Source organism: Dermacentor variabilis, chromosome 3 (assembly GCF_050947875.1).
Source record: "Dermacentor variabilis isolate Ectoservices chromosome 3, ASM5094787v1, whole genome shotgun sequence".
In the NCBI taxonomy this organism is placed as follows: domain Eukaryota; kingdom Metazoa; phylum Arthropoda; class Arachnida; order Ixodida; family Ixodidae; genus Dermacentor; species Dermacentor variabilis.
Window position 1 is genome coordinate 13656295 of NC_134570.1, and position 288358 is coordinate 13944652.

At 46.0% G+C, this 288358-nt stretch overlaps 6 protein-coding genes and 1 non-coding gene across 11 annotated transcripts; 3 read left to right on the forward strand and 4 right to left on the reverse strand.

Annotated features, from left to right (window-relative positions):
* Positions 1-4414: 4414 nt before the first annotated feature.
* On the reverse strand, positions 4415-42394 carry Nsun5 (Nop2/Sun-like domain containing protein 5). The gene is made up of 5 exons (XM_075684230.1): positions 42019-42394; positions 37591-37837; positions 37006-37277; positions 13428-13543; positions 4415-5588 (listed from the first exon to the last, which is right to left on the reverse strand). The coding sequence occupies exons 1-5, from the start codon at positions 42142-42144 to the stop codon at positions 5057-5059; spliced, it is 1293 nt and encodes a 430-aa protein (XP_075540345.1). The 5' UTR covers positions 42145-42394; the 3' UTR covers positions 4415-5056.
* On the reverse strand, positions 37274-37549 carry LOC142575159 (vacuolar ATPase assembly integral membrane protein VMA21-like). The gene has a single exon (XM_075684232.1). It carries the CDS (start codon positions 37527-37529, stop codon positions 37296-37298), a length of 234 nt encoding a protein of 77 aa, XP_075540347.1. The 5' UTR covers positions 37530-37549; the 3' UTR covers positions 37274-37295.
* A 19480-nt stretch (positions 42395-61874) lies between the features above and the next one.
* On the forward strand, positions 61875-195738 carry Vps11 (vacuolar protein sorting 11). 4 transcript variants are annotated; one of them, XM_075684227.1, is made up of 24 exons: positions 61875-62565; positions 62630-62698; positions 62744-62927; positions 63018-63068; positions 63376-63444; positions 78864-79181; positions 86388-86509; positions 87520-87581; positions 99486-99645; positions 117866-117940; positions 127264-127342; positions 127647-127793; positions 138248-138533; positions 139593-139768; positions 147409-147459; positions 147518-147606; positions 153133-153207; positions 153269-153356; positions 154950-155165; positions 160190-160269; positions 172112-172171; positions 174216-174282; positions 193505-193670; positions 195094-195738. In XM_075684227.1, the coding sequence occupies exons 2-23, from the start codon at positions 62670-62672 to the stop codon at positions 193643-193645; spliced, it is 2625 nt and encodes an 874-aa protein (XP_075540342.1). In that variant the 5' UTR covers positions 61875-62565; positions 62630-62669; the 3' UTR covers positions 193646-193670; positions 195094-195738. The 4 variants fall into 4 exon arrangements, with proteins under 4 accessions (XP_075540342.1, XP_075540341.1, XP_075540343.1 ...); XM_075684226.1 differs by having other exon boundaries at positions 62754-62927; XM_075684228.1 differs by lacking the exon at positions 153133-153207 and having other exon boundaries at positions 62754-62927.
* On the reverse strand, positions 154002-154076 carry TRNAS-GGA (transfer RNA serine (anticodon GGA)). Its single transcript has one exon. It is a non-coding gene; the product is annotated as a tRNA-Ser (tRNA).
* Positions 194947-200628, reverse strand: LOC142575158 (transmembrane protein 222). The gene is made up of 5 exons (XM_075684231.1): positions 200233-200628; positions 199649-199733; positions 199562-199593; positions 199413-199506; positions 194947-195291 (listed from the first exon to the last, which is right to left on the reverse strand). Exons 1-5 carry the CDS (start codon positions 200316-200318, stop codon positions 195157-195159), a joined length of 432 nt encoding a protein of 143 aa, XP_075540346.1. The 5' UTR covers positions 200319-200628; the 3' UTR covers positions 194947-195156.
* A 409-nt stretch (positions 200629-201037) lies between these two features.
* LOC142575160 (uncharacterized) lies at positions 201038-221554 on the forward strand. 2 transcript variants are annotated; one of them, XM_075684234.1, is made up of 4 exons: positions 201038-201239; positions 202348-202443; positions 204486-204848; positions 220829-221554. In XM_075684234.1, the coding sequence occupies exons 3-4, from the start codon at positions 204509-204511 to the stop codon at positions 221326-221328; spliced, it is 840 nt and encodes a 279-aa protein (XP_075540349.1). In that variant the 5' UTR covers positions 201038-201239; positions 202348-202443; positions 204486-204508; the 3' UTR covers positions 221329-221554. The 2 variants fall into 2 exon arrangements, with proteins under 2 accessions (XP_075540349.1, XP_075540348.1); XM_075684233.1 differs by lacking the exon at positions 202348-202443 and having other exon boundaries at positions 201039-201239.
* Positions 221555-225518: 3964 nt separating this feature from the next.
* LOC142573891 (uncharacterized) lies at positions 225519-228668 on the forward strand (the record flags this gene model as incomplete). Its single annotated transcript, XM_075683103.1, has 1 exon — positions 225519-228668. A coding segment is annotated over one exon (1221 nt), but the record flags the coding sequence as incomplete, so codon positions are not given.
* Between the last annotated feature and the right edge of the window lie 59690 nt (positions 228669-288358).

Genomic DNA, 288358 nt, shown 5'->3' on the forward strand with positions numbered 1-288358 from the left:
TCGCTGAATGTAACCTCACAGGCTGGCTCGTGCAGTGCTGATCCCTATAGACGCAACATACTGCAGGTTAATGTCAGCCACCCTATATGGTCTTCCAAATCAAAATATGCTCTTACCTTCCATTGCATTGGTAATATTTGATCAAAGGTGCCCATTTGTACAGATGAAGTGGGTGAAACAGGATTTTTTTTAACTAAAATATATTGCTTGTTCGCTCTTAAAGGGACCTTGAAACGATTTTGATGATTTTGTACAAACATGCGGGTTGTTAGAGTAGGTCCTTCAGATCATTAATTGACGCACCTAAGAGCTCTGCGTAAAGCATGTAATTCATTACAAGGTTTTAAAAATGTACATCGCTGCTGCTCGCAGCACATTGCTCGGCGGAATTTTCAGCCGCCCCTACCTATATGACGTAAATCACCAAATTGACATCAGTAGGGCGAGCTATCCGATTGGCTGCCCAGGGCGCGTCATCGATAATCTTTCCACCTTTATGGAGAACAAATGGTGTTCGTAACAGTTGGAATGTTAGTTAATTTGTTTCTATAAAAAACAAAGTAAGAGAAAGAGAATGCACAAGAACAATTTCTCACTACACTTAAGCATTGACCACCAAAGAGGGTAACTTCCGATTTTCCATAGCTCTCTTAATATGCGATGTTTCACACAAATTGAGGCGCGAATGATTAACTTTAGCTGCACTCTACGCGTCTACAAGATTTGTTCGAACCATTTCAGGGGCCCTTTAAAGGGACAGGCAACTGCTCATACCATGAATCGAGATAATCCTGCTGATGGAAAGATTGCCCGTCGTAGTGGCTAAAATGAGCTATGTTTTTCTCATTGAACGTGGATTTACATTTTTAATTCTTCAATAGTCGTGAAGACTGACCTTTGGCACCCCACGTGGCAAAAACATGAAGGTGCATAAAAGGCCTATAATGCGACCTTCCATTAGCATACACAGTTCCTGGTCTTTTTATTAGTATTGAAATGCAGCACTTTTTTCTGGTTTTTGTAAGTTCTTTTGTAACTTGCAACATGCAGACAGGCCTTCGTTTGTACTGAGTATAAGAGCCTCCGTTTTTGATGAGTTGACTTGGCTCATCTATTGACAAAACGATGACGACAGGGACCAGCCAGTCATGACGTAGGTGTGTACTTGGAGGTAAAACGTGGTACAAATATGAAAGGTCTGTACAAACAACACAAACTTATTGTACTAGCTTTTTATATTCAAAAGTGGTTGAAAAGGTCAAAATGTAGGTGGTTAACCACAGTTACACTCACTCCTCTGAAAGCAGAACGATTGGGGGCTTTCACAATTTGTGAGCCAGGCTATCGACATTGCTCTCATTTCTCAGCGTTGTCGCAGGACGAGGGACTCTTTTTACTTTTTTTTGACTGCTCAGATGGAAAAATTCTGCTTACTGAATATCCACGTGCTTTTGGAAGTAACCGCTGCAGGTGTAAACATTGCCAAGGGTGGGCATTGTGTTGTGCCATGAAAAACCAGGCCCTTAAAAATCGGTTGTCAGTCTCTTTAACAGATCTGACAATCATCCCAATGCCACAGCTTATGTATGAATTGATTGCACAGGGTAATGCATAATTATAAGCTGAATGGCAGCAGGCATGGAACAGCATAAGCGTCATAAGCTGGCAACCTGTGAAACATTGGAGCCATCGTTCTTTCTTTCATAATACATTACCTACACTTATAACGATACTACCGGTTTTAACAATATATGGGTTATAACAATGAGAAGCTGCTTCACCTTCAACTTTCGTATGTTTTCCGTGGTCAAATAACCTGCTTATTACAATGCCTTGACGCCGCATTATCAGTTATAACGATGAAGTCTGGCTGTTGGGTGTCTGAGCCGAAAGGTAGTGAAGTGCGAAATCCTTGAAAAGAAGGAAAGGAGAAATTCAAGCCGCTGCACGATGGGCCGCTGCTCCAACAGCCGCTGTGCGCTCATTTTCAAGCTCTCTCCCATCACCCTTCCATCCCTCCAAACACGGATGGGCTGCGCCCATAGCTCTACACCACCCCTCCTTCCAAAACACAAATGGACCGTGCCAATAGCACCGCAAGCACGTTAGGCAGATTGCTCGCATGTTACTCGCTGGCTGAGTGCAGTTCTGCGAATGGCTTAATCACTCGAATTCATTTTTGTTGGTTGTGTTGAAGCCGTTCCTGGCCATGCGGTTTCTCAACTTCGCTTGACTCGTTGCCGAAACATAAGATGGCTGATCCACCTGCACATCATCAGCAATGCACGACATGCACAAATGCCGGTGAAAAGAAAGAACACAGCTATAAATTTGGAAAAGTGCTTCTAACCGATGAGACGATCGTCGTGAACGTGCTTGCATTGGATAGCGACGGCGACGACTGCAGTGATGACGTGGTAGGGCAGGTTGCCTCAACATTGTCCTCACAGGAGGCCCGGCATGATTCGGTTCCTTTGGGGCTTTGTTTTCGCAAGGAACCTTCTGCTGCACTACGTGGAGCGCTTGGATGCCTTGGAGAAGGATGTTGGCAAGCTTTGCATAAAGCATGCATGGCTGATAGACATAGGGTGCAAGCCAGTGAGAGGTATGTGGCGAGATGCTTGTGGCAATCTCTCCTCAGCGTTTCTTCTGGATTTTTCAAGCTCACAGACTGCCAAGGCAGCCGTCTTGCATTGTTTAAAAGGCCTCTTTTGGCATCGCCAAAGTGATGTCTTGGCGGTGTTCGCATATCACTTGCCACCCGTGACACCTCTTAACAGTTGTCATAGCAGTGCCATTCTCTAACGCCGGCAGCCACGGCTTGTTACATGCGATCGGAGCGCCCAGGAACAGTTAAACGAGTGAACACAATCAGCAGCGAGGCGGAGGAAGGTGGTGGGGAGGGGCACGGGCCTCCCCACCATTTTCTCACATCAGCTCTGCCATCCCCCTATTTTGATTTTTGATGCAACCCGGTTATAACAATTATCGGTTATAACAATGGAATGTTCATGGCACTTGAATATACTACATTGTTTTAAGGGGCATGCAAAAGGCAAACAATTGTCTGACTGAGCCGTGCCACCAGTACGGTAGCAGCAGTATGGATGTACAGTCGAACCCGGCTATATCGAACTCGCAAAAAAACGCCTATCAGTTCGATATAGAGCATAATTCGATATAAGCCTGCTAAATAATTGGATGTCATAAAAGCACATACCATTTATATAATCCCTTTATTGATGAAACTAGCTTAGTTTCGCACGAAATAGTCCTGCATTTTCTTCTGCTTGGGCAATTTCGCTGCGTGCGAGGCACGCACTTCCCCACGTTGTCTAAGGAGTCGGAGCAGCTGAGGCCGCAACATTCCGCATTCGCGCAGAAGCACCGGACTAGTGCGAGCGCACCAATCACTTCGGAGGATGTGGGCCAAAGACGGTCGTTGCTTTCCTCGTAGTGCCCATTTTCACTTGTGCTCGGCACGATGTCGGCAATGTAGTCTTCGTTTCCGGGCTCTCCCGTGGTCGCGACACCATCATTTGCGCTCACAATCTCGTCCACCGTTGATTCGTCAACAGCTACCGGAAATTCTGACAGCTCGCTCCAAACTTCGGCAACAACGACAACGGCTTCGTCGCATTAATCAGAATTTACAGTCATCACCGAGCACGCGGAAGTCGGTACGGCTGAAGCTATTTTGGATGAACCACTCGTACACGGCCATGCGTACGCGTCGGGCGCCACGGGCACTACGGGCACCGGGTCGCGAGTTAGGCCGCTTTAGCCCTAATTTCCCCCTTCAAGATCGTGCCGAGAGTGCACCTCGGAATCTTGTACGTTGCGGGGACATCCGACTTGTCACCGCGTTCGACCCGGTTTATGATTTCGAGCTTCACGACGAAAGGCGAATTCTGCAGCTTCATCACGGCAACACTGCGGGAGAAGGCGCACACAATGAATCAGATAAGCAGCGAGACAACTCGCACTTTCGCCATCTTGCACGACGAGGGCACAAGAGCTTCTGATTGGCTGTCTGAGCAAGCGCTGCGGGCGGGCGGGCCAGGATCATTTTTTGTAGGGGGGTGTCGGCGGCTCCGAGGTAGCGCGGTCACGTAGGGAGAGCGGTTGGATGGAGCCGCGCCGCCGGATTTTCCCGTCACCGCGAGGGAAAGCCAACTTCCGGGGGCACTTTCCGCCGCTTGACGTTCGATATATCGGGAGTCGCTACTAGTTTTGTTCGATGTATGCGTAATTTTTGCTATATATACTCATTGTAACTATACCGTGTCCAGAAATTGTTCGATATATGGAATAATTCGATGTAAACGGGTTCGACTGTACCGTCAGGATTGCTCCAATACTAATGGTGGCTGGTGACATCATAGGCCCCATAAAATGATACAATAAGCCAAAGGCAGAAAACAATATCCTCACTTTATTTAATTCAAAAATGTGCTTAGTGACAGTTGAGGTGCCAGTGTTACAACGAAAACAAAGGACATCATCTTGAAACCATTTTGCAAAAACTCTTGTAAAGCTACACACAGGCAAGAAAAGGGGCTTAAAGGTGAAACTTTCAGTCCATTTGCTTCAAAAGTATGCTTCTGACAGTAAAGCTGCCCGTTTTTTTCCCTTATAGGGATAACAGACAATGGAGCAATAAAGTACACAGGCATGCCTCACTCAACGGCACAGCGACGTTGCCCCGTTAATATAAAACCAAAGTCAACATTTGTGGAAATACAGCTGAAAACCAGCCCAAGGTCATTTCTTCAAGCTCTATGCTTCTTTTTACGGATGGCAGCTGTCATGCACTACCTTAAGAAATAACTGGACAGCTTAGCCCTATTTGTAAAAAAATTCACATGCATTTCACCCAAATGCATCTGTAGTGGCACTTCCGGTAATAGTGAAAAAAAGTTTAAGTGAATTTTGGATGGTGAACAATACAAACTAACGACTCTATGCCAAGAGTGTAAAGGCTCAAAGTTTTCATATAATGTCCCTGCATAATGCAAGTAACAACTATGGGGCACAACCTGTGCTTCCTTATAACTCAGCATTGGGTAGCTTTTTCAAAGACGGCCAGGAAGAAGCCCCTGGTGAGCAAATTGTCTGGTCCAAGGCGCACACAGTGGCTGCCCTGTGAACCTAAGCCGCGAAAAGGTAGCTCAGGCAAAGCGTGGGCCAACACAAAACGTTCCTTAGCCCATGCCAGAGCTTCTGCCACCACATCCTCGTTTTCCTGTCTGAGCACAGAGCAGGTTGAATAGACCACACGCCTGCAGTGGGGAAAACGCAGGGCATGTTTTAGCAGCATGCTCTGCACAGAGCTTAGCCGCCGCAGCCGCTCTTTGCCTTCGGCACTTTCAGGGTCCAGGTCTGGGCCTGGTCGGTCACAGAGGCCTGTACCAGAGCATGATGGGTCTACCATGATAAACTCGGCAGAACTCTGAGGTTCTGTATGTGGGTCAATCTCCAAGAAGTCAGTCTCCTGCACCCAGCAGATGGACTTGAAGCCGCCATTTTTCACCAGCTGTTGCATTGCTTCTACCCTCTCCCCACTCCTGTCCACAGCCAAGATCCTCCTGAAAAGACAGTGAGCATGAGGCTCAAGCCATCAGCTCAGGCATACCAATAGCGCAACAAATTTAGACACTATGAAGTACTATTTTCAACAGTTTTGGAAGGACCAGAAGAATGCATAGCATGAAAGAGAACAAGAAACCAACAGACATTCAACCGTGAGGCTTTTTCTTTCGAGGAACCTGTATGGGTTTCCTTTGTAGCAATTTGCTATGTTTGGGTCGATGTATCATTTTCGCTTTTATAACTACTTCTCTCCACCTTGTGGGTTTCCACAGAACAATTACATCAAACAGACCGAGTTCAGAAAGAAAGACGATAAACACAATTTAGCTCTGAGGCTGCCAATTCATGATAGAAATTAAAGCATCTTTAGGTGAGCTGTTATAATTTAGAGCTCAATGGTTTTATGGGCCAGCAGGTGAGTGGAGACACCACTGCGCATGTGTGGTACGCTGAGGTGGCTAGCATATTTACGGAGCAGGCCACTCGCTCACTGGTATCCTCTCCCCAGTGGAGTGTGCGCACAGAGCAGAGTTTTTGTGAAACAAATATGGTGACCACCCTCACAAACAGCAGCATGTCGTTGGCGTCATTTTAAAATGCGGCGCTGGCTCGCCTGCAGGCGAAAAAGCCTCGGAGTTGTTTCACCACTGAAGAGGACCTCTGTATCCTGCGAGAGGATTCAGCAATAAAGCCATTTGGCAACAATTTGAAGTGGACGACCACAATCGAGAACCTGAAGCGAGCGTACTGTTTTTTTTTCATAGTAACTCCAACCTTGTACAACAGGTGGTGCAGCAAAGTGCTCTGCTCGACTGAGCGAGGGATCGCTGAGCTAAAGCTCTTCCTTTCATGAGGCACTCTTCCACATTTACAGTATGTACAAGAATGATGCAGAAGTATTCGCTCCCAATCTATTTTCCAAGTGTCTGTCTCCTCTTTTTAACCTTTCCGTCAACCTGGTCCCTTTGCCTTCCCCCAATCCAGCATAAGGAGATGGATGACATGTCATGCCAATCCATAGGTTGATCCAAAACACATGCACATCACTGTGCACGAACAGTGATAAGGGAAAGCACAATGACCCCGTCTCCAGCACAGACATGGCACTTTGGGCTGATGTCAGGTGATGTGAAGGAATGTCTCCCTCTTTGCAGAGCCCCTGTTGGTATAGGAGGTGGTTCTGACTAGGTCACATTGGCTTGTTCGCCATTGTCACATCCTCCGTGAGCAACTGGTTTTGTGGGTTAAATGGCCTATCACAACAGCGGTGATAGATGATGATGATGATGATGTGTGTGGTTTAGTGGCGCAAGGGCCAGATATGGCCAAAGAGCGCCATGTCCGTGTTAATTTGTTTGCAGTGAAATCATGAGTACTATGAAGTTGGTGTGCCGTGGCTGTAGAGGGGCCTTAAAAAATGGTAGCGCTAAAGTGCGTAAAATCTGTATAAGATTATGGCGATGACTTATGAAGTGTACTATGAACAATAAGACAATTAAAAAAAATGATAAGATGTCTAAAGATATATCAGGTTATATAAGATATGCTAGAGCACTAATGCCTCCTTAGAGCCCTTGAAACACAAGGGCCTGGAGGCATGTGCTATTTAAAACAATTATCGCAGCGGCATCCTCTGGAGCGAGGATGCTCTACGAATTTAATGGGCTTATGACGTGTAGAACTACATCTTTTAAGAAGTCGAGGACTGCCTTGGTATTAAAAAGCGGTTCATGACCAAGAAACATAGCCGGGTGCAGGGGGATGTAATAACGGTATGCTAGCGGAAAATGTTTCTTTCTTTCAGGTTCGGCTTTCCGACACTCCAAGAGGACATGGAGGACGGTCAGCCTCTCACCGCATCTACCACAGGTTGGAGGATCGTTTCCCGTGAGTAAAAAGTTGTGGGTCCCAAATGTGTGTCCTATTCTGAGGCGACAGAATAGGACTTCTGTTCGCCGAGATTTTGTTGGGGAGGGCCAAAAACCTAACCGGGGCTTTATAACGTGCAGTTTGTTATTTGTTTGCGCGTCCCACGTGCACTGCCAGTGACTTCGCAGTTTATTTCCTACGAAAGGCCTCAGGTCTGTGACAGGCACATCAGCGGTAGGGTTAACAGCTTGCGATGTGATTGACGTGGCCATCTCGTCCGCGAGAACGTTACCTTCGATTCCCCTATGGCCAGGGACCCAGCATATTATGATATTCTGGTTAGATGAGTACGCTTTACATAATGCCGAATACAGTTCATTGAATACGGGATTTTTATGTTTGTAGAGTGACGCTTAGAGAGTCTGTATAGATCGCTGCTTTTGAAAGTTTTGATCTTCTTATATGCTTCACGGCAGAGAGTAATGCGTAGGCCTCGGCCGTAAAGATGCTTGTTTCGGGATGCAGTACATCGGATTCCGAGAAGGATGGGCCGACTGCTGCATAGGATACCCCGGCATTTGACTTCGAAGCGTCTGTGTAGAACGCTGCACAGGAATGCTTGTGCTGGAGTTCTAGGAAATGCATTCTGATTTCGATCTCTGGTGCGTGTTTTGTTATTTCTAAAAAGGATATGTCACATTCTATGACCTGCCACTCCCAAGGCGGTAACAACTTGGTTGGATGCATTAGGCGAAGCTCGAGAAGTGGGACATGTATCTCATCACTAAGCTCCCTCACTCGAAGCGAGAAAGGCTTTCTTACAGAAGGACGATTATGGAATAGTGTAGTGCAGGTCATATCGTTAACAGTGTTATAACATGGATGTTGATGATTGGAGTGTATTTTTAGGAAATATGTAAGGCTGATGTAAGTTCTCTGTAGATGGAGCGACCATTCATTTGATTCCGCGTATAAGCTTTCAATCGGGCTTGTTCTGAAAGCACCAGTGGCTAAGCGGATACCTAGATGGTGGATAGGATCTAGGATCTTTAGTGCGCTCAGAGCGGCAGAGTTATATACGACGGCACCATAGTCCAATCGTGATCGAATTAGGCTCTTATAAACATTCATCAGACACTTCCTGTCGCTACCCCATGTTGAGTGGGATAGAATTTTAAGTAGGTTCATTGTCCTTAGACATTTTTCTTTAAGATATTTAATGTGCTGTATAAAAGTAAGCTTGGAGTCTAGTATAATACCTAAAAATTTGTGTTCTTTGTTTATGGGTATTTGATGTCCACACAGTTGAACACACGGATCTGGAACCAGGCCTCTCTTTCTAGTAAAAAGAACACAAGTGCTTTTGTGGGGGTTGATCTTAAATCCGTTTTCGTCAGCCCACTTGGAAACCTTGTTCAGGCCCTGCTGTACCTGTCTCTCGCATACTGCGAGGTTGCAGGATTTAAAGCCTATTTGTATATCGTCGACGTATACGGAATAAAAAATGGCCGGTGGCAGTGAAGCACGTAGTGTGTTCATCTTAACAATAAAAAGAGTGCAGCTGAGCACACCTCCCTGGGGTACACCAGTTTCCTGCGTAAAAGGACGTGACAGTGCATTACCGACTTTTACTCGGAAGCTACGATTGGACAAATAGCTTTCTATTAGGGCGAGCATATTGCCACGGATGCCCATTCCCGACAAGTCTCTCAAGATTCCGTAGCGCCACGTTGTGTCGTACGCCTTCTCCATATCTAGGAACACGGATAGGAAATATTGCTTATGTAGAAAGGCGTCGCGAATGTTTCCCTTAATGCGCACAAGGTGATCAATTGTGGACTGCCCTTCCCTGAAGCCACACTGAAAGGGATCAAGCATTTGGTTTAATTCCAGGAAATGTATGAGCCGCCGATTAACCATTTTCTCAAACAGCTTACATATGCAACTTGTGAGGGCTATCGGGCGGTAACTTGACGCCAACGAAGGATCTTTACCTTGCTTCAGAATGGGAATCACAATCGCTTCTCTCCATGCAAGTGGAAGATACCCAGCAGCCCAAATAGTGTTAAAAAGTGCAAGTAAAGTCAGTTGTGTATCAGTGTGTACGTTCTTAATTATGTCGTACATAATTCTGTCAGGTCCTGGTGCAGAGCTCTTGCATGTGATCAAAGCAGCTCTTAGCTCGGCAATGCTAAAGGGACGGTTGTAAGGCTCATTCTCTCGACCTTTTCTTGTTAATGGCTTACGTTCTTCTGTTTCTTTGTATTTGAGAAAGGATTGTGTATAACTTGTTGGACTTGTTACGCTCTCAAAATATTCCCCAAGTGAGTCTGCCTGGTCTTGCAGTGTATCTCCCTGCGTGTTTACCAGGGGGAGTGAATGTGTTTGCCGCCCTCTAATCCTATTTACTCTGTTCCAGGCTTTGGCCTCATCCCTGAACGAGTTAATACTTGATACAAACTTGTGCCAGCTTTCTCTTCTGGCCTGTTGGCGGGTTCGCCTGCCTTGGGACTTTACTTTTTTAAAGTTCATAAGATTCTCTGCAGTGGGAGAAGCGCGTAGCAACCCCCACGCCTTGTTCCGATTCTTACGGGCGATCCTACATTCGCTGTTCTACCACGGCACACGTCGTTTGCATGCCAGACCACTCACTTCGGATATGCATTTTGATGCGGCATCTATTATGAATGATGTAAGATATTCCACAGCCGCATCAATTTCTAAAGAAGACATGTCGGCCCATGAGATGTTAGTGAGAGTTCGAAATTTCTCCCAGTCGGCTGTATCTATCTTCCACCTAGGAGCTCGTGGAGGAAGTTCATTTTCTTTAGATGTTCTTAGCAATATCGGGAAGTGATCGCTCCCGTAAGGGTTTCTCGTAACTTCCCATTCGAGTTCGAGCAGTAAAGAGGCGGAAACTATACTAAGATCTATTGACGAAAAGGTTCTGTTCGCAAGAGAGTAATATGTGGGTTCTTTCTTATTTAGAAGGCACGCTCCAGAAGAGAAAAGGAACTGTTCAACGAGACGACCTCGCGCATCGATACGAGAGTCTCCCCACAGGCTGCTGTGCGCATTGAGATCGCCAAGAACAACATAGGGTTCTGGTAACTGATCTATCAAGGACTGAAATTCATGTTTGTTTAGTTGGTAATGCGGGGGTATGTAAAGCGAGCAAATGGTGATGAGTTTGTTTAGTAGGACAGCTCGAACCGCCACTGCTTCAAGGGGCGTTTGTAGCTGTAAAAGTTGACACGCTATACTTCTGTGAGTGACTATGGCAACACCGCCCGATGATGCTACGGCATCATCGCGATCTTTGCGAAAAGTTAGATACTGTCGAAGAAAGTTTGTGTGTTTGTTTTTTAAGTGTGTTTCCTGTAAACACAGCACTTTTGGATTGTGTTTTTGTATAAGTTCCTGCACATCATCAAGGTTTCTGAGAAGACCTCTGACATTCCATTGTATGATTTCTGTATCCATATTTAAAGAAAAATTGGTGCTGTGTTTACGGAAACGGAGGTGATGCCTTAGGTTACAGAGCTCTTTCGAGGCCCTGTAACGGGAGTTCTACCCTTTCTGGAGCGTTCGAGGGAGCCTCGCCGCTCCTTAGGCGCTTGGCGCGCCGTGAGGACAGGTGTAGTGTCCATTGCCTCTTGTGAGGCGCCGGACACATGCTCTTGCGAGCGAGAAGTTACCAGGGAATTTCCCGCCTTGGGGGGCAAGACCCCTGCGCCCACCAGCCCGGAGGTCGATGGGGCACCCTGCGGGATTTGGCTGCGCCGGCTGTTGCCAGCGCTGGAAGGGGCTGGGGAAGTTGGGGCAGCCTCGGCTGCGCCCACGTTCGGGGTTGATGGTCCCCTCTGCTGTGTTGACGGAGCAGCGCGAGCTGCAACCGTCGCGGGGGCAGATGGCGTAACTGCCGACTCACTGTGTGTGGGTCGGACAGCCGCCGGAGGCCGTTGTGACGCTGCCCCCTTACGCGCCACATCGGCAAAGCTGCTCTTAGACAGGTATGACACCCGCCTACGTGCCTCCTTGAAAGATATGTTTTCTTTGACTTTGATTGTCACAATTTCCTTTTCTCTTTTCCAGGACGGGCAGGACCGCGAGTATGCGGCATGCTCGCCATCACAGTTTACACAATGTGGAGTGTTCTGGCATGTTTCGGAGGAATGTTCATTGTCACTGCACTTAGCACATGTCAGCCGGCCTCGACAGTTCTGTGAACTGTGGCCGAACCTTTGGCACTTAAAGCATCTAAGAGGATTGGGCACGTATGGCCTAACACGAAGTTTGACATAACCGGCCTCGGACTCGGGGAGGACACTTGAACCGAAAGTGAGTATCAGGTGTTTAGTCTTGATCTCTTTTCCATCTCGCCTCATCTTAATTCGCTTAACATTTATGACATTCTGTTCGCTAAAGCCCTCCAAGAGTTCAGCTTCAGTGAGCTCCAGCATGTCATCGTCCGAGACAACGCCGCGGGTGGTGTTCATCGTACCGTGCGGAGTTACTGTTATTTGGGTCTCCCCAAATGAGACAAGTTTCGGCAGTTTCTCATACTGTTTCTTATCGTGGAGCTCCAAGAGAAGATCACCACTTGTCATTCTCGACGCCTTATATCCTGTTCCAAAAACTTCAGTTAAAGACTTCGAAACAAGGAACGGTGAAATGTTACGCACTAGTTTGTCTGGGTTTTCTGAGTGTATCACATGATATTTAGGAAAGTTCTGGACTTGTCGTCCGAAAAACTGAAAGAGATCTTCGGTGCGCCCTCGTTTGTGAGGGCGGTCAGGGAGTTTAGGAAAAGCGTTTTCCATGAGTACAGTAGGGTTTTCGGCCGCGATGCCGACCACCCACCATGGAGCCCAACAGGGGGACGTGACAGGAGTTCCTGCTAGAGAAACCCTGCCAACGCCAACCGTACATCGCTGCTATAACCAAATACAGCATAACCAAGGCTGGCTAGCTACACAAGGTTAACCCTTGCCGCCGGGAAACTAGGAAGTGAGTAGAAGAGATGAGAAGACAGGAAAGATGAAAAAGGCGAGACAGAAAGACGAAGATTGGAGAGGAGGACAGGAAAAGGCGACTGCCGATTTCCCCCGGGTGGGTCAGTCCGGGGGTGCCGTCTACGTGAAGCAAAGGCCAAAGAGGCGTGTTGCCTCCGCCGGGGGGCCTTGAAGGTCCGAACACCCGGCATCGGCTCAACCCCCAGGATTCCCCTTTCCCCGGACACGGCTAGGCCGCGCACGGCTACACGCGGGAGGGTCCAACCCCCGTGTGCTCGGGTACGTGGTGTCGCAACACACCAAACGCCTGCTGACGCAGACGCCCCTGCGAGCAACAGCGGTGATAGCTCTGAATGCGGCATGTGACAGCCCGCGAGGAGATTTGCTGGTGCTGGAATAGGAAACTGAGTGCATGCAAGCGTTTCTACATGATGAGGGCAGGCAAGTGCTGCTGGGAAGCTGCTGTGGCGAGCAACTACTGTACTCAATTGCTTGCACCTCGTGCATTTTCTTGTTTGCATGGGATCTAGTTGCCGGGAAATGCATCATACGATCGCATTTGGCAATGTATGGAATGTTGGTGCTGAAAATTTGTGTTTTCTGGGAATGTAACAACCAAGAAAAAGAAAAGTGTAACTGTATTTGGTTGTTTTTGTGTTCTCAATTGTGAATGCGAGCGCTGGGAAATTGTACGACGATGGATCGTATCGAAGAGGTTCTACTGCATTAGTTGCTTTTTCAAATTATGTGGGAATATATTCATTGAAAGGGATCACACTTACTCCAATATAATCTCAGTTTTAAGAAAAGGTGTAGTGGGGCCCCTTCTTGGCTGCTATTTGTCATGCAGAGCTTTGACTATTGACTACATGCACCCTCCCTTTTCCTGAAATATGGCACATAACAGAGCACAAAATTCAGGTATGAGAGTGAAAGGTTCCAAGTGCTCACCCTGTGTTATTCATAAGCGCTGCTGCATACGAGGTCTTCATGCCCGGGGCTGCACAGGCATCCAGTAGTACTGCACCTGGCTGGGGATCCAAGGCAATCACTGCCATACCCGACGCCTGCAAAAGCATCACAGGTGAATGAGTTCCTTTTAATTTGCAGCGTACAATAATTGAAGCAACCATGCAGGCAGAATGGTCTATGTCGCTGTTAGCCAAAGGCAAAAATCCTGTCTTAGTGCTACAGTACATGAGGAGGCAGTCGCATAGCTATGTTCAAAAAGAGAAAGTGGTTGTTCTTGCTGGCAACTCATAACATACAAGGGGCTACGCAACATGCCTGCACTTCACATACAGTGACACCAGCTTTCAAGGAACGCCCACATCTTTAGATCCCCAGTGTAAAGATACAGCTAAGGGTACTGCAGCAAATGATTGCACTCTAGCGGTTACATAATTTGGTTTGTAGCTTGGAAATGAAAGCCGCATACATATTGTTACTATGGGGTGCGTTTATTTAAAGATGAATTGATGAAAAGGGGCCGCGCCAACACCGAGCCGCTGCAAACACAATCGCACTTTGTTTCTCCTCTTCCTCCGTTCTTCCTGTAGCTTTAGCGTAACACTCCTCCCTTCACAGATGAAGCCTGCTGGGCGAGTAACTGTTACATCCACTCGGAGCCACGGGGACGACACCGTTTCAGGTGAGCGACATGAACAAGCTGCATATTCTTAGACCGATAGTCATTAGAAACGAGACGACCAATCGAACAGGTCACATCACTTAGGCAATTGGTGATGACGAAAGGCCCGGTGTAACGAGCCAGAAACTTCTGGCACAGGCTGCGCTTGCAAAGTGGTGTCCAAACACATACTATGGCCCCGTTGTCGTACGACACATTCTTATGGCCTGAATTGTAGCTAATCTTGGAGCGGTCCTGGGATGCCAACGTACGGAGCTAAGCTATGTGGCGTGCTTCCTCAGCGCGGCAGAGAGTCTGGGCAATAGAAGAGTCCGCATGAGGAGTAAAAGGTAAGATGGTGTCAAGGAAGCTACGGGGTGGCTTGACATAAAGAAGATAGAAAGGACTGTAGCCGGTAGTTTCATGCTTTGCAGTGTTGTAGGCATATGTGATAAATGGCAAGATATCATCCAAATTTTTGTGCCTAGAATCAACATACATCGAAAGCATGTTGGTCAAAGTTCTGTTAGTGAGCTCGACAAGACCATTTGTCTGCGGGTGATATGGGGTCGCGTGGCGATGAAACAGGCAAGCACGGAGATGCAACAGCTCTTTGACTACGTCAGCCAAAAACCGGCGACCACAATCGCTCACAATAACACGAGGGGGTCCATTACGCAGTATAACGGCAGTATAACATTATGCAGTACAACGGAGGACAGGAGGAAGCTGGAAACATCAAGAGCAGTTGGCATCACTGCAGTTTCAGCATAACGTGTCAGATTGTCGACGCAGACTATAATCCAATGGTTGTTGTTTGTTGAGCACGAGAATTGGCTGAGAAGGTCCACTCCAACCATTCTGAAAGAAGATGATGGTGGTGCCACAGAGGGAAGGAGTCCGACTGGAGCAGTATTAGGGCACTTGAATTGCTGACACTTGTAACAACTGGCCCCATACTTTTCTATATCCTGTCGCATACTAGTCCAGTAGAATTAGCCCTGAATGTGGTGGTATGTTTTGGTGAAACCTAGGTGCCCAGCAGTCGAGTCGTCGTGCATAGCACGGACCATGTGGGTTTTCAAATTCTCAGGGACCACTAAGAGGAGGCGGGCGCCATCAGTCGCACAATTCTTCTTGTAGAGCAGGCCATCTTGGATGACAAAGCCATTTTTACCTGTTGGTTGAGCAGCTGAGGCGAAGAGGGCACCCAGGCTGCGTTTGTCACGCTGCTTTCCCCGGAAAGTGGCCAGGTCGGGAAAAATGTCGTTGATGGCAGCGAGAAACTCATCAAAATTGTCGGCGTCACATGCACTTGTTGGTAGAGAGATCCTCAAAAGACTTTCGGCGTCTGCATAATGTCGGCCACTCTTGTAACGGACTGCGAAGTCAAATTCCTGCAAACGTAGCCCCTGTCGAGCAAAGCGGCCAGACAGGTCACGGAGACCAATCAACCAACATAGTGCATCGTGATCAGTAAGAATCGTGAAGCGGCACCCGTAGAAATATGGGCGGAACTTCTGGACTGTAAAGACAACAGTGAGACACCCTTGCTCAGCGACAGTGTAATTCTGTTCGGCCTTGCTCAACGAACGGCTGGCACAGGCAATGGCATGTTTGACGTCACCAAAATGCTGGACGAGGATGGCGCCGAGGCCGATTCCGCTTGTGTCGGTGTACAGTTCTGTTGTGGCAGGGAGGTCAAAATGGCGAAGTATGGGTCCAGAAGAGAGCAGGAACTTCAGTTGATGAAACGAGGAATCGCAGTCTGCTGTCCAAATGAAAGGGTTATCCTTGCACAGCAATGAAGTCAGAAGGGTTGAAATTCGGGCCAATTGGTACATTGTTGAAGGAAAAAACCATCACAAAACACAAAGGACAAGAAGAGAGGTTTACACCACAAGTCAGAGGGTAGGCAGTATCGACAAAGTTGGGCACAAAACGTCGGAAGTACGAGCAAAGACCCAAGAAGCTCCTCAGCTCGTGTTGTGACTGCGGTTGTTTAAAGCCGCTAACTGGAGTGACCTTCTGTGGATCTGGTCACACCCCTTGCTTGTCCACTAGATGTCCAAGTACTAGTACCTCTCAGTGGCCAAAGTGACATTTCGTGGAGTTGAGGGTAAGGGCAGCTTGTTCAAGGCATGTCAGAACAATGTCGAGTCGATGGTTGTGCTCTGCGAAAGTGCGGCCTAAATGACGTCGTCGTCTAGATAACACAAACAAACCTGCCATATCAGGATGCACAGTACCATGTCTATAGACCTTTCAAATGCTGCAGGCGTGTTGCACAAACCAAACGGCATGACATTGAATTCAAACAAGCCGCCCGGGGTCACAAAAGTGGTTTTCTCTTTGTCAGTTGAATGCATGGGTATCTGCCAGTAGCCCTATGAGAGGTCTACAGATGAGAAGTAGGGTGCGGAATGAAGGCAGTCGATAACATCAACGGTCCGGGGAAGTGGATACACATCCTTTTTCGTCACAGAATTGAGGCGCCGGTAGTGGGCACAAAACCTCCAGGACCCATCTTTCTTCTTCACGACGATGACCGGCGCAGCCCAAGGGCTAGCGGAATCTTGGATGAAGCCTTTGGCTAGCATGTCATCGACCTGTTGAGTGATGATTTTGCGCTCTGACGCGGACACGCGGTAAGGCTTCTGCCTGATGGGATGCACGGACCCCGTGTCGGTCCTGTGGCGAGACCGCGTAGTTGGAACGTGAACTTTGTTAGCATTCTGCGTGAAATCAAATAATGACGCATGCTTGCTAAGGACGCTGGGGCGACTAGTCTTCAGGGACACCGTGGTCAGCCCTGTGCTCTCGGGATTCGTGTGACATGTCATCAGTTAAAGCACCTACGCTGAGATTGGTACCCACTTCAAAAGAGGCAAGTCGCATACCGCTGGGTAGCACAACAGACTGAGCGGCTAAATTTGACACCCACAGTGTAGTTGTTCCACAGGCCACAGAGAGGTACAAGCACACTTTTTTTCACAACCATCGAAGGCACAGGCTCAACAATTTCATCAAATATATTGGCGTAAACACCGCAAGCAGCAACTCCAACTATGGATAAGGAATGTGACGGTAAGACAGCATCTTCAGTCATGGCGAGAGCAAGTGAACAGGTAGCAGGTTAGTCGGCAAGAGGAGACAGGAAAAGCTCGCCACTACTGCAGTCAACAGTGGCACCGCACTGTTGTAGGAAATCGAGGCCAAGAATTACGTTGTGAGTGGATTGAGCAAGCACTGCAAATTCGGCTTGATACACGTTATCAGAAAACTAAATGTTCGCGGTGCATATTCATGTAGGTCGGAGCAACTCTCCACTCACAGCATGAAATGCATTAGCGTCATCCCAGCGAAACATCACTTTACGGCCTAGTCGGGTTTTGAAATCCAGGCTGACAATGGAGACACTCGCTCCTGTGTCCACTAAGGCCAACGTAGCAACACTGTCCACTAAAACATGAATCTTGTTATGACACATGGTGACTAGTGGAGGCATAGGGGCACGTAGTTGATGATGACTGGCGACCTCACCCCCATGGGTTATTAGATTTGTCGCATGATCTCGCCGCTGCCACCATTTGTAAGGGTTGAAGGTCGTAGAGAGGAACTTGGGAGGAACTAGGTGAACAGGGTTTACATTTATTATTTACATTTGCACATTGGATACATTTACACAGTCTAGCGTGACTCCCAAATGGAGCCCGCAAGACGGAGCATACAGCAAACGAGCACACAGCTCACGAGAACATTGAAGAGCACAGAGCACGACGAAGAGCACCAGCACACTGTAGCAGCCGACAACCGCTGCTTAAAAGCACTCCATTTGACGTCATCGTCCGACGTCATAGTAGACTACCCGCCTTTTGGAGGAGGAGGGCTCACACACACGTGCCGCACAGGTTTCAGTGCTCTCTCGAGGGCAGACGACCTTTGCAGCGCAGTAGTCGTGGTATCTATTGTCTTGCGTCCCCGTAGTCATGTGGTCATGCCCGACCCCAGCCGGTGCCTCTAAATTCCAGAGCTGCCTTTCTCCTGTTCTCCGAATGAGGTGCTTGGTGGATGAACGCCGCCGTAGTGAAGTTCTCCAAAGGAAGTTCACGGTTGGTTAGCACTGTCCTCGCTGGTTCTCTGAAGGGCGCCCCCACCGCGGGTGGATCGACGCACCTGCAGCGGGCTGAAATAGCTGCAGGCCGATCCTAACAGGGTGCGCTGCCTAGTTTCCTGGCGGCGGTGACATGAGATGTCGTTGTGGAGATGGAGACCTGCATTGGTGTGAAGGCGGCGGCATCAAGCTCTGCACAGAAGCTGGTGAGTCACTACGGTAATTCGCCTGGTGGTTTGTCCTGCTATCAGAGTCAGAAGGCCAGCATGTCCCGTCGCCGTGCCGATTGCTACGCCGATGAAAAGTGTGCGGTCGCTCATGGGATGGTGGTGATGTGCGACAGTGATGAGGACAAAATCTGGGGGCATGAGAACGAATACTGCATGGGAAAAGATGGAGCACTCACGGGACACACCGAAATGGTCAGTAGCAGGATAACTGGCAGGGCCATCCCACTCTTGAGAAACTGCAGGCGGTCTGGGTGAGTAACTGCCGTGGAACTGACAACTGGGATGCGCATTCATAGTAGGGTTTGGCGCTCTTGAACGAGGAGCAAAGTTGTAGGTGTCTACGGAGACAGCGCTGATGGACGTCTCACGGACGTCGCAGTGAGAAAAGGGCTCTCGAGCCCGTGGAGTCGAGAGGGAAGCCGCCTCACGTCGGTCAAGCTCCTTTGCGCACCACTTGCCAAATAACTGATGCAAGCAAGGTCGGATGAAGCTGGGACCACGTCAACACTGGCGACGTTAGTTACGTTGGCCAGACGGCCAAACTTCGGTGTGATATGCCGAGCTTTCAAGGCTTCAAATGTATGGCAGTGCCAAATGACATCACTTAAGGAGTCCAGGCTGTTTTTTCCGATGAGGAACTGGTACACGTCCTCGGCGATCTGTTTTAAAAGATGACCAACTTTGTCCTCTTCTGTCATCTATCTGAAAGTCCAGGGCCGTGCACAACTTCAGCGCTTCCTCGATCTATGTCATGCAGGTTTCGCTGGGAACTTGGGCTCACTGCATTAGGGGTTTGCTCTGCACGCTTCTTTTTAGCTGCCGGATCTCCGAAGCACTTTCTGATTTCGTGTATGAGCTTTTACCACGTTGTCAAACTTTCTTCGTGGTTTTCAAGCCACACATACGCAGTTCCCTTGAGGAAAAAGGCAATGTTGTTAAGCTGGGTGGTGGCATTCCAGCCACTGAACCGACTAGCGCGTTGGTAAAAGCTGTGCCATCCGTCTACGTCTTCATCAGCTTTTCTGGCGAAGGTTAGTGGTTCGATGTAGGGCTGCGATGGGTAGCTGGAAGAAGGTGGTGGGTTGTCGCCATTGGAAGCCATCTGTGGGGGCAGACTGGCAATTCGGTGACTTCGGCAAAGCTCCACAGATTGCGCTTCTGCAGGCGGTTCGGCGTGGTTCTTTGAGGACACCGTTGTTTTACCTCGCACCGTCCACCAAAACTGTTACGATGGGGTGCATTTATTTAAAGATGAATTTATGAAAAGGGGCAGCGCCGACACCGAGCCGCTGCAAAGACAAGAGCACTTCGTTATCCTCTTCCTCCATTCTTCCTGTAGCTTTAGCGTAACAATATACAGTCGAACCTCGATATAACAAAGTCCAATTTGCAGCCAAAAATTTCGTTAAATCGCGAGTTTTGTTAAGTCGAGGTTCGCATGTTTCAGCAGTCCAAATAAAGATGCAGGTTCTTGGAACACTCCTGGGGCGCGATCGGAGATATTTTGTTCAATACGCATTCTGTTCGGTTGCTGCAACATCACACAGTGGCAGGATGCAAAATTTGTGACAACGGGGCAGAGAGAGCAGCCAATCAGGAAGCGGTGACTTCCCCAGAAGTTTACTTCCGTCGTTTGTCGTCTGCTTGCAGACAGTATACTACGAAACAAAATGTTTCTCATCTTCCAAATGAATGAAATCTTTATCTAAAAAATATATTTTTTCTTCTAAAGCCCAAACACGTTTTCAAATAGTAGTACGTGTGACTACTACAATTTATAACTATTATTTTCTTTGCGTCGTCCCTAGGTGGTGTCACGCACAGCGAGAAGAAAAAAGAAAAAGAAACGACGGAAGAGTGGCGCACTTTTCAAGAGGCAGCGACAAAATTCCAGTGGCTCGCTGGCACCGATGATGGGGTCAATTTCGCTGTACAACCAACGAATTATTTGTTTCGAGAAACAAAAACGACACCGGAATTCACTTTCTGCCATTTCTTCAAACACGCTTCGCACCTCCCCCCCCCAACTACCCACTCTCCTCCCTCTAGAAACGCCAGCGCAACAACCGAAGTTCCCACCGCAACCGAAGTTCCCAACGGAAGCGCAATTTTCTCAAATTAAACTATGGATTGGATCCAAGCGTGCCATGCCGCAGACGCCGGTTAGATCCAATCCAATCCACCAGACGCGCCATGCGAAGCCGTATGATCGCTCCAATCTTCCCTGCTCCCGTCGGGTTCGGCACCTAGCAGACGAAATGCTCGGTGGGAGTATGATTGACAGGAGCGTGTTGTCATTTTGACGTCACCAAAAACGTGGCTGCGACCCGCGGCTGACGAGGTCCTCCGAGGTATGTGGAAAGGGGTAATGGTTCCAGGACTTACTTTTGGAAATGCGGTTGTTTGCTTTAAATCAGGGGTACAATCAGGACTCGACGGGAACCAAAGGTCAGTGGGTCGCCTCGCATTGGGCGCTCACGGGAAGACTACAAATGAAGCTGTGCAAGGGGATATGGGCTGGACTAGTTTTGAAGTGAGGGAAGCTCGCAGTAAAATTGAGTATGAAGAACGGCTGAGGAATATGGAGGAAAGTAAATGGGCTGGGAGAGTGTTCAGGTATCTGTACAGGCAAAACATTGATTCACAGTGGAGGAAAAGAACTAGGAAGCTTGCCAGCAAGTATGCGGCCTGTGGGGTGGGCAACACAGCAACAAAGAAGGTCAAGCGGAAAGTCAGAGAGGCTGAATTAATCTCATGGGTGGCGGCAATGGAAAAGAAACCTGCCATGAGTAACTACTTAAGGGGAAAAAACGAAATTGGGAAAGAAACCATCTATGATAACTCAAAGGGAAGCTCATTACTTTTCGAAGCGAGATCGGGATGCCTTAGAACACGCACCTATAAAGCGAGATATAAGAAGGAAGAAGCATGTGCTTGCTGCGGTAAAGCTAGGGAAACGACGGAGCATATTTTATTAGAATGTGAAGACGTCTATCCAGCGGTCGATTTAGGCACCACTGGCCTCCTTGAAGCCCTTGGGTTCAGCGGGAGCAGTGGTAAAGCAAACAGGTCCGCAATAGACATCAGTAAGAGGCGATTGGAGGATTGGTGGAAGAAAAGTAGGGAAACGACAAAGGACGGAGACGTACAAAAGCACAGTTCGCAATAGGGTGTCAGAAAATTTGGACGTGGTAGTTCATAGTGTTTTTTTTTTTTTTTTCATTGGTTAACCTAGGTAGGATATTAGGCAGCATAGTAGCAAGAGCTTGGTGGCGCAAGCCACCGCCCCATTCCAAAGGGGACGCTCATAACATCCATCCATCCATCCATCCGTCTAGCGGTGGGCGGCTGAGCGGCGTTGTACGGCAGCTGTTGTGTTGTGACGAACTGCTTGTCTAGTTGATTTTTGCTAACACAGTGACAGTGATGTCACAAGGCTGTGATCGGTCACTTGGCTCCAAAAGTTGACTGCCCGAAACTGAAAAATGTTGGAGCGTGTAGTCCGCTGCTCTCTATAAATAGCGTTAAATAGCCGCTCCTATTGCCTTTTTCAAGCAGATTATTATAAATCACATTGTGTATAGAGTTCGCAACGTACACAACAGTTTCATTGTAGACGTTGTAAAATTCGCTTCTGCGTTCTTTAGAAACTTGAAACCGCCGTAATGTCCGACGACAGAACGATTAGCACTCATTTTAACTCTTAAAAGTTGTCCGTGGATGCGTCGTGAGTTCAAAAAGTGAATTACGCACACAGCTTCACTACGTACGCATCTTAAGAGGAAGCTTTAGCTCGGGCCCAACTCCGACGCGGCCTATTCAAATACATGTAAAACGCAAAAACGTTTTTATGAGATAACCCCTGTACCGATTTTGATGAAATTTGTTGCATTTGAAAGAGAAAGTTAAATTCTAGTGACTGTTGGAAGCCGAATTTTGATTTAGGGCTTGAATTTTCTTAAAACGATTTTCAAATATTTGACCGTTTGAAAAAAATAGAAGCACGAAGTTTACAAATTCATAGCTGTGCATCAAGAACTGATATCGCGGTTCTGTAAACGGCATCTATTAGATCATTCAACGGGGACAAATTCAATATGTCATTTTACATCTTACGTGAATTTGTTACGTTGGTTACAACGGTTTTGCAAAAGTTGTATTTTCCTATGATTAATTTTTTTTATATTCATGTGTAACATATCAATTTTGTCCGCTTTAGATGTACTATTAGATGCAATTCACAGAATTGTATTATCATTTTTAGTGGTTGAGGTACAGAGTTGTAAACTTGATAGTTTCGTTTTTTGAAAATTTTCGATTTTCGCCAATTTTTAATAAAAGATTGACGACCTAACTCAAAAATTCGAAACCAACAGACACTAGATTTTAAGTGTCTTTTAAATGCAACAAACCTCATCAAATTTGGTGCAGTGGTTGCCGAGAAAAACGAATTCTCCTTTTACATGTATTTAGATAGGAGTACTCGAGCTAAAGCTTCCTCTTAAGCACCACCGTTATGCTGACGCCGTACCATGCAGAAAAGCTAGCTTTACAGTTTGGAAAGAGTTCCGTGACACGATTTAAGGCCTGCAGTGCAGCAAGTTTTAAAGCACTGGTATCGCTTAATTTTTTGCAAGCTTTCTACTGAGCTAGACATCCAACGACATTAAAAACAAGATATGCTCACCTTCCCTTGAAACAGAATCGATCAGCCTATTGCACATATCGGGCGGAGGACTTAGTCGTGAATACTTTTACTATACTTTTATCAGATCATCTGCCTTTCACTACGGCACACAGCGGTAAATCTTAGTCATCTACGACATTAGGCTATCTGTAATCAACTAAAAAAAAGCTAGATTATCCTATGAATCTTTTTAAACAATTTTTCCATTCTCTTACGGAGGCTAAAGGAAAATTTATGCCGTCGATCTAGCATTGCAGCTGCCACCTATGCTCGTTGTTTACATTTCTTGCACCGCTCCTCCTCTTCTAGTTTCACTATTCAAACGCAAAGCATTCGCAAATATGTTTTCTTTTGTTTATTTGTGAATTTATTCATTTGCCGCCAATACAAGCGCTTTGTACCTGCCGAAATGGCAAGACAAGCGCTGAACAGATCGCAGAAGCAGACCACAGCGAACAGGTTATAACTAGCGCCACTCCGCTCGTACGTTCTTTCGCTAGCGGCGAAAGGGGGCGAACTAGACCAGGCGTGCTGGAGGAGGGAGATCTGTGCAGGTCTGGAGTTCAGTAGGTCGTGGCCGCGACACCACACCCCAGCCCCCTTGGCGGGGATAGGGAAGTAGGTGGCGCCGTCTCTTGACAACCGACCACAACTCAAGGCGCGACGGCTACAATGGGTAAGCGAGCGACGCCGCAGGCATCTTTCTAAAGGAGGCGTTGGTCAAACCAATGCCAATGCTTTTCCACAGAGAAAGAAACCCGCGAGCGGTGTCTGCTTTTCCATGAACTACCGATACTCCCCGCGAGCGCCGCCGTTTTGAGGGTGCCGCCGCAAATGGGAACAGCGGCGCTTCCATCACTTATCGATACCCCCCCATGAGTGTTGCATGCACTTTAAAACTCTCAAAAATGTTGAAAAACCCTTCCGAAAAGCGAACAAACACGCGGGATAGCGAAAAGATACCGGTAGGGCCATAGAGCAAACATAATATTGTAGCTACGTTGTAGCTCCCGTTGGTCTTGCTTTTTAGCGGGGCCATGTTTTGGTTTCGATTTTAAGTCGACCCCCCCAACTTCAGACTTTCAAATTTAAAAAAAGTGGCCGACTTACAATCGTGTAAATACGGCAACCAACTGAGAAAACGTGCCCAATGACGGCTGTTCGTAAACTTACTTCCGGTTGACGCTTTCCCGTTCCAACAGGCCGGTGACGTCATAGCATGACGCGTTCTGGAACTTCTGAAGCACTCCGGCTAGCACTACATGAACGCGTCTGCTGCGGGTTTCATACGTACACGATAGATGGCGCAGCGGCACGTTCTCCACGTATTGAAGCGCGCCGGGAAATTTTGAGCATTAAAGGGCGCATGCAAATCGCTGTATGCCCGGCTAAAGTTTTCGTCTGCCTGTCAAGGAGGCTCCTGGTACGTGCGTGCGATGCGCGATGACTTCGTTAAATCGGAAGTACAGTATAAAGTGACCTCGTTAAATCGCGAAAAAAAAATACATGGTTTTCAATGGGGCAGAGATTGGGACAAATAAGAAGTGCGTTATTTTGAGAATTTCGTTAAATTGAGGTTCGTTATACCGAGGTTCGACTGTAGATGAGAAAAGTGCATCTGGTTGCTTCATAGTCAATTCATCACCATACGACACTTGGCATCACTTTCAAGCAAGCTGCTGCTCCACGGCAGTTTCAATGTTTTTTTTTTTTTTTTGTAGGAGCTATAACCCGAGAATGCCTGCTCACAGGCACAGGTTGTGGCAAAAAGGAAGCAGTGTGTACTGCTCTACCAGATAGAGAGAAAGTAAGGCCCACCACACAACAGACTGGCAGTAGGAATACAAGTCATCCAGGTGTCGCGACAGGCACAAGTTTTATGAAGAACTCCTGAATCAGCACTCCACCTTGCTGGACTGCTGCCTATTCCAGAATGAAGTCTGGCAAGACTAAAGAGATCCCTTTGTGGCACAGGCTGACCATATATAGAAAGAATTGAAAATGTGGCTAATTGGCAAATGTGCATGTTATGGCCAAAGTGCCTAGGAAGACAAAAAGGTGCCATTTGTTGTACTATATGGTTTTGTGGCGCAAGGGCAAGTAATGATCAAAGAGCACCAAGAAATGGTATTATTTAATAATTGATGTGGTCAATGACACAGCGTATATGCGACATGGCCTGTACAATGGCCTGAAACATTTCCAGTAAAGTGTGTAAAATACAAATGTAATAGAAACATGACGATACATAGGGTGTAAAATGATATGTAGAATGAATACAGAAGATGTGCTACAAAGGGGTATTTGATAACTAAAATTTGTCACTGGCAGTAGCACTACTGACTCATGAGAGCCCTTGGAAACTAAGGGCCTCAAGGCATGTGCTATACAAAACGTTACCGTCGCAACGACGGGCCTCTCAAGAGAGACCGTGCTACGAATTTCTTGGGCTGATAATATTTAGTGTGGAGACTTAATCTAAAAAACTTAAAATTAATTTTGTTTAGAATAATGGTTCCTTGCTAAGAAACATTGCTGGATGAAAAAGAATATGTTGTCTGTCAGCTAGTGGGAAGTGCTTTTTCCTTTCAGTGTCTGCTTCCCGACAATCCAGTAAGACGTGAAGGACCAGTCAGCCCCTTACCACATTTATCACATGTCGGAGGTTCCGCACCAGTCAACATGTTATTGTAGGTACTGCAAGTGTGACCTATCCTAATACAATAGAAGAGGACATCATGTCATCGAGATTTTGTTGCTGATGATGAATGTCGAAACTAGCTTAATTAAATGTAGCGCATTAAAGGTTCAACTATCCCAGAAGCGATGCCAGTAGCTCTTTCGTTTTTTATGAAAGAAAGGCTTAAGATCTGTAGCAAGTACAGGTACTGAGTTACTGTCCATTGTTGCTATGGATTTAGCAAGCATCTTTGTTTCAATAGCATGGCATGTTTCATAAACGACAATAGTACATAGGCCTCAGCCGTAAAGGTATTTGTTAGTGGATGCAGAACACTGGATCCTAAAAATAAAGGACCAACAGATGCATAAGACACACCGGCATGTGACTGATGCATCTGTGTAAAATCACTACCCCATGCTATCACTGCCCCATGTATCACTACCCCATGCTGTGCACAACAAAACTAAGGATATTCATTATTTTTAAGCATTTATCCTTATATACTTTATGCGGTGTATGAAGCATAGTTTTGAGTCAAGTATTACACTCAAAAATGTGTGCTCTGTGTGTAGAGGTAAGCACTGTTGATCGAGTTCAATATTAGCATCTGGGACTCTTCTCCCACTAAAAAGGACAGAAGAGCTTTTCTGGAGATTTAGCTTAAACCCATTTCATTAGCCCATTTTGACAACCTGTTCAGACCAAGCTGAACTTGTCTCTCGCAAGCTGCAAGGCTACAGGATTTGAATCCTATTTGCACATTGTCAACATATACTGAATAAAATATGGTATGTGGAATTGATAATCGTAAAAAAATTCATTTTTACAATAAAAAGAGTATTGCTAAGCACGCCACCCTGTGGTACCCCAGTTTCCTGGAGAAATGGTCTGGAAAGAGAATGACCAATTCTGACACATAATATGCAGTTTGACAGGTAACTTTCTATAACGTTATGCATTAGACATTACACAATGTCTCCGACAAATCTTGAAATATCCTGTAGTGCCACGTCATGTCGTACTCTTTTTCCCTATCGAGCAATATGGACAAGAAGTACCGATTGTGAATGAAAGCGTCACAAGTGTTTGACTCTATGCGTATGAGATGGTCAGTTGTAAAACAACCTTCCTTGAAACCGCTTTGATAAGGATCAAGCATTTTGTTAGATTTGAGGAAATGTAACGTAGACAGCTTATCAAATGCTTGAACAGCTTGCACAGACAGCTTGTAAGCACTACCGGATGGTAACTAGTAACTGAAGATGGATTTTTACTTATTTCAAGACTGGAACTACAATAGGTTCTCTCCACAATGAAGTCAGTTATCCGGCAGCTCAAATGGTATTAAAAAGTGCAAGCAGTGTGATTTGTGTGTCTGCGTGCAAGTTCTTGATCATGTCATACATGATCCTGTCAGCTCCCAGTGCAGAGCTCTGACATGCGTTTGATGAGGCTCTCAGCTTGGCAACACTGAAAGGAGAGTTATAAGTTTAATTTGGTCTGCATTTCCGATACAGTTTCTTTCATTCCAATATCTCTTTATATGTAAGGAATGCCTTATAATAATTAATTGAGCTAGAGACGTACTCGAAGTGCTCCCTAAGAGTGTCTGCCTGCTCTTTTAAAGTATTCCCTTGATCAGCGACTGGGCTTGCTGCCGTTAAGCTTTCTAAGCCCATTCCAAGCTTTCGCCTCCTGCGTGTAGGAATTCATGCTTTAGGGAAATCTCTCCCAGCTTATCTTCCTTGCCTGTTGCCTCATCTGCCTTCCTTGTGGTTTGACGTGCTTACATTCCACGAGATTTTCCGCAATTGGAAATCAACGCAGTATGCGCCACACCTCATTTCGCTTCTTTCATGCCTGTCTGCACTGTTCATTCCACTATGGAGCGTACTGCTTACATGAACGACCATTTGTTTGAGAAATGAATTTTTCTGCTGCGTGGATAATAAGAGCTGTAAAACACCCTACCCAGCCATCTATACCAAAATCATTGATAAAATCTCATGTTAAATAACTTTATTCTTTAAGCTGCTTCCAGTAAGCTGATGCTAGCTAGCTCATGCTAGCAATGCTGCTCTGCTAGGTTAAGTATTATGGGGAAATGGTCACTCCCAAATGGATTTTTAATACCTCCCATTCCAGATCAGGAATTAGTGAAGCAGAGCCAATGGCCAAATGAATGGATGAATATGAGTTATGCATAAAGTAAAAATATGTATATTCTTTTTTTATTAAAAAGGCAAGCATCAGAGCTTAAAAGTAAATTTTAAATCAGTCGCCCTCTTGTGTCACATCAGGAATCTCCCCAGAGACTGCTGTGGACATTGAAATTACCCATGATTATATATATAAAAGTTCAGGAAGCTATCAACCAGGCTATAGAAAAACTTTTTTTTTAGTTGTTGATTAGGTGACAAGTATAATGTGCAAATGGTAACTAACTTGTTGAATAATATTCCTTATGCTGCCGCTGCTTCAAGAGGCGTCCGAAGTTCAAGAGAGCAACATGCTGCACCCACTTATGACTACACCACTAGTTGAAGAGTTAGCATCGTCACAATCTTTTCAGAAAAGATTATATTGCCAGAGAAAGCTTATATGTTTAGGTTTCAAGTGTTTCTTTTGAAATCTTGGCCACGGCAGTCCAAATTAATCCTGAGTCCCCCACTACAGCATGCCTCATAATCAGATCATGGTTTTGGCAAGTAAAACCCCATATTTTTTTGTTTCTCTTGAACACACAGCACCTTTGGATTGCATTTACGGTGAAGTTCTCCGATATCATTTAGGTTATGAAGTCCACTGATGTTCCATTGTAGCCTGTGTATTTGCATAAGAGAAGTGTTTGTGCTTCATGTTGAAGAAACGAATATTAGCTCACGGGGCTCTTTGCAGGCGCCATGACACAATGTTAGTCTTTTTTTGGAGTGCTTGATAGAATCGCGGCACTTCTTAGATGCTGACTGTGCCATTATGCTCAGTGTTGCGTTTATTGCCTCTTGCAAGGCGCTGGTCATGCATTCTTGTGGACGGCGTGCTTAGTTGTGAACAGTGCTGAGTGCCGTCTCGGAAAGTGTTCACACGATGCCACGGATAGTGTTTAACGTATGGTTTGGGGTCACTATCGCAGTGATGTCCCCAAATGACGCTAGCTTAAGCAGGTTTTCCTGTTGCTCCTTATTACGAAGTTTCAGGGCGAGATCACAGCTTTCCATCTTCGATGCTTTATAGCCTGCATCCGAGATCTTCAGTCAACGATTTCGCAACAACGAAAAGTGACATCATTTTCACTGTCCTTTCTGGTTTCTTAGAATGGATTACGTGGAATCACGGAAAGTTTTCTTTTTGCCGTCCTAAAAACTGGAACACTTCATCAGTGTGCCCTCTTTTCTGAAAGCAATCGGGGAGCAGGAGGAAAGAGCTAGCCATAAGCATACATGGCAGTGGTGCCAGCCACCCACTGCGGAGTGCAAAAAGGGGACATGACAGGATTGCTGCAGCATGCAGAGGAGAATGCGCTTGGTGTCTGGCTAGATAGCTGCCATCTTCACCGAATCCTCTTTGTCATCATGCCCCCATGTCCATGGCTAGGCCGGCTCCCAAAATAAATGTGGCGACTCATCGCCACTCAGAGAACAACTAGAGAGAAGGCAACTACACTTTTAAACCTCTGAAAAAACATAGGTAAATAAATCCCATTATAAGATACATTTGATGCCTAGAAATTCTGAGCAGTCATTGTGTGTACATGCGTCTGATGTGGTTTTCTTGTATCTTATCACACTGCCCAGACACTAAATATGCAGCTGAAAATGTAAGACTTTACATGCCACACTCAAGGGTACTGGGCTGCGGAAGGCCATGCAGGGCCACAGCTTGGTAAAAAGAAATTTCGCTGATGATTGGTTCAGTTCAATGTCCCAAGCAACAGATAGGCATTAAAAGACACCATGGTATAGAGCCTTCGATTAATTCTGATGGTTCTTAAGTGCTTGCTACACAACTGTTTTTTTGTATTTTGCCTCCTAGAAATGCAGCTGTGGCAATAAAGGATCGAACCCATGACCTTGAAATCAGTAGGGGAACACCATAGGCACTGATGAACTGTTGTTGGTGAAGGAGACTTCCTTGACACCACACCTTGCAATTGCTCACATGATCACCCGTGTGCTGGCAAGATTAGATTACCTGGGACAATCTTGCACATGCAGAAGCAGGTCATCCTTTTAATCTGTACAGAGGCCTGTCACTCGCAACATTCTAGCTTGCTTGTAAGAGAATTTGCTTAGTTAACATTAAAACCATGAGATGCTGCTGATCCCTCATGACTATATTAGATTAGCGAACCTTCGTGCCGAAAGCGTGTTACTTTTCTTATAGCAAATAAAGATGACAAAGTTGAAGATTTTTGTCAGGACACCACCTGTCTAATAATAACTGCCATCCCTCAACATCTTCAAATAGCTCAGATTTGACAGGATTCTGCATTGTTTACATCCTTAACTGCAATGAGGGAAATGTATTGCCTGACAAGCTTCAGTCTGTCTCATATGACTGTTCATTCTACAGCACATCATGTTCTGACAAAGATTCTTTTGTACTCTAGTATTTTCTCTAGATACTGAAAAACTGTTTAGGACATAGTAACCAAGTGGCCCCAAGCAAGCCAAATCAAAAGCACAAACAGTTCACTTGCAGAAGCACTAGTTAAGGCAACTAGAGAGCTTCGATGGAGGGTAGCTCACCTCCTTGCACCATTGCTTTAAGACAGTTCCTTGCTTCTGTCTTGGCTACAACTAGACCTTATTTGAAATAATTGTGGCAGAACACTACCTGAACAGCCTTTCACAAGTCCTAGTGCATGGCAAAGAATTCCAACAATCCCTTTCAGCCCTACGGTTTTGTTTCTTCCTTAAGGAACAGTACCAAAATAGGTTTTTTGTAACCTAAAATGCTTAAAAAATGTGTAAAGCAGAATATTCCCAGAAAGACTGTATATACTATTATGAATCAACGACTTCACTGCTTGGAACTTCATGGTAAATAATTTAAATTGTGTTTCTACACTAGTGTGCAAAATACTGCAGATTACTAGCGGTATCATAATGCCCAAAACACAGCACTCCAAATTGTGCTTTCTCACATCACCTATACCAGATCCTGATTTCCTTACAAATATTTTTCCTGTTGCTGTCCCATTTCAGACAGCAGACAACACAATGTTCGTGTCGGGATCGCTAGGTGCTACCTAGCGTGGATAAAAAGTGCAGATGATAAAACAGCTACTGCCATTTACGTTGCAAAAGGAAAAAAACCCTTTCATGGCCACTTTTGATCACAAGCCATTTAGAAATCGACGAAGTACCCATAACGAGGTGTAATCCAAAAATTGGCAATTGCTCGTGGTGATCTGAGGCCATCAAGGGGCACTCGAACACTTTTCAAGTCACCATCTTTCTGTTGCAGGTTATGTAGGCTAACGGTTAGAAGTGCTTCCAGCCTAGGTCAAAGCACAGATATCGAAATATTTAATATTTTAATCACACGGACAAATCAGTACATTGGTGCTAACTGCATCATCACGCAGAGGCATCATCATCACCACAGGCTCCTTCATGATTGGTTAAAAGCTAAGTTGCAGAAAACCAGCGCATTGCAGCAAAAACATTAAATTAAGATTTTATTTTAGTTTAGTTTGCTGTGCTTTCTATATTAATGCAAACAGCCACAGTCATTAAAACAACAATCACTACAACCCCAAAACAGGGCAGGGGTGCTGGCTGTTCTTTCACCTATGGTATGGTGGCACATCTCTGAGCTTCTCTTCTCGCTTGCGTACACTCATAAGAAGCCTTGCTGCCTTCTGCCTTGTTAGGGTGGCTAGCCTTATCCATGTGATGCAAGTTTCTCACCTCGGCGCATCATTGTTGCCACACCCTTTGTTTTAGAGGTGGTGTGCACAACTATAGCTGAACTGAAGAAAAGAGACACTGTGCAGTCCCAGGTTGCTCGACCAGTAGTGGCAAACATGAAATGAGCTAGAATGCTTTTTTACCATGGTAACAGCATCATCAGCCCTCCGGAGTTACCACAGTCTGTGAACATAGGGCATGTAGGCAACCATGGAGTGCAAACTTCTGCTGCGGAAGCACTTTGGGCTTCTACCATTGGCAGTGAGTCAGTGGCTGAGAAAAATGGGGACAGAAGACCGCACGAAATTTGAGTTTTTCTGGTATGTTGACATTTTTCATCTAACACCAGACATTTCTCAGGTGAATAAATTCAGACTGCATGCACCTATCCCTGCCAGTGTACTGCCAGTGTCGTTGCATTTATTTCTCCAACTGTCCATCTACGCCAACCGCCATAGGCGGAGAGTTTTCATTTTTCTGGAGGGGGGGGGCGACCAGCTTTCCAAACCACACATGTATATATTTCTTGCACTTTTGAGAAATTGAGAAAAGAAATTTTGAGTGACCTCGACGAATCGAGCACTGAAGTGACGGCATTATATGAGTATATACAAGACCTCATAGTAGGAGACAGTAGAAATTCACAGCCTGAGTCCCCTCGGTGGTCTAACCTTCCTTCACCTAATTGTCGCATACATACTTGGCTATCACTAGTACTGCTTCGCATTTCCGGCGAAACTGCAACCTTTCTCTCCATTTTTTTCTTTTTCTGTGAGTCCGAGTATAAGTAGTGCTGCATATGAGTGCTGTTGATTCTGATTTCAGGTGAATCTGGCTTAACCTCATTTCGGTTAGAGTGAATTATACAGTGTTCCCCAACTATCATGCACCAAGACTTAAAAATAAAACAGTTGGGTTACTTGAAGAAAACCTAGTGCAAATTGTTTCCAGTAGAGTGGAGAAGCCGCCATAATTCTTCAGTTACTGAGATTCAATTCTGTAATTGCAATTAATTATCTAACTCGAGAAGGACTGTCCTAATTTTCAAAATGTAAATTACTCATTTGTAGACACCCAAAATGGCATCTAACTGCGGTGTTTTCAGCGACGTACTAAAATTGCATCACATTTTTTCCAAACGGCAAATAAACTTCACAAAATATGGAAAATACCACATGAGTGCACTCACACCCGCATCATAAAGCAGCGCCCTTAAATAAGCTGTTTGAATGCGACTGCATTGCCTGTCGCAAACCCAAAGAGACAGCACATCAGCTTGATGGTGGTACGGAAGGAGCACCAACAGCCGGTTTTTCGCAGCTATTCCTTCTTCACATTTCTAAGTCACACTTATTATCTGTTTCTCAAGGCCGACTGATCACACTGATAACAAAAGCCCTTTGTTAATGTGGCCCAAGAGCCAACACGAGGTGCGAAAAGCAATGTAATAGGCATAGTGTGTTTCAAAATCCCGGCTTTGCTCAAATCGCATCGAAAGAGTGCATGCGAAGCTATATTTTGTGCCAGAAACTTGCTTCGGACCAAAGCCAAATTAAAGTGACTGTTTTATTTTTCATGACAATGTGTATGTGCTGCAAAAACGGGTTCATGTCAAAAAATAACAGCGAAATAAACAGACTGGGAAGCGACCAACGTGTACAGAATAGGCAAAACCGATGTGTTCAAGTAAGTAAATATACCACTTCTAAATGAGCCGAATTGGCAATCAAGATGTCTGCACAAAAAAAGAAATCAGATTTCAGTCTGTCCTTATTATCGATGAATTTGTAAGCTCGTGAACACCAGCTGCTGCCTAGAGGACGTATTCAAATAGGTCTCCTTTTGCAGCTACACAGCTGTGTGCGTTTTATCACATCTTCAGTGGCTTTCTTGATGACAGACGCCGGAATTCTAGGGCAAACATCCATTATCCTTGTCTTCAGCTAATATGACATCCGTCTCGATCATGTAAGCACAATCTTTCACATAACCCCAAAGAAAGAAATAGAGTGGAGAGAGGTCAGGTGAGCTAGCCGGCCAAATTACAGGCCCGTGCCTTCCAATCTATTGCACATGAAAAGTCACTTCCAGCTAGTTTCGCGCTGTGCACTGCTGTGTACGGGTGCCCCATTTTGCTGATGCCAATGAAGTGGATGATGTGACAGCGGGACTCTGCTGAGAAACTCATTCACTACTCCTTCAAGGATTTCGTTCATGTAACGCTGTCCAGTCAGTGCGTGATCGAGGAAGATAGGACCGATAATAGCACCGTCGTAAATTCTGAGCCACACATTGAACGACCGCTGGTACTGGTGCCAATTGTGCTTTACCCAGGGTGGATTGTACTCACTTCAATAGTGTGCATTATGCAAATTTATCTGGGTGTTTCTGTGAAAATTGGCTTCATCTGTGCACAAGATGTTGCTCAAAAAGTCCAGTGACTCATCGGCTTTTGCGAGGACCCAATACGAGAAATTTAGATGATTCTGCAGACGATCTTCCAAGCATTAGTGCTAGTTAAGGTGGTACAGGTGAAAGGTCGTCGTTTAGAATCCTCCAAACTGATGACTTGGAATTCGGTACCTGGGTGGCCACATCCTGCACGCTAGCATGAGGGCTAAAACACTGCTGCTAGAATGCTAGAACACCGCTGTTTCTGGAAGCTACCAGTATGTCTAACTTTTTTCCTAATTTCTGATGGTACTCGATACGTTTCGTCTACTGCCACACTTCCATGATTGACATATATTGCAACCTTCCTATTGTTGCCATTTGCAGCTCCCAAGGCAAGAATCACGTTTTCCTTATGCTCACTAGAGAAAGACATGGCGACTTGGACGAAACAAAACGCACCTTTGAACTTTTGCACTGATGTAAAATTACTTTTGTGGCAATAAGTTTTGTGGCAAAAAGAGAGACCCTTCGTGCACTTTATCTGCGTTAAGACAACAGCTGTCACAGCTTGTTTCGAACTAAAACCAAATGCGACATGTTACTTCAGCAGGGGTGCGGCAGATAAGGAACCAGCTCGATCCCGATGTTTTTCTTTATTTCCTTTATTTCATTCTGGATAACTCAGAGGGAGCCTGTTTGAGGGTGCTGCTTTATGATCTGGGTGGGAGTGCAGTCACGTGGTATTCTCCATATTCACGGGATTTATTTATCAGCAGGGAAAACATTAGTATGCAATTAGTATGTCACTGAAAATACCGTACTTAGATGACCCTTGGCTGTGCCTACAAATGCCTCATTGACAGTTTGATAATTAAGATAGTACATCTCAAGTTAGATAATTATGACTACCTAATTAAATCTCAGTAATGAAATAATTACTGGCAGCTACTCCACTGTACTGCAAACAATATGCACTAGGTTTGCTTCAAGTAACACATTGCTCTTCTTTTAAATCTGGGTGCATGATACTTAATTGGGTCACCCTGTATATATTTATGAGCTCTGTGTGCAAGTGAGAATGTTTCCATACCTAATAAATGTTGTAAATTATTAGAAGAGTATTTTTTCATGAGTCATTAGCATTGCTTAGTGGAACGAGAAACAATACTGAGACACATATCATTCACCTGCATTTCACACGCCGTTGATAAAAGACTCTGCTGAAGGAGTCACTGAAGTCTATAGTTTTTTTTCATGGTAAAAAAAAAAACATGCAAAGCAATTTGAAGCGTGGTGAACATACAGCAACATATTCATCTCTAGGCATAGGCTATTCAAACCTTTAGAAATAATTTTTAATTGGCCAGCTCCATCTCTTTCAAAAATATAATAACCTTTATCCTGTGTGTATATTTAAATATATTGTGTATTTGCATGGTGTTTACAGTGAAAATTTAAAACAATGCTGAAGAGAGAAAATATGGATGAAGCAGCCGCCGCTAGTGCTTCTAATGTGTGTGTCCTATTGTCAGGATTTGCGGAAATAAAGCGAAAGTATGAATTAAAAGCTGTGCACGTCTGCGCCAATAATGATGCAGTAAGCTAGTAGCGCAGAAAAATTGCATGTGATAAGGTCGACGAAAGTCAAAAGAAACCTTAAATGATGTTGGTGAAAAAGCTCTAGTAATGGCAATTTAGGTGTGTGTGTTTGGGGGGGGGGAGGTGAGGGGGCTTCAGCATTGCCACTATGCTCATGAATAGCTGATGAAAGTCTGCCGTATGCGATCCAACCCATTTTTATTCTTCTGTGAATTTCCTTCTCATGGTCAGGGTTCCCTGTGATTAGTTGACCTAGGTAAACATACTCCTTCACAGACTCTAGAGGCTAACTTGCAATCTTGAACTCTTGTTCCCTTGCCAGATTATTTATCATTATCTTTGTTCTTCTGCATGTTAATCTTCGGCCCCACTCTTACACTCTCTCTGTTAAGGTCCTCAATCATTTGTTGCAACTCATCTCCAGTGTAGGTGAACAGAACAATGTCATCTGCAAACCAAAGGTTGTTGAGGTATTTGCCGTCAATCTTTACTCCTAAGCCTTCCCAGTTTACTAGCTTGAATACTTCTTCCGAGCACGCAGTGAATAGCATAGGAGAAATTGTGTATCCTTGTCTGACCACTTTCTTTATGGGTATCTTCCTACTTTCTTGAGTAGAATTAAGGTAGCTGTGGAATCTCTGTAGATATTTTCCTATAATGCCTCTATGACTGCTGGTATTTCTACTGAATCAAATGCCTTCTCGTAATCTGTGAAAGCCACATAGAGAGGCTTAGTGTACTCTGCGGATTTCTCGACATCTCCCTTTCTGTGGATTAGTATAATGTTTGCATTCTTCCAATTTTCTGGGACCCTTGCAGTAGATAGACACTTCGTATAAGGAGCTGCCAGTTTTCCAAGCATTATGTCTTCTCCATCTTTGGTTAAATCAACTGTTATTTCATCTTCTACTGACACTCTTCCTTCTTTTCCAGTATCTGGTTCTAGTATCGCGCACCTTTGTGCACACCATGCACCTTACCCAAACAGTGAGTGTTGTTTTCTTTTGCGAGTCTAACAGAAAGTGCTCATACGATCTGAGAACGGGCAGCCATCTGACTATTGTGAAAGAAATTCAAGTGACAGCGTCTTTAAGTCCTCTCTGTACTTGATGCACTACATGGTGGGAAACTGAGAGCTGAAAGTGCATCTACCCACTCATCTATTTCATCCACTGCGTCAATTGTCTCATGCTGAAAGCAACACCCTTGAAAGTTACCATCCGAGAATGTGCACCCCATACCCACCCACCCCTCTCTTGTGAGTGAAACACACATACCTTGTCCTGCAGTAGAAGCTGCAAGTTCTCCACAAGGTCCAGCGAGTTCAGCTTTGCACCAGTGCCAAACACAAGCCAATCACGCAGGTGAAAGTCCTTGAGGAACTCATGTGGCTCTAAGCGGCGCACTCGCTCCAAGAACCATGGTAGTCCACGTCGGCGTGGGTAACGCACCCACCGGAAGCCCTGCTGCTCCAGGTGTCTTATCACGGTAGACGTGTGCAGCAGTAGAGTGTTGACACGAGCGTAGCGAGGCAATGATGCTGGCAAAACTGCACAGGAGCACACTCTTAGTCTATCTTCTCATCCGGGGCAGGGGTGGCCTCGTGGTAAGCCTCGTAGACAAACAGGCCGAGGACCAGGTGGACACAGAGCACACTGGCCACGGTGGCGCCCACAGAGCAGGCCGTAGCCGATGCATGCCACAGCTCAGCCAGTGCCCACTGGGCTCCGAAGAAGGCACCCAGCGGGAGTGTCACCATCAGCGCCGTGTACAGCAGAAGTGTGACCAGTGGGCCTGCCATGGCCTCTCAGCTCAGCAAGCCTGCATCACGCACGAGGCCACCCCAAAAGAGTCAGTATTACCTTTCCCTTTCCTGGACACATCTGCCAGAGCCTTCTCAAGCTGGGGCCGGCAAGCAAGCACCTGGTCAGCACGGGCACATATCCCTGGATAGAGAGGCCGCACCCCAAACAGTGCCTCGTGCACCAGAACCAATGCTAAGGCCTTAGGCAGGCCCTCATCCAGAAGTGGGCTCTGTGAAACCACTGCCTCCAAGACTGGCAGCTTCTTAGACACTTGTATCACCAGTGCCGCCAGCTGGGTCTTGTTCTGCACCCACAATAGTACGTTGAGGGCTGGAGACTAAGTACGTACAGAAAAGGCAGGATACGAAACACAGGATTCTACAAGAATGAGAAAACAAAAATGGCGGCTATCACTTGAAAGGTTGAAGGTTGCGCAGTGACTTTTCTCTGTTTACATTTGTTCCATTTCTTTTCCGACTGAATCTGCATCAAGATGAAAAGGAGGAAGACACAAAAACTACCTGCACAGGTAGGTGTTCTCTTTTTCCTTTTCCACCACTGTGTGGCCTTTTCAGTCAACAGTTGCTGTTTTGAGCAGTCCTCCTTTTGTGCATGTTTTGCATACCTGCCTTTCTGTAGCATGTGCACCTATCAACTTGCTCAGCCTGCCGTCCCACTAACTAGTTCTTGTCCTCTTGAGAGGATGATGTCCAGCAAAGGGGCCAACAATCACAGGTGTTCCATATTCAACATTACAGTAATGTGGGAGGTCATTGGCATATGTGCTGCAAAGGGCCTCCAAGTGGGGCTGCTAGCTCATTGATGTACTTTGATGCACTGGTGACAGAGTACTATCAAATGTTTTCTATAAAATTAAGATTTCGTTGGACAGATGACGGGAAGGACACTGGCCATGTCATAAACAATCAATCTCAGTACTGCATGTAAAAGTCCTTGAGACTGCTATACTCATGCACGGCTTTCTGTGGCAACGAAGGGAAACTTATGAAGGCAACAAGAATAAATGACAGCACTTGTGAATAGTTCCACAGTCATTTGCATTCCTTTAAGCTGGAAACAGCAAACATCTTATTATAGAGCATATATTGATTAAATACACAACTACAGTAATATCCCGAGAGATAGCCCACCTAAAATATAGAGCAAATCGGGTGAAAAGAGGCAGTGGGCTAACTTGCGGCATACAATAAAAAAAAAAGTTGACAAAAATTATTTTAAATAAACACAAGAAAAAGAAGAAAAAGACATTGTAGCCGAAGGTTCATTTGTTTATATGCCTTTGTTTAGTCTTACTAAAAATTTCCAGAAAAAAGTCACTATCACTGTCGAAGAAAATGTCTGTGACCTCGTCAAGCATGTGGTCAGACACGTGGTTGGCATGGAAGCGAAAGGGGATTGTTCACTTATCTCCTATGGGTGTACCTAACTTCTGACAAGGTGCATTGCAGCAAAGAGGGATGAACCAAATATGACTGCCCTTCACAGTCAGCAGTGTTCCTTATCTATGGCAGTAGCCAATTGACCTCGTTTTTGCCATGGTCACCCTTGGTGGCGACAGCAGCAGCGCTTTGCTATTAGCACTTGTGCGGAAGCCCCATTCCTATAGATTTAGCTAACTGAACTGAACAGGAAAACATGTAAAATGCACAGTACAGATTTCAATAAAGGCAAGCAAAAACGTGAATACTCAATATAAAGAATTGGTTCGGGTGCTTGATATACTTCAGTGGTAGGAATGCCCAAGGTCATTTTGTAACAGTTTTTAGAGCAGGTAAAAATTCATTCTGGAGCAGATCGTAGCAAAGAAATTCCAATTTTGGAGCAGTATGTAGCACATATGTCTTATTAATGGAACAGTTTGGAAGATGCAAACTGCAGTTTATAACATTAACATCATTAAGTGGGGTAACAGTAACAAAACCCTGCATTCTGTAGCATAATGAACTATTGAAAAGCTGCCTAAAGCCATTTTTCATACAAATTTAGGACTAAGTGTTGGTGAAGTGAATGTAGGCATTTTCAAAATGTGCCCATAGAGAATGTGGGTCCTTGCCACAATAACCAGCCACAGAAAGCAACGCATTATTGAGGTACCCACGCCTACATGCGCCGATGCTTGGCCAGAGCAGTCTCGTGGGCAGATCCACAAAACAGACAACATGTTAAGCAGTTAATTTTCAAAATTTAGCAGACAGGCATGCAAGTTTCCCTATCACTTTCTCTGGTGGAACTGGCTTATCTGTATATTCATGTATACGTGCTGCATATATGACATCATACGCAAGAGGCCCGGATAAAAACGTATACATTTCTCGAAATAAATACTTGGCAGGAAGCACCATGCGTAATGCCTGCCTTGTATTTTTAGCAATATTTAGGATCCCAGTACTACAGCCTGATCGTGCAACCTGCACCGAAATAGCAGCACAAGAGCATTGTTCCTGGTTTGTGCGCTGCACCCCAACGGTTGTAAGTGAATTCTTTTTTTTTTATTTATTTAGCTATACATCAGGCCAATAATTTGGCCTAAGCAGGAGGGGCTTTTAAGCAAGCAAAAATAAAGCACAGACAAGCATAAATAATGCTGTATAGAATGAACATAACGCATAAAAAGAAGCAAGGATTACACTTTGACATCGCTAAAATTCACAAAAATGCTTTGCCAATTCAGTCATTAAATCATTTGACTCAAGTACACCAATGGGAAGTGAATTTCACTTGCTCACCATCTGAGGGATAAAAAAACCGTACTTTCAAGCGTTTGTTTGAGCGAAAATTGGTGCAAGCAAATATTTGCGACTGTGTCGTGTTCTTCTCGTAGCAGGCCAACATACAGAACCAGATACTGCCATATTTTTCCTTAAAGAGTATTGTGTAGTAGTACAAGGCAATTTTTCTGCATGTTTGTAGTGTCTGCACTCTGTTTTGTAACATAATGATGACAGGGAATCTTTCCTGGCATATGTTCTGTATATAAATCTCACAGCTTTCCTCTGGACTCGCTCAAGTTCCATTACATCAAGTTCCATAAAGTATGCTAGTCCCAAACTTCAGCAGCATATTTGAATTTAGATCTCACTATTGCAATGTAGGCTAATATTTCAGTTCTTATAGGTGCGTGTTTAAGCTTCCTCTTAACAACCACAGTTTCTCTAATGCCACTGATCAAATATCCGAGATATGCGATGTCCATGTGATGTTACTGGCAAGTGTAACGCTTACATATTTATATTTTTTTACTTAGGGGAGAGTTCTGTTTTCAAGCTAGGAATGAAATTTGCTCGAAGATTTTTTTCTTGTTATGCATAAAAGAGCATTTTTTTTTCACATTGAGCTCTATTCCCCAATTCGAACACCAGTCAGTGAATGCTACAAAGCATCACTGAAACACATCTTGACCAACAAATATATCACTTGAGAAAAGTCTGCCGCTATCAAACCTTTATTGTGATAGCAATGTTATGGACACTCCAAGCGCATTTCTGCCGTCAGCGTCGCCGTGAGGTTCCGCATAAAGTCCAGGGGCGATGATATCGTTGCTGGGCGCGCATGCTGTACGTGCGAGGTTGAGCAGGCGAACACGGCCTAGTCACGCGCGAGCGAGCGCTAGCGCTTAGCCCAAGCGTGCCCTCTCCTGTCGCACGTGAGGCACAGCGGGGGCGTTCTTCTCGGGCGCCTGCCGCTTACATACGGTGCGGCCGTGCGGGCGCCGTACCTTGAAAGCGATCTGCGATGCGGCCAAAGTGCGCGCCCGCGCGGACCCCAAAGCGATCTGCGATGTTTGCAGAGTGCGCGTGGTGCCGGTAGCGTCGTATGAGCTGTGCTTTCGACATTTCGTTCACGTTGAAGCGTGAGAACTGCTGCTGCCGCGATTCCTCACTCCAGCATTTTGACAGCGAGTTTCCGCGCTCATCGAGCGAGATGTGTTCACGTTTACTGTGCGCGCGTGACACCGTGCTTGAAAACGTGGGCAGGCTAGTTGGTTTGAATACATATCATAAATGTGCAGCCGCATCTGAACGAGGACGTAGAAATAAACACACACACACAGAGCACTGTCTCCGTCGTTCCACGTCACCGTTCAGTCGCTCTTGCACATTATATCATTGTTAATTTGGTTAGTAAGCGAATATTTACAAGTTTATACGGCCGATAAAACTACTATCCTTACTTCGTATAGCTATCTACTAATTTTCTATCGCAATCGGCGCTTCGCCTCTCGGGCGAAACTGCGACTTTTCTTTCTTCGTGCTTATCAAGTGTGACGTTGAGATATCGCGTTACGAACGAAACCTAGGCAAATAAACATGCAGGTACACATCTATTTTTACAAGTTCACACCCAGTGAACAGCGCACATGAGAACTGGTACGGATATAACGATGCGCACTGCTAGGTTTTCGAACGATGCGATGTCGGCGAGAACACTAGCAGTTTATCTCGGCGTGTGCTCAGCCTCACTCACCGGCATGCGGGAACTAGTCACCAAAGACTCCAGAGATTCCGAGGATGTGTTCAGGGCGTCAACGATGCGCGCAGCCTCCTTGTAGCGCCTAGGCGTGCGGGTGATTCCTTTCCACGCCCGCGGCATACTCAGAACACTAACTGCTGCAACGTTGGAATGGAGCGTTTCGTGCCAGCCTGTGTTGCAAGAGCTTTCTTGATCTTAGGCTTTTAATAGCTCATAACACAACCTACTGGCACCGCAAGTGGGCCACGAATGCGAGAATGGCCAGCAGCAGAACAGCGGCAAATCATAGGGCTAATAGACCTGAACGTCGCCCCCGAGGGCTCTCTGGTCGCTGCGCATGCGTTATCTGAGAGAAGGTGAGAAAGGCATAGGTAATCTGGCGCCACCGTCTAGCGTGCGTCTATTTGTCGTACAAAAATCCCTCACGTGACCTGATCCTAGGTGCCTAGGGACTGCATCGTTTAGGGATTTTTGAGAAGGCGCGATGCTGGCGCCGAGCGACGCCGTGGCGTGTTCGTCCTCGGCGTGATCGTTCTCTGGACCCCGCGTTGTTCAACATTGCTCATGTGATTGTACGTGCGTTGCTTGTGTGTTGGTTGTAGGTTCTGCGTTACTTGGCGGAAAGCCGCGAGTAGTGGTGGTGCGGCAGTGCGGCTTTCGCCTCGGTGAGCTCTGGCAGTAGAGAATCTGCGTTGTGTGACCCGTGCTTGCTTGACAATTGAAATGTCGAACTGGCCTAGCGCATCGGCAGCGAAGTTCTGCGAACCGCGATGTGGCGTCGCCGTGTCCGACTTTGCTTAACGGACATCGAGGGATGTGCTGCTCGCTACAAGTCATGTAAATGCGACTGCGTCGACCGCCCACTGTTCAGTTCTGAATGTGTGTTAGGTGTGCTGTGCTTGAAACGAGTGGTTCAGCCGTGCAGCGGGGGGTGGTGGAGGAGCAGAGTGGCTTAGGGTCTCCATTTGCACGTTCACAGATATGTGCTCCCGTTTTGGTCTCATTAGCGGCTGTCGCGGGATTGTGGTGTGCTCCTTGCCTAGTATGAAGTTTACGATGATAACACACAGCATGTTCACGTTTTTCCGTGCTATATGTCATTTGCATGACGACCGAGTTGAAAACAAGGCATATGTATCTGTTGTTTTCGTTTGTGTGTTGTAAATTACTACCTGTTGTGGAAGTTCTGGAAGTCTTATTACGCAAGGTGTACGAACGTAAACATATAAACATATTTCTGTGTGTGTGAAATTATGAATTACCCAGAATAGCCTTTACGACTGATAAGTGGGCTACACAGCCTGTGTGAATCAGCTACCTTTTGTTGCGACGCTCTTCCATGTGGTAGACTGATGCATGGTGCGCGTTTATTTCTGTACTGTTGTAAAAAGCATTTGTTTATTCACTCAATACAAATGTACTGCTTCTTCGCCGCAGTGCATTTTAGTTACGCGGTAAAGGATACTAAAAGTGGGAGGGGCCCGCTATCACCCAGCATAGTATGTCCACTCAGGCGACCTGAGAGGCGGCGGTTGCGCGAGTGTATAATCATAGGGTATAATTAAAGAACTCTTTTTATGTCCAGTGACAGTGGCCCCTTTCCACTTTTAGTATGCTTCAACGCAGTACATTGCTTAGGCTTCACCGCAGAACATAGGTGTATTGCAAAAAAAGTTAATCTTAAAAAGCTCAATTATGCAACGCTTCTTTCGTAGCTTGCTACACCGCAATACAGAGGTGGAAATAAGCATTGTGCAGTAAAGCATACTAATAGTGGAAAGGGCACATAGGTTTGCTCATTATTTTCAATTGTGATATAATTTGCAAGTGCATCTGTGCTCTTGGTAAGCTTAATTGACAATTCTTTGTACATTACAAATTCATATTGCAGGGAAGCTTACTAAGGCACATTCGTCATTTTGTAACGCAGTATTCACCTTCAATGCAGGAGCACAATGCGGATTCATACCTATGCTTCTGGCTGGACTGCACATGCTCTTTGAGAATTGATTCGTTTTGCATAAGTGCACTGGTACTTTACTCTAAACTGGAGGGCTGAAGTTTATACGGAAGCACAATTTTTATTAAGGGGACAAGATGTTGCCAAGATGGTTGCAGCACAGCTTTTTTTTCTTCCAGGCACCTTTTCTATTAGAAGCTTCCATTGCAGTGTTTCGAGCCTCTTTGAGCCAGCATATAGTGTATATAAAAATCGGACACCGATTGGGAACATCACCTATGCTCTCTGCAATAAGCTGTGCACAGGATAAGTTCATGCCTATATATAGAAAAAAATGTAGCATGACCAGACAAAATAAAAGGGGGTGGGCTGCAGCAATACTAGGTGTTAAGTGGTGCCTTATCCTTTCCCTTCAGTTTTCTGTTTTGTGCTTTCTATTATGGATCCTCCACAGTAACCACACGAGTGCTGAACTTGAGCTTGTTGGTTTCAGATCTGATGGTTGTTACTAACAGAACAGTGTGATACACGAACAAGGGCTTGGAGGCATCCGGTCACCTTGCTTGTCTCATGGTGTCGCTTTGTGAGCACCATGAGCCTCCAGACCAACTCGGAAGAAAGGTTTCTTGCAATCGCTTCTGAACTGTATTGCCACCAAACCAACAGTGCTCTCAATGACAACTTTTGGACAGTAGAATGCTTGCACCCGGCAAAGTCTAAGAAGGAAGCATTCAGGATGTGCCAAGTGGGCCTTTTGAAGCTGGCCGCATTGCTGAAGGGGCTTTGCCTATCCGCCCTCTTTATGGATGCACAAGGATGATTTCTTCTTTCAGAAGGATTGTTTCAGAGGTGTCACATGGCAACAGTGTTGGGTGTTTAGTAGCAGATAAGCTTGCCTTTGGCCACTGTCAATAATCTGTTTTTTCTCCAATGCCCCTGTGAAGTGCCTACATTTTGGACACAACGTGCTCTCCATGCATGCATGCATTTTTAGCTTGTAAAGATGTCTATTACCCCTTGCCTCAAGCCGGTCCTTGATGATGTCAACCAAGAAGGCATTGGGGAGTATGGCGATGCATACTTACAAAGCACTGCTAATACCAGTGAAACCAGATTAGTGGAGCTGCCGTTTTTTTTTGTCCACTCCATCTTCATCAGTTACAATGAGCAGTTCTTTGTCCAAACAGAAGGCATATGTAGTTAGTCATGCATAGCCTGCGCACTAAGATTTGTTGGCGTGTTACAAGAGACGTGCCTGAGAACCTTAGCAGTGTCTATACGCAAAAACCTTCTGATGTGTTGATGACTTCCTTCTCTTTATCACAGTTTGCCTGATGAAGCCAGCAACTTGGTCAATTAGATGTTCAACAGGCTTCCCACTAGTTTTCCCAGCGTCTCCTTTACCAGTGTGCTGCTCATAGATATCTGTTTTCTTGACCTTGCACTGCACTTCAACCATGGCCACACCTGCTGAACCTATAGTATGCGATCAGAAAAGTGCTATACATCACGTTGCTCCAAACTCATGACAAGCTAGAAGGCCTTGAGGAACACCTTCATTAATTTCCGTCCTCATCATACTGTAGGAAGCTTCGCATGACAAGTGCAACAATTAACATCTGCTGGTTTTTCAGTGCTATTCCTGTCCAGCTTGCTGAAAGCTATCCTGAGTGTTTCAAAAGCAAAACTGCTGCCGGACAAGAAGTGCATAAAGCAAGGGTAGCTATAACCATATATGTCACACAAAATGAAATAAGGCCACTCAGTTTACTTCATATCCAACAAGCTTGGTTCTCCCTTTGCAAGTGGGTCAACTCAACTTGCCCCAAAAACATGGCCTGTGACAAACTATGTGCCAGATGCTGTGTCCCCTGCAAAGCTGAAGATGTGTACAAGATCCTGACACCCGCAGTGGTTTCTACACTGCGCAAACAGTTTACTATAAGAACGACTGCCTCAACTAATATGCTAATAACATGAAAACGGGCAGAAATTTGGCTATTCATTGGGCCCCATTGCAGGTGCAAGCCACTCTTCCGCCAGATGCGTGTTGTTCACAGGAACTGGAGCTATACAAATGCAGATAAAAACAATGATGTTTGAAAGTAGTAGAGTTGAACTATATTCTGCACAAACAGTGCTACTTGCAGTGCTGGTAACTTATAGCTACAATTCATGGCTGCCCCACCATGCAAAGGCACTATTCTTGAATTAACTTCTATTTATGGCGGCCATATATTGCAAGTACATATCATCCACATTGTGTGCAATATGATTAAATGATGTCAACTTTGATAGCCATTCCTAATCTGAGATACAACAAAAGAACTAATATAGGCAACAAATCGTAATTCAAAAAGACAACCAGTGCACAGGATAAGTGACAGACTTCCTTTTATTGAACAAAAGTCGCATGTCAACAACAGTGGGTAGCAAGCTTGGGTGACAGAGGCAAAACTTAGCGAAATGCTACACTCATACTCAAATGTAAAACGGCCTATGACACAAAAAACATTATATTTTACTGAATGAAAGGGCAAGACTCCATCCAAGAATGCACTATGGCACCACATAATTGACATGGTGTAAAAGATGTTAACATGCCCTCTCCATAAAAAAAAGAAACACTTAAAACATGCCTTAAAAGGCAATGTGCAGAGTCTGAAAGCAAGGAAAAACAACCCAAAAAAGGTTTCGCTAAGTCTTTCAATGATTAAAATTGTCAAACTGTCTTGTCACTTCTTAATGAATCTTCACAGCGGAAAAGGATGAAAAGAAAGCCCAATAGCAGGGCCACAGAAAATGTCACCAAATAAATAAACCTTGCTTACCAAGGATACTGGTTTAGTTGTCTGACTCTGCAAAATAATTGTGTATGAGCTTTTCTTGTTTAGAACGGTTTAGCAGATAGCGGAAAAAATGGACATGAGAGCACCAGGTGCATGCATAGTCGATGCACGAAGAGCCACTGTTTTCTTACTTTTTTTCTCTACTACTATTCACGAATATGTAAGTGCCTTAACAGCACTGCTAAAATCCTACTGCAAAACACAAGATTGGGCAAGTTGTGGCATAACGAAAATTGGAGTTCCACTCATACTGTGAAAGTGATGCAATAAATGGTGAAATATGCGCAGGAAGCTTGCTTCATTCGGTGTTTGTTGAAGTGAACACTTGCCAGTGCAAGTCAGTAATCTCCTTTAAAGTAAAATAAGTGGGAGTTGTGCCTCCCAGTGTTGAAGTGGAAAGACTAGTTTTCTTCCTCCTCTTTCACATCCAGACTTGGTCTCTGGTCTCCAGAAAAACAACCCTTTAGCTTCTTACTGCTGAATTAATTTGGTTTTCTCAAAGCTATATTTGAGCTACCCATTGCTAGGTCTCGCGCTCTGCCCCATCAACCAGCCCCATCCAGCAAATCTGAGAAGCCAAGCACTAGAAGATTAATAAAGCAGATGCACCCAATCACTGTCATTACATGTAAGAAGAAAAATTAACATAGTACTGCCTTCACAAGTGGGGAAAGTGATGAGTAAGAATTTGAAGATGTGGACGCCAGCTTTATATACAGCACGCAGACATTGAACAGGTGTTAGCCAATCATGGCACCTGTTGGCTAGATCGCACTCTCCAGGATCGGTATTCGCCACGACTGTACCTTCAGCAGAGTGGCTGAAATGTAGAATTGTGGACTGCCAATCTTTTGATCATATGTTTGAATGAATCACAATGAGAACTTTATCTGCAATACTCTAGCAATAAATTTGGGAATTAGAGTGACAACACCAGTAGACATCAGAACCAGGGAAGTTGGCCCATAGCAGCTATTGGTGTAAAAAAGAAGACTGGCATAAGAAGAATTGAGATGTGCACGCTACATGCCTTTGTTCTGGTAGTGTTCCACTACTCTGGTGCTACAGTTAATGATCTCGAATGAGTTCAAGGAGCAAGAATTTAGTCCAGAAAAAAATATTACGCATAACAGCTGTATCTAGTTGTATCATTTGCCTATGCCACTGTATATAACCCTGTCCACACTGCTAGGAAGGGAAGCGTAGCAGAGGGCGGCAGAAAGTTGGGTGGGCGGATGAGGTTAAGAAATTTGCAGGGACAACATGGCCACAATTAGTACATGACCGGGGTAGTTGGAGAAGTATGGGAGAGGCCTTTGCGCTGCAGTGGGTGTAACCAGACTGATGATGATGATGTCCACACTTACCTAAAGCACATGAGTGGCATCCTAAACAAAATTGAGCTTTTGATATTGCTTTGGAGAAAATCTGTTTCAGCCTAACAGTATGTATACATATTGCGCATACCTGCATTCGGTGTACCTTATCACCAACTGTTAAGTCACCTTCTTACCTCATCAGCAAATCACTCCTGCAACCAAGTGTGCTGGTCCGGGTTTTACCAGCATTTCCACCTGTGCAGTTGGTAAAAGTCTTTGGCTGTTTACTATAACGTCATATTCAAACCTATGGTTGCATTAGAGGCTTTCACACCACTAATGACTGGGCAGGCTTCACGAAAGGCCACCAGTACCTCCTCATTGCAGACTGTGTTCAACATCCTTCTTGGTTGGACTGTGACTAAGAACCCATACATCTTTCCTCCAAAGCGGCTGGCATTGACGATGGTTTGATGCAGAAAGAGGCTATTGTCTTTCCCAGATGCTGGTTCAGCCTCGCGAGGCACATTCCTTCAGTCAATATGCACACTGTCAATGTGAGTGAGACTGATCAAAGGTTGTCTATGGTGTCAGGTTTCTTGCCTGGTTTCGGTAGTGGCATCATGACCAAGTGTTTTCACTCTGTGGGGAACTCCAATATTCCAGATTTCATTGATTACAAGCAATAGTGCTTGCTTCCTTGTTTCGGCAAGATTCCTCAACATCTGAAAGATGACTCCATCTTTGCCATGTGCACTCTGTGGTGTCTGCTTCGTCAAGGTGGCATCCTCTTGGCCGTATGTCTTTGCATCCCCAGTGCGGGTGATGTGCATTGAGCTCACCTCGACTGAGTATTACGTGCTTGTGAAAGCGAATTTGAAGCTGTCAAAGCCAAGTGAAGTCGCCTTGGCTGTGGTGCCTGGTTTTGGGACAGAGGTAGACCAATGCCAAAACGGCTTTTAGCCTGCAGCACACCACCGCAACTTTCTGATGAGACATATGTTTATTCAAGCCGTTTCTTCCTTGCCCTAATTCAATAATAGCCAATTTTAGCAGCTGCAAATCAAGCTGACTTCAGAAGACTGCTGATTTTTTAGCCACTTCTAGTAGATTATTGCATGGTTAATTTTCTAGTTGGGCATGACATGCTTTGTGCTTAAAAAATGAACTGTTTAAAGAATTATTGGAGTAATATTAGGACAGGCAACTCTAATTGAATCATCACTGCTTTTGTCGCAAAATGTGGCAATGAGCTAGGCAGATGCTGTCACAAAACCATAGGTTGTACAAGTACAGAAGAAACAAAATTGGAGTTGTGAAATTCAAAGCCATATTTTTATAGCCTCTCTTTATACTGCTGACATTAGAGAGCGTTAGATTAGTGGACGCAAGCAGCGTGTGTAAACAAGCACCATGTTTGGGTATTTCTGGCACCCATGTGGTTCGCATAACCAAGCAGCACACGAGTCGCTTGCATCCTCTTATGCAGTACTATTATTTTCATTGTAAAACAACCAATATCAAGGTAAGTCTGATCAGCCTGCATCAATATGCTAGAAATTTTTAAGCACTTAAGGTGTGTTGGTTGAATGTTTAAAGCACTTCACCACACCCTTGGTCACTAGACTTGAACTTTCCAGTATTACTTGCTAATCAACTCTTGAGGTGTTTACGTTGCTTTTCTGTGCTGTAAGATTAGTTTGACAGTCCTAATAGAATTGTTAAAGTGAAGGTATGAGCTGTTGTATTGGCCATGTCATTCTATAACTGTTAGATCTGACACTGTCAAAGCACTTGGCAACATTAATCAGCTTCACCTCACTATATATATATATTGCGGTAGGACCATTCAGCACGTGAAAATAAAAATACCGGCAAATAGAGAGTTCGAGAGCACCTGAGATTATAGTAAAGCGGGCGGGGCAGTATGTTCAAGGTAACAAATGTGTTGCGGTGAAGTTATTGCAGACGTATATACACATTCATTCGTCCCAACTTTGCACCGAACCCTGCGTCCCGTCCTAAGAGCGCGAAAAACGGGCACAAATGCAGCTGAAGATTACCGGGCACAGTATTCGGCTCCACCTCACTGTGCTTATCGCGCCCTTAGTAGGAATAATATTAAACATCTGCTCTGCATTTCGTGGAATTCTGGCAGATTATGTGACATTACTAAAGCTCCGTTATGTTCACAGCACTACGCGATAATTGTCGTAAAGCCCACGATAAAAGTAAATCACATGAAGTGACGGATAGTGCACTAGCGCTGAACACGATTGAAAACATGCGCTGCCCTATTTCAAGGACGCGTGAACAGTTGTGAGCAAACACCACCTTAAGCATTATATTACTTACGTAAGTCGTGGCGAAACACACGTGCAATACCTCCGCCTACGAGTCCCGTCAAGTAAAAGTGCATGTGCGATGTGATGACGCTGCCGAAAAGGGGCGAACACGACGACGCTGCTGCACAGCGCCGGTTCGCAAATTGCATTGCCGAGGCGCTACGCCACTTGAATATTTCAATCGTCAGCACCAATGAATTCTTCAGAAATACGGATCTCACACCACCAGAGTTCACCGAGACTTAAAGCCGACATGCCACACCACTACTACTGCGCGACTTTTAGCCAACAAATACTGAACCCACTGCGGAGACACACGACCAGCGGTCGGCGTGGGCCGGAGATTCAACGCACGCCACGGCATCGCCGTTCGCAGAACTTCGCTGCCGAGGCGCTAGGCCACTTCGTCATTTCAATTGTCAAGGAAGCACGGGTCACACAACGCAGATTCTGTACTGCCAGAGCTCACCGAGGCGAAAGCACAGATGGCGAAAGCCGCACTGTCGCATCACCACTACTCACGGCGTTCCCGCTAAGTACGTACAGTACAACCAACACACAAGCAACGCAAGCACAATCACATAAGCAACGTTGAACAACGCGCGGTCCGCGCGAGCCGGTGAACGATCACGCCGAGAACGAACACGCCACGGCGTCGCTCGGCGCAACCATCATGCCTTCTCAGTACTTGTTGTCTAAAAGTCGCGCAGTAGTAGTGGTGTGGCATGTCGGCTTTAAGTCTCGGTGAACTCTGGTGGTGTGAGATCCGTATTTCTGAAGAATTCATTGGTGCTGACGATTTAATTATTCAAGTGGCGTAGCGCCACGGCAATGCAATTTGCGAACCGGCGCTGTGCAGCAGCGTCGTCGTGTTCGCCCCTTTTCGGCAGCGTCATCACATCGCACATGCACTTTTACTTGACGGGACTCGTAGGCGGAGGTATTGCACGTGTTTTTCGCCACGACTTACGTAAGTAATATAATGCATAAGGTGGTGTTTGCTCACAACTGTTCACGCGTCCTTGAAATAGGGCAGCGCATGTTTTCAATCGTGTTCAGCGCTAGTGCACTATCCGTCACTTCATGTGATTTACTTTTATCGTGGGCTTTACGACAATTATCGCGTAGTGCTGTGAACATAACGGAGCTTTAGTGATGTCACATGATCTGCCAGAATTCCACGAAATGCAGAGTAGATGTTTAATATTATTCGTACGAAGGGCGCGATAAGCACAGTGAGGTGGAGCCTAATACTGTGCCCTGTAATCTTCAGCTGCATTTGTGCCCGTTTTTCGCGCTCTTAGTTTTAGCAACGGGACGCAGGGTTCGATGCAAAGTTGGGACGAATGAATGTGTATATACGTCTGCAATAACTTCACCGCAACACATTTGTTACCTTGAACATACTGCCCCGCCCGCTTTACTATAATCTCAGGTGCTCTCGAACTCTCTATTTGCCGGTATTTTTATTTTCACGTGCTGAATGGTCCTACCGCAATATATATATATAGTGAGGTGAAGCTGATTAATGTTGCCAAGTGCTTTGACAGTGTCAGATCTAACAGTTATAGAATGACATGGCCAATACAACAGCTCATACCTTCACTTTAACAATTCTATTAGGACTGTCAAACTAAGCTTACAGCACAGAAAAGCAACGTAAACACCTCAAGAGTTGATTAGCAAGTAATACTGGAAAGTTCAAGTCTAGTGACCAAGGGTGTGGTGAAGTGCTTTAAACATTCAACCAACACACCTTAAGTGCTTAAAAATTTCTAGCATATTGATGCAGGCTGATCAGACTTACCTTGATATTGGTTGTTTTACAATGAAAATAATAGTACTGCATAAGAGGATGCAAGCGACTCGTGTGCTGCTTGGTTATGCGAACCACATGGGTGCCAGAAATACCCAAACATGGTGCTTGTTTACACACGCTGCTTGCGTCCACTAATCTAACGCTCTCTAATGTCAGCAGTATAAAGAGAGGCTGTAAAAATATGGCTTTGAATTTCACAACTCCAATTTTGTTTCTTCTGTACTTGTACAACCTATGGTTTTGTGACAGCATCTGCCTAGCTCATTGCCACATTTTGCGACAAAAGCAGTGATGATTCAATCAGAGTTGCCTGTCCTAATATTACTCCAATAATTCTTTAAACAGTTCATTTTTTAAGCACAAAGCATGTCATGCCCAACTAGAAAATTAACCATGCAATAATCTACTAGAAGTGGCTAAAAAATCAGCAGTCTTCTGAAGTCAGCTTGATTTGCAACTGCTAAAATTGGCTATTATTGAATTAGGGCAAGGAAGAAACGGCTTGAATAAACATATGTCTCATCAGAAAGTTGCGGTGGTGTGCTGCAGGCTAAAAGCCGTTTTGGCATTGGTCTACCTCTGTCCAAAAACCAGGCACCACAGCCAAGGCGACTTCACTTGGCTTTGACAGCTTCAAATTCGCTTTCACAAGCACGTAATACTCAGTCGAGGTGAGCTCAATGCACATCACCTGCACTGGGGATGCAAAGACATACGGCCAAGAGGATGCCACCTTGACGAAGCAGACACCACAGAGTGCACATGGCAAAGATGGAGTCATCTTTCAGATGTTGAGGAATCTTGCCGAAACAAGGAAGCAAGCACTATTGCTTGTAATCAATGAAATCTGGAATATTGGAATTCCCCACAGATGAAAACACTTGGTCATGATGCCACTACCGAAACCAGGCAAGAAACCTGACACCATAGACAACCTTTGATCAGTCTCACTCACATTGACAGTGTGCATATTGACTGAAGGAATGTGCCTCGCGAGGCTGAACCAGCATCTGGGAAAGACAATAGCCTCTTTCTGCATCAAACCATCGTCAATGCCAGCCGCTTTGGAGGAAAGATTTATGGGTTCTTAGTCACAGTCCAACCAAGAAGGATGTTGAGCACAGTCTGCAATGAGGAGGTACTGGTGGTCTTTCGTGAAGCCTGCCCAGTCATTAGTGGTGTGAAAGCCTCTAATGCAACCATATGTTTGAATATGAAGTTATAGTAAACAGCCAAAGACTTTTACCAACTGCACAGGTGGAAATGCTGGTAAAACCCGGACCAGCACACTTGGTTGCAGGAGTGATTTGCTGATGAGGTAAGAAGGTGACTTAACAGTTGGTGATAAGGTACACCGAATGCAGGTATGCGCAATATGTATACATACTGTTAGGCTGAAACAGATTAATTTTCTCCAAAGCAATATCAAAAGCTCAATTTTGTTTAGGATGCCACTCATGTGCTTTAGGTAAGTGTGGACATCATCATCATCAGTCTGGTTACACCCACTGCAGCGCAAAGGCCTCTCCCATACTTCTCCAACTACCCCGGTCATGTACTAATTGTGGCCATGTTGTCCCTGCAAATTTCTTAACCTCATCCGCCCACCCAACTTTATGCCGCCCTCTGCTACGCTTCCCTTCCTAGCAGTGTGGACAGGGTTATATACAGCGGCATAGGCAAATGATACAACTAGATACAGCTGTTATGCGTAATATTTTAGAGCGCAGCTCTTTGGCGTCCGTTCCTGGGTTTCGCGTCGTCGTCGGCCTCGTAACCAGCTCCGCCCCCCTTTCATCCCCCCAGCGCTAGCAGCGACCGACTGATACCGCTGGATGCCGCTGTCGCCGCTAGAGAGTCAAGATAACGTGACTGCATAGAACACCGTCGCCGCCATGCAGAAAGAGGAGGAAAGGGTCCCCCCCCCCCCCCCTGGGGAACCAGCGCTGGATAGGCGGCGCGTCGAAAAGAGTGCGTTGCACGCTGCCCTGGCGACGAAACGCGGCATATTCCAGCCACACAACCAGACGACACACGCATACGCAGCCGTATTATAGTTCGTATGTTTCCGTTTTCGCGCTGCTTCAAGTGGAGTTTTTGTAAAGAAGCTAGCGCCATCAAGTGAAGAAATGACGAAAGAAGCTTTTTAAGCTTTATACATTTTTCACAGTGCGTCGCGGCGAGCACGTGTGTTTCTTTAACGGTTGCGTCGTGTATCGATGCCATGCTTGCATGGCTGCCTGCCTCGCAAATCTAGCAGTTATGGCTCCGGTCGTGCTGCGCTATGGTTTCGGAAGTATTAGTTGGCCTGAAGATATTCCATATTTCTCTGGCTAGACATAAAAAATTCTGATGTTACTTCGCCACAGCAGTCAATGGAGAAGAAAGCTTTATCGCATCAGCTGACTCGCGCAAGCAAAGGTTTGAGTGCTCGCCTGCTTGATCCGTAACAATTCTGGCTACATTTAGCACTAATTACATTAATTTGCCGGATGCATCTCAGCGCCGAGTCCTCATCCGCATGCGCATATTTATAAACACATAGGTGGCTTAGTCGCGCGTGCGCCGGCACTATGCGCATACAACTCGTATTACAAGGCAGCTTCCCTCCTACATAATTCTTGGCAATGAATGGATAATTTTTACCTTTCGTATCGTTCACTTGGTGCGGTGACGTTGGAAGGGGCTTGGCGGTGGCATTGCGAAGGAAAAATGGTACATATGCCGGATGGTGCATGCTATTGCTCATTTTGTTTCCGACGAAATACCGACAGCAGATTCTGCTGTTTGGTACTGTCTGCCATGGCTGACCGTCTTCACTATCGAATAAACCAAGGATACACGCAAAATTTGATTTAGAAACCAGCCCGACACCGCTTGACAGGGCGACAAGACGGGAGCTTACTCCGCTCGCCTGACTGCTTGGATCCAACGCCGCCTCCGTTCTTGTTCGTAGGGTTTAGATGGAAAGACGCAGAAGGATACATCCTCCCTCATCCCGACTTAGTTGTGGCACTTGTATACGCAACAGTATCGTCGGCGCTCTTTTGTTTTCCTTCGACTTTAAGGGCACGCAACGCAATTTTCGTCCGCGGGGGAGGCTGCATTGTGCACGTTCTGACCGCCAGGGCGGCGCTGCAGTCGCCATGAAAACTCCAGCGCTGGTTCCCCATAGGGTGCTCTTCAGTTGCATCAGTCAGTCGCTGCTATCTCTTCCCTCCTCCCTTTATCGTGTTGTCCGCTTGCTGCGCGCGCTTCTGCCCCCATCGTTTGCCGCTGGGTGTACACGCCGCCCCCCTCCCCCCTCTTCCTGCGAGTCTCCGGTTGTCAAAGCGCCGGCTCGAACTTAGTTCCTTTCTTCGCTCCTCCTCCAATGCAACCCCTGTGCGGTGGCAATCAGAGAGCCAGATCGGTGGCGGCGGATCTGTATATGTGCACCGCCCGAGCCGAAATTGCCGCTGCCGTTCGCCCTGTGCGGTGGCAATCAGAGAGCCAGATCGGTGGCTGCTTGACATAAAGACAAACAGCAATTTCCTAACACTTATGCGGGAGAACATCCCGTTCCTCTCGCTCGTAACGCGTCCCACGGCTGTGACAACCTCGCGAGGCACTTGTATAGATCTCGTCTTTGACAATCAAGCATTGGTGTACCAAGTCGAACATATATCAGTCTATTTCTCCGACCACAAAGCTTCCTTCATGACTGTCAAGAACTGTTAGTGGAGTCTTTGTTAAAGGAATACGTGTGAAAAATTAAAAAAAAATTCTGTGATAGCGCATACATGTGTTGCTCGATTTCTTTGCCTCAATCTATCGAAAAGGTGAAACAGCTTATTTGCTGCGCTCAAATTTCGCATTAGGAAGTAGCGTAATCGTCGGTAATATTTTTTTCTGGACTAAATTCTTGCTCCTTGAACTCATTCGAGATCATTAACTGTAGCACCAAAGTAGTGGAACACTACCAGAACAAAGGCATGTAGCGTGCACATCTCAATTATTCTTATGCCAGTCTTCTTTTTTACACCAATAGCTGCTATGGGCCAACTCCCCTGGTTCTGATGTCTACTGGTGTTGTCACTCTAATTCCCAAATTTATTGCTAGAATATTGCAGATAAAGTTCTCATTGTGATTCATTCAAACATATGATCAAAAGATTGGCAGTCCACAATTCTACATTTCAGCCACTCTGCTGAAGGTACAGTCGTGGCGAATACCGATCCTGGAGAGTGCGATCTAGCCAACAGTTGCCATGATTGGCTAACACCTGTTCAATGTCTGCGTGCTGTATATAGAGCTGGCGTCCACGTCTTCAAATTCTTACTCATCACTTTCCCCACTTGTGAAGGCAGTACTATGTTAATTTTTCTTCTTACATGTAATGACAGTGATTGGGTGCATCTGCTTTATTAATCTTCTAGTGCTTGGCTTCTCAGATTTGCTGGATGGGGCTGGTTGATGGGGCAGAGCGCGAGACCTAGCAATGGGTAGCTCAAATATAGCTTTGAGAAAACCAAATTAATTCAGCAGTAAGAAGCTAAAGGGTTGTTTTTCTGGAGACCAGAGACCAAGTCTGGATGTGAAAGAGGAGGAAGAAAACTAGTCTTTCCACTTCAACACTGGGAGGCACAACTCCCACTTATTTTACTTTAAAGGAGATTACTGACTTGCACTGGCAAGTGTTCACTTCAACAAACACCGAATGAAGCAAGCTTCCTGCGCATATTTCACCATTTATTGCATCACTTTCACAGTATGAGTGGAACTCCAATTTTCGTTATGCCACAACTTGCCCAATCTTGTGTTTTGCAGTAGGATTTTAGCAGTGCTGTTAAGGCACTTACATATTCGTGAATAGTAGTAGAGAAAAAAAGTAAGAAAACAGTGGCTCTTTGTGCATCGACTATGCATGCACCTGGTGCTCTCATGTCCATTTTTTCCGCTATCTGCTAAACCGTTCTAAACAAGAAAAGCTCATACACAATTATTTTGCAGAGTCAGACAACTAAACCAGTATCCTTGGTAAGCAAGGTTTATTTATTTGGTGACATTTTCTGTGGCCCTGCTATTGGGCTTTCTTTTCATCCTTTTCCGCTGTGAAGATTCATTAAGAAGTGACAAGACAGTTTGACAATTTTAATCATTGAAAGACTTAGCGAAACCTTTTTTGGGTTGTTTTTCCTTGCTTTCAGACTCTGCACATTGCCTTTTAAGGCATGTTTTAAGTGTTTCTTTTTTTTATGGAGAGGGCATGTTAACATCTTTTACACCATGTCAATTATGTGGTGCCATAGTGCATTCTTGGATGGAGTCTTGCCCTTTCATTCAGTAAAATATAATGTTTTTTGTGTCATAGGCCGTTTTACATTTGAGTATGAGTGTAGCATTTCGCTAAGTTTTGCCTCTGTCACCCAAGCTTGCTACCCACTGTTGTTGACATGAGACTTTTGTTCAATAAAAGGAAGTCTGTCACTTATCCTGTGCACTGGTTGTCTTTTTGAATTACGATTTGTTGCCTATATTAGTTCTTTTGTTGTATCTCAGATTAGGAATGGCTATCAAAGTTGACATCATTTAATCATATTGCACACAATGTGGATGATATGTACTTGCAATATATGGCCGCCATAAATAGAAGTTAATTCAAGAATAGTGCCTTTGCATGGTGGGGCAGCCATGAATTGTAGCTATAAGTTACCAGCACTGCAAGTAGCACTGTTTGTGCAGAATATAGTTCAACTCTACTACTTTCAAACATCATTGTTTTTATCTGCATTTGTATAGCTCCAGTTCCTGTGAACAACACGCATCTGGCGGAAGAGTGGCTTGCACCTGCAATGGGGCCCAATGAATAGCCAAATTTCTGCCCGTTTTCATGTTATTAGCATATTAGTTGAGGCAGTCGTTCTTATAGTAAACTGTTTGCGCAGTGTAGAAGCCACTGCGGGTGTCAGGATCTTGTACACATCTTCAGCTTTGCAGGGGACACAGCATCTGGCACATAGTTTGTCACAGGCCATGTTTTTGGGGCAAGTTGAGTTGACCCACTTGCAAAGGGAGAACCAAGCTTGTTGGATATGAAGTAAACTGAGTGGCCTTATTTCATTTTGTGTGACATATATGGTTATAGCTACCCTTGCTTTATGCACTTCTTGTCCGGCAGCAGTTTTGCTTTTGAAACACTCAGGATAGCTTTCAGCAAGCTGGACAGGAATAGCACTGAAAAACCAGCAGATGTTAATTGTTGCACTTGTCATGCGAAGCTTCCTACAGTATGATGAGGACGGAAATTAATGAAGGTGTTCCTCAAGGCCTTCTAGCTTGTCATGAGTTTGGAGCAACGTGATGTATAGCACTTTTCTGATCGCATACTATAGGTTCAGCAGGTGTGGCCATGGTTGAAGTGCAGTGCAAGGTCAAGAAAACAGATATCTATGAGCAGCACACTGGTAAAGGAGACGCTGGGAAAACTAGTGGGAAGCCTGTTGAACATCTAATTGACCAAGTTGCTGGCTTCATCAGGCAAACTGTGATAAAGAGAAGGAAGTCATCAACACATCAGAAGGTTTTTGCGTATAGACACTGCTAAGGTTCTCAGGCACGTCTCTTGTAACACGCCAACAAATCTTAGTGCGCAGGCTATGCATGACCAACTACATATGCCTTCTGTTTGGACAAAGAACTGCTCATTGTAACTGATGAAGATGGAGTGGACAAAAAAAAACGGCAGCTCCACTAATCTGGTTTCACTGGTATTAGCAGTGCTTTGTAAGTATGCATCGCCATACTCCCCAATGCCTTCTTGGTTGACATCATCAAGGACCGGCTTGAGGCAAGGGGTAATAGACATCTTTACAAGCTAAAAATGCATGCATGCATGGAGAGCACGTTGTGTCCAAAATGTAGGCACTTCACAGGGGCATTGGAGAAAAAACAGATTATTGACAGTGGCCAAAGGCAAGCTTATCTGCTACTAAACACCCAACACTGTTGCCATGTGACACCTCTGAAACAATCCTTCTGAAAGAAGAAATCATCCTTGTGCATCCATAAAGAGGGCGGATAGGCAAAGCCCCTTCAGCAATGCGGCCAGCTTCAAAAGGCCCACTTGGCACATCCTGAATGCTTCCTTCTTAGACTTTGCCGGGTGCAAGCATTCTACTGTCCAAAAGTTGTCATTGAGAGCACTGTTGGTTTGGTGGCAATACAGTTCAGAAGCGATTGCAAGAAACCTTTCTTCCGAGTTGGTCTGGAGGCTCATGGTGCTCACAAAGCGACACCATGAGACAAGCAAGGTGACCGGATGCCTCCAAGCCCTTGTTCGTGTATCACACTGTTCTGTTAGTAACAACCATCAGATCTGAAACCAACAAGCTCAAGTTCAGCACTCGTGTGGTTACTGTGGAGGATCCATAATAGAAAGCACAAAACAGAAAACTGAAGGGAAAGGATAAGGCACCACTTAACACCTAGTATTGCTGCAGCCCACCCCCTTTTATTTTGTCTGGTCATGCTACATTTTTTTCTATATATAGGCATGAACTTATCCTGTGCACAGCTTATTGCAGAGAGCATAGGTGATGTTCCCAATCGGTGTCCGATTTTTATATACACTATATGCTGGCTCAAAGAGGCTCGAAACACTGCAATGGAAGCTTCTAATAGAAAAGGTGCCTGGAAGAAAAAAAAGCTGTGCTGCAACCATCTTGGCAACATCTTGTCCCCTTAATAAAAATTGTGCTTCCGTATAAACTTCAGCCCTCCAGTTTAGAGTAAAGTACCAGTGCACTTATGCAAAACGAATCAATTCTCAAAGAGCATGTGCAGTCCAGCCAGAAGCATAGGTATGAATCCGCATTGTGCTCCTGCATTGAAGGTGAATACTGCGTTACAAAATGACGAATGTGCCTTAGTAAGCTTCCCTGCAATATGAATTTGTAATGTACAAAGAATTGTCAATTAAGCTTACCAAGAGCACAGATGCACTTGCAAATTATATCACAATTGAAAATAATGAGCAAACCTATGTGCCCTTTCCACTATTAGTATGCTTTACTGCACAATGCTTATTTCCACCTCTGTATTGCGGTGTAGCAAGCTACGAAAGAAGCGTTGCATAATTGAGCTTTTTAAGATTAACTTTTTTTGCAATACACCTATGTTCTGCGGTGAAGCCTAAGCAATGTACTGCGTTGAAGCATACTAAAAGTGGAAAGGGGCCACTGTCACTGGACATAAAAAGAGTTCTTTAATTATACCCTATGATTATACACTCGCGCAACCGCCGCCTCTCAGGTCGCCTGAGTGGACATACTATGCTGGGTGATAGCGGGCCCCTCCCACTTTTAGTATCCTTTACCGCGTAACTAAAATGCACTGCGGCGAAGAAGCAGTACATTTGTATTGAGTGAATAAACAAATGCTTTTTACAACAGTACAGAAATAAACGCGCACCATGCATCAGTCTACCACATGGAAGAGCGTCGCAACAAAAGGTAGCTGATTCACACAGGCTGTGTAGCCCACTTATCAGTCGTAAAGGCTATTCTGGGTAATTCATAATTTCACACACACAGAAATATGTTTATATGTTTACGTTCGTACACCTTGCGTAATAAGACTTCCAGAACTTCCACAACAGGTAGTAATTTACAACACACAAACGAAAACAACAGATACATATGCCTTGTTTTCAACTCGGTCGTCATGCAAATGACATATAGCACGGAAAAACGTGAACATGCTGTGTGTTATCATCGTAAACTTCATACTAGGCAAGGAGCACACCACAATCCCGCGACAGCCGCTAATGAGACCAAAACCGGAGCACATATCTGTGAACGTGCAAATGGAGACCCTAAGCCACTCTGCTCCTCCACCACCCCCCGCTGCACCACTCGTTTCAAGCACAGCACACCTAACACACATTCAGAACTGAACAGTGGGCGGTCGACGCAGTCGCATTTACATGACTTGTAGCGAGCAGCACATCCCTCGATGTCCGTTAAGCAAAGTCGGACACGGCGACGCCACATCGCGGTTCGCAGAACTTCGCTGCCGATGCGCTAGGCCACTTCGACATTTCAATTGTCAAGCAAGCACGGGTCACACAACGCAGATTCTCTACTGCCAGAGCTCACCGAGGCGAAAGCCGCACTGCCGCACCACCACTACTCGCGGCTTTCCGCCAAGTAACGCAGAACCTACAACCAACACACAAGCAACGCACGTACAATCACATGAGCAATGTTGAACAACGCGGGGTCCAGAGAACGATCACGCCGAGGACGAACACGCCACGGCGTCGCTCGGCGCCAGCATCGCGCCTTCTCAAAAATCCCTAAACGATGCAGTCCCTAGGCACCTAGGATCAGGTCACGTGAGGGATTTTTGTACGACAAATAGACGCACGCTTCCCATGCATACCACAGCGCAGCAGCGCCAGATTTCCCTCTAGGTAATGTAGTGAGAAACTCTATTGCAACAGACGCCGTTAAAATCTCGGAGGCAGGAGAACGTGATTGAAGTTTGGAGCAGCCGCCGCAACTAGCGCTCGCAGCCGACCCGGGTGGAGAAGAGGAAAGAGGAGACAGGCCGAAACCAACTTCTCAGCTCACGCGGCAGGCATCAAGTAAAGGAGGCATTGGCCCGCTAAGTTGTATGTGTTGCCGCTGCGATGGTACAGTTCCCCTTCAGTAATCTTTGGCTCTTTATTCTATGGTAGAGCCACCTCCACTATAGAAAATATATTACGTCCTTGAGCTCAGCTCCGCCAAAGCGCGACCTCGTTCATAACACATTTTTCGATTCCCAGCAAAACGACCCCAAATGTTCGTGATCCTGCAGAACTCCCTGCAAAGAACCGCCACCCCATTGCCCATATGCGAAATATAAAGGCATGCCAAAGATAAATCAAAACAACCTCATTGATCAAACGCCATCAAAATTAATGGCGACCTTTGGATTTAAAATACTGATTTGCTGGTTGAATGCTGCGAAAACAATTTGATGAACCGGAAACAGGTGATAGACGCTTTTATTGGTTTTTACCAAGGAGTATCTCGGAGGGCACGCATAGAACTTCACAGAGCTTTTGGACTGCAAGATGTACTTTCGGTCGTTCACATTAACTGCGCAGCGAGTTCAGCCTGTATGGCAGGCCGGGCTATAAGGTAGAAAAGATAACTGCTGCTGTGATTGTCCCTACTTGTTAGTACATAGCGCCAGCTGGCAGAAATGGCGTTCAAACAGGTGAGTGAGTGCTTTGTAAGTTTATGTCGGTGATCGGCTGACTTGGGGAAACGGCCTATCGCAGTGGCGCAGATTCAATTTCTTCGACAAGGAGGTGGTGCGGGATGGCGACAAGGCGTTCGACAAGCTCCAGGTGAGTGCACCGGTGCTGTTGCTGCAAATGTAACTGAATGGGCAGTCATGCGCAGGAGCTGAGCGTGACATGCAGCGCAAGTGGCCGAGGCCAGCTTGTGGTGGGGGAAGTTGGTGGTCATGTGGTGTGCGTGAACCGTCAGCTCCAGCTGACCACCTTCCGTGCCTACGAGCTGACAGTCGAACTAGTGCAGCAAATGCGCAACCACGCGCTGCTCATCACACTCGGTGTGAGTGCCTCTCCCCCATCTCATCTTGCCTCCTCAGCTTTTATGTACTTGCCCCACCTTATTTGAGGCGATCCTTACACTGGTGTGCAGGCAGACGAGAGCGGCGTCAACCCATTGGTCAAGGTGTGGAACCAGGACAAAGTAAGCTGCAAGCTTAGCTCGGCAGTGCTTGAAATCATACATGCGATACTTGCATTGTGTCCACTTTCTTTTTATTGCATGATTGGAGTGAAAACTTCATATTTCATGGCATTTTGTCCCGTTTATTAGTATACACAGTGCGGAGACTGGGCAAAGACAGTAAACAAATATGAGTGCTCCTCTACCTCAGAGCTATTCCCTATCCAGTTCCATTGACCTTAGTTCCTACACTATAAGTTCAAATAACATGTAGCACCAGCTAGCCAGTGACCATACCTTATTCCATTTTTGTTCTGCACTTGCGTAGGTTGACAAGCATGGTGTGCCCCATTGTTGTCGCATTGTTCGAGCCGCAGCGGGTACTTCACCCTCACCGGTGAGTTGGTTTCACTGCTGCGTGTGATACTGGACACATAAACCTATTTAACCAGATTATAAAAGTTTGCTCTGTTTCCCCCTTCAGCAGTTACCTTATTGTTTTCCAAAGGACGTGTGATGAGCAGCACTCTCGAAACAGCGCTAAAATTTCTGTGTATTTCCTTACTAATACATTCATTATTTAGGGAAAATGAGACATCCACCCAATCGTAGCAATTGCTACAAAGGAAACCCATACGCGGTTTTCGAAAAAAAGAGCCTCACAGTTGAAGAAAAATTCGTCATGGTCCGGGACTCGAACCCGGGACCGTTGCCTTTCCGGGGCAGCCACTCTATTATCTGAGCTAACCAGGCAGCTAGCAGATGGCAGGGCGAAGTTGAATTTGTCAGCAACTCGAACCAAAGGCAAGAGTTTGACATACATTCATTATTTCATATAGGTATCACTGACTAAATTATGGAGCTACAGGAAAGCCCCTATAATACATGCTGATTGTACCGAATTACTTATAATCTGGGACAATGTGACATCCGGTAAGACTTGTGGCAGGGCTACTGATTACACAAAGAAATGTCCCAGCTTTGCCTGAAAGGCGAAGCATCAATTGCGATAGCAAATATTGGACAGCTATGTAAAGTAAGGATAGTAGTTTTATTGGCCGTGTAAATTTGTAGACTTTTGCTTACTAACTAAATTAACAAGCACGGCATCACACCCACACAGGCAAACATGACACATCTCACTTGATGACCGCATACACTTGCTGTCAAAACACTTGCATGAGGAAGAGCGGCAGCAGCAACGAGGGAATTGCCCTTTGTGCTGCTCTTGCTTCAATGTGAACTAAGCAGCAAGAACACAGCGCACATGAAGCCATCAGCCCTCGGTGCGCCTAGACTCTGTACCCACTGCAGATCTCTTTCAAGATAATGCCTATGCAGCCGCACTTAAACATCCCCTGCTGCCTTGCGCATGGTGGAAGATGGTGCACTTCTTCCCTGCCTTCCTCTCTTGCATGTGCGAGATGGAACCACCATTCTTCTTGGCTCACTCTCACACAGTTTCACTCACACCCACAGCAAATGACGACCACAATGTTATCACCTTTGAACCTTATACGGAGCATCACGGTGATGGCAACGGTGATGATGATGGTGAAAATGTGCCTGTAGTATAAAAGCTGCTCTTACACAAAACCTTATGCAAAGCTAAACAGGAAACCAACAAATTGTTGAAAGTGCACTCAGTAAATCTTGCTATCGCTACCTGATGGTTTAATGGAATGTTGTGCTTTTTTAGAGTGGTCGTAGCTGTGAATCACACTAAAATTGAATTAGTAAGTGTAGCAAGGTTTGAGTACAGGCTAGCTGGTATTCCATGGTATCAATCGTCACTTACAGCGCATACATAGACGAGGGACAAAAAAGGACGACGAAGACAAGCACTGACTTCCAACTGATTTTTATTATGCGAAACACACATATATATACTGGGACACCAAACAAAAACGCCCCCTACAAAGCAACAACCCGACATGAGTATGCATTCAAAATTCATTACCTAAGAACGATAGCGCATGTACGACCCCAGAAAAACCAGTTCTTTGTCAGTTAATGCAATTGGTGGCTTGCTAACTGAGTCATCATCGGCAATCGCTGCTGCTTCGATGATAAGTCTGGTGCATTCATTAGAATGCCTCGCTAAGATAGTGTTTTCTTCGAAAAGCAGGATACAGCCGTACTGTGTCCAATGAACACCTAGAAACCCTTCACGCCCTTTGCACACTTTATTGCTGTGTTCTTGTAACCTGACGTTAAGACATCTACCTGTCTGCCCTACATAACACCGACCAAGGAACGTAGCCAAGGCCAAGGAACGTAGGATTTGCAGTGTTAATCATAGAAAAAAGCATACTGTTTGCTCGAAACGGGTTGTGTATAAAATACCTTTGAAAAGTGGTCGGTCTTATGTAGGGCAGACAGGTAGATGTCTTAACGTCAGGTTACAAGAACACAGCAATAAAGTGCGTAAAGGGCGCGAAGGGTTTCTAGGTGTTCATTGTGCACAGTGCGGCTGTATCCCACTTTATTATGGAAATACGGCTTTCGCAGACGCCTTGTACATAACATAACCAATTCACATAAGATACAAATATACATGTAGAATTTGTCCGCTTTGAATGGTATAATGAATGCCGTTTACAGAACCGCGATATCTGTTCTTGATGCAGAGCTATTAATTTGTAAACTTTGTGTGCTTATTTCTTTCGAAGTTTCTAATTTTTAAATATATTTTAAACAAAGTTCGGGCCCTAAATCGAAATATTCCGCTTCCAACAGACACTACAATTTAACTTACTCTCTCAAATGCAACAAAGTTCATTAAAAGCGATTCAGGAGTTATCTCAGAAAAGCGTTTCTGCGTTTTACATGTATCTGAATAGGCCATGTCGGAGTTGGGCCTGAGCTAAAGCTTCCTCTTAAACAATTTGCCTAGGGATCAAATATATGAATAATAACTGCATTGCCATTGCCAAAGATGCTGCAAATGAATTCTTGAACGCAACACACTGTCAATAAAAGTAAAATATGTATTTTTTCATAAAATATTATACTCGTATGTGCCAAAAATTGTGCCCAACTTAACTGATGTCAATGCTTCCATGTTTTTGTCTATTTGTAAGTAAAGAAAATATCACACGAACTTTAGAACTACATCAGTTCGAAACCAGCAGTGCATGCCGCTGATATGAAAAATGTAAAGGCCATGAAATGAACAAGTTGAGGACACATATGTTAATGAAACTTTGTCATTCAAGATCCTTGTTTACATTCTTGTACATGTGCAACCACCAGTGAAAAATCTGAATGACGCTGTCATTTGTTCCAATGTATTATGCAGGAGCAGCTGTCACCGGTCGTGTATCGTGAGTAATTGCATCGAAATTATAGTCGCAACAGAGAGCACATATAAAAGCAGGAATTCTGCAGAATATATGAGGGCGAGTCAAATGAAAGTGAGCCGATGCGAATATATGACAAACGGGGTACTTTATTTAAAAGTAGCCTCCATGAGCATTTAGACATTTGTCCCATTGACTAACGAGTCGCGTGATTCCCGTCTCATAAAGCTCCTTGGGTTGTTGCTTCAAAACGTCTGCAACTGACTTTCACGTCATCGTCCGAGACGAATCTGGTTCCCTTGAGCAGTTTTTTCGGTTGCCCAAAATGTGAAAGTCGCAAGGCGACAGGCCTGAGCTGTATGGCCGTTGTTGCAGTGTTTCCCGCTTGAACTTTGCCAGTTTTGTATTAACCACATCAGCGACGTGGGGATGGGCATTGTCGTGGAACAAGATGACCCCATTCGTCAATTTTTCACGTAGTTTTTTCTTGATTGCGACACGCAGCCGATCCGCCGTTTCACAATATCGGAAACAATTGATAGTCTCTCAAGATTTAGCAAATTCTATTAGTAATGGCCCCTGACGATCGAAAAATAAGTCAACAACATCTTTCCGGCGGAAATGACGGCCTTTGCTTTATTGGGGGAAGGGGTGAATTCGAATGTTTCCACTGTAAGCTTTGCTGTCGTGTTTCAAGCTCGCAGAAGTGGCACCATAGTTCGTCTCCGATCACAATTGCCGACAAGAAATTGTCACCCTCATTCTCATACCGGATGAGATGAATCAAGGCCGCGCCGAACTTCTCTGTCTTCTGGCGGTGGTTCAAAATCTTGGGCATCCATTGCGCACACAAGAGCCGATAACTGAGATGTTCATAAATTATGGCGTGAACGGTGACGGTGAAACGAACCGTGACTGATGTTCACACGCTCTGCCAGTTCATCGATGCTTATCCTCCGTTCTTGTGTCATCAGCTCATCAACCTTTGCAATTTTGTTAGGGGTGATTGCACGATGGCTTTGGTCCGGTCTGGGATTGTCTTTGCATTTTTCATGTCCTTCTTTGAACCGTTTGTTCTAACGTTTCACAGTGGCCAATGAAATGCAATGTTCAATGTACATGGCAACCTTACGGTGACTAATTTCTTTTTGGGAAATACCTTCAGCTGTCAAAAACCACACAGCACCACGCTGCTCAACTTCTGGAGCGTCCATTACGTCACGCAACCATGTTCAACCCAGTGTATGAGCGCATTAAAGAACATTTATCCTCACACTGGCGTGTCACTTTTGTAAATGAGAGATGCCTGTGTGCTATGCGCAGGCCTTGCGGATAATGAACAGAAGCATAATTGCGCAGGGTGGGCAGGCTCACTTTCATTTGACTCACCCTCGTACATTAGAAATGCGAAGATACAATGGAATATACAAATGCGAAGATACAGCTTGATAAAGGGCAAAAAAGTGCCACTGGAAACAAAGTTCACTGCACGTATGCACAAAACCTCGCAACAAGATATCTAAACATACGTATGTCTCCAATAAATCTATGTATCCAAAAAAAAGTCATGGTATATAATCGGTCAAACAAGGCAAATAGACATTTTGCGCAATCACAGATTCACAGAATCCTAGATCTCTCCCCCATTCCATCCACTCCCCCCGATGTATCGCGGGTGACGGAAAGCAGCGCACTTCCTCCTCGCTTTTCTCCCTTGCGCACACAAGACTGAGTCACCATCGTCGGCACCCATTTCCCCCCACCCCCCACACGCTTTCACCCGCACATACAGCATGCGGCGCGTGGTCACGATGTTATCGCCCTTGGACTTTATTGCGGAACACGAGGGCAATGGCAACGGCAGGAATGCGTCTAGAGTGTCCATATAATTGCTATCGCAATAATATAATAAGAGTATCCGGCAGCTGAAGCGTCCCATGGCCCATTACTCTCCGCAAAAGAAGAAGCAACAAAATATAACTTACACCTTGCGACAATTCGCTGCGCCGTAACGTTTTTGTTTTCCTTTTGTGGGGCGAGGGCACCGTAATAAAAAAAATAAATGCAAAGGAAAGTATGTTGGTCACAATCGAATGCTTACTTTGGGTAACTAGTGTGGATATTAAAGGAATGTCGAAGAAAACACGAGATGCTTGGTCCACCAAAAACCATGCGCATACTGCTTGGTATCCTACACCGGCGAGACAAGACTTTCTGGAGAGGTTGCGCTCAAGCGAACGCGGTGCAATCCGTCGAGTCCCCACAGTGATGGCAGCGAGCGACCATTGTTTCTTTTTCTCATCTGCTAGCCAGAAAGCATCTAAAACTCTGCCAGGCGAAAATGCACTCGGCCAGAGAAAACCGAATGCGCACCGAAGTGCACCGTGCGGTGGTCGGGGCAACACGAGAAAAACGCATGCGCTCTGGCTGGCTCTGGCAGCCCGTGGGTAGGGGAGCGAGAACAAAAAAATTGGAAGAGGCTCAATGTGTCCTCGTGATTAAAAGTCAAAGTAGAAAAAATAAATAAGAACGTAGTTACCTTGGCTGGCTTTAGTGTCTTCACTGGATGCTTTAGCGCAGGTGAAAAAAAATGCTGATATTTTTTTATCTGACATGACGGCAAGAATGAACCACCACAACGCTTCGTCCTATCGGGCCTTGCTGCGGGCTTTGCCAACTTGTCTGATAGTGTGTTGATTTGGCTTGTCTCGTTCTGTGGCCCGATGTACGACTTAGGAAAAGTTAATGAACCTATGGCGTCAAATATTTATGGAAACATTAAACTTTCATAGTTCCGCTATTGAAAATCAATGCATGGGCGTTGCCACGAAATCCAGCCCGAGTTCGCAATTTTTTCAGTGAAATGGCTTTTCGAGCATAAAAAATACGTTCTAGACAAAATCCAGAATGATTTCCGGCGCCGGGGGTTGCTTTGGTCGGCATTGCATGGACAGCACGAAAAAACCTTGGGGGGGGGGGGAGGGGGCTGAAGCCCCATAAGCGCCTCCCCCCCTGGCTACGTCCCTGCCCAGCTGTGTGCAGCAATGATAGAGTCACATTGATGACAGGCAGTCCAGAGAGGGTTTTTCCCACCCTGACAGAATGGCCTGTACCCTCCATAGAGCCTGAACAAGTGACACAATTAAATAAAAGATATGCTTAGCATATCACTTTGTGACAACTTCATTGCAGCTGAGCGACACTGGACCTAACGTCAGATTCAAGCCCTATGTTGCAATTTTTTGTTACATGCTCTTCACAAATTTCTTGTAGCTTTGTCTAGAGGATCATTGCTCTTGATAACTACTGCCATGAGGGCATTCTCTTGGTACAACCAGTTCTTGGCAAGTTCACTAAAATTTGCAAGCAAAATAATGAAAAATACTAGAATTCAAGTGGTTCAATTAAAGGTGAAAATAAAAATAAAAAGTGTACAATTTGTGCATTTACATAATCTGTCAGCACAGATAGACACGGACAAAAAAGATGAGACGATCACTGGCGCTGTCTATGAACTTGTGGTAAAATCTACTTTGGTGAGACCAGGCAGTGCATCAACATATGCCTCAAAGAACACCACTCTTCGTTAAAGGGTACACCCAGCTCTCGCCTATCAGCCACTGTCATACTTGTGGTTGCATACCGCTTTTTGATAGTACGGCTATCATTATGAGGTACAGAAACAAGTGGACGCATGAGACAGCTGAGGCTTTTCACATCCATAAGCATGTGCACGAATGTGCAAGTCAGCCCTCCATCACTCTAACACAGGATGAATTTAACTTTTTAAATCTGGTGTAATCGTGCGTGAGCTGTGTGGCGGTGTTATGAAAGGTGCTGGTTTTAGTTGTTTTTCCTGCTTTGGTGCTTCATCATTGTGTATCTTGTCTGTATGTGCACATTAAAGCTTCAGTTGACAGGCAGCACCTGTGATCGTCTTTTCTTGTTCGTCCATATCTAGTTGTTGCGCTGATGGATCATGAACACATTCAAGCTCGCGTAGTTCTTGCTACTTGTGTGTCTACATTGGGCGACTGTTTTTCTGTACCCCATTGTTTTTAGACATGCTTGATTGTTCTGACTTTCTCATGGAGAAGTCTAGAAAAATGGCAGCTTTAGTTGCACATAAACAGCTTGGTAAATATTGCCATAGCCAAATATGAAGGATGTTACAAAAGTAAGTTTCATAATTTATTTTCACATGGAAAGTTTATTGCCAAAAATAAAAAACGCACCATGGCATCAAAAACTTATAGACATTGCCCTGTTTTTCCACATAGTCGCCACCGACATTGAGACATTTGTTGTAGAGTGCAATTAGTTTGAAGAAACCACTCTGGGTAAAACTCTGTGCCCTGCGATGCAAGGCCAGAGACGTGATCCCGTCATCATAAACGATCTGCAGGCATTCATAGATGACAGACATACTAGTTCCACGGGGCCTACTCATACTGGATAATAGCACGCACTTCCATTGGTGACCACGTTGTCAGTACACGTCTGCTTGCCGTCTGCTTTCAGAACGTCCCTCGTACATCTCCATCTCATTAACATGGCCATGAGAAAGCACATGAAAATTGTCTATATAACTTCAGTACTGGTTGTTTCAAATACTCACTTTTCCACTTAATTGCATGCTAGAACAAAAGAGCTCTAATCCATTTATTAGAAACACCAAACCCCTGTTGGTATTTCTGCCTGCAGTTTAAAACCCCTTCAGTCACTAATTATGAATGCATGACTAGAATAAAAAAATAAGCTGGTATGAAATCATCTTAGGTGAAATAGGTGTAAAGTGTCAGAAACTCCAGTTTTTTTAGTGAAATTTCACAACATGATTCTAATTGGAATCACTGGGACATGTTAGTACCTAAACGAGCACATCATTGCACCTGAATGCCTGCAAGGAAATGGTCTGGCTTTGAAAGTCTCGTATCAGAGCGCTGTAGCTGGCAATATGTTATTGTTGCCATTTACATGAAACAGTCGCCCACCTTTACTGGAACTTGTGTTATGATTGTGTCAGCAACAGTGCTGAAATCTCTCGGAAGGCCCCAGTGCAATTCATATGGTGAAAATGTCAAAACACAAGATAAAACTAGAATTACAAAAATGTGCTTTTTCTTTGTTTCAGTCTTCACAAAAGTGCTGGGTGTCTGCACACAGCAGGGATTAGGCTTGTCTTGAAGCAATGTTATAATACACAGTATCCTCATAAAGCAGGACTCACGCATTGCAGCTTCACATGGCTGAGACCTTGTTACTTCTTGTACAAAATTCAGATCAACATGGCCTCCATCACCACATGTTTAGGGTGATGCTTTCCACTTTCAACATTTTTCTGCCTATAGATTGCAGCTGTGGAGGTGCTTGTGATGTTGGGAATATTGTTTGCCGCACTGACCGTCATTATCGTCGTCAGTCTTGGTAATAAAACCAAAATTTTGCTAGGCGTGATTTTCAGTTTTTTTTTGTTTGTTTCTGTAATCCAGTTTTCTTTCTTGTCATATGACGATTCCATGTGCTTGTCTCACACATTGCGTCACATTAAGAACGAGGCTGACTGTTCTAATTTCATTATTAAAAAAATCAGCAGGACCTCACTGTTGATAACTGCAGACGTACTGCTAAAGCACAAGAACCCCAAAGTACACAGGAACTCCTAAAAACACTGAAAGGAAGCCGAAGTTCATGGCAACACTTTTTTACATGCCCAGCAAGAAAAGTCCAGCAGGTTCCAATGATTTCACTTAGAATCATGCTTTTTGATGCTTTTACAAAAACCAGGCATGTTTGTTTCAAGCACATACTGCATTTTGTGTTGTTTTACAAGACTGAATAAGCATAAATGTCCTGAAAAAAAAAAAGTCAGTGTTATCTGAGATGGAACTCGTGAAGAGCGCAATGTGGCGTGTGCACATGCTGGAACCCACTAAACTTGAGTTTTCGTCATTACGCAGATTACAGAACTTGACTGACCCACGTACAATCCACCACGGTGACGTAGTGGCTTTGGAGTTGCATTGCTAAAATTGAGGGGATGGGATTGAATTTCAGCTGTGATGGCTGCATTTCGATGGGGGCAAAATGAAAAAACACTAGTGTACTGTGCATTGGATACACTTTAAAAAATCCCAGGTGGTCAGAATTTATATGGAGTTCCCCACTACAGCATGCCTCATAATATTGCTACGGCACAATATGCGCGATCACGAAAGGCCAGCAGTGTGGAGACGACGACGACGATGAGAAGCTAGCGCGGGCTGTTGCCTCTTGGCCAAGCGCAGCGTATTTTCCTTGTAAATATATTTGTACATAGCTTTTCATCTGCGTCTTCCTACGTAACATATCTGGTGGAGGTGGACGTTCCCTGTACCTCGTCACGGAGCTTCGCAGTGGACGGTACGTCGAGCCTTCCTTCATGGCTCCCGGCGACGACAACCCGACTCCGCCGGCTCCGACACCTGCTGCCACTTCGACGACCTACATCACTCTCCCCGCTCCCCGTGATCCTGGCGTATTCTCGGGCCAAGATGGGGAAGACGTCGATGACTGGATCAGCCTGTATGAACACGTCAGCCGCAATAACCGGTGGGACCCTACTATTATGCTCGCCAACGTAGTCTTTTACCTCGGTGGCACACCTCGAGTTTGGTATCGCACGCACGAAGATGAGCTCACCAGTTGGGATTCACTTAAGACTCAGCTTCGAGACTTGTTCGGCAACCCCTACGGTCAACAACTTGCCGCGCAGAAGGCGCTTTCCGGCCGTGTGCAGACGTCAACAGAGCCCTATGTCACGTAGATTCAGGACGTCTTGGCTCTGTGCCGCAAAGTTGACACCCACATGACTGAGTCAGACAAGGTTTCCCACATCCTCAAAGGCATTGCTGATGACTCCTTCAACTTGCTCGTTTGCAACAACGTAGCGACGGTGGATGCTGTTATAAGAGAGTGCCGCCGCTTGGAACTCGCCAAAAGCCGACGTATTGACCAGCAGTTTGCCCGTCTGCCCAACACCCCAGCGACATCTTCCTGTGCCGACGCTCCTCGTCCCAACAACACTGCCGATGTTACCAGGATCGTCCGGCGTGAGATCGAGGCCGCCTATCCGGCTGCCTTCGACTCCAGTCCCACCAACACATCTGCAGTCACGGTCTCACTGATCCAGGCAGTTGTCCGCCAGGAGTTTGAAAACGTGGGTCTTCACAACATCTGCTCGGCCCATCGCCCTAATACCCGCCCGGCTTCTTCGATTTCGCCCCGTCCCGCATCTTGTTACCCACTACGTTTCCGCAACCCATCTGAATGGCGCACTGCTGACGACAAGCCTATTTGTTTCCACTGCCATCGCATCGGGCACATTTCTCGGCACTGTCGTAGTCGCTGGAGTTACCCGAGCCGGTCTACTTATACTGCTTACTCTCGCCCCTCAGGTGGCCCTTCTCGTCCCTATGCCGCACGCTCCGATAATGTCGCCACTGATTCTCCTGCAACGAACCGCCCCTATTCTCGTTCGCCTTCGCCCCAACGACGACAATCTCGCTCTCCCCAGCCCCGTCGCTCCTATTCGCCGACTCCCTTCGGACGCCGCTCCCAGCCGGAAAACTAGACGGTGCAGCGCCTCGAGGTGACGCTGCATTGCTCCCTACGCCGCCAAATCCTCTACTGACTTTGCCCACTCATCTGAACCTTCTTGACGTGCAAGTCGACGGTGTTTCTGTGTCTGCTCTCATAGACACTGGGGCGCATTTGTCCGTAATGAGCGCTGACCTTCGTAACCGGCTCAAGAAAATTATCACGCCCGCCACGACGCCTGTTGTCCGTGTCGCCGATGGCGGCACAGCCCCCGTAATTGGTATGTGTACCGCCCGCGTCTCCTTCGCCGATCGCTCCACAATCGTGCTATTCACAGTCATCGCCCACTGTCCCCACGACATCATCCTCGGCTTAGACTTCCTCTCCGCACATTCTGCTCTCATCGATTTTTCCGCCAGTACTCTCCGCCTTGACCTGCCTGTTCTGGATCCTGCTGAACCACACCCCAGTCGCCTCAGTTCCGCCGACTTCGTTCTCTTGCCACCTTCGGCACTGACCTACGTTGACCTAGTGTCATCCCCACCAGTCCTCGACGGTCATTACATCGCGGCTCCTATGCAAGACGTCCTCCTTACACACGGGATCACAGTACCCCATACAGTTTTATCTATTACGGCGAATTGCGTCTGCCTGCCAGTGGTCAACTTTGGCTTGACGACATAAGTGCTGCCACGTGGGATGTCTTTGGCCCAGCTTTGTTCATTCGAGGATCACTCAGTAGCATCCATTGCAGTAGACGACACTTCATCCGATACTCCTCTACCATCGCAGTCGGCAAATTGTACCATCGCTGACTTACGGAAAATGATTGCCCCGACTTGCCCTCCGAGCACGCTCGTGAACTCCATCGCGTTCTGTTTTCCTACCACGATATTTTTGACTTAAACGATCGTCCTTTAGCCCAAACTACAGCTGTCAAACATCGCATTAATACCGGCGATGCTCCTCCTATTCATCGCCGCCTGTATCGAGTGTCACCAGCTGAGCGTCAAGTTATTCACGCAGAAGTTCGCAAAATGCTTGCCAAGAACATTATTGAACCATCATATAGTCCATGGGCGTCACCTGTAGTACTGGTCAAGAAGAAGGATGGCTCATGGCGCTTTTGCGTGGATTATCGGCACCTTAACAGGGTTACCAAAAAGGACGTGTATCCCCTACCTCGGATTGATGACGCCCTTGACTGCCTCCACGGTGCTCGCTATTTCTCTTCTATTGACCTTCGCTCTGGCTACTGGCAGATTGCCGTGGACGATCTCGACCGCGAGAAGACTGCTTTTGTCACACCCGACGGTCTTTATCAATTCAAAGTGATGCCGTTCGGTCTATGTAACGCCCCTGCCACTTTTGAACGCATGATGGACTCCCTTCTTCACGGTTTCAAATGGTCCACGTGCCTGTGCTACTTGGACGACGTTATCGTATTCTCCCCAACGTTTGCTACGCACCTCGAGCGCCTCTCAGCAGTCCTGGGCGTTTTTCGGCGAGCCGGTCTGCAACTCAACGCATCGAAGTGCCAATTCGGCCGTCGCCAGATTACCGTCCTTGGACATCTCGTTGACGCGAACGGAGTGCAACCGGACCCCGGCAAGATCCATGCTGTTACGCACTTCCCTGTTCCGAAGTGTGTCAAGGATGTGCGCAGCTTCATCGGCCTTTGTTTGTACTTCCGCCGTTTCGTGAGAAATTTCGCCGCCATTGCACGACCACTAACCGACCTTTTGAAAAAAGACGCTCCTTTCCAGTGGGGCGATAACGAGGCCTCTGCATTCTCTCATCTAATCGACATTCTCACAACGCCTCCCGTTTTGGCCCATTTCGATCCTTCTGCGCCTACCGAAGTCCGTACTGATGCCAGCGGTCACGGAATTGGAGCAGTACTGGCACAACGCCAGCGTGGCCACGACCGTGTTATCGCTTACGCCAGCAGGCTCCTCTCACCCGCGGAGCGCAACTATTCCATCACTGAGCGTGAGTGTCTGGCCCTAGTTTGGGCGGTTGCGAAATTCCGCCCATACTTATATGGCCGATCCTTTTCCGTTGTCACAGACCATCACGCGCTTTGCTGGTTATGCTCACTGAAAGATCCTACAGGAAGACATGGTCGCTGGGCCTTACGCCTCCAAGAATATTCGTATACTGTCACCTATAAATCCGGCCGACTACACAAGGACGCTGACTGCCTGTCTCGCTACCCGGTCGACGAGCCTGACGACGCCGCCAATAGTAGCGCCAACGGCATTTTCTCTGTCTCTGCCTTCGGTAACATCGCCGATGAGCAGTACCGAGACCTATCGCTGCGAGCACTTATCGAGCGTCTGCGCTCTACACCTACCGACGCATCCGTTCGCCGATATGTACTCCAGGGTGGCATTCTGTATCGAAGGAACTTCCTCCCTGACGGCTCTGACCTTCTTCTTGTCGTGCCAAAACAGCTACGACAGACTGTGCTCTTTGAGATGCATGACGCACCCACTGCAGGACATCTTGGGGTAACCCGCACGTACGACCGCGTCCGCCGCCGCTTCTATTGGCCTGGTCTCGCTCGCTCCGTTCGACGCTATGTTGCTGCCTGTGATCCCTGCCAGCGTCGGAAGACACCTCAGGTGCTACCTGCCGGTCATCTCCAGCCAATCACCGTCCCTGTGGAACCGTTCTTTCGTGTTGGACTAGACCTGCTCGGTCCCTTTCCCACGTCATCCTCTGGGAACAAATGGGTAGCCGTCGCGACTGATTACGCCACCCGATACGCTATCACTCGGGCTCTCCCTACCAGCTGCGCCACTTACGTCGCGGACTTTCTCTTGCGTGACATTATCTTGCTTCATGGCGCCCCGCGACAGCTGCTTACTGACCGTGGTCGAAACTTCCTCTCGAAAGTTATCGCTGACATTGTGCGTTCCTGCTCCATTCAACACAAACTGACTACTTCATACCATCCTCAAACCAATGGCCTGACAGAGCGGTTAAACCGTACTCTTACCGACATGCTGGCCAAGTACGTTTCCAAGGACCACCACGACTGGGACATTGCCCTTCCTTACGTAACATTTGCGTACAATTCTTCCCGGCACGACACCGCCGGATTTTCTCCCTTTTATCTACTGTACGGTCGCGAACCTACCTTGCACCTAGACACGGCACTTCCTCCTGCGGCGGTCTCAACAAGCGAGTATGCGCGCGACGCCATCGCCCTCACCGACCATGCACGCCAGCTTGCCCGTACTCGACTGACGGCCTCACAGACCACCCAGCAGTGTCAGTACAACGCCGGCCATCGTGACGTGCAGTTTTCACCTGGTGCGCTCGTGCCCCTGTGGTCGCCTTCTTGTCACGTCGGACTTTCAGAGAAGCCCCTTTCGCGATACACAGGGCCCTACCGCGTGCTGCGCCAGGTGACGCCTGTGACTTACGAAATTGCTCCTGTGCCCTCAACCTCGTCCTCTCCGGTGGCATCTAGTGATGTCGTACACGTCAGTAGGCTCAAGGCCTACTACACTGCTTCCTCGTCCGATCTTTAGTCGCTCCGGGACGGCGCTTTTGCAGCCGGGGGTAGTGCTACGGCACAATATGCGCGATCACGAAAGGCCAGCAGTGTGGAGACGACGACGACGATGAGAAGCTAGCGCGGGCTGTTGCCTCTTGGCCAAGCGCAGCGTATTTTCCTTGTAAATATATTTGTACATAGCTTTTCATCTGCATCTTACTACGTAACAATATCGTGGTTTTGGCACATAGAAGGACAGAATTCAATTAACTTTTGCTTGACTGACATGTACAGCATTTTCAGCCTGTACAAATAAAAGCCTAAACTTTCTAATTAAAGAATGTTTTCGTTGGAGAATATATTTGGTAAAGTCGTGAAGGCAGTTAAATCACTTTATTCCAAATGGAATCAGAGGGACTAAAAGGGGTGAAAGAAACATTTGCAGTATAGTATTTATTTTTTTTTACTCATGACTGTGTTTGGCTACGTTTTTTATGCTTATTGCCTGTTTCTTGTAATTTTAAGTTCATTCTCTCTTCTACATACTGATTGGTTGAAAATTTTTGTTCAGTTTTCTTAATACATTCAACCTTTCTATATCTAGAGCTGACATTTGATGAATACTTGACTCTTCATCAACTGTTATTCTCTATTTTGTTTGTGCCTTCTTGCTGTAACCCTCTTGGCAGTGGCAGCATTTGCAAATATTAAATAAATGAATATAGTGAACCAGCAAGCAGGGACAGATGGGCACATTTGAGCCAGCACATTTTCAGATGCTGCATTATTGGCACTCGTTCGGTTTGTGAGTACGACATTAGTATCGTGCCTGATTGATGCACGCAAATATTCCATTCAAGTTGCACAGAGGCTGCAGTGATGTGTTGGCCATTCAAGCATAACTCATACTGTTAGAGAACATGGAGGCTTTTGCACTTGCTCTGAGATTAGTGTAAATGAGTCATGGGAACAAAATGAAAGCAAGAGATAGCAAAGAAAGCACACAGTGCACTGAGCATTGAATAGCTATAAAATTATGATTGTCTCCTGTACAAAAATTCACCTCAGGGTCTGTGGAGGTTGGCTTCTGCGCATGAGTTTGTGAGATCAATTTCCTCACACAACTGTTCCAATTTGACAAGCTTGGAATGCAGAACCACTTGTTTACCAAGATGTTGGTGCACGTTGAACTGCAAACAGTCAAAATTATTTATCCAGTGTCCTCCACTGTGGCATCTCTTAGGCACATGTGTAACTTTGGGATGCTAAACCAAAAAGTAAACAAACAAATAATTCACTCTGTCGGTCAGGCAATTTTGAATACAAAAAAGAAGTTGGGTTTCATGAAACTAGTTCAGTGTTCTGTATTCCTTCCATCTGGCTTACTGTGGGGTCAGTACTCAGTGGACTGAGACCTTTTTTTGGCAGGCCAAGTCACTGGCTGTGGATGAACGGCTGACACTCATGGCCGTTGGCCTGGAAGATGGCCGCCTGCTGCTGTATCGTGGGGATGTCACGCGGCAGCAGAGCCGTCAGACTGTAGTGTCCCTGGAGTTCGGCTCAGTCAATGCACTGGCCTTTGCCGGGGCCAGCCAGCTGTTTGTCGCCACCGGCACCAAGGTGCTGTCACTGGTTCTTGGTGCACATGGGCAGCCTTCCAAGCAACTTGTTCTGGATGCACATGGCTGTGCCCCACAGTGTGCTGCCCTAAGCAGTGAGGGTGAATTTGTCGTCGCTCGTGAAGATGTGAGTAATTCCCTCACATATGTGTGCCATTCTTCTTTGCATAGGGCAGGGTGATTAGGCACCAAAAGGACTAGTTGCCAGGTGAATTGGAGCGGTTTAATGTGCATTCTTTTCAACAGAGTGAAGCAGACTACACACAGTGAACAGGACACATGCAACTGTTTAATGAAAGAAAGGCGTATTGGAACAGAGAATATTTTTGCATGTGTAAAATACGAAAACTATGCAATCATTGTGACAGTTTTTTTCTTCTTTTTCTTTTATCATCAGGCGTTAATCCCTGTGTGTTGCCTGCTTTGCACTGTTGAAAAGGATGCACAGTGATTATGAAAGCTACAAAACTAAGCTGCATTTGTGCACCTGGACTGCCCATTTTAGGCTTCCCTGCTCGTGTAAAAATGAAAATATTTATTAAAGGAATGATTAGTTGTAAGCTCAAGTCTGGGCAGAGAAATGTGCTTGCACTGAGGAGGGCTCAGAAACAACAGAAACAACCAGGCACAGCGTGAAGTTGAAGCAAGTGGCTTATCAGAAGATTTCACCTCTGCAGAGTTGATTGCCTTTTACACAAACAAGCTTAGTTCATATCTAAAAGAAAACTGAACAGAAAATCTTCTCTTTATTTCTTTGTTTGCTTTAGCAAATAGCTGTCAACTTCGCAATTAAGGTACTAAGCTCCAGTTCCTCAGGACCTTACCAGTTCATCACATTTTAATGTTACTATTTTAAAATATGCTCCACGTGCAGAATGGCTTCAGACTCAAAGCAGGAGGCTGGTTGCACATGAAGATAATAGGTCATATTCACGCAGTGTCATAAGCTACTCACACACATGGCAGGTAGCCCAGTGCAGTAGTTGAAGGCTACACAAGGGCTGACATTCCCCGCCCTTCTCTCCTTGTTCATTGTGTGCTTCTGCTTCCTATATATTGCTGCAGCATGTTTGTATTTCATATGTTTATAGTCCTGTGCCCTGTTTGCTCTTGAATAAGCATTGGTTTATCCAGTTAATTTCAGCACTCTTCGGCATTAAAGTACATACAATCTGTTAAAGAAATATGTAAGCTGCTGCTACCATGATCTGATATGTATAGTCATGAGCAATATGAGTGGGAACAGCAAACTTGTGGTCAAGAAACAATTACTCGGAATGTGTGTATTCCAGTGAGACATTTTAACATGCAGCAGGTAGCTCTCCCTCCAGCATTGAGCACTTTTGTGCTTAGAATGTGCGTTTAGCTACGGCATCATTTCTTAACATCCTATATGTGCATGTGACACGATACAGCAGGCTGTTATGCATGACTGTTTGGTATACTGTGGCCTGCAAAGGTATGTACAGAGGCCACATACTTCTATATTCTGTGCTTTTACTCTCTGATGAATCTTTAATTTGGAATCTTAATCAAGTGGTTATGTGGCAGTGTGTGTTTTACATGAGTTCCAGCAAAGTGCAACATAAAAGTAAGCCTTAATCTTTGTATCTCAGTGAATTTACTGTATAAGTACACCAATATAAACCTGATCCAAGTGCATTATTGTTGCACTGGCTGCTATGAAAAACTTGTCCTGCATATTTTAGTTTAAGGGGTTTTCCAGATCTTTTACTTGTGCCGGCTTATTGGGCTTAAGACCTTGTAGAGAGGTCAAAACGGCCATACAAAGTCTGAAATGCAGAAACAGGACCTTCATCTGGTACCATATATGAACATAGTTGGCATTGTGTCAAAAGCTGAGAAGGTGCTACATCTTTAGACTGTTCCTTGGTCGTACACATGCATGTTTACAGCTTTGTCACTGCTTCTTAGCTATGTTTTATTTATTTAATTTACAGATACTGTCGGTCCACATCAGCACCAAGACAGGAGTGGTAACAATACATTAGCATACAGCAAGCAGTGAATGGAACAATAGAATATAGCGATACAGTGATATATACCTTATTGTTGAAAATATTCGGACACAAGTGCGGAAAACTGCTCACGCGTCTCTGCGTTTACAATGTTTGCAGGGTGTCACGTGCTGTCGAAAGGAAGAATAAGTATTTGTAGCATTGCTTATGAAATCGATTTTCCTTAACGTGTCTACTATGTTTATTTCCCGCTATGCGGGTCTTAGATTCATTTATGTAGTGAGACTTATGAACAAGTAGCAGCTCATTAATAATTAAATAGAAAAAGCTAAATCGTTTTTCCTTCCTCCTGACATTCAGTAGGGGCAGGTTCGCCCTCGTGTAAAGTGGTGTTACGGCGTCTTGCCGACAGTATCGGGAATAAATAAACCGCAATGCACGTCTTTGAACTTGGTCCAGTTTTCACAGTGAATTTTTCGAATATGGATCCCACACTTCACATGCATATTCTAATATTGGGCGCACGAGCACTTTATAAGCAGTCAATTTCGTGGCTGGAGAAGCGAGTTTAAGGACACGTCGAATATAACCTAATCTCTGGTTGACTTTCCCTACTACTTTTTTAATGTGTGGCGTCCAACTAAGGTCAGATGTTATTAAAATTCCGAGATATGTGTACTCGGTTACGCGATGAAGTGGTTCACCTTGTAGAGTGTATGTGAATGACAGAGGTTCATATTTGTGCGTGATGGTCATACATACAGTCTTTGCTGGGTTAATAGACATCTGCCACATGTCGCACCATTGGTGCACTTTTTCTAAGAAGTTATTTAAGAATATTTGGTCACTAATAGATTTCACTTCTGTATATATATGGCACAGTCATCTGCCAATAACCTCGCTGTAACCATGGCCGATTCTTCGATTAAGTATACCAGGAACAACACAGGCCTAAGAACTGATCCTTGAGGCACGCCTGATTTTACGTCACAGATCCCGGACCTGTTTTCATCAATACTGACGAATTGTCGGCCATCAATAAGAAAGTCCTCCACCCATTTGACTACACCTGTATCTCCTAAAATAGTATTTAATTTAATTAAGTTTTCTATGATTAACCTTATCAAAGGCCTTTTTGAAGTCGAGAAAGATCATATCTATTTGTTTCTTGCCATTGATAACTTTGCTAAAATCATGAACACTTTCTAGCAATTGTGTTACGGTTGACAAGCCCTCGTGAAACCTATGTTAATAGTTACTAAGAATTTTGTTCTGTGACAAAAACAGCCAAATGTACTTAGAAACAATATGTTCTAGCACTTTACAACAGCCTGACGTTAGTGCAATGGACTTGTAATTGGCAGTAGACGTGCTGTCACAGTCTTTAAATACGGGTATAACTTTACTCATTTTCCATTCTTCAAGAAGTTTACCTGACCGTAGTGACTTTGTGAAGATAATGAAGAGGTACTTCGCAGTCCATTCAGCATACCTCTTTAGAAACAAATTTGGTATCTCATCAGGACCTGCAGATTTCTTTGTATTTAAATTCAGCAGCAAGTTTAATACTCCTTCATATGTTACCCCCAGTTCCTCTGCAACTGGTAGCTGTTGGCGTACCTCAAATTTCGACTGCTTTCCATCATCACTGGTGAAGACACTAGCAAAAAAGTTATTGAAGGTGTCCGCTATATGACCTTTATCCTCAATAGGTCCCTGTTCTGTGCTTATTTTAGTGACTGCCTTCTTAGTTGGAGCCAGGTGCCTCCAAAACTTTTGGGGTGATTCGCATAGAAAAGTATCCATAGTGACACCATAGTACTTGTCCCTGGATTCCTTCATCATTAACTTTAGCTGTTTACTTAAGTTTGACATTTCATCATGAAGAATGGAATCATGTGTACACTTATAAAGTGCCCTACGCTTTGCCACTTTTCTTTTCAGTTGTATGATCTCTCTCGTAATCCATGGGCTGTGCATTCATTTTGTTTTACATTTGAGAGGTACATAGCGGCCTATACATTCGTGAACTGCTCTCTTAAAGTTGTGGGGTCTCTTCCGTGGCTCTCGGGACAAAGGAACGACAACACAGTAGTGCAAACAGTCACAAGGACATTTATTGCACCTTTCATAGATCAGTGCCTGCTAGCCGAGTTGCTATCCACAAAACATGCCGATGGGCGCGCGACAAATCTAGAAGTCCAACTCACCGCGACCGGAAAACGAGCGAATATGTTCGCCCCATGCTGGATCCCAACGCCTGGTCGTTCGCGCGTACTGTCACGCGAATGGTGGCGCATTCCAAGGCGGCCACGCGAGGCGGTCTCGCAGAAGCATGGGTCGGCGGCGCGCAGGATGTCCACGCCGTTCGCCGACCCGCCGGGGAAGAGCCCGTTCTCCCCTGCGCCCCCAAGTAACCCTGCCGTGAGGCGGCGTTAGCACCGCAACACTCGCGCCATCTCTCGCACTGCGCCCCAACCACATCGACCGCCGCGGGCATCACGCAGGCCACGCGGCGAAGCCGGAATACAGGAGACGCGTTATGCGGGAAAAACATCAGGGGAGGCGCGAGGGTCGTGCATCCCCACAAAGTTTAACCACAACTCATCGATATGCGCAGATTCATCTTCACTTAATTTTTCAAACTTCTCAAAACAAAAGGCTAGTTCATCTATTATTGAAGTATCATCAGCTTCATTAAACTGTCTGTAGTATGAAACAAGTCTAGGGACCCTTGGAAAGGAACTTATATTTAAAGACAGCCTTACAATCGAGTGATCCGAGATCCCGGGCAGAATGTCAACTCTATAGTATCTTGATACAATGCTACGACTTAAAGAAAAGAGGTCAAGAACAGATTTGCTATTGCCGCAGACCCTAGTAAAGTCACATACTAATTGTGTAAGTCAATGTGAAAGTACATATCTATAATTGCTGAGCCTGCATCATGGCTTCGCATACCCATTTCCATTTTGTCCCATTCAACGTCTGGAACATTGAAATCCCCCGCTATGATAAAGTTTTTGTTTTGAACGCGTAAATCATGCAGTTTCTTATTCAGTGCGTCAATACTGGTGGCAGTACTTGCCGGAGCGCGATATACGCATCCCACAACGAAGTCGGGGCGTCCAAAAATTTTGCAATATATTGCTTCAATGTCGGGTGGTTTGTAAAGGACTGTGTATTTAAGGCTGCATTCCAGAAAGATGGCAACGCCCCCACCCCTGCTACTGCGGTCTATTTCTGATAATGTTATATCCCGGAGGGCATATTTCACAATCTCGGACACCCTCATGTAGCCATGTTTCTGTTACAAATACTATATCTAGGTGAGGCTCAAGCAAAATGTGCTCCAGGCCTACAGCCTTATTAACAAGGCTACGGGCATTGACGTTCAGTAGCCGAAGCTTGCCCGGGTGCGCATGTCAGTCATTTAAGGAAGCAGCGGTTCTTGCAGCTGTATTAGACGGGCTGTCAGTCACCCGATAGCGTTGGTTTGTGGCTTCATCCCATGCGTACATCACTCTGTTTATCTTCATCTTATCATACACAAGTGTGACCTTCTCTTTTCTTTTTCTGTTTTTCAGTGCGCTGTTCCACAGACATTGTCTTTTCCTTCTTACATCATGCGAAAATTCCTCATTGATATATAGATATTGATATATATATATCATTGATATACAGATATAGATATGGAGAAAGTCCTTGCTTCCTGGCACACTCATTAGAAGTATTCACTTTAAGTTAGCATGATGTAGCGCAAAACACAGAATAGAAAACACCGGATTTGGTGCATGTACTGTGCGTTTTCTCTTCTGTGTCTTGCGTTCTTTCAGGTTATGTTTTTACAATGAGGTAATACTAACTAGCCCATCCACCAATTTTAGCACTGCTAAAATTGCTAAGGCAGTCATGGCAACAAAATACCTACCTGGTTCATCAGCAGCGTCATTCAAATGCAGTGTTGCGTATGAAAGTTTTTACACACACAGTTTCTACCACATGCTTTCTTTCATGTGGTAGAAATGAAACACTTCTGTCTCCTATGATAGTCCGTGCTCAAAAAAGCAAGTTAATTGAGTGAAGCAGTCTACATTTAATCACCTTCTGCAAGAAATTTTAAGAGATAACTCAAAATCACTTGTTTTGGGCCAGTTGGTTGATACTCGGTGGAGCCATTTGTGCTACAATGGCTTCACCAAAAACAGGAGAGCAGTAGTAAAAAGAGGCTCTACTGCTCTTAAGTCCATTTCTTTCTTATGTCCTGTGTTTTGCACTGTTACTCGTTTTTTATGCAACATGTACGAACAGGCCCAAAATTTACATGTTATTGCAGTTCATTTCTAGTACATCAGGCACTTTTTTACCCCATCCTCTGCGTTGCTCTTCCCTTGTTTGTGTCAGCGCTTCGTCTGTCTCCTCGTTATGTCCCGTGTCTTGCATTGTTAGTTGTTTTAGAGCGCAGCTCTTAGGCGCTCGTTCCTGCCCTGAGTGTTGTCTTGTAGTATAACCGAACAAATGTGGAGCGCAACAGTGGATGAAAAAAAATCGACGAGAGCGAAGAGGCGTGTAGAGGAAAGCAGAGAGGAGTGTGCAGCGGAACCATGAGGTGGAATGTAGAGGAGGCTATGGCAAAAACGTGAGAAGAAAAGCATAATGCCGTGCAAGACTTGCAACGACTTCTACGGGATGGCGCCAGAGAAGTGCGCCATCGTCTGTTCACCAATGGCATGTGGCGAGCGCATCGCACGCTACCGTATATGGAAACAACATGCTGCATGAGCGAAGTCTTTCTGTGCTGGCTGTTGTGAATAGCGCCCAACCCTCAACCACGTGCTGCCTGTCATGATCTCCCAATTAGTGAGGCATTCGTGTCACACTTCGCACCATTTGAAACGTGCTGCATGAGACAGATTGTCCATGCCAGCCAGGACATTGCGAAATGAAAAAGCGTATAGAGCTGTGCTCAAATCTCACATTAGGGAGTACCATAATTGCTGATTATCTTTTTTTATGCTCCGCTGTTAAATGGCGACACCCATCTTGCCGAGCTAGGCCATGCTAAGTACTTTTTCACATACAACTACAATTTTTTTATTTCTAGGGGTGCAACCAGCAGCACATATTGACTGAAGCTGGTTCATCACAGAGATTGAACATATACTGATGAAGCACATTGGTTGTTTTTTACAAAAAACATTGGCCTCTTACTATTCTTGATGTGAATGCTTATAGAACTATACTTACCATATTAATCACCCCTGCCTCTATGGCAGATCGGGTGTGGGAAGAGGAAAAGGCTGTGCCACTCTCTTGACCAAGACCGTTGCAACGGAGTGTCTGCTTTGTCACAGGCTGTCTACTTCTACCATCCAGAGGGCCGTGGTTCCTGCTTTGTCTTTGAAGATGAAAAGTTGTTGCTACGTTGGTTTCGTACATACTTAGTCCTGGTGGCCAGGGATGCCAAGACAGCCAGGTGAGCACAGTGCTAAGTGAAGGGTTGAGCAGCAACCCTTCACTGAGCAGCAAATTGTTAGACATCATCTGGTGTGTGCCATTCTAAGTGTGTCACTAGTGGCGTTTTTCTGCATCTGCTAGCTGTTAGTAGCATCCTCTGGGGTATCGACACTGTTGACACTTTGGATGCGTCGGAATAATGATCATTGTGACTGAATATGGTGCACAGCTGCCTTTCTTCATGTGCCTTGTGGCTTTGCGACAGTTACCTTCTGTAGTTCTTACGCAGGTTGCATAGATACCAGGTTTGCGCAGCGAGTCTGTTGTGATTGGGCCGAAGTTTGTGATGTATCCTTGGGCTAGCTGTTCATGTAGCATATAGTTCAGCAAGCCGCTGTGTACATTATTTATGCACATTCAATCAAGTTTTGTCTGCCTTCCTCTGCTGACTAGATTAGGAATGCAATATTGTACAGAACACCTTTTGATGCCTTGATGGCTCTCACTTTTTTTCAGGCACATGCTGTGCCATTTCATCACCCGTAAACCTTCCCACTGGCAATCACTTTTAATGCTACACCAGTGGGAAAAAGTCAATTTGTTGCTTATGCCTCTGTGTAAAGGACCTTCTTTTGTCATTAATGTTGCCCGCCGTGGTTGCTCAGTGGCAATGCTGTTGGGCTGTTGAGCACAAGGTCGCGGGATCGAATCCCGGCCACGGCAGCCGCAGTTCGATGGGGGCGAAATGTGAAAACACCCGTATGCTTAGATTTAGGTGCATGTTAAAGATCCCACGGTGGTCGAAATTTCCAGAGTCCTCCACTACGGCGTGCCTCATAATCAGAAAGTGGTCTTTGCACGTAAAACCCCGTAATTTAATTTTTTTTGTCATTAATGTTAAACAGCTCCCATAAATGATTGACAAAGTACAATTGTAGCTTTATCTTCTGCTGTTTCATACTGAGAAGTGTTCTGTTTATCCTATTTGGCTGTTTCATTTAGCTGTATTATTTCTTTGCTCTCTTTCAGAAGTACTGGCGGTCCAGACAAAACAATAGTTACCATCTATGACATACAGAACAAATTTGTAGGTGAGTACTAATTGTACTAACTGTACAGCCTCCCAAAAATTTAATGAAATCGCGCAAGCACCTGTCGTACGGCATGTTAGCGGCCTTGTAGTGGTGAAGGGTGGCAGGATCGATGACAGTATGCGTAGGTGTGCAAGGCAATTTCCAGTTTGAGTGTCATCTGCTGCCTTCTTTGCTTCAGGAGTGCCGCTTGCCGCTACAAGGTTGCCGACACGCCGTGTGGTCGATGCTTGCGTGATATTATTACATTTTTGGGAGGCTGTACAGTGGAAAAACTGCTCTGGCTAGCTTGGACTATGAAAAACCTTGCTGTACTCACTTCGGAAGCTTAAATTATGCTCTGAGGTGCTTAGTTACCTTGTGGCCTGCCCGCGAGTGCCAGTCAGATGTGTTTCCAACACTGAATATTTAAGCTAAACCTACGTTTCTCCCATTTTTTCTCACTCATTTCTTGCATCTGGCATAATTGGAATGGCTTTGATAGAATTGCAAAATTTATTCATTGAATTTTGGGTATTATGAGCTTGTTTTGTTAAAGTGAACACAGTCACTGATATGCAGCCTTACACATTTTATAGGGCTGTTCGAATAGAAAAATTTCCATATTGAGTATTGAATAGCAATATTCATATTGAGTATATTGAATAGCAAATTGAATACAGAGTATTTTTTTTTTCATTTTTAAACAAAGGGAAATATAAAATTTGTGAGAAGTCTGTTTTGTAAAAAGTCCTGGTTTGCATTATTTGATACCTGCATTCTTGCCCTTTAAATCTGGATATCCAACCAAATCTGAAGCTCGTAAGGGATTAAAAATTTCATTCAGTTATCTGGTGCAGCATTGTAGTGGCAGCTATGAAACAAGAGGACAGTACGTTTCCATGTGCACATAGAGTGTTCTGTTGAAGCAGCTGAGAACAGCACTATTAGAGATTCAACCAGGAGGATATGTTGGCCGAAAGAACTGTTTTGTCTACATCAAAACAAATTTTTTGGTTGCCTAAAAACAATGCATTCTTATTGAATGACAGAAATTTACTTTGCTGAAGTTGGCTGCTTCATGTATTCGCTGAGAAACCGGTGCCTCTCTGGAGCATGTGCAGCTGTCCCGCAGAAGAAAATCTCTATACTGTACCAACTTATGTCACTCTGTCTCTTCCAAAACTCTAATAAGTGCTGTTATTCCTTATAATTGAACAGAAATCAATATTCAATAATTTTGAATAGTGAATTTTTATTATCAAATGTGAATTGAATAGCAATGGCCAGAGTTGAACACCTTTATAACGAAGTGCTTGGGGCCTCTGAAATTAGTTATACAGGGCACTTCATTTGTAAAGGTAGTGCACCGCACAGCTCACAATAGAAATGGGAAAGGATTATTACTTCGTTATACAGGTCATTTCATTGCAGAGGTGTTCACTGGATTCATGTTCGAAATATAGAATATTCGTGCACCCCTAACATCATTCTTTTGAATCTGTAAATTGGAGACAGTGATGCTGTGCCAGTCGCAGAAAATGCTGAGTTGCTGAATGTTGCTGCTGTTTATATATAATGAGGTAACACCAATCGGCAACTGAGAGTTGAGAAGCATTTTCTTTTTGTAGCAATTGTCTCAAAGTTTAAAAGTTTTTTACAGTAAATGCAAAGCAGGGGCAGGTGAAAGCCTGTCTTTGATGACTTTCGACTGTCTTCTATAACTCTCAAATAGGGCGTGCGAATACTCTAAGATTGCTGAATTGAATGGTGAATGTTTGATTAATTAGATTCGTGAATCAAATGTCTACTATTCAATTTTTCGGATATTTAATATATTTGGTGTAAAAACCCGTGCAGTGCCACAAGTCGCATGTGCTGCAGAGCCTCTCATGCTCGATGCTGCTCAAGCGAGCGTTTCACTTCGTTTTCGGTGCAACAGGAGTGCCAAGTGCACTGCAGACGGGCTGCACCGCCTGACACGGTAGTGGTCTTTGTCACTGCGAGTGCTCCCCGATGTCGGCTTGATGTGAGTATCGCACACACAGCGCCCAAACGCTGCAATTAGCAGATCGACACCGCATCAGCCGAGGTCACCTCTGGCAGTACAAGGTCTTTCTAGGTTGACAGGACCAATCGAAATGATAACGCGACATGGACAGAGGGAACGGCAGCAAAAACAGAGCCTATTTTTTAAAGTAAGAAAGCATGGGTCAAGATCAAGCCGATTAGCCGCCAATAGGCACGCAGATCATGTTGGATACGCGGCAACGAATTTCACGCCGCTTCAACAGCCGTCAATTCAACCTGTATGCATGATCTCATGACCGAACACTGATGAGCCACCTGAACAAACTTATTAAGGGCAAGCATTCCGTGATGACATGCGGCCCTTGACCACATTGGCCAGTGGATAATTTTTGTCACGGCCATTACGCCTAATCAGTGCTGCTTCATTGATCATCGGTGAATAAAGTTATGATTTGATGCTGAATCGACGCAGACCTATTTGCAGCAGATGTGCAACACTTGGAAGGCTGACAAACCGCCTCACAAATGATAGCGAGTACATGGGTTGGCAACAAGGTTGTGCACGACCGCCATCTTTATGACGCACCATACGGTGGCCTGTCATTCTAAACGCCGTTCGTAGATGCACATTAACCTCATCTTGTAGCTTTGGGCAACCCATCACAAGACTATCTTTGGATTTACACAGTGGTTGCGAAAGTGTCATGATTCGGTTGCATGCATTTGCACGAACAGTGGATGAACAAGTGGGGGGGGGAGGCAAATAATGCCGAGGCTGACAATGCAGCGGGGCATACAGTGCCTGCTCTTCACCGTCGGCGCGAGCTATGTGCGGCGCAGTGATCAAATGTCACGTGATGCGCAGTCCTCTTGTCTGTTGCGCAGATAGGCCTTATGATAATCCACCTACCATAAAGTATTTGGATAAAAACTGGAAAGCAAAACTTTCTATGCAATAAATAAAGGACAGCTGCATAACGCAGGTCCACTATTAAACTGATAGCCTCATTGGTATTCAGTACTACAGAAAGTCACTAGTTAATTAGTTTCTGAGGGAAAAAGCCCTTGATTCTCTACAGCAGAAATTCTAATGATAAAAAGAATGATGTTTCCTGACTTTCATATACTATTGGCCCCGAGAACGACCTAGAGGGGCGCTGCAAGCGTCGCTCGCGTGACGTCACAGCATGGACTCGGGCCTGTCATCTGCTGCAGTTCGAGCGGTGTCCGGGCGCCTTCCGAATCTTTTCATTTTTTCACTCTTGTTCCCGATACTTGTATACTTATGACAGGCCTCTATAATATATATTTTACGGCATTTTCGTTCGCGAAAATGTAATCAGGGAGCTTATTTCCTTGACAACAATATATTTCTTAAAGGCAACGCTATTGTGCCATGCGAGGGAGCTCGCACCAGCCCATTATGGGTTTTTCACGCGCGAACCTACACTTTGCAGTGGTAGCTCACATGAATAATAAAAGCACATACGCAAAAGCGCAGCACATAAGAATCCATTTATGATTCTATACCCACCATGGAGCAATATGCGTGTCACAATTAAACACTGGCTATATACGACTTCTACAACATTTATCTTGATTTTAACCCGCTAAAACATGTTTGTTCACGACGAATAATTCACGGTATAATGTCTAATTTTCCTATTTCTTCACAGAAACACTCAGCAGTAAGACGAGGACTACCACTGAAGTTTAGATTTGGCCAGCATCACTTGCGTTTTTAACTGGTTCTCAAAATTAGGCCGTTCCTCACTGGTTAAATTCAAGTGGCGTTAACTTGAAGTAAAGCTGATTGAGGCTTACAGCTGTGTGCAACACCTGGAACGGAATGCACCAATATTTATTCCCTTTCCATGCTACACGTTCAACTAACTTGAGTAATTTACTGGTGCTTCTTGCTTGAGAAACAGACATGATGAATCTGTTTGGAGAACTGACACAGGCTGCTCGGGTCAAATATTTGAGTGAAATACGCCTTTTGGACCAGTTTGCTGCAGCCAGAAAGAAGCCAAAGCCCCATTCATTAGTAGTGCGGCACATATTGAAATATCATTGTTCCCCAGTGGAGTTCAAGTGTTCATGTGAGGCGTGTGGTGTAATTTTTATAAGGCAGGTATGCGAGGTTCTCTTTTGTGTACTGACGAAGCAAATAGTTTTCAGTTTGTATAATTAAACAACGCAGGATTGAGACATGGTGAGGCGGAATGTGTTTGCATTTTCCATTTAAAGGCAGCCTAAGCTGCTCTGTAATGCCTCGGGTATGCTATAGGCATTGTAATGGAGCTGCAAAGAGCTACTTCATGGTTTCACTTTGAAGTTGTAGTGAACTGCTGGGTTTTGCGAACAATGCGCACCTTGCCGTAACGACAGTCGGTTGCTTCCATTGCGGGAGGGGTGTGCCATATCATCGATAAAAGCTACTAAGGGCCACTATGACACATTTCATCACTTGCATTTGATTGGTTCTCGATCTTAACCACGAAATTTTCTTTCATGTGATTGCTGTTATGGTATTCGTGAAGTATATATATACTATACACGATGCGCCATCGTGTTAACAGCCAATGCATTTCTAGGTGCCTATTTCAGAGAATGGTAAAAGTAATACCAAACCTTTTCACACAAAATGCGTGCCTATCTCTTCCTTTTAGGCTGAATACAGTTGCCATATTTGACTAAAACAGCTCACCAGAGTAATGAGAATCATGATGAAGGCTTTGCTGGGCAGTGTCCTTCTAACACGGATTTATAATGTTGACACCAAATATCAAGGTATTTCTTCCATGTAAAATGCTATGTCTCTCATACTTAAGTAATAAGGGAATGTTAAGTGTCAAGAGGAGCATCACAAATAAGGGCGCGTGTTGAACTCATACACATTCTTTTTAAGCAAAATTTATAACAGACATGGCGCATAAATGCATGCAAGACCAGTAGACCCCTTCCGCACTACATAGCTTGTGATAACCAAGAAGAAAGAGTGGTTCGGGCATGGCAGCAGAAATAATCCGAAATAATCTTCTGTAATACGGCTCGAGCTGCCAATACCCCAAGCACGCACGAACGAAACGAGCACGCGCGGCAGCTGAGCGAGCTGGAGCGAGCAGCGTCCTGGCCGTGACGTCAATCGCAAGAGGGCGCCACTCCAAATTCTCGCCTCTAATAGCGGAGCTGTATCAGTATTGGCATACTAGGTAATTTGGTATTCTTTTTATGAATAAACAGTAGGCCGTACTGTATATTGCCACCTGCAGTAGCGGGCACAATGCACGAGAAGAGACAGGGAAGGATGAGAAGAAAGGAGTGCGCATGCTACCCACCCCGCTCGATAGCCAGGTCTCGCCGCCATGTTTTTCAGGAGCTAGCTACCCTCAATAAACATCGCCAGTTCCCTTTCAAGAAACATGACAAAGTGCTGGAGGTGCTGGGTATTTCTCATCTATGTTGCAGACCCCTCCTGGGAACGGAACCACCAGCCCTGTGCCACTCGATACTCCCATCTATAGGGCCAGCCACTGGATCGGGGGACTGCCTCCAGAAGGCAATGCAGCTACTCAGACCACCTCAACCAGTATGGAAAGCACAATTACGAACCGATACACACTTCAGAACCCGCAGGTTCCAAAGTCGTTCCATGGCGGTGTGCTCGAAGACGTCGAAGACTGGATGGCCGACTTTGAGCCTGTGGCCGAATACAACGAATGGGACGACGCAACTAAACTTAGGAATGTCTACTTTTGCCTAGAGGACGGCATTCATATGTGATTTCAAAACCGTGAGGAGCAACTGATGTCGTGGCATGAGTTCTGCTGTCAGCTACTGGACATCTACACCAGTGCTTATTGCTGTGAACAAGCAGAACGAGTGATGCAGGCTTGCGCCCAGCTTCCAGCTTCCAAATGAAAGTGTCACCGCATTCGTCCAAGATATGACACGCCTCTTCAGACGAGCATACCCAGGAATGACCAAGGACAAGAAGTTGCATCACTTGATGCGAGGAGCGAAGGAGCAGCTCTTTGCTAGTCTTGTGTGAAGCTTTCCAAAGATTGTCGCCAAATTTTATCTGAGGCTGTAAGTATGGAGAAGATGCTTCAGCACTGATCCAACTACTACAGGTTGCAAGTGAACGCAACATCCACCAAAGACATTTTACGGCCATCGGAAGCAGCAATGACCACCTTCGAGAACTCCTTCACACCTTGTGCGCAAAGAAATACAGAAGGTTTACGGCACGCCACAAACTATGGTGAGCTCCATTGCGAGTGTTGTAAAAGATGAAGTGCACCAAGTGCTCCTGTCCACCTTTCCTTTTGCCAACACCACGCCTGCACAGATTGCAGACTGTTGTGCAACCTACGCAGAAGCCTTGAGATACCCTGCTTTGTCACCCCTGCTTTTTGTTCACGCCGCTCATCTTGTTGCACTTCCACCAGCCCAACCGGTACAATACATCGAAGAATGATGCACGCCTCTAGTGTTTCTCCCTGCTGCTCCTCTGGTTGTGCTTCAGCCGGAGCAACCATTACATTATGCCGATGATCGCTGCATGTCCCCTCAAAAGTCAGATGTTTGGCACACTCCGGATCATTGTCCTCTACACTTCTACTGTGGTAGGGCAGATCATTTTTACTGCCAGTGCCCATACCGATGCCTCAGGTTGCGGGGCTTTTCTGCCTACTCGCTGCCACCCCAACTTGGCCAACGGCCTCGGGACAATGAAGATTATCTGGCTCAACAGCACATGCCACCGCCTATCGGGTGGCAGTTGCACTCGCCGTCGCCAAGGCGATTTTCACCACTGCCCCAGCAGTATTCAAGTGCACGGTTGTCAAGTCCCTGCCGAGAAAACTAACTACAGTGACCGCTGGAAGTTAATGCGCTGAAGACCTCCGATCGACGTGAACAAGGGAGGGTACTGATCCGACATCAACTGCAGCTGAATGAAATGACTGGCTTTCGCTTTACATACCAGTGGTGATCAATGGTTACGCACTTAGCACTTTAGTGGATGCTGGAGCAGACTATTTTATCCTAAGTGGGAAGGTGGCGACGTTTCTAAAGAAAGTAATAACACCTTAGCATGGCTCACAGATTTGGATGGCTGGTGGTCACGTTGTTACTCCACTGGGAACCTGCATGACCGGAATTCGGATCCGAGGTTCCAAGTTTGTGGCAAGCTGCCTTGTCCTATGCGAGTGCTCCCACAACGTCATTTTTAGGCGGGTTGACTTTCTGCAGGTACATGGTGCTGTTATTGACCTACGGGGAGCGGTAGTCACGTTTTCAGCCGACCATGCAATCAACGAGTACAACAAGTGACGTGACAACAATCTTTGTGTTTCCGCTGAAAATATGCGTCCTCCATGAACCAGTATCCTAGTTGACGTATTGTGCAGTGGAATGTGCAAAGGGGAAGGGGTCACTTAAGGTAACTTATTGCATCTACTGATGCATGGTTTTTGGGCACCTAAGAGTGCTACAGCTCGGTGATAACCAATCTCAGTTGCTTGTCACCAATTTTAGTAACGAGCATTGGCACCTTTTCGCAGTACTTCGATAGTGTTTGCTGACGAAATAGAAAATGTGGCTGATTGTTTTGCCTCTGGAGCAGTGGGGATGACTGACAAGTCACTGGGCAACGCCGACATTAATTCAGAGCTGTCAAAAGACAACCAGGCAGCACTGCATGAGCTCTTGCTTGAATTCAGGGTGTGTTTTGCAAGTTCATCTGAGGCACGCCAGACTTCAATTACAAGGCACAGGATAATTACATCCGATGATGCACGCCCTATATGCCAGCAGCACTACCGCGTGTCGGTAAAAGAATGCAAAGTGATTCGTACACAAGTACAAGAGATGCTTGAAGACGGCGTTATTGAGCCTTCCAACACCTCATGGTTGTCTCCGGTCGTTATGGTCAAAAAGGACGGAATGCTCGCTTCTACATTGATTAGCGGAAGCTCAATAATGTAACTAAAAATGACGTATACACACTGCCACATATTGATGACTCATTAGATAGACTGCAGCATGCCCAGTATTTTTCATCACTTAATTTCAGAAGCGAGTACTGGCAGACTGAGATAGACAAACAAGTCTGCGAAAGAACTGCTTTTGTGACTCCTGACAGCCTCTACGAATTTCAAGTGCTCCCTTTCGGCTAGTGTTCAGCCCCGGCAACTTTCCAGTGAATGATGGATGTTGTCCTCACTGGACTGAAGTGGCAGACTTGTCTTGTGTATCTTGATGATGTAGTTCTCTTTTCTGCAACATTTGAGCAGCATCTTCGTCACCTGCAGAATGTGCTAGAAGTGATCTGATCGGCTGATCTCACGCTTAAACCAGAAAAGGGCCACTTTGGTTATGAAGAGCACATGTTTCTCGGACACATCGTAAGTGCCAGAGGAGTCCGACTGGATTCCAACAAGCTTGCTGCCGAAGGAGCATTTCCTTTTCCTGCCAACAGGAAGGCTGTGCGGCATTTCCTGAGCTTGTGTACATATTATCGCTGTTTCATTGAAAACTTCTTGAAGACAGCGGGACCCCCAACTTGCCTTACAAGGGATGACACGCCATTTGCCTGGATGAATGAGCAACACGTGGCCTTCTCTGAACTACGACAACACATGCAGACAGCACCTGTCCTGACATATTTTGACGACGAGGCTGATACGGAGGTGCATACTGATGCCAGTAACATCAGTGTTGGCGCAGTACTTGTCCACTGTCAAGGTGACATTGAACAAGTAACAGCTTATGCTAGCTACTCGCTGTCACATGCTGAGGCGAACTACTCTTACCACAGAATAAGAGTGTCTCACAGTCGTGTGGGTGATCATGAAGTTTCACTCTTATTTTTATGGCTGTCCCTTCAAAGTGGTGACAGACCACCATGATCTGTTAGGTTGGCAAACATATATGATCCCTCAGGATGACTGGCGGGGTGGAGCTTGCGGGTGCAGGAATTTGATGTCACTATCATTTATAAGTCTGGCTGCTAGCATGAAGACACTGACACACTGTCGTGTGCTCTCGCTGAATCTGTCAGTCAAAAGTCAGAGGGTGATGACGGCTTCCTGGGCGCCATTACTGCATCGGACTTGATCAGACGGCCACATGATGACGCTGAAATTCAACCTATCCTCGACCACCCAACAACCATACCACACCATTTACATTGCATATTGACATCTTTCTGTCTATGATACAACTTGCTGTACAAGGAAAATAGCCGTTCGAATGACCGAGCCTACCTTCTGGTGGTTCCAAAAGACTTGCGGGACAATGCTCTTTTCGCTTGCCATGACGAGCCCACGTCTGGCCACTTAGGCGCCTCATGAATGCTTGCCGAAGTGCACGAGATGTATTACTGGCCTGGGCTTTCGGCAAGCATCAAACAGTATGTCAAAGGCTGCTGTGAATGTCAGTGGCAAAATTCACCGCCTCTGAAGCTCGTCAAGTTATTGCAACCCATCGAACCACCTCATAAGCCATGGGACAAAGCCTGCTTGGACATTCTTCGGCCTTTTCCTCTGTCAACTGGTGGCAACAAGTGGGTGATAGCCGCAATTGATTATTTAACCTGCTATGCCAAGACGAAGGTGCTGCCACAAGCCATGGCTTCTGAGGCAGTGCAGTTCCTTATGTGTCGCATTGTATTGCGTAACGGTGCCCCGTCCACTGTAATCACAGACAGAGGGACGGCATTTACAGCACAGCTCATGGATGAAAATTTTAATTGAGCAACGCCAGGCATTGAGAAATAACTGCTTACCATCTGCAGTCCAGTGGGCTTCTAGAGTGATTAAAGAAGGCCGTCACAGACATGATCTCTATGTACATCGACATCCAGCACAAAACATGGGATCACATCTTGCCTTGCATGACCTTTGCGTATAATATTGCCGTACCAGAAACAATGCGCATACACCATTTTGTCTCCTTTACGGCTGTGAAGTTCAAACAATGCTGGATGCTATGCTTCCGTGTCAAGATGCCAAGCACCTAACTACTGATGCTGAAGAATTTTCTGAGCGTGCTGAGGAAGCTCGCCAGCTCGCGCGTGAACATTGGTCAGCAGCAGCGTGCACGCATGCACAATGTTATAACATACGCCACAGGCAAGTGTGCTGCAGTCCCGGAGACCCAAGTGTGGGTGTGGACCCCTGTTCGGTGCCGTGGCCTTTGTGAAAAGTTGCTGGGCCAGTAATTTGGTCCATACAAAGTGCTCTGCCTCATTAGTGATGTGAACTACGAAGTCATTCCGGACAGCGCTGCACAAACACGGCATAGACAACCACATAGCTCTGACATGGTTCACGTTGTATGCATGAAACCATACGTTGTGTGTTCATTATCGTATCTTAATTTGTTCATTTTTATATTTGTGCTCCTATTTGTAGCTAATGTGGTTACCTCTCTGTTTCTCGAGACTGTGCGCATCATGCTTCACCTTTGTTGTACTTTTGTCTTTTCTGTGGCTCTCCCTGTGTTCTACGCGCGAGCATCTACCTTGAGCATGGTTCTTTATTGTTTTCCTCTTTCTTACACTACTTCTTGAGCATCAAGCCGATGCTCTTTTCGAGGAAAGGGGATAATGTCACCTGCAGTACTGGGCACAGTGCACGAGTAGAGACAGGCAAGGACAAGAAACAAGTGCGCGTGTGGCCCACCCTGATTGATAGCTGGGTCTCACTGCTCTGTTTTTCAGGAGCTAGCTACCCTCAATAAACGTCTCCAGTTCCCTTTCAAGACACGTGACAATACCTTGATTTTCTACATATTTAAGTTACTGCTTGCTACATTCTTGGTATGCAATATGTACTAGGAGACTCTCGAGCATGTGCAGCACCATATTTTTTTTCCAAAAGTTTGTAAGTATTACATTTATAAAAAATTTTCTGATATTCAATTCGATATTCAGATGGTTGATTCAAAATATACTATTCGGTATTCTCATACCCGTACTTTCAAAGGCTGCACTTACCTTGTTTCATGATGCATAGAATTGTTCGTCAAAGTCTGCGAGTCCAAATTCATTGGAAGTGAAGTTACTAACCCCTTCTGCTTGGAGAAAGTTAGCCACTGAATTCTGGATTATTGTGCACCCACAATAGAGAGCTTTAGCTTGTCTGGTATTCGGGTAAGCGCGGGCGGGCTGGGCGTTGGGGTGGAGGCGTAAACATGAGTGGCATGCATGGTGCAGCCACCTGGTGGTGCAGAGCTTAACCAGCCAAACACGGCTAATATTGCAGTAATCAAGCGTATTTTACTTTGCTGCAGGTGTAAATTTTCGGCAGCAAAGCAATGACACCACTGCCAAAAATTTACATTAGCAGCGACGTACAGTACTCTTCGTTGCTGCAGTATTAGCTGTGTTTGTCTTATCGTACATAATGCCTACACTACTTAATAAATATGTAAAAGCTGGTATAGATTTCCTGCAGTCTTGACCAATCGAATTGCAAAAATTGCATATGCTAGATTTTTTAATTGCATTGCTGCTCTGGTCACTTTATGCTTGTTTCTGTTCTTTGTTTGTTTATGAAACTAAGATATCCTTTCTTTTTGCATGTTATTGTAATTGCCGCTGCTGGCTGTTTTGTACAAAGGTAGCTGTGTGCCTTGGTCAGCTGCCTCTACGAAGAGCAGCTTTTATCTACAGCTTCCTTCATGAGTGTGATAATGAAAAATAAACACTACTACTACTACTACTACTACTACTACTACTACTACTACTACTACTACTACTACTACTACTACTTGTATACTTCACTTGAGGTACCTAGCCGCATTGTGTGCACTAGGGCGTGTTTTAATGGGGATTGAAAAAAAGTTTTGTCCAAGTGTTTGTGTCGACCATGTGGTTTGCAGCCTACTCGGCAGCCATCCCTGGTGTGGTAGACGTGATGGCTGAGTGGGGCTCCCTCTATGTGCTGGTACAAGAAGGCAAGCTGTTCTGTCTCCGTGAGAGGGACACCCAGAGCAAGCTGGAGCTGCTCTTTCGCAAAAACCAGTACTCACTGGCCATCAGGTAAGCCTACTGACATAGACCGTTCACTTTCACTTGGATCCTCATTGAGTGTGCTGGACAACAATTAGAATTTGAATGGAGTGTCTCAGAAATTACACTTTAAAATTTGTTATTGGGCATTATTGAGGGTTTCTTTTATATTTCTGGGAATTTGGTATGTTCTTTATCTCATTCTGAGTATTTTGTGTGGTATTGCATATACATCGTGTGCGTGAATACATGTCGTTCTATGGTTGCAGAATCTCCTCATTTTTATTTCCTGTAAAGCTCTCCCTGCAGCATATATGTTCATTAAACTAAAGGTGTAGTGGCACTCCGGTTGCAGAAATTGCAGTAATGCCTTGGTGAACTTATCATTGTTGCGCATCGGGGTAGAGTTCAGGCCAGGCATCCTCCAGGCATAGGGATGAGTGTGTCCGGGAGTAGGAGCGAAAGAAGAAGGTTTATTTACATATTGAAACAAGTAGTCAGATTCTAGTTATAGCTCTCTCAGTCCCACTTGAGAGACCTTCTTTCAGCTGTTTTTCTTACCTAGTTCCCTACACAAGGGAATTCGATGACCTTGTTGCGACCAATCAGAGGGATCGTACAGTTCACAGAACTCCACTTCTTATATGCAGCCTTTGAACCAAGAACGAGGCAATCTGAAAACCGATTTCGTTTGTGCTCCCTCCACGAAACAGTTCACGCTCCTTCCATGAAAGGCTTCGACTGGGTTCCTTGCTCGACTAATCTTCCGCCATAAGATCCGACCTGAGAGCGACCAGCTGTCTGGTTGCCTGAAGCGTCAGTGTTCAGTCGCGATCTCGGGGATCCTCCAGATGTGAACGCTGATGGCACACTGCAGCTTCTAGTCCCAGCACTTCCTTCATTGTGGCCTTCCTCGGAACACACAAGCACGCACTCACAATCATAGGGCACAGGAAAGCACCGTGCTCGCACAGAGAGCCATTGGGTCTAGCAAACCAGTATAGGCACCTTCCCTATACAGTTAAATCAAAGCACCAAAGTAGCCATGCAAACACTTTTCTAAACATTCACAGAAGCCCAAAATTTCGAGATAACAACGGAGCCTTTCATCCTTCATGGCTTCCAGAGTAGAGTTCTCTTATGTAGCATCACTCTGATGGCCTGCTGAAGCCATCCGTGTTGCCGTAATCTTTTTCCTTTCGATATACTACATCAGAGGTGTACTGCTGAGGCACTGGACTTCACCTGAGTAATCAACTGTTTTTGGGCGACATGTCCTGCAGCCCTGCAGTGGACAGTGGTCTGTCTGAAACGTGCATTCAAAGCCAGCGAGGTAGCATGCCAGTTTTTGTGCTGCCCAAACTAGGCATGCACATGCCTTCTCGGAGGCACTGTAATAAGCCTCTTATAGTTTACAGCTAATGTACACAATAGGGTATTCTGCCCCGGTCTTGTCATGTTGATAAAGTGCTGCTACCATGCTGCAATCGCTTGCATCGCATTGCACAATGAATGGCCTGTTATAATGTGATGCCTGTAAAATGGGATGGCTGACGAGTGCCGACTTCAAATTTTGCAATGATTTGGGCTTCTTCTCATCCTGTACCAGCGGAGTGGGCTCGTTTTTCCAGAGTGCTTCAGTGAGCGAACTAGCTAACTCGGAATAGTTTTTTATGTGGCGATGGTAGTAGCCCGCCAGCGCTAAGAATGCTAGTACGTTGGTTTTCGTCTTGGTTCGTGGGTATGACGCAACAGCCTCTGCCTTGACTTCGGACGACATGCGGCATCCTTTCCCTACCAAATGTTCCAAGTAGCTCACTTGAGCTCCTCCCAGTTCACACTTATCTGCTTTCACGTCAACCCCGCGCTCCTTAGACACTCAAACACTTCCCTTAAATGCTCCAGATACCTTTCCCAGTAGCCTGAAAAAACGGCAATGTTGTCAAGGTACAGCAACACAAAGTTGTTTAGGCCATGCAGCACCCTGTCCATAAGCTTAGAAAAACAAAATTGGGCATTTTTCACTCCGAAGCTCAGCATTAGTGGAGAGGACGATGTAAAAGGAGCTCCAAACGTGGCATAGCAGCTTGTGCGCATTATCAACGATACTTGCCAGTATCCGCGAATGAGATCAAGAGTAGAAATGTATTGCACTGTGCTGATGTTTTCTATCCTTGCCTCTATATTGTGGATTGGGTAGAGCTGATCTTTCATTACTGAGTTCGGTCGCCGATAGTCTATGTTTTGGGAACTTCTATCATTATGAAAGGAGATGCTTAACACTGTCGCCTGCCTCAATCACTCCGATGTTGCGGGGTTCTCAACCATATGCTCTTGGGACAAAGGAACGACAACACAGTAGTGCAAACAATCACAAGAGCATTTATTGCACCTTTCATAGATCAATGCCTGCTAGCGGAGTTACTATCCACAAAACATGCCGATGGGCGCGCGACAAATCTAGAAGTCCCGCTCACCGCAACCGGATAATGAGCGAATATGTTCGCCCATGCTGGATCCCAACGCCTGGTCATTCGCACGTACGGTCACGCGTACGGTGGCGCGTTCAGAGGAGGCCACGCGAGACGGTCTCGCAGAGGCATAGATTGGCGCACGCGCGGGACGTCCGCGGCGCTCGCCAATCCGCAACCCAAGAGGAAGAGATTTCTCCTTTACGCGGTCAAGTAACCCCGCCGGCAAGCAGTGTTAGCAGCGCAACACTTGCGCCATCACTCGCACTGCGCTTCAACCACACCGACCACCGCGGGCCCCAGACTATGCGGTGAAGCCGCATTGCAGGAGACGGGAGCTATGCGGGAAAACAAGATATCAGGGGACACGTGAGAGTCACGCATCCCCACAAGGTCCAACATCTTTCGAATCTCCTTTCGCATCATTTCTTTCTGTTTTGGAGATAGTCTATATGGTTTCACTTTAACTGGCTTTTCGGAGGTCAACCCATTATCATGGACTATCTCATTTGTTTGTCCAGGTTTATCGGAAAACAGATCTCTGAACTCTTGAATCAGGTTTCTCCAGGTTCCGCACGCAGCCGAAAAGGCATGACTGAAGCAGACACCATGCAACTAATAAACGCCTTCGTCATTAGCCATCTAACATATGCCCTGCTTTTCCAAACCACGCGGCGTAACGACATCGAACATGCGGACAAGCTCATAAGAATCGCCTGTAAAGCAGCACTTGGCCTGCCTGAACGCACAAGCACGATCCGACTGCACGAATTGGGAATGATGAACACATTCAAGGAATATGCAGTGGCCACACTAATGGCGCAGCATGAACGGCTAAATACGACACCTCGGGCACGCTCGGTTTTAGAAAGACTTTGTCACGATCTGCCCGGGTTCGTGAACGAGGGAGGACTTGAGGCACCCTTCGTTAGACAGACGCTCCACAGCGTGGTGGTGATAAACGATGACAGACCGCTGAGCAGCTGTGCTCATCGGTGTTTATTGGTGCGGTGACCAGTGTTTCCCACCGAGCCTGGCAGGCCAACGAAGATTATGCCCGAGGGGGCGTCACATGCTTGCTACACTCTCTTACCCCCAGTTTGTTTGTTACGTAACTAAAAAAACAAACATCCAAGTTCAGAGCATAAGGCTCTGCCACCGTCCCAGCCAAGTCGATGGTGCCTGCTATCCAGGCAAGTAACGGCCCGGCGGCCTCTGTGGTCGAGTACTCCGCCTGGGCACTGGTGTTAACGGGCCGGGTGCGGCAACGCCGGGTGCTGCCTGAGCCAACCTCGCTCCGTCTGAAGGGTCCACAGTGGTCGGCCTTGTGAGTGGTGCCAGACTTGACACTGGCCCAACGGGTGCCACACCACTGGCAACGCTTGCCGCCTCCGAGGTGGGCGTTGCTCCGCTGGAGGCAACTAGTGTTGCTGCTGGTCCTCCTGCGGGATGGATTTCTGAAGAGGCAGTTGACGGTGCTAGCCAGGTCCCGAGGCGAGGCCTAACATGGTCGGCGTGTCGGTGCCATGTGGCACCGTCTGGCATGTGGACGAGCAGCGATGAGATGCTGGCAAGAGACACCACTTGTCCGGCAGACCGGGGGGGGGGGGGGGGGGGCCAGGATGCAAGTTCCTGGTGAAAAATGGAGCTTCCAACTCCGGCAAAGGCCCGGGACGGCACCCTTGGTCAGCAGCCAGCCTCTGCTTCAGCTGCTTCAGGAGCGCTGTGGATCGGAGGTCCTGGATGCAAAATGTCCAAGGGTGTCTTGACCATCAGACCCAGCAGGAGCTCACAGGGGGCATGGCCAATGACATTGTGGGGCGTGGTCTGGTACTGAAACAGTATCCAGGCAATCTGCATCCGGAAATCTCCTGTCGGGCTCTTCTTGAGCTTGTCCTTGATGGTTTGCACCACCCGCTCGGCTGCACTGTTTGAAGCAGGGTGGTACGGCTGAACCTTCATCCAGTGGATTCCGTTCTTCGTCAGCCAGGCCAGGTTCTCTGTGCTGGCGAAAGCAGGACCATTGTCGGACACGATGACGTCTGGCAACCCCTGGGTGGCAAAGACTTGTCGTAGTGCTGCAATGGTCATGCCTGCTGATGGAGTGGTGACAGGTAGAACCTCCACACACTTTGAAAAGGCATCCACTACCACCAGGGAGTAATGGCCTTTGAAGGGCCCCCCAAAATCCACATGCAGGCGGGACCAGGGTCTCTGTGGGAACGGCCAGGGGGTGATTTCCACATGATGTGAGGCCCGCTGATGCTCCTGGCAGACTTGGCAACTCTGCATCATGTGAGCGACGTCCTCATCTAGGCCAGGCCACCATACATGAGACCAGGCCCCCATCTTTGTCTTTTCCACACCAGGTATCCCTCCTGCAGCAACTGCAGGACCCTGGACCGGAGACTTTGTGGGATCACCACCCTGGAACCCCACAGTATGCAGCCCTGCTACAAGCTCAGCTTGGTGGCCTAGGCGTTATAGGCCTGCTGAACCAATTCCTTCCCGCGGGACACTGCCTTGACCACCTGAGACAGGGCTGGGTCCCGGCTGGTCGCCTGCAATACCGCAAATCTGGAGAGTACCTCCGGGTGTGCATGCTCCAGCATGAACACTTCAGCACGTTTTGGAACAGCATCAGGCACCTCTGGCAAGGGCAGGCGGCTCAGGGCATCAGCAGGTCCCAGGTCCTTTCCCGGGCGGTAAACCAGCTGGTAACTGTAAGCTGCCAGCTTCCAGCGTACCACTCGAGGTGATGCCTGCACGGGAACTGCCTTGTCAGGCCCCAGCAGCCCCAACAGTGGCTTGTGGTCTGTGACCTCCTCAAACTTCCGGCCCCACAGATACTGGTGGAAGTGTTTGACCCCGAACATGAGGGCCAGGCTTTCCTTGTCCAGCTGGCTGTAGTGTTGCTCTGCAGCATGAAGCCGGCGAGAAGCAAACGACACAGGGCGTTCCTGGCCATCCTTATCACGGTGTGCCAGGACGGCTCCCACGCCATACGGCAACGCATCTACTGTCAGGATTTCATCTATCTTTCTAGTTTGGCAGCCTGCAATACTTAGGTGCAGCAGGCAGGGCTTAGTTTTTTTATTTTAATTATTTTATTTTTATTAATTTTTATTGCCCAACACAATCTTTATGTCAGGATGGCAGGCTTGACAGGATCGAAGTGTACCAGCACTGGAGGCTTGGTGATTAGCTCCTTGCTGCACTTGAAGGCCCGGTCCTGCTCCTTCTTCCAGATCCATGGCTGACCATCTCAAAGCAGAAGATGGAGTGGCTGTAGATGCTCTGAGAGGTTCGGCAGGAAACTTTTGTAGAAGTTGATGAGGCCGAGGCGGCTCTGAAGCTCCTTCTTGTTCTGGGGCTTAGGCGCCTTGAGCACAGCATCATCATTGCCGGGAGCCAGGGCTAGGCCAGCCTGGGAAATGACATGTCCCAAGTACTCAACACTGGGGGCCAGGAAAATGCACTTTCCCAGCTACCCGCCGTGGTTGCTCAGTTGCTATGGTGTTGGGCTGCTGAGCACGAGGTCGCGGGATCAAACCTCGGCCACGGCGGCCGCATTTCGATGGGGGCGAAATGCGAAAACACCCGTGTGCTTAGATTTAGGTGCACGTTAAAGAACCCCAGGTGGTCAAAATTTCCGGAGTCCTCCACTACGGCGTGCCTCATAATCGGAAAGTGGTTTTGGCACGTAAAACCCCAAATATTATTATATTACTTTCCCAGCTTGAGCTTAAGGCAGGCGTCCTGCAGCCGTGCCAGGACATTGTGCAGGTTCTGCAGGTAGTCCCCGTCATCACTGCCAGCAACCAGGATGTTGTCCAAGTACACTGCCACGTGCCTCATGCCCCTGAATAGGTGTTTCTCCCTCTGAAATATGGGTGGCGCTGAGGGCGCACCAAACGATAAGCACGTGTACTGGAAGAGCCCCAAAGTTGTTAATATTGTGACATACTTCCGGGAGTCATCCTGGAGCACCAGCCGCTGGTAAGCATCTCTGAGGTCGAGCTTGGTGTACTTCTGTCCACTGGACAACGCTGACCAGAGATCTTCAATCCCAGGCAGTGGGTACTTCTCGACGGCAGCGAAGGGGCTGATGGTAACCTTGAAATCCCAGCAGATCCTGACACTGCTGCCTCGTTTGAGGACTGGTACTATAGGAGCAAGCCATTCAGACGTCTTGATGGCCACCAGAATGCCCTCTTGCAGTAGCTATTGCAGCTCCTGGGTGACCCCGTCTTTCAGGGTGAGCGGCAGTGGGCGAGGCTTGAAAGAACCTGGCCGGGCTCCCTCGGGTACATAGATGCCAGCCGTCGTGCTGGCGAATGTGCCCGCCCCTGGCTAGAACAGGGACTTGAACTTGGTTAGGAGGCTGGGGAGGTCTCTCACCACATGCAGGCTGTCTTCCTGGTACTCTGGCAGACGAATGTCCACTGCATGAATCCAGTTTCGGCCCAGCAGCATCGGCGATGACCCCTTGGTTAAAGGGAAGCTGAAAGCTTTTCCAGAAAAAATGAGGGAAGAGCAGTACGCCATGGTCGTCAACCCTCTGAATTCGAATATCGCATCGAAATTGAGCGAAATAAAGCGCAAACATATTTTATTTCGACGAAAAGTGCAGCAGCAGACATGCCCAGCTCGCGTGCCTCGTTTCCGCCTGTGATTGGTTGGGCACCTCGTGACGTCAACAATGGTGTTCGTCCGGACCGACTGCTGCCGCTACACACGAAGCATGGTGCAAAGTAGTTTGGTGGTGTTTTGCTGAGACGGTCATGGAAATTTTCGAGAGCTTGCGTTTCTCTGAGGAGTTCGGCATTAAGTCCAAACTCTACGAGAGCGATTTTGTGCGCGACGGTGAGGGGCGACGGCTTCGAGCGACAAAACGGGCCTTCGCTTGAACAAATCGCTCCGTGTTGTTGCTCGATCGCTCGTTTCTAGAAATCTGGAACTCGTCGCTCGTCGCCCGGAAATGCTATGAGCGACTAGCAAATTGTGCGATGCCGAAACTGGATGTACATAACTCAAATACTGCTGTTTGTCGCGCGGAACGAGCAAACTATTGAATTTTACACCTGCAAGAATAAGAACCTAGTGCAAGACCTTCAGAAATATTTTATGCTCCTTCTTCAGTAAAATACATCAACTTAAATTGATAAAGCATGCGTCATGCTAGTTTCGGCGCATATATTGCTGTCCTCATACCAGGAAGTCGTCGCTCAAAGCCGTCGCTCGCGTGGAGTTCGGCTTCCAGACGACGAGTGAACGCGACAGCCATCGCCTCGCTTGTAGCGCTGTCGCTGTCGCGTGCAAGATCACTGTAAGGGGTTTATACTTGTACATACTACACGTACGTACATACTTGTACATTCTACATGTACGAGCCGATTGCGAAGAGCCGGCCTCTCCAAGAAGCAAAAAATGCTGGTGCAAGCACTGCTTTCCACGCGAACAAAGGCGAAGTGTTTGCATCTATTTGTGTTGGAAAGGTTCTTTGGCGAGTATGTCTTTTGCTAAGCTGCATTCAGCGTTCCAGTGAGTACGTTTCCAGGCAAACAACTGTAGTGTTATGTTTCTGCATGCCTCCTCGTAGAATGTAAGCGGTGATGCGATCTTCAGCATTTGTGCGCTGCCCTAAAGCTGTCGGCAATCTACACAGACGGCTTAAACGCTGGAAAAGTTTACCGGCTGTTGTAGCACGTGTAGTATAGAACCTTCATCAGCGCGCCATCCGCAAGCTACTCGTAACCGGCGAATTCCGTCGGCTACGTGAGATGGTCGGTTTCTTATGTGTGCGAGAGAAGGGGGAGCGCAGCGTCTTGGCGTGAGCAGGCTTTCCAACACATGCAAATTTTATGCTTGCACTGCGTTATCGTAGCTGCATGGAGGCTGTTTCACAACACACGTGCGAACGGAAAATTCGCGGCGCTTGGCAATGAAACCTGCGTCAAGGGTGGGCGATAAACATGCACCTTCCGTTCAGCGTGCTATTTTTTTTTTTAGGAGAACCCAAAGCACGCACTGTTCATAAACTCCGGTAGTAATCGTTACGGAAGTTGTTAGAGCACAACACTTGTTCTTGAGCGCTTGAAGTTGTTTCGCTTCAAAGCAGCCTCTCACTTAGCTGAAAGCTTCTTGTCTTGCAGGAACTAATGGAACATCGGAACATCGTCGCGGCCACTGGTGTTCGTGCAAGCGTAGGCTGCACAGAACGCCGGCATGATCGGCCTACAAGTTCAATTGATGCTGTGCACGTCAACTACCACTCCTATATACACACAAATAAAGGAATGTAGGGTCGAGCGAAGCAGATTAGGACGGCATGCACGCAGAAATAAGCCCGGTCAGGCACGGTCGCGGAGACTACGAAGGAGCGGAACACCAGTGTTGACGTCACTAAGCCGCGGCTTCCGGTCTCCACTCGCATCGTCAGCGTCAGCAGCAGCGCGCGGCGCTCGACGGGGGGCGGAGCTACAGCGCAATTTTAACCGACGATTGCGTCGCTCCTAAGTGAAAAATCCCCCCCAAAATTTTACCTTCGTGGTTTATAAGGTTCCTGCATCCATACATGAGCGTCTTATTGAATTCGGCAGACTCTTCAGCTTTCCTTTAAGTAAAGGGGAAGGGTTGCCTCCCTGTCGCCAAAGCGAATGCTGACCTGGGCCTGACTGTGAACCTGGGAGAGCTGCCCAGAGTAGCTGCGCAGCATGATGCCTGAAGCCTCGACGGACACGCCGGGGAAAGTACACTCGAGTTTCCCGGCCATGACCAACATGCTGGCCGCTGTGTCTAGCTCCATGAAACTGGGGTGCCCGCAGATTTCGACGGTCAGCATGTACGGCGGCACAGTGACGGTACAAGGCCTGTGTGCCACATGTCGAAAATCAGTGGGTCGTTGGCCACGACGTGGAGCCTGGCCGCGGAAGAACTTGAGCCTGCTGCTGCACTCCCCTGCCGCGTACCCTTGCGACGGCTACCCTGGCCGCAGGCTTGTGTGGAACCTGGGCTTGAACTAGGCTGCTGCAGCTGTCCACTGTTTGTCCTCCCCCTTCCGCATACCCGTGCCAGGGGCCCAGTTTTCCCACACGTGAAGCATTGTGTCTGAGAGAACTGGCACTGTGAGAGGGAGTGGGCACCACCACAGCGACTGCAGATACTGCCCTTTGTCGCCAACTTGTTGACCGCCACTTCCGCCGATGGTGAGCCAGTCGCATGGGCAATCTCGCCCACGTCCTTGGCGGCAGCTTTCATTGCAAGCGCTGCCTTCATGGCATCATCCAGCGAGGGGTTGGGAAGCTCCAGGAATCGCACCTGCAAGGTAGGGTTGTTGATGCAGCAGACGAAATGGTCCCGGAGCAGCAAGTCCAGCTGTTCCCCGAAGGTGCAGGCACTCGTTGACCCTTGTAGCGCAGCAACCAATTGCCTGAAGGTCTCTCCTTCCCGGTGGCTCCGGTTATTAAAGAGGAACCACCGCATTAGTGTGGACGGTGCTGAGTTGAAATGCGAGCGCAGTATGGTGAGCAGCTCACCCAGAGTCTTGACATGTGGCATGGCTGGCTTGTGAAGGTCGAGTAGGATACTGAAGATGCGGGTCCCGCATCTGGCCAGAAAAATGCCCCGCTGTTTGGCTTCGGGTGTGTCGTTTGCCCGGAAGAACACGTGGACGTGCTCCTCGTAAACTGGCCAGGCGGACCCATCTACCTCGAATGGCTCGAGCCTTCCATACAGCGGTATGGCGGCAGCAATGGGGGGCGATGTGTCGCCGCTCGCAGTGGGTTGATCCATGGGTACTCGTCGCCAGTGTCACAATCCGTCCTGGTTCGTAACAAGGGAGGGCTCGAGGCATCTTCCCTTAGACAGATTCTCCCCAGCGTGCTGGTGATGTACAATGACTGAGTGCCGAGCAGCTGTGCTCGTCAGTGTTTATTGGTGTGATGACCAGTGTGGCCCACTGAGGCTGGCGGGCCAACGAAGATTATGCCCGAGGGGGCGCCACATGCTTGTTACAGACTTCACTATCCACTGATACCACAATATTGCGCCGATGAAACAATACTACGGCCATCTGAAATCTGAGAGAGAATCCACGTGGCGCCAATCCCCTCTTACATGCACCTAGTCCAACATGCGGCACGAAGACGTACGTGGGCAACCACCTTACTAAGGTGGCGAAGCGATCCGGATACATTACAGATGCGAGTTCTTATCACAAGAATGCAGGCACCCTCAATACATTTGCAGCAGTCGTGTCTAGCCAAGGACGAACAACCACAGCAGCATCTATACACACGAAATCGGTTACAACGGCCGAAGCTGTGGCAATAGCCCTGGCCATACGCGCTGCGGAAGCTAAGAGCTAATCGGCCTACCGGCTAATCGAGTGCTGACGGACTCGCAGGACGCCTGCCGCCTCTTCTTTGAGGGGGCTTTACTGGGCTGTGTCTTCCACATCCTAGGAATGGAACTCACTATGGATCATTGCGTGACCTGGTGCCCAGTGCACACAGAGATTGCAGGGAATGAATGGGCGGACCACTTGGCTTGAGGCTGTGGTGTTCTCCTCCGTGCTCTTGTGACAAAGGAACGACAACACAGTAGCGCAAACAATCACAAGGGCATTTATTGCACCTTTCATAGATCAATGCCTGCTTGCCGAGTTGCTATCTACAAAACATGCCGATGGGCGCGCGACAAATCTAGAAGTCCGACTCACCACGACCGGATAGCGAGCGAATATGTTCGCCCCATGCTGGATCCCAACGCCTGGTCGTTCGCGCGTACGGTCACGTGAACGGTGGTGCGTTCCAAGGTGGCCACGCGAGAGGGTCTCGCAGAAGCGTGTGTCGGCGCACGCGCGGCACGGCACGTCCGAACTGCTTGCTGTCCCGAACCCTAGAGAGAGCGTCTTGTCTTGCGGCACCCAAGTAACCACGCCTGTCGGCGGCGTCAGCAGCGCAACACTCGCGCCATCTCTCGCGCTGCGCTTCAACCACATCGACCGCTGCGGGCGTCATGCAGGCCACGCGGCGAAGCGGGATTGCAGGAGATGGGGGAAAACAAGATATCTGGGGACGTGCGAGAGTCGCGCATCCCCACAAGGCATGATAGGCCAAGCCACGGGCCACACCGCCCAAGAGAACACCTTGACACCCAGTGCGCCAAGAAAAAGCCACAAATTATGACGACTAAGTAGGCGAAACAAAACCTCTCCTCACCCGGCTCTAGACAGGAGGCAAGCACAGGGACTGGAGCCGCCTCCAAATAAACACTTTCCCACATTTATACAGGCTACACAAAATGTACCCAGACAAAAACAGCAACAAATGCCCGTGGTGCGAAGGAACACCGACATTGGAGCACATAACAATTCAGTGCACATTACGCCCGGCTGCTGCCACCTCGCCGCTGCTAGACAACACTTCATAACTGGTCGTGGGAGGCGTGACTCGCGGAAGTGGAATTGGGAAGGCAACTGGTGACCCTTGACCAAGCCCGGCGAGCCGCTGTAACCAATGGGGCCCTGGAAGAAGGGCTTGACCCACCATAACCAAACAACCTCTGCTACAATAAGCGTTTACTCTCTCTCTCTCAAGTCTTGAACTTGATCATCAGTCAGGTTCACCTCTTTGATCATTTTTCTCCTCTCTGCACTGGTGGCTTCTCATCTATCTAGTTCTCCAAAAATGGGAAACTCAAGTGACATTTCCTCGTAACCATTCAGGGAGAGGCATACAACTGCTTGTCTCTCTATGTACAGCTTCATCAAGTTTACATGGTATACTTTCACGTCCTTTCTGCACCCGCCTATCTCGACTGCATGGTTAGTGTCAAAGAGCTTTTGGACAACTTCGGCAGGGCTCTTCCACTGCACGTCAAAGTTGCTCGCTTTTCAAGGCCGCAGCAGCATCACACGATCATTCACTGTGCAGCACTCATACAGGCCTCTACCATTTCCCACGCTATGCTATTTCTTTTGAGCAGTCAGAGAACACATTGAATGAAAGTCGTCTTTTCCTCACCTCCTGTCCATCTCTCTTTAAGCATCCGGAGGGGTGATCGCAGTTCACGGCCATACATTAGCTCTGCCGGGCTAAATCCAGTCTACTTGTGCGGCAGTGTGAGTAAACAAACATTGCAGCGGTGAGACAGCATTCCCAATAGTGAGAGTATTCCCAACACGAAAGTTCTTAGCACTTGTTTTAGCGCTGAGTGCCAGCATTCTACACTGTTGGTCTGTGGATGGTGGAAGGAACTGCGAATTATCTTATTCCACATCACATCATAAAAGTTGTGGTCAAAGTGCTCGGTAGGACACTACCCTGGTCGCTTTGGGGTTCCGCCGGAAAACCGATGTGAAAAAAAAAAAAAAAAAAAAGAAACGCTCAAAGGTCCATCAACTATTTCTGGTGAGCTGAGTTCCCTCAGAGGATGGCCTTGGAGAATTTTGTCGGGGAACAAATCATTGTGAGCACGTACTTGTGCCTTGAGGAAGTCGTAGGCAGCGCTCCCACTGTATCAATGACAACATGCTGAAATGGCTTGGATATTATAGGAACCAACTTCAACAGTGCCTTCCACTTGTCATTAGGTTTCCCATACGCTGGCATACGTTGCATAACTTACTGAAGTTTTTTGTGCCGCAGAAACATCCTGACCAATAAAATTCCTGCGGCAGCCTGGATTTAGTTTTCTTTATGCCCAAGTGCCTCGACCACAAATTATCATGTGCCATATGCAGGATGTCTACCCTGTATTTAGCCAGCACCACTAGCTGTTCAAACAATCTCTGGCGCGTGTCTTGGTAGGCGCAAAACAAAATTCCCTGTCTTTTAAAGTGCTTCACGTTCTGCGCTACATCCTCCTGCTGGCATCTGTGCAGCCACCTGATACTTTTATCTGCCATCTGTTGGTTGCGCACAGACACTGTGCAATTTCTGAAATGCCAGCTAGCTTGGTGGCAGCACTCCCTCACCTGTCGCTTCTTTGGCCGTGCTCAGACTATATGCTTCTCTGCCTTTCTTGTCTCAACTGCCTTCTCCTAAATGACTGTTCTGTTTGTCAGTGAATAGATTTGTTTCCTTATCTTCCCTGTGCACCAGCTTAGCTGCCATTTTGCGTGCCTTTGATCGTGTGAGAGCCAAGACTGTTTCCTCACAAAAGCTCCAACCCCTGTCTTTTAGGAGTTGGTCTGACTTGTTCTAAAACGAATAAGGTTAATGTACTTGAAGGTTTTTTGACCACGTTGGCTTCAGTCTCTAGCCTACCAAAGGGACCTTCGATGATTACTTTGCAAGCAGACACTCTGAGCCTTAACCACCTCTCTAATCCACGTGCATTCTCCCGTGTAATCATTCATGCCTACTAGGGACGGATGAATTACGTCAAGGTTCGCTGCGCAGTCTCTGAGTACTTTGCACTGTTTATCATTTATAGTCAAGTCGTGCATATACGGTGGCAGAAGTTCATCGCTTTCCTCGGTGTCATTCACGTACGAGGATACATTCCTGCAATGTTTGCAAAACGCTGCTATGTGTTCCGGCCGCTTGCAGTGGTTGCATATCACAGGTCGCCTCGCTTCGAACTTCCTTTTCTTCTGACTGTTCTGCACACCTGCCTTTGAATCATTATCCTGTTCTTGTCCACATACGGGCTCTCCCCTACTCCTTGGCTCTCGCGCGCCCTCTCCAGCGGTGCCACTTTTGTGTCCACCCCACGAGCCTTTTAAAAGGAAAATGGGCGCAGCTGGCCCCGTTATCTTTGGCCGTTCCCGCTCGTTAAGCCTGCGTGAGGCATACTGCTCTGCCAACTTGGCGGCTGGGTTCTGGGGTTATATATTCAATACAAAATTTCATGGGATTGGACAGACCTCTATAAAACTGTTCTAGCCCTATTAACTCCACAACACTGTTATGCTTACCAAATGTTTTGGCACTTTTCAACAAGTCAATCAAATTTGCTTGATTGAACCTGGTTTTATGTCTGGCTAGGCACACCAATGTGAGCTTGGGTAGGATTGAATTTAGTTTTAATTATGCTGTTGGCAAACAGTGGCACTCAGTTTTGCATGGTGCCATGTTCTGCAAAACACTGTGCGGCTTATTTTTGCTTGCCGTATTAGGGATGCTCAATTAAATTTTTGATTGATTAATAATTAATTATTCATCATTTGAGCATTTAATCGATTACATAAATGCTTTCAATTCAGGGGTTTTCATTGATTGATTAATTGAAATTTTTTCCGGGCACTTTTAAAGAAGTTGAGATACATTTATCTACTTTTGTAAAACCCTATTTTATTGTTTGAGAGGTGGAACTGAATTTGAAACACAAGGGTTTAAACATTTGATAAAGGATTATCTTTAACTTGCTAAAGACTATATATAGTTGGTACTAGTGGTTTTTGAAAAGATAAACAATATACGTTATAAAATGGCACTTCATGCAGAATTATATAATATTGATGGTGCTAGTGAACCCTTGAACAGTACAGTTACACAAGAAAAAAAGAAAAATGGCAAAGCTGAAAAGTTGAGTCCAACTGAAGTATGCAAGAAATTGCAATATGCTCAGGGGAAAAGGAAATTACTGGTTTAGGATTTCAGACCACATGCTCTTTTCTACAGAGCGAAGGAATGTCAATTAGCTGGCATGTTTGGGTGAAACTGACACCTTCTTTAAATGACCACTCAGCCATCATGCAAGAATAGATGATCGGACGCTATAGATTTGCTGGAATTGACACGAACTCTATCGCTATGTCATACACATACTGCAAACCGGCACACATGCTGTCCTATGTCTTTAGTGGACTGGAAGTGGCACAGTGATCAACAACTGCGTTGCTATGGTATGCCTTGAATTGCGAGGGCATTTCAAGCCTCCGGCTTCAGGTGGTATGTGCGGTGTGGGGGAAGCACTCAGCCCAGCACCACTCGGCACTTGCAAAAACAGTCGCTCTACCAAAGCTGTACACTCACTGCTTGTGCGCTGCCATTCCAGTACGATTTCAAAATTTTTGCGCCACTCCTATTAAACTGTCAAAACAATTAATCAAACAGGTCTAATCAATCAAGTTGATTAAATGAAAGGTGGACATTGATGAAGATTAATCATGTTGCGGGATACATTTAATTGATTAATTGATTAATCATTCATCAATATTACCAACTCTATGCTGTATGTGCTAAAACCACCTTGTTAGTCGTAAGGTGTTTTTTTGTGCGTGCATTGACTGATTGCAGTAGCTTTGACATTGTGGTAGAAGTTACAGGAGTAGCTTTTGCTTGTTGCAAGCCTTTTAAAACCGTCAATTGCATCCAATGATCACTTGATGTTTACAGGTTTCAAACTTTTCATAATTTCAAGCCAAAAAAGTTTTGTGCTACTATGTGCACAGTCAGTAATGTAGGAGAGGTTGGGTTTTTCAACATGTTTTCAGAGTTTGGGGTTTACTGAGGCTAGTTTTACTGTATAAAATAATATTGGAAAATAGGACCATTTGTCTTTAGCGCTGCTTAACATAGTGATTCATTTTCACAAAAGGGATATACAGTGAAGCCTTGTTAAACCAAAGCTAGGAAAAAGTATTTACTAAACGGTAGTACTGATTAAACGAAATAGTGTGATATCACCAGCTTACCTGTCAAAAATGGAACTCTGAGAGAGTGCAATGAATGGGCAAAAAACATGCAATGTTTATCTACTTCGCACAACAAAAATTTGTTATTTTCATTTGATGCCGCGGCGGCCGAGCAGTGACGACAGTGGCCTCAAACTCCCTTAAGCTGCGAGCCAGCCAGCCCCCTTTTCTCAGCAAGCAGCTGCATGATGCTGACGGTAATGTGCAGCTTCTGCCACTGTCGGGCCTGAATTGCCCGTGCTGTCGCTTTCCGTGTCGTCCTCATCACTGTCATTAAGTGCCACTTCGGCAATAGCAAAGGAAACAATGGCGTTTAAAAGTCGAGCCTTGAAAAGTTGAACCTCGTAGCCGACGTCTTTTCGCAGTCCCAGCAGCACTGCCGAGCATCTTCTCCTTCGCATTCCTAATGCCACACACCATAATCAACGGTAGATCCCTCTAGCTTGCCAATACCGACTTCGTGCCACATTCGATAGCAAGAATGATGTCCAATTTTTCTTTTATGCTGAGTACCCGGTTTTTGTTCGAACTTTGGCATGACGTGAGTCCAGCTTGCATGACGCCACAACACAGGCAAACACTAGCCAGCCACAACACCCTCTGGCTCGGCATCGAAATGTTGTTGATGGTAATGTGGCTTCATCCTTCCAAGTGCCCGCTGCGTTTGTGCTTGGAGGCCGTTCCGATCTCTGAGGCTCGTTCTGCCTGGCCGACCTACCGCCATGATTGCGCTACAAAAAGTGCAAAAACTATGTGTTAACTGATATGTGTGCAATAAGCTGGAATGGTTTATGTGGACACAAAATGCATTATGTTCAATGGATGCTGAGCTGGGTATTTGACTTTACCACTTTTAAACCAAAACTAATGTTTAACCCTTTCACTGTTGAGTGTTTTTGGCCGTAACGCAGCCCCAGTGTCAGCTTGGTTTTGGGAATATTAGGGAACAAACATAGCAATTTATTAGATTATGATTACGATTGAAGAGTTGTGCTCGCGGACGGTCCATAACGTGACGTGTCGAAAGGAAACAGCATGGGTGAGAAATTGCTTTTCTTCCACATATTTTTTGGTTTGCCGTGCACGCTTTTGGGACGACGGTCCTGCCGTGTCAACATCTGACGTTGCAGAACTCACCCCTTCCTCGGGTGAGAAGCTCTCAGAATCCCAATCCGAGCTTGGCTCGTATTCGGAATCGGAAGAGCCATCGCCCCAGTCTGCAGTCGAAGGCCCTGCGTTGCAGCCATCCAAAAGTAACCGCGCACACGGAAGGAACACTTTCAGCTGTCCGCACAATGCAGAGAAATTGCACGTTATGAAATCAAGATGACAGATAGATATGGAAAGGATATACAACAATCTTGTTTGCTGCTAATTGTGGCAAACCAAGCCACTGCGAGCGAGCGAAAGCAGCGATCGAGTCACGTTTTAGTCTATTGAAGAGGCAACGGCGCGTGCCCCTGAATGTGACATGCCGTAGCAGATGCGCCAACAGAATATTAAAAAAAAAAAAGAAGAAAACCTGCAAACCTGCAGCAGATGGCAGAACAACCCTTGTACCTGTTATCGTACATGCACTACATGGTTGGTCAATCGGATTGAGTAGCGCACATGGAGTGACCACGCCGCCCAGCAAAGAAGGGTGGGCGCGGTCACTTCGTGCTTTTCAATATATGTACCAACACAGCGTAGGGCGAAAATGCGAGCTTCTAGAAAGATTCAACAGATGGCGCGACCAGTTGAGGCATGCCAGCTTTGCGCTTCAGTGCAAATTTTTGAACGCACAATGGAGAACATACCAGTACGTCAGTGACACTGCGGTGGGGAGGGGAGGTAGGGGGGAATGCAAAAATGTACCGATACATCAGTGACTGTGAAAGGGTTAAGGATGTATGGGTTAACAAGGTTTTACTATATTAGTTCTTCCAAAATTGGATTGAAATTTAGACCTCTCCTCTGGCGTCTCCAACTTCCTGTAGGGCAATGGCTTTCTTGTGTTGACAGGATTTTGTTTGTGACTGCATTTGGCAAACAAAGACATGAAAATAAATATGGCTACCTGTGTCTGAAGCAAATATGTAAAAGAATTTCTTCGCCTTGCACTCAACATACATGGATGCTGTCGTTCCAGCTTAGCACGGAGCCAGAAATATGACCAAGATGGCTTGGCAGACATCTTTCGGCAGTACGGGGACCATTTATACAGGTAGGAGTCAAATGCTCTTACAGCCACTAAATGTACTTCACATACTGGGTGCTTCAGAGAGAACTTCAGATGAACAGTAATGTTATTTCATTGTGCATTTTGCAGACATATTTCTTGAAATTTATTTCATAGCAGGCATTTCTTGTAAATTGGTGTGCTTTGCGTAAGGCCTGACTTTAATTTTGCAATTTCAATGTGTTTTTTTAAAGTTGCTAGATAAAGGTTCATTATTGAAACATGTTTTAATACACTAAATATGTATTATCACATAGATATTAAAGTTTGCTGCTGCAAATGTGTTCAGAAAACATCTTAATTCCTGCTGTGCTGTGTTTAATGCTCACTTAGAGTATTTTGGAAACACCTGGTAGTACATCATGTGGCATTCCTAGGACACTGGATTCTAGAAAAACCTAGCAACCAAACCGCTATTGGATCTAGTTACTTCAGTACTTCAGCACATTCATCACGGCATGCATCATGTTTGTGGGGATGCGCGACTCTCGCGCATCCCCTGATATGTTGTTTTCCCGCACAGCTCCCGCCTCCTGTAATCCGGCTTCGCCGCGTGGCTTGATGCCAGCAGCAGTCAGTCTTGTTGAAGTGCAGTACAAGAAAGGGCGCGAGTGTGGGTCTGCTAACGCCACCTAACGGCAGGGTGACTTGGGTGCAAAAGGAGAAGGCTCTTCCTTTTTGGCTCAGGGTCGGAAAGCAATGCGGATGTTCTGCGCGTGCGCCGATCCATGCTTCTGCGAGACCACCTCGTGAGGCCTACCTCGGAAAGGATGAACACGATCATTTGAACGCGCCACCATTCACGTGACCATATGTGCGAACGACCAGGCGTTGGCGTCCAGCATGGGGCGAACATATTCTCTCGTTATCCGGTCGCAGTGGGTCGGACTTTCGTGATGTGTCGCGCACCCATTGGCATGTTTTGTGGATAGCAACTCGGCTAGCAGGCACTAGTCTATGAAAGGTGCAATAAATGCCCTTGTGATTGTTTGCACTACTTTGTTGTCGATCCTTTGTCCTAAGAGCACGGGTGAGAACCCCACAAGTTACATCATGTTGCTGCTCAAACTTATTGTGCAATTTCTGGCTATACAGCTTTCATAACATAAAATAAAACAGGTGTAGACATGCCAACTATTACAATGGGAATTTAAAAGCGCACACTTCACCTGTAAGCTAGTGTGTGTGTGTTCATAAATATAGTTGAACCCACTTATAACAGTATTCCAGTGCCAAGAAAATCCTACAGCTATAACCAATAATTGTTATAACTAGGTTGCACGAAAAAAAGTAGAGGGGTCAAGCATTCAGACATTTTAGAGAGAAGTACAATGCACTTATGGCAATATTGGTATTAATAATACTTGGATGTAACAATGAGCGGTTGCCGCACTGTGAACTTTTGTGAGTCTTCTATGATAAAATAAACCGCTTACTACAATGTTCCCTGTGGCATTATTGGCTATAACAATTAAATGTGGCTACTGGGTGTCTTTGGCGAAAAAAAAAGAAAAGCAAAATCTAGGAAAGAAAAACAACATAAGCCCCTTTGCCATATCTGCTTTTGTGCCACGCATACCTCGCGGCATGCTTTCGTCGCCCCTCTCCTGTCTTCTTTACACCTCTCCGACGTTGGCGAGAGGATAGTAAAGAGACGGGAGAGGGGAGCGCGAATCTGGAGCAATGTAGGCATGCCGTGTGAGGTGAGCAGGACAAAGACAAGTGTGGTGCAACACCTTGCGCTCTCTCTCTCTCTCTTTTGACAAGGCAATGCAAAGAAGATGCACTGTGCAGGGTGCACAAAGTGGATGTAGCAAAGTGGCTCCCATATTTTTTTTTCCCAAGAATTTTGAATTCCTTTTCCTCTCGATGCACATCCCAATAGCCAGATTTAATTGTTGTAATGGATAACGCTGCATGAGAGCATTGTACTAATAACCAGTTTATTTTACCATAGAACACATACAAAAGTTGCTGATGAGTCTGCTGGTCATTATTATATCATATATGTTGTTAAAAGTGGTATCGTTATAAGTGGGTTCAAGTGTAACAGGTTGGCAAAACACAAAACAATTTTTGTTATGCAGTTAAACCTCAAGATAACGAACTTCAACGTAACAAAATTCTTAATATAATGAAGTTGTAATGAAGCAGACGCGCCTCATGTTTCGGATAGCAGCTCGGAGACAATGACGATGACCTGTGCTGTGATTTGCAAGAGAGCGCGGGCTGTTCGCTGCTGCTGGGCTGCTGTCTATCTGCTGTTTCATGCCTTCAATTAACCCTTTCGCTGTCGGACCTTTCTGTCCGTGACGCACCCCCAGTGTCGGCTTGGTTTCAGGGAACGAGCATAACAGGGAATGAACATAGCAATTTATTTTTGATTATGATTGGTAAACAAATACTAACATAGTCAATGGAATATGCACATTTCAGTGTTCTGCAGCTGTTGTTAGTAAACATCATCATCAGCAGCAGCATGACTATAACATTTGTTCAACATCCGAATCTGACAATGCAGAACTCGCCTCTTCCTCAGATGAGACACTGTCTAAGTCCGAATCCGAGCTCGGCTCATATTCTGAATTGGAAGAGACACCGCTCCAATGAGCAAGCGAAGGTCCCGCGTGCTCAGCCATCCGAAAGTAACCGTGCGCAGGGAGGATGCGTTTTCAGTCGCCCGCGCAACGGAGAGAAATGGGACGTTGTGTGATCCAGAAGACAGAGGGAGATGGAAAAAGGCTAAAACAAAGTTTGATGGGCTTTACGTTTACTGCTGCAACCAGGAAGCGAGGGTGCGGCGAGAGAGCGAAAGCAGCACTCGAGTCATGTGTCGGTCCCTTTTCGGAGGGGTAGCGGCACGAGCCCCTGAACTTGACACGCCGTAGTAGACATACCAACAGAAGAAAAATAAAAACCTTCAACCCAGCGGAGATGGCAGAACAACCCTTGAACCCATAACCACACGCGCGCGACGCATGATCCAGCGAACGCGGAGCGCCCGCGCCACTCAGCGCGAGAGAGTGGGGAGTGGCAGTCGCACTGTACTCTTCAATACATGTATCAACACAGTGCGGGGCGAAAATACGAACTTGTAGAAAGATTCAATTGATGGTGCAGCCAGTCCTGGAGCGCAAGCTTTGCGCTCAGGCGCGAAATTTTGAACGCGCGATAGAGAACGTACCGGTACGTCAGTGACACTGGGGGGGGGGGGGGAGCGCGAAGACGTACCGGTACGTCCGTGACAGCAAAAGGGTTAAACATCATTACATTTGGTGGAGATTGCTGGAATCTCTCAAGTCACCCTGGAGCTTCGCACTAGTACGTGGCCCACTGACACCATGACTGATGCGACCTACGCACCGACTGTATACATGGCTGTCCCTATCACTTGCGCCGGCGTTCTCCGTCAGCACGACCCGGCCATCTTTTGCGGGACCGGAGAACACTTGCGTCGAAGACTGGCTGTCCTCCTCTAAATGTATAAGTGCTCACAATAAGTGGGACGACCAGTCTAAACTCAATAACATCATATTTTACCTTGCTGATGTCGCAAATCTCTGGTTTAAGAATGATGAATCTGACATTTCGAGTTGGTCCGCATTCAAGACGCATTTCGCCGAAGTGTTTGGCCGCCCTACTGTCCGCAAGCTACGCGCCAAACAGCCTCTATGCCAGCGAGCACAGCAACCGGGTGAGAGCTTCCCCAGCTATATTGAGGATGTCTTGGATCTCTGCAGCCGTGTTAATCCAATGATGGCGGAGGATGAGAAGATCAACCACATTCTGAAGGGTATTGAGGACGACATGTTTTAAACGCTGCTGGCCAAGAGTCCAACCAGCGTCGCCGTACTCTTCAACCTGTGTCAGAGTTTCGACGAATTGTGCCGCCAACGTAACATAGCTCGCCAAAACGTCCCACAGGCTGACTCGGTCTCGGCCGTTGCAGCTGTGGCAGGCCATAGCGATCCTTCTGCTTTCGTCCTTCAGCTCACGAATTTCATATGCGAGGAAGTGGCCGACCAGCTGTCGCTACTCCCTCAGAGTCAGGAGCCTGCCCCAACACTGACTCCGGCCGTGCAACAAGCCATCCGTGCCCAAATATCTGACGCACTTACTCCCGTTCGCCCACCAGCTCTTGTGACGGTGCCGCTCTCCTGTGTTGACTACCCGCCGCTATTTGCGTCTCCGACGGCACCGCTCTCTTATGCCTACTACCCGTCTAGGATCACTCCTCCGCCACTCAACTACGCTACCGCTGTCGCACGGATTCCGTCCCACCTCCAATGCACTGGGTTCCCCCTGCTCCCATTCCACGACAGTCACCCCAGCCTCTTCGTCGAGCCGGCACATGGAGCATGCAAGACAACAGGCCTATTTGCTTCGCCTGTGGCATTGCTGGTCACGTTGCGCGCTTTTGTCATCGCAACATGTCCTCGCACCGTGACGCCTTTGACCAGTTTCCCTCCACACCACAACATCCCACTGACGCAGGCTGCCAGGACGCCGGTGACTTGCCGCTGAGACTCTGCGATCGCGACCGCCGTTCAGACAGTCGCCGTTCTCCTTCTCCACGTTGACGGTCGCTGTCACCTATGCGTCGTCGGCCACCTACTGCCGAGGGAAACCTACTAGCGCAGTTCCGGAGGCAAGAACTGCAAGCTCATTGAACTTTCTAAGGCCTCAATTTTCACCACAGAATGTCATTGAAGTCCATGTTGAGGTAGCATTCGGCCAAAAGCTTATCGATACCGGGGCCGCCGTTTTGGTCATCTACGAAAATCTTTGTCGCAAGCTGAAAAAAGTCACGACCTCTCCATCTGGCATGGCACTCAGCACTGTATGCATAGCCCGTGTTGTCATCCAAGACATTTTGTACATCATTGCGTATCTTGTTTTGCCCTGCTATACTCTTGATCTCATCCTCAGGTGGGACTTCCTGTCATGTCATAGTGCCATAATTGATTGTTCTCGCGCAAAAGTGGCCCTTTCTCCGCTATGTGACTCCCCATTGGTCGGCGCCGACCTCAGTGTTCACAAGGTCTTCGTTGATGATGATACTGATCTATCTCCAGAGACGTTGGTGCTTGTGACCTTACTGTGTAATGCCGTGCGAGACTCAACCGTGGCTTTTACACCATCTGATATGCTTGCTCACCGCAAGGACTTATTTTTCCCGTTCGCCGTCCTCACAGTTAGGTCTGAATCCACTTTGATACCCATCTGTAATCCGCACCAGTATCCAGTTACCATACTGCGCGGTGAGACCTTAGGGTTTGTGCAAGCTGTCACGTGTGTTGAAGACCTTGATGTTCTTGATGGCACCACCTGTTTACATCTCGACGCCATAACTTGCGTCTCCTCAACACCGCCCTTAGCAGTTTTCGACAACGCCATTGCCGCAGACTTTTCGCCGTTTCATCGCACTAAACTTCTTGCTCTACTGAACGACTTAGTTTCTTAGTTCGACTGCAACAAACCATCCTTGGGTCGCACGACAAGTGTCTCATACTATCGACACCGGTTCCCATGCCCCCTTGCGACAGTATGTGTATCGCGTTTCCGCAGAAGAGTACCTTGTTATCACAAAACAAGTGGACGACATGCTGCAGCGCGGCGTCATTCATCCTTCTCAAAGCCCTTGGTCGTCACCTGTTGTTCTAGTATGAAAGAAAGATGGCACCATTCTATTCTGTATCGATTATCGCTGCCTAAACAGGATGACAAGAAAAGACGTCTACCCACTGCCTCGGATTGACGATGTTCTATACTTTCTGCAAGGTGCCGAATACTTCTCGTCTTTAGATCTCCACTCTGGCTATTGGCAAATTCCCATAGCTGAGGCTGACCGCCCAAAGACAGCTTTCATCACTCCTGATGGCCTGTGCAAGTTTAACGTTATGCCTTTCCGGCTCTGCAATGCTGCTGCTACCTTTGAGCGCATGATTGATTGAGTTTAACGTTACGCCTTTCGGGCTCTGCAATGCTCCCGCTACCTTTGAGCGCATGATTGATACCATCCTTTACGGACACAAGTGGAAGACTTGTTTATGTTACCTGGATGACATAGTTGTTTTCTCACAGGATTCTCCGACGTATCTCGCCTCTCTGCATGACATCCTCACCTGTCTCACTTCAGCTGGCCTACAGCTCAACCTCAAGAAGTGCCATCCCACTGCCCGAAAATTAACTGCTTTGGGTCACATTGTCTCGAAAGACGGCATCCTTCCTGATCCTGACAAGCTTCGTGCAGTTGCCGTGTTTCCGAAGCCGACATCTATCAAGGCTCTGTGAAGTTTCATAGGCCTGTGCTCTTATTTTCAACACTCCGTGCGGAACTTTGCCTTTATTATCGCACCCTTGACGAAGCTGCTTACCGCGAGCAAAGGAATTTCCGCGTGGTCATTGGCATGCGATGAAGCCTTTGTTAAGTTACGCGAGTTGCTGACTTCGCCGCCGATTCTTCGGCATTACGACCGAACTGCGCCAACAGAGGTTCACACCGACGCCAGTGGTGTCGGCCTTGGTGCGGTCTTGGCCCAACGGAAAGCCACGAATGAAGAATACGTCGTGGCTTATGCCAGTCGTACCCTTAAGAAAGCTGAGATGAATTACTTTGTTACAGAGAAGGAATGCTTGGCCATCATTTGGGCATTGGCCAAGTTTCGTCTTTATCTCTACGGCCGTCCTTTCAGCATTATCGCTGACCATTACACCCTTTGTTGGCTCTCCTCCTTTAAAGACCTGTCGGGCACCTTCGGACGTTGGGCGCTTTGCCTACAGGAATACGACATTCGTGTTGTATACCGCTCTGGTTGAAGGCATTCCGACACTGATGCGCTCTCCCGCTCGCCGATGATACCTGATGTGGCTTCTCTTTCCGTTCCTTCACCGACCTCAGACCCGTCGCTACTGACTGCTATTGACATGCCCTCCGAGCAACGCAAGGACCCATCGCCCTGGTGCTCGACTACCTTGCCGCTCCATCGATCGTTCCTTCAATGCGGACGTTGCGCCGTCAAGCAGCCCACTTTGCTGTGCGAGACAACACCCTCTACCGCCGCAACTATATTCCTGACAGTCGGAAATGGCTTCTGGCTATCTCTTGTCACATGCGCTCCAATATGTGTGCGTACTTCTATGCTGACCCTCAAAGCACCCACGTCGGCATCCTAAAAACCTTCACAAGGCTGCGTCAACAATATTACTGGTGTGCAATGTATCGGTTTGTGCAGCAGTACATTCGTTCATGGACTGCCTGCCAGCAAAGCAAAACTCCCCCACTGCGCCCTACTGGCCCATTACAGCCGCTACCATGCCCTGCTTGACCGTTCGACCGCATAGGCATCGACCTCTATGGCTTGTTCCCATCCAGTGGATGTGGAAACCGCTGGATTATTGTTAGCGTCAATCACCTGATGTGCTACACCGATACTGTGGCTATCCCTGCCGCAACCGCGCGTGAAGTTGCGATCTTCATTCTTTGCTTCATCCTTCGCCACAGTGCTCCTAAAGCAATACAATCCCTCCTTCGCGAGTGCTGAATCAATCACCAGAAGTCGACCGCGTATCACCCTCAAACGAACGGTCTCACGTAGCGCTTCAACCAAACACTGGGCGACATGTTGAGGATGTACGTTTCGTCCAACCACACTAATTGGACACCGTAATCTCGTTCGTTACTTTCGCTTATAATACCGTGACACGGGCGACCACTGGTTTTTAACCTTTTTTTCTCTTGTATGGGCATGAGCCTTTGTGTCCTCTGGATACTATCCTGTCCTACCGACCTGATGCTTCCGAGTGCGCAACTATTTCAGAAGTCGCCTGATTCGCTGAAGATTGCCGCCAGCTGGCTCCTTTGTTGACCAGTGAGGATCAGGGGCGTCAGAAGACAAGACGCTACAGTCATCAGGCCATGCCCACGTTCTCTGCTGGTTCCCTTGTTTGGCTATGAATACCGCCTCACACGCCGGCCTTTCTTCTAAGCTACTTGCGCGGTACCACGGTCCGTACCGAATCGACGCCTCCTCCCCTGTGAACTACACCAATGAGCCCGTCACACCATCGCCGGACCTTCGTTGTCGAGGTCGCGAGGCAGTGCATGGTTAGCCGGCTGAAGCCTTATTTCGTTCCCCTCATCTTCTCTGCTCCCTGAGTTGCCAGGATGGCTCCGTTTCACACCCAAGGCCAATGTAATGGAGCAGACGCGCCTCGTGTTTCGGATAGCAGCTCAGAGACGATGACGACGACCTGTGCCGTGATTTGCGAGAGAGCTCGGCTGTTCGCTGCTGCTAGGCTGCTGTCTATCTGCTGTTTCTAGCCTTCAATTAAACATCATTACAAAGTATTTAAATTTTCATAACTTCTTGTCCATAGCGCACCATGTGTTTAGAACCTCAGTATATCTAAGTCTGTTTATGAATGATTTCAGTACAGTTACACCTCAAAATAATGAATATTAGTGTAAAAATATTCTCAATACAATGAAGTATTTAACTTTTTATAACTTGTCTATGGAACACCATGTATTTAGAACCTCAATTTAATGAAGTGTGTTTATACACTATTTTAATATAAGGAAATTTCACTGCTACCGCGAAGGAATACTGAGGCAATAAATAGAAACTGCCGTGGATGCAGATGGTCAAATGGTTAAAATACAAGCGACTGCTTGCAAATCCAACTCTCAAAGTGCGCACGTGACCAGGAGTGACCACCGAAGCAGAGCCACGTCACATTCCTTTTAAAGTCCAGATGCGATAAGATCCTATCACGACCCACGCCTCGCTGTATGCTTCAGTGCGAGTGAAAGCACGAGAGTGAGCCGAGAAGGATGGTGGCTTGATGAGCACTGTGCCATCTTCCTGCGTGAGCAAGGGGAATGGGCTGGAGAGGAGCAAGCTCACGATAATGTGATCGAGCAGGGGTGACGAGAAGAGGAAGGAGGAAGCAAGTTTTCCTAGCACAGCCATGAATGTGCATGGCTGTCAGTGGGGCTTTTAGGTGTAATCTGGCGCCTGTGCAGATAGTGGGCGTGCAAGATGGCATGGCATCATGTGTTTCGTCTTCCTGCACCTTTTGTAGTTTAGGTTGCGTAATCTCAAGCTTCGCAGATGCATTGAAGCGAGAGGTAGACGAAGTATTCGCTTCCTGCTGCCGGTACTTTTCATAATAGCGTTGTCACAGTGCCGGTGAAAACTATCAGCCACGGAAGTGGAGTGGACAGAGATGATGTTATTTAGTGGTTTTGGTGGGTATTACTGTTCTAGCCACTTATCTGCAAAATTTATCAATTTATCCTGCAGCAAGGGTGACTATGAAGGGGCTGTGCAGCAATATATACGCACCGTGGGCAAGCTGGAGGCCTCGTATGTCATTCGCAAGGTGAGGCTGTCATTTGCATTGAGGGCTCTAGAAACTTTTTTGTTTCTAAGAACTCTACGAACCACTAAAATTTAGTGCACAGAACTAAAAATACATACAGTTTATGCATTGGCATGAAGGGCGCCTCTTTCTGTCTTTAAGCAGAAGATGATGCCTTCACCATAGCATGCAATTCTAAAATGTACGAAAATAGCCTGGGTGTTGGCATCAATTGTGCTTGAGTACCCAGGAAATCAATATGAAATCCACATCCTTGCGTGCTAACATTGATTCTGACTGCTTTCTGCTGTTTGACCCTTTACAGTTCCTGGATGCTCAGCGCATTGGTAACTTGACTGAGTACCTGCAAGAGCTGCACCGGCGAGGTTTTGCCAATGAGGATCACACCACACTCCTTCTCAACTGCTACACCAAACTTGAAGAGGATGACAAGCTCACCAACTTCATCATGGTGACTCTCTTATTTTGTCTCAAGCCTCTTCAGCATAGTTCCATGCAAACTGAAGCAAAATTGGTGCTGTAATGGCACTTCCATTGTTATAGGAATGGTGGCATGCACAGACTAGGTCTGAATACTGCCCAATTAATTCAGTTGTCCTGCTCGGTGAGCTTAGCGTAGTTCTTTTTTAGAGTTTCAACATTCTCATAGCTTAGCTGTTTAGCACTGCTTTTATGTTGCGGTACAGGACCGTAGCTGTGTTCAGATTTTATAGGCCTTGCATTAGTCAGTCTTGGAATGCTGTGGCAATAACACTGTTGGAAGGAACTGCAAGCAAACAGATAGCTTGTTTTTTTGCAGCAGCTTTTCAGGGCTTAAACACATTCCTGTAATAAACCTTGCATGCTGCTTATAGCAAAAAAAAAAATAAGTCAGTTTCATTCAAAGAACGAATTACTAAAAACCATAACAAAGTTTGGTGCTGCACTGAAGCTCCTTAGTCTGCATTGTAACAATGCACGGTGGTGACACATCAGTGGAACGCAGAAAATGAGGCAAGTGCTGCTGGGCAAAAGAAATGGCGCCCTGGCAGATACCAGGTGCCTTGCAACGGTGGCGTGATGAGGAATGTCGGCCGTGGTGTTGCTGGCATCATAACTCGGTAGTGCATGAGCTGAAACCAACGAAACATTGTCAGCAATTGTCATTGCCCAAGATAGTTTAGCATGACATTCACTGTATCTTTCCACTTTAACCAGTGCAGGCATCATGTATAGCATGCGCACAGCTGCACAGCAGTAGCGTTAATGCTTGTGTGCACTATGTTCACGCCAGCAGTGGAAAAGCGAAACACTGTCCTAACTCCGCTGCAGAGTCGATTGAGTTGAGTGTGTTGGTGGGTCCAGTTGGCTTCGTTGTTTTTGCAGCTAAATGCACTGTTTGGGTTTTGCAACTTCGGAGTTATCCTGACTCTCCACATACGGGCAATGCATGCGCCATCAATATTATGACAGCATGGGGGCTGCCGCAGTGCCAAGGGTGGGAATATGCTTTGAGCGTGCATATAATTGCTATTTTAAAAAAAAAGATAGAAAAGAAAAGCTTTCTACTGGTGTGTTTTTGCAGCCTTGTTGCCAAACGACACTTAGAAAGTTTTCAGATTGCAGACTGACCCATGACTTTCACGATACAAGCCACATACAGTTGAACTCACTTATAATGATACCCGTTTTAAGAATGTATCGGTTATAACAATGCGAAGCTGCTGCACCACCAGCCATTCTATGTTTTCCGTGGTGAAATAACCTGCTTACTACAATGCCCTGATGCCGCATTATCGGTTATAACTATGAAATGTGGCTGCTGGGTGTCTGAGCCAAAAGGTAGTGAAATGCGAAATCCTTGAAAAAGAAAAAGAAAAATTTGAGGCCTTCATGATAGGCTGCTGCGTCAACAGCCGCTGCACGCTCATTTTCCAGCCATCTCCACGTGCCTCTCTCCTGTCGCCCTTCCACCCCTTCAATACGAACGTGCTGCACCCATACCTATAAGCCACCCCACCCTTTGAGACACGAATGGACTGTGCCAACTATGCTGGTCGCAGATTGCTCGCATGTTGCTCGCTGGCTCCTCCTTCAGTGCAGTTCTGCAAACAGCTTAATCACTCGCGTTTGTCTTTGTTGGTTGTGTACAAATCGTTCCTGGCCATGCGGTTTCTCACCCTTGTTTGACCAACAATTGGTTTGACTTGCCGCTGAAACGGAAGATGGCTGATGCGCCCGCTGATCATTGGTAATGCACAACATTGCCGATAAAAATAAAGCGCACGGCTATAGATTTGGAAACTAAGTGCTTCTAACCAATGAGGCAATTGTCACGAAAGTGCTTCCATCAGATAGCGATGGCGACGACACCCATGATGACACGGTAGGGTAGGCTGCATCAACGTTGTCCTCACAGGAGGCCCGGCAGATGATTCAGTTCCTCCGGGTCTTCGTTTTTGCGAGGAACCTTCCACTGCACAGTGTGAAGCATATGGATGCCTTGGAGGAGGATGTCGGCAAGCTTTGCGTAAAGCATGCAAGGCTGATAGACATAGGGTTTTTTTCGTGCAAACCAATGAGAAGTACATGGCGAGATGCTTGTGGCGATCTCGCCTCATCGTTTATTCTGGATTTCTCAAGCTGACAGGCTGCTGGGGCAGCTTTCTCGCAGTATTTAAAAGGCCTCTTTTGGAGCCACCAAAGCAATGCCTCGGCGGTGCTTGCATGTCGCTTGCCACTCGTGACCCTTCTTTGCAGTTTTTATAGCAGTGCCAGTCTTTAACGCTGACAGCCACGGCTTGTTATACGCAATCGGAGCGCCCAGGAAGGAGTTAGACGAGTGAACACAATCAGCAGCCGGATGGAGGAAGGTGGGGGGGAGGGGCACTGGCCTCCCCACCATTATAGTTTTCTCACATCAGGTCTATGATCCCCTTATTTTGATTTTTTCATGCAACCCGGTCATAACAATTTTCGGTTATAACAGTGGAATTTTTGTGGCACTTGAATATTGTTATAAGTGCTTTTGACTGTAATGTGTTCTATTCTTTTAAGGTTCCCCTGCTTGACAAATCCTATGGGCACATTCAAAATTATCCTTTCTGCCTTTTCAAGTGGTCACACAGTGCTGTTCACCAAATCGGAAAACGACTGCCGTAACCTTTCCCAAGAATTTTGGAAAGTTATTCTTTGCCACTACTATGGTATCTTCAGAGCTTGTTGTGACAGCAGTTAACCCTTTATTGAACCTACAACCTTTGATGGGAGTCAAATCCACTTGGAGGTATGGGCGAACTGGCCGTATCTCCAAATTGGATTCCAATTGACGTTGTGAAAGTTGAGAGTTGAACCCACGACCTCTGGTGGGGGTTGAACCCCCAACCTTTGGCAGGAGTCGAACCCACTTAGATATATTATTACAGGGAAAAATATTTACAGCGTATATATATATATATATATATATATATATATATATATATATATATATATATATATATATATATATATATATATATATATATATATATATATATATATATATATATATATATATATATATATAGAGAGAGAGAGAGAGAGAGAGAGAGAGAGTGTGTAGCTTGAAACAACAGGGCAGAGCGATACCACTGCTCGATGTTCGCATCACATCCTCTTCCTTTTCTCCTCACAATGGCTTTCTATAGCGGCACAGACTACTACGTAACATTAACTGCCGGTGGCAGAAGCACCGTTGCAGTGCATTTTAGTGTGTTAAATCAGTGTTTGAATTATAAGGCTTCAGTCAGGAAACATGTACGATGTCAGTCACTGGTGGACCAGAGGAAGACTTTGGAGTCAATGGTGAGATTTCATATATTAGTTCACTCACTTGGCACAGGACCCGGTAGGGCCCAACGTAGCATGGCAGCAGTTTCTGGCACAGGCCAACATGATCTGAAGGCGGCCAGAGCAGGACAAGCGTCCTATGGCTGAAGCTAACATCTCGATGGTGACGGTCATAGAAGAGCTTCTGGGTTGTCTGAGACGTCTCAAGTCGATCACGGGCAATGCAATGTGCCATGGCTGCGCGAACAATGGCATCGGGAGGTTAGAAAATAGTGGAGTCGGCATCGGGAGGGAGCAGAGAGTCAAGAGGCAGGAGTGGGTTGCGGCCATACAGCAGATGAAAGGGAGAGTAGCCAATAACATCTTGGCATGATGAATTGTCGGCAAATTTAACAAATGCCAAAGTGCAGTCCCAAACCCTGTGTGTTGTCATTGGAGGCGTACATGGAGAGCATGTGTGTGAGTGCGGTTGAGGCACTCAGTAAGTCCATTTTTCTGAGGATGGTAAGCCATGGTGAATTTGTGAGAACAGCAAGAGCGTAGAAGGTCGTCGACAACTTTTGAAAGAAAGCAAAAGCCCCTATCAGTGAGTAGCTGACGAGGCACGCCATGGTGCAGGATCACTTCGTGAAGTAGGAAATCCCCGACATCAGTTGCACAGCTAGGTGGAAGCGCTCGTGTAATGGCATAATGCATGGCATGGTCTGTTGCGACGCTGAGCCATTTGTTACCATAGTATGTCGTTGGAAAAGGGCCAAGGAGCTCCAAGCTGACATGGCAAAAAGGTTTACTTGGGACATCTGTTGACTGGAAGTACCGAGCAGGAAGCAAAAAAGGCTTCTTGCAGCATTGACAGAGCTTGCAAGCTGCAACATAAAGTCGAACGGGGCGTTATAGCGCAGGCCAGAAGCATCTGCAAACACGATCATAAGTGCGGGAGACACCCTGCTCGAGAATAGTGGAGTGTAGTTGCTGGGGAACAACAAGGAGCAGTTCACCGCCATCGGCTTGCATGTTGTGCCGGTGTGAGGTGTCATCTAGTAGCAGGAACAGGTGGAGGGAATGGTTGTGCTTTTCCGAGGTGAGGCACTCGATAAGGGATCGTGAAGATGGGTCGGGATGCTGTTCGATGGCAACGTTGAGGAAGTCAGTAATCATCAAAACACAAGCATTGGCTTCAAGTTCTTCGGCATGGGGCGGATCGACCAGATAGCAGGAGAGGCAGTCGGCATCCTGCACAGATTTATAGGACACGGAGAAGGTGTACTCTTGTAAACGTAAAGCGCAGCATCCAAGACAGCCTGTAGGGTCCTTGAGTGAGGACAGCCAACATAAATTGTGGTGATCTGTAATGACAGAAAAAGGTCTGACGAACAGGTAAGGGCGGAGATTAGCAATGGCCCAAATGAGAGCAATGCACTCGCATTCGGTTATTGAATAATTCCGCTGTGAGGCTGAAAGAAGGCAGCTAGCGTAAGCAGTTACGTGATTTGCATCCTGTTGATGTTGGGACAAGATAGTGCCAATTCTGTGGCTACTTGCATCAGTGCGAACTTCCATGTAGATAGATGGATCAAAATGGCCCAAAGTGGGTGGATTTATGAGGGCAGCAGTGAGCGCTGAAAATGATTCAGCCTGTTCACGTTCCCAACAAAGCTAATGTCCTTTTTGAGGAGATTGGTGAGAGGATGAGCAATGTCAGCGAAATTCTTAATGAAACTTCGAAAGTATGAACGCAGCCCAAGGAAACTTCGGACATCAGCGGACGAACGAGGAGGTGGAAATTAGTTGACAGCACATATTATTTGTCAGAGTCAGCCTGGATACCAGTAGCGTCAACCAAGTGTCCAACAACTTGTATTTGATGACAGCCAAAACGGCATTTGCCAGGATTGAGCTGTAGGCCGACTCGTTGAAAGACGTCAAGAATGGCTGAGGGTCGATGGAGATGGCTCTTGAACGCTGGGGAAAAAAAAATTATGTCAACAAGGTAACAGAGGCATGTGGACCATTTAAAACCACGTAGAAGAGAGTCCGCCATACATTTTAACATAGCAGGGGCATTACATAGTCCGAAAGGCATGACTTTAAATTAGTAGAGGCCATCTGGGGTGACAAATGCAGTCCTTTCATGATCCTTTTCATCGACAGCAGTTTGCAAGTAGCCTGAACGTAAATTGATCGAAGAGAAATAACTGGCACCATGTAAGCAATCCAGCACATCATTGATATGCGGAAGAGGATACGCATCCTTTTTCATAATCTTGTTCAGATCATAAAAATCGATGCAGGATCTCCAGGTATTGTCCTTCTTTTTGACCAGAATGATGGGTAATGCCCATGGACTGCAGGAAGGCTCGATGATGTTTTTAGAGAGCATTCTGTCCATTTCTGTTTGTATAACCTGGCATTCAGCTGTTGACACGCAATTAGGCCATCCGTAGATAGGAGGAGTCTTGCCGGTGTGGTTAGAATGGTTGACAGCGTTGGTTCAACCTAGCAGACGACTGCTGAAATCAGATAGTGGTAGGACATATAGTGAGGACACAGGTCGGCAGCTATCATTTTGGCATTTTGGCAATTTTGGCACCACCCAGCTCTGGTCTTGACCAGAGCTGGGTGGTGCCAAAGATTCAGCAGAGTCAGACGGTAGGTAGATCTGGTGTTAACGCAGAAACTGCGAAGCCATTCAATGGATACAGCATGGTGACTATGACACCTTGAGCAAGAACCTGCGGAGTGGACCCAAAGTTCAGGATGGGGAGCCACGCACAATTGCAGGTAACTGTGACAACAGCATGGAGGAGTGCTATTTGTTATGTCGAAAGAACGTCATAGAGGGGGAATACCACGTATTGGCCATCGCAAAGAAGTGGAAAAGGAGACATTTGGACATAGGTCGCAGCAACAGGTTGCAGCTGGACAAATTCAACACACCGAGGTCGCGATTGGTCTGCAGCAGTGTCAGCAGAGTACTTAAGCAGTTCGAGGTGGAGAGCACTGGTTGAACAATCATTAGGGGCAGAGTGGACTGTCAAGATGTGTATTTCAAGAGTCAGTTCATGAGGGCACTTGACGAGCACAGTGAAGAGAATGGATGTTGGGTGACCGGCAGTGGTTATGCAGGCTGTACACATTCCCATCACGGCTGTGGTGCTGCCGTTGGCTACTCGAACAGCAGGTAACTCAGCAATTGTCAGAATTTTCCAGAGGCCACAACGAAGATCCGAGTGCATTACTGACACTTGAGCCCCAGTATCAATGAGAGCTGTAGCGGGCACTTCGTCAACAAAAACTGTGATTAGGTTAGGTCTGGGAGCAAGGGTCAAGAAAGGTTTTGCAGTCCAGGTCGTCAATGCAGCCTCGCCTCCGGGACCTGCATTGTTTAGTTTCTTAAGAAGCGGCCAGAATAAGGTGTGGAAGGGTACCGTCGAGATGGAGGCAAATGGAACTGGCAGCATTGGGGGGAGGGCGAATGGCTGGTAGTGTTCCTCCATCTGTTTAGGTTAGCATTGCAGTGCTCAGCGAGAGGTGCCAGTGGTCAAGGTTCACGTTCAAAGTGGCGGTCAGCATGTAGTAGGGCTGAGGAGGAGCAGCAGCTGCGGCAGTGGCGGGAGATGTGGCAGACCTGAGAGCACACGAAACAAATAGGTCTGTTGTCCGGTGTTTGCCACTCCACTGGGTTCCTGTAACATTGGCTTGAATTTGGTCTCAGTGCAACAGTAGCAGCAATGACAGGAGCGGCAGGGTCAGAGCACTTACGAACGGTTGGCTGAATGTTCATATTTGCAATCTCTTTGCGGACGACGGTTTGAATGAGTGAGATGGTTAAGCCATCGTGTACCTGTGGACTGGAGTGCTTGGAGCCATGGCCACTAGCTTGCAACGGATGGCTTGCGTCAAACTCAGTGATGCAGGCTGTTGATGTTGATAAGTCGTCGCAGGAGGGGATGGCAACTGTATTGGGAAGCCGATCGAAGTCTGTGCGATATGTTTGATCTTAGCTTGTTCGAACTGCTGGCACTCTGTTGTGATGGACTCAACTGTTGCACAGCTCTAGGTTGAATGCATCGTCTGTGATGCCTTTTAAAATGTTGCCCTCTTTATCTTAATCCGACATGGCTTTATTTGCTTTTCGACAAAAAGTCAATGTTCGGAATGTACGAGACGTATGATTCCATGGATGTTTGGGCACGAGAGGTGAGCTCTTTCTTGGCTGCTAAATGGCGTTCAACAGGCTTTCCGAAAAGATAGGGCAGCATCTCTTTGCATGTGTCCCAAGTCATAATGTTGGATTAAAGCGTCTCAAACCATACCTTCATGGTTCCTTGCAAGAAAAATATAACATTAGCCAGCAGAAGTGTCGCATCCCACCTGTTGTGGTTGCTGATGCATTCATACCACGCCAACCATTCTTCAATGTTGATGTCATCGACACTGGTGAAGGTTCCCGGGTCCAGTGGGTAGCAGAGGACAACTTGTGGTGCTAGCCATGGCACTAGAGCAGTCCGCTGTGGAGATCCAGATTCGGTTTGTGGCGAGTTTACCCTGCACCTCCACCAAATATTAGTGGGAAAAATATTTACATGGGATATATATACAGGAAGAATGCTTAGCTCAAAACCACAAGGCAGAACAGTATCAGTGATCGGTGTCAGTGTCGCATCATTTTCCTCTTCTCCTTACAGTGGCTTTCTATAGCAGCACAAATTACTATGTAACATTACGGGCTAACTGGCCATATCTTCAAGTTAAATTCCAATTGAAGTTGTGAAGGTTGAGAGTCGAACCCACGACCTTTGGTTGGAGTCGAACCTATGACTTTTGGTGTTAAGGTGCTTGAACCCACGGCCCAACATGGAGATATAGGTGAACCAGCCATATCTCCAAATTGGATTCCAATTGACATTGTGAAGATCAAGAGTCAAACCCACTATGTCTGGTGTTAATTAAGGTGAAGTTAATTAAAGTGCAGTTAATTAAGACAGAGTTAATTAAAGCACTCAAATGCACAACCTTTAGTGGGAGCCAAACCTGTGACCTTTGGTGTTAATTAAGGCAAGGTAATAAGGTGCAGTTAATTAAGGCACAGTTAATTAAGATATAGTTAATTAACCCACAACCTTTGCTGGTAAACTTCAAATTCAACCATGGCAAGGAGAATCGTGACAAACCATTGACCAACGAGTTCCAAAGGTTGAGCAAACATCGTATACATTCCATGACCAAGGTATGTAGTGAACTGGCAAGTGAAGCACCCATGGTAGTGACATGCGATCTCTGCCAAAACATCGACAAGACATTATGCATGACATCAACCTAATGGAAGCACACATTCTGTGCTTGACAGAAGCGAGGATCGAAGCAGCAGATCCCAGAGAGTTGTTTGGGTATCGCCACGTGTGAGGCACACGTCATGACACTGCAGCAGGCGTAGCCAGCGACTCTAACTCTGATGATGATGTGCGATGTGCTCCAGAGCGTTCACATGTGGATCTGACTCAAGCCTTTGCAGTCCTTACATCGGTGAACAGCGACAGCACAAAACTGGCAGAAATACAGGTGTACTGCATCTAAAGATGAATGATCATTAATAGAAATATGCATATGTATGCCATAACAGGCATTTGCTTGGGCTGGCTTTAAAGAATATGCATGTTATCCCCCTCCCCAGCCTCCTTGGTGTCATGGGTGTGGGAGTTTTACAAATTTTGGAAGTTCTCATGCTGGCAGGTATGTATTTGTCGCCAAATTGTGCTGCATGTGATACAGGAAAAGATAGTGCTTCATTTTGTATCATCTCCTCTCTCCCCTTGCCTGTTTAGCTCATGCATGCATTAATATGTTTGAACCCCTCCCTAACTGTAGAATTTCTAATAATTGCCTAGAGGGAAAACTGGGGTGCTGTCAGGCTTTAGATTGGCATTTTTCTCAGAGAGCCAAGACAGTGAAGATGAGTCTGACTAGCAGCATTCCGTCTGTGACATGGTTCATTCTTTACTAATGTGGTGTATGAATTGCCAATTTTTTTTCATTACTATGTAAATAAATTAAATCATGAGAGCTCATTCTGGTTTTGCAATTATGTCAAGTGTGCACAGTATAGTTGTAATGCTGAATTTGGAAGAAAAACAAAGCTATGATGTCTGCACTCACTGTGCATCAGTTTTAATGATCTGTTTTTGTTTACTTCACTTGTTGAATTAAATGTGATTTAAAAAAATGATGCAGTATGGGCACAAAAAATATTTTGTATGATGATTTCATTTTATGAAAGTATTTGTACAGAAAAGACTGTGTATTAAGCCATGTTTGAGAGAAGCCTCATATGTTCATATGCTCGAGCGTTCCCATGGGGGCACAGTGTTAAGTGGGAAATTTGCTTGCATAAACAGTGGTGCCAGATTTCCCTCCAGTTAATATTGTAAGAAACTCTACAGAGCCCCCCGGCCCCCATTTGCATTAACCATGCACCCTGACTGCATGTTGCACATGGGGTTGTAGGCTACTGAGAATCGCTTACATCTGCAAATCTTTTTTTGTTTGTGTGTGATGCAGGTAAGATTTTGGCACAGGGATTCCTCTTTAATTCATCTATCCATTCCATTATATTGGAGTATGTATGTTTTGTCATTATCTAAGCATATGAATCGTCAAGGTTTGCACTCCATTTCAATAGAAATGATATGCAATAATGCTTATGTACTGACATTTAGCTACACATCAAAAGAACCCAGTTGGGTGTAATTAAATGGGGTTTTCCACAGTGAAATGTTTTTTTCTGTTGTTTACACCTAAATAAAATTGACTGGGCTGATAACCCTTGAAGCCTGCTGTATCGCTTCGACCTTCAGTGCTTTTGCAATAGCTGGCACGCACTGTGAACAGTGCAATCTTCATCTTCTTTTGTTTAATCTTGAAATTGTTAGTCACTAACATTGTTCTTTTCAATAAGATTATTTTTCATAAAACACATCACCTTTATAAGATGCAATGCACATTTTTTCTTTGTTTTTTACATAATCGACAGCATCCCACATTTTCTTGTTAATGCAAATGATGAGGAAACAGCACCTGATTGGGCTTTTGTGGCTGCAGACGGAGGACGTGGCCTTTGACGTGGAGATAGCTGTGCGGGTCTGCCGCCAGGCTGGCTATTTTGCCCAAGCACGGCACCTGGCCAAGAAGCACGGTTGCCATGACCTGTACGTGCACATTCAGCTGGATGACTGCAAGGACTATGCAGATGCATTGCAGTACATCAGCCAGCTGGACCATGCACAAGCAGAGGGCTACATGCAGAAATATGGCAAGGCGTTGCTCGATGCGATCCCGGCTGAGACGACCCAGCTGCTTATGCAACTCTGCACTGGTCGCAGTGGAAGTAAGGGCCTTAGTGCTCTCCTCAAACCATTTAATTGACAGAATCAGTGGATCCAAGTCTTAGTGGAACAACCTGTACACATATTCTTGAAGCATTCCACATCAAGTAGAGCACTAAGAAAAATGTACATTGAATAACCAAACTTAGTGGCAAGTGTAGCTTAGCAAGTGGAGAGCCCTGGTGTTCATGGCTGGCTCTGTGTCTGTTGTTTTTGCACTCTTGGTTTTAGCAATGCAGTACCAACATGCTCAGGCATCCACTTTCATGCCAGCTTAATAGCTCAGTGGGGTTACCATGAGGTTGCAGGATCACTAAACTGCTTTCTAATTCATAAGCTTTTCTACATTGCATGTCTGCCCATCTAATGGTGGCTTTCGTTAGTGTCCAAATTGAAGTGAAGACTGCGCATGCTAGCTAGTGGCTGTTGCACATGAATTTGTCACAGGAGCCAGACTAACATCTTTTATCTCATCAAACACAGTCTACACACATGCTCACCACTGGTGAATCCTGAGGGGGGGGGGAGTGCAGGCACTTCAGTGCTGACAATAATAAGTGTGCCACAACCTGTGGATAATCTTATGTCCATATCTAGGCAACATTGTGCCCAACTTGCTCGATTCTTGTGCTGGGCCCAACTGATGGCAGCATGTTAAGGCCAATGGCCCTTATATACCTGAGCTACTGTGAAGTGGCAATAAGGTTGAATAAAAGCAGAATATTGGGGTACAATAGACATTTTTGCTTAAAGTTATGTTCTGATGTGAAGTAATCAGTGAATCTGCACCGAGTGAAACTACCTCCCTGCCCTCTATTGCTGCTATCACCGACAGTACCAACTGCAAGGAAGTGTGCCACAACCATATCATGTCATTCCTCTCCTCTCTGTAATGCCTGATGGGCCTTGAGAGTACTGCCAATCAGTCATCAGCGAAATGGTATGAGCCTTGGCATGTGTAGTGCAGAGAGAAAACAGTAAAGCCGTGGTCGTGGCAGCATCATTTGTTGGGTCTCATTGCCAGAAGGAGTAAGCAGAGCAATGTACTTCCGTCTTTGCAGCCTGGCCGTGTCGGTCACAGCCGGAAGATTTCATACACATCTTTGTGAACAATTCAGAAGAGCTGCTGCGATTCCTGCAGCATATGGTAGAGGTGCAGCCAGATTCATCCAGCCTGGTCTACAACACTCTGCTGGAATTGCATCTGCAAGCCTACAAACATGAGGCAAACCCAGAGGTGAGGAATTGAGGCAACAGTAAGGGAAGACTGGTTTTATCTAGGGTAGGCATGATTAAAGAAGGTGGTAGGGGTTGGTGTTCTGGGAACACTTACAATGACTTGAATCAGTTGGAAATGCCCCAAGAATAATTGCTCATAGTTCTTATTAGAGGGGTTCCTTTAGAGATTCATAATATAGTACTATTGGACATCAGTCAAGTCTGCTGTTTCAGTTGCTGAAGAATGACTGGAAGTGAGGGATTTTATTCGAGTTGGCCATGGACTTGGCAGAGAGCAGATTTGTTGCTCTTTTATTATTTTGGCAATGGAAGGATCAGTCGCGTTGTTGTAAACAGTTTTGAGGTTTCCTCCAGAGTTAAGAGAACCTTCTTTGTTGTCAGTGTAGTTGAGAGCTTGGTATGGTAATAGTCAAACCTCTATATATCGAACAGCGCGGTGATCGCGAAATAGTTAGATATAGCCAGAATTCAATATATAAAATCACGTAAAAAATTTCTAAAAAACTTGTATAAATGAAACAATGAACCAATCGTGGTGCAGTAAATACTCACTCAAAGCTTCACACAAAGTATTTACTTCTTTGGCTGAAAGTACTGCAGCAGTGTAGCCTGCTTCTTATTGGCAGCCACGTGCTTAACCATGGCATCCTCTACATAGTCTAAATGATCCACAAGTGATATGCCGGTGCTTTCTATTGCACCGAACTAGTGGCGCAGAAGGGCCAAAGCAGCTACAGCCTCAATTGAAGTTGGGAGTGGGGCAACCTCAGTGCTTGTGAGGTCAACTTTGGCAGCGTCATCGTTTGGCCGCTAACTTTGCTGCGATCTCCACGTCTGTCAATCGAGGTATTTTGAAACACTGTCCGTAACAAAGTATTGTCACGTGGTAGGGACAGTTAAGAAGGCAGCAAAACTGTGATTAACGAAACAAGCATTTTATTGGGTAAACTTGTGCCCTCAAAAACAGGCTACACTCAAAGAACAACGGTAGCTGCGAACACACTCGGCGATCGGCAAAAATCTGATCAGCGGGTCAAGCGCGTCGGCTTTTATACAGCAGTCGTCGAATGTTCCAGACTTAATCGTTGGGACTCGCGTGCCTTCCACAAAGTTCTACACCATTCGCGTCAGGCGATGAAATCAGATAACACAAGGTTCGGCGACAACAGACAGCGGATAGAAGCATCAATAACTTTCCAGAAACTTCTGATATATGCAGGCGTGTCCCGCGCTGCGCGATAACATTTGTTAGGCGGCGAAACATGATCGCCCGATAAAGATAAGTACACGTGTCAGTATTAAGTGGCGTCATTGAGTGAGCCCAGTGAATGCCCACTGTCGCACATCTTTGTGGAAGCAAACCATCATTCCTCGCTAGGCACGGCTGGCACAGAGCGCTGCATCGGGGAGGAGTCAGTGCGGCAAATGCAATGGGTCGTTGATGTTGTTGAACTAGCCGAGCCTCCGCGTGTGTACGCCATTACGTTGAAATCGTGGCGCCTAAACTTCCGCCTATGAATGCAACATTATCGTACGGAGTGTCAAATTCCATGATGAATATCACAGAATGGAAGTGTTCTTGAAGAATCAGACAAAATGTAGTTGTCTTCATATTGATCGTTCAGGCTTTTTAATATACACGTATATACGATTGAATATGTGAAAAACATTTTTATTTGCCGGCTCTGTTTGTTCGCAGAAACTGTCTGCCAAAGCACTGAAACCAGCTAGGCAAGCAACTATGTGCATAAATAGCATTAGTTATATCAAAATTACCGATGCTTTAACTTCAGAGGACTTGTCTAATCTGGAGATAACAATGTTGAGGGAAAAAAAAAAACACTAATTCCATTTTAGGGAGGTTAAGAGGGAGAGTGCGGCGATTACATAGGCTCTGCTGTATTATCAACGCACCTTTTTTCGCTGAGTTCTTCATTTTAAGAATACAATTATGGCAGCGAGATCATGTTGAAGGTTCTCAACATGCCTCCGAAGTCTGCACATAACCCGTCCAAGTTCTTCCGTGCTTTTTTAAGCCACTGAAGTGCTTTTTAAGCAAATCTTGGGACATCACTACTTCGTTACAGTCCATAGTAAGGACTGCGATGACAATGGGAAAAGGGGGGGGGGTCACTTTTATTAAACGGACTTTGAATTGAGTTTATGAACTAGCGACCACGTACTGCTTTCACATGGCTTGCCCATTGTAGAAGCTCCATGTAATAAACTTCATACAATATAGTTTGCAATCCATTTCATAAACCTGCTCCAAAATTCCATTTTACTGCAATAAAATGCATTCTTGCTGCTCCAAAAGTTGCTTTGAAATGGCTGGGCCAGTAGCACCACTTCAATGCTAGCAGCTTGACAAACATTTTCTTCTTTCAGCAAGCCTAAGCATTCTATTATATATAGTAGGTGCTTTTCAAAACAGACCATTTCTCCAATCTTTGTGTCCTACCTGAGAACTATTTTACAGTGTAATGAAGCAGACACGCCCCTGTGTATGTGCCAACTGAAGAGAAAGACGAAGGACCGTGCCGTGATCACTAGCGAGTCCCATGCTATGAACAGCCCTTTCAGTGCCTTTCTGTACCTAGCGTTCCACAATGTTGTGAACGACAATAAACCTCGTTGCATTTGGTGGAGGTTGCCGAGATCCTTCGCCTCGTCCTGGAGCTCCGCACTCGAACCCTGCCAACAAAATCACCCTGCACTATGCCTGATCCCACCACCTCTTTGCCTGCACCACAGGCTGCCACTGTCGTCTGCGCCGGCGTCCCTCGTCAACGTGACCCACCCATTTTCAGTGGGACCAGCGAACACGATGTGGAAGACTGGCTGTCATCGTGCAAACGTGTAAGTGCCCATAACAAATGGGACGATCAGTCTAAGCTGACCCATGTGCCTTTCTACCTTACCGACATAGCCAAACTTCGGTTCTTCAACCACGAATCTGACTTTACAGGCTGGTCAGCGTTTAAGACTCTTTTTGCCGAAGTCTTTGATCACCCAGCTGTGCATAAGCTACGCGCCGAACAGTGTCTACGCCAGCGCGCACAGCAGCCTAGAGAGACATTCCCCAGCTGCATGGAGGATGTTCTAGATTTGTGCAAGCGGGTAAATCCCAGCATGTCAGAGGATGACAAGATCAAACACATCCTCAAGGGCATCAAGGACAGCTCATTCCAGATGTTGCTGGCCAAAAGCCCTACTAGCTTATCCATTCTCATTAACCTCTGCCAGAGCTTTGACGAGCTGCACTGCCAACGTTCCGTCGCCCGCCAGAACAGTAGGCACGCCGATTCCGTCTCAAGCATAGCGGTTTCTACCGACATAACCAATTCGACGCTCTCGCAGCATATCAAAGATTTTATTTGTGAAGAGGTGGCCAGGCAGCTCTTGCTGCTGCGTCACAGCGACGCATCTACGGCAGCTTTGTCTCCAACGCTGCAGCAAGCCATCCGGACTCAGATATCTGAAGCGCTTCCTGCAGCTCCTACAACCCCCCCCATCCAATCCTATGAGTGTGCCGCTATCCTATACTGACTTTGCCACTCACCTTATGTTGCTGCTGCTCAGTTACGCAGCTGTGGTTGCACGGCCACCTGCGCCAACAGCTTCCTTTTCATTGCCCATGCATCTGGCTTCATTTCCAGTTGCCCGACCATCACCGCAGTTTTTTCGTCCCACTGAGACGTGGCGCACTCAAGAGAACTGGCCTATCTGCTTCGCCTGCGGCATTGCTAGCCATGTGGCACGCTTCTGTCACTGCCGCACCCCAACTACACATACCAACTTTGACACGCCAAGCTACGCACCACAACATGCCACCACGCCTCCATTTTCACCGCGACGTCTTCACACTGATCGCCGGTCAGAAGCTCGGCGTTCCCCTGCCCCTCACTGGCGTTCGATTTCGCCCCTGCCTGCATCGTTGAGCTCCCACTGAAGAGGGAAACTGACTGGTGCAGTTCCTGAGGCAAGAACTGCACAAAGATCGATGTTCTCAAAACCTCAATCTTTGCTGCAAAATGTTTTTACTGTTTTTGTAGACTGAGTACCTGCAGTGGCGCCAATCAATACCGGAGCAGCCGTTTCCGTCATTCATGAGAACCTTTGCTGAAGACTATGAAAAGTGACTACAGCTTCCTCTGGCCTGGTGCTCGCCACTGCCAGCGCGCAGCGAATTCACTCTTCAGCTGTATGCACGGCCCATGTCGTCACCAACGATGTTCTGTACATAATCGACTGTTTCGTGCTACCATCGGGCTCTCACGACCTCATCCTTGGTTGGGATTTCCTGTCACGTCATCACGCTGTCATTGACTGTTCACGTGCAGAAGTGTTGCTTTTACCACTATGTGAATCACTGCTGACTGGCTCTCCTCACTTTGCCGACAAACTCACTGTTGATGCCGACACAACCATACCCCCTGAGTCGTCGATGGCTGTTGTCCTGTCCTCTGATGCTGCATCTGACGCCACTGTAGTGTTCACGCCGTCCGATGTGTTTGTTCAGTGCAAGGGCATCCTTCTTCCGTTTTCCATGCTCACTATAACGTCTGGGTCAACTGTGATGCTGGCCACTGACTACTACCAGTACCCGATCAGCTGACTGCGTGGAGACCCTAGGATACCTTTAGGTGGTTGACTGTGTTGACGATCTCGATGTTCCTATCGACTCACTCCGTTACATTGACGCCATCGCTTCAGTCTCAGACTCATCACCTTTAGTGGGTTTTGACAATGCCATCAACCCTGTTCTTTCCCCATCTCATCGCTGCCAACTTCTCGCTCTCCTTCACAAGTTTCTCTCTTCTTTCGGCTGTCATCAGATGTCTTTGGGCCATGCCACCGGTGTTTCTCACACCATCGACACCGGTTTCCAACTCCCCTTGCGACAGCGCCTGTATTGTGTCTCCGCTGAAGAGCGCCGAATCGTCACGGAGCAAGTGGGCGACATGCTCAAACGTAGAGTCATCCGTCCTTCTCAAAGTCCTTGGTCTTCACCTGTTGTATTGGTAAGAAAAGAAGATGGCTCCATTCGCTTTTGCGTCGACTACAGATGCCTAAACAAGATAACGAGAAAAGACATTTATCCACTGCCTTGGATCGATGACGCTCTCGACTGCTTACAAGGCCCAGAATATTTCACTTCCTTGGATCTGCGCTCCCGTTACTGTCAAGTCCCAATGACCGAACCTACTGTCCAAAAAGTGAATTTGTTACACCCGATGGCCTCTACGAGTTTAACGTCATGCCCTTTGGGTTGTGCAACGTGCCTGCTACTTTTGAGCGTATGATCGACACCATCCTTCGCGGCCACAAATGGAAAACCTGTTTATGTTACCTCGACGACATCGTTGTCTTCTCAACCGATTTTCCGACACACCTCGCTCGCTTGTATGACATTCTGACCTGTCTCGCATCTGCTGGCCTACAGCTTAACCTCAAAAAGTGCCGTTTTGCTGCCAGCAAGCTAACCATCTTGGCTCACGTTATCTCAAAAGACAGCATCCTCCTGGATCCAGACAATCTTTGCGCCATTGCAGACTTCCCAAGGGCCACGTCGATCGAAACCCTCAGAAGTTTTATTGGCTTATGTTCCTATTTTCATCGCTTCGTACACAATGACGCAACCTTCATGGTGCCCGTGACAAGTTTACTTTTCACCAGTAACGGCATAGCAGCGTGGTCACCTGGATATGATGCAGCATTTCAGCAGTTGCGCCACTTGTTGATTTCACCACCAATTCTTCGCCTATACGACCCTGATACTCCCACAGAAGTTCGTACCGATCCCGGTGGAGTTGGCCTTGGTGCGGTCTTAGCACAACAGAAGGCTGGCTATGATGAATGTCGCTTATGTGAGTTGTACTCTAAAGAAAGCAGAATTAAATTACTCAGTCACAGAAAAAGAGTGCCTAGCGATCATCTGGGCACTAAGCAAGTGTCTCCCATACCTTTACGGCCGTTCTTTCACCGTAGTTACTGACCACCATGCCATTTGTTGGCTTTCTTCTTTGAAAGACCCGTCAGGGTGCTTGGGACGTTGAGCGCTTTGCTTGTAAGAGTATGACACCTGCGTCATGTACTGCTCCAGTCGCAAGCACTCCGACGCTCATGCACTCTCCCGCTCCCCACTGACGCCTGATTTGGCGTCTTTGTCAGCTTCCTCGTCCACCTTGTCACCGTTGACCATCACTGACATGCTCACAGAGCAGCGCAAAGACCCAACACTTGTAATGTTACTTGACTACCTTGCCGCTCCGTCTGATGTCCCTTCGACACGAGCACTGCTTCGCAAAGCAACTCACAATTTCGTGCGGGACAACTTTCTATATCACCGCAACTATATGCCCAACGATCGGAAATGGCTCCTTGCTATACCTCGTCATATGCGCTCTGACATCTACGCGTCTTTTCACGTTGATCCCCTAAGCACTCGTGCCAGCGTCCTCAAAACTTACACAAGGTTGCGTCAGTGCTGTTATTGGCGAGGCATGTACATTCAGTCTTGTACTACATGCCAACAAGGCAAGACACCTACCCAGCATTTCACAGGCCCATTGCAGCTGCTACCATGCCCGCCTCGTTCGTTCGACCACGTCGGCCTCGACCTCTATAGCCCGCTCAGCAGGTGCGGAAATCTGTGCATTATTGTCGGCGTAGATCACCTTACTTGCTACACTGACGCTGCAGCTCTGCCAGCAGCGACCGCCCGTGACATTGTTTTTTTTTTTTCATCCTTCGCAATATTGTTCTTCGCCACAGTGCTCCCCGAGAGTTAATGAGTGATAGGGGCCGTGTCTTCCTGTCGGAGGGCATCCAAGCCCTCCTCACTGAGTGCAGGATAATTCACCAAAAATCGACCATGTACCACCCCCGAACTAACGGTCTGACCGAGCGGTTCAGTCGCACACTTGGCGACAGGTTGCGGATGTATATTTCATCTGACCACTCCAACTGGGACACCGTACTCCCCTTTGTTACATTCGCATACAACACCGTGACGCAAGTAACTACCGGCTTTTATCCCTTTTTCCTTGTGTATGGCCATGAGCCTTCATGCCCTTTGGACACTATACTGCCGTACCAACCTGACGCTACAGAGTATACTCCGCTTTCTGAAGTCGCCAAATATGCTGAAGATTGCCGTCAGCTGGCACGTGCCCTGACTAGCGAGACTCAAGAACGTCATAAGACACCACATAACCATACTCATCAGCCACTGCACAACTTTGCTCCTGGTTCGCTTGTGTGGCTTTGGATACCAGCCCACATTCCTGGCCTTTCTTCCAAACTCCTCGCACGTTATCACGGTCCGTGCCGTATCATCAATGCCACTTCACCGGTCAACTACATCGTCGAGCCACTCACAGTGTCACCAGACCTGCGTCGTCATGGGCAAGAGAGAGTACATGTCAACCTCCTGAAACCGTATTACGACCCGCTTGCCTGACATCCAGTTTTTATACTGGATGTCCAGTATTTTTATCCAGTCTTTTTATTGCATGCGTTGACAAATCTGGGAATACTACAGAGAGAACTGGAATTGTGTGCACAAAGTTTTGGCAGGCCTATGAATGCTATCATACAGAGTGTTTAAATGAAATGGCTTCTGTACCTGTATAGGCACGGCAGGCTCGGGAACAGCACATCATGGAGATGCTGCGAAACATGCAGGTGAGTACACACAACATGTAGCAGGTGTGGTGTCACAAGAAAGTGTTGTGCACTGCAGTCGCGATATGACCTGGACCAGGCCCTGGTGCTGTGCCAGATGAATGGTTTCAAGCCAGGTATCCTGCATCTCTACGAGAAGGCCAAGTTGTGAGTTGCTGTTGTTGCAGCTTTACCTGTTTTAGCCCTTGGTACCATGGCTGATTAACCAAGTGTATTACAAAGAAAAGCATCTATGACCAATATTTTATTGAAAGCTCGAATGCACAATAATTGCTGTTGGGTAATTTCGCTGTTGGTTAGCTCAATTGTAGGGGTGCGCAAATACTGAATAGTAGACTTCGAATCGAATACAGAATCGAATCAAGAAAAATAAGCTGAATATTGAATCAAATGTTGAATATCAGATTTTCACAAAATTTCATGCTTACAAATTTTTGGTAAGAGAACACAGGGCTGAACATGCTCAGGAATCTCCTAGCATTGCATAACAAGAATGCAGCAAGCTATCAGTAACTTACGTTCATACAGAAAAATCAAAATATACAGTACGATCTACTTTTATTAAAGGAAACACGAAATTAGTATGCCAGCACAGATTACAGCTCAATTCGAGTATACGAAGGTGTGGAAAGTATTTTTTTATCAATAGAGTTTCTCTTGCATATAAGGAGCGTTTCCCCTCTGCAACCAATGAATTAGTTAATTAGTTCCATTGTGCTGAATACTGTAACGGTCGGCATGCGCCATCCTGGGCAAAAAGGATGCTCTAAAGACCCTGCTCAACCGAAAAGGAAGATGGATTTCCAATTTGCCATTGTGAACAAGGCTCCCGTCAGGGGAGCCGAAACGTCTTTTCTTGTATTCATTCAGTGGTCGGTGTCCTTCTTTTTACCCTTCTTCTTGTCTCGAGTGGTTACCAGTCTGGCAGGTGCTCCACAGCACTTACAGGCCCCTTCGTGTGTATGCATGCCTAAGTGAAACGAAGAATGGATTCCTAATTCGCTGTGGTTGTCTCGAGTGGATGCCGGCCTGGTGGATGCCCAGCAATGTTCACGAGCCCCTTTGTGTGTGTGCGTGAAAACCCTTTCTGCTAACCAGACAGGATGCCTGGGCTGCCGCCAGTGAAAGCACGCTCGTGAAGACGTCAACTGGGACAATGGATCAGTTGCCCTTCCGCAACTAGACGTCCTTTTCGTGAACCATTGTCGCCTAGAAGAAAGGATGAGTGTCTACTATCCCAGACCTGCAGGTTGCCACCTGCGTAGGCGGGCTCGTGCAACCTCACCGGAGAGCAGTGGGTGCTGCCGCCAAGCACCGTGGGACTCGGTGCATGTCACGTGACATTGACATAAGCAAGATCCTGCCTACGATTTTAGAGGGCCCATTTAAGCGGCCCCGCAATGTACTTTTTTACACTTCATTCTATTCTTCTCATTTTTCACCAACCATTCAATAAACGGTTCAAGTTTCACACTAGAAATCGTCTCGTCCTTGCCTGGTCGCCATGATCTACCGGATGCCTGCAGCCCGCCGACAATGCCACGCTACCCAATAGTAATGTCGGTCGAGCTTTGATAAACAGGCGTCGCAACAACTGATCGGCAGCGGTGAGGTACGCTACCCTGGAGAATGCAACAATACCAATGAAGTTCTCAGTTTGATAGTGTGCCTGTGTTTTATGGCAGTCTTTTATTTATTGCATAGAAAGCTTTTATTTCCAGTTTTTCTCTAAAACACAAATCGGCTATTCCAGCTTTCCTGCAGGTGGGTTATAGTAAGGCCAATCAGCATGACAAGTGAAAGGACCACGCATCATGTGACTGGATCACCGTTCTCACCCTCAGTGCGCCTTTTGCGCCAAAAATGAACGCCGGTTGGGTGGCATCAAACACGAGGGGCTCCGCAGAACACGCGACCTGTGGCACTGTGTGGGTCTCCACATCGAATATATATTGAATATTCGAAAAATCAAATAGTAGATATTCTATTCATGAATAGAATAATTTGAATGTCCCCTATTCAATTCAGTTCATTAATATTCAAGTATTAGCACACCCCTACTAATTGGTACTCATTTCTGAACTGAACTTCTCCAGATCTTGGTCATGCTGTCAGGTCAACGGTGAGAGGGCCTCTGAGAATATTGAGCTGGAGTGTGATACTTTTGAAGAAATCAGGCCAATTTGTTTCGAGTGCTGAATTTTGACCAGTCAGATGTGAAGCACTCCTCCAAAGTACTCGAAAGCAACCAGCTGAATGTGCTATTAATGTGGCTGCTGCATGCGCATGCGAGCTAGAAATGTGATTTTTGTTTTACTTGGCTGAGCTACCCGCATTCCGTATGACCAGAGAAGTGTTGTTTGATAGTAAAAAATGTAGCGACTGAAAACCTTGACAACCACGCTGGTTTAGAGCTGTGTTCTAAATGAGTAAGCTGGCTAGCAGCTTTGTGACTGAGTCATGAGATAATGAATAAGTGACTGTAAATAGACGGCCTAATTCTTAAGAGGAAGCTTTAGCTCAGTGCCAACTCCAATGCAGCTTATTCTAGTACATGTAGAACTCAGAAATCTGTTAATGAGGCAACCTCTGAACCGATTTGAATAAGATTTCTTGCATTTAAGAAAGTTCAATTCTAGTGATGATAGGAAGCAGAGGTTAAATTTAGGGCAGTAATTTTTTCACGAAGATTGTCAAAAATTGGTATGCTAAAAAAAACAACAGCAAGAATAATTCAGCCACGAAGCTTACCGATCTGCAATTCTGCACCAAAAATGAATATCACGGTTTTGTAAACAGCATCTGTTAGAGCATCTGAAGCAAACAAATTTGATCTATCAATCTATATTTTATGTGAATTTGTTACAATGTTTGTGAGGGTTCTGCAAAAGTCCTTCTCACGTATAAGGGGTGTAATTGAGAGCCCTGTATAATATCTCAATATTGCCTGCTTTAGATGTACTATTAGATGCACTTCAAATAATTTTTGTATCGTTCTTGATTGCCGAGTTAGAGTTGTAAACTTGATAGTTACATTTTAAAAAAATTGGCAATTGAAATGTTGCTGGCCTAAATCAAAATTTGGTTTCCAGGGGTAACCAGATCTTCACTTTTTCTTTCAAATACAACAAACCTCATCAAATTTGGTGCAGTGGTTGCCAAAGAAAGCTATTTATATGTTTCCATGTATTTAGATAGGAGCCGCCAAGCTAAAGCCCTAAACCTTCCTGTGAAGTGAGGTTTGAGTATAATTTAGTTCTTGTAGGCCCTGGAGTGAGCTTAGCTCTGTGAAGTGAGGTTTGAGTATAATTTAGTTCTTGTAGGCCCTGGAGTGAGCTTAGCTCAGCTCTTTTAAGCTTGTGATGGATGCCTTTATGAATAGGTGGTGTCCAAAACATGGTGACCATGACATGCTTCCGGCTCCTGTAATCACTTCTGCCACATGCAGGCCACAAAAGCATGGCTTTTGAGGTTCACATTTGTTTCTCCAAGAGAGCTGTTGCAGGGGATGTGATTTTGACACCACCTATTTGGAACTTGTGAATAAGTGACTGCAGAGTGATAAATTTGTTAACAAGTGAGGTTCGAGTCTAATTGAATTTCTGTAAGCACTGTAATGGGCTTATGGGAGTTTGTGATTAGCCCTTTCTTTGGTGACTGATTCTGCATGCAGTGCGCAAGTTCGTAGCTTGAACAGCAACATTTCTTTATTTCCATACTTGAAGAGCCGCCAACTAGGTGGCACCTGCTTCCCTTGAAGAAAAGTGACAGATCCAATTTTGACAAATTTTCATTGGTGAACAACCATGTAGGTGTTATGAAGTACATGGCAGAACGGACAGGAAACGCAGACTGCCACCGACTGAACGGAAGCCCACAGCAGTCTCAAATGGATGACAGCAGTAGGCAGCAAACTCGAATGGATGACAGCAGCAGTTTTTAGCATAAGGTGGCAGCAAACCTCTACCGCTTTGACGTTGTGCTTCTGGCGACGGCCGGAGGCACTCTGCTTCCTGTAGACGGCCACCTGGTCTTTAGAACACCACGCGTAGATGTGGGTTCAGCTGTCTCTGTGGGTCTAGTCATGCGCACCTGGTCCAGCGATGTTCGAATGATCTCGTCCGACTGGTGTTCACTCAAACTGCCAAGAGCGATTTTTAATATTTTTTCACTGCACAAGGCCTTCGCTTCTGTTTTGTCGTCCTCTTGTTGGTGTTGGCTGCTCCGTCATCTGCTATCCTTTCTGCTTCGAAGACTGCCATGTACTTCATTACAGTAAAAAAGAAGATATCAACATGAATGAGCTCCTGTATAAGTGCATAGTTGAGGAAGTGTTAAATATACGAGGTCCGTCTAAAAAGTAATGGGACTGGTATTACTGACACTTGTTTATATGCCAAATGGCAAAATACAAGGTGCTTTCTTTAAGGTAATTCTCCTGCAGTCTAACAACATGCTTTTCCACCCATCTCTACCACACCTCTATGCGTAAGGATTATTCTGGGATATTCTGCAGCACTGTTATTACAGCCCCCTTGGCCACCTCTGCACCTTCAGAATGAGCCCCATTGATAGCCGCCTTCAGCTTGGGCAATAAAAATAAGTTCGAGAGAGCACGATCAGAGAAATAGGGAGGTTGTTTCAAGATAGTGATGTTCCTTTTGGCCAGGATCTTGTCCTGCAAAGTTTTGTCCTGCCACAAGTTCCATTTCTTGTTGTGCCCTAAGTGATGCAAATGCCACATGGTATTTTCGTATACATTTGCCGGATAGCTGTCTGTCCCTGTGGTGAGTACTTAATGTGGACGGTACCTCTCACATTGAGAAACGTGATCAGCAAGTGTTCCACTTTTGACTTGGACTGCCTTGATTTATTTGGTCTCGGCGAAGTCTGAGACTTTCATTACAGCTCTGGTGCTTGAATTCTGGGTAATACCAACAAATACATGTTTCATACCCACTGATGAATCTCTAAGGGAAGTCTGGTTTAGTTTGAAAACGTGTGATCATGTATTGACGCAACTACATGTGGAGCTCCTTTTGGTAAGAGTTCGGCAGCCATTGCCCTATTTCTGTACTGAGTTCATGCACACAAAAATCTTTGGTGATTCCAAGTGCTGTCATTTTGCATATGCAACTGGCTGGCAATCATTTGAACAGTTAGCTGACGATCAGCAAGCACCCAACATCTGGTCTTACCCATTTCACATTACCATCAGTCTTCCTTACTGAAGGCTTCCCGCTCCTGGATTGATCTTCCACTTCCTTGTGCCCCTCTTTGAACCTATGGTGTCACTCAAACACGTTTGCATGACAAGGTGTTATCTTCATACAATTGCCGAAGCATTTAAAGTGTTTCTAGTGAATTATTCCCCAACCGGACAGCAAATATTATGTTGATCCGTTGCTCCATCTCCACGGTTTATTCCAGAGCTCTCACAGCTGAATGACATGACAAGCTAAGGGTGCACACGAATGTATGTTATAAAAAGTCAAATAGTTACAAAAAGCTTTAATTATAGTTACACACTACCAAGACGTCACGTTACTTGATTACATAAAAATTGTACCCCTATTTTACACAACGCCTACAGAACAGGCCTAGCCCTGTTACTTTTTGGACAGACTTGGTAACTGTGTGTGGTGCTGTACATCAAAACTTGGAATCTTGCAGGTACCACCAGATCCTCGCCTACCATATTGACCAACGTGACTATGATGGCGTGATCAAGTTGTGTGAGAAGTTTGGGTGCGTGTAGTGCCCCCTAGAGGCAGTGAGCTGGCGGTGACTGAGGTCATTACCTTTGCAGTATCTATGATTCCAACCTCTGGATTCAAGCACTTGGCTTCTTTGCACGAGCTGAGGGTGCCAGCCAGCATCTGTCCACTGTGCTACAGCATATCCTTTTGCTAGGAACTTGGTGGGAATGTCTACTGTGCAGGGCCCTCTTTATCAATGGGACGGCATGCTTTTAGGGCTCTACGTGCACGTTTGCTTGTGTGTTCGTGGCAAAAATGCTTGCTGAAACACAGCCTGCCAACTTTCGCAGTTTTGTCATAAAATGCTAGAGTTCCTTACTATTGTTGTCTTGGCGCCAATAACCTTGATTTTTCATTTGTGTCCAGTTTAGAGCGAGAAACTTATTTCAAGAAAATACAAGTGCATTTGCTCATTGATTTTCTAGAGAGTGGTACTTCGGACCCATTTCAAAACTTGGTGGCTATTACGTGACTGTTCTGTTAAAAACCTCATGAACATTTTTCTTTAGCACAGAGTATTCTCTGTGCCAAAGAAAATATCGCTGAATATTTAATGCAACTATAGAACAGAAGGCCTGTTCACAGCCTCCCAAGAGAATAAAATCCACAAAATTATTTTATTTAATAGTCAACATCTTGACGTAATAGTTCTGCGGAAACTCGCAAGGTGGAGAGGAGTAACCAATAAAGGGAAAATCAGACATCTACCCGTTCATAGCAATTGCTACAAAGGAAACCCATACGGGTTCCTCAAAAGAAAAGCCTTATAGTTGAAGAAAAATTCGTCCTGGTCCGGGACTCGAACCCGGGACCACCGCCTTTCCGGGGCAGCCGCTCTACCATCTGAGCTAACCAGGCGGCTAGCAGATGGCAGAGCGAAGTCGAATTTCTCGACAACATGAAGCAAGGCAAGAGATTGACGTAATAGTTCGGCGGAAACCCGCAAGGTGGAGAGGAGTAACCAATAAAGGAAAAATCAGAAATCCACCCGTTCATAGCAATTGCTACAAAGGAAACCCATACGGGTTCCTCGAAAGAAAAGCCTCATAGTTGAAGAAAAATTCGTCCTGGTCCGGGACTCGAACCCGGGACCACCGCCTTTCCGGCGCAGCCGCGAGGAACCTGTATGGGTTTCCTTTGTAGCAATTGCTGTGAACAGGTGGATGTCTGATTTTCCCTTTATTGGTTACTCCTCTCCACCTTGCGGGTTTCCGCCGAACTATTACGTCAATCTCTTGCCTTGCTTCGTGTTGTCGAGAAATTCGACTTCGCCCTGCCATCTGCTAGCCGCCTGGTTAGCTCAGATGGTAGAGCGGCTGCCCCGGAAAGGTGGTGGTCCCGGGTTCGAGTCCCGGACCAAGACGAATTTTTCTTCAACTATGAGGCTTTTCTTTCGAGGAACCCGTATGGATTTCCTTTGTAGCAATTGCTATGAATGGGTGGATGTCTGATTTTCCCTTTATTAGTCAACATCTTGAGTAATAAAACAGTTATTATTTTTGACCAGATTTTGTCATTTCTTGGCTGCAACTGTGGCATTTTTCAGATTTTAAGGTTGGCAGGTTTGCTGAAGTCTTACATTGAGCTTTTGGGCAGAAAAGATGCCAGCGAATCCCCCTGTTTATTCGTGAGATTTTTTTCTTGCCCACAAGAACCGTTGCTGAGCACAGAGTGTCGAGGCACATGAGTGTCCGGGCACTTGCTGCTTGCTCCTTGACTGTCGTGCCTGCACAGGTGGAAAAGGGGCGCCTACTGCCACCCGTATTGGTAGTAGAAATGACTCGGCCTGCACCCCTATCAACGCTGCGGGACTACCTGGTACGGCACCTACAGGCTGAGAGCCGGCAGCTAGATGAGCACCAGCGGCTCATTGCTCAGTACCGCCAGGAAACTGAACGTGTTCGGCAGGAGATGCATGACTTACGTAATGGCCCACGTATCTTCCAGGTGAGGTCCTGGCCTCCAGGACAAGAAGTTGAAGTTGTGATCATTCTGGAATCTACTTTATTCTGTGGCACTTAAAGATGAGAACAAGAAACAAGCAAAGGAAATGTGCACCATGCAATTGATTATATTTCACAGACAATAGCCAAGGTTGGTATTCTCAATCAATCACTATTGGGGCTGCTACAGTAGACTCCCTTTAAGACGAACTCGAAGGGACCATGAAAATTCGTTCGTCTTATCAGAAGAATAATTGGTAACTTGACCAGGTGCATCCAAATATTTGACTTCAATATGGTAAATGAAGTTGACTTAAAACAATGAAAGAATGACATAAAAAGCATTTATTTAGCTGAATTTAATAGAAAACTGTTTTCAAGTGGTACCTTTGCTTGGTTTCATCCAGTCTGTAATGGATGTTTGGCGCTTCTGTGCTAATTGGCGAGCAGCCACAAATGATGTCATCACACCTAATGACCTTAAAGATTCTTCTATGCCTTCGTGCTGCTGGAAAACATTCAGTCGGAAGTTAAAGGAGGCATCTGCCACCTCACAGGTTATTGGCGCAGATTCCGAGCTAGCAAGGTATGAAGGAGTGCACTAAGCGCACGGCAGAGCAATGCAACCTAGAGGAAAGTCCAGGTGATATTGAGCGAAGTGGGGAAGGAGAAACGAGGTGAAGCATCACGGAGGAGGAAGGTAGGCAGAAGAGCGCTGCATTGACCTCCTCTGGCAGTTGCTACAGGTTTCATTTGCTATACGGACATACTGGGTTCATCTTGTGATGACATCGTCCTCGGGCACTGTACACTGTGTGTGTGAGAGAAAGCGTGCAACGGTGAACCGATGATGGTGGCTCAATCTTGCGTGCGCAAAGGGGGAAAGGGGAAGAGGGGAGGGAACGCGCCGTCTTCAGTCGTGCGTATGGAACCGGGAGGGGAAGCAGGGGGGTGTTGTACTTTGGCCTTGCGTGGTCGCGCGGGCTTTATATTAAATGTGATTTACTTTGGGGGCTCAGTCTAGGTGGGCCGACGGCTCATAGCTTTGCATGCGCTGTGTTCTCGCCCCTCAGTTTGAAGCGATAGTGTGAAGATCACTTCGCTCGCTGCTGCCGCCGTGATTTTGTCAGTTAGCGTCCGCACTCATCGAATGTGATTTGTTCACGCTTGCCTATGCACACTGACACCATGCTTACGAACTTAGTAAACGAATGTTTACAAGGGGGTGTTCTACTCCAGCGGCTGCTGCGTATGGCATGGCCGCGCAAGTCCTGTCTTGAATACGATCTGCAATGCAGACAGTCTAGGTGCACTAAGGGCTGATAGCTTTGTCTGCGCTATAACATCCATATGCTTGCGCGGCACCCGCATTCACGAAGTGAAATGAGGCTGTCTCTTTTGTTTCTTCCTCTTGTTTTTGCCTCTGTCTATGGGCGATGTATGCTGCAGTCCTCCAGTAAGGTGCCTTGATGCACGTGCCCCTGTGCGCAGCACACCCTAGCCTCTAGGATCGGTAGCGGTGACGGTCACTCCGAATGTTCTTCTTAACCAAAGAGCACGCCTGAAGCAGTTCATCTTGAGCAAATTTGTTTGTGCATTGAGTCTATGGAAAACCAAACAAACTTTTTTGTCCAGTCCATGCTTAACAAAAACAAGAAGAAAGAAGAAACTCAGTGTCCTTCCACTCTGTGAAGAAGGATGACCAGCAATTCTGTGTATGTGGGCCCCTTAATGTCAAACTGCACCTCCACCACTGGTCAGCCCAGCATTACACTGTCTTCGGGGTCGGCCCACATGTGAAAAACTATTGGCCTACGTGTGGATGTGTTCCACCAGATCATATAGCTATAGACAGCTTCGCTGTAAAAAGCAGTGCGGCAACTTAATTAATGGTGACATACTGGATATGGCGTTGCGCTGCTAAACTCGAGCTCATGGTTCAAACCAGGTCATGGAATTCGATGAGAATGAAATGGAAAAACACTCGTGTACTTCTGTTTAGGTGCACGTTAAAGAACCCCACGTAGTAAGAACTGAACAGGGTGCCTCATAGTCATATTGCTCGATGTAAAACGCCAGAATTTGTTTAATTAAAAAATAAATTAAAAAGAAGGTAGCTGTGTCTTTCAGCTTTTTTCTAGGGTGATAAACAAAAGAAGTTATTCTTGAGTCTGATTTCTGAAAAAACCTGTTACACTTATCTTATATTTCATCCCTAAATATAATACGCCCTTCCCAACTTACGTTCGCTCAACTATATATATAAGCAGCTTCTGTATTATAAACAGCTGCTTTCAGTTATCTGGTGCATTATCATACAGACAATAATGAAGCAATTAAAGGAATGGCATGCCTCACATACACATAGAGATATTTGTAGGTCTGCTTTGTTCGTTGAAGAAGATAAGTGTGGTACTACATTAATAGGGTGCTTAGTTTTAATTGGTTGGAGATATGGTGAGATTGTCGAAAAATGTTCCTTTGCCTGAATCGAGTTAGCAGATTTACAGGTTGCTCCAAAATGGGGTGTTTATATTGAATGACAGCTAGGAACCTGTTCAGCAGAACTGATTAGCACCCGTGCGTTAATTCTCTCGGGAACCGGTGCACCTCTGCGCAATAGCCACGACTTTCCAGCAGCACAATCATTCGGAATAAGAGTCCTGGCATGCATTGGCCCCTTACCTTCAAGACTTCAAAAGTGCTGTCTATGTGTTAGATTCGAACGAAAACGGCTCTTCAATAATTTTGCAGCGTAACTGCCTTAGGCTAGTTTCCAGCATTTTATGATCTCTGTAGGCAAAATGATGGCGGAGTTAATAGAGCTAAAATAGCTTAAGCATCATTGTATCAGCATCCGCGTCTCAGGTGCATTTGCCAGATGAGTCAAAATCAGTGGTGGATGATGGTTTGATGCATTGCGATCTACACATGCGATGACAGCGCAGCTGTTGAGCCCTATGCCTTACCTACGACAGGCAAGAGCTGACGCGTGCCCCATACAGACTGGGGATGGAATCGTTGTTGCCCACTGTATACGTTTGTCCCAGAACATACGTTCATCCCGGAATGATCGACACATTGGAATGAATCCTCCCAGTGGACCCCAATCCCATCATTATTGTGGGTGACTTTAACGTCTACATGTCTCCTCCCGACAGAAAGTGGTTCTTGGCGTTTCTCTTGGAAAGGTTCGGCCTTCAATGTTACACTAAGACCAATGTCCCCATGATGCATAGACCTAAATTTCGCCAAGAACATCTCCAGTGTTGTCACAGAGCCCATGGCCATCTAGCATAGCGACCACAAAGCGATAATTACTGTGGTCACAAGATAAACGTAAATACAAATAAACATAACAACGTGCATATTTGTGTCATATTCTTTTGTTGTTTTATTTTCTTTTCTTTATAGTTATAAACAGCTCTGCTGGTCATCCACCTTCACAGAGTGGAATGGCTCTGAATTTTTAATAGTAAATTCTGACGTCGTAAACGATCTGAATGGCAAATACCATTTGATTAGACTATTTGTTTCTACTTCATTTCGCCTGCTGGCACGTTGAAGAGGATCGCCAGACAAAAGAAGCCGTGGAGATTATATTGCTAAAGACTTCCCGGTCTTCCCCATTCCGTCTCAGTAGACAGTAAATATCTTTTCCCTAGCACTGTTGTTCATATTAAGGTCCAACCATCCAACATTTGCCTTGATTTCTTTTCTTGGAAAGTCAATTGGTTCACCTGGGGCTGATTCAGCTTTTAAAAGAAACATGTTTATATGATTTTTCACTTTTTCAATCAGTGCATTTAGAATATTTGATAATTTTTTCTCTTACGTATATGTCTATGTACCCTTAGATTTATCTAGAAGTGCTCATGGTTATATTGCGCTCAGTTTTACAAACACGATATTAAGGAAGGACAGGACGTGGACGGACGAAGCGCGTTTGTAAAACTGAGCGCAATATAACCATGAACGTTCACCAACTAGCCCCCTTCATTGCTTTACTAGATCTAGAAGTGCATTGGTCATCTGCACCCCTTCGTGCCACGCAGTTAATAAACCTTGATTATTTCACTACAATATTGTTTTATTTGATCATTGTTCCTGATCAACATTCCAATAACAAGAAGAGTGCGTAAAATGACACGATGTCAATAAAATTTTCTTACGTAACTTCATGTTGCAGATAAGCAGCTTCTGTGTCAAAAAAAACTGTTACTTTTAGAAAACAGTGTTTAAAACAGCAGTTCACCTGGCTAAAGCTACAATTGGTACCGGCCGGCAAGAGTTGCAGGTGCAACAAAGTAAAACCATAAAAAATTTTACTGCACAGACTTTCTGCAAGAACTGGGCGTCCGCCAGCGTCCCTGCAACGAACGCGCGCTCGCTTGCAGACGACACACTTGACAATCACAGCAAAATTGAAAACTTCATGTTGTATAAGCCATGCCTCAAATATGTGTATGTAGCAAAAAGTTGTCAGTATAAATTTGCAGTTGAAGCAAAGCACCATTATAAGATCATACGCGCTGCGGTCTCAGTGCCCGTAGTGAAATTACATTGAATGTGCCGCGAAGCGTGTTTCCACCCCAATCCACTTCACTCGCAGTGCCCTCGCACAATTCTTCCACACGCAGCGCCTCAGCGGGAGAGTGCTGTTCGGCCCACTTTGTCTTGTACACTCTAGCTTAGTCTACCTTTGCAGACATATACCTTCCACAAGCAGTTGTGTGTAAGCACTTATGGCACCAGACAAAGGCTACATCATTATGTATTAACTCTGCTATATGTCCCCATTTTCAGTTTCATTTCAATGAACAAAGTGAATGATAAGGTATAAAACCTTATAGTACTTATGGTGCCTAGAATATACGTCTCGGTTGTTTTCAAATCGAACATGACCCTCACTGCCTTCAGTTGTTTGCTATGAAGAAATCCGTTTTTAATAGTGCTGCTCCCTTTTGTTTGATACTGTTGCACCTTTTTACTTTTTACTTGGAATTTCCATTTCACTGTTACATGCAGGATGCAAAATGTTCAGGCTGCAACCACCAGTTGGAATTACCCTCTGTGCACTTCCTCTGTGGCCACTCCTATCACCAACAGTGAGTGGCCCACTGGTTATGTTTCTTTGAGCAAGTGCGCGTGGACTGCAGTCAGAGAAACTGCAGCCTTGTCGGCAGTTGCATTCTTTTCTTGCTGTCTCTAAAGGTGGCGCTACATGAAGCAAACAACCGGCGTCAAAGCTGCAAACATTGTCTGGCAACTAATGCCTAACGTCCAGCATCAAAAAATTCTCCCGGTGAACTTTGCTGCCAGAAGGGGCGCAGCTAAGCTTCTCTCTTCCTTTTTATTTCTGACTTGACCATTCCGCCATTTTGAATTGTAAATTCACTAATTTCGCATTGTGAATACCTTAACAAAATTATCGCAAGCCAGGGACACATCCTACCGTGATCATCAAACATAGCCGGGACAGAGAAATACAGTGCTCGCTGCTGTCAAAAGGCACATAAAATACATGCCGATGATTCAAACCTGCATCAGCTAATAGGAGTGCTTCCTGTGCCTGCATGGCAGTACTAGTAACAAATCACGACGCTAGTGTTTTCATTTTAGAGCACAGCTCTTAATGGCCTGTTTCTGCAGCGAGCAGTAGTGGTGGCGGTGTAACCGAGCGAACGACCACAACAGCAAAAGATGGAAAAGCGAACACGAAGTGGCAGATGCCAGACGCGAGCCGCAAATGGTGGAGATCGATGAGAGCGGCCCGTTCAGTGATGTACATGTGGGAAACTGGTTTCGTGCAGACCTGCCCGACCTCTCGATGCGTACTCGTATCAGGGTTCAGCTGGACTAATCATTTCATACTATCATCTGCTCACGTCAGCTCCCATTCGTCTTTGTTTGGTTTGTTTCGTTTGATCTTGTTTGCGCTTGTTTGCGCTTGTCATGGTTTGCGATTGTTTTGTAATCTGATTGTATGTGCAACGCGAATTGTGTAGTATTTTCTGGAAGCCATGCGGGCACCAGCGATTACACTGGAACCTTCGACGAGTCATGTATGAAAGCCGACACGCTTGACTCACAGATCAGAATCAGATTTTTGACGATTTCCAACTCTGCTACGGGTCTCTCTCAAATTCTTTGCCTCAATGTATCGTGAAATGAAAACACGTGTAGAGCTGTGCTCAAATTTCACATTAGGGAGTATCGTAATTGTTGATTTTTGTTTGTTTGCTGCTTTTGCTTTTATTTCTGCACCGTGAAGTAAAGAGCTATGGCTATCTGAAGCTCAGATTTGTCCTCTTTCCCAAACGAAGGTGTTGCGTCAATGGAAAGTTGCGCTAGTCGCATGCTCTGCAGTTCTGTGGCATCTCCGGATGCCCAAATTTTTGCCAAATGTTTGTCAACAGCAGATGGGAATATAGAGATTTTCTCATCTTCTATGTCACTTTTCTGTCTATTTCCCTATGTAATAAAGGAACACTCAAAGATGGCAAAAAAAAAAAAAATGAGTTGAAATTTTGATCAACTGAAGTGGAGGGCTCAGTAAACAGTGAGTTGCATTTCGACCATCGCCCACTGTGGGGAGAACCTTGATATGCAGTTATGCCTCGATATAACAAACTTCAATACAACAAACTTTTCAATATAATGACTTATTTATCTTTTTATAGCTTCTTCTCCGTAGAGCACCATGTATTTAGAATCTCAATATAACGAAGTGTATTTATACATGATTTCAATATAACGAAATTTCACTGCTGCCATGAAACGAATGCCGAGACAATAAATAGAAACTTCCACAGGCGTAGATAGCCAAATGGTTGAACTACAGGCAGCTGCCTGTGAATGCACCTCTCAAATCACACGCCGCATGTCTAGGAGGTACCCCTGAAATGGAGCAGCATCATGTTTCGTATAAAGTAGGTGTGTGCGGATACATAACAGCATATTTTGAATTGAGTGTGGAATTGAATAAAAACAAAAAGCTGAATATCGTGTTGAATATTGAATATCAGAAAATTTTTCACAAAACTTGATGCTTACTAAATTTGGGAAAGAAAATACAGTGCTGCACATGCTCGGGAGTCTCCTAGCATTGCATAGCAAGAATGTAGCAAGTGAGCAGTAACATAGGTACATAAAAAATCAAGATATAGAGTACAGCATACTCTTATTAAAGGGAACACCAAATTAGTATGCCAGTACTCTTTACAGCTCAGTTCTAGTATATGAAGGTCTGGAAAATATTTTATTTTTTTTATATAATTTCTCTGAAACTAATCACCTGAAACTGATCATCTGAAACTAATGAATTAGTGACATTCCGTTGTGCAGAATATAATGAGGTTCTCAGTTTAATAGTGGATCTGTTTTTTGTGGCAATCGTTTGTTTATTGCATAGAAAGTTTTGCTTTCCAGGTTTTCTCCAAAATAAAGAAGGGCTATCTCAACTTCACAGTAGGTGTGTTAGGCCAGTCTAAGCTGGCTAGAGGAGTAGTGTATTGTAGTACTCTAGAGAGTAGTGTAGTAGTGTAGTGGAGATCCAGTGTAGTTCACCACTTCTCCGCATAATGACACAAAAATGGCACTGCTGTCAGTAGAACGGTGCTCCTGTACGCGTCGTCCGTACGCAGGAGTGTGGTGTGAACAAAAGATGTGTTTAAAGATATTGCTGCCACTAGTTTCGTCTATGATGAACACTTGGAATACAGTTCTGAAAAGGGGAAGCAGAGCTGTATGGGAAATTTTGCTATTGTCAGAAAATATGAAGTGATGGAACTTTTTTCTAACTTCTATGCAAGAATCTGACGCTGCAGTCTAGGTGATTTTGACGAAGTGGGGAGTTATTTTGGCATTTGAGGCTACAAACTAGTGCACATGTTTTGTTGTAGATTTGGTGCAGCCTAGTATCATTTGAATCAAATAAATTATAAGTTTCAACATCCAGAAGCAATTAATGCACAGGCTATGAGAGGCTCTGCAGTGGGGCACTCCAGATTACTTTTTGACCACCTAAGGATCTTTCACGTGGGTCTAAACCTAAGTACATAAGAGTTTTGCATTCTGACCCAATCAGAATGATGCCGTCACTGCAGGTAAACGAACCCATGACCTCATCATCAGCAACATAATGATCACCACTGGGCCATCATGGCGGGTGAGGATTCCGTTTGGAGCAAGGATGTTGCACTTGGTGCTTAATTGACAACTCCTGTGTAGCTAAGTCTTGTCGTTCATCTTTCCTAAGCCTTAGCGAAAAATCTCTACAATTGCTAATGCCTTAGCTGGCACATTTTGTCTATTGCAGTAACAAACGAACTTACCTTTCCTGCAGAGATTTGAGGTGTGCTTGTCGGTTCTTTGCATGGAAATTCATACACTTCCGATTGAATTTTATTGAGGGTGATGTTACAAACCAATTTCCCACTAAAGAGAAAATGCAGCAGGTGTGGAACTTTTCACTGCCGAATTCAGTAACCAGACATGAGGTAACACCGTAAACGATGATAAGCTCCGCAAATGCCAGCACAGAAGTCTTGACATCGCAATTTGCACAGGCTTCATTCACAGCTTGTTGCTGTGATCTCTCAATGTTTGTGGTTGTAATCATGTTGTGTGATCACAGTCCCAAATAATGTTCCCTCTTCTTTTCTCATGCATCACATTATAGATTTGAGCAGAAGCACCATACTATTGCATCTTTGGTAAACCTCTCTTAACCACAATGGTGAAATTGCGCTTCACCCACTTCACCCACAAATAGTGTCCTTCACCCACAAGCGATGTCTGCTGCTGCTCGTGACAGCATTGAGAGCAATGCAGCTTTAGGCTACCCTGACTTACAGTTCAGAGTGAAGAAATAAGTGTCCATGTTGATCCTCTTTGAGGCAGAAATACTGATACTATTTGGTGCGGACCTTGATTATTCAGCCTCAGAGATGAGCTTCCGCCAACCCTTGCCGCTCACTTTTTCATCTTAGAAGCTTCTACATATTTTAGCAACTTGCAAACACGCAATAACAGTGACCCATACCTCCTCATTGCACAAACTGAGGGCTACAGATGACAGCTTTTCACTCTGCGTGCACCATTTTTTGCATGCCATCTGCCACTAGTACCAGACGACATGCACCGCTGAGCACCATCATACAGAGCACAGCGTCACTTTTTAGTCATAATGTGGAGAAGTGGTGAACTGTGCTCCAGACAGGGCGTTTGGCATGCTTACTTCTCTCGCCACCGCGGCCAGTCTGTGCAACAGATGGAAGGACCGCACATAATGCGACTCTAGTAGCTGGCACTGACAGTAAAGAGCAGCCGTCGTATGTGCTCTTTCATTGTTAGGTTCGGCGTGATTTGTCACATGTCAAAGATTCTAAAATCTGCAGGGTCGTGGCAAGTTTGTGCCAGTTGATGCAACCAGGACCTGGCATGACACTTTTGCACACAGCCTGTAAATCCAAAGCTAGTCATGTGGCGAGGTGCTTGAAGCTTATTAAAAAAAAAGTGTTTATGTGAATGGCATCAGTAAAGCGTTGGTAACAAAAAAGAGACCGCCGTTCTGTGTGTTGTAAAGATAGCACACATGGTGGCTATGAGCAACTTGATTGCCATCTCATGCACTTGCTTTCGTTTCCGAGGCGGTTTGTCAGCTTTCAGAGCGTCGCACAGCTGCTGCTAATAGATCTGTGTTGATTAGGCACCAAACCATAACTTAAGTCTACGACAGCTGATGCAGAAGCGCTGATTAGGCCGAATGGCCATGGCAGTGTGGCCTGTGGTGTGGCCATGACGAAAATTCGCTGCCTGCCGATGTAGTAATGGGCCATAAGCCGTCATGGAATGCTTGCCGCTAGTATGTTTACACAGGTGACTCATCATGTGATTGGTCCCGAGATCACGCTTGTGGGTTAGATTGACGGCTGTTCAAGTGGCATGAAGTTCGTCGCCGCGTATCCAACACGGTCTGCGTACCTATCAGCAGTTAATATGTCCAGATGGCAATGAAGCTGCCTTAGAAGCCCGTATGGCCTGCAGTGGCGGCTTGTGGAAGCACGGCAGCACCATCTACATTTCGCGGGGCCAAATTCTTGGCGGAAAAGAATCTACATTTGCCATTTTTAGGCTGGTCACACCAAATCGTCTACTGCACCAGCTCACATCACCTCGCATATACAGAGCACAACAGTAGAAATAAAGCGTAAGTGAGAATATTCGCCACAACATCGTGTTACAATCTGACCTAAATACACCCATCTGTATTTATAGCCTGCATTCTATAACGGCACTCATTGCACTGGTGATCCTTGAGAGTTTTGCATGAATTGAGATCAATGGGATCACTAAGGTTTCAAACTAAGTACCACACGCATGTGTCCTTAGTGCCAACACACATCTGTTATTTCGGCGTTAAGTTAAAATCAATGTTACATCAAAATAATTAACAAAAACCACAGTTTAATCTTCACAAACACAGCACACATGCCATCTGTAGTTTTTCTCTGGTACTGAAGACCTAGCTAAAGCATAACATTTAGTGCAAAGGCAGTTAAAAAATGAAGTTACTGATAAAATCTTATGAGGTTACTGCTATATATATTGCCATTACTTTTCATGGCTATGCATAAGAGAGTTTTGATGACATTACAGCGTTAAATAATGTTAAGTATACAATCTCGGCATATCTCAGCATGCGTCATCATGAGCAGACTTCAGAAAGCCTATTTTCCTATTTTAATGGCACTGTTTGTACTTTTTCAAATCTTTCCATTGGTGACATATTGGATGCATAATTTTCATCAACTAGTGTTTTGCCACGCAAGATGTAGTCATGCTTCAATTGCACAACCATAATTGATGTCACTGCTCATTGGTTTGGAGCCACACTTCAGCCTCGTCTTCGCGACCATGTCCATTGACCTTGGCTAATCTGCCCGATCTTGCACTTTACAAAATGTGCTACTTTCGTTGCCATTCCTTCTTTCTTTGTTGCATTATCATTTCGGTTAGTCGTGTCAGCCTGGACGAGCCTTGTACAGACAGAGGTGGTCACAGCTGAATCATTGCCTTTTGTGAGTTGCGGCGTTTGGGCACTGTGTGTATGAACCCTGCCCAGGCCAATGTCGGGGAGTGCCCACAATGACAGACCACTACTGTGTCAGCTGTGGCTGCCTGACTGTTGTGCCAAAAACAAAAAAGAAGCTCTCGCTTGGGCAGCATTGAGCATGTGAGGCTCAGTGGCGCATGCAATGTGCATGCATGATTTGGCGCATGCATGCACCAAATACATTGAATATTCGAAAAATTGAATACTAGGTGTTTGATTCGGTGATATTCAATATTTGTACATCCTTAGTGTAAAGGCCAACTGCGATAAAATCATACCTAGAGGAGGCCCAACGTAACACAAGGCAGGCGAAGTACATGAATTTAAATTTTCAAAAGCCAATGATGTGTACGTCTGTCATCTGATGTACTTTGCTGGCCGCAAGATGTGGAATGAGATACCCATATGGATTAAGCATGCCTGGAATTTTACAGCCGCTTTATAAAACCACCTAATGCCACAAAATTCCTTGTGTTAATAACATTAGACATCAGTGTATACAGCATGCGTCCTATCCCTTCGTTACTTTGATTATATCTGTTATACCTTCTGTATTTGCTATTCATGTATACGCTTTTTTTATGAAATGTTTTTGTGATGTGTGTGCCTTTTTGTTTGCCTTTTTTCTTTCGCCTGTTTTAGACTATTTTTGTGTAATGGATCCATTACTAGCCTAAATTGGCTAAGGGTCCAGATGCGTGATTATAATATTGTTGTGCCATTTATCTTTGGCAATGAAAGTATTTCATTCATTTCGTTTTATCCTATTGTTCCCTGTGCGCTGTATGATTCGGGTGTGATTGAAAGCGTGCGAGAAGAATGGTGTCTTGATGAGCGCCGTCTTCCCGTGGAAGCAAGGAGAAAGGGGGTGGGGGAGGGAAGCGAGCTCGGGGGGAAGGGTGGAGCGGTTAAAGCAATGAAGTGCTTATGTGGGGAGGGGAGTGGGTGGCAGGCGAACACGCGTCTCCTTTTGTAGCATAGCTGCGGCTGCGCATGCCAACGCAGCTGAGTGCACACGCAGCCCGCACGCCCTGTTTTAGAAGCAATCTGCTGTGTATGCAAAGGCTGGGTACGCCGGGATGGCATGGCATCATATGCGCTGTCTTCCTGTGCATTTAGTACTGGAGGTTGCATAATCTAGAGTTGCAGAGACGCATTGAAGCAAAAGGCAAACAAAGCATTCGTTCCCCAGAGACGGAGCTCTCACGGTAATGTCGTCCCATTGTGGGTGACACTATCAGCTGGGAGGTCAGAGTGGACGCAAAGTTTTAGCTGGTTTCCCTTTGTACTGCCGATGTGAAGGTAACGTTGACATCGCATGAAACTGCATGTTTCATTGCCGACTCTCAATTCCGACAGAATCTTTCTTTTTTCTCACTCTAAATTGCTTTTTCTGGTTGCCCAATAACGAAAAAAATTTTGTAGCCCCTTCCATGTTAGAAAAATTCATCAACAACTGTACTTATTCGCTTAGAAGGACAAATTTCAATATAATGAAATTGCTATATAACAAAGCCAATTGCCGATTTTATTGACTTCGTTATATAGAGGTTTACCTGTATATATAATAATATAGTCAATCTCGGATTTATCAAACTCAAATATATAAAGCAGTTCTTAGATCCCCTTGGAAATCCCATGTAAAGGAATACTGTGTGTCCCACGTAACTTGAGCCAAGCTTTAAATATATGCAAATACCATGTAGCTGGACAGAACTAAGTAATGTTGTTTGCGGTTGCTTGGAGATACTCAGATTATTTCTTGCATTCTGCCTAATTACATAATCAGTCTTAATAAACATCTATGGCATACCATTCTTAAAGGCAAAGCTTAAGTGTCCTCCAAATTTTTTCATGTTGCTCTACAATTTTTCTTAATGACACTTTTCATCTAACTATAATATTTGAGAAGTTGGTTAATTAAGACTAATGTATTTAGGCAGAATGTAAAAAATAATTGGAGTATCTCCAAGTGACGGCAAATGGCATTACCTTGGTTCTGGCCAGCTACGTAGCACTTGAAAGCCTTCTTTCATCCAAGAAATATGAATGTCGTGCTACCTGTAGATATTGTCCTTAACTCCAGTACTATTGAAGTTGTCCACCCGCCGTGGTTGCTCAGTGGCTATGGTGTTGGGCTGCTGAGCACGAGGTCGCGGGATCGAATCCCGGCCACGGCGGCCGCATTTCGATGGTGGCGAAATGCGAAAACACCCGTGTGCTTAGATTTAGGTGCACGTTAAAGAACCCCAGGTGGTCAAAATTTCCGGAGTCCTCCACTACGGCGTGCCTCATAATCAGAAAGTGGTTTTGGCACGTAAAACCCCAAATATTATTATTATTATTGAAGTTGTCCAATCAATTAAATGTCTGGGTGTTCACTTTGATCATGATATGACATGGCGCTCTCATGTAGATTTTCTCATAGGCAAACTGTCACAGGTTTTGGGTGTTGTCTATTCCTTTAGATACCTCCCGCAATCCGTTAAATTGCTGATTTACAACTCACTTTTTTTCAGTCATCTAAATTACGGCTGCCTCGTATGGGGGACAACTTCAGCCACAAATATTCAAAAGCTGTTTGTTATCCAGAAGAAATTTCTTCGTGTCATTTGTAATAAGCCTCGTGATTTTCATTCCGCTCCTCTTTTCAGCGCGCTTAAAACCCTTAAATTGCCTGCCCTAATAAACCTGCGCTTGTTGACAACCTACAGAAGATATGAGAAAAATATTGGTGCCCTCAGCTCTCTCGCTAATCTCACAAAACGAGAAACCCCCTACACAACTCAAGCTCCTGAGACTTGGTGTGTTCCTCAACTTCGGACTAATTATGGCCAGCAAATGTTATGCTACTGGCTGCCCAGTCTACTCAATGATCTTACCAGATGCAATATCGATGTGTTGACTTGTTCCGCGAAAAATCTGCGTGATATGTTCCTCCAATCTTGACTGTGTACCGTTGTACTTAGTGATCTTTTGCCCTAAGTGCTTTTGCTCTTCTCTCTTTTCTTTCCTTCTTTTCTTCTCTTTTTTTTTTTCCCTTACCGTTTCCCACCTGCCCTGCTGCTGCCATTGTAAACGGAACCTGGGGCCAGTCAAGCTGCTTCTCCGCAGCTTTTTTCCCCTTGTTTTTCCGCCACAACCATGTACCCCCTTGCTTGTGGAAACAAATAAATAAATAAAATATTTTTAAAGTTTGGCTCAAGTTACAAGGGACATCCAACAGATGGCATTGTACTACGCATGTATTGCACTCTTGTTCACTGCCACAATGGACAAATCGAATGATGCAACATGCCTTGCCTCTCTGAGTGTGTGTCTCCTTATGGGGATGCAGTCATCTCTAATGCCGCAGAAAATGTTTAATGCTGACACATTTGAAATGGCACTATTTTGACAGATTCCATCAAAAAAGACATTTAATCGGTAAGGCAGTACATGCAACGAATAAAAAACGAGCAGGGTGCATGTGTGAGTTTTTCTTGCTGCACAAATTGCTCATGCAAACTGCGGCTGTTCATTATCAGATAGAGCAGATAGCCACTTTGTTTCATGAATACAAATGGCCTTCCAGTCTGATACGCTTTCCTCAAGAATGTGTTGATGACGCTTAATCTTTTCACTGAGTTGTCCAGGCATGGGATGCCAAATCGGAGATGACTGCACCGCTAGATTTGTATTTTAACAGACGGCATTTTAGGGTTCTGTAAGCTGTCAAAACTAATTCAATCATTCAAAAGATTATATTTCCAACATAATACTTGGGGGTCACCTCAAGTGAAAAAGTGGCAAAATGCAGCTTTAAGGTGCCTGAGAGCCCATACACACCTCATCTGTACGGGCCCATGTCCACATTGTCTTCAACACCAATTAAACAAAGAATTGAACACCACATCCCATTTTAATGGATTTTTACATTACAGGTTCTGATTTAACAAAACCTGAGCATGCTCCATCTCCATACTTTGCAGAAAGTCTATTGCGGCAGTGGTGCGCAAGACTGGGTGCTCCGTGATTCGTGGGCAAACAGTTTGCACTGAACCAGCTGGATCCATTACATTTGTGCTCGCTGTGCTACACATGAGTGGGAATAGACTTCGGATGTTCTACAAGCTGAAAGCCACTTTTGAATCTAACACCATCTTATGTGACAGTGTTGGCAGTCACCAACACAGTGGCCACAGAGAAAGGGCCGAGAACAAAAGTACCACGAGTACCACGTCAGAGGCACGCAAGAAGAGATGGGTGGACGAGATGCGAGTACAATTGTTATGACCAGAAGTTGGTTCTGAAAGAGAAACCCAATAAGTCTGTTGAGTTGACTTCCTGTCAAAGCATGACAATCGGTCATTGAAACGGCACACCGTAACGGACATACGGTTGGGCACATTCTCACAGGATTCGCAGTACAAGTCCACTGATGGTGGCACGGCGCATATCCATACGGGCTGGTTTGCCTGCCTCTGCAGTGTATCCATTTCTACCTTACCCAAATAAAAACTCGAATCAAGCACTTTGAAGCATGTAAGACACGTCGCTGCTTTGTATCCAGGCGACACAGGCTTTAGTGTTACCATTGTGATCAGCATAATGAAAACAACGCCGCAGCACGAGTTTGTCACATTCGCATGCAAAAATTAAGTCAACTATTGTGCATTTAAAACAGCCTTGAAGAAGCAAATTCTTTATTTCGAATTATCCTGACTGTTTCACGATCCCCTGAGAGTTCAATATGTCAAGGATTGGCTGTATATATAGACATATGTATATATGATGCAGGAAAACAGTAGTTTTAGAATGTGTTGGCATTGCACTCAGCAGATAATTGGTGCTAGCCAACATGAATCCTTACCAACTAGCTCAGCTTTCTGTCGTTCTAAGCTATCCAACTGTTTTGTCATACCCCAACAGTAGTTTTTTTGTCTGTAACACTGGTTGTTTTGTTCATGTGGTGGCAACGTATTCCATATCCAATGTTTTGCTGTTACCATCAATATTTTTAGTGTTTTTGAGTTCCAGATAGGCATGGCCACATAAAAGGTCTGTATGAGTCTTAACATTCCTTGGAACTGAAGTCAAACATACTTGCATTGTCCCTCATGTGATGCATCATTGCTGGTGCTTCGAGGAAAGCAAATCACAGATGCCCAAGCAGCCAAGCATTTACGTTGATCTGCGTCCATGCGAGAGAGGCCGCTAGAGGCTCAAGATCTTCTTTGCAGTTGTCATCTAAACACGACTCGCTACAGTTTTCCACATCTATATCTTTGCTTGAGGTAAACAAGCATCCAAAAACACCAGATTTTGTAGCATTGAAAAGAGTGGCCATCTTTGCTACAATTGCTTAACTCCTTGCTGCCATATTTAAAACTAATGGGAGCCAGACTTCTGTTGTTTCCACCAACTGCAGCAACAACAGTAATGTTTTCTGGGATGCTTGCACTATTTAGTAGTGCAGCATACCCACCAAAATAAAACAAGGCTGCCACTTGTCTGTGGCATCAAGTTGATGAAAGGAAATCCCTAGACAAGTGTGACCTTCGCCTGGCAAATTTAGGTGAAAATGCTTGGACGGGAGAGACTCGTTCATGGCACAAAAGGGCTTAATGGTGATGTTTCGACAATGTGTTGGTTGTTCATTATTAAGTGCAAACTGTTGTCAGACAAAACAAGCAAAACAAACAATTTATCCTGTTGTGCCCCTGTTAACTTTCTGGTAGTGCTGCTCTGCATGACTCAGCAGTCGAGTATTTGACTTTGTGTTGGATTTCTGGTTGCTCTTTCAGAGTATCGGTGATTGAAATGTACCCTTTCCAAATGTCTTGCTGCAGGTGCTTTGAGAACTATGCTGAAAATGACACAGACTGTCCTGAATGCCTGCCACAGCACAGGTAACTGGAGGAGCACTCTGTCCTTGAGCAGTGCAGTTGACAACTTTATTTTGACATACTGGAATTTGGATGGGCTGGTTCTCCTCCATTTTAGAATGCGAAAACATCTAGTGTGTTTTCTTTTCCTCATCAGTGTTATGGGGAAATGTTGGCTACTATAGTTTTATTGACCATTCTGAAATTACCTAGTTTCATTGTGTTTATGTACGCACATTGCTCTGTATGAGTTCTGGTAATCTTTAATTGGCAGCTTGTTGCTGTTGCTGCTGTTTTACTACACAGTGTAATGACATCCTCATGTTTGTCCTGTGCCTCTCTTCTAATCATTTGCCTTGCACTAAACTTCATGTTCAAAAAGAGAGTCCTAGGAAACAGAGTTTGAACATTTAACCCATTAATGATGGCACATATAAATACAAAAAAAAGTGTATTTTATCTAAATTTGCAAAAGACATGGAGAATAAGCACAATCAACAGCAATGGGGGGAAACCCCAGGCAGAAAACTGGAAGTGGGCTTCACCCCAAGCCATGTAAGGCTTTATGTAGAATTTGTACAGGCAGCTCTCATCATATGTGAACCATCAATGTACATTTACTTTACATCACATGTGTGAAACCATTGCAGCTGGATATCTTGCAATTGGTCTGTCGCCTCTGACAGTGCTTTAAAAAAAAAGCGAGTCGCGCATCAAACTTCTTTTTCATCCTATTTTCCTGCTCTAAACCAACAAATGAAACTTGCTGCATGTCATTCAGTGTTGGCCAGATATATAGCCAGAAACTTCGTACTCAATGTAAAAAATCACCGAAAATAAGCAAAACATTTTATTTCTTCTTTCTTTTTGTCAATGAAGGTTCAATGCGAAAGGTGAAATGCAAAAACACCCGTGTACTTAGATTTAAGCGCACTTTAAAGAATTTTAGAGTTAAAGAAATCATTTTAATTTTAGTGTTAAAGAATTAGAGCACGTTAAAACCACGTTAGTGGTCGAAATTTCTGAAGTTCCCCACTACGGTGTGCCTCATAATCAGAAAGTGGTTTTGGCATGCAAAATCCCATAATTTAATTTTAATGAAAGTTCAATGTCACGCTCTAGTGTAATGCTCAAAGCGCACACGTTAAACTATTCTCATGGACAGGCTAAGAGAGACATGGGTGACATAGTGTTGAGCAACTGAAGAAGAGATTTGTAAAATATCAGAATTGTGGGTAATTAGTTTATTCATAATTAGTTTATTCAGAATTGCTAAATATCAGCTAATTCAAGGCCAAGTGAATTGGTATGTTTTCCTTGACTGATGCGGTAAACATATCATCAATTAAAGTATGTTTTGCTTGTATCTGAATGAAGTGTGCGAAAACACTTGTACCTAATTAACTTCATTGCACAGTAAATGATTTAAGGATGTCAAAGATGTCTGCGTCTAATGTTTTCTTCTTAATAACTTAATTCTTGCATAACCGTGTTTAGATAAAAATTCGGCGCAGACACTTCAGACTGCTTATGTGTGAGAATGCGAAAACATTATACCATTTGTGGACCTCAGAACATCATGAACATGCTCATTTTATACACTTATTTTTTATACATGGCGCCACATCCTTCCCTTTGGCTACGCCATCATGTGCCCAATGACACACGCACTAGGCTGCACCTTTAGTCACCCAGAACCGTGGAGCTGCTGTGGCATCGGGCAAGCGTGCTTGTCATGCACCCTGGAGGCCCGGGTTCGGTTCCCAGCCAAACCGAAATGTACCAAGTTTTCTTTTCGTAGCCATTAATTTACTTTGTTTATGGAACCTCTTTGTGCCATCAGCCATCTTGGTACCAATTTTTTGGTCACGCTGACACTGATGGATTTTTTCGGTGTAATGGGCCCTACAACGCTTTCGCATTAAAATTAGCAATGTGGCTTCATATAGATATCATTGGCAGCTTTTCATCATTCACGCTCCAGTGTCGTAACAAAGCTTTGCAGATAGTGCTTGCCTTCTCAAGCTAGTTGAAATGACACTTTAGGAATTATACCTTGCCTCTGCAGCAAGGTGTTGGACATCCTGCGGTCTCAAGAGCAGGCACGAAACCTGCATGAGGACTTCCATCATCAGGTAGGCACCTTTGAGAAATGCACTTATCTGCACTGACTTTTGTGTTCGTTTAAATGGGCACTAATGGAATAAAAATATTGAATATTCCATGCTGTGCAAAACTAAGCACAGCATGGAAGACAGGGACACAGGAAGACACACTCGGTGATGATTGTCAACTGTGTTTATTAATGATGCAGAGATCACATGCTATATACAGGCATGTGCAAAAAGAAAAAAGGAAAAATAATCAAAGGTAACATATCAATAAATTGAAAGAAAATTTCACTTTTTAATGACCACATGCTGACAGTTTGCAAGCAGCATTACAAAACACTTCAGTATTGATTCACATATGCAGTATCTCTTCATGGCAGCACAATAGATGACGCACTAATTAAGCTAAATACTGCGTTTTCTGCACATGCAATAAAACACAGTATTGCCCTAAATACACTGAAACCTCGTTACTATGAACATCACATTAACGAACTTTTCAAACTAACAAACTTTTCGGAATTCCCCTGCTGACTTATAGTTTCAATGTAGAAATATTTCAGTACTATGAACTTCGGAATACCGAACTGTTAAAAGTAATGATCGCTATTCAGTTTCCCTGTGATGTTAACAATGCCTCAGTACTACGAACTAATATTCCAAAATATGGGGATTCTTAGATTTCTGTGTATCCTTTACAGCAGCTGAAACAGTACGCTAGCAGACAATAAGGTGCACAGAACGGATGTCATGTGTGCATGGGTTCGGAAAGCATGAGGCTGTCCCCAAGAAAAAAAAACTAGGGCGTTCGGAGCTGACGACACATCAGGTTTTGAGCGCACGCTCCGCCCAGAAAAGTGTCGCCTAGCAACGGAGGTGTAGCTCTACCTTCTTTCACCCTTCTTTCTACTTCTTTCGTGCTTCTACTTCTACTTTCTACTTCTTTTGTACTGCCGTACTAACTATGCGCGAGGCGCAATGTAACTTCTGTACTCACGGCGATGCCACACAGTCGCACTTTGGACTTTCCAGACGGTGACGTTTACGCGCGCTTGCGCTTTGACATAGTTTAGGTGTCCACCTCGAGTGAGACAGTTGTGGTGTCCACGGCAAGAAATTTGAAAAACAAACAAAAAGCAAGAAACATTGCTCTTTGTAGGTGACATGGTGCTACCTTTTTGTGATAGTTTTCTCGGTGGCAGTGTCCGTTTTGCACACGTCAGCTTTATTATACAGTGCTTTGGTGGTGCATGGTTGCAGTATCTATGGAAAATAGCAACAGCGTGTGCCAACAGCCAACAGCAACATTTTCGTGGAAAGCTCATATATTGACAACTAATGATCACTATAATGTTCACTATAACGATCTTTCAGAATAACGAACAATTTACCGTGGTCCCCTGAAATTCGTTATATCGAGATCTCACTGTAAACAGAAACATGTTATTTGTCTCCGGCGACACATAGCACTGCACAAACACCTGATCCTGGGGTGGTGCGAGAATCGGAAAGAGGGCACTGCTAGCACATCGCTACAGGAGGATGGCTCCCTACCACACGCCGTTAGAGAAAAGTGTCCCCACGGCTATGCTGTATGCTCTTGCGATAACGAGTGGGCAATCTCTGTGGGCTTGGGCCTCCAATAAGTGTGGCTAGGCGTAGTATGACCACGCACAAGCTCTTGGCGCTGCTATTTGGTTTAGCGTTTGGAAAGTGACCAACACTAGGTAGGCACTTGCTGTAGGTGCAAGGCACCACACACGAGCGCAAGTGCATGTGATGCTCAAACAAAGGGGCTGGCGGACAAGTGGAAAAATGTGTACATGCCCTGATGCTGCTTTGGCGAGGCTTCTCTTGCACTCACTCAGCTGATTGCCTTGGTCGTGCCCCTGCTGGCACCATGGCTGCTGCAGCCAGCAGTGGCTTCGGCTTCTTGCGTTTGCAAAACTGATGGCTATCTCGTTACTAATCGCTCAAAGGGCGACCGCCTTTCTCTTGCTCATTCTGTGCTCACAGGGGTGTGCATGCATAGGAAGGATGCTTCCGTGCATGCGTTTACATTGCTTTTTTTTTTTTTTTTGACACTCGCAAAAACTAATTGCCTCTGGTTAGTGATAAGATGAAGATTAGCAGAAGTTTGTCACACGTGTTGCTTTTTTGACGGGCACACAACCACACAGTTTTCTTGAGTGTGCGCACTTGCGCTGTTCTATTACTCTATGGATGTACATACCGTATTTTCGCGATTCTAAGCACCCCCCGATTCTAAGCACCCTCCCCTCTATTTTCGCGAAAAAGTTAGGAAAAAAGTTTGCGTGCGAATCTAAGCACCCCCTATTTGTTAGGAAGAGCGCGTAGCCAAGGCCGCCAAACGTGCTTGCTCACTCAGGAATCATTGCTCGGCGGACCTGCAGGCACGCGGTCGATGCTTCTGTTGGACGCGTTTAGCAGCCATCTGACCCCGGAGGTAAAGACAAAGCATCGGAACATCAATAGCAACGTGGTTGTGATTCCGAGTGGCATGACGCGAGTGCTGCAACCCCTCGACGTTTCAGTCAACAAGCCCTTCAAAGCCAGTCTCTGACAAGAGTACGAAGAGTGGGTGCGAAACCCTGACCGGAAGAAGACGCCGACGGGAAAGCTGCAGAAAGCGTCCCCATCAACCATCGCAAAGTGGATTTCGGACGCGTGGAAGAGGGTCCACGTGGATGTTGTGGTCAAATCATTTAAGAAGTGCTCGATCACAAACAACTTCGGCGGAACGGAAGACGACCTGCTGTGGGATATCAAGAGCAGCGGTTCAATCGGTGCGACAAACTCGAGTGGCAGTGATAGTGACTGAGCATCTTACACAAGCGGTGGGTTCACTGTCTGCACCGATTTTTCTTTTGAATGTTTGCAAAATAAAATGTCATTTCTCGCACCCATCTCGTTGTGATGTCGCAGCGAAAAGAGGGGGGGGGGGGCATTATAGATTTTTCGAATCTAAGCACCCCCCCCCTCACTTTGTACATCACAATCATGGAAAAAAGGGGGTGCTTAGAAGCGAGTAAATACGGTATTAGTGTAAGAGCAGGAACATGCGAGTCTTGCGAAATATTCTCATGTGTGCATTTTCAAAGCCTTGAACTATCTGCATCAAATTTTTAATTCTTATAAGTTTATTTCGTTTTTTATTGTTGTTGTTCATGAATGAAGAATACATATATACCAACTCAAAATATTTTTTTCTCACTTTACAGTCGCCCTAAAAAAATTAAGGTAAATTTCTTTTTTAAGTAAGTCCCGAAGAAGAATTGGAATCTGCAGTTAAAAAAATCGACCCTGGGCGGTCGCATATGATGAAAAAAATCGACGCTCAAAGGGTTAAGAAATTTTCATGTTCGAAGTTTTAGGTCTCAAATGTGCTCTTGGGACAAAGGAAAAACAATGAAGGAGTGCAGACGATCAAAAGGACATTTATTGCGCCTTTTGTACACCAATCTAGCCAGCCGAATTACTATCAATGGAACACACTGATGTATTCTGATGAATCGAGGAAGTCCGACTCACCGCGACAGGATATCGAGCCAATATGCTTGCCCTCTTCCACGCTGGAAACCAGTGCCTAATCGTTTGCATGTAGTCACACGAACAGGCCCGCGAAGTGTGCCGGGCGGCGTGCAAGACGTCTGCAGAGCCTGCCAATCCCAAGAGGAAGAGGCTACTCCCTTTTGCGCCGGAGTAACCTCGCCTTTAGGTGGCTTTAGCAGTGTAACACTTATACCATCCCTCATACTAGTCCGTAACTGCACCAACTGCAGCGGCGCTCAGCTATGCGAGCAAGCCAGATTACTGGAGGTGCGAGAGCAATGCAGCAAAAACAGCATAAAGGGGTGCAAGAGAGTCTAGCCTCCCCACGTCCTCTTAAATTGCTACATCCTCTGGCGAAAATGCGACATGCGACAGTGGCTGCGCTGAGGAACTGTCCACGCACTCTTGTCCACAACCCGCGCGTCGACTATGCCTCTGGGGCACACCGCTGGTGTCAAGTGGTCACCGCAGCTGCTCTGCAGACGGCGTGTCTACAGACTCGAAAGCACGACTCCAGGCCAGTATGAAAAGGTAACGTGGTACTCGACACGAGCAAGCGTTGCTTGTGCCAATGCGCCCTGCTGCCTGGAGGTGCCATTGGTGACTGCCTGCTCTTGTCCCAGCCACTGAGGGTTGCAAGTCGACGAAGGTGGCCATTGCGCTGAACGTGCCACAGACATCCCCATTGCCTGGCATGGCTCGATCATAGTCTGGGGCCACAGCTGGCAGTGCTGGTGATGAGCAGGTGGCATAAAATTAAAGGTGACTCTGCTCACACTGTGTGCACTCAGCACACTCTACAAACATTGAAGTAGTGCAAGGTTGAGCAATTGCATATGTATCAACCATGTGGTACGATTTTCATTTTGACTATCAAAATATCAGGCGGCTACTCAGATGCTAAGTTCACGTGAGCAGAACTTGCTTTCTCGAGTCAAATAAGTAATTTTGATTCATGGCGAGGCAAACTAAAATGAAGGAAGCAAAATGTGACACCTCAACGCCACTGTCCACCAGGTTGTGTCCCTCCAAGTGCGATGGGCAGCTTCGTAAAGCCTTGATCCTAATGAGTCGCTACCCTGACAACTGGCATCCAAGAACAATACCCGAAATGGGTGCAAAACAGGCAGCTGCAAGGAGACAAGTCTGATAGGTGGTGTTACCGAGTTTGGCGTACACAGCATCCGAATGGAAGGCGCCGACCGTCCCAGTACTGTGTCGGAGCACACGGTGCCAGGCCGCAATACCCGACAGCCCCTAGCGGCATCTGTGGCCCACAGCCACTGAGATCCCAGAGCCACGACTCCCAGAGTCAAAGAGATGGAAGAAGCAGTTTACATAAGAATCTTGGAATACCCACGAGGCTTTCGTACTCACTCACATCAGGCTTGCTAATGCTCCTTGGGCACTAGGCCTCGCTCTCCCACAATGCAGACCGTTTGGCTTTTGTACCGATAAATACCTTCCAAGAACTTCGAAAAAGGCTTAGCATGTCGGCAAGTTCAAACACACCGCAGCAACGATCGCCTCACTCTCAAGAAAGCGCGCTGCTGCCGATGGCAATCAAAATCCGTACTAAGCCTATGCTTCAGTTCAAACAAAGGTTGTCTCGAATCCAGGGAAACTGCCAAAACTATTGTCTGATGTCCCCCCTTCCCCGCAAGAACCCCGTGTTGGATGTCATATAGGGGGATCTCAAGCATGCTCTTGGAACAAAAGAACGACAGCGAAGTAGTGCAGACAATTAAAACGGCATTTATTGCACCTTCTGGCCAGCCGAATTACTATGAATAAAACGTGCCGAAGGGCGCTGATGAATCGAGGACGTCTGACTCACCGTGACAAGATATCGAGCGAATATGTTCACCCTCGTGATGGACACCAATGCCTAATCGTTCGCATGTGCAGTTGCATGAATGGTGCCCTGCTCTGAAGCCTCGCATGGGAAGGTCCCATGAAGTGTGCTGGCCAGCCTGCGAGACGTCCACACACCCTGCCAGCCGAGAGCCAAAGAGGAACAGGCTACTCCCTTTTGCGCACAAGTAACCCTGCCATTAGGTAGCATTAGCAGCTATTAGCAGCACAACTCTCGTGCCATCTCTTTTACTATTCTGCAACAGGGGCGTAGCTGGGGGAAGGGCGCATGGGACTTCAGCCCCTCCCCCTTGAAATTTTTGCTTGCTGTCATGCACCGCCAACCAAAACAAACCCCAGCACCGGAAATCATTCTGGATTTTGTTTAGAATGGTCCTTTTCACGTTCAAAAAGATATTTCGGCACAAACACTGTGAACTTGGGCTGGGCTTCATGGCAGCGCCCGTACACCAGAAGCCCCATCAGAGCATAAAGTTTTAAGGGCGTTTCGATGGCGAGCGAGCTCGTCGCAGCATCTTGCAGAGGCCGCAAAATCTACAGAGCCCGCAGATTTAAATGAAGAAACTTTATGGGTATAAATTTCTCATTAACTTCTGATGCAAAAGGTGCATTGACATTTCCAGTCGTGTTTTAGATTTTCAATTCCGGAACTTAGTGGGTTTAATGTTCTTGTAAACATTTGACGCCAAAGGTGCATTGACTTTTCTAAAGTCGTACATCGGACCATACAATGAGGCAAGCCAAATAAACACATTATCAGACAAGTTGACAAAGCACGCAGTGACGCCTGACGAGAAGAAGCGTTGTGGTCCATTTGTGCCGTCATTTCACAGAAAAGGATATCAACATCTTTTTCACCTGCACCAAAGCGCTCCATGTCAAGACACTAAAGCCAGCAAAAGTAACTGCGTTCTTATTTATTTTTTTCTACTTTGACTTTTATTTGAGAAGACACATTAAGCCATTTGAATTTTCTTGTTCTCGGTGCCCATGGCCTGCCAGAGTGCATGCGGTTTTCTCGTGTTGCCCCACCCGCCGAGTGGATTTTGGCCTGGCAGAGTTTTGGACGCTTTCTGGGTAGCAGACAAGAGAAAAAAACAACGGTTGCGCACCGCCATCACTGTGGGGACTTGACAGATTGTCACAGGTTCGCTTGAGGGCATCACCTTCACTTCGTTGTTATCGCAACCTCTCCGGAAAGTCTTGTCTTGCCGGTGTAGGATACTGAGCAGTATGCGTATGGTTCTCTGTGGACCAAGCGTCGCACTTGTTCTTCGATATTCCTTTGGTAGCCACATTAGGTGCCCAAAGTAGGTGTTCGATTGTGGCCGACATGCTTTCCTTTGTGATTTTTCATTTCGGCGCCCCCACCCCACAAAAAAAAAAAAATGATGACATTGTTGCGGCACAGTGAATTGTCGCATGGTAAAAGTTGAATTTTGTTACTTCTTTTACGGAAAGTAATGGCCCACGGGACTATTCAGTTTCTGGATACTCTTATTATATGATTGTGATAGCAATTATATGGACACTCCAGGCAAATTCCTGCTGTTGCCATCGCCGTCATGTTTCGCATAAAGTCTAAGGGTGATAACATTGTCACTGCACACCACATACTGTATGTGTGTGTGAGAGCATGGGGGTTGCAAGGGGGGGAGGCGTTAGCTGACGATGGTAGCTCGTTCTTGTGCGCAAAGGAGAAGAGCGGGGAGGAAGGGCGTCATGTTCCGTCGCACGCGATGGATAGGGGGGTGGGGGTGACTTAGGATTCTGAGAGTCTGTGATTGCGCAACATGTAGATTTGCCTTGTTTGACACATTATATACGGTAACTTTTGCTTAGATACGTAGATTTATTGGAGGCTTACACATAAATATAAATATCTTATGAGGTTTTGCACGCAGTGAACTCTGTTTCCAGTGACACTTTTTTGCCCTTTATCAAGCTGTAGCTTCGCATTTCTATATTCCACTGTATCTTTACATTTCAAATGTATATTTTGCAGAATTCCTGATTTTTATATGTGCTCTCTATTGCGACTGTAATTTCGGTGCAATTACTCACCATACACGACTGGTGACAGCTGTTCCTGTGCAATACATTGGAACGAAGGACAGAGTCATTGAGATTTTTTTCCTAGCCGTTGCATATGTACAAAAATGTAAACGAGGTTCTTGAATGTCTAAGTTTCATTAAAATATTTGTCCTCAACTTGTTCATTTCACGGCCTTTACGTGTTTCATATCAGCGGCATACGTTGCTTTGCTGGTGTCATACTAATATAGCACTAAAGTTCCTGTGGTATTTTCTTTACTTCTTGTTAAATAGACAAATAACATGGAAGCATTGATATCATTTATTAATGGCACAATTTTTGGGACATACGAATATATTATTTTATTTATGAACACATATTTTACTTGTCTTGACAGTGCGTAGCATTCAAGAATTCATTTGCAGCATTTTCAGCAATGGCAGTAAAGTTATTATTCATGTATTTGATCCCTTAACAAATTCTATAAAGGAGGACGCTAAGCTGCAATGTGAGCCCCCCCCCGCTGAACGATATTTCTGGCTACGCCACTGCTCTGCCACTACACTGACTGCCAGCGGTGCTTAGCTATGTGGGGAATCTGGATTACAGGAGATGCGGGAGCCGTGCGGGGAAAACAACATAAGGGGATGCAAGAGGTTTGAGTGTCCTCGCAAAATCTATATACAAGTAAGACAAAACATACAAAAATTTGATTATACAGCTGTACATGCAAAAATAAATAACACTTTCATGTATCACAGCATAAATACACTCAGTACACTCACTTATAAACAAAAGAAACATGTGCACCGCTAAAATACTACAAAACAAGATTAGCAGCAAACTGGGCTGGCGCCAGCTTATTCTCGTGCATAGGTCGTAAAGCTAAAGAAGCTAGCCCACTGAGGCTAAGCATGAAACTGAGCTTCTTTGGTTGCGGAAGAGAGTCCACCGTCCAGCACAAAATTATACAGATGACTGCTTCCTCAGGTTGTACTGGTGCATGGTCTGAATGTGGTCCGACACCCTGGGTGTGCCCTGTTGCTTGCACGTAATGCCACTGGGCACAGGCATGGGCTTGTAGGCAGCCACAGTCACACAATGTATCGGTTTCATCACACCAGACAGTTTACCACCCCATAATTATTACCACTTGATGGGCGTGGCAAAGAACAGCAATAGCAAAAAAATGGCAGAATTCAAGGCTTAGCGAGCTGCTGTGTGTATGCTTGGGCCACAATAGGGGGGGCTCTGAGAACTGCATGAATCAAAAGGGCGCCAGTGCCAGCGGTGCAAAATAGAGAAGACGGCGCTGCTAGCGTGCGCCGATGCAGGAGGATGGCTTCGAACAACATGCTGTTCAGTGCCCTCATGGCTATGCTGGGTGCTCTTGCGATAACCAGTGAGCTCACTTGCAAGAGCTAGGGCAACCTCTGTTGGCTTGGTCCTCCGATAAATACAGCTCGGCACTGTACGACTATGCGCGAGCACTGGGCACCTCTTTTTGGCTTAGCGTTTGGAAAATGACCCACACAAAGTAAGCGCTCACTGTAGGCGCAAGGCTTTGCAGACAAGTTCAAGTCCGAGCAATGCCCAAAAGGTGGCAAAAGGACGAGAGGAAAAACGTGTACGTAAGCTAATGCTGTCCCAGAGAGGTCTCCCTTGCTCTCTGTCTGCTGATCGTGCTGGTCATACTGGCACCAGTGCCATGGCTGCTGCTGCCAGCAGTGCCAAGTGCCACCTCCACAAGCGGGTTCATGTAAGAAGTCGCCCGTGACAGCTGTCGCGGGTAAAAACGGGGATGTGTACAGACAGCAGAATAGGTGAAATGCCGACGCAAAGGCACTGGGCGCACCTGAATCCCGACAAAACTTTATCAAAGCCACAACCACATGCATGCATGTCACAGAGCTATGTGGCTTCGTGTTCATGTTATTTAAATAAATAAAAGACACAATGATAAATGTCATCGTAAATGATGAAGCCACCTGTAAGCCACACAGAAATCAAATTACTATAATTAAGGCGTCCAGGGCTAGCAAACAGAAAACAAACACGAGAAAGAGAGCTGAAGTTCATGCAAGTGTTCAAGGTACACAAAGAGCGCTTACAGGCAAAGTGGGTACAATGTACAGTCAGGATGCTGAGCGTGTGAAGAGCAGATTGGAGCACATCTGTAGATAGTGCTCGGCACAGCATTGAACCTTGTGTATGTTGCCAACGGCCGGACGCCCTATTGACGTTCGTAAGCTGGAGCTCGGCTGAGCTATTGGAGACACAGGCCAGGCCTGGGCTGGATGCTTTTACGAAGGTTATGCACAGGAATTTTTCTCGTAGAGAAAGAATGGTGCTGCCACAATTATTCCATTTGTTTGTCAGTCATTTGTTAAACAGCAGCGTGTAACGTGACCATGAAACTAAATTTAAACACCACTTTTTATCTACATTCCCTTAACTTCATGCTGTAACTGGCTTTCTGTACCATGTCATTCAATTTTGTTTAACTTGTCCTCTCTGCAACATGTTCTCAGCAATTTCTACTGCTCTATGAACTTTCGTTTAATTACCTTGCTACTTCATCATCAAAAATTTTCGTAAGTCCAGTTAGTTCATGTGCATGGGAGTTCTTAAATAATATAAAAAAAAGAAGAACCGCCACCGCCCATGCTTTTGAAGGTTCTGCTGCATTTTTGCTCCAGCTTTTGCATGATTAAGAAAAGCACAGTGCGCACTCTCTATGAAGTGGCACACAGTGTACTACCAGCAAACATGCCTTTTCCGGTAGTAAACACCCAAATTAAGTAAGAAGTGTGTTGTGAACACAAACCAAGCAAGCGAGACTGGCACAGTGTGTAACTCAATATGGAGAGCTGCAACTTGTATTACCCGGCCAATTTCATTGCTTGGAGAGCACGCGCTGCTCTCTGTAGTTGCCAGGTCCACCCATCATTGGCACAGTATTTCGAAGCAAGGAGCGCCTGCTTTCCATGACTTCCGTTACAGGCAGTAATGCACGTCGCATGTATGTTTCGTGCACTTTTTGAGTCTGAAAACCTGCGCAGGTAGCTCAAAACAACACACAATACAGTCTATGCTCGTTACAATGAACCCGCATACAACAGACTTTCGGATATAACGGACCATATTTCAACCTTAGTTTGTTCTGCCTATTTTATTAATGCAACAAAGTTCGACTATCGGCTACAGCGGATGAAATTAGCAGCAATTTGTGTCAAAATCGGGCGTATAAAATGGACTTCTGCCGTGTCGACACAGGCTGGCAACTGACTTGTGAGGGTCAGCTGACGATCACGGCTCAATGTCTTGCGCGTGAGGGAGGGAGGAAAGCGGGGCGGAAGTGCACCGTCTTTCGCGCATGAAGCACGGGAAGGGGGCGGAGGGGGAGGCGAGTGAAAGAGAGGGGGTTCTACTCCGGTGGCTGCTGTTATTGGCTCGGCCATGCGGGCGCTGTATCTTGAAAGCGATCTGCAATGTGGACAAAGTGCGCCCAGTGCCAGTTACTTCGTATGTGCTGTGCTTTTGATGTTTAGTTCGTGTTGAAGCGAGAGAGAGTGCAAAGATCAATTTGCTCGCTGCTGCTGCCACGCTTATCTTGCTTAATTTGCCATCACAATCGATGCTTCGCCTTTAGTGCAAAACTGAGATTTTCTTGTTTGTTTTTTACTTTGGACGTTCATCACTCACTCTTTTAAATAAAATTGTTAGACATTGCGACGAAAGTTCTGAAAGTGAGGCACCTCTGATATTATGGACTTCGGATAAAACGGACGATTTTTGCTGGATAATCAGAGTTCGTTGTAACGAGAGTCGACTATATGAATGAGACCAGCGTTACTGTATAGGGTGGCATCTCATCTGTACTACCCAGCCAACTCTTTGTTCACCACCATGCTGTGCCATAGTGCATTCAAAACTCCAGCCCGTCTGCCCTGTGATACACTCTGGTTAAAATGTTTGCTTTGTGGTATGTTTACATTTTTTCACGGAGTATGACATTTAGGAGGGGAAACTCCCGTCAGCGCGAGCGAGCGCGGGCGACCAGATAAGGCCACAATTGTTGTATGCGCCGACAGGGCCGTATACAGTGGCGGCGCCATGCGGCGCGTCGGAGAAGCCGCAGCGAAAAAAAAATGCAGCGCCCGGGCAGGCGGCTCCAGCGCGCTCTCAACGGCGGTAATTTCTTTCCAGGCCGCCAGCACGATAACGGCTCCGCGGGCTTGTGACTTTTTCTGGTCGCCGCAAACAGCGGAGTTTCCACTCCTAAATGTTTCTTGCTCCGTGCATTTTTACAGGCGTACAAATGTACTTATATGGGTAACAGCCGCAATTTGCCACTAGTCATTGCGATGTTGCGTCCATGTGTTCATGTTAACAGTGCAATTAGACAGGGACACAGCACTCGTGGTGTCATCTTCTCGTCTCGTGTCCCTGTCTAATTGCACTGTTAACACCAAGATGGAAAACCAACAAGCCCAAGCTGCTGTTCTAGCGTCCATGTGGCTGCGCCACACCACTGCATGACAGAGTGACAAGGTCACTTGCGTCCCATTGCGTCACTTGTCCCTGTCGCTTGAAAATCACGTGCATGTGGTTGCCTCTCTAAAAGATTGATCTTAATAGCAAGTTTCTCACAAGACATGCAGTTTGTGACTGACCTTTTGAGATAAAATGTGTATTTGTGCAGGTGCATTTATACAAAGCTAAGTTATGCATTAGTTACGTTCAGAGCTTTTTCATATGCAAATATAACATAAAAAGAAAGAATGCAGGTTTTGTGTACCATGTCTGTGGTTTCTCACCAACAAGTGTCAGTGTGTTGAGCTTAGATGCCCACTCAATCACGTCGCCGTGCTAAATCTTGTAATGGGGGAACACTAGTGAACAGAGGACCATCACAGGAACAACAGCGTCTCTGACAGTCCTTTCAGAATGGAAGCAAGATTATTTCAAGATAATTTTATTGTTAACACAAGATTGCTTGGTACAGCACACTATTTACGTTATGAGTAGGCACAAGTGCCGTGACAATATGATGCTAAATCAAATCAGTTTGTTCCAACCAATGGTAAAATAAGGTACACGTAAATCATCTGGGCCCTCGCGAGAAGCGCTAGATACGGTAGCGAGACAACTCAATATTGCACATCAATTTCGTGTGCAACAAAGTTATACAATCATTGCAAATGAAAGCAAAAATTAAGACCCACAAGAACTTACATAACACTAACAAAAAAGAAAAGTTTACAATGGATTTGTGTATTGATCTCTTCTGAAGAACTTTTTGATATCGGCAATTAAAACATGACGTGTCTTTATGTTTGTAGGTACTTACAGTAGTTCCATATTATGGCAGCAGCATAGACAATAGTTTTACCACAAACATTTTTAACACTTGGAAGGTTAAATCAACAGTTGAAAAAATTTTTTGGTGGACGAGGTAGATAGACAAAAGCAGATGATGGTAGTGGGATGTTGTAATTTAATATGTGTGTGATCACACTAGCCAGCTTGTAACCCCTCATAGCAAAGAACGGTGTAATGCTTAAATCACCCAAGAGTGGAGCGGATCTATCTGCAAATTTACTGTGTAATTATACCAAGGGCTCTTTTTTGTAGTATGATTATTTGGTTTAAATACGTGTTATATGCAAGCCCCCAAAGCTCTATATAGTAAATCATGTGGCTGCAAAAAAAGGCAATAATACAGATTTTTCAGCGTACAAAGTGGAAAAAACTTTCGAGCTTTTATTAAGACAAAACAAGCGTAGCTTAGCTTACTGCTTACTCGTAGTATATGAGGATTAAGGTTAAAAGTTGAATCGAGAGTTATGCTGAGATATACCTACCTATCAACCCATTCGAAGAGGCTTGTGTCAATTCGTAGGTCAGTTAAACTGTTTTAGATTTTGTAAGGACTAGAGAAAACGATGTACTTAGTTCTTGATGTATTTATTGTCAATTTATTCTGTAAGAACCATTGCTATATCTCAGAAAGATTCCTATTAGCGTGACTTTATACCATTTCAATTTCCTGACTGGAAAAAAGAAGAGCTGTGCCGTTTGCGTACATAATAATATGGCTGTAATTCAGAGCATTTGGCAGATCCTTTATATATAAAGAAAAGAGTAATGGTCCCAGCACTGAGCCCTGAGGCATGCCACACAGGATTGAATGAACATTAAATACAGACCTATCTATTTTAACACATTGATGTCGGTCAGAGAGACAGATAGCTGGGAAGTAACTGTTTAGCTGGGCCTCTTAATCCATGCCATTCCAGTTTTGATAACAGTATGTCATGATTGACAGTATCAAATGCTTTGTTAATAAATTCACTCGCACCGTTCAGCCATGGATGTTAATCTGTATTTACAAAACCCATGTTGGTTATCTACTAGATTTTATATTTATCTAGAGAACGAGTGAAACATTTAACCAATAATTTTTCAAATGCCATGTTAAGGACACTAAGTATTGATATTGGTCGGTAGTTTCCAATGTCACCTTTACTTCCGCACTTGTATATAGGAGTGACTTGAGCTACTTTGAAAGTGTCCGGATACGTAGCCATATAAAAGGATATGTTAAATAATTTTGTGAAATGCTCACTGAGCTCCTCATATGTGGCGTAATGATAAAAAGGGGGATTTTATCTACACCCGATGATCTTCCTCCCGTCATTGTTTTGACAGTAGAAATTATTTCGTCATGAGTAATGCCATACAAATGAATGAAGTATAGGAGCTGGGAGCTTAGGGATTTCGTGTGTGGTAAGCTGTTTCGTAAGAGTGGGTCCTATATTACAAAAATATTGATTAAATTCTTCAGCAGGGCTTTCTGTGATTCTTATAGGTGGGATAATTTCTGCTAATAGTGCATGATCCTTGCCAGGAATTTTAATTAACTGTGTTCACTATTTTCCACGTCTTTCAAGGAGCATGTCGGTTATTGTCAACAAAGTTGGTTTGGTAACGCTTTATACATTTTCGAAGGAGGGTTAGAGTTTTATTTCTGCGTATTTTATACTGGCTACAATAGTACTCGTTGACTATAAATTCCTTATGTTTTCTATACCACTTGTCTTTTGTTTGTATAGCAGACAAAACCTTAGTTGTTACCCACGGACATGTCAGGTGAGAATAATAAGACCCAGCATGAGTAATTGTTTCTTTAAGACAGGATGTGATAACATTAATCAGGTGGTGAAATTCTTTATTAATATTTATATTGTTCTGAACATTTATCTGTAGACTGCGTATATGCAAGCATGTTGTGATCCACTGTTGTAATTACACGAGAAAATGATCTGAAATGTCTGCATCAGTAGCACCACAGATAGCCAGTGAACTACCAAAATTATATATACAGTAATGTGGTCTATGAGTGGTGCTGGGGGTAACTTGAGTTGGTTGCTTTATTTGATTAAAAAACCCATTCGATTCAGTAAGGTTCAGGTACGGTGTACTGTTTTCATTTAAAGTGTCAAGGTTTAAGTTGCCACATATAATATCAGATTTATTCATAGAAGCAAAAAAATTGCAAGGCAGGTTTTGAGGCATCTAAAAAAGGCTAATGTGTGAACTTGGCGAATGGTATAGAATACCCACGGTGAGCTTATTTCGAGGAATAAGAAATCATGTGCCTCAGGAACTTGGCATGTCAGTTTTGGGCAGTGCTTAAAAGAAATACTCTTGTTTATATATATGCAACTCCTCCGCCATGAGCCTTCGTCGGTCGCGAGAGATAAATGGAATGAAAATTTGGTATGTTAATGAATTTATTAGGGTTCAACCACGTTTCTAACAATGTAAGGATGTCATACTCAAACGAAAGGGAAGATAATAAAACCAGTAGAGATCAGTGTTCTTATTTATGCTTTTAATATTCCAGTGTAGTATCTTCAGATTGTGTAGCTGAACATGCAGTGTTAAGTACGATACACGACACATTTCTGGAATCGGATTACATAGAGTAAGGCTACTAAATCACACAATTTAAGTCTTGCTCCGAAGTTACTTGAATGACTAGACGAGAAGAAAGGGATTAACCGAGGGACCCGATTTTTATCACTCATATCATAAGAAGCCAACAAATACTGACTCCAAGGACATTGGTGTCAGTGTTTGTTGGATATTGGTGTCAGTGGTTGGTGTCAGTGTTTGTTGGCTTCTTATGATTTGAATGATAGATGAGCTTTTAGTCTTCGTTTATAGAATTTTCCCATTGGAAACCCATGAGAACTTCCAATCCTTAGCCTTCCTTCTTTGATTCCAAGCAAGAACTGCAATTCCAGACACAGGTCCCCATTAATGTATATAGGATTGTCCTCTTGGAATCCCAAGCTAGTAGTTGAAAGTTTGTTCCTTTTAGCCAGTTGAAGCAGTTTGTCACAGATTTTGCGGGATGCGAACTGGAGAACAATGTTGCATTTCATGTTTTTTTGGTCAAAACGTGATGAGCAACATCAATGCTTGAGGAAGAGACTTCCACACCAAGTTTAGTTCCAAGTGCCTGTATGGCATTCTCAAGGTTCTCGCCGACCGTGACAGGAAGACCCTTAATTTTTAAGTTCATTCGCTCTACTGTATTGTTTCAGGCCCACCACATCTTTCTTTGTAGCAGCAGGTTCTTACTTTAGTTGCAAGTTTTCTTTTTTCGTTTGGTCATTGTCATCTTTTAAAGACTTCAGATCTGTGCAAGCACTTTCAAGCTAGGGCATAAAATCATCAAAGGAGCTGCTAATATACACAGTGGCTGCCTTGATGTCGTCAAGGTCTTTACTGATTGTTTCAATTTTGTCAAGCTTAGATGACATGTCCTGAACAATCTTTGCTAATTTCTTGATGGTGCTAGGTGCCTTATCTCCCATTGTAGAACCAGAGCAGCGAACGACTCAGATGAGGTAAGTGAAAGAAAGCACCAGAATCAAACACCTGAAAGATGGTGAATGGCATTTTAGCAGCGCACTTCCATGCGTACTTTTCTCACTGAGTCGCCCGCTGCTCTGCGCCGAAGTAGTTCCACTGTGTTGCTGTTATAGTTGTAGCACCGACGGTGCGCAGGTACAACATTGTCCTTTAGTCAGCAGAGCTGGAGAGGTTTCATCCAGGCTGTCTAGGTCATCACCATGTTGATCTGAAAGATGGTGAACGGCGTTTCAGTAGTGCAGTTCCATGCATGCTTTTCCCACTGAGTCTCCCGCTGCTTTGATGTCAGTGCTCTCGGTCACTGATGAATTGCCCGCATGGCTGTCACTCTAGCCATGTTTCTTAAAGGCTAGCATAAGTGCACTGCAATACTACAGAGTACTACGTCAATATCATGAGCAGTTTCACTGCACTGTGGCAGCCCTGCTCAGTGCCTTGCGGTCACAATAGTCACTGTCACCGCCTTTGCAGTCCCCATATTACAGCCTTCGTATCAGCAGCTGGACATTGGGAATTTTTCTTTATTGCGATAGCAATTATATGGGCACCCCAGGCATATTTTTGCCATTGTCATCACCGTGATGTTCCGTATAAAGTCCATGGGCAATAACACCGTCGCTGGGTGTGACGGTGAGCCAACAATTGCAGCTCAATCTCTTGCATTTGCGAGGAAGTGGGCAGGAAGCACACAGTCTTCTGTCATACACAAGGAACCAACCAATGGAAGGGAAGGTAGAGGGGCCGTTATACTTTGGCAGCAATGCACGGTTGTGCAGGTCTTTATCTTGAAAGCAATCTGTTTTGGAGACAGAGTCTAGGTGGACCGACAGCTGTTAGCTTTGCATGTGCTGTGTTCTCGCCACTCAATTTGCATTGAAGCGATAGACAGCATGAAGGTCACTTCACTCGCTGCTGCTGCTGCCGTGCTTCCTCATGCCAGTGTTTTGACAGCAAGTGTCCATGGTCATTGAGTGTGATGTGTGCATGTTTGCCTGTGCGCGCTGACACCAGGCTTATTAATTTAGTTAGTAAGCGAGTGTTTACAAGTTTATACGGCGAATAAGACTACTATCCTTACTTCGTATAGCTGTCTACTAATTTGCTATCGCGTTCGATGCTTCACCTTTTGGGCTAAACTGCGGCTTTATTTCCCGTTTTCTTGAGTGATTCAACCCATTCCAGCTTGGAGATGGTTCAGTTCACGTGCTGCATGCCAGGATGTGTTAAAAATAGCAAGATGCATAAAGGCATCAGATGCTTAAACAAAAAAAAGAACAGGAAGAATGGATCTGGAATACCAGCAGGGCAGAGAAAATGCTTTGTTGTCTGCTTTTTCTTGCTTGATTCTAAGTACACACAGTTATCATTTAGTGAAATATGTAGAGTGGCTGTCAGTTTAGAGAAGGAGAGAAAAATGCAAGAAAAGCTTTTCGACTTCATCAATAGAAAGCTCACAAGCAGTGAATTCTCATTGCATGCAGGGACTTGCATCTATGTTCTAACAATTTTAAATGATTTAGCACTCACTGTTGCTGCTCTGTCCTCACCCATACTTCGCGCTAAGACAGCATTTCTGATATTGCATTGCTCAATAAAACACTTAGAATCGTTTGTACTGGTTCATACTCGACAGGCAGTGAAAGCCGGCGCCTTCGGAGAAGCGAACTTTTGCAATGGCGAAGTGCGCTTACGGTATCGATTTTTCTATAGGTGCTGGACACAAAAATGTGGAGTGCTCCACTGAAAAATGGAGATTTCATAAATTCAATATTGCTGTGAAATTCAAGTAAAAACAAGGCAGCGATGTGTGCTAATTATTCCTTTAAGTTTACTAGAATAGAAATACACGCCACAATATATTGTAACATTGCTTCTTAAGAATGAGCACCTTTTCTAGTGTACAGCTGTGTTGTTACACAGCATTGCCACGTTTCAGAAGATATGCCTGCAAAGGAAATCCTACGACGACCACAGTTAACGTAGCTGGTGTCAATGCAGTCGAAGGACGACTGGCAAGATGGCGGTGCATAAACAAGGGAGGGCTGCTGACATAGATTTATTGTTTTATTGTGTGGACAATGAGTGAGTTCACAGCCTTCCTGTTGATGATGCAATGGCCAGATGGTCCCATAAAACACTATGCTAATGTAAGCTTTGTTGCCAGAGAAGGGCAACAAACGTAAAAGAGCTGTGGCATCATTATGTGTACTATGAGCGAAACGAGAACAAGGTGAAAGCAGGCGCCAATGTTTCGACAAGTGGACTTGTCTTCTTCAAGGCGACATATGTCCACTTGTCAAAATGTTGGCTTTTGCTTTCACCTTGTTCTCATTCTGCTCATCGTCTTGAATTACCATCTCCCGCCTTCCCCGTGTTTATGTGTACTGTGAAATTCAAAGTCCCCAGTCATGCAAGTACCTCGTGCACATTTTGGAAGACAATGGAAAATTCTCTTGCCACTGGTTCAAATTTTGGTGCAGAGTTGTGTAGGTGCCCCCTTCTCTAATCTCTCTCAATTATCTTCAAGCTTACAGGGGGCACTTTCTTGGAACTTTTGTTACTCCTGAAAGGAAAACTCTGATGTCCACAGAATTGATTGGCACATGGTAAAGACACTTCCAGAGGTCCGCAACTTCAACTTCGTACAGAGGCTGCTGTGAGACACTTAGGGAAACAGTTCAAGTGTCCAAAATTTCAAAGGCCAGGCAGACTGCTCACATGTTATTGTTTGCGCTAGCTAAACTTGCCATAGTTGCAGCCCGTGTCAATGTACAAAAAGCAAAACATGTTCCTGTGGTTCTTCTGATGCTGCAGCTGGAGCGCTCGGAGGATGGCTTCTCTGTAGTGGCTGACTACCTAGGCCGGGGCCTGTTTCAACGACTCACGCTGCTGGCACCAGCCACAGCAGCAGCAGCAGGCCCACCAGCAGTAGAACTGAGGGCAGCCAGGTCTTGATCACAGCCCATGTGCTGCATGGAAAGTATGCTACATATGTTGATCACTGCATAGGACTAGAAGTGGTAGAGCGCATACGCCGGGTTGAGCAAAACCAGGCCTCATGACAGCAGCTGCATCATGTGATGCCTTGTTTTCCCGCCAATTCATCCACCTGCATTTCTTGTGTGCAGGTGGATGGCGGTAGCAAGTGTGTTCACTCACAGAAAAAAAAAGTGTAGCTTTCTTTGTGTGCTGCCATTTACAAGGGACCTTAATTTGCCATCCGTGCAGTGAAACATTTCACTGTCAAGACTTGAAAGTCCTGACACAGTGGCTACATAGTGCTGTGCAAAAATGAAAAAGAAAGAAAGAAAAGCAAGCAGCAAGCACATTTTGATTATGTGACGTGAGTGCAGTGATGGCTTATGTTGAATTCCAATGGCGAAGTCAGAGCAGCCGACGGACTCCGCGAGCGAGCACTCGACTCTGGCGCAGAGCAATGCCTCCAGATCCGTAAGTGGAACACAACCTGCGCCGCCGGAGCAAGGCGGAAGCGGAAGTTCCATCACCGAGTTACCCAGGATACCTTGCGTGTTGTCGTTTCCTTCCGCTGTTTGCTCCCAGCACCGCCGCACCGGTCATTTGTCTCTTCCGCGCCGTTCACATGTTTTTTAAAAGTGCAAAATGGATATCTTGCCAAGAGTGCAGCTGCTTTTGCTTCCTCGCGAGTCGTGACCGGTGGCGACTCCCAGCAGACAAACGTGATAAAGGAAATATGTCACGCAGAGTTCCGGTCCACTCCGCCGATTTTGGCGGAGCATCTTTTATTTTTCTGCTCCACGGAGTGACTCCCACTCTGAATCCCCTCAGACTCTCTCATTGGAACACCTTACTCTTTCACTGGAACAAACTTGCTCCGAAACGAGCAGAAAAACTTGCTCCGACTCCGCCATTGGAATTCAACATTAGTTGGTCCTTGTGCCCCAATTAAGCTGCAGAAATGGCTGGGGCGCAATTCAGCTCCTTTAGAATAAGGAATAGATTGTTTATTGTTTTCTTTGCAAAGTGCAGTCGGTGCTGTTTACTACAGATTGAAAGTATTGAGAATGAAACAAACATTACTAAATTTTAAAAGTGAAATTAGAAACAAATTATGTAATATATACACTGTGAATCACTGTATCAAGTATACCTTTTTTTACACTATAATAAAAGTCAAATTACAAACATACATTTGCACTTGAATGTAATACTTTGCTTTTCTTAGCACATGCTTTGCCTGTTGCCGATGCACAGAAATATTTATGCTTTGAGCTACACTTTTATAAATTGAAAGGTTGGTATTGTGGTGCTTTTTTTTTTTCAAAATTGTGAATCAACCAAATTACGAAAGCTATTACCCGTGGTATCAATGCTTAACCTAGGGTGAAGACAACACATTTGTCCTTTTTTTTTTTTTTTTGCAGGTGGTTAGCCATCAGAACAATGCTGGTGGCATTTGCGAGGCCCCGAGGCAATCCATCAAGTACTCACCTGACATATTTGGAGTGCAACGGCATCATGAGTGCCAGTTTGACCATGTTCCACCTTGTGCTGCCATCATACTGCATCAGGTTGAGGCAGCGAGCGACGTGCGAGTGGCAGTTGTCACAGAAGAGGTTGTGCTGCATGGACAGAGTAGGGTCTGGCTAGCCCTGTTGTGCTATGGTGGAACATCACACACAATGCCTGCCTGGGCACAGAGAGACTGAAAGCCAAGGCAAACCTTGAACATCAAGAGCAATATGTCCAATCCACCAGAGCAAACCTGGAAGTCTCTGCTACCAGTTCTTGAGCTTCAAACACATGAACCAACACACGTGCATTGGAATTCTGTACAAAAGTGTTTATGTAGAAAACGAGAACTACAGACTAGTAGTACACAGCATGAGCTCTCTTCATAAGTGTACGTCACTGTATCCTACAAGACTTACAGTATAATAAGGGGGCTACCTGCAATTTAGTACCTCTGCATGTTTGATTACTATGTTTGAGCTCATCTGCACTTTCAGCTTCAATTTCTTTCTTTATTTTTTTTTGTACACTTGTTGCGAATAAATAACTGAAAGCACTTTAAATTTACTGTCTGCTTCTTGGTAGAGGTCATGAAAGTACCTTTTTATGTCGCTTATCTATACAAGGCCACGCACCTTTTGGGCTTGCCAGCTTAGTCCTTGGGTGACGATTGTTATCCTATTCAAACATTTTTGTGAAGCAACCACGATACCAGCTTATTTTCTACGTGCCCGCTATATCAGGCTGTGCAACTTGCATATCTCGCTATAATGGCAACCTTTAAATACCAGCCACACGTAAGTGACGCTCTACTCATCGACCACCACCTGTGCTCGCGATTGCTGTTCCCAAGCCAATTGTATTTAGTTATGTGGGCACATTTTCACCTCGATAAATGTTTGTCTTGTGGGGCCACCAGCACTGACCACAACCCGTGACAACATCACATGTGCAGAAAGTTGCCTGCAAAGTGGCCAGCATACCTGTAGCTATAAATGGGCAGTTCCACTTGCCTGGCTTTGCCAGTCTGTACAGTGTAAAGTGCACTTAATTATATAGCAACTTCAAACATGGCAACAAGCTGAATTGAATTCCAATTGAACAAGTGTTCTGTCATACTATGTGATCACTAATCCAGTTGTACAAGCGTGAGAAGTGCGTAACATGGCACTGTGCAAGGGTCTGTGCTTACACAACCTTTCCTCTATACACACAATATGTGACAAAGACCAATGCAATGTATTGAAACAAATCCACCTTGAACCATGCTATTCCTCTTTTTCTACCTGACAAGCACAAAGTTTTACCCAGTTGTATATTAAAATCAGTCATTTGATCAAACATTCTTGATCAAAGGAGGTTCTCCAAAATAAATGGTTTGAAGCTTATGCAATTCCAGGAGAATTTAGTGCTTGGCAGCTACACTATTGATTACCTTTGGAGGGCCATGTCATCAAATTAACAAGCTGCTCTTTGCTACCTGTCCAGCAGAGGAAATGGCTATGCCAAGTTTTAGTTGTCACTGGCAGCCACTAAAGTAAACATGTACGCATGTAAAAGGCATGCTATATAAAGCAAGTTTGTAAGCATTAACACCTACGAATCCTTTATGGAAAAAACTTCTGAATTTAAGGCGCCATGTTAAGTCGATGCAGCTAGGTAAAATTCTTCACAATAGCCATGCAAGTATAAACAAAGTTTTCCTGTAATTTTGCAACATCCTTAAATGTTCCTGCAAAATCTACTGCAAAGGCAATGCAGTGGATCTAGATCTCTTGTTGTTACAAGGGCAGTTGTTTACAAGTGTTATACGAGTGGAAAGAACCAGTTTAGCCAATAGGTGGCATGTTCCTGTGCATGGAAGTAAATGTCCATAAACAAGATGCAGAAACTATGTAAACTATGTGAAACTATGCAAGGGTTGGCTGAAATGTTTTGCATTAACATCAGTATCTCTGTGCTACAGTGCTGGAACATCACACCAAAACTGCTATACTCCGCTGCTACGAAAGTCAGATTTTAGGCAAAATTGTGCCATGTCCGCGCTAGAAGGGGTCCTGGAGGGTTTTGTATAGGCCTGGCAGTAGTGATTGTAAAAAAGAAACTGCAACTTGTTTAATGCATTCATGCATGTCTGGGGGAAAATCAGCACATCCAGTTATGATTCTGCATTGGTTATGCTTGCTGTGCTTGGGTTGGAAAAAACAACAAATGAACAAAGCAGGCTGTTGCATTGTTAGAGGGAAAAAAAAACCATTTGGCTTCATGCAATGTACCTGCTGCTCAGTGTCTGCTTTCTAGATTTCCGCTAGATAACACTGTGCCCAATGGCTTCAGGTGTTTCCGCCCATTTTTTGGAATATGAAACTTTGTTTCTGATGAAACTTCTCAAATAAATATTCTGAGGAACTTAGCTAAGGAACGCCTATAGCAAATAGAACGCCTATAGATTACAGTCATAAAGCTGATGATGCATTTAGCGGCGTGATGATGGAAATTGTGGATTCCGTTCTTGTTGATTCTTCATCTAAGCTTGGTTGATAGGGCGGGGTACTTGCTGTGCACATTTGTGAAAGTTTTTCCAACCTGTCACATGGAAATATGGTTGTAGAGAGGGTCTTTGGTAAAAATAAATGTGATGCAAGAGCGAGCCAGTCTTTCAATAGCCAGTATCAATGGTCTCTGCTCTATAATGTTGTATTGAGAAAAGTTTCCATAAGATCCAAGAGATTCCCCTGACCCAGGGCCAGATCAAAGCAGACAAAGGTTTGCACAAACGATACTGGAAGACAAGGCTTTGGTGTAGTCACATGCAAGGGAAGCAGCGCATGATGTTTCCGGTACACCCATCGTGGTGGCTTAGTGGCTATGGTGTTGTGCTGCTAAGCACATGGTCGCGGGATCTTATTCCAGCCATGGCGGCTGCATTTCGATGGAGGGGAAATGCAAAAATGCGAGTGTCCTATGCATTGGGGGCATGCTAAAGATTCCCAAGTAGTCAAAATTAATCTGGAGTCCCCCACTATGGTGTGCCTCAATCAAATTGTGGTTTTGGCACCTAATTCCCCAGATTTCAATTCAATGTCTCTAGCGAACTATACACTTCAGCAGAAGGCTGCAAAAGGAAATTAACTCAGCCAAGAAGATGCTGGGTAATGCGGGATTACTCCTTGCAAAATAAATCAAAGCGAAATGCTTTTCTGACCTCGGACTGGTCAAGCTCTCAGATTGCAGGGACAGAAGTTGTCACTCTTTGAAACAAGGAGGCACTCAGAGCAAAAGAAGAAAAATGAAAGATTACATTAACCTGACAAAGGCATCAACAGTTATTTAATATTCATGTGTGGCTCTTGAATATGTGTAAAAAAATCTGTTTCTATGTTCTGCCATCTCTTAGACTGTAATTAAACATTTTCTTGTAGCATTTTGGGTTCAGCTGGAAAGGTGTAGGGGGCTAGTAGTCCTTGCAGCTCATGTAATGATCTAAAGGTATGTGCTACAGAAACCAATATGTCTGCTATTAACGCATATTTTTCTTGCGAAAAAAGCTGCTCCAAAGGGTTTTTTCCCTGTTCCACCACTGGTACTATCCAGGTGCATAAATTGCGATGCTGGAAAGGGTGACGTCTTAGTCAGGTTTTAAAATTCACAGGAAGTGAACTGGCGCTGTTATGGAGAAAGATTAGCAAATAGCTTTTATGTTCAATGCATTGCAAGACATACAAAAGGGATCGTGTGGTGGGTAGCCTCGAATGGCACTGATGATGCACTGTGGCCAAATTTAGAAAAATTGAAAAAGCAGCACAGTCTTCTCAATCTGCTGATGCCATCTTTATGCCAATTAATGTTCCTTTCAATTAGCTTGCATATGCCCGTTACTGAAGTATGTCGTGCTTGAACCGGACCAATGGCAATTGATGCTATCTTTTGCTTACATGAAGCAGCAAACATCGGTGTGCAAAATTGTGAGATGAATGACTGGTTCTACTTGCAATACGAAGCATGAATTGATACTGACGTGTGAATGCACAGCATAGTGCACTTCATTCTTGATGGCCTACTAGATTTGCCTGTAGCTGACAAAACAGCACTTCCTCTAGCTTTCAATCTTGGCCACAGCGCACCTTCACCGGGCAAGGCTTTTTGCCACATGTTAGCATATTCCCTTCCCTAAAGGCCGCGATAGTACCACTGCTTTCTCTTGTGTAAGCTTGATGTTGAGCATGCCCACCATGTGGCCTCTGTACTCCTCCGAGCCTTCAACAACGCCCCTGTCCCAGCCCTGAACTCCATCCCTTGCTTTGCTAGGATCCAGCATCCAGTACCTGCATCAGACATGTTTCAATTGCATGGCACGAGCTTCACCATGCACAGGCTTACTTTGCAGGCCGGCCAAAGGCCATGTTGTCCTCCTGCAAGGAATCCAAAGTAAGTGATATTCGCTATGCCTACTTGTGCCAGACTTACAGATACGTAGTACGGTCCTGCGAAGTCCCGTATAATACCAGTGGACATGCAGATGCCCATGTGGCCTATCAAGGGACAAAGCCACCTGCACAGTAACGAAGACAGGTTTTGTTGAACCCGTGATACAGCTTTTTAATCCCACAAATCATGACAAAAACAGAATAGATGGCCCGTCAAGCTTTAAACATGTGCATTTGTACTACTGCTATCTATAGGTAAGTTGCTAATAAGTATTCGAGTCCAAAATAGGACACCAGCGCTTGCAGCAAGAACGACACGAGCTTAGAGTGACCGGAATGAAAGCACTTAACCGCCGTACGACGCAACCCGCACAAACGTGACCCAGCCGTAAGTGCTACCTGTCGGATGGACTCTCTCGTTCCCTATCGAGCTTCCTAATCGAAGATGTCCCGTCACCGAAAACACGCTAAATCGAAGTTCAAGAGTGCTTGAAGATGACCGTTCAGCAACGTTCGGCCTGAAGTGAGTTTGATCAATGGTTCGGTCTACATAAGTACGACCGAGTCACTGGTACGACACAACTCATGCACAATTGACAGGTCCCTTAACTGAAACCAACTCACGTCAGACAAGGAATCGGTGTCCACACGATACAGAATGGAAAACGGTCGCGGTTGAAATCAATGGAGGGCTTCGGGCTTATCTTCATGCTCGTCAAGTTGCTAAGTAAGCTCCGATATTCAGGTATATGCGTCTTAAACACCGGCTACGGAATTTTGTACGAAAGCTGCGGCAACCATCAGCTGCTGTAGGTGATGTCGCTGTTGTGCAGGCTATTCAGTAGTTCTATAGAGGCTAGTAGTTCTGTGGTTGTCTGTAGATTGCGGAATTAACTAGCCTACGAAACCTTTTTTTTAAATACTAGGGTTTTCTTGAACGGTTTGCCGCGATGTGTTGCCATAGAATAAAGAACCAACTTAGCGGCGTTTGGAGCTTAACATGTCTGCGTCACCAAGGCCGGCTTCTCAGACGCCATTTTTCCTATACACGAAAACAGTTTATCATTTTTGTCTTAAAAACAGGCGACTAATCGTGCCAAGTGTTATACTAAACGAAGTCGACGTCAAATTGCAATCGTTCTGCAAAAATTGAGCAAGAACAGTTAAGCGTCAAGCGCAAAATCTTTTTTTTGAACACGCGCAGCCAAATATTCAGAAAAACAAAAACAAAACATAAGTAAACGAAACAGTAAACAAACGACCCGCAAGACAGGAGGGAGCAAAAATGAAGGGCAACAGGGGTTTATACAACCAATTTACACAACTATACAACCCACAAGTACAGGGGGATGGAAACAAAGGGGCCACAGTATTATTTCCTTTCTTTAGATCACTATCATCATCAACATTTGTGCGTTGCTCCTCTCATGCTCCTCTCCAACAGTCTCCAACCAAAAGTAAAGCGAAAGCGGTGGTGCGGTGGCGCGTAAATGCAGGGGCTTTAACCAAAAGTTGCTGCAACATGCTCCAACGCTCGAGGCGCCGCTTGGTCAGCATTGCAGCACTGGGCCTGACTGGACACTGGTGTCGAGTGCGCCATTCGTATCTGCGAAACCCAACGCAACTTCGAGGTTTGTGTTCGTCATTACGGGGCCGCCTAGTTGGTTGCAGTTCAACACCACTTGTTGCATCGTTTTATCTGCACTTCTGCATGCGCGGCACAATACACTAGTCACAGCACATTTTCGCACGCACAAGTGTCCGAAGGGTTCCCGCCCATTGACTTGTCCTCTTGTTGCCACCTGCGTCCCTCTTCAGTCTCCCGTTGGCGCACCTCGTTTGCGTAAGCCTGTCCGCCCTCCGCATTCAGCGGTTCCTTGAAAAAAAAAAATAATAAATAAACTAAACAGCCTCTCCAAGCATGAGGAGCAGGCGCGCGCGAAATGTCAGCTTACTGGCCGCCTCCCGCGCTTCAAAGCTTGACCACCCCATGTTCGCTTGCACTGCTTCGTTAGCCACTTTCCCATGACAGCGGAGCGCAACACGTCCCACCTCCCCTTGCAGCCGATGAAGCCATCCACAGGTGCTAACGGACAAACATAAGCGTTAGCAAATGACAGCCGAGTTTCCGTAACTCTTGTACCATGACGTAGAGATTACAACCCCACAAACAATGGCGACGCAATATTCACTGGGCCCCGAGTCCAGTGAAGCGAAGTTTTTCAGTTTTTCCTCATGAATGTCGTACATATCTGCTGCAGTTGAAAAGGCAACGGGCGTCGCCTCACGGAATTTATGCAAAACTAAGGGAACTGCCGCTGCAATGGGAACGCGAGCGACGCGCCGGGCATTTAATAAAGGAGGCATTGATATGGCCAAGCCAAACTGGCCGAACTTTCTGCCGCATTCTCCTAGCTTGGTCTACCTTTTCTGGTAGCTCATAGAGGCTTGAAGTGCATGTCAGCCATGCTGGGGCAAGGTAACATCTTATTTCTCGCAATGATATTTTCGCTCAGATGTTTTTGCCTCTTGCGGACTGTGTCAAACTTTGTTCATATGATTTTGTTTCATTTAGAGGCACCATTTAAAGTTAACTGTAGTTCCAAGGTACTTGGAAATTTCTGCAACTGCAGTGACCATAACGCTAAAGTTAAAGTAAGGAAAAGAGAAAGCGAGCGACTTACATGCTCAAACATTTGAACATCAGAAAAAAGTTTTATCAATTGGTGAACATTCCAGATCCTGTTTTTTACAAGTACTGCTCCAGGAGGGCACATGTAACCGGTAAACAGAGGCCTCAGAAGAACACCTGAGATTATAATGCTGTGTCTAAAGGTATGTCACACATACCTGCTTTGCTTCCATTTTGCTAACTCTATGGCTCATGCCTACCCATCTTTGCACATGTTTTTGCAGAAGGATGTTTATTTAACTCAAAGTGGATCATTAAAAATGCTTTCGAGAGGTCACAGAGAGCAGCATATGAAAAGCCTGGCACGATCGAAAATGCCTCGTCAGGAGAGCAGGCCCGGTCTCTACTACAGCTCGTACTGCTCCCCCAGGGAAATCGGGGATGTTATATTGAAGGTAGAGCGCCGTAAGGTGCTAGAAAGGTATAATCCGGCATGACTTACTCAACACGAGCGCCGCAGGCGCAATAAAGTTGGTTCGACATGCACCCAGCAATGAAAAAAGCGCCCCGCGATTTCTACAACGCCAGTCAGAACCTTGCCAATAAATTTTCTCTCGTGCCTCCATGTCCATCGATTCAACTGCTAAAACAAAATGTTGAATGCAGCTGCGAGCGAGCTCTGCAACCCAAAAGTAAGGGAAGGCACCTGCAGTGCTAAACAGTTGAAAATGTTGGAAGACCAAGAGACAGCTGCCAAGGAGAAGTGGTTATATGGGAGAAAGGGGAAGGGAGGAAAGGAGAATGCGAATAAGTCGCCATGGCAGGAACGCAGCAGACCGGCTGGCAGGAGCCCAGTGGTCAGACAGGCAGTCCGGGTAGGACAGTTCGAATGGTGCGGCCGTGGAGCAGTGTCCGATATTTGGAGGGAAGCCTTGTGGCTGTCCGTTTGTTGAAGAGGCCTCGGAGCCTTGCGGAAAGCCCTGCCGTGTCAAGAAACTCTTGCCCTCTCTATCTGTCCTTTGGAACATGCGTCATGATGGGCAATGCTGCTGTAGCACTGCCACCATCAGGGCATGCATAGGCATTCTTTCTGCTACGTCATAGTGCTCGATACATTTTTCACTTCATGCAGTCAAGTGGCATCCCATTTAATTTCTCTCTGTAGGATGCACTTTGTCAGTGAAGTGCATTCTCTGACTTTCTTGTGCATTTGGAAATTGATTGTCTGGTTCTTTGGTGATCGACACGGGTCAAAGAATCATTTCTGGAGCCAACATTTCAACAAAGTAACTTGTCTTTGTCAAGGCACCAAGAAGTCCCTTTGCTGAAGTGTTGGCTACAGAAACATCTCTTGTTGATCACTGCTGATCATATAGTCTCCATCTTTTTCTTAATGTGTTTGGATTTATTCAGTGCTGGTGCGTTGAGTTCTGAAGCTCCACCTGGTCTATGAGAGGTGCTTCATTGAAGCGCTCTGAATTTGTTTTTACTTGCTGGATTCCTTTACCACACACCACAACCTCACTTCACAGGATTTTTTTTTCCTGCTCCAATGAGTATGAATGCAGCTGCTGCAGCTGAGAACTTAATATCCAAATGTTCAAACAATGTGCTAGAAGTTGCCTATGGTTTGGATGTGATGCTCTTTAAAATGTTGTGCCAGGCACCATGATGATTTCAATAGCTAGTATCATACTTTTAGAAAAGCAGGGCTCCTGTGGTCTTTTGTGCACACTTGTCCCTAATGCTCCGCAAGCAGAAGTACGAGAGCGTACATTGATACATCCCGAGGTGGTATGTTTCTGTGCAACTTATTAGTGTGATGAAAAAGCCTGGAAAGCTTGACAACACTCACGGTACCAGCTTCCTTAATTGGAAGTGCTTGCCTTATCAACTATGCTTAAAACTGGGCTGGTTGATTAAGTAAAAGTTCCATTATACTTATGCTTGTGTGACTACACAAGGCCGGGGACATGAGTACAAAGAAACCAGACTAAAAAGCAGAGCCAGTTTTGTCCATGTGCCGGTCTTTGTGTCCTTATGCTAGCACAAGAATCGTAGAGCTTGCTGTACGCATGTTTTTTTGTGCATTTTCTTGCTGAGTTGTTCATTCTCTGTACTGATGTTCAATAGTATCGTTCTAATGCGTTAAATTCATATGCGTTGTTATCGCTGGCAAATGATGGCAGTACTTTAGATCCTAGGGGTGCTTCCATCGTTGAATCTTTGTCTTTTGCTTATGCAGGTTGGAGTAGATAAGCACTGGGCATGATGGCTGCAGCAAGTTGTGGCAATGGTCACATGGACGTAGATGACCAGTCAGAATCAGATGCCTTGCCAGCGCAGAAACCACAGAATACAGTAAATAGGTGTCAGACAGATCAGGATGCAGAGGGTCGAATATGTGTGCAAGCTCCATCAAGACAGCAGAATCAGAAGGACCTAGAGGAAGGGAGCCACACAGGTCAAAATGCAGGAGACTGTCGGCAATCAGAGGGCCGACCAGTGAAGGATACAGGGAACCCAGGTGGTCGAGATCAGGAGAAAGGACAGGATGCTAGAGAACAGCAAGAACACCAAACTGGACAGAATCCGGTGGACCCAGACGGTAGGTGCTTGGCAACATGCTTTACCTTTAGCAGTTTGCAGAGCTTTGGGCTGATGTTTCCTTATGTGCACCCCTATATCTCATGAAAGTATGACTGGATTTATTTGTGGATACTAACATTTAATGAACTATGCAAAGCAGTAATGAACAAACAAAAAGAGTAAATAGGAGGTGGTGTGATATGAGCTGCACTAGTTATCTTAGTAATCTTGCTTGCCAGCCTTGAAATACAGCTTTGTCCTCAGAAGGTTTGCTATTTCACATCATCGTCATCAGCCTATCTTATGTCCACTGCAGGACGAAGGCCTCTCCCTACGATCTCCAATTACCCCTGTCCTGCATCAACAGATTCCAACTAGCGCCTGCAAATTTCCTAATTTAATCGCCCTACCTATACTTTCTTTCATTTTATTTATTGAACCCTCAGGGCCAAAGGCATTAAAGAGGGGAGTGGTTACAAAAGAGAAATACATAAATAAATACAATGCATATTACAGAACAAGTATTGTCATCCTCCTGTTATACAATGTTAGCTAGTGCAGAACGAAAATGCTGGTTATCAATTATGCTGACGATATCTGCGGGAAGGCGGTTCCATTCGCGTGATGTGCGAGGCAAGAAAGACTGAAATGCAGTTTAAGTGTTACATGTTTCAATGCCAACTTTGTGACGATGGTCAATGCGATTTGACACGTATCTGGGGGACGAAATGAGGAAAACACTTAGCATGGGGTGATGGTACAGTTTGTGAAAAAGGCTCAAACGAATTGTCTGCCGGCGGGATGCTAGAAGAGGTAAAGAAAGATTAGCTTTCATGCTTGTTACACTTGCGGTACGGTTAAAGTTGGACAGGATAAAACGAGCAGCATTATTTTGAACCAGCTCAAGTAAAGTTATCAGTTTTTCATGATGCGGATCCCATATCGCGGCGGCATATTCCAAGTTAGAACGTATTAGTGTTTTATAAGGCAGTAATTTCAAAGAAGAAGGAGTTTTGGAAAAGTTACGGCGCACGTAGCCCAACATGCGGTTAGCTTTGTTAATAATGTATTCAATATGGCGCGTCCAGTTAAGGTCAGCAGAAATATGAACACCCAGGTATTTATATGAAGTAACCGCTTTTAATGCAACATTATTTAGGTAGTATACAGCTGGAGAGTTGGCACTTCTTGTTATTCGCATAATTTTGCACTTATTAGTATTAAGTTCCGTAAGCCATTCATTACTCCAAAGAGAAATTTTAGAGAGGTCACGCTGAAGACTGTTAGCATCGTCGGGAGATTTTATTTCGTGGAAAACCACACAGTCATCAGTTAACAAAAGAATGTTAGATGATACAATTGAAGGGAGATCATTGATATAAATAAGAAATAAAAGAGATCCAAGCACTGACCCTTGTGGCACGCCCGAGCAAACTTCGCTGAAAGGCGAGTTAAAATTATTAGCGTAAACGAACTGCGATTGGTTAAGAAGAAAGTATTCAATCCATTTCAGAACATTGTAGTCGATATTCAGTTGGGTTAGCTTTAAAAATAAGCGGTGACATACCTTGTCGAATGCTTTCGAGTAATCTAGGAAAATGCAGTCAGCTTCTGATGCGCGATCTAAAATATGGTGAAGTTTGATAGTGAAGCTGGCAAGTTGTGTTTCGCAAGAAAATGACCTACGAAAGCCATGCTGTGCAGGTGTAAAAAATGAATTAGACTCGAGAAAGTATGTTCTATTTCCTGACTTGAATAATGGAACCACCTTCCCGACTTTCCATTGTGTTGGCAGAGTGGAACTATCGAGAGTCTGCTGAAATATCTTTGTTAGTATTAAGGAACTGTAGACAATTGTATTCTTTTTTTTTTAATTTAGCATGAATGCAGTCAAAACCGGGCGATGAAATTTTAGGGCATCAATAAGTTTAGCAACACCAGATAAGTCGATTAAAATTTGAGGCATAGTTGGGAAATTATACCTGAGTGGAACGGGATGTTTGGTGTTTGATGTGCACGAGAAGTTCAGAACAAAAGTTTCGTTAAGTTCTGATGTGCATAAATGAGCCGGAATAGGGTCACCTGACGCGTCAGTCAAGTTAATAGATTCTTCGGTATGCGGGTTGATGACGTGCCAAAATTTTTTAATGTTGGTAGATAGCATCGATGGTAAAGTGTTAGAGAGGAAGTTATCTTTTGCTTGCTTAAGCGCAGTTATATAGGCATCAGCGACAGTCTTGTATGCGTCCCAGCGTGCGTTACATTGTGATAACCTGGCTGTACGATATCGGCGCTTTTTTCTGTTAGATAGGCATCTTATATGGGCGGTATACCATGGGGCTTGAGGATTAGAAGTGATGGTACGTCTTGGAGCATATGTTTGAGTTAGTTCATGAACTTTGGCCGTCAGAATATCCCAGTTAGTTTGCACAGAGCGTTCGTTAAAGTTTCTGAAGAAGTGTTGAGTAAAAACTGATAAGTCATTGCTAATGGCATCGAAGTCTGCTCTGATATAATCTAGTATGGTCTTTTTCTTTCTTTCAGGTGTAGGAAACGCAGTGTTAATGTTGAAAATGAGCAAAGAGTGATCACTTATGTTAGGTAAATAGGTGATGGCTGAAGCAAAGTCGGCTCGATTGGTTAGGATCAAATCTTAAGTGTTGGCTGTGTTGACAGAGATTCTGGTAGCGTTAATTGACTAATTGGGTAAGTGAAAAAACAGCATAAATCAAGAAAATCACTGGCATCGGATGAAAATTGAGATAGGGTGGGCTGGGTAACCCAAGAAATATTCGGAAAGTTAAAATCACCTAGTAAAAACAAGGAAGCCGATGGAAATCTGGTGTGTATTATGTTAAGTTTGTCATGAAGGTCGTTAATAAACGAGCGTAGAGAAGGAGGACGATAGCATACGCCGAATATTATTTTCTGATGGTCAAGAGTAACTCATGCCCAGACAGTTTCCAAGACGCTATTAGTGTAGATGCATCATAACTGTATGTCTTTCAACATAGCAAGGAGTATGCCGCCTCCCTGTTGATTTGTTCGGTCATTGCGATATACTGCGAAGCGGGGTGCGTTGTGAAAGAGTTTATCGTGAATTTGAGATGATAGTCAAGTTTCAGTAAGCGCTATGATATGCGCAGAACAGGTGTCGATTGCCGATGAAAGAGAAAGAGAAGTTTTCTCATTCGAGATACTTCTGATGTTAGTATACAGAATCGTAACATCAGATTTTGATGAATGACCACTGCCCCTCTCGCACCCCTAGGATGCCCCATGTGACAAAGCGCTTGATCCTTGATCTGATGGCTTGATCATGATCTGACTGCTTGATCAGATGGCTGCTCGATTTCATCGATTGTGTTGTTAGATGGATTGTACATGAAGCATTTGCCGCGTATGTATAGTGTCACGTGGTGGTGACGTTGAAAAATACAGTAGCAAATACTGTGAAAGACAAAACTAACTTTTATTGGGCGAACCTGTGCCCACAAAAACAGGCTACACTTATAGCACAACGATAGCGGCGAACACGGTTGGCGATCGTCGAAAATCTGATCAGCGGGTCAAGTGCATCGGCTTTTATACAGCAGTCATCGAATGTTCCAGATTAATCGTTGGGACCCGCAAGCTTTCCACAAAGTTCTACAACATTCGAGTCACGCGATGAAATCAGATAACACAAGGTTCGGCAACAACAGACAGCGAATAGAAGCATCAATAACATTCCAGAAACTTCGGATACATGCAGACGCGTCCCGCGCTGTGCGATAACATTTGTTAGGCGGCGAAACATGGTCGCCCATTAAATATAAGTACACGTGTCAATACCCCCCTCTTAAAAAGCATCGACCCGATGCTGCAAACAAATGAAATAAAAGAACTGCTAGCAAAGAAAACAACAAAATAAGGAAGTTCGTCAGCGTCCATAAAAGGGTTTAAGACGCACCACGTGGACCACTTCAGATCGTGCGCGGCGTCGCTGTGAATGCAAAATGCCGTCTGGCATGACCTCATAGTCCAGTGCGCCAATACGTCGGATGACCTAGTAGGGTCCGAAATATCGTCGCAATAGTTTTTCACTGAGTCCTCGTCGGCGTATCGGGGTCCACACCCAAACACGGTCGCCGGGCTGGTACTCGACGAAGCGTCGTCGGAAGTTGTAGTGTCGGCTGTCGGTCCTCTGCTGGTTCTTGATCCGCAGGCGGGCGAGCTGTCGGGCTTCTTCGGCGCGCTGGAGGTAGGTAGCGACGTCAAGGTTCTCCTCCTGGTCAGTGGCGTGCGGCAGCATGGCGTCGAGCGTCGTCGTCAGGTTCCTGCCGTAGACCAGCTTGAACGGCGTGATCTGTGTTGTTTCTTGCAACGCCATGTTGTAAGCGAATGTTACGTACGGCAGGACGGCATCCCAGGTCTTGTGTTCGACGTCGACGTACATTGCTAGCATGTCGGCGAGGGTCTTATTCAGCCGCTCCGTAAGACCATTCGTCTGCGGGTGGTAGGCCGTTGTCCTCCTGTGCCTTGTCTGACTGTATTTCAGAATGGCTTGGGTGAGCTCCGCTGTAAAGGCCGTTCCTCTGTCGGTGATGAGGACTTCTGGGGCGCCATGTCGCAGCAGGATGTTTTCGACAAAGAATTTCGCCACTTCGGCTGCGCTACCTTTCGGCAGTGCTTTTGTTTCAGGGAAGTGGGTGAGGTAGTCCGTCGCCATGACGATCCACTTATTTCCGGTTATTGACGTCTGAAAGGGTCCCAGCAAGTCCATCCCGATCTGCTGGAATTGTCGGCAAGGAGGCTCGATTGGCTGTAGTAATCCGGCTGGCCTTGTCGGCGGTGTCTTGCGTCGCTGACAGTCTCGGCATGTTCTGACATAACGGGCGACGTCGGCGGTCAGGCGCCGCCAATAATACTTTTCTTGTATCCTTGATAGTGTCTGGGAAAATCCGAGGTGTCCAGCGGTCGGATCGTCATGTAGGGCATGCAATACTTCTGGACGAAGTCCTGACGGGACAACAAGAAGGTAATTGGCGCGGACTGGAGAGTTCTTCTTCACGAGTAGATTGTTTTGAAGCGTGAAGGAAGATAATCCGCGCTTAAATGCCCTGGGGACAACGTCGTGTGCCCTTCCAAATATTCGACGAGGCCTTTTAGCTCCGGGTCTGCCCGTTGCTGTTCAGCGAAGTCTTCCGTGCTTATAATTCCAAGGAAGGCGTCGTCATTCTCGTCATCTTGCGGCGGCGGGTCAATGGGTGCGCGTGATAGGCAATCGGCATCGGAGTGTTTTCATCCGGACTTGTAGGTTACAGTGATGTCGTATTCTTGTAGTCTGAGGCTCCACCGCGCCAGTCGTCCTGAAGGATCCTTTATATTCGCTAGCCAACACAACGCGTGATGGTCACTGACGACTTTGAATGGCCTGCCATAAAGATAAGGGCGAAATTTAGCTGTAGCCCAAACGATGGCGAGGCATTCCTTTTCGGTCGTAGAGTAGTTGCCTTGTGCTTTTGACAGCGACCGGCTAGCGTACTATCACCTGTTCGACTCCGTTTCTTCTCTGGACTAGAACAGCACCGAGGCCTAGGCTACTGGCGTCAGTATGGATTTCTGTATCGGCGTACTCGTCGAAGTGCACAAGTACTGGCGGCGACTGCATGCGTCATTTGAGTTCTTCAAATGCGTCGGCCTGCGGCGTTTCCCACTTGAAGTCAACATCACATTTAGTTAGACGTGTCAAAGGCTCGGCGATGCGTGAAAAGTTCTTGACAGAGCGCCTGTAATAGGCACACATGCCAAGGAATCTACGCACTGCCTTCTTGTTGATGGGTTGCGGGAACTGTGCGATGGCAGCTGTCTTTTGCGGGTCTGGATGGACACCAGATTTGCTGATTACGTGGCCTAGGAACAGAAGCTCATCGTAAGCGAAGCGGCATTTTTCCGGCTTCAGAGTAAGCCCTGACGACTTGATGGCCTCTAGTTCTGTTGCAAGCCGCCTGAGGTGATCGTCGAAATTTCCAGCGAAGACGACGACGTCATCCAAATAAACGAGACAGGTCTGCCACTTCAATCCTGCTAACACCGTGTCCATGACGCGCTGGAACGTTGCAGGCGCCGAGCACAGTCCGAATGGCATAACCTTGAACTCGTAGAGGCCGTCTGGGGTGATAAAGGCAGCCTTTTCGCGAACTCTTTCGTCGACTTCTATTTGCCAGTAGCCAGACTTGAGGTCCATCGACGAGAAGTATTTAGCGTTGCAGAGCCGATCCAATGCGTCGTCTATTCGTGGGAGGGGGTATACGTCCTTCTTCGTGATCGTGTTTAGACGATGATAATCGACGCAGAAACGTAGGGTTCCGTCCTTTTTCTTTACCAGGACAACAGGGGATGCCCACGGGCTTTTCGACGGCTGGATGATGTCGTTGCGCAGCATTTCGTCGACTTGTTCTCTTATAGCTGCACGTTCTCGCGGCGAAACTCGGTAAGGGCTCTGGCGGAGTGGTCGAGCGCACTCCTCGGTGATTATGCGATGCTTGGCGACTGGTGTTTGTCGAATCCTCGATGACGTCGAAAAGCAGCCTTTGTATCGTCGGAGCAGACTTCTGAGCTGCTGTTGCTTAATCACGGGGAGACTTGGATTAATGTCGTAGTCTGGTTCGGGAACCATCGTCGTCCGGGTAGATGCGGCGGAATCCGAGAGGACAAATGCATTACTGGTTTCCAGAATTTCCTCGATGTACGCGATCGTCGTGCCCTTGTTGATGTGCTTGAACTCTTGGCTGAAGTTCGTCAGCAACACTTCGGTTTTCCCTCCATTCAGTCGAGCAATCCCTCTTGCGACGCAAATTACACGGTCTAGCAGTAGACCTTGGTCGCCTTCGATGACGCCTTCTACATCAGTGGGTGTTTCAGTGCCGACCGAAATAAGAATGCTCGAGCGAGGCGGGATGCTCACTTGATCTTCGAGAACACTCAAGGCCTGGTGACTGCGAAAGCTCTCCGGCGGTATCGCTTGATCTTCCTACAGCGTTATCGATTTTGACTTCAGGTCTATGATTGCGCCGTGATGGTTCAGGAAGTCCATGCCGAGAATGACGTCTCGTGAACACTGTTGGAGGATAACGAAGTTGGCAGGGTAAATCCGGTCATGAACGGTTATTCTTGCCGTGCAGATTCCAGTCGGCGTAATGAGGTGTCCTCCAGCGGTCCGAATTTGGGGGCCCTCCCATGCAGTCTTAACCTTCCTCAACTGGGCGGCGATGTGTCCACTCATTACGGAGTAATCGGTCCCTGTGTCGACTAAGGCAGTGACTGCGTGGCCGTCGAGAAGTACGTCGAGGTCGGTGCTTCTTTGTCTGGCGTGGCAGTTGGTTCTTGGCGTCGGATCACGGCTGCGTAGTGTTGAACTGAAGCTGGAACGTCGTGTCATCAAGCCATCTTTCGTCGGTGTAGTCTTGGCTTCCTGACTTCGTCGGGACGGCGGCGTGTCGTCATTAGGTCATCGAGATGGTTTCTTTGTCATCTTCGTCGGCAGCGGAGGATCTTCGTCAGTTCGACGAACAGCAACCGCATCTCCATCGGTTGCTGCTTTTAGTTTTCCGGATATGGGTTCGCAGAGCGGCCCCGGGCTGGGCCGGTGTATGGTCGGCGCTGCGGCGACAGGTAGCGGCCTGGTGACGGCGAACGGGACGGTCGTCGAGGATTCCACTGAGTAGCGGCGAGGTAGTCCGCGATGTCACGAGGGCGTTCACCTTCCCGAGGGCGCGGTGCGTCGACGGCGAGCCTTCGCAATCCCAGGTCGCGGTATGGGCATCGGCGGTACTCATGGCCGGCTTCGCCGCAGTGGTAGCAGAGCGGGCAGTGGTCGGGGGCTCGCAATGTCTGTCTTCCTCGCGAAGTTGCGCTGGGCGACGGGTGGGCGTGTTGGCGGTGGACGACGGAATTGCGGCGTTACAGGGCCCTGGCGTTGTCGCGGAGGGGGACCTTGACAGTGGCGTAGGTCATCGCTTCTGGCTGGGGCTGCAGTAATTGTGGTTGCAGCTCGGGAACTCCAAGAGATCGGTGCACCTCTTCTTTCACGATGTCGCCGATCGAAGCCACTTGGGGCTGCGACGAAGGCAGGACCTTGCGCAGTTCTTCGCGCACAATGGCCCTGATGGTCTCCTGAAGGTCGCCGGAATCCAGTCCTTGGATGGCGTACTGCGGCGTGAGCCCCTGGCGGTTATATTGCCGGGTGCGCATCTCCAGAGTTTTCTCGATTGTCGATGCCTCTTCAGAAAACTCAGCTACGGTCTTCGGCGGGTTACGAATAAGTCCTGCGAAAAGTTCTTGCTTGACACCTCGCATCAGGAAGCGGACTTTTTTCTCCTCTGCCATTTCCGGGTCGGCGTGCCGGCAAAGACGGGCCATCTCCTCCGTGAAGATCGCAATCGTCTCGTTTGGCAGCTGCGCTCTGGTTTCTAGTAGTGCTTGGGCTCGCTCTTTCTGCACGACGCTTGTTAACGTTTGCAAGAAGCCGCTTCGGAACAGGTCGCACGTCGTTAAGGTGGCTTCTCGATTCTCGAACCAGGTCCTGGCGGCGTCTTCCAGTGCGAAATATACATGCCGCAGCTTGTCGTCGCCGTCCCAACTGTTAAACGTAGCGACCCTCTCATACGTCTCGAGCCAGGTTTCCGGGTCCTCGAATGTTGATCTGCGGAACGTCGGAGGTTCCCTGGGCTGCTCCAGCACGATGGGGGACTCTGGGGCTGCCATTGGGGCTGCCTTGTCCACAATCTTCTTGGTCTTCTCAGGTAGAAGTCCGTGCTCCGGGGGCAGCTGTTGAAGACGGCGGCTTGCTCGATGCTCCGGGACTACGTTGGTGTTCTCTTTGCGGTCCGGGCTTGGATCACGGCTTGTCGGGGGCGTCCGGTACATGAACGAAAAGCACCTCCACCAGATGTCACGTGGTGGTGACGTTGAAGAACACAGTAGCAAATACTGTGAAAGGCAAAACATTTATTGGGCGAACCTGTGCACACAAAAACAGGCTACACTTATAGCACAACGATAGGGGCGAACACTTTCGGCGATCGTCGAAAATCTGATCAGCGGGTCAAGTGCGTCGGCTTTTATACAGCAGTCATCGAACGTTCCAGATTAATCGTTGGGACCCGCATGCCTTCCACAAAGTTCTACAACATTCGAGTCACGCGATGAAATCAGATAACACAAGGTTCGGCGACAACAGGAAGCGGATAGAAGCATCGATAACTTTCCAGAAACTTCAGATACATGCAGGCGCGCCCCGCGCTGTGTGATAACATTTGTTAGGCGTCGAAACGTGGTCGCCCGTTAAATACAAGTACACGTGTCAATAGTTTATTGTAGCGAAGGCGAAATTTGGGTGATCCCGGATGGCCAGTTCCAAATTCGGTAAGTTTCCGTCTCACAGTTCGAGTGGCGGGTGAAAAATCTTCGCTTATTGAAATTTTGTGTTCCTTGAAATCATTGCGATGTGATAGGATTAACTCTTTTATTTTGTAGTTGGTAAACTTGGCAATGATGGGTCTGCATTTATTAGTGGAAAATATCTCTAAACGATTAACACACTGAAATGGGTCGTTTGGTAGCGAGTCAAGAACCTTCGTTAGTGCATTGGTCAGTGTGCTTTCAATTTGTTGCCAAGTTTCAGATGAATCTGTTAGTCCGTGAAAAATCACATTTTCATGGTGTGACCTGTCCTCCATATCATCTAGGCGCTTTCGTAAAAATTTATTTTGTGAAGTTAAGCTTTCAATACAATCTTGCATGCCTGCAAACTCATGGCTGAAGGTATCAAGAGCTTTCCCTTTCTCTTCTAGTTCATCCAAACGCTTCTGAACGTTAGTTATTTTTGTTTCAATGCTTTTCTGCCCAGCCTTAATGAGTTTCATGTCTGCGGTCAGCTCATGTTGTGCCTTCGAACTTTGTAATGAGCGGGAGTGAACGTCTTTGAGCAGTTGAAAAATTATGGTCATCTGTTCTACAGGGTCTTCAGGGAGTGATTCAATTTCTGATAGGGATTCGGATCGAGTGGTGGGGCCGGGGTTCATTTCTATGTCGCCGGAGCACAAGAGTAGGAAAGCCATAGAAAAGCAATCATGCACAGTTTCACACAGCAACCCTGGGCACGGGAACAGCAATAAGCAGATGTCATAGCTTTTTTTAGCGTACAAGGAAAACATACACACCTGCATCGGAGCAAAGCGAAAATCAGGAGCCATGCTTCTTGCAATGTTCCCATGCCCACTGAATCCAAGGACGGAGTGGCCACAGCTTAAATTCCTTGCGGGCGATGATGCAGTTGTCAATGGGGTTGAACGGCCGAGGGCGAGCGATTCCATCCGGTGCGCAGGGATGAAAGATTTGTTGAAGGGGCCACAGTCAGGCAGTGGCGGTGGTAGCATCTGAGCTGATGGGCATGAGGGAGATAGCGATTCCGGTATCAGCCAGGTGAAGAAGAGCGTCAGCGTAACCTGCATTGGAGCAAAGTGAAAATCAGGAGCCATGCTTCTTGCAATGTTCCCGTGCCCACTGAATCCGAGGACGGACTGGCCACAGCTTAAATTCCTTGCGGGCGATGATGCAGTTGTCAATGGGGTTGAACGGCCGAGGGCGAGCGATTCCATCCGGTGCGCAGGGATGAAAGATTTGTTGAAGGGGCCACAGTCAGGCAGTGGCGGTGGTAGCATCTGAGCTGATGGGCATAAGGGAGATAGCGATTCTGGTATCAGCCAGGTGAAGAAGAGCGTCGGCGTAACCTGCATCGGAGCAAAGCGAAAATCAGGAGCCATGCTTCTTGCAATGTTCCCGTGCCCACTTCTCCCGTCCTCGACTGTGCTTCCCTTCTCTTGGCACCCATTCTGTTACCCTAATCGTCCACCGGTTATCTGACCTGTGCACTACATGGCCTGTTCCCCAGCTCCATTCTTTTCTCTTAACGTCAATTAGAATATTGGCTGTACCAGTTTGCTCTCTGATCCAAACCGCTCTCTTTCTGTCTCTTAACGTTATGCCTAGCATTCTTCATTCCATCGCGCTTTGCGCGGTCCTTAATTTCTTCTTCAGCTTCTTTGTTAGTCTCCAAGTCTCTGCCCCATATGTCAGCACTAGTAAAATGCACTGATTGTACACCTTTTCAATGATAATGGCAAGCTTCCAGTCAGGAGCTGACCATGTCTGCCGTATGCTATCCAACCCATTTTTATTCTTCTATGCATTTCCTTCTCATGGTCAGGGTTCCCTGTGATTAATTGACCTAGGTAAACATACTGCTTTACGGACTCTAGAGGCTAACTGGCGATCCTGAACTCTTGTTCCCTTGCCCGGCTATTCATGATTATCTTTCTCTTCTGCATATTAATCTTCAACCCACTCTTACACTCTCTCTGTTAAGGTCCTCAATCATTTGTTGTAACTCATCTCCAGTGTAGCCGAACAGAACAATGTCATCTGCAAACCGAAGATTGCTGATATATTCATCGTCGATCCTTATTCCTAAGCCTTCCTAGCTGAATAGTTTGAATATTTCTTCGAAGCACGTAGTGAATAGCATAGGAGAGATTGTGTCTCCTTGTTTGACCCCTTTCTTTATAAGTATCTTCCTACTTTTCATGTGTAGAATTATGGTAGCTGCGAAATCTCTGTAGATATTTTCCAATAATGCCTCTATGATTGCTGGCATCTCTACTGAATCAAATGCCTTTTCGTAATCTGTGAAAGCCATGTGGAGTGGCTTATTGTACTCTGCAGGTTTCTCGATAACCTGATTAATGACATGGATGTGATCCATTGTAGAGTATCCTTTCCTGAAGCCAGCCTGTTCCCTTAATTGACTAAAGTCCAGTGTTGCCCTTATTCTATTGGAGATTGTTCTGGTAAATATTTTATATAATGCAGGGAGTAAGCTAATGGGCCTATATTTTTTTTAATTCTTTAGCGTCTCCCTTTTTTGTGGATTAGTATAACGTTTGCATTCTTCCAGTTTTCTGAGACCTTTGCAGTCGATAGACATCTCATATAAAGAGCCGCCAGTTTTCCAAGCATTATGTCTCCTCCATCTTTGATTAAATCGACTGTTATTCCATCTTCTTCTGCCGCTCTTCCTCTTTTCATGCCTTGCAAGGCCCTTCTGACCTCATCGCTAGTTATAGGAGGAGTTTCTGTATCCTGTTCATTACTGTTTCTGATGGAGGTATCCTGACTCCTCTGGGTACTATACAGGTCAGTATAGATTCGTCCACTTGTTTTACAATATCTTTAAAATTGCTGATGATATTACCCTGCTTATCGTCCAGTGCATGCATCTTGGTTTGTCCTATGCCAAATTTCTTTCTCACTGATTTCAGGCTGCGTCCATTTTTTATGGTTTCAGTATTTCTCACATTATAGTTTCGAATATCACTTATTTTCGCCTTGTTGATCAGTTTTGACAGTTCCGCGAATTCTATCTTATCTCTTGAGTTGGACACTTTCATTTTTTGTCGTTTCTTTATGAGGTCCTTTATTACTTGGGACAGCTTGCCTACTGGTTGCCTTGGTGACTCGCCTCCCACTTCAATTGCTGCGAAACCAGCCTAGTTAGAGTTTCATTCATTATCTCTGTCATCTTCATCTCTCTGTTCTAAGGCTGCATATTTGTTTGCAAGTACCAGCCTGCATTTGTCTACACTTACCGTTACTGCTTATAGGTTGACCTGTTTCTTCTTGTCTAATTTTACTCTTTCTCTCTTCAAATTTAGGTGAATCCTCGCCCTCACTAACCTATGATCACTGCACTTTACCCTAGCTGTCACTTCTACATCCTGCACTATGCTGGGATCAGCAGAAAGTATGAAGTCAATTTCATTTCTTGTTTCACCGTTAGGGCTTCTCCAGGTCCACTTTCTGTTCCTAAGATTCCTGAAAAAGGTGGTCATTTTTCGAAGCTTATTTCTTTCTGCGGATTCTACCGGCATCTCTCATCTAGCGTTCCTCGAATCGACGGCGTAGTTTCCAATTGCTTGTTCACCAGCCTGCTTTTTCCTCACTTTTGCATTAAAGTCGCCCATTACTACAGTATAGTCAGTTTGCTCTTTTCTCACTGCTAATTCAACATCTTCATAAAACTGATCTGCTTTCTCATCATCGTGACTGGATGTTGAAGCGTAGGCTTGTACTACCTTTAATATACACCGCTTATTAAGTGTGATTACTACTACTGCTACCCTCTCACTAATGCTGCAGAATTCGTAAATGTTGCCCGCTATATCCTAATGTTGCCCGCTATATCCTTATGGATTAGGAATCCTACCCACATTGCGTCTTATCTGGCAGACCTCTGTAGCAAAGGACATGGCCGTTATTCAGCTATGTATATGCCTCACCAGTTCTTCTAATCTCACTAAGGCCGATGAAACCGTAAATTGCATTTTCCAAAGATCTGTGGGTATTAGTTGGTCTTACTTAAATGCTTATTTAGTGTCCTTGTTTATTCACACAATATTTGCAGAAGTCCTTGTTAGCACTGTCGTCTCCATAACATTCCCTGCTTTCCTATGAGTGCTCCACTTGTGTCAGAGCCTTTACTGCCGCACCTGAACACTAAATGTGCAGCAGAAGTATCAAGAGCAGACAGTGTGTGCTGTAAAATTTAGCATAACATTTCTTTTTCTCTACACTGCGTGCCTCTCGCCAATGTGTTATCAAAACAGTGGGACATTGCAGCTTGAGCTTATCTTGCCGACAGTACAGCCTTGCCGAGCACTTATTATGTTATCTTTTTTAATCTAGCTGAAATCATCGAATGCAGACAATATATGTATAGCATGAAATGCCTCAAGCAGCACTGTATGCAACTACAAGTATGAGGGTAGCCCAGCGTAAATATCGTTGGCTGAAGCTTCGCTCTTCCTGCTTTAATGGCATGTCGAGCACGATAAGAAAACCTCACTCGATTTCAGCTTTCAATGCCATTGAATAGATGGTTATCTGTGTTTCTGTGTGTTGTAAACCTAGTGACTGACAGCATTAAGTCTACCTGACCTGTATGAAAATTGTGAGCATGTACTGCTTCATTCACTGTTGACAGTAAACATTGTAAGCTTACTTGTTTCAAGTGTTTTTCTTTTTTTGCTAATTGAGGCCTCTGGGCCAGCTTGTGACATAATAAAGACATCTGTAGTCATGTTAGAGTATTGTAGACATGATTACCGCCCCGAAAGCGGTAACAAAATGCCCAAAACCAGCAAGTGAGCAGCACGACCAGCCCCACCAGCCGCTGCTGCAATGGCCATATTGCTCACTGATGGATGCTATGAGTGTCCCCTTTGGAACAGGGCGGGGGGTTGCCCCACCAAGCTCTTGTTACTGTATTGCATTATGTCCTACCTATGTTAAAAAGGAAGAAAAAAAAAGAATCCACAGTGAATTCTCATAAACAAACTTTCTGAACTCCTATTGTGAACTTTGTTTTTGCATGCCTCCATGTTTGTCGTTTCCCTACTTCCACTAATCTATAATGCAGACATGATTACTTTCCCCTGCTCTTGCTGAACCCAAGGGCTTCAAGGAGGCCAGAGATTCCTTAATCGACTGCTGGGCAGATATCTTCATATTCTAATAAAACATGCTCCATTGTTTCCCTAGCTTTACCGCAGCAAGCACATGCTTCTTCTTTCTTATATCTCTCTTTATAAGTTGTGTGTTCTAAGGCACTTGATCTCGCTTCGAAGAGTAACTCCCTTTGAGTTATAATTTAGTTTATATTTTGTCACCACCATCCCTCGGTCGTATACTTAAGTTCACAACGCCACTGCCACTCTTATTTCCGTTGCACTGTGGAAGGTACAGTTTTCCTTCTGTAAGCTTACATAGGTCTTCTGTGGTAAGGCCCTGGTCCCTTTAGGGCTGGACAGCAGCAAGTTTTCGGTCTCACTGCTCTGCAGCGCCCTTGGAGGAAAAAGAAAAGGAAAGCGGCTGCCCCGCGCGAAGTTAGAAAGTGACTTTGCCGCGATGCACTCCCTGCGCCCGAAACGTGCTGTGCTATGGCACCGCAATGAAATTTTTTTTCCCCGCCTCGACCACCCCTTCAAAGTGCGTCCCATGTTTGCACGTACGAATCTCCTGCGACAATCACCGCTCTTTCTAGCTATTCATCACTGGAATAAGCTGCCAAAAGAAATTGCTTCTATACGTGATCATGACTCATTTGTTAGTAATTTGAAGCGCAGTTTTACGCATGTTGGGTAAAAGCAGAATTTTATGCCTTTGACGCATTGTAAGTGTATCTACATGCTTTGTACGGAGTGTTGTTGTTGTTGTTGTTGTTTTCATCATGTATGCAATTCTCTTTCCTTTTTTTCTTTTTATATTTTCTTGTTATATTCGGTGATCTTTACCACGGTGTTCTATATTGCCTTCCCCCCCTAATTGTGTTTGACATATCCTGTTGTAACCCCCCCCCCCCTATGTAATGCCCATAAGGGCCTTTAGGGTATCTGAATAAAAAAAAACAAACGCCATCCGCATAAACCTCAGTGACAGCGCAAGCGTGCCACGCAAACGTCTGTGTATTATTAAAAAATTCATAGGGAAGTCGGGTACTAAACGGAAGCAGAGCGGGACAAGAGGACGATCGAAAACTCTGGCAATATTCTTGCTTCACGTTATCAATTGTGCAATCCTTGACACGCAGCATCGCCGCTGCCCAGCCTGCTAGTGAGAATGTCAAACATCATGGACATGCTCCAATAGTGAAACAGAGTGTGAAAATACGAGCTGCAACTGCGCTGAACGGCTTCAGGGTGGTGTCTATATGCGCGGCACGCGATGGTCATGGAACGTATTCATGTCCCTTCCCACGTATAGATGCACGCCACTACACGCCTGTGGTCAGCCCACAAATTTTCGCATGTTGCGTCCGTTCTGCTAGTTTGATCATGCGGTAGGCGCGGGGTGAGTGTAACACTTGGTGCACAGCGCTTGTCTATCTCGTTTCACCGGCAGAAGCGGCGGCCCAGCAGCTGCGGCGTGCTGCGGAAAAGGGTGACGTGGCAACTCTGGAGCGGCTGCTGGACTTGGACCCATCTCTGGCAATGCGCACCGATGCCGACGGCTACACGGCGCTGCATCGGGCCTGCTATGCCGATCAGCTGGAGGCTGCGCGGCTACTGCTAGAGAGGGCTCCGGACACCTTGGAGTGGCCCACGGTCGACTGTTGGCGCCCGCTGCACTCGGCTTGCAAGTGGGGCGCACTCAATTGTGCGCGGCTGCTAGTCGACTGGGGCGCCGACGTGAACGCGCCCAGCGAAGGCGGCCTGACGCCGCTGCACCTGGCGGCCAGCCAGGCACGTTCTCGGGCCCTGCTCGAGCTGCTGCTGTGGTCGCCATTTGCCAATGTCGATGCGCGCAGCCGCGCGGGTGACCGACCCGCTGACTTGGCCCACCGCCATGGCCCATGGGCCAGCCTGTTCGCGCTGCACGCCCCGGCGGTCAACTACTTCTGACGACGACTTGCTTCGAAGACGTGTCACGAGTGTGCATAAGGACGCACTTCATTTTGCGACACGACAGCGAACGGTAACGACTGCCAAACCTTGCTGTGCTGTTCAGATGCGAAGGTGTGTTCGTTCCCTGCGGCTTACGGAGATCCTGATCGTCTTCACAGTTAACCTGCCACGGTTCCTCCTAATTATGGAATGGGCAGATTAAACAATAATGTTGACCTTCTTCCTTTCTTTCCATTTTTGAATCTGCAGAAGGTTATTGTGTCCCCGCAGGAACTGTATTTGTCACTGTAACCAGGCATTCTTAATGTCACTTTGCTGAAGTGGCAACAAAACTGCAAGCACCATGTTCAATTTGTGGTTTTTTTTTTTTGCCTGAATACAAGAAACAGTATTCTGAGTAGACTACTTTTGAGTGCTGAATGGCTAAGCCAGCAAGCAAAATGCCCATCGCTTCAGTGAAGCATCATGCCAGCCACCACGCCACACAGAAGCAGTGATGTAGCCAGAAATTCGAAGGGTGGGGGGGTCCCGCTGTCAACTTCCCCTCCTCCATATCTCTCTTTCTCTCTCTCTCTCTCTCTCTCTCTCTCTCTATATATATATATATATATATATATATATATATATATATATATATATATATATATATATAGTTAGACTTTCCAGGTTTTTTAACAAAAATGTGACGAGGAGTACACAGAAGCCATTTGTCTACCTTGGTTATGCAGCCAGGCGGTCGCAAACTGAGGATAAATCGTAATGTCAGTATTTAATTAAATTCGATAATTAACTTTTTATTTACTGCAGTTAGCATGTATGCTTATCTTGAAAACTCAATATGCAGTGTGATTTGGTGACTATTCCTTTTTGTGCAATTTTAGTAACGCGCCTGTGTCCTGAGGCATACACGTCTGCAATTTCAGCCCAAGTCGTCTAATTATACATGCGAGGCGCCTCCCTAGTGTGATATAGCTGTTGCGTATGGTTTTCTGTCTGAGAAGAATGTGAGGTGATAGCCGACGGTGATTACTTTTCGTTCTCGGCCAGCATTTCCATTCTTGGCCAACGAAACCGAAGAATGACTGTGCGGGCGACGTGAGACGAGCCATGTTTCTTTCGGCAACTGCTAGTAGAGTGGGTGATAAGACGCCATGTTGCTTAAGACTTCTTATACACTAAGGTGCAGCGATACTGCTCTGCTTCTTTTTATAATAATGGAAGCTTTGTTTGCACAGTGATTGAAATTGATACCATCTCACAACATACAGCAACAGCATCAGCTGCCCTACAGCACATTATTAACCACTAATGTTTCCAGGGCGCCTTGCATGTGCATAAAGAGCATTGAAGACCCTGCATTGTCAGCGCTTAGGAAACGCGGGTTAATGGCCCGTGTTCTCTATGTCACCTTCTTAAAATTAGAACGCATGTACCAGTCCTCATGACAGAGCATGAAATTGTGTCAACATAGTCAAATTCATATTTATTTAGTTACACAGCTCCGATTCTGGCATTACTTCGGAAGAAGTGGGAATAAAAGAACAACAAAAAGTACAGTGTAAATCCATGGCCTACATACAAACAAAACATACAAACATTTAAGAAATTTGCTTCAAATATATTTTTGCTTACACAATATTTTAGTTTCGAGTGATATGAAATCTTATTCAACTTAATTATGACAATTGTCAAGAAACCAACGGTTTAAAAATGTTCGAAATGCTTGCCTTCTCCCGCAACACACCGCTCTCGCACGTGAACCGCTCTCGCGTCTGGTCGACAACTCTGCGCAGCATTTACGGGTTGATGCTTCTACAGGCGGTAACTATTCTCCTCTTCATGTCGTTGACATTGGTGGGCTCAACAGCGTAAATGCGATCTTTCACATAGCCCCACAAAAGGAAGTCCAGTGAAGGGAGATTAGGGGACCTCAGTGGCCAAAACATCTCTCCTTCGCGTCCAATCCACTGCCATGGAAAGTTAGTTTAACCAGTTCTTTGCAGTGGAGGAGAAATGGGGTGGGGCCCTGTTATGCTGGAACCAAACTTGCCGTAGTTCGTTGAGAGGGAGACTCGAGGATGGTCTCATAGTGGGTGCCGCCGTCTCGCATGCGTAACTACATGGCTTGGGCTGAAATTTCAGACGTGCATATCTCGGAACACAGGGGCATTACTAAAATTGTACAATATGCAATAGTCACCAAAGGCACCACCTCCGAGTTTTCAATATATATACATACATGCTAACTGCAGTAAATAGAAAGTTAATTATCGAATATAATTAAATACTGACACTACAATGGCAATTATCCTCACAGTTTGCGACTGCCTGGCTGTATAACCTAGGTAGAAAAATCACCTCTGTGTACTCCTCGTCATATTTTTTTAAAAACCCGGAAAGTCTAACTTTGAACACCCTGTGTGTGTGTGTGTGTGTGTGTGTGTGTGTGTGTGTGTGTGTGTGTGTGTGTGTGTGTGTGTGTGTGTGTGTGTGTGTGTGTGTGTGTGTGTGTGTGTGTGTGTGTGTGTGTGTGTGTGTGTGTGTGTGTGTGTGCTATGCTATCATCCTTATGCTATTTTAAAACGATAGCTAAAGAAAAAATTTTCCTTTGTGAATTGATGCATTTGTATAATGTATGTCGATGACCTATGTCGATGGTACATGACTTGGAAAAACAGGGCCATTCAAAAACAAGGCAGCGCACTATCGTGTGTCATCTCGTTTGCAGGCCAGGCCAGGCTTGTTGCTGCCCAGGTAACAGCTGAGATCACCATTGTTTTCCAGCCAGAACTTCTAGTGCCTGGTATGGCCACGGCTACGAATGGGAGAGAGCAGGCGCTATTTTTCAAGTTTCCTGTCACTCAATCATGCTTTCGGCGTTGTGGGCATACTATATTATTATATAATTAAAAATAAAGGAACGAAACTTTGCGGTAGAGCTTCGATAATATTCGGCACAAAGTCACGCTTCTTAATGTACCAGGTGCTGCACGGATTCTTCGCTGTCGTGGCGAACGCCGTCTTCGCGGTGGAACATGGCTTCACCAAACCTTGGCCAGGAGCTGCTACAACGGATCTGCAATCATCTGCTCATGTCTTACGCGGTCCGCAAGATTATTTGCTGGAAATCGTGTACGATCTCCGACACACCGAAGTGGAATCTGCGCATCGGGGAACCTTTCCGGTTATGCTGCGCGCTGGCCATATAAAGGACCAGCCAAGCCTAGAGCAACTGGGGCACGACGCTCTTTTCGGCACAAACTTACGCTTCTTCATGTACCAGGTCAGTTACCTAAATGGAACTAAGTGTTATCGCTCTAGCAACGTTATGCTTTTAAGAGTGTCATGCCCTATTAGCAAGCGACAAATGATTGAGTGTCTTGAACATGCCAGCCTATGCTTCGTTGATGCTCTATTCTCTCTCTCTACGACGGCTGTCTGATGCTTTCCCAAATCTTACTGCTCCTATCGGGGGATGTAGAACTAAATCCAGGGCCCATGAATGCAGTTGAATGTGACCAAATGACAGACATTGAAAGGATTCTCTTAGAAATGAAAACAGGCCAGGAAAGTGTGCTTGCGAAGTTAACGGAAATTACAACAAGACAATGTGAATTAGAATCCAAAATTACGGGCTTATTAGAGAAAGCAAACAATGTAGAAAGTCTTATTGCTCGGGTGGAAAAAATGGAAGATAAATTTATGGCTAAACTAGACGACTTGGAAAATAGAAGCCGCAGACAGAATCTGGTCTTTTTCGGGTTGCCTGACAGGGAGCATAACGAGACGTGGGAGGCATCTGAAAAACTAATTAGTGGAATATGCAAAGATGTGATGAAACTTGATGATATTTCGGTTGAACGGGCTCATAGCGTAGGTGTTTTCAGAGAAGGCAAAAACCAGCCCATAGTAGCATGCTTTTCAAGGTGGAAGGCTAGAGAAAATGTCTAAGAACGCTTGCAGACTAAAAGGCACTTCGTACAGCATCTCTGAAGATTTCAGCCGAGCCGTACAAGAAAAAAGACGTCAGCTTTGGAATTATGAGAAAGAAAAAAGAAAAAGAAAATTATGTTCGCTTGATTTATGATAAGTTGATCATCAATGGGCAAACGTTTGTCTGGGATAGCGATATGCGGATGCCAGTTCCACTTCAGGCGCATGCGCGACTCGACAGAGGCAAATGATGCATTCCGAATTCCGTTCCTCCGAAAGATAACTCAGCGCATTGCTCGCGGCCTGAACAGCTCTCTGTCCTGCTTGTAAATTGTCGCAGCGTAAAGAACAAAGTCGATAACTTCATGTCTTTAGTAGCCACTGTTAAACCTCAGATTGTGATGGGCACAGAATCATGGTTAGACAATACTATACCTAATGTAGAAATCTTTCCGCCTGGTTTTACTGTCTATCGGAAAGATAGGCATGGACATGGCGGGGGAGTATTCATTTTGATATCAAATGCATTGTCGAGTACACAAATTTTATTTGAAAACAATTCTGAGTCTGTCTGGTGCCTTGTGAAATTGCCTAACGGAAACAATGTAGTGTACGGAACATTCTACCGTCCACCTGGCAGCAGCGACTCATTCGGATTGCTGTCTGAGATGCTATCTCTTCTGCCTAATAGCGTATTTCTAGGGGGGGATTTCAATTTGCCAGAATTCAACTGGAATGCCGGATGTGCGGCTGGTAATAGGTCCTGTATTTACAAAGAGTTCGAAGAACTGCTCGGATTAAATAGATTGCAGCAGTACGTACTGGAACCTACGCGAGAAAATGCAATTCTCGACTTAGTACTTTGCAATGAGCCGAACATATCAAAAGTTACTGTTTGCCCAGGTATTAGTGACCACAGGGCAGTTGTCATAGAACTTAACATACAGCGAGTACGGATGGCGCAAATTCCGCAAAGAAAAGTGTACAGCTACGACAGAGGAGACTATGCTGCTATCAGGACCGAACTTGAAAATTTCTTTCCTACTTTCCAATATATGTCAAACACACGCTGTCCGTTAACATTGTGGTCAGCATTTCGGGACAAAATACTTAAACTAGTCGAAATTCATGCTCCATGCAGGTACCTGCGGCAACGAAAAAAACAAAAACCTTGGTTTAACGTAGAAATACATAAACCTATAAGGAAAGCAAGACAAACGTACAAAACGTTTTCTGCTGACACCAGTCTGGCAAATCAGAAACGCTTGCAAGAGATAAATAAGCTATTGAAAGCAACAGTTAAATCTGCCAAAGATACCTTCTTTGTTAAATTAAACAAGAACTTGAGAGAAACCCCAAAATCTTTTTGGAAATATGTAAAACAAAATCGAAAAGAAGACATGTCAATACCATCTTTAACTGTTGACGGCAAAACCGTGACGTCGGACTATCAGAGGGCGGAATGCTTCAACTAGTACATCCAATCTGTGTTTTCGCTATTACCTGCTGGGGAGACTTCGCTTTTGAACAACGCCAATCAAGGCGATATGATGCCAGACATTAAATTTGATGTTAGTGGCGTCGACTCTTTGTTACGGCATTTAGATGACACAAAAGCAATTGGACCTGATGGAATATTCCCAGTGGTCCTTAAAGAGCGTCATAGCATCATTTCTCAGTATTTAACGATCATTTATAAGCTTTCCCTTGAAACAGGCCTCATTCCCCAAAATTGGAAAACGGCAAGCGTGACACCCGTTTTTAAATCGGGCGACAGAAAACTCAGAGAAAAATATAGGCCGATTTCACTAACGTCAATATGTTGCAAGATATTCGAACACATTTTATATAGTAACATATCCACATTCCTTGACTCAAACGCTTTACACCTTCCCAGCACGGATTGAAATTGCAGTCTAGTTTCCCACATGCGCGGAATCTCAGGATCATAATGAGGTCATACGGGACATCCTTCACCGAACGCTTTTTTTTACACCTTCCCAGCACGGATTCCGAAAAGGTTATTCCTGCAACACACAACTAATAGAATTCCAGCACTTCTTATCTAAAACCATTGATAACAGTAGTCAGGTCGATGCGGTTTTTATTGATTTTCAAAAAGCTTTCGATATTGTGTCCCATAAGCTCCTAGATGTAAAGCTTGCTGCAGTAAACATAAACGAAAACGCTCAAAATTGGATACGAAACTACCTAAACGGAAGAACCCAGTCTGTCGGCCTAAACAACGCTCCATCTTCACCAATAACTGTTTCTTCGGGCGTTCCTCAGGGAAGCGTACTGAGCCCCTTGTTATTTTTAATCTACATAAATGACATTGTCGAACTAATTACATCACCCCTAAAACTATTTGCTGATGACTGTGCGATTTACAGAGAAATTACCACTGAAGATGACTTAGATACATTGCAAACAGATTTAGATAACGTAGCGATCTGGTGTAAAAAATGGAACATGAATTTAAATATAAAAAAGTGCAGCAGCGTAAGTTTTTCCAGAAAATTATCCAAAGTTCAGCACCGATATAACATCAATGGCACGCTTATCGACATACAGTCGGAATATAAGTATCTAGGAGTCTACTTTACCGAATCACTCACTTGGCATAAACAGATTGACACTGTCATAGCAAAAGCTAGTAGGATGTTACATTTTATTCGCAGAAATTTTAAACAGGCAACACGCGAAGTTAAAGAAACTTTATACTTCTTGCATGTTAGGACAATACTTGATTATGCGTGTGTAATATGGGATCCCTATCAAGATTACCTCATTAATAGACTGGAAAAACTACAGAACCAAGCAGTAAGGTTTGTTTGCAATAATTACAGCCCGTACTCTAGCGTTTCCGAAATGAAGGCCACTTTAGGATGGGATCTACTACATATGCGCAGGCAGAAGTTAAGGCTTAAACTGTTGCACCGAATATATAATAATCAGACAGGTATTAATCACTATAACTATCTTCTAGAACCAGATTATATATCGACTCGCTGTGATAACAACAAAAAGATCTCAGCCTATAACTGCAGAACAAACACTTTTTACTATTCTTTTTTCCCCAAATCAATTAGACAATGGAACAGTTTATCAAATGATATAGTAAATGTGTCAAATAACGAACTATTCTATTCAATGCTGTGACGGCGCTCTTATAAAACAAATGCATGTGTTATATATCTTGGAACCTGTTTGTTTCACATTACTTGTATGCCTTTCTCTAACAGCTTTTGTAGTGCTTCTGTTCGTGAGTATATCAGTCCAAAAGCTTTTCTGTATAACTGTTTATTTTTGTTCCCCCCTACGTAATGCCTTTATGGCGATGTAGGTACTCTGTAAATAAATAAATAAATAAATGTGATGCAAGTTTCGCTCACTTTTGGTGACCTGCTGTCCGATTTGTTTGAAGAGATCTTTGGAAGTAACTTGCGATCATGGTATTGTAACCATCATGCAATGCATATTGTTATTTGATTACACTCGGGAACTGATGAGACAGGCGGTCCAAAGCAGGGCTGCTTCCTGTTTAGAAGCCTTTGTGAAAATTATGGCATCCATTGTTCGCAGTAAAATAAGGGCCAGCAGCTCCCAGAGATTTGAAGGCGTTGTGCCTCCTGACACTCGTCTATTCCGAAAATTGCCAAAACGTTTAGTTAGGATGGGCTCTTCGAAGCAAGTAACACGTATTACCACGTGGTAGGTGAGCCTCAGCTAAGCAACTGGCCACAGCTGTGTGGTGCTGAGCGATCTTGCAGTCACGAGACACTCTCCCTATGTCCATAATTATCTACCAACTTCATTCTTGATTACTTTTATGTGCGTCCCTCCTCCTGATGAGGTGAGAAGGTGAGGAGACTACAGCAGTTGCAGGAAAACTGGTTAAACTTAAGTTCTAGGTACGGTGACATATGACAACCACCCCATCCTTCAGACTGCCACAAGTCTTCGCCTTGCTTTCATATTCAAGCTTTCCCCCTCATCCATATCGCTCTTTCAGAGCCCACCTCCTGAAACTTCCGTGGGAAAGGGGGAGGGGGGGTTTCAACTCCCCCCTTCCGGCTATGCCAATGCACAGAAGTATCCTCGAAAGTGGTCATTCGAAAATGCAGCATCAAGGTTATCTGATAATAAAGGAACTGAAAACTGGGCAGAATGTGTTATGCGACGATAAAAATGAACTGACCATTATTTATAGTGGTAGAATTCATGGTAGGATCCCACATTTCATGGGATCCGCATATTTTTTCCCAGTAAAAGCTTTCTGTGCTAAATTTTGATCTCTCATGCTTCTATGTTGTTGCTGCACCTGTTGAGGGCTAAAGTACGCTCTTTTGTGTCGAAGTTATTGCTAATAACGTGTCTGGTGTACCACAGCGCATCGTCTCCTTCGAAGGTGTTACTGTGCTCATCAGTCATAGCGGTTTGAGGCTATTTAGTTGGAGCTCCGAGCGCTCTTACATGGTTCCAGAATCGTATGCTGCACCTTTGTCTTTTTTACCTATGTTATGCACCCAACGTCCACTTGTGCATTTAATTTTCTCTGGCACGAGATCATAGGCGCCGACTACGGTGGGGTTCCGGGGCTTTGCGTGCATGCTTCTTTGAACCTGAAAAAAAAAAATATCTGCAGACTTCAGTGACCCCTTCGGCAATCTTTTATAACGGCGTGTAAAATGCACGCGAGGTGTAAGTACACTTTGTTTATGCTTTTCGGCACTGTTTTAGAAGATATTTAAGCAAAGTGCACGCGTGAATGATATGTGTCTCAATATTGCTTCGCTTTCCAGTAAGCAATGCTAACGACTCATGAAAAAAAAAGTTCCAATAATTTACATTTGTTAGGTATGGAATTGCGTTACTCGAAGAAAACCTTGTGCATATTGTTTCCGGTACAGTGGAGTATCTGCAACAGGCACATACCCAGGATTTTTTTCGGGGGGGGGGGGAGGAGGGGGGCACACCAAGGTAACTTTTCTACGCAAATGAGGGGGGGAGGAAGGTACCTCTACTAATAAGTCAATTGTGAATAAGGCCCACCATAACAATGTGTAAACCCGCAAAAGAGAATTGACATAAGGTGCATCTTAAGGGTACGCCCGTGAGATAGACCTCTCCCTTACTTGGCAAAGAAGGAACCACATGAAATGAACTCGAGCATGACAGAAGCACAGGAAGAACACTGTCAAGAACAAGTAAACAAGCAAAAGTGTAAAATAAAGATTTCTAGCAGCGTTTTTTGAATTAGCTCTGGAAGAATTATAGAGAAATATATATATTTGCGGAACAATCACAGTTCTTTCGGATCCCTCGTTCACTGCTCTACCAAGTGCCAAAACCGATTCGTATTGTTATTTGGGAAGTTCCGTAACGATGCGTGGCTGCCAGTCCCGTACAACCGCATAGAGCACAGGACGCTGCGATTCTAGACATACTGCGCCCACCGCGGAATATTAGAAAAAAATGGCTGAAGGCTTAGCTTGGTTAAGCCTGGAAGATTGCGAAAGCAGTACCCTTGGCTGCGCCTTGGTTCGGCTGATGGTGTGGACATGGTTGCCCTTTCTTAAACTTATGGCTATACATCATCCAACATAGCGCAAGGCAGCGCACCGACCACTGCGAGGAGCCGAGCTGTAGCCCCATTTATCCTCCTAGCGTGACGTCACACCAGCGAGCGCTCTCTCTCGGTAGCGCCGCAGCAGCGGCGCGCAAGGCTTCGCCTCCACCATAGAGTTTCTCACTATAACACCTAGAGGGTAATCTGGTGCCACCGTCTATGGGAGTTTCTTAAGGGGGCACCGTGCCGTCATGGGAATGACGGTATATGTGTCTGGGAGGCTCGTGTTGGCTGGTGTTGTAAGAGGCTTCGTCTAAAACGTGGATATGGCTACGCAAATAACACGTTCTCAAAGTAAAATCTTCATAAAATGTTTCCATTCACGCATATTACATCTTTACTCACCCACGATGCATGACCAAGCGAAGAAAAGCAAGAACAGACGACCAACTGTTTCAAAGTGAGCGCGAACCTTGTCGTCTGTCCTCCAACTTTAGCGGCCCGCTGATACTTTTTACGTAACATGTAGTCGTACACACAATAACAAGTTCTCATAGTTAACCAAAACATGTTTTCGCGTAATAATAAAGCTAAAACAGCTTTTTACGTGCTGTTTTAGTAGAAAATGAACCATTGTGACAGACGGAACGGTGCTTGCCAGGCGCGTCTTCAAGGTGTCCTGTCTCTACGAGAACGATGCCAATCCGAATCCACAATATACCGGCATTCCCATGCATACCACAGCGCAGCAGCGCCAGATTTCCCTCTACGTAATGTAGTGAGAAACTCTATGGCCTCCACCATCGATGCCGCGAGCTGGGGCCCCGTCTCTCGGTCTGGCGTGACGTCACACAGTCACGTGACGTGCAGTTGTGTAAGGAGGCGCCACGACCACCGATGGGCCGAAAGTGCGAGCAGTATTGCTTTCGCAATAAAACACCCACATAAGCATAGGAGAGAAGTGGCTACGTCAGGGGGTTAGACTGATAACGGTGGAACCGTCATTCAAAACACACTCCCTCTTGTAAATTCTGTATCTCTCCCAGAGCAGACTTAAACCACATCATGTGGGGGTGCCCTAAGCACCCCCTTCCCCCTTTCCTCAAGCAATTATCTAGTGAGGAGCAGTGGGAGGCTGCCTTGCGCAGCTCCAGGCCCGATCTTCAGGAAGCCATCCTGGAGTGGGCTGAGAGGATAAAGGAGGCCTACTTCAAGTAGTTCCTCCTCCCACCCTCTATTCCATTGCCCCCTTCCCTTTAAAGAGAGATAAATTTTTCATCATCATCATCAAAACACACAGAATCCTTCTCCGCTTCCGGTGGCGTTTTCTCTAATTTCTTTTTACATAAAGTGATGTTGATCCATAAATAGTTTCACAAGCAATGGTTAAATTTTTAAATTTTCGTTTTTTCTTCTCGTTTGGCTGTTGCATCGACTTTCTCCCTGAGCAGATGGCTTAATTTCTCAACTCCTTGCAACTCTTGTTTCCAGTTGCAAATTCTGATCGAGTAGTGAGTAGTGTTTGGATATACCGGAGCATTGCCATGGCGCCGTTCACCAGGCCGTCGATGACGTTGATGTTTCTCGTAATCGTGTATGAAAAGTCCAGACAGGAGGAGGAGGAGGAAAAAACTTTATTCTTGTCCTCTACAAGGTGTTGCCCCCTGCTTGGCTAGTCCTATGTTGGGACCGGGAGGTCAAGCCTCCCAGCCCTATCAAGGGCGTACTGGACAGCCAGGACTCGAGGGATATGATCTGGAGATTTGATCATTCCTAAAAACAGATTCCGGGAAATGCCAGAGTGTTATGGTTGGCAGTAGGCACCACATATCCTCTTTCTTGAGATTACCGACCTTGTCTTCTGCCTTCTGCTTCTCTGCTGAACGTGCGCCGACGATTTGGTCTCGAGCAGGCGAGGCGATCTGTTCTATCCCACTGCTTTCGAAGACAGATGTGTTGTATGCATCTGTGTCCGCATTAGAGTAGAAGAGCCGGATCGGTCGGGGCCCCAGTACCTTTGCGTTTGCGACATCTCCGGCACGAATGGGCTCTCGATGAGAGCCAACTCCAACGTTACTAGACTAGTAGCTTCAGTCGTAAAATTCTGCGCCCGCGCGCTTACAGCCGCCAGATGGCAGCACCGTTCTATCGAGCTCTAGAGTCACTGGAAAAAATTTCAGAGTACCGCATTCGTTTTCCCCGCGCCGCCGACGCGTTCATTGGCCCAACCGCACCACGTGACTTTTGTGGTGCCATATAACTTCCAAGCGCCGGGCGGGCCGGCTGAGTTATTCGCGGCGAGGAGTTACGGAGTCGCCATCTATCGGAAGCGCCTCGCTGGCGTAGTATGAGGGATCACGTGGCGCGCTCCTCGTAGGTTCTGCTGTCAGCGCTCGCTGAAAACACCACGTGCGAGCTCTCCCGGATATTTCTGTAAGTATTTTCGAAACGAGAGAAGTTTTTTACTGTCTAAATAATAATCTTGGGCAAACTGAAAGCACAGAATCGTTTACAGACGCTATGTCTCTTTTGGCCTCGAGCTCCACCACTGGAAAAGCTGGCGCCACCGTCGGCGTGACGTGCTAGGAGGGATCACGTGGACATAGCGGCCGCGTCGGCTGCATAGGGAGCTAAAGGGAGCTGCAAACGAGTTTAAATTCCCTCGAACGCTGCGGTCCTCATTTAGTGGCGAAATTTTCCCGCTTCGAGTGTCTCCTTTACAACGCTTGAAAGCATTACAATAGGTAGTGGCTGCCTTTGAAGGCGCGCAACATGGTAGGCTACTGCTCGGTGCCGCAGGGCCGGACGCACGTAACGGAGGCCGGTGTCAGCCTTATTCACACGTAGCCGCAGGACGAGAAGCTGCGTGAAGCTTGGCTCGGGAAACATAAAACCGGCAAACAGTCATCGGCTGCAACTAGGGTATGCAGCAAGCACAGACGCGAGGAAGATTTCTGCTACGGCGCCCGGTCTGCGATGTTCTGAAAACGCGCACTGAGACGCTCGCCCGAGTCCGCTGCCCGACTAATGTCATTACGGTTTGGTGTATGAACTTGTCGATGCTATAGATACTGGCAAGTTCAATGGAGTCGAAAGGCAGCGGTAAGAAGCACATTTAAAAAAAAAGCATGGCATATGGTCATGTTTGTGTTATGAATTAATGCACTGGATTACAAAAAAGGAGCAGAGGGAAATTGCACGCTGCAAGCACCGATAAACATGCAGTGCGACGCAACTCGAGAAATAGTATTGAAATGTCAAAGAATTTAGAAGAAAAAAAAAAGATTGAATCGTCGCGACGGCACATCACAGGCGTAGGCGTCGAAGTCTCTACAATGAAATTATTTTTGAACAGCTCTGATAGCGCCGACGCAACAATGGTTGCTTGTATACTGTCAAATGCTCCTATTCTGCGGCCTAAAGCTCATGGCACGGTGCGAAAACGCGCGCGCGGAGAAAGCGAAACAGTGCGCGGACAAGCATGCAGACGCGCACTCGGTCGCTGCGAATCTGCGCGATCGCTGCATTGAGGCTCCGTTCTATTACACTCCATTTAGTTATACAAACACTATAAGAACATATTTCACATAGTTGTCTCTCAGCGTTTACCTACCTTTCACGCAAGAAGCCGGTTCGGGAGACTCCATTGCGGCGACCGCGCGCAGTGGCGTTCACTGTACGTATTCGGTAAAGAGATAGCGTCTGTAAACGATTGTGTGCTTTCAGTTTGCCCAAGATTATTATTTAGACAGTAAGAAACTTCTCTCGTTTCGAAAGTACTTACAGAAATGTCCGGGAGAGCTCGCGCGTGGTGTTTTCAGTGAGCGCTGACAGCAAAACCTACGAGGAGCGCGCCACGTGATCCCTCATACTACGCCAGCGAGGCGCTTCCGATAGATGGCGACTCCGTAACTCCTCGCCGCCATTACCGAATACGTACAGTGAACGCCGCTGCGCCCGGTCGCCGCGATGGAGTCTCCCGAACCGGCTTCTTGCGTGAAAGGTAGGTAAACGCTGAGAGCAAACTATGTGAAATATGTTCTTATAGTGTTTTTATAACTAAATGGAGCGTAATAAAATGAAGCCTCAATGCAGCGATCGCACAGATTCGCAGCGACCGACTGCGCGTCTGCATGCTTGTCCGCGTACTGTTTCGCTTTCACCGCGTGCGTGTTTTCGCGCCGTGTCATGAGCTTTAGGCGGCAGAATATGACCATTTGACAGCATACAAGCCACCATTGTTGCGTGGGCGCTATCAGAGCTATTCAAAAATAATTTCATTGCAGAGGCTTCGACACCTACGGGGACTGATGTGCCGTCGCGCCGATTCAATGTTTTTTTCTTCTAAATTCTTGGACGTTTCAATATTATTTCTCGAGTTGTGCCGCACTGTATGTTTATCGGTGTTCTCAGCGTGCGATTTCCCGCTGCTTCTTTCTTTCTAATCCAGTGCATCAATCCATAACACAAACATGACCACATATCATTCTTTTTTTAATGCGCTTCTTACCTCTCCCTTTCCATCCCAGTGAACTTGCCAGTATCTATAGCATCGACAAGTTCATAGACCAAACCGTCATGACATTAGTCGGGCAGCGGACTCGGGCGAGCGTCTCAGTGCGCGTTTTCCGAACATCGCAGACCCGGCGCCGTAGCAGAAATCTTCCTCGCGGCTGTGCTTGCTGCATATGCGAGTTGTAGCCGATGACTGTTTGCCGGTTTTATGTTTCGCGAGCCAAGCATCACGCAGCTTCTTGTCCTGCGGTTACGTGTGAATAAGGCTGACACCGGGCTCCGTTGCGTAAGTCCGCCACTGCGGCACCGAGCAGTAGCCTACCATGTTGCGCGCCTTCAAAGGCGGCCACTACCTATTGAAGTGCTTTCAAGCGTTGTAAAGGAGGCAGTCGAAACGGGAAAATCTCGCCACTAAATGAGGACCGCAGCGTACGAGGGAATTTTAACTCTCGTTTTCAGCTCGCTTCGGCGCTCCCGAAGCAGCCGACGCGGCCGCTATGTTCACGTGATCCCTAATAGAACGTCACACCGACGGTGGCGCCAGCTTTTCCAGTGGTGGAGCTCGAGGACAATAGCGCAGGCAGCGCAGGTTCCCTACGTTTTCTTTTTTTCTTTTTTTTTTTGTATTTCGATTGTCGTGCTCGCGTTTGACTGCAAGGAAATCATGCTTGGCTGCTGCGCCTTCGGATGCAGCAACTGAACTGAGTCTGGAAAGACTTTTTTCTAGATTCCGACCGGGAAAAATGACCGAGAGCGTCGTTCTGCGTGGTTACACAGAATCGGCCGGGTGAACTTCAAGCCTACAAAAAACGCGCGTGTGCGAGGTGCAAGTACACTTTGCTTGTGCTTTTCGGCACTGTTTTAGAAGATGTTTAAGCAAAGTGCACGCGGTGTTAGCGATGCTACGAAAATAGGAGTTCATTGCAAGGATCGTTCGCGTCTTGCACGCTTGACGCGGGTACACGTGTACGCGTTTGTTGCTCAACACACGCGGCTAATGCGTGCTCGTGGCACGCGAAGGCACACTTGTCTCGCGAGAATTCCGCGTCCTCACGTGCACCAGGTACTCGCATGATTTCTCCGCGCACGTGAGCGTGCTCTCGCCTCGAGTCACTCGACCCATATGGCACTTGTTTTTCGCAGATCGTGACGATCGCAGTCAATAAAAACATGGTCAATGCGAGGCCCATGATACTTCCTTTTTTCCACTTATCCTTTGCTCATATATACATACGCACTTCGAGCTTGAAACCAACGGCCAGATGATATTCACAACACATGCTTCAAGTTTTGAGTTTGTAAGGCGAGCGCATGCAATGAACTGAAGTCAGCATACATATGTTTTATGTTGAAATGCTGCGGTGCATACCCAAATAATGTTGTGCTTGATGCATAACAAGAAGTACAAAACAACAGAACACCCAGTAGCTTTAGTTTGACTGTCATTATGCATGTTACATAAACCGCTCTAAAAGCGCAAGAATTTTATACGTCGCCTATGTAACTTAGAAAAAAAGTGCTGCGTCACCAGTGGGCGTTCCTGCCTTTTTTTTTTTACACAGGCAGCAAACCTTGGCAGTCTAATAAAACAGTCATAAGTTGAGAAGAATAGCCGCTCGGAGGGGGGGGGGCGCACTAGGCAGCCGCGTTCATAAATCGCAATGTAGCAAACTCTCGCTCACTATCAGTGTACAGAAGTACATAAAGGTTGCTGTAATCACGCAAATGTCTCATATTGGCCTTCCACAAGATTTAATGCGCAAAATGGTCATCGAAGTTGGTTCTTACGCCTGCTGTGCACAGATCGATCACGGCCAAACACCGGTGCGCACATGGCAGTCGCAGTGTGTCGTGCGTATACGGCGGACGAAGTCGCCCGGCAGAATCGAGAACGCGCGGTATCCGTTTGCAAACTAAATTAAATGCATCCGGTTTAGCTTGTGAAATTATACAATGAACGTACGTGCCTGTGACACTGTCAGGTGTTAGTTTCGTCCTGCTTGGAAACGTTCGATCAATAGAAGCCGACGGCGGTTCACGTTGTTCATGCCCAAAAGCACAAGCTTGCCTCATTCCGGCGCGAAGTGGCGAAATGTTTCCTTCGTAGCTCGCTCCGCGGAAGGGGGGGGAAAAAACGCGTGCTTAAGCTCCCGATAGCAGCGCTAAGCCACTGCCCACAATCGTAGCACAGTTCCAGCAGTAAACCCGATCGGCGTGCAAAACAACCACTGGCTGCGTTACCTCGAACAAAATAACATTTTATTTTCGTTCTTAGCAACCATTATCTCCGGGCACAAAGTATTTGTACTTCAGTAAACACTCAACCCGATGTGTCACCGAATATCAAGCTCTTCCAACACGGCGGCCTTCCCGCGACGCAGTCGGCTTGGAAGGTATATGGCGGTGGCCGCTCAGTGTTGCCAGTCAATTCCCGACGTTCGCGGTACTCTGAAATTTTTTCCAGTGATTCTAATCGAGCTTCACTGCAGACTCCTCGCCGCAGCCTTGAGATCGTGCGGACGGGCAGTTTGCGCGTATTTCACGCTCGCTGGCGTTCTCCCTTGTCCGAAACAGTGATACCATGAGAAAGCGCTATCCACCTACAGCAATAAGATTTATCGGGCCAGTTGTTTCATACTGAAAGAAGGGTAAACTGCACGAAAGGAAGAAACGCATACAGCCAAGCGCAGAAGCTGCGTTTCTAAATGTCGTGTGTTTGTTGCTCTCCTCTGAACGTTTCGCACAGTTAAAGGGACACTAAAGGTTACTATTAAGTCAACGTGGACTGTTGAAATACCATCCCAGAAACCTCGAAACGCTTGTTTCGCGCCAAGGAGAGACTTATTTTAAGAGAAAATTCGTTCTGAAGCGTCCGCGTACTTCTAGCGCAGTTCAAATCGCCCGCCCTCCGATCGAGGAGTACTGACATCATGGTCTCATAGTGACGTTGCGCCATCGGTGAGTAGAACGGCGTCCGCAGACGGCGCTACGGCTTTCCTGCGCAAAACGCAAACACGAGGCCAGAAACAGAGCCAAGACAGAGCCGACAGCAGAGCGAACGCGGGCATAGAGTTGTAGGAAACTTTATGAACGCGGGAGTATGGTGGCTAGCGGAAGGAGAAACGCGCGACCACATAGTTTCATATTAGTATACCTAGAGGCAAATCTGGCGCTGCGATCGTTCAACCATCATGGGAATGATGGGCAGTACAGGCTTCGGATTGGCGTTCTATTGACTGGCGAACTAGTCTACAAGTATTTTTTTGCGCAGTTTTGGTTTCGCTCCAAGCGCAATTGCTATAACCTGCAGTGGGACAGTGCAACGCAAAGCTCTCTGCCTTTGTCATGTTGCTCGGAGTGGCGATAGCGCGCTGGGCCAGCGACTGGGACGATGCTTGTGTCGCGGTGTGGCGTCGAAGCCCTGACGAGAAAGCGACGGCATCGTAAACGTTGAAAGAACATGTTTTGAGCGTTTGGACCTTGGTTTGTTTAGTGTGTTAGGTTGGCACTGTAGCGTTACGTGCTTTATGAAACTTCAGAATAGGAAAAAGAAGACACTCCTGATACAAGACATCTACAGTTGTACTTCTAGTAGCTTGACAATCAAATTTTATTGAGGGCTTCATTACGCATTGATCGTTTATGTGCTCATTGAAATGCGTGTTTTAGGACTTTGAGAACACAAACTTACTTGTGGTAGGAAAGGTTGCTGCTTCCTGGCTGTAGTCTAGTGTCGCAAAATGGGTAAGTGCAAAGCTACGCCATAACGCTTCGGAAGCGGTACGTCAATATAAAATATGATGACGAAATACTCGTAGGAGGCCACTAGCGTCCTAGCTAGTACTGCATCAGATTTGCTTAAAAGTACTTAAAGACATTCAGCAATCGTGACAGCCGACGCAGCCTTTCGAAAGAGTGAGAGAGTTCGCAAGTGCCTGTCGTCTGCGAGAAAAGTCTCGCAGCGAGCAGGCGTCGTAGCAGACGACACTTGTCGCACTCCGCTCAAGGGCGCAACGCTTTGTCACAATACAACATTTTTATTTCTAGAAATACTTAAAGGGGTTGGGACACCAAATTTTGAGGCTATAAAAAGCATGTTGCAGGCTGCTTCCGAATGCAAGGACACCCAGAACGGGGTATTGGAGGCTGTAAACATTTCAAAATAATTTTAATTCAGCTCCAAAAAGTCATTAAAAACTCCTTCTCGTAGTCGAGACCCATCGCTAGCGCGGCAGTTACTACGTCACAGAGGAGGAACGAAAATATTGACGTCATAGCACACTAGCACAAAAACGTGACGTATGATGAGTAGCGATGAAATGCCGATTACGGAGCCTGCTGAGCTGAGCGGCCGAGCATAGCCTCCACTATGACCGAGCTACAGGCATATAGAAATCCTTTCTTAATGCAAAGAATGTGCAGACACGGACACAGGAGGAGAGAAGTGGACAACACGAACGCCGCACGGCGGCCCGCGAACGACAAACTGCGAGCGGCGAGTTGCCGTGCGGACGCGTTTGAGTGTAACACTAGCCGGCCGGCCCCGAAAGGGACCAGGATATGCGGCGTTCGTGTTGTCTGCTTCTCTCCTCGCATAGTCGCATAGTTCGGCAGCTCGGAGCGGTCTCTTGTTCGCTTGGCCTTTCTCAATGTGAGGGCCCGCCCACGTTACCGGCACGGAAACTCGCCGCACGCCGTTTGCCGTTCGCAGGCCTCCGTGCGACGGCGGTTTCGCTCGCGAACGGCGAGATTTTCTTGCCGTTGAGAGGACGGGCCCAGGACCCAATTGTGCGGCAGCCGTACGGCGAAGCGGCCAATCAGCGACCGAGGAGTGGTCACTCTGGCACCGACGGCAGCTTCGCCTCTGATCGTTCGGCGCCGCCCATATCGTCGCTAGGCCTTTTCCGGTTCACTTCAAAGCTAAAGCTTACGGCGCTTCGGAATGAATCACCGACTCTCACAAGCCGCAATGTTTTCTTACCGTTGTTGTCGCTCTTCGCAATAATTATATTAATCGCGACATGCACTTCGAATCGCCAGTGGTTGACCTCTGCTGGCAGAGCACGCGTATGCGCGAGCAGACGACGCAGCATAGTTTTACGTCACTATTTTTTTTGGGCCACGTGACCATGCCATGTTGCGTTTCCTCCTCTGTGACGTCGTAGCATCCCCCGGAGCCCAGAAACCGAAACCGAAATCGCTCGGTATAATAATGCTATTATTAAATTATTTATCGGATATATATGAATCCCGCTGTGTGTATTCTGTGCTCCCTGAAGCATGACGCAACGTTTGAATCAACAAACGCATGAACGAAAATTTTGATGTCTCCACCCCTTTAATGAGCATTTTTATATAAGTACATGCACGGTTGTTTTGCTGTTGCAAAAAATGAATAAATAATTATTCTTTGGCGTTAAATTGGGAACAGAATCGCACAAGTACGCATACCCTGGAGTGTCCTGCTGACAAACTATAGTAAACCATGCTTCCATCTCAAAGTCATACAAAGTTTATGTAGCGTGTTGTACATTATATAACATACTGCAGAAATAAAATTAGATTTTACGCAATAATACTTGAGTATAGCTTTCTTTACTGCGCCACAAGCAAACGCCACTAGTCTAAAGACGGAAGTCAATCCGAAGCCTGTACTTCCCATCATTCCCATGTAAGTTGAGTCAACGCTCATGAGAACCCCCGTAGACACTAGCGCCACATTTTCCTCTAGGGTATTTACTTAGAAACTCTATGCGCGACCATAAGCTGGTACTTCATTCTATGACGCAAACTTCGACGCTCCTTGCAATGGGCCCTGACAACGACAGATTGGCTCGCGATGGTGGGCTCAACTTCAGCGATTTAGGCACTGACGAGCGCGACCTGCTGCTGAGGGCTTGCGCTGCCGGCGTCGTTGCGTACTACGACGGCGGCCTCGACACTGGCTCTCCGGAGCGGGAAAGCAACGAGGGCTTCCCACGACATCACATGGACGTGGTATTCTCGCTGCTTGTTCCAAATGAAAGTTTCGCGAGCCAGCAGAACCCTCACAGCACGACGCGATAACGAAACTACTGAAACTCCAAAGCGTGCGCGGCACAGAGTCGAGCGAAAACGAAACCTTTCGACCACCCATATTACTGAAGGGTAACGTCAAAATGTTATTTTTTCTTAGAATCAAATAGACGTAGACAAGTAGCATTTTTTCCGTCTTATAATCGAATGAAATGATATTTTTAATACGAGTAGGTGAGTATTAGTAATACAAATTATGAGGAGTGCTTTCGTCATCGGGCTAGTACCGGAATGTCGCTGGGGGGTCTCAAATCGTGCCATGCATTTACCTCAATTTCTCGGTTACTAAAGCTCTGTTCGCTATTATATTGACGTCTTAGACGTTCTAGAGCATTGCTTTATCACTTTAACTCGAGTTTCTGGTAACCTTTAGTGTCCCTTTAAGGCTCAGGAGCCTTAAGATCTGGCCAAAGTGCGTGATTGTAGGATGATCTTCATCCGCACCGAAGCTTCTCACCACGCTAAAGAAGCCCTACAAAAAGAAAGATGAGGTCAGTCTTTGAACACACAAGCCTCACAAAAAAGAAAAAAATCGCCGGCTCTTCCACTCCGTGAAGATGTTTAACCAGCGAAGCTGAAACGTGCGGCCCCCGTGTTTATCACTGGGTTAATCCCGAGGGTTCATTAAACTATTTCTCAATTATGAGGTTACACACACAATCGGCTGCGATGGAGAGAACGAAGTCACTGACGGTATGCTCATAGTCCGCCGTTCTCGCTTGCGTTCGATGTCTCGAGTTTGCTCGGCGGCGTGGTTAGCAGCCTTCGCCAGCCATTTGCCGCTCGTGATTCTTCGAAAATAAATTTCTTCAAAATTTAATCTGTCCGTTACGTAAGACAATGGATGGCTCTTACCCCCTTGAGCTATGGCTCACGCCCCGGAAACGCGGCCTCCCCATTACGACGACACAAGAGAAATTCTACGCTGGAATGATGAACGGCAACGCAGCCAGCTGTGAAAGAACGACGACGAACGCGGGAGCAATGGCACGAGCGCGTGCCGTGGATTTCGCAGGGAGTTCCCGGTCGGCACGCGGAATCGCCCTGTTCCACGCCGAGCGAAGCGTGCACAAAAAAAGTGGCGCGCCGAACTGTCGACATGGTTCCGATAGCCGCCTATGCAGCCAGGTACGCAGCACTTCGGCGTCGTCTGCTGATATTCTTAACAAACTCGGCGAAGGCTACATTTTCGCGGATGACATGCTTGCTGAAATTCCCCGTCGACAACGAACCACAGAATGCACCAACGCTTCACCACGCGCTTAGTCCGGCCCGCCACTGGCTAGTGAGGAAGCTGGGCGCGACTGCAGCGCCACGAAAGCGCGCGCGAGTGGCGGTTCCGTGCAACGGCGCCGAGTTTGAAAACTGAAGCTAGTCTAGTAACGTTGGGCCAACTCTGCCTCACTGAGTTGCGCACCGTCGCCAATCTTTGTCAGTAGCGACGAGAAGGTGGCATCGCTCTGCCGAGCCACTTTGGTGAGTGCATAGAACGACCGTTGCTGCCAGGGTACGTATGGGTTGTGTACTGAAGAACGAGTTGGACAATCGCGACCGAGAGTACACAACCGGTGCCTGTACCGGTGGGAGTTGTCGTAGGTCGCCGCATGTATCCACCGAAGGGCTCGTTTAGCTTCATAGAGATGTTTCGTAGGCGCTGGTCGATCATCACGAGTGAGTCGCTCGACATCATACTGACCTCGTCCACCATGATACACTTGACGTTCCGGAATGTCGCCCTGAACGTGTTGAGGTCACTGTGGCTCAGGCCTTGGTCGACATTCTTTGACTGTACGACCAGCTTAAGTGCACTGTGGATGGTGATCCCCCCAAGAGCATCAGCGGCTTTACCCTTCGTCGCGCACGCCATATACGCGTTGGATGTCCTGTCGCCTCCTCGTGCCGCGTAGTAGCGGTTGTATACGTCCATGACCAATGTGAGAACGAACGTCTTCCCACATCCCGCAGCCCCAGTGAAGAATATTTGGAGGGGTTTCGTGTCTGGTGTACTGAGTCGGTGGATGATTTCTCTAATGATTTCTTACTGCCCTTCGTTGAGAGCATCGTTGAGAGCAGCAGAAGATTGAGCATCTTCAGATTGAGTTCGCGAACGGCCTTGCTGTACGTCATCTCTGCCTCCGGTGACTCGTTCACAATCTTCTGTAATTCTCGGTGGAGACTTGACATCCCGCGGTTGGCCTTGTTCACATACTCGACGACGTACACCCGGCCACAAAATATTACGGACCATGAAATTTGAGAAAAAGCTGAATATCTCCACAACCTTACAACACAACCTGGTATTTGATTCGGGCATCGGCTAGAATATGTTAAGAACATTTTCGTATACAGTTCTACTGGCTACTGCTACAGGCTGCTTGGAAATTGAACGTTTTCTGCGATCCCGTGGTCCGTAAACTTTTGTGGCCGGGTGTACGTCGCACAGGCTGTTACGTTTCGCCTACGACGCGCGGTTTAGCCGGCGCGACTGCAACAAAGCGGCAGACATTTTGGCCCGTTCGGCGTCGCCGCTACGCTCCCCGCCAAGCGCGTCCAGGCATGTTCCGATGCCACGTGTCTTCATGTGCGTGTGTGAGTGTATGTGCCATTGTGCCCGACCGGCGGCGATACGACAGCAGGGGTCACCTTCTCCTCCCAGCCATTGTCCCCGACCGGAGGCGATACGACAGTAGGAGTCACCTTCTCCTCCCAGCCATTGTGCCCGACCGGAGGCGATACGACAGTGGGAGTTACCTTCTCCTCTTTGTGCCCGACCGGCGGCGCCACGACAGTATGCGTCACCTTATCTCATTGTACAATCACGTGCTCGTCTATTGAGGGGTTCCTTCTTGCCCTCAACTGCGAGAGTATAAAAACAGCTGCCCCCGGACGCCAAGGAGGGCTCCGATTTCTTCTGTTGAGTAAAGTGCACTCCCGTCTCTCTACTTCGGTCAACCTGACCGCCAACTCTTTGCGATGTTAAAATAAACAAGTTGTTTTGTTGTTACCAGTCGACTCATGCTTTGCCGGGACCTTCGGATGCTTCCAGTTGTACCCCAGGCCGCCAGGCCAACGCTACCCTTGGGGCTTGCGACCCAGGTGCAACCACGGGCGTCAGCGCCGAGTTCCCAACAGGTCGTACCATCGGTGCGACCACAACAACTGTCTGCCAGCGGTGAGATCGCGACAACGGAGGCCAGCAGCGAAGAGATGCAGTTGACTGTATGCTGAGCAGCTCAACAACGATCCGGGAGCAGTGCAACGAGCCCTGTGTAATGACTGGTTGCCTGCAGCGGAACGACTGCGCTGAACTCTTGGCTGCGAGGTTTGGTGAGTGCGGGACTTTCTTCTTCTGAGCTTTGCCAGGCTTTTGTTAGTGTCAGAAACAGAGCTGGTAATTGTGGTTGTCGTTGCTGCCGGGTTAGATTGCGGCAAGACAATAATAGGCAGTAGAGAAAGCAGCATTCAGAGCAGCCATGGATTTGAAGTCGTTGCGCAAACCGAAATTGTTGGAGCTTGCAAGAGAGTTGGGTCTGGATGTCTCAGACAAACTCAGAAAACCAGAACTGCTGAGGGCTATTCTTGAGTTAGAAGCTGAGGATGACGAGCTGTCGGAATGCCTTGAGACCATTGAGGAAAGGGAGACTGCAAAAAGACAGGAGCGCGAACTTAAAGAACAGAAAGAAAAAGAAGAGCGTGAACGTAAAGAACAGAATGAGCGAGAGCAACAAGAGCGTGACCGTCAACACGCTTTGGAAATGAAGCGTCTCGAGATAGAGATCGAACGCGCTCGTAATGGAAGTCAGGCACACGGTGCAGGAGAACGAGTATTGTTCAAAATGACTGACCTGATGCGGCCGTTTAAGCTTGGAGAGGACATTGGTTTGTTCCTGGTTAACTTTGAGCGAACGTGCGAGAAGCAGGGGTTCTCTCGGGAAACGTGCACTCTAAGAAAAAAGAGAGTAAAAAGTGAGTCACGGCAACTTGACTCTCTTTTTTCTTCCGAAGACCCACTTTTACGCGAGTAGAGTCAGAAAACAAGAGTCAACATTTGCGCATGGGTCGTTTGACTCTCAATAGCACGCGAAGAGTCGTCGTGGAAAATCGCCATTCCTCTGATATTTCAGATGAGTCTGGCGAGAGAAAGATTTTAATGCAGGAGAAGAAATACCAGATAAACTCTTCTGTTTTAGGCAGGCCCTCGGGTTCCTGTCCTGGTTGTAATGCGGTGTATCATTCTTTCATCCTTGTCATGTTCTGCAATTACTTCGAACTCTATATATTGATTTTCCTTGACCATGTCTGTTGATACCTCGCACGCTTAAGCGATAGCTGGTTTCCTATGCTAAGGAAGACCTGGATTTGCCACACTGGATTCTGACCATAAGTAAATCTAAAAAAAAAAAGTATTGGCTACTAAAGAGAGCACAGCAACGAGATTACAAGTTCAGTAGGCGCCCTCAACAGTGTCGATTGTAAGTGTAATTCCGCGACTTAAAATTAAATTTTGAAGATTTAAGTTCAAAAATCAAGATCTTGTTACGAGGCGCACGGCAATGGAAAGCTGCAGATTTATATTCAGCAGCTCGGGTTATTTAACGTGTACGGAATGCACGGTATACGCGCATTTTCGCATTCTGACCCCGTTGGAATGTGACTGCCGCGGTTGTGGTTGGACCCGTCACCTCGAGCTCAGCAGCGCAACACCAAAGCCACTGGGCTACCGCAGTGCGTTGCGTTCCGCGACCAGAAACAAATATTAGTGCACGCAACACTGCTTTGGAACCCCCTAGAAATATAAAAACAATAACACAGCAGTTTCACCCCAATGCTGCATGAACCACTGCACGAACTATTTATTGCACGAACCAAGGTTCGTAGTTTCATCGGCTGAATAAACTGCAGTAAACATTCGCTTACTCCTGAAATTAGCAAGCACTGGGTCACGCGCGCACGTGCAAACATCAACAGATCTCACTCAGTGACGGCGAACACTCGCTGTCACAGCGTTGGCGTGATGAAGGGCGCGAGCAGAGCGGACCGAACGCTTCCGAAAATTTGCGCTATCTGAGCACACCCTTACCCCCCCCCTCCTCCTCTCCCAGCTTTGCATCCATCGGAAATTATCTCCAAAACAGAGCGAGGGTGGCGCAAGACCGGGCTAGAGCAACGGCTAGAGGAGGAGAAGCGCGCTAAACTAGCGCCTCCCTCTCCCGGCTTGCGCGCGTTTTATCACGTGACGTTCTTAGATACTTGACTTGGGGCGCCCATCCAGCCCGGCTCAGTTTTGAACACTTCCTTTAACGCGCACAGTCAACGGCGCGGGATGGGATCTTATCGCACTTGACTTTATACGTAAGCTCGCGGTAAAACCGACAGATATATTTCGACGGTTGTGCCCATATACCTGATATCGCAAAATTCGCAATAAACAGAAAATTTTACTGAGGACCAACAACGCTGCTTCTCCACGTCGTGATACAGCGGTGAACGATATTTCGGGAAAATGTGTTGCTAAATCTCCGTCAAACACTACGCTCGCATTTGGTGACAGCGGAACGCAGTCGCAAGAAATTGTGGAGAATATACCGGAGTTCTGGCAGCTTCAGGTGCACTAGATTATTCAGTAACGTCGGCGGCTTTGTAGTTATACCTTACATCAGAGGAAACTGCACTCGACAGAGATCAAGGGCAGCCGCACCGTTAGAGCTAAGCAAATTAAGAACAATTACGCCGCGTCTTCCCACTTCGAGCACGCTCCGACAGCCCAACGATAGATATTTCAAACGTAACCGCACTCGGACGAGCAAATTTTGCTTCTGCGAAGTGAACGTAGCGGGTATTTCAAGGCGCGTGTTAAATTCACGGCTGTTTCATTCGTGAGCATTACTTACGTGACGTAAAATTATCAGTGAGCAAAACAGTTTTTGTTTCAACGCAAGGAAAGAAAACCGAAACTAGTTGTGCGGATTCAAATGATCCAAAGCCGAAGCCGTCAAAAGTATGACGCCATTTTTCAGTTGTGTTGCATCTCGCGAGAGTACGTTGTCGTCGAGTGGTGGTTCTTTATTCTATGGAGTGGTTCTGAAAGCGCTGCGTTAGGGGCGACTGCAACCAGGCGTTGCGGCAAGTTACGGTGGGAACTTCTGTCCGTGCTGTGTGATTGCGATGAGGACGACTGCCGCCAGCAGCGGCGTGTCGCCGATTTCGTCTTTGCCGACATCGAGCATTGTGCAGCTCGCCGGACCGTCACAAGCGCCGGAAGTGTTGCGTTTTGCACTGCATTTTCCTTGTGATATGGGAGATCGCAACGCAGAGACGACCAGATGCATACGAAAGACTACCAGCGGAGAGTGACCTGTGCCATATTTCTCTTAACCTCTCAGGTAAGCATATCAGCTTTTGTTCCGAGTTTACAAACGGCGCGTAATCGGCCCTTCCGGCACGGCTACATTTTGCGCCACGTTTCTCTTGGCAGTTCACAGACGTTTCTTAGGCATGCGTGGGCGTATGTATGCGAAAATACTACTGGCAGACGGAAGCCTCAGGAGAGCATCTGAAATTATAGCAAAGCTGTACTGCCATAGATAAACACCTTTCTTAACGACTCCAATGACGAGTGGCCTGTCGCATCGAAAAATCCGTAGAATACCAAGTACTGCGTAACTTGAAGTGTAGTGTGACCAGTGTGACTTTCGCTGGCGAAGACAGGTTGTCGAAAAAACAGTAGTCTATTTTGGAGATTTACTAGCGCTTTAGGTATATTACCGCGAATAATAAAAACGCTACCACGCTGTATGGCATTGTCAGGCGATGTGGCCGCACAGATATTTTCGTAGCAGTAAGGCGGCTGCATGCACGAGCGAACAGACACAACCCTTTAAAAGCGCTGAAACAGAACAAATTAAATGTGCATTTCGCGTCAAGTCGGAAACACATTGGCTTACAGTATAAGCCGATGTATAATGCTATTATTTTTTATGTCATCTTTATTTTCACAGTTGTAAATATTTAAAAGCATGAATTTGCTGCAACCTTTATATAGTAAATCCTACTAGGCGCACAAAACCTGGCTGTGTTGTGTAGAGAATTTGTGCTATTCCTACTGGATTTTCTATTTTGAGTCGGGTGTTTTATGAAAAAGAGGGTCTTTTTATTTGTAGTCTTATGTTAGTGCAGATATTTGCCAAGCAGAAATGAGTTGATTGCAAAGTTGTATCTCCCGGTGAGCTGCACATGAACCCAAGTTTATCCTGTCTTGGCTATTGTAAGGTGCATATAACAATTTTAAGTATATACAGCCGTAGTTGGCTTTGTCACTGTAGTGTATTTTGTAAACGTAGAATGCTATGATTATTTTACTGTTTTCATGCAGAAATACCTTTTTTTCTTGTACCAAGAAACGCTCACATCATTGAATGAAATGAGGTGTGGTGTATTTTTCTACTAATTTAATAAAGGAAATTTCGTCTGCGGTGTATCAGAGATTAGTTTACTTTCTTTTACTAAACTATGCATTATCTCCTCTGCTACTGCTGTTGTTCTGTGTATCTTTGTAATTTTGAAATGTACTTTATTTTAGGTATTCAAGAAATGGCAACATCCAGAAGAAGACGCCATCTTATCCAGCACGTTATGGGTGAGACAGATCGTAGCAGGCACTTTTGCATATCTCATTACCATATGATGCTATTTGTTTTAATTTTTGTGTCCACTTTCCTGGCCTTTTTCATTTCAGCATTATTGTGCTAAGGATAATACTTTTACATCTAGATAGAGTAACCGTCCAAAAGAGAGAAACATGTCTGTAGGAGACGACACACATAAGCCTCCTTTGTCCGTATCTCTATGTTGCGCAGTTACTCTGTCATTATCTACCAACACGCACAAATTCTCCATCAGCTACATTTACTAATTCTCTGTTATTACAATTTAATTGGTACAACATTGAAAGTACAGAGGTTCACAGGAAGACAGAGACTTGAAATGATAAGAGCCGTAGAACAAGGAGCATCGCTGGAGCCAATGTTTCGACAAAGAGAAGGAGATAAGTTTTCTTGCCAAACATTGGCTTCAGTAAAATTTCTTGTTCTATCACTATTTACGATTAAAAGACAGCATTAGTGCTCTTGCTGAAGTATTATTCATTATGGAATAAAAATTTGCAGGGTTAAATGTCAGGAATGTGAAATTTCTTGTGTATTTTAATGCTACAGCGGAAGCCAGAAAAACAAGATGTAGAGAACCACATTGTTATTTGTCACTACCCAGTTTGGCCAGCTTCATTCAGAGCTTGCACATTGTTGCATTAATGACCACTGGAATTCATTAATTGAATTGCTTCATGAAAAGCCGCTTCCTCTTTCTGTAATGAAGAAAGGAAATAAACTTCAAACTTCAAATTTACTTATATTCAGAGATATTGAACTTGATTTAATGCAGCTTAACATAGTGCATATAAAAAATATACAATGACATTTTAAGAGGCTTGCAGTTGACTAGCAAATCAGTTGATGGTATGTGCTCAGGTTACCATTGAGCTTCCACGCACAAATCGGATGCACATATTTTTTTCATTGCTTGGATTTTCATAAACATAAGTACCATTTCTTCTTTGTCGATGTTCTAGTTGTGTTGTAGGACGTAACTGTTTACATTTATTTGTATTGGTATCCATGTTACACAGACAGCTGAATTTTTCTTGTAAACTGACATGGTAGGACTAAGAGCGTTTGTGCAAATTTGCTGCAGGTACACTCTGGTGGCTCCCGCCCCTGCATCCTACGACCACCGTGTCCTCACTATGTTCACTAGGGAGTTCGAAGCCTTTGGCGGCTCCTGCCACTGCGTCCTGCCACCACCGTGTCCTGACTACGTCCACTAGGGAGTTGGCAGCCTTCGTGATGATGCCAAGCAGGCTGGAAGCTGACAGAAAGATCGAGGTAAATGCATGTAATTAAGTGGCAAATTTTTGAGTGAAGTGGCTTGTAGCCACTCAGCAATGAAATAATTAACTTCGAAGCAGTTTAGACTCCCTGCTATCGGTGCAAGAATGCTCAAGTCCATCCATTTTGCCTTAGCCGCCAAGAGGCTATGTGGATTAGACGAAATGCGATGCAAATTTTGAAACTAGTAGGAGACCACTTGTACAATTTTTTTTCTTGCTTGACACAAAACTGCTTTGATAAAGCTTTAGCAATTTAAAAACAATACAGTGTACTTTCATACATGTTATTGGGCATAAATTTACTAGGACTGCCTCAATAGTAAGTGTGCCGATAAACTTACACCAAAACTGGCTTTTTTTGCTAGTTCATCCTCATCTCTGTGCACTGCTGCATAATTTATCTTCCTGAAACCAGTTTTTGCATGCAGCACAAGTTCTAAATATGTGGATTACATAAATTTGCAGCTTTTGCTGTAACCGAGTTCTATGAAAATAAAGTTAATACGCCATTTTGTCCATTTTTAATGACCCATAATAAACTGAGCAGTGGCTAATAAGCAGTTCAATTTTTGGTGTAAGGCCTCTCTTTATTGTCCTGAAAAATTTGGCCCCCTTAATGAAGGAACCAATTTTTTGGCTATGCCTTTTATGATGCATAGTTTGGTGCGTTACACAAGTATTTCTTGAAATTAACATTTGTCCTATATTGAAGGGCCTCCAGTTTTTCGAAAAGAAATTTCAAGTGGTCGTGTGCCAGGTCGCGACAGCTCGCATGAAATAGCCTACTTACAGAAATAGGGAGGGCCATACCCGCCGTGTTTGCTCAGTGGCTATGGTGTTGGGCTGCTGAGCACGAGGTCGCAGGATTGAACCCCGGCCACGGCGGCCGCATTTCGAGGGGGGCGAAATGCGAAAACACCCGTGTACTTAGATTAAGGTGCACATTAAAGAACCTCAGGGGGTCGAACTTTCCGGTGTCCTCCACTATGGCGTGCCTCATAATCAGAAAGTGGTTTTGGCACGTAAAACCCCATTATTTGAATTTTTTTAGGGAGGGCCCAGTACACTTGCCTTTATGTTAAAATACTATTATTGATCTACAAAAGACGGAATGAAACATTCCGTCCTATAAGCAGCTCTTCACATTCATTTACACTTTTGCACATCTGTATACCTCAAGTCTGGTGACCTGTGTCTGTTTTCATTATCTGCTATGTGCCGATAGTAAACTTCTGGTTTGCCCTATGATGGAGAATATTTTGTTGCTTATAGATATGGATCTGTGTTTTTCAGGTTGCCTCGAAATTTTACCCAAGCCGTGCCACACACTTGGGCCAGGCCTCTTGCAAACGATGTATAACCAGGCTCAACGCATGATGTCGAGTGAGTCCGGAGATCGAGGCAACCTGCTGTGCAACCAGCGTGCAACCTTTGGTGACCCTCAACATGTTCCACCTATTTCACAGCTGCACTCAGCTTCCACCTATCCAAACCGCATCACCAGCTGTGGTCACTCATCGAACCATGGATGAATGTTGGGGTGGAGTGATTTGAAGAGACATTCTTTTTGTCTCTTCAAATCCTTAGCAAATACTTGTGTTATTATAATTAATATGTGTCTTTAGTGCCTAGTTTTTAATGGTTCCTTTCTATTAGAATTCTCGCCATCGATTCCTGCTATTATAATGTATGTCTGTCTTTATGCACAGTTTTTCATAGTTCTTTTGTACTTGTCTATGTAATTGATAGGTTCATACTTCTTGTTATACAGAAGGCTAAAATGCAAACTTACGGCATTTTTTTCTTCCTTTTGATAATCTACAGCACTGAAAAGTGTTCAAGAAATGTAACCCAACGTGGGCTCTGGTGCAGGAAAAATTTAAGAGCAATATAGAGTACTTATTTCAAACACCCATTATTTTTGGAAAAGTAAAGAATATAGGAGCACAAAAAAGAAAATATTAAACTAGAGAAACATGAGTTCCCCTCATAAGTCTGATAATAATGTGACTTCCCTTCACTGCAAAGATACCAGTAATATACACGCATACAAGGTTTGAAACAAGAAAGCTATGATGCCTTTGGCATTTCTCAGTGCCTATTTGTCACACTGACGAATGTCAAAGGCATCGTAGGTTTCATGTACACATTGGTTGTGTTACACTTTTGAGTATTGCATTTCTCAAACACAAAGTTTTACAGCAGTGCTTTAAATAGCAAATGCATTTCCTGATTTATTAGTGCAAGAGGAACAGTACAGATCATGTAAAAATTATTTTACAGACTATATGTCCATGGATGCACGCTTCTGATGACATGGCAGTGACGTGGTCGTGGGGTGAATGACTTTATTTCAGATTTAAATATTGGCTTCCAGGTCTAGGTTAGTCTCCTACACTGAATAGTCTAGGTCAGAGCCCATTTACTAGAGAAAGTGAATTAAACTAGGAATTATAAACATCAAAAACTCTTGTTTAGTAAATTAATGTGACAATCAGCAAGGTTCTTTGGGCATTCATTTCCAAATTTGTAGGATATATTTTATGACTGGTTTCATTATTGTGAGAACTAATGTGTGTTTATTGTCACACTAGAGTTGGCTGCCCCCATTTGTATACAACCCCTTTACAGGCTAAAAATTCAGTGTGTTACCCTATTTACTCGCATAATGATCGCACTTTATTGTAAAAAAAAAATGACTCAAATTCAGAGGTGCGATCATTACGCTGGGTAAATTTCCCACAAAAAGAAAAAAATTTATCCTCTGGCATTTGCTACGGGATGACAACAGGTCAACAAAGAGGTGGCTGCCTCTGTATGTACTGCGGGACACACACACACAAAAAAAAACATGGTGGCCGGCAGAGCAAGCCGAACGCGCTCAACACGATTTTTTTTCTTTTCGTGAGTACATTACGTGCATTCAAACAGTTTCTTCCGTATCAGTAATGAATAATATCGGCAAGTTTGCGGCAATAACATAGCCATGTCCACTTTGAGGGGACAGAAACAGATGGGCGCGCTTAGCTGCCTGTGACATAGGAACACATGGCAGGCATGCTGCGGAAACTGCGGCATTTGTCTTCACCACTATCTTAATATGGCACGTTTCCGCTAAGGGTGGGCGAATATCTTAGCTGCGTTACAAACGTCGGCGAATGAATAGGGTACACTTCTAACGTATGACTGTAAACGTGGCTGCTATCATTGCCACTCGCGATTTGTTGCGTGCCCACAAGTGCAGACGAGAAGAAACGAAAGAAGCCTTTTTTGTTGTTTTTGTTGACCACAACCATTACAAAGCCTACACATAATAAAGGCAAGTTTGGTTGTAGCTTTTTTTTGTCATATGAGTGCGGAAAGTGATGGAAGAAATGAAATGGGGCATCTGCTTAAGAATGTTTGGTGCGTGCAGACTGCTTGGTTTGTCTTCAAGAGTTGTTCGCATAGCAGTTGACAGAGGGTAAGAGCGATCATTATTAGCTAGACTTGGCACATGACATATCGCTGCGGCAAGTTTGAGGTGCAATCTTACACGAGAAATAAAAAAATAGAATTTTGACATCAGAATTTAGGGGTGCGATTATTACGCGAGTGCAATCATTATGCAAGTAAATACGGTATTAGGTTGTTTTTGGCTTTGCGCACTCAATGTTAAGGGATGCAAATGGTGATATACAACAGAATGCAAAAATGACTAATGAATGCAAGCAGGGCGTGGGGCTTTTTAGGCAGATGCGTGCGTGTGCTATTTATAAAGCTCCCCATGGTATGCCTGAAGGCATTTTCTAACACTTTGGTAGAAAACACTGACACCCACTTATTAAGGGGAAATACTCCTCAAAACCACTTTTTTATATATTTGTACTAGAGATTTGAATATACTGTCATTCATAAAGTGTTTTATTAGATTTGAATTGTCATTTATTTTTGTGTAGCTGCTGTTCTTTAGTTATGGTCCTACACAGTGGCAAATATTCTTGTGGGCACTTTCCTGTGTATAAAATTTTCAGAAATAGCTTCATGCTGTATCTTATTTAGCTAGTTATATACTGCAAAGTGATGGCACCTATCAAAACGGCTTGTACAATTACTGGAACTATGAAAAAAATATTAGGCCGCATTGAATAATTTTACAGATTGCAATTTCAATTAGATATCAGCATTCTGCATATCTTGAATAGTATGTATGCCAAATTTCGTTAGTATAGGACAATTATAAGTGCATAAGGTTATTGTCATGCTATTGTGAGAAAAAGTTTTTCAAGTATATTCTAATTTTTTTTCACAATAGCATGAGAAGTATGCAAGATTAGTAGGCAGGCCTGTCTGCCTGCCTACTAATCTTGCATACTTCTAGTAACTTTACATGCTGTTTCAATAGATATTGGCACTTTGCAGTCTACAAAGAGCTTAGTTAGCTGCAGCACACTGCTTTTTGTGAAAATTTAATACACAAGGAAGTGCCTGCAAATATGACTATGTATTTTGCTGTTGTGTAGGACGTAACTCGAGAAGCAGCTAAACAAAAACTAATGGAATATATAAAATCTGCACGAAGAACACTACAATTGGCTCTCTTTTCAAACCTCTAGTACAAATAATAAAAATATTTCGAGTAATATTCAATCAGCAAAATGTTCCCCTTGCTACAGTGACCTACAACATAGCAACAAAAGTTTAAGGGAAGTCCTCTTGTCAAAGCGACTCTGGGCTGTCTTCCCAAGGGCTTCTGTTAAAGACTGCATTTTCCTGCATTTGTCAGGAGAGCAATACAAAAATGTTTGTGAATGTGGAAATGGTATTGGCACACTAACAGAAAAAAAGACAGTTCTGTGAAATGTAGACTTGATTATAACTTTGTTGGACATTTACATTCCGACTGCATATATTTATTTCGTGTTTTGTACTGAGTGTTTCAGCGGTGACTGCCGCTAATTATTGAACATAACTGCTTCATGACAGTGCGACTAACAGAAATTTATAGCAGTGGCAGGCATTAGAATTACAGTACTCAATGACGTCTACTTTGTAAGAACTTAGACTAGCACCAGTTCTGAGATACACATACCCAAAAGGTAATGATCAAATAGATTTCTCTTTCACACAGAATTGTCCCACAAGGCTTACAGAACTCATTATTTGTCATCTTGTACAAGCAGATTATGCGCCAGATGTAATTTATGCTCAGTAAATACATAAATCAGTCATGCGAGGTGTCTCACTTTAGGTTGCAAATTCGCACTTCTTTTAATCTTGCTTGTTATTATTTTGTTTCCTTTGTGAGCATGAGTGAGTTGGTGACCTTGGCACATATTCTCAAAACTGTTTCTTCATCACTGGAAATCGCAAAATTTCATTTACACATTAAATTCCCAGTTACTGATATGGTAGGCTTTGAGCTTAATTCCCTTATCTTTCATATGTTTATCTACCAGTAGTTTTATCGCTCATTGAAACATATCCATGCAATGCAGAGTGGGCACCCAAATTATAAATATCTGTTCTCGCTTTCTACCCTGCTCTGGTGTTTTCAAAACCTAGCATTGGTGCAATGGCCTGTCTGCACCTGCAGAAAAGTAGTGAAGTGGCTAAAGTTAAAGCTCAACAACATAATTAAGATACAAAGCAAAAATATAAGTTCGCAATTGTCCCCCATAACCAGAGTTTTGCTTAGAATTAAAAAAAAATGGACATCCTGCTCGGGTTTGAGAGTTGCTTTGGGCACCAAGGGGACTACGTAGCACCTGTGTTAGTGTACAGAAAGCAAAAAAAAATCACTCCAGATTGGAGCGGCAGCGGAAAGTTAAGCACAGATGTTTTATTTCACGCACCATTAATGTGGCTTATCATCTGCTCCTGTTGTATGGGAATGCATACATTGGGAAGACAATCCTTTGCGCCATTGTTACCTTAGCGGGACACCAGAGAAAGGTAGAAATAAATAAAATCGAGAACAGGTATTCACACTTGGTTGCACACAGTGTATTATCTGGAAGTGTTTCACTCTACAAAAGACTACTGTGATAGATAATCATAATGACAAAGACAAAATAATTAAAAGAGGTATGTGGCAGTCATCCGTCCGTGACCTCCAGTGTTTATAGAAACACTTCTTTCTGTATATGTGCCAAGCCGTAGGGAGGCTTTATGTAACTCAGTCATGCTTGCTTAGTTAAAGATTGGAATTAGCAAAATCACAAGAACATTGTATGAGTGATTTGTAAATGTGGCACCTAATGTAACTTATTCATGTATGGGCTGAGGATAGATTACAGCCAGTGCATAACGTGCTCTTACAGGATTACTTGTGATGAGTAAAAGAAGCCTTCCTCACATCTTCCTCTTTGTTTCTTCTGGATCTTTGTGCACTATGTGTATTGTTACAGCTGCGTGCATGTAGCTGGGTATAGTTTATGTGTTCTGCTTCCTTCCTTGTCCTCATAATTCATGCGCCATCTTTGCCGTAACAAAATACAGCTTCCTGTGCTACTTATTTTGTCAATGTGTTTGCTTTATGGAAAGTTTTGTATTAGCGGTTATTTCTACCTGTGAAATTGTCTGTGTCATCTATTATACTTAGTCTTGCAAAAGTATGTTTCTTAACATAAATAAATGATCAGTATAAGTGTTGCTGTATTTATTTTTGTAATTTTGTCAGTTATGAAGTTTTTATACACTGTTGCATGTTGTATGACAGAATAAAATTGATGCACAACTTTTTAATGTGGTGTTTTTCAGATCAATTTTCATCTCACGCTAACATTCACAAATTGTGTGGGAAAGAGTGCCAACAAGAGTACCATAAGGTAAGACAGCTGTTTTTACTGTTAGATTGGATTATCAATTGCCAACCAGTTGTTTTTAACAAGCATAGTATAATGCATAGATAATGTAATCTAAGTTGGAATGTTGTTTTTATTGCACTTCATTATATGGGTCTCATTTGCACATAAGTGCAGCCTGTCTTATTTGTTATGTGTAGCTTACTTGCTTAGAATGTTAAGTCGTAAGTTTAGAACAGGGAAATAGGTTGAACTTATAAATCTTTTCACATATTATAAGAGACTTGTGCGGTGGTGAATTAAACTTCTACATGAGTTACATAATATTTTGGGGTCTCATCAAGGTTCTGAGTGGCATTGCAGTGTCATGCATATGCAGCTGCAGGCTACATATTGGATTTTGCTTTTGCTACATTTTGCTTGGTTGGCTATTGATTCCAGTTTAATAGTAATGAGAACTGTCTTGCTTTCATAGTGATTCTGTGCTGACTGATACATTTGAATTTTCCAGAAGACAATAACAAAGATTGATGAAATATTAACTTTTTCTTCCTAGCCTGCCATGTGCTTTTTGGCACGTTTACTCTGGATTCTTTGTTATCCTATGTTGTCTTTTCACAGTAGTCTTCTTGAGAACTAGCCGTAGTCGTGTGTACTTACAGCAAGAGTTGTTGACACATTTTGAAAAGCGGCTCGACACTGCCATCCAAGAGTGAAACGACTTACATGGATCAGTTGCTTTACTTTATTTGCAAGAGACCGGCACTGCGCACTAAGGGTAACTTGACACACACTGCTGGAGTCATCAGACTCATCTAGAATAGTTACCGGAATCATTCTTGCAGTGTTCATGTGACACTTTATCTTGAGTCGTCTGACTCATCTAGAATTGTTAACCGACTCCCTCATCACTAGTCTTGTAACCCTTTTGAGAGAGTATAGGCGACTACTACAACAGAGTATGCATGACTATTGTGTGCGGAGTCACGCAAACACCTTGTATGGAGCACAGATAGTCTCGGGACTCTCTGCCAAAAGAGAGTTCGGGTGTCTCGCACAAAGTGTGTCATATACGTGACGAGTCCAGACTCTTCGAAAAGAGTAAGGGATACTCTTTTTTTTCTTAGTGTGTGGCCACAGCGCTTGCTCACTTTGTTACCCGGCGAGGCGGCCGACGTAGTCGCTCGCTTGGATAGAGAGGAGGCAGAGGATTTCGACAAAGTGAAATCGAGTCTGCTAAAAAAGTACAGGCTGTCAGCGGAGGCGTTCCGTCGGAAGTTTCGGGAAAATGAGAAAGGCAAAAGTGAGTCATATACAGAGTTTGCGTACAGGCTTATGTCAAACATGCAGGAGTGGCTCAAAGAAGAGAAAGCGTTTGGTGACCACGATAAATTTCTGCAGTGTTTCGGGCTAGAACAGTTTTATAGTCGGTTACCTGAGAACGTGCGGTACTGGGTCTTGGATAGGCCAGACGTTTGTACGGTGGCTAAAGCCGCTGAGCTAGCCGAGGAGTTTGTGACGCGTCGGGCTCGCGGAGCTAAGGACGGTCAAAAGGGTGAATTTGGCTCGAAGTTTGAGAGGCCGAAGTTCACACCCATGCGAGCAAAGGGGAACACGCGTAGTGAGGATGCGAGTGAAAGCAGTCCGACCAAACGTAAAGAGACGGCGGCAGCCGAAGCCGAACGCAGAAAGCGGTTCGAGATGAGGCAAGCGCGCGTGTGTTATACGTGCCAGAAGCCGGGTCACTTTTCGGCGCAGTGTCCGGAAACAACACCAAAAGTTGTGTTTTTTTCATTATGCAGCACTGACGAGAACATGAAGCTTCTCGAGCCTTACATGCGAGACCTCCTCGTGAACGGGAAAGAGTGCCGTGTGCTTCGCGATTCCGCAGCTACAATGGATGTAGTTCACCCGTCTTACGTAGAACCCCATGGTGGTGAGGTTTGGTGAGGCTAGCGTTCAGGCATTAACCAGATCGAAGGTTCGGGAGCTCGCTGCAAAGGCGGTAGTTGCGGGGCCGACGTTATCAAACAATGAAAAAGGGTCAGAGGCGCAGCAAGCCGATATTCAGAGCACGCCTGAACTGAATAAAATTGAGTCTGTAACGTTAAAGGCACCAGATACTGGAGAGGAAATTCCCGATGCGGGAAAGTTAGAAGAGCTATCTGCAGATTTGCTCATCGCGGCTACGTCAGATGGACTTCATAGGTTGCTAAAAGTCAGCCGGTCCGCTTTGATAGCCGAGCAAAAGAAGGATGGTAGCCTAGAAAACATACGCTGCAATGTCAAGGAAGGTATCGCCAGGAAAAATGCGCGTTTTGTGGAAAGAGGTGGAGTCCTGTACCGGAAGTATCTAGACCGCAGGGGAGTGGAGTTCGATCAGCTGATCGTTCCTCAATGCTATCGTCAGGATCTGTTGCGCTTGTCGCATGGGGGTTCGTGGTCCGGACACCTAGGAGTTAAGAAAACTAAGGACCGTCTCTTGCAAGAGTACTATTGGCCAGGGTGTTTTCGGGACGCAGACCATTTCGTAAGGTCATGTGACACCTGTCAGCGGGTAGGCAAACCAGGGGACAAATCGAGGGCGCCGTTGAAATTGGTACCTATCATTACGGAGCCTTTTAGACGGCTCGTTATTGATACAGTGGGACCTCTGCCGGTAACAGCCACGGGGTACAGACACATTTTGACTGTGATCTGCCCAGCGACAAAGTTCCCTGAAGCAGTGCCGCTTAAAGAACTCAGCTCAGTTGAGATAGTCAATGCACTACTGTCCATATTTGCGCGAGTTGGTTTCCCTGCGGAAATCCAATCAGATCAGGGCACAGTGTTTACTAGCGCTTTGACGACAACTTTTCTCGAAAGGTGTGGGGTAAAGCTGTTACACAGCTCAGTGTACCACCCACAGTCGAATTCCGTTGAGAAGCTCCACTCCGTCATGAAGCGCGTGTTGAGAGCCTTGTGTTTTGAACATCAAACTGACTGGGAGCTGTGTCTGCCTGGGGTGATGTTTGCATTAAGGACCGCGCCGCATGCGGCTACGGGGTTTTCGCCAGCTGAACTGGTGTACGGTCGCTCGCTTCGGTCTCCGTTTCGCATGCTTCGAGAATCGTGGGAAGGCAGGGGCGACGACCCAGTCGTGGTGGAGTACGTGCTTAAGCTCCTCGAACGCTTAAGAAGGGCACAGGAGTTGTCAGGTGAAGCAATGGCAAAGGCCCAGCAGAGGGCCAAGGTTTATTATGATCGGACCGCCAGGGCCCGTCGTTTTGAGGTGGGCGATGAGGTCATGATATTGCGCACATCGCTAAACAACAAACTAGACGTGCAGTGGGAGGGCCCAGCACGAATTGTTCAGAAACTGTCGGACGTTAACTACGTGGTGAGTCTGCCAGGAAAGCGGAAAGCACAGCAAGTTTACCACTGTAATCTGCTCAAACCTTATAGACAAAGGGAAGCAGTGGTGTGCATGATGGTAAACGTTCCTGAAGAGCTTCCAGTCGAGCTTCCGGGACTAGGCTCAGTGACGAACAGGGAAGACACCGGTCAAGTCATTAGTGACTTAATCAGTAAAGCACCGCTGTCGCCTGAGCAGAAAACCGAACTACACCAGCTCTTACAAGAGTTTCAAGGTCTGTTCTCTGAGAGGCCTGGTAGGACTTCTGTCCTTACTCATGACATAGAACTTACCTCCCCAGAGCCAGTACGATCCAAGGCGTACCGGGTGTCACCCCGCCAGAGCGATATTATGGAGGCTGAGGTAAAGAAAATGCTACAGCTCGGTGTTATTGAGGCAGGTGAGAGTGATTATACCTCCCCTTTGATTTTAGTTGAGGTACCGGGCAAGGAACCTCGTCCTTGCGTCGACTACCGCAGGCTTAATTCCATCACTAAGGATCAAATTTATCCGATCCCTAACATCGAGGAGCGCCTTGAGAAAGTTAGTAGCGCTCAGTTTATTTCCACCCTAGATCTTGTCAGGGGTTATTGGCAGGTTCCACTTACAGAAGAGGCTAGTAGGTATGCGGCGTTCATTTCACCAATGGGAACATTCCGTCCTAAAGTGTTGAGTTTTGGTTTGAAGAACGCGCCATACTGTTTTTCAAGCCTCATGGATAAAGTGTTGCGGGGACAGCAAGAATTCGCTTTACCGTATCTAGACGACGTAGCGATATTCTCCGCATCCTGGTCTGAGCATATGGCACACTTGCGGGCAGTGCTAACCCGCCTGCGCGAAGCGGGCTTGACAGTCAAGGCTCCTAAGTGCCAGTTAGCACAGGCCGAGGTTGTCTACCTCGGTCACGTGATTGGTCAGGGTCGTCGCCGCCCCTCTGAAATAAAAGTGGCCGCTGTGCGAGACTTTCCGCAACCGCGCACGAAGACCGATATTCGGTCGTTCTTAGGTGTCGCCGGCTACTATCAGAGGTACATCCCCAGGTACTCTGATATCGCGGCTCCCCTGACGGATGCTCTAAGAAAGACAGAGCCTCAAACAGTCGTCTGGGACGAGACAAAGGAAAGAGCTTTTAGCGCCCTAAAGAGTGCCCTAACAAGCCAGCCTGTGCTACGATCGCCAGACTATACAAAAGGGTTCGTTGTTCAGTGCGATGCTAGTGAGCGAGGCATGGGCGTTGTACTGTGCCAACGGGAAAATGGAGAAGTAGAACACCCCGTCCTGTATGCTAGTCGTAAGCTGACCAGTCGTGAGCAGGCGTATAGCGCCACCGAGAAAGAGTGTGCATGTCTCGTGTGGGCCGTTCAGAAATTGTCATGCTATCTAGCCGGCTCGAGGTTTATCATTGAGACGGATCACTGCCCTCTCCAATGGCTGCAGACCATCTCTCCCAAAAATGGCCGCCTCCTGCGCTGGAGCCTCGCTTTGCAACAATATTCCTTTGAGGTGCGTTACAAAAAGGGGAGTCTCAACGGTAACGCCGATGGCTTAAGTCGAAGCCCCTAACGTAGGAATCAGCCTCAAAATTGTTTGTTACTAATGTTTTTCTTCCTGAGGCAGGATTTTTAACATATTGCTTTTGTTTAGTGTTTCAAAGTGATGATATGCTTTCTAGTGCAATTTTCCAATTTGTGGACGCGTTCTGAGTGATGCTAGACTACTGTAAGGAACTAGGCAGTGGTATAAAAGGGGAAAGAGCCTGGCAGGGCTTAGTGAGGGTTGTGCCGTGCTTGCTGACTGAGCGGTTGAGTTTCAGCGTAGTTCTAACGCTTGCCGGGAACGAGAACAAGAATGTGAACTCTCCCGAAGTTACTTTGCAGTGTCCTGTGCGAACCTGAACGAGAGAACGAGGCCTTCTCTGTGCGCTGCGCTCAAGAAACGTCGAGGGACGCCCGACTTCGGTTATGAGCATCATCGAGCGACATCCCTCCGGACAGCGGATGCAGTCCCCTGTCCATCGGGATCTCCTTCCCCCGGCGGGGCGGTCTGTTACGTTTCGCCTACGACGCGCGGTTTAGCCGGCGCGACTGCAACAAAGCGGCAGACATTTTGGCCCGTTCGGTGTCGCCGCTACGCTCCCCGCCAAGCGCGTCCAGGCATGTTCCGATGCCACGTGTCTTCATGTGCGTGTGTGAGTGTATGTGCCATTGTGCCCGACCGGCGGCGATACGACAGCAGGGGTCACCTTCTCCTCCCAGCCATTGTGCCCGACCGGAGGCGATACGACAGTAGGAGTCACCTTCTCCTCGCAGCCATTGTGCCCGACAGGCGGCGATACGACAGTAGGAGTTACCTTCTGCTCTTTGTGCCCGACCGGCGGCGCCACGACAGTATGCGTCACCTTATCTCATTGTACAATCACGTGCTCGTCTATTGAGGGGTTCCTTCTTGCCCTCAACTGCGAGAGTATAAAAACAGCTGCCCCCGGACGCCAAGGAGGGCTCCGATTTCTTCTGTTGAGTAAAGTGCACTCCCGTCTCTCTACTTCGGTCAACCTGACCGCCAACTCTTTGCGATGTTAAAATAAACAAGTTGTTTTGTTGTTACCAGTCGACTCATGCTTTGCCGGGACCTTCGGATGCTTCCAGTTGGACCCCAGGCCGCCAGGCCAACGCTACCCTTGGGGCTTGCGACCCAGGTGCAACCACGGGCGTCAGCGCCGAGTTCCCAACAGGTCGTACCATCGGTGCGACCACAACAAGGCATACACGTCGAGAGCGACTTGTATGTCCATGTTCGAATCGAGTACCGATGCAATCCACGGGTTGGAGTAGTTGTCCTTCGTTTGTGCGGGTGTGCGCTTGAGCATTAGCGACGGTCGCGAGATGCCGGCGCGCACGATCGTCAAGTACTCGTCTATAGACGCGATGTTGTTGTGCTGCCAGAACTGCTCCATGCTCGTACACGGCGTCCTCGAGGACCTTGTGAATGGCTTCGTAGCGCTTCTTGAGTGCGTTGGTGCGCTTCTTCTCCTCGGGTGTCATGGAGGGTGGTAGGGGAGTCACGATGCGCGTTTCGGGCATCGGCCTGAATGTACGTGCGCTGGAGCGGCATTTGGTGCGGCCGTTCTTGTAGCATGTGTGCGCATGGTGATGCGTCTGGCTCCGCGGGCGTGGCACGAAGCTGAGGTCCACCGACAGCAACTATTCGGTCAACCGCACCGGGCATCGCTTCACTGAGCTTTTCGTTGGGCGCCTCGTTCAGCCACAGAAGGATATATGCGTGTGCACTCCCTCTGTGCTGGAACTCAGTCCGTTTGAAGTAGTCACGGACATAGTGGCGCCCAAACGGTGAGATCCGTTTGTTACGCAGAATGGACATCAGTACCCGCACCTTGTGATCAAAGTACAGCGCACACACGATCGGATCTTCGCTCACCATCTGTGTGCGTTCGGTGACGCTGAGCGTTTCGATGTCGGGCACGACCGTATGTGGCTGCACTCGCTGGCGCTGCAGGAGCCGCATTAGTCCACTCCAATGCACTTCGGATGCCGACATAGTCAGGAATGCAGTTGGTTTGCCCAGTTGCCGAATCATGGCGGACACTTCTTGCTTCTCCTTGTGCTAGTACGTAACCGTGTTCGGGATGCCTTCCATGAAGGCCATGTCGTGGTTGATGGCCCGCTCGAGAAACCCCTTGTCCCGAAGATAGGCGCGAGTAATCTTTGATGTCAGCTTGTTGTTTCGGGACATCGTCGCCTTGGACGACGACACGCGCAGTCGCATTACCTTCATCGCCATGTAGAGCACATGGCGAGCGACTGCCCCGCGTCTGTCGCGACCACGACATTCGCTCATGGCCGTGGTCATTGGGGTCGGCCGATCTTCGGGGGAGACCTTGCGTGCCTGTCCTAGGTAGGTCTGTGGGAAGGCCAGCTCTTCTGCGTGTTCGTCGAAGGTGATGTCGAGGGGCTTCTGGCCTTCGCCTGGAGCCATGACGAGAGACGCATTGTCGTCGATGATCATTGTCTCTTGTCCCAGCGTCAGTGCGGCTGCCACACATAGTGGGTCGTCTAGGTCGGTGGTGATGAGTTCCGCGGTATCGTCGGATACAGGGACGGCGTTGTCGCAAATGGCGTCGATTTGCTGCATATCAAAGGTGATGTTGTAGAACTTGTACAATTCCGTCTGTAGTAGATAGTGCAATCACAGCACCAAGTCGGCCTTCTTCACCATGCCTTGGACGTACGACGTCTTGTATACCATGCGGCGTTTCATGTTCACATGAAGAGGGACGTCATTGGCGTGATGATTGGGTAGCATGGCCACTGCGTTGCCGACGTCAATGGGCACGTTGACAATGGGGCCAGAGATCGCCAGTTGCCCCGACGTGTGGCACAGCAACCGCCGGATCTGCATAAACGGGATGCGGGGGAGATCAGTATCTCGCTTATTGCGTTCAGGGACGGTAGGTGCGCCGGCGTGGGTGGGTAGACGTAGCCGTTAGTAGTCGAGAAAGTTGGGAATCTTACCGGCGCGAAGCGATTCCACGCACGTTCGGCACACGACAAACGTTTCTACGTGCCGCCCGGTGAAGTACTGCCTCAGTAAGTCGTGACTGCATGCGGGTGCTACACGGAGGTCCGTGACGAACCACAGCCAATCACACACAGAGCACGTGGTGCCGAACTCGTTCTGGACGAAGTGTCTGGTAAAGTAGTTTGTGGCCGCCTGGAACTGTTGCAACGCCGTTTGTGGATCAGGAGGAGATGTGCCTTCCATGGCGGTGTCGGGCTGTAGTTGGCCATCCTCATCATCCACTTCGCTCGATTGACTTGTACTTGCTCGGCTTGCCGCGGCAAGATGGCGGTCACGGCGCTTCCGAGCTTCATTTGCCTTGGTACCCGGAGATGTAGCGAGTCGCTTCAAACGCATTGCCTCTCTTGCGTTGGCCCGTCGCGTCCCTGTACTCTGTGGTGTCGGACGCGCCTCGCCGCCCTGATGCATGCGACGTATATCCCAGGTAGCACACAGTCTTGAAAACGTCGTATTAAGGGATTCAACGTCTGAAACGGATTTTTGACCAAAATCGACGCATGAAAGACGTTCCAAACAAGATAGCTTAAAAACGAGGGGTGAATACGTTTTGATAACGTTGGAAGCCAGACAGCTTAAAAACGAGGGGTGAATACGTTTTGCAATCGACTCAAAACGCCACCGCCACGGCGCGTCAGCGTCTTTAGCGGCTTCTACAATATTCAACAACCCATCAACGCGATCCAACCTTGCGCAAGGTGGCGATACCTTCGTCAAATCATGTGACCAAGGTGGCCACGTGATTCGTGATGCCGGGCAGCCGGGCGAGCCGGGCATAGTCGCGTCGTCATGGCGTCGTCGCGTCACCGCACTCGCATTGCGCTGTGGTGTGTTTGCGGCTGTTCTGAACGTGCTGCCGCTGCCCTTTGCTATGTAAGTGTTGCAGTGTTTTGCTGTCAAGAAAACGATATTCTGTGATTAGTTTGGGTTGTGCGATATGTTTGTGTGGTTTTAATTTGGAAATCAGTAGCGTTTTCAATTGTTAAGTGACCAAGGCGGCCACGTTATTCGTGAAGCCGGGCATAGTTGCGTTATCGCACTCGCATGGCACTATGGTCTGTTTGCGACTGTTCTGAATGTGCTGCCGCTGCCCTTTGTCATGTAAGTGTTGCAGTGCTTTGCTGTCAAGAAAACGACATTCTGTGATTCGTTTGGGTTGTGCGATCTGTTTGAGCCGGGCATAATAGCGTTATTGCACTTGCATTGCGCTGTGGTATGATAGTGGCTGTTCTGAATGTGCTGCCGCTGCCCTTTGTCATGTAAGTGTTGCAGGGTTTTGCCGTCAAGAAAACGACGTTCTGTGATTAGTTTGGGTTGTGCGATCTGTTTGTGTAGTTTAATTTGGAAATCAGTAGTGCTTTCAATTGGAGGGCGCGGAGTGGAGGGCACTAATCAGCTCTTCAAGTTCATTGTCATGTTATGTGAGGCGCCTTTTCACTGACGCTGTAATTAAGGCGTTAAGGGCAGTATAAGGACGAAAGTTAGAGAGACGAAATCGTGCCTCTGTGTCCCTAGCGTCGGGGTCGGCCGCTATGCGTGATCCTAACAAGAAAGCATTTTGCAGAATGCGAAGAAAGGCGGCAAAATTTTTGTCTGTGCGCACCTTGCCGATCTCCGCAATAGAGCCGTACGTCATCGTGGTATTTTAGTCTCCCGTTTAGCAAGAGTGTTGCAGACAAGGGAACTGGTTCAAACAGGCTTTTTTTTTATTGATTCAGTACTAGTGCGGTATCCCAAAAGGTGAGGTCAAGTGCTCGCCCTATTTTCTTCCCTCGCGCTACAGCGCACTGACAGAATTTTGCGTGCACCATACCGTGCTTTTATCGTTTGCGCTTCAGGTTCTCGATTGTGTTTTCGCCCCCTTTACCCACGTGACGGGTATTTCATGGTATTACCGGGTACCACATGTGTCCATATATTGTGTCCAATATATGAAACGGCCAAATTCAATTTCATTTGACGCCTCAAATGGTAGTAATGTATTGAGTCCCTTGTAGCTTTGTGCTTGTTATCAATTTTACTATTTGGCGAATGGATACAGCATGTACGCTGCATAACTCGCTTGTGGATACTGCATACGTGAGTCGAGTATGCCCTTGGTATAAAATAACTTGTATGCTTTAGGTAGGGCGATTGTTTGCAGTTTGGGACATGTGTCGGAATGTACGCTGTGCGCCCTTCGCGCTTTACGGCGGCCTGCCGAGTTCGTGCGGGTGCCATGTGTGCGCATGGAGTTCGCGAAGCGCTCTCGCAGTTTATATATATATATATATATATATATATATATATATATATATATATATATATATATATATATATATATATATATATATATATATATATATATATATATATATATATATGTGTGTGTGTGTGTGTGTGTGTGTGTGTGTGTGTGTGTTCTGATCGCGCGCTTCGCACAACAGGGCATGTCGCAGTTCTTTGTCCTTGTGCAGCACATTTTCATAGCGTACGTCTGTGCATTATTTGATACCGGTTTCACACGGGGCTCTTTTAGCCGCTATCCAGTCCGTTACAAATCGAATTTCTCGGTCGTGATTGGCTACTCTGCGCAAGCTACGAGAGTGAGTCAGTCGCATCGATAATTTCGGTCCGGATCGGGCTTGATCGCGATCGAGAGTGGTAGTGTGACACCGGTTTTACACATGGATCCCACATAGGGAACACTAAGTTCAATGCTACTGAGTGAAGAGCAAGTGCATATATATGCCAGTGGTGGTATGTGGGCAAATCTTTCTGGTGAAGCCAATACTTGTGCATTCAAAACATTTCAATTACCAGCGTAGTGCATAAATGTGTCTACTTCGACAAAATGGAGCACCAGTGCAGATATCTGAGCATACCTGTCCAGGGCAGCAAGTGTGTCTACATTGAAACCACTACCAGCATGTGCGGCAGTTCTATTTCCAGCAGCGGGGCTGCACAATAATCAGTAGGGTGCTCTCAAGCTGTTTATCTATGAAGCTCTGCCTGGACTGTGTGCCAAATATTTTTGGACGTGAAAGTGGGGGTGAATTGGTAAACATCAGTGGAACTGTGCCTGGACTTTGTGGCAAATGTTTTTGGATGTGAAAGTGTGAGTGAACTGGCAAAGAATTTGCTCTGGGCTACATGTGTTAAACGTTTTTCTCATTCAGAGTGCTTTTTTTTACTTTAGGAGACTGGAGATGTGCGCAAAGTGTGACATGTCAGTGTGCTAATTAATGTATTTGCTGGTTTGCAAATTATTCGTTGCAACTTTATTTTTGCCAGAGAAGTACAACTTTGCCTCTTGTTGTTGTTGTTGTTGAGTTTAATGGCGCATAAGCAACTAGGGCCATCATGCGCCAACAGCAAGGTATAATGTAGGGAAAAGCTGGGTAACCTCAAAAGGTCCTTTTTCTGATAGAGGACCCCGAGGATTCCAACAAATTAAATAAACACCTCAGCGTTCTTCTCAGACATGAGAAGGTGGATGAGGTGTGTCACTGGATGTGAAAGAGAACAACGTCAAGCTTTACAATTTTTTAAGAAAACCGGTTTCTTTTAAAAAGCTAAATACATGAATTGTGCCAACCAGTGCATCTTCGCTGAAAATCAATGAAGGATGAAAAGGAATGCGTTCGCTGTAAAATGGCGTAAAATATTTTTTTCTCAATGTCTCAAGTCGTCTGCAGGAGAGTAAAATGTGGGTTACTGTAAGTTCGTCTCCGCATTTGTCACAAACAGGCTTGTCTTTTTTTGTCAGCAAGTAATTATGGGTGAGGTGTGTGTGTCCAATGCGGAGTCGACATAAGACAACTTCAATAAAACGTTCTTGGTGTGAACATGACTTCCACTCTTCGATGATGGGTTTTACAAGGCGTAGCTTATTGTTCTTTTGGTTGTTCCATGCGGACTGCCATTTTTCTTTCAGTTTATGGCACACTAATTTCATGCAATCTCTGTAAGGAATTCTTATGTTTTTGATTTGCTTATTTCGAGCTTTCGCTGCACTCTCGTCTGCTTTCTCATTTCCACAGATTCCTACGTGGCTCGGCACCCAACAAATTTGATGTTTTGTCCCCGCCTCGCGGCTTCTGTTATGTTGTGTAGGATGTCACCGATTATTGGCAAAACTGCATTCCTAGGCTGAAGTGCTGTAAGTATGCTTAGTGAGTCTGTATAAATGATGCTGTTTTCAATGTTTTCATGTAATATTCTTTCCACGGCCATGGAAATTGCATGACTCTCTGCAGTGAGAATTGATGCACATTGCGGCAGCCGTACTATTTCTTCCCAGCTATTCTGTATCACAGCACATCCCACGTAGTGTGCAGCTTTGGAACCATCGGTGTAAAATGCTGTATTTTTCTTTTAGTGCTAAATATTCTTGTAATATATGTTCCTGCGGCGTTAGTTTTTTCTGAAAACGTGTTAATGATAAGTCACAAACAGAAGGCAAGCAATACCATGGTGGCAGTGGATCGGGTTTCTGGGCAATATTAGGCAGTGTGTCCGTTACATGTAACTCTTGTAATTTCTCTTCAAAACGGAGAAGGAGTGGTCTGATAGCCTGGGGTTTGTTTGTGAATAATATTCTAGATGGGCATTTGTTAACTATTGGGTAACATATATGTTTTGGCAAGGAACGGATTTTTAGAACATACGAGCATGTCAGCATGCTTCTTCTGTCGGCAAGTGGGGGTTCGTTAGTTTCTACATACAAACTGGTTATGGGCGACGTCCTGTAGGCACCAGTTGACAAGCGTAAACCTAAATTGTGTACTGGGTCCAATCGTTTCAAATATGATGATCTGGCAGAGCCATACACTATACACCCATAGTCTAAGGAGGAGCGTATGACGGAGAGGTATATTTGTAGAAGGCATGCCCTATCAGAGCCCCAGCGTTTCCGTGAAAGGACTTTAAGTATGTTGAGTGCTCTAGAGGCCTTGTTTTTCACCGTGTTTATGTGAGGTAGGAATGTTAGCTTTTTGTCAAATGTAATGCCAAGAAATTTGTGCTCGTTTTTCACTGGGAGTTCGGTTTCATTAAGGTGTAGGGTGGGATCAGCCTGTAAACCTCGTTTCAGCGAGAACATAACGGCCACTGTTTTCTGTGGAGAGAACTGGAACCCATTTTTATCTGCCCATGTTGCTAGTTTGTTTATTGTTAACTGTACTTGCCTCTCGCATGTTGATACGCTTGATGATGTGCAAGCTATCTGGAGATCATCAACGTAAACTGAATACATAATGGATTTCGGAATTATTTGTGCTAGGGAATTCATTTTTACAATAAAGAGTGTAGTGCTTAAGATACACCCTTGTGGTACCCCATTTTCCTGACTGAACTTCCTTGAGAGGGTTGAACCGAGGCGCACATGGAAGGAACGGTTGGACAAAAAGTCACGCAGGCAGTTTAACATCCTGCATCTACTAGGTCCTGGAGAATGCCATACCTCCAGGTAGTATCATAAGCCTTGTCTAGATCAAAAAAGACGGCAAGGCAGTGTTGTCTGTGGATGAATGCCTCTCGAATTGTGTTTTCAAGTCGAATGAGGTGATCAGTTGTAGAGCACGTTTTTTTAAAACCACACTGATGGATGTCGAGTAGTTCACGGGAGTCTAGAATAAACATCAATCTAATATTCAAAATGCTTTCGAAAGATTTCGCCAGACAGCTGGTAAGGGCTATTGGCCTATAACTACCGGGAGATGTCAGTGGCTTTCCGGTTTTCAAAAAGGGTACAATAATAGCCTTTTTCCAGGCCTCCGGTATTTTCCCTTGTAACAGTATCTTGTTAAAAAATTCAGAAGTGCATTTATAGCGGATTCGGAAAGATGTGCCAGCATTTCATAATGAATTTCATCGGGCCCTGGTGCAGTTTGTTTCCCGGCATACAGAACTCTAGTGATTTCTTGATGAGTGATTAAACTATTATACGGCTCATTTGTGCTGACACTAATCGGAAGCCTTTGCTTTTCAGCCACGTTCTTATATTTTAAAAATGAGTGAGTGTAGTGTGAAGAACTAGAGACTGCAGCGAAATGTTCTCCTAATATGTTGGCCTGTTCCTCTATACTTGTTTGGATGCCAGGGGTTGTCGAGAGGAATTGTAAATGGGGAGTAGCTACCATGGAGCTTACTTACCTGCTCCCACATGTTTTTTGATGTGACTGTGCTATTTATTGATGAAACGTATGCTTGCCATGACGTTTTTTCGGCATTACGGCGGACATATCGTGCTTTAGCTCGTGCCTTTTTAAAGATTAGGAGGTTTTCCTGAGTGGGATATCGGCGAAGGACACCCCAGGCTTTATTTTGTTTTCGCTTTGCTTCTTTGCATTCCCGAGTCCACCACACCTTGTGATTTTGTCTCACCACTCCTGAAGTCTGGGGGATAGCTAAACGGGCAGCGGCTAAAATACAGGTTGTGAGTTGTTCATTGAGATCATCGACACTAAGGTCTTCAGAAAAGACTTCATCTAGATTGGCTTTTTCTCTAAACAGTGTCCAGTCAGCTGCTTGGAGCTTCCATCGTCGTGGTTTGTTTGGAATGATTGCAGGTGAGGATGGAAGAGTGATTATGACTGGTAGATGATCGCTTCCATATAGGTTATCTATGACGTCCCATTTAAAATCGTTAAAAATACAAGGTGAACTAAAAGATAAATCGATACAGCTCATCTTTCCTGAGCTTGGGGAGCAGTATGTTGATTTGCCAGAATTCAACAAACAAACATTATTGCTTAAAATAAAATCTTCTATAATTTGTCCTCTTACGTCTGTTTTCTCGCTTCCCCAAAAACTGGAATGCGCATTAAAATCCCCAACTACCAGATAGGGTTCTGGTAATTGTTGGAACAGGTCCTCTAACTCATGAAGGGTTATTTTTAGGTGTGGTTCTAAATACACAGAGCACACCGTAATCGTTTTGTATGAGAGCAAAGTGGCTGCCACAGCTTCAAATTTGGTTTTTATTTTGACTTCACGAGCTGCAATGCCACTTTGTACAATGATGGCTACCCCTCCTGAGAGCCTGTTTGCTTGCTCTCGGTCACGGCGAAAGACTTTGTATTTTTTAAGTACATTTGTATGCTGAGGACCTAAGTTCGTTTCCTGTAGGCACATTGCTACACGAGAGAAAGAATTTATTATCTCTTTTATATCACTAAAATTATTTAGGAGTCCTCTGCAATTCCAGTGTATTAGGAACGCCTGTGGGGATGCGCGACTCTCGCGCGTCCCCTGATGTTTTTCCCGCATAGCGCGTCTCCTGTAATTCCGCTTCGCCGCGTGGCCTGCGTGACGTCAGCGGCGGTCGATGTGGTTGAAGCGCGGTGCGAGAGATGGCGCGAGTGTTGCGCTGCTAACGCCGCCGACAGGCGAGGTTACTTGGGCGCCGAAAGGAAGGCGCTCGTTCTTGGGGGTTCGAGACAGCAAGCGGAACGGACGTGCCGTGCCGCACGTGCAGCGACCCTCTTCCCCGGCGGGTCGGCGCGCGGCGACCGATGCTTCTGCGAGACCGCCTCGCGTGGCCGCCTTCGAACGCGCCACGATTCGCGTGACCATACACGCGAAGGACCAGGCGTTGGGATCCAGCATGGGGCGAAGATATTCGCTCGCTACCAGGTCGCGGTGAGTCAGACTTCTAGATTTGTCTAGCGCCCATCGGCATGTTTTGTGGATAGCAACTCGGCTAGCAGGCACTGATCTATGAAAGGTGCAATAAATGCCCTTGTGATTGTTTGCACTACTGTGTTGTCGTTCCTTTGTCCCAAGAGCACGGGAGGAGAGACCCCACACGCCATATTGATTTATGTGTGTGGGGTCGGGATACGTTTAATTGGTTTTCGCCCCGTGATTCGGGGGTTTTCTTTACACGCAGTATCCAAGGAGTTCCGCCGTCCCTGTGACGTTGACGGCACGGAACCACCCTGGCTCGTCTCCATTACCTCATCAGAGGCGCTGGAGGGTCGTGCAGACTGCACGTCGGCACTTTTTTCAGACCTCTCCTCGTGGGCAGAGGCCTTGAGGCTTGCCAACTCGAGGGACGGCATAGCCTGCTTTGCGGCTGGTAAAGCAGCGTGAGCTGCTCCCACCGGGGGCGAGGATGGCTCCGTCCCAGCCTCACTATGTGTGGTCTTGGCAGGTGCCGGAGGCCGGTGTGGTGGATCGCCCTGTCGCACCACATCGGCGAAGTTCATGTTCGGTTTCAGTGAAAACTTGTTTTTAACTAGGATGCGGTTTCTAGCCTCTTTGAATGAAATGTTCTCAATTGTTTTCAATGTAATGATTTCTTTTTCTCTCTTCCATGATGGACAAGATCTGGAGTATGCAGCATGCTCTCCTTCACAGTTCGCGCAGCGAGGTGCTGCTTCGCATATTTCAGAACCATGGTCTTTGGATGCGCATTTCGCGCAGGTTTTGCGACCACGGCAACTGTGGGAGCCATGGCCAAATCTCTGACAGTTAAAGCAACGTCGAGGGTTCGGTATGTATGGGCGAACTGCAACTTTCGTATACCCAACTTCAATCGTCTCTGGAAGTGTGCAGCAAGTGAAAGTCAAAATTAGATGCTTGGTAGGTAACTCTTTATTGTCTTTTCTTATTTTAATTCTCTGAACGTTGCTGACATTTTGTTCGGAAAGCCCATATAGCATTTCTTCTTCGAAGAGATCCAAAAAGTCAATTTCGGAAATCACCCCACGCACTGTGTTCAGCGATCTGTGGGTTGAAATTGAGACGGGGATGTCTTCAAACGACACGATATTAGCAAGTTTGCACACTTGAGCTTTGCTTTGGATTTCTAGCAGTAAGTCACCGCTAGCGAGCTTTGTTACTTTATAGTTGGTGCCTATGGCTTCTTTCAGACATCTTGCAACTGTGAACGGGGATATTTTTCTAGCCGGTTTTTCTGGCTTTTCACTGTGTATCACGTGATACTTAGGGAAGATTTCTTTGGTTTTTTGAAAAAGATCAGCTGTGACATCGGTCCGCCCTCTTTTGTGAGGGCGATCTGGTTTGGAGAGAGGAGGTGCCATGGGAAAATAGTATTATTCGGCCGCGGTGCCAGCCACCCACCATGGAGCCCTACAAGGGGACGGGAGAGGAACTTGTAAGCAAGTCCTCCCCACGCCAGCTGTACAGCGCAACTATAACCAAATATGGGTGAACTCAGGACAGCTCGCCACACAAGGTTAACCCTAGCCACCAAGGAAAAAAGGGAAAACGTAAGAAGAGATGAGATAGGAGAGTTGTGAGAAAGGAGATAGGAAAGTGAAAGATATAGGGGAGGACAGGAAAAGGCGACTGCCGATTTCCCCCGGTCGGGTCAGGCCGGAGGTGCCGTCTACGTGAAGCAGAGGCCATAGGAGTGTGTTGCCGCCGCTGGGGGGCCGTAAAGGTCCAAGCACCCGGCATTGACTCAACTCCCAGGATCCCCTTTCCCCGGACACGGCTAAGCCGCGCACGACTACACGCGGGAGGGTCCAACCCTCGTGTGCTCGGGTACGTGGTGTCGCAACACACCAAACGCCTGCTTACGCAGACGCCCCTGCGGGGACTTTGCCTCTTGTAAAGGGCTTTTTAGATAAAACACTTACTATTTATTATGACCATTGCTTCCTTTGTTACACAAATGCAGCTTCCAGTGCATTCCAGTTTATTTCCATGTTTATGTAAGTTTCTAATATGAGGCTTGCATATTCATTTCTCACGTTCTGGAGTGGCAAGATGCAGCATTACTGTCTCATCGTTCGCTGTACTACAGTAGTGTTCACTTGTTACATTGAATCCCCTGTTTAAGTATTCTGTACTAATTTCACTTTATTGCTTTTTTGTTGTATGGTTATTTTTTCTCGCCATTAGCTTCTTTGATATATCCTAAAGGCAATATTTCCAATTTTGCATTGTTCCCATTTTTCTTTTATTTGTCACAGGATTGTTTTATGATGGTATGCGGTGGTATTTCTTTTTGTGCTCTTTTCAAGCTTCTAGATGATTGGTAACATTGCTTGGAGGCAGTTACCATCCAATTCATACTCTTGCATTTTTCAGTCTACTTCTTCCATTCGCTCCGATGCCACTTCTGCATAACTCTAGTCCATCTAATAGCACGCGCACTTTACTATGATAAATTAGACACTTTAGTACACTCCAGGTTTTTCTGTTCATTTTTGTATGTGTACTTGGAATTTTGTTTATGTGCTAGCGAATGTTCACTTTGGAGTTTCATTACGAATCCTTTCTGCGACTTTTGCCATTGTTGATGTATTTTTACTTCTATTTGCATTTCTCACACAGTTTGTTCGAACCTTGCATAAGCATTACATTTTAATAAAGTGTTTTTGCTTTGTCACAATGTTCTCATTTCATGCACTCTTGGCATGAAGGGCTTGGTCTGGCCACCTGCCAAGACGTGGCCATTTGTTCTTTGCAGGATGTCATTCCCATTGTGGTTGTAAGCTTCGTAGCTTACTAAAGGCGGTATTAAGGATTTATTATTCCTAACGGGCTCATTTTCGTGCGACTTGGTAGAGGATGCGCCGGCCATGCGGGGAACAGTGCTTGGCACTGCGCCATGGCTCTTACAGTCAACACCGACGCTTCTACTCATCTGGGGCGCGATTGGAGATCGTTGTTCGAAACGCCCGATCAGTTTCCCCTCACGCGATTGGCCTAGGCCGTGCCAACGGGTGCGGCTGACGACGTCTGGGCGGCATAGGCCAGTCGCATGAGGCGAAACTAAACGCGTGTTTTCAACAACGATGTCTGATCGCGCCCGTCACCCGCGAAAATTAGCTTCAGATGATCGTAAACCTTTCAAGACCGCTTCTAGACCAGCTTTTTGATAACGTCCTAAAAACGTTTAGAAATTGGTTACGAATAGTTTTGGCAAAGGGATTACTTGTGTCTTTCCCAATCCTATTTCTAGACCAGCTTTTCGAATACGTCTTGCAGACCTGTTCTAGATCGTCTCAAGAAAGTAATTAAGCCGGACATTAGCAGAGATATACGACATTTTCCCGCCGAAGTTCTGTCATTCGTGTCTTCTTTAACCCGTTTTTATCGTCTTGGATAAACGCTACGAAAACGTTACGTATCTCTTTTGTGCTACCTGGGATACGCCCAGCCTCTCTGGAGCGCCGCTTGCGTTCAGCGGCTGCCGCACGTCGCGTGTTGGGAGAGCCTGGTTTGGCGAGACGAGGCATCCTTCCCACATGATACCGCAAAGTAAACTGCCGCCGCCGCCACACCAGACCCAAGCAGACGGTCGCCACGCGACAATGGCGTCAGGCCACACAGCGCCCAATCGAGAGGCCACCTCAAGCGCCTGACGACAGTGACGTCAGGGCGCACCGTCGAACACACGGCCGCCACGCGTGCCAGTGTGATGAGTCATCCCGCGCGGCGCCGAAACACCCCGACACCTGCACTTGACGACAGTGACGTCACGCACGCGAGCCAATCAGGAGGCGCACACCTGCGCCTAGCGACAGTGACGTCACGACACAGAGAAGACCAATCAGGAGGCCGGAAAGCTGTGACAGTTTCTGCTAACGGCATATGACCTCGATAATGAGTCATTAAAGTCTTCCGCCTTAAAAGGCGATCCCCGCCTGCTACATATGTGGCACGATGGGGCACCATGTGGACAATTGCTCCTACCCAGACGTAGGTCGGTGCGGATATTGCGGCCAGCGCGTTGGAGCTTCGGATCAAGGCCTGGCAGAACGCGAGTGCACCCCGACATGCATGATCTGCGGAGGGGCCCACCTCACTGGCTCCGCGAATTGTGTAGGCAAGTTCCGGAAGCTACAGCAACCGGGACAACCCACCCAGCAACAACGGGGTCAACCACCGAAGACGGGCAAGAAGGGACACGCCACCCACAGGGCCACGTAACCTCTACCAACAAGAAGACGGGCGAGTCCGGGCAAGCCAACAGAAAGCAACCTTCTCAGAACCAACATGTAAAGTCTGGGACCAGTGCTAAGCTGCCAGCCTTCAAGGCCGAGGATTTTCCACCCCTTCGCATCAACCTAACTGCAACACAGGTGAGCAACTGGGCGGGGGTTGCCTCAGCTTCCTCTCAACCCTCTCCCCTCCCCATGGTACTCGAGCTGAAACAAGAATGAGAAACTCTGAGAAGTCAGAACGCACAACCGGCAACTAAACTCAATGCACTAGAAAGGCTAGGGCAGAGCCGCTTATTCTAGGAACAGTGGATGAAGGGGACGACTTGACATGTATGTGCTCGAGCTTTGCTCCGATGTCGCGCTCCCCTGTAATCGCTAACTTGGAAAGCCGCATAACGGCGCTTGAGCAAACGATGGTCGAACAAATGGCCCAGCCTACCGGTCTCATTGCGCAGACCATTCAAGCTCAGTTGCAACAAATTGCAGCCACTATCACCTAACAGGTGACGGTGCAAGTAACGCAAAACATCAAGGCCTGAATCCAGGCCAGTTCAAAAATGTTCAGGTGCGCAGGGCCTTTCAAGGCGGTGAGCCGCCCATCAAAAATGTTTCGTTCTGTCGATGACGATGAAAACGAAAAACGAAAGCAAGGTGCCGGAGCAGTTGCGGTAGTGGGTGGGTTAGACCAACCAGCCTTGAATCAACAACATGGCCCAGGGGACTAATCGGTCGTCTCGCAAACCAAAACGGGAACATTTAGCGTTGCAGTGGAATAGTAGAAGATTTCGTGATCGGCGTAAAAGAGCACACTTCCGCCTCTGCCTTGAAACTCTTGAATTCCTAGCAGCTATCGTGGCTCTGCGAGAACCTGGTGCATCTGCCAAAATGACGGGCTACAAGAGATTCCAGAGAGACCCATCCACCTGTATTCTTGCACACCAATCCTACACGGTACAGGAAGTGGATCTAGGCATTAATCTGGCCCACTCGTACACAATGGTCACTGTGCTTCCCCTGCGGCGCTCTGACTCATCAGCACATATTCTTAATATCTAGTGTCCGCCCAAACTCAAACACGTCAATTCCTCTGACACCTTTAGACGGGCGCTGTAGATAGTGGGTCGAGACCCATTGTTGCTTGTGGGCGATTTCAATGCTCCCAGTAAACTATAGGGTTACAAGAAGGAAGAAGCACGTGGGCTTAAGCTAGCGGAGCTTATCTCAACTTTAGGCATCATCCTAAAAACCGACCCGACACACCCAGTGGCGTAGCCAGAAAGTTCGTTCTTTCTTTTTTTTTTGGGGGGGGGGGGGCTCACCTTGCAGCCAGGCCTAATTATAGAAATCGTCGAGGGATCAAATACATTAATAATAACTGCGTTGTCATTGCCAAAGATGCTGCAAACGAATTCTTGAACGCTACGCACTGTCAAGAGAAGTAAAATTTGTATTTTTTCATAAAATAATATACTCACATGTCTGAAAATTGTGTCCGAAATAACTGATATCAATGCTTCCATGTTTTTTTTTTGTATATTTATTAAGTAAAGCAAATATCACATGAACTTTAGAACTATATCAATTTGAAACCAGCAAAGCAGTGCATGCGGCTGATATGAAAAATGTAAAGGCCATGAAATGAACAAGTTGAGGAGAAATATTTTAATTAACCTTTGTTAGCTGCCCTGCCTCTCTCTCATTTGCGTCTCTTTCTCTCTCTGTCATTCAAGAACCTTGTTTACATGTTTGTACATATGCAACGACCAGGGAAAAATCTAAATGGCGCTGTCTTTAGAATGTATTACGCAAGAGCAGCTGTCACCGGTCGTGGATTGTGAGTAATTGCTCCGAAATTATAGTCGCATCAGAGAGCACATATATAAAGCAGAAGTTCTGCAAAATATACGAGAGTGAGTCAAATGAAAGTGAGCCAATGCGAACATGTGACAAACGGGGCATTTTTTTTAAAAGTAGCCTCCACGATTCTTTACACATTTGTGCCACTGGCAATTCTCGGCATGCCGAGGATTGATTTAGCTGGTACTGTTTTTTCACCAGTCGTATTTTTGCTCTATTTTTTTTAGCAGTTGCCTGAATTCTTCTCTTAGTAAAAAGTCATGAGGGTGCTCATTGCGCCTTCTTAAAAGTTTACTCTTGATGTAGGATACCTCATTAAATTCCTTGTTTATCCTAAGGACTTGCGTGACTTCGCCGTTTCAGCCTCACCTTAATTTTCGAGTTATTGTAAATTGATTTTAGTTGCTCTGCAAGCAGTTCGTTAGCAGTGATTGTGGAGCAGCAGGGAATTCCGGTCATACAACTTAGTTTATCTTCTTTTTCATTGTTAATTACAAGCCTTTCTGCACATCTCTCCTGTGCCACCATTTTACTATCTTTTAACAACGTGAGTGAAACAAAGTAATGGTCAGAAATTTTTTCTTTAAAGGGGTGGAGACATCAAAATTTTCGTTCATGCATTTGTTGATTCAAACGTTGCGTCATGCTTCACGCAGCACGATACAAACAGCGGGATTCATATATATCCGATAAATAATTTAATAATAGCATTATTATACCGAGCGGTTTCGCTTTCGGTTTCTGGACTCCGGGGGATGCTATGACGTCACAGAGGAAACGCAACATGGCTTGGTCACGTGGGCCACAAGACATAGTGACGTAAAACGATGCTGCGTCGTCTGCTCGCGCGTACGCTTGCTCTACCAGGAGAGGTAAACAACTGGCGATTCGAAGTGCATGTCGCGATTATTATAATTATTGCGAAGAGCGACAACAACGGTAAGAATATATTGCGGCTTGTGAGAGTCGGTGATTCATTCCGAAGCGCCGTAAGCTTTAGCTTTGAAGTGAACCGAAAAAGGCCTAGCGACGACATCGGCGGCGCCGAACGATCAGAGGCGGTGAGGCTGCCGTCGTTGCCAGAGTGACCACTCCTCGGTCGCTGATTGGCCGCTTCGCCGTACGGCTGCCGCACAAATGGGTCCCGGGCCCGTCCTCTCTACGGCAAGGAAATCTCGCCGTTAGCGAGCAAAACCACCGTTGCACGGGGGCCCGCGAACGGCAAACGGCGTGCGGCGAGTCTCCGTGCCGGTAACGTGGACGGGCCCTCACATTGAGAAAGGCCAAGCGAACGAGAGACCGCTCCGAGCAGCCGAACTATGCGACTATGCGAGGAGAGAAGCGGACAACACGAACGCCGCATATATCCTGGTCCCTTTCGGATCGGCCGGCCAGTGTTACACGCAGTTTGCCGTTCGCGGGCCGCCGTGCGACGTTCGTGTTGTCCACTTCTCTACTCCTGTGTCCGTGTCTGCACGCCTTACCCCTTATTTGCATGACGAAAGGATTTATATATGCCTGTAGCTCGGTCATAGTGGAGGCTATGCTCGGTCGCTCGGCTCAGCAGGCTCCGTAATCGGCATTTCATCGCTACTCATCATACGTCACGTTTTTGTGCTAGTGTGCTATGACGTCAATATTTTCGTTACTCCTCTGTGACGTCATAACTGCCGCGCTACCGATGGGTCTCAACCACGAGAAGGAGTTTTTAATGACTTTTTGGAGCTGAATTAAAATTATTTTGAAATGTTTGCAGCGTCCAATACCTCGTTCTGGGTGTCCTTGCATACGGAAGCAGCCTACAACATGCTTTTTATAGCCTCAAAATTTGGTGTCCCAACCCCTCTAATAATGTAGCCAAACGTTTCCTGTTGCGTTACGGTTGTACTGATATGGTCAATGCATGCCTGCGTAAATTCGCTTCCTAGAAATTTTTCTCGCTTATAGCCCTGAATTTTATTCTCCAAGCCGAAACTGGCCAACAACGTTAAGTACTCACTTACACCTACCTTATTAGTTACGGAAATGTCAATATTTAAATCTCCCGCGAGAATCACACGTTTATTTACTCCATACTTTTAAAGGAATGTAGCGAGCTCCTCTAAAAAAACTGCAATATTCTTGCTAGGAGGTCTGTAAATCGCACAAACTAACAATTCCTCTTCATTGCTTGAAAGATAAAGCGCTATAACCTCCGCTTCATCAAATTCAGCTTTCAAGCATTCACAAAACCAGCAGTTTTTCACAAATACTAACACTCCTCCACCACGTTTGCCCTCTCTGCACAATGCATACGATTGATAGTTCTGTATATTATAAAAAGAGCAATCAAACTCACTGACATTGATCTCAGTAAATATTATGACCTCCAGAAAAGTCAAAACATTCTCCAACTACGTTTGTAACATGTTCCAATTCATGTGAAGACTTCTCACATTCACTTGGATATGACCAAAACTTATACAATATTCAACTGACACGAATTCCCGGCGTATCTTCATCCATTTCGAAAATGAATGTAGACTCTCAGTCATCACGTTATCTTGCACAGGTCCGCTTCGTTCTCAACAAAAATAACAGGGGCACCTTCGATTTTCCTAACAAATATACAACCATTTCGCACCCAAACATATTTGTAGTGTTTTTCAGTTGCTAGGCTCTTTGCCATCCACCGAAGCTTCTTGGCTAGAGGCGTCAGATTTTCATTGATGTAAATGTTCTCATGTTTCAGCGTGTTTCGTTTCGCAAGCCACTTTTCTCTTGTTTCTCTCTTGGTGAAACGGACTAGTATGGGAGCCTCAGCATCTGCTTTGCCTTTAATCCTGTGCGTTGCTTCGACTTCCCCATTGCTGGGAATGGAGAGTTCGAGTCGCCCTGCAATTGAATTTATAACTGCTCTCAAGTCTTCGCTCTCATGACACTTGACTTCATGTATCTCCAAATTATTACGTCTTGAATAAGAATAGGATTGAGGTGAATGAGATTCCATCCTATTCACCTCCATTTCCAGTTGAGAAAGTCTAGTGTCCTTTGCTAGCGGTTGAGCTTCCATATCCGTAGTTTTTTTTTCTTTAGCTCTTTTCTTGATTCTGGGTTTCAACAGTTTCAAGCACTTCATCATATTTAGAAGAGAGCAAATGGAGTGATCCTTCTATGCTCCGTATTGTTAATGCTTGCTCCTCAAGTTTTCCATTGGTGGTATCATGTTTAGCCAGCTGCTCCTCCTGTTTTCTTTCGCGCTCATCAAAACGGCGTAGCATAGTGTCTAGTTTCGACATGATGTAAGCCAAAGAAGGTTGCTCACTGTCTTCCATTAAGTTCTTACGCTGAGAGCCAGCCCCGTCACCAGCGTTTGTCAATCGTGTTTTGTGATTTGCACACGTGGGACATAACGAAGTACCGATCATTTCTACTGACATGCTTTTTATGTTAGTCTTCGTAACGCCAGAACGTTTGCCGGCGTCATCACGGTTATCACAATCGCTGCAACGAAGGCACTGGCTATCAGGTGCAACAGCTCTCAGGCACGCGAGGCAATCATTGTTACGACACTGTGAACACAACTTTGTGCAGTCCGGCGGAGTAGAATTTGAAATTAAACACAGAAGTAGCTATGAAACGCTGCTCTCACCTATACAAGCGAAGAGCGTTATGCCGCGCTCACGTACTCCGCCGGACTGCGCTCGTTGATAATCGGCGTTGGCTTTTTAAGCCTAGTCGCCCGGGATCACCTGCCTGGATTGGCTGCCTCCACGATGACGCACTCGCAGCATGGACTGTGTAGCCATGGGCGCTCGCACTGAATCTTCTCCGGTATATCACGTCGATAAGGGCGCCGAAGACGGAAGCATCCGATGCCAGGGAAGCTACAGTCAGGTCCCTTGGTTCTGGCGGTTCCTACACAAGCGAAGAAATAGTGTTATGCCGCGCTCACGTACTCCGCCGGACTGCCTAACGTCAAACACAGCATCATACTCACTCATCTCAGTGAGACACACTGCGGCAGCATCACTTTCAATTACATAACAGATTGCTTGACAGATCGGGCCGCACTGATCCGTATTCAAGACGCCGAACATAGACCCTATAACATAGGCACGCGGGGCACACCACAAGACGCGGTGTTGTCCCTACTGCTCTTAAGTTTAGCTATGCCACACTTTCCGACACAATTGAATGATATTGAAGGCTTACGGCATGCGCTGTATGCTGATGATATCACGATCATCCGGGCCACCAAAGGCAACTTAGGGCACATGGAGGAGAGCCTGCAGGCAGCTGCGCGGGTAGTAGATGGATGGATGGATGGATGGAAACAACTGTATTTTAAATCCGGCAAAGTTTGACGTTTGGGTAGTTTGGGGGAAGTTTGGGTAAGGGAATACATCTACTTAGGACAGGTAGTGACTGCGGATCCGGATCATGAGACTGAAATAACCAGAAGAATAAGAATGGGCTGGGGTGCGTTTGGCAGGCATTCTCAGATCATGAACAGCAGGTTGCCATTATCCCTCAAGAGAAAAGCTTATAACAGCTGTGTCTTACTAGTACTCACGTACGGGGCAGAAACCTGGAGGCTAACGAAAAGGATTCTACTTAAATTGAGGACGACGCAACGGGCTATGGAAAGAAGAATGATAGGTGTAACGTTAAGGGATAAGAAAAGAGCAGATTGGGTGAGGGGACGAACGCGAGTTAATGATATCTTAGTTGAAATCAAGAAAAAGAAATGGGGGGGGGCATGGGCAGGACACGTAATGAGGAGGGAAGATAACCGGTGGTCATTAAGAGTTACGGAATGGATTCCAAGGGAAGGGAAGCGTAGCAGAGGGCGGCAGAAAGTTAGGTGGGCGGATGAAATCAAGAAGTTTGCAAAGACAACATGGCCACAATTATTACATGACCGGGGTAGTTGGAGAAGTATGGGAGAGGCCTTTGCCCTGCAGTGGGCGTAACCAGGCTGATGATGATGATGATGATGACGATGATGAAAGTTTGACGACCCGGGCTCAGGTCTCCCATGAGGGGACTTCGAGGCCTTGCGTCGTCGCCACCTCTCGGGCCTGCTGGACAGCCCATTCTTGCGTCTTGAGGTTGGAGCTGCCCAGAGCGGCGGCCCACTTCGACGCAAGAGCCTCCGGAGCTACTGCCATTGTAGCTCACATAACACGACACTCCCACAACATGTGTGAGAGCATCGCTCTAGTTTCCTGACATAACTTGCAGAGATCACTCGGGTATTTTGCGGAGAAAATGTGCCGCAATCGCACCGGACTGGGGAAGGTTTGTGTCTGCAGTTGTCGCCAGACGACTGCTTGGCGACGTTTCAGTTTGGGGTGAGGTGGGGGCAGAGTGGTGGATCGCTACGCGGAGCACTGCGGCCTTCAATGTACACCAGCAAAGTAAGAATTTGTTCACCCTAGGGCTTCCCGTGAGGATAACACGAATATCGATTTATCCCTAGGCAGTGGTCCCATCCACGAGACTAAGGAAGTTAGAATTCTGGGACTTTTCATACACCATCTGCGGAAGGTCAGAACAACACTTCACAAGCTCTGGAAGATTGGAGACCAGGTGGTGTCGAATGGTTCACCGGGTCTCCAATAAGAGAGGAGAGTTACGAAGCAAAGACTAGCCGCATCCTGTATTCAGTACCCTACCTCTGCTTGCGGAAGCACGACGAAGACAGGGTAGATGTTATCTCCCGCAAAATGATGAAAAGGGCTCTTGATCTCCCGGTATCCACTTCCAACGGACGACTTCTCGATCTTGGAATGGTCTACACCTTCCAGGAGCTCAAAGAAGCTAATCTAACAAATCAAAACACAAGGTTAGCCCAAACACGATCGGGCCAACTACTTCTGGCTTGTGGGGATGCGTGACTCTCACGCGTCCCCTGATATCTTGTTTTCCCGCATAGCTCCCGTCTCCTGCAGTGCGGCTTCGCCGCGTGGCCTGGCGCCCGCGGCGGTCGGAGTAGTTGAAGCGCAGTGCGAGAGATGGCGCGAGTGTTGCGCTGCTAGCGCCGCCTCACGGCGGGGTTGCTTGGGTGCGGGAAAGACAAGGCGCTGCCTCTTTGACTGCGGGTCTGCGAACGCCGCGGACGTCCCGCGCGTGCACCGATCCATGCTTCTGCGAGACCGTCTCGCGTGGCCTCCTTCGAACGCGCCACCGTTCGCGTGACCGTACGCGCGAACGACCAGGCGTTGGGTTCCAGCATGGGGCGAACATATTCGCTCGCTATCCGGCCGCGGTGAGTCGGACTTCCTAAATTTGTCGCGCGCCCATCGGCATGTTTTGGGGATAGCAACTCGGCTAGCAGGCATTGATCTATCAAAGGTGCAATAAATGCCCCTGTGATTGTTTGCATTACTGTGTTGTCGTTCCTTTGTCCCCAGAGTACGGGAGGAGAACCCCACAGGCTCGACTACACATCCGACACGATTTTTATATGCAAGAAAGAATCAGAGTGCCAGAACTATGGAGACGCGACATCCGAATTCGACCTCTTCCAACCAAGATGGATAGAGAAGACTATAGTAGACGCCGCCAAGCTAGGGCGGAAGCTCTGGAGCGTCACTACGGCAACAAGCATGGAGTTTACTATGTAGATGTCGCTGGGCCATACAACGTTGGACGGTATACGGCAGCAGTCATACATCAGGGAGCACAGGTGGATGGCCTCACTTTTCGTGCACCAGGTACAACACAGGCAGAGGAGGTAGTGATCGCCCTAGCTGCGCCGGATTCTAATTCCTAAATATATCATTACGGATTCGCGTGGCGCGTGCCGTAATTACGAGGCTGGTTGGGTCACCTTACTGGCCGAACGAATACTGCGAAACTGCAGCAGGGATGTAGATCCCACCCCCCGCTTGTACAGTTCGGACTCCTGGCCATCAGGGCCTTCAAGGGAATGAAGCTGCTGATGCGGCAGCCTGAGATTGTTTCACTTACCGAGGTTGACTCACTTACCGAGCGTCCCCTTTTGGCCCTTGAGGTCCTGGAACAAGAAGGCGGAATTCTCTTAACTTTCAAAGACATTGCTACCTATTATAAGGATAGCGATCGCCGGTACCCAGCCCCAGCTAAGGGACTGGGGTAAGCGAACGAGCGCGTTCTACTTCGCTTATACACCAACACAATGCTGTGCCCGGTAGTGATGAAACATTTAGTCCTGTGATCACTGGCAATTGCCAACACTGTGGAGAAGTGGCTTACACTTATCACATGGTGTGGGCCTGCCAGCAAATTTCAGCTCTCACCCCCCCCCCCCCACCCTACCCGAGAGGACTGGGAGGCGGCCCTGCTTGGTTGCTCAAACCTTCATGCCCAATAGGCCTTGGTCAAGAGGGCAAGGCTGGTGGCTTCGACCGATGGGCTCCCAGACTAGGGACTCCATCTAGTATGTAGGGCTACTGCGTGAGTGCACACCTCTCTTTCTTGTTTAATAAATGGTTCGCACCACCGCCGCGCCAGACACAGCGGGAGCCGGAGCACGGTTGATCGCGGTTCACAACGGTGCTGTGCGTAGGCGGAAAGATTTAACTTTCCCGGGGGGGGGGGGGGTCACACACACACACACACACACACACACACACACACACACACACACACACACACACACACACACACACACACACACACACACACACACCCTTCGATAACAGCTGCATTTGAACAAACTTCGTATTACCTCGAAGACTTTTTCACTGAAGTGATGGCCTTATATGAGTACATACAAGATCTGATAACAGGAGACAGTTCAATTCCACAGCCTGAGTCCCCTCGCACCACCAAGAATCTGGCGTCTCGTGGTGGTGTAATCTTCATTCGTGAAATTGTTTTATACTTCGCTATCACTGATACTGCTTCGCCTTTCCGCAGAAACTGCAGCATCTCTCTCTCTCTTTTCTGTGAGTCCGAGTGTAAGCGCTGCTCCGCATGACTGCTGTTGATGCTCGTTTCGAGTGAATCCGGCTTGGCCTCATTACGGTTACTGAGTGAATTACTCAGGGTGTCCCAACTGTCATGCACCAAGACTTAAAGAAAGAATGAATGAATATATCTTTATTTCCAATAGATTGGGGGAGACAGGGAAGAAAAGCTGCAAGTGCAGCTTGAAAAAACACCCTGCCCCCTATGAGCACAAGACATGGGCAGCGCGGAGCTGCCGCGTGTTTTTAACAAAAAAAATAAATATATATACACAGTTTTGCAAGAATGCATAAAAAGTGAGTGTTGTGCGTAAAGAAGCTACAAAACGTTTCACATATGACAGACAAAAAAAAAACATATATACACATATATATGTAATATAAGTGTGAACAAAAAGCTGTAAAACTCATCTTGTTTGCGTTACTCGAAAACGAAAGAGCGATTGCGTTACTCGAAAACGTAAAGTGCATATTGTTTCCTGTACAGATGGAGTAGCCAACAGCAATTTTTTCGTTACTCAGATTTAATTAGGTAATTATTCTTAATCAGATTAACTCGAGAACTACTGTCGTAATTATCAAGATGTCAATGAGGCACTTGTAGGACCCCCAAATAACATCTAATTGCACTGTTTTAAGTGACGTACTAATTGCGTAAATTTTTTTCCGACTGGTAGACATCCCACAAAAATGAAAAATACCACGAGACCCAATAAACGTTTATTCACTCACTCAAATACCACGTGATTGCGCTCCCACCCGTATCATAAAGCAGTGACCTCAATAAACTGATTGAAAGCAACTGTTTTGCCTGTCGCAAACCCGAAGAGACAGCGCATCACCTTGATAATAGTATACGGAAGAAACACCAACAGCAGCTGGTTTCGCAGCTTGGCAGCTATTCCTCCTCCTCATATCTACGTTACACAGCAATGGAATAGGCATAGAATGTTTCAAAATCCCGGCTCTGCTCGCACCGCATCGAAAGAGTGCGCGCGCAGCTGCATTTCGCGCCAGAAACTTGCTTCGGACCAAAGCCAAAATAAAGGGACGGTTTTATTTTTCATTAAAGTGTATATGTGCTGCAAAAACAGGTTTGTGGCAAAAAATAAAAGTTAAATAAACAGACCGGGAAGCGGCTCACGTGTAGAGAAACGGCAAAACCGATGCGTTCAAGAAAGTGTACTACTTCTAAATCACCCGCCGTGGTTGCTCAGTGGCTATGGTGTTGGGCTGCTGAGCACGAGGTCGCGGGATCGAATCCCGGCCACGGCGGCCGCATTTCGATGGGGGCGAAATGCGAAAACACCCGTGTGCTTAGATTTAGGTGCACGTTAAAGAACCCCAGGTGGTCAAAATTTCCGGAGTCCTCCACTACGGCGTGCCTCATAATCAGAAAGTGGTTTTGGCACGTAAAACCCCAAATATTATATTATTATTATTACTTCTAAATGAGCCGAATTGGCAGTCGAAATGCCTGCACAAATAAATAAATGAAATCCACGCATAATCTTAT

Excerpts from the sequence above, each read along its gene's own strand:
- LOC142575159 (XM_075684232.1), bottom strand. The coding sequence starts at position 37,529 with ATGGCAGGCCCACTGGTCACACTTCTGCTGTACACGGCGCTGATGGTG.
- Nsun5 (XM_075684230.1), bottom strand. The coding sequence starts at position 42,144 with ATGCCGCGGGCGTGGAAAGGAATCACCCGCACGCCTAGGCGCTACAAG. Across the intron at positions 37,278-37,590 it reads TGTGTCCAGGAAAGGGAAAG|TTTTGCCAGCATCATTGCCT; the intron begins GTAATACTGACT and ends GCTCCTGTGCAG. Across the intron at positions 13,544-37,005 it reads AGCTTCTACTGCAGGACAAG|GCGTCGGGTATGGCAGTGAT; the intron begins GTATGTGTGTTT and ends ATGCTTTTGCAG.
- Vps11 (XM_075684226.1), top strand. Across the intron at positions 117,941-127,263 it reads TACGGGGACCATTTATACAG|CAAGGGTGACTATGAAGGGG; the intron begins GTAGGAGTCAAA and ends TTTATCCTGCAG. Across the intron at positions 127,343-127,646 it reads CCTCGTATGTCATTCGCAAG|TTCCTGGATGCTCAGCGCAT; the intron begins GTGAGGCTGTCA and ends GACCCTTTACAG.
- LOC142575158 (XM_075684231.1), bottom strand. The coding sequence starts at position 200,318 with ATGAAGATAAGCCCGAAGCCCTCCATTGATTTCAACCGCGACCGTTTT. Across the intron at positions 199,594-199,648 it reads CAGGACCGTACTACGTATCT|GAGGACAACATGGCCTTTGG; the intron begins GTAAGTCTGGCA and ends GATTCCTTGCAG. Across the intron at positions 199,507-199,561 it reads GCCTTTGGCCGGCCTGCAAA|GTACTGGATGCTGGATCCTA; the intron begins GTAAGCCTGTGC and ends TGTCTGATGCAG.
- LOC142575160 (XM_075684234.1), top strand. The coding sequence starts at position 204,509 with ATGATGGCTGCAGCAAGTTGTGGCAATGGTCACATGGACGTAGATGAC. Across the intron at positions 204,849-220,828 it reads GAATCCGGTGGACCCAGACG|AAGCGGCGGCCCAGCAGCTG; the intron begins GTAGGTGCTTGG and ends TTTCACCGGCAG.